The sequence below is a fragment of the Nomascus leucogenys genome, chromosome X, assembly GCF_006542625.1.
Source record: "Nomascus leucogenys isolate Asia chromosome X, Asia_NLE_v1, whole genome shotgun sequence".
NCBI lineage: Eukaryota > Metazoa > Chordata > Mammalia > Primates > Hylobatidae > Nomascus > Nomascus leucogenys.
The window spans coordinates 16,833,673-17,050,673 of record NC_044406.1 but is presented as its reverse complement, the minus strand read 5'-3'; the positions used below and the strand labels follow the sequence as shown (position 1 = coordinate 17,050,673).

Genomic DNA, 217,001 nt, shown 5'->3' with positions numbered 1-217,001 from the left:
TTTTATTTTTAGAAATGCTAGAGTGCGGTCTACACTGGAGATTGTTTAAAAATTGCGGTAAAATACACACAACATTTGCAGATTTTTAAATGATTAAATGAAATGTTACGAACAAAGAAGTAGCATTAAGTGTTGCCAATATTAAGAAAAAAAAATCTGAGCTGATTCGGGTACTCTGTGTGGGAGGAGGTTACTTGGACAAAGCAAAGGTATTTCCAGATAGAGGTGCTGCTATGAATCCATTCTCAGAGCCCAGAAGATTGCACCCCTAAAGTGACCCTTGGAATGGATGCTCACAGAACCCCATCTTTCTGTCCACTTGGGGCTTGGTTGCTAAGGCCCACTGACAAACAGCTTTCAAGGACTGTTGCTTCCCCTGTGGTCCCAAGAGTAGTTCCATGCTGGGTCATTAAGCCCACCCTTACAGGGCCGATATAAATAGGCTACGTGCATCTAAAGGGCTTTGCGGATACCTACTGAGCTCTGTGTAACTGGCATTAAAGATTCAGTGACATTCCTTCGCAATTTCCTGAAACTGCCAAATTGGGGCAGAAGTAATAGCAATGTTTTATAATAGCAATAATGTTATAAGAGCTCATACTTCTTGAGACTCTCAAGTGCTCTGCAGGTTATTATCTCATTAAATCTTCACAACAACACTGAGGTAGGTACAGTGATTACCTCCATTTAAAGATAAGGACACTGAGGCATAGTGAAGTGCCTTGCTTCAAGTCACATGAGATGTAGGAGATGGAGCCAAGACTCCACCCAGGCAAGCGGACTCTATATCCTGGGGATTTATTTATTTTTGAGATGGCGTCTCGCTCTGTCGTCAAGGCGGGAGCGCAGTGGTGCGATCTTGGCTCACTGCAACCTCTGCCTTTTGGGTTCAAGTGATTCTCCTGCCTCAGCCTCCTAAGCAGCTGGGATTACAGGCATGCACCACCACACCCAATTTTTGTATTTTTAGTAGAGATGGGGTTTCACCATGTTGGCCAGGCTGGTCTCGAACACCTGACCTCGTGATCCACCCGCCTTGGCCTCCCAAAGTGCTAGGATTACAGGCGTGAGCCACTGCCCAGCCCTAATTTTTGTATTTTTAGTACAGACGGGGTTTCTCTATATTGGCCAGGCTGGTCTTGAACTCCTGACTTCAGGTGATCTGCCCGTCTCAGCCTCCCACAGTGCTGGGATTACAGGCTTGAGCCGTCACACCTGGCCTGATCCTGGGCTTTTAAGCCGCATCCCCAGAGGACCTCCAGTGACTTGTTTCAATGAAGTGTTCTATTCTCAAATCACATCAATTACCATCTGCTGGGAAAGGGGATGGAAGGTGGCACATAAATTGTTGTGAGCTTTTAGAGAAGAATATGTTATACGTTGTGGAGACTTGTTACCTGCTCTAATTAGTACACTTATTCCATCAGTGTAAATAGCCATTTCCAAGTCTGTTACCCTTTCCTTCTCTTGACTAAGTTGTCTTTATTTCTGCACCTAGAGTGAACTTTAGGCAAAGTTTTTAATATACTGTGTTGGAAAGCGTTTTTGAAAATTTGAACCTTGGAGTTACTTGAATAAACCTGAATTACTAAAGAGAAACAATACTGATTGTTACCACATTACCATACATGGAGGTGCAGTGACTTTTAAGGGTATATGGGCTTTACAATGAACATATTCGGCTTCAAATCCTGGCCCTGCCACTTCCAAACTGGGTGACCTTGGGCAGGTTAATGTCAAGTATGGAAATCTGTTTCCTCATTTACAAAAAGGGGATAATAATAGTACCTGTTTCACTGGGTTGTTGTGAAAATAATAATAATAATAAAGCAAAACACTTGGGCATTGTGCCTGGCCATAGTAAGTGCTATGAACATTAAAAAGTATAAGCGCCAAATACTTTCATTCAGTCTTGGTAAGATTATAGTTGAAAGCACAGGCCACGAGTTTCCATGTCACTTAAGGAGACAGAGTGAAGAAGTGGTTGACACAGGACTTTTAAGAACGGAAAGCACTGACTTTCAGCTCCTACCCTTTGTTTAGACAGAGAAAGAAAACTGGGGAATATTTTTTCTATAAGTTACCACGAAAGCTAAGTTCTTTCCCTCCTGATTGAACATATACTCGGTTGGTGTTACCCTAAATGATGAAACTGAGGGCCTAAAACAGGGGTTAGTAAACTATGGCCTGTTTCTATAAGTAAAGTTTTACGGGACCACAGCCACACTTACTGATTTACATATTATCCATGCAGCTTCTGCAATACAAAGGCAGAGCTGAGTAGTGGTGACAGGGAACTGATGGGCCACAGAACCCCCAATATTTACCATCTGGCCCTTTACAGGAAAAGCTTGCCCACCTCTCCTCTAGAATCAAAAAACCCTTATTAAGCTGTCCATCTTTGCTTTCTCCATAGCACTTAGCACAAGATTGGCCTCTCTTCCCATCCTCCTCAAACATGACTAGCGACGTGCAAAGGTGACAACACTCAAGTATAAAATAAACCAAAGTTTTCAAAATGCCATAAGGGGAAAAAAGCTTTATAAATAGGAAAACAAAGATCAACATCATTAAGTTACAGGATTTGCCTAGTTTTACATTAATTTCTGTCTCTTAAACTGATTACAACCTCAAAGGTCCATCATCCCTCATTGGAATTCGAATGCATTCTTTCTTCCCAAGAAGGAACTAAAATGGAGCTGTTCGCAGTTCAAACACGAAGGACCACAGTGCTCAAGATTGGGACGGCCTGGCAGTCACATCAGTCAGTGCAAAATCTGCATTTTATTAAAGACATTTGGGAAGATCCATTCAAAAATACATTGTGCTCAGTAAAAATTAACCATTTCATGCTGATAATGAAGGTTATCACGGAGTAGATATTTGTGTAATATTTACAGCAACAATAGAAATTTTACATAAGTTTAGAATGGAATTACATGCCAGAAAAAACTTGATAAGATGTACCAACACATGATACAAAGAGTTATAGAAACACTTTACAAATGGTTCATAATTCACTTGTGAGGATTTAAGTATTCAACACTTTAAATTCAGTTTGGATTCAAAAATTAAAAAGATTAACAATCACATCACACCCTTGCCACAGTAAAAAGTATGGAATTACACTTTATATAATGGATTATAAAGTCTGTGCAATTAAGAATTTCCACTGATTCTTCATCTACCACATACTAGATGTCACATCATTCTGGCTTATCCCTATTTTTAAGAATGAACAGAGTCTAAATGTCACCCTGCCCTGTGTCTTCCCAGACACCACCTTCAAGCTTACTAGAGATTGAAGAAGCTCTGAATAGTTAGCTAAGTATATACAGAATAACTACCTGAATTCAAAATGGCACAAAGCAATTCTTGGAGATAGAAATTTGGGGCAATGATTTTGTTTGGTTTAATTGTTTCTGTTAATCAATCCAAGTTTACAGTGAGAATTTACTTCTTTTAATCACCGTATTACCCCTCTAGCCTGACTCGATCGGTGACCAAAGAGTAAACAAGGGGAGGGAAACAGACTGAGGGCCAGAATCGTTGTGTGTCTCTAGAGAAAACAGGTTGTCTGCAAGCTTTGCTTTCCATTTTGGAAAACCTAAGCCATGCTGGAGAACTTACACATTCTCCGGGACGATAAGCATCTTTTTTGTTTTGTTTTTCCGTGAAACTCTACAGAGTTTGAACTGGAGCTTTTGACAATTCTGGCAATAAACACTTTAGTCCCCACAACAGGGACAAAAGTCAAGGCATCTACCTTTTCTATTCCTGGGTTTCTTCTGATAAGACCTGAAGCAGAGCACTAGGACAAGCTTGTCTACCCCTGAAAGAAATCAGATCAGACTTTTGGGAAATTAAAATCCCCAACCAAAGGAAGTCCTGAGGAATTCTTAGCAGTCTGTCAAAACAGGGGGGATGGAGGAACAGATAAGGCCTCTTTCTCCCTGATACTCTGTGTTGGAAGAGTAACGAACAAGGCAACTTCTAATCTGCATACAACATGGAGACCGATTTTCAGATTCCAAAGGAGGATCGAAATAGGAACCAAGGATCAAATGGGGTTTCGAGAGCTTAACCTTGTGGGAAATGAAGGGCTTTAGAAGTGAAACTAGTTTCACTGCCACAATTTTGTTGGCCCTACAAATCCAGCGTGCCAACTATTACAATTTTTTTCTGGCAAAATGAGACAAACTTCCCTTAAATTTGGGAGTAAACAGGTGATGAATGAAAATGCAAGGCGGGTCATGATCATATTTAATAGCCTACAGTAAATACATGGAAAGGTGGGGTCAGTGCCCGGAGAGGAGAAAGGTGGAGCCAGGACCAAGCCTAACGCTGATGAATGAACAAACCACTGTGGGAAATGAAGATTCATGTAGTAACTGGCTCACACGAAAGCCTACCATTTGTATAGTACATTCAATTCACAAAGAAAAAAAAAAAGAATCGAAGGGGGCAGCAGGCCCAGAGTTTCCTAGCCACCCCACTTCTCCCACATCGCGTGTATGCAGATAGATGAGGGACTTCTTTTTCTTGTATGGTTTCTTACTCATCATTTCTGAGACAGAATTTTTCATTAGCTGAACCAGACCTCAAGATATTCTGTATCTCAGCTGGTCAAGAAGCAAAAGGAAGAAATCATAACTGCTTACAAGTTTGGTTTCTGGTTATTTTTGTAAGCCAGGCTTTTAAGTCTCTGAGAGGACCTTCTTGTGAGATTCTGGCCCTGGGAATTAGCGACAGGACACTTACAACCTTTGTACTGTCTTTTCTATGCCCCCTTTCAATAAAAACCAGAATTGTGGTTTTTTAAACCATAAGTAAGTTTTCTCTGCCTACACACTTTCTTAGTGATGAACTGAAGGAGGCAAGGAAATATTTCACTATTTTCTGACTTGGTTCAGTGTACCCTACCACATTCCAAAGTTCACAAAAGTATGAGTCTGTGGATCTTAGAACCCACATAGAGCTCAATATCCCACTATCATGCAGGAGGTAACGAACTTCTAGATAGAAAGCAATGCTCTCCAGGAAACATGTTCTGACCAGCAGAGAACGTGCAGATTTACTGAGTCCCAGCTGAGCTCCAGCACCGAATCACATTGAGCCATTGCCCTTGCTGAAAGAGTTCAGTCGCCACCAGGTCCCAGGTGAACAGAGATAGATCTTTCTACACACTTGAAAAGTAATCCTCTGGCCTTTGAAAAAAAGTTGTACACTATGAGTCATTCTCAATAATACATGGCTAGAAGAAAATAAATGGCTTTTTTCCTTATTTACTCTAAAGACTAGTTTAAGAAGTGAGGATACTATGATCTTAACTAAGAGGGGCTGGAAAGGGAAAATGGGATAGCATTTCCTAGTATAGTCCACTAATTCTCAGATTAGGAACATGCTAAACTGGCTAACTCTACAACCACAACATACTTTATAATACACGGCGTGACTAGAGACTGACAGCATAGCTCTGAGCTTAGAATTAAAGTACAACTGCATAAGGTGAATCTTAAAGCATGTTTTAAAACAGATTTAACCAAAGCATACAGCACAAATACTTCTATAACAGCTACATCACAACCACCAATACGGACTTTTTTGCTTCTAATTGGTCTGCCATATGCTAATATTTGTAAAGAGCTATTAAATGACTTGAATAAAAAACAAAGACATTTTCTTTCGGGAGACACAGCTAAAAGCCACGGATGCCTTTGAGCAGTTGGTAAAAATCACGCCAATCTGCCAGGCTGTTGCTTGCTTCTAAATATAAGCCTCATGGCTCTATGAAAGATTTTCTAAGGATGCTAACCTAGAATTTAAGTTCTCCAACACCTACAAAGTAACTCTGGTCTCCTTCCAAAGTATGCACCTTTTAGCAGGCCCAAGACAATGGAAACGAACAATAGGGTTCCAAGGATTCAGGAATAGTGGTCGAAGACTCTTAAGAGAATGTGATGTTGAAGAATTCACACCTGCAGTACTGTAGCCTGGACAGAACAAGGCCAGAGCCAAGCTCTGCAGACTGGTGGGCTTGGGATGGTGTAGGGCAGGGTTTCTCAACCTCAGCACTAGTAGTGCTTGGGGCTGGACCACTGTTTGTTTGGGGGGGCTGTCCTGTGCATGGCAGGGTGTTCAGTAGCATCCGTGGCCTCTAACCACTTGATGCCAGTAGCATACCATCACCCCCAGCTGTGACAACCAAATGTCCCCAGACATTGCCAAATGTGCCCTTGGGGGCAAATCTGCCCCTAGGTGAGAACCACAGTTGTAGAGTCAGCTCACTTGAGCCCCTCAGCATGAAGCACTACCTTTTGGTCTTGGGCTCTAGAAAGAGGCTAAATTTTAGAGCAAGACCAAATGAGGTTCAGTTAAAGTGTATTTAGAACTTTAGAGAGGAAAAATGAGGACGGCAGAGAAATAAAGGTAGAAAAACAGTGAAGCAGAGTTTCTTTTCCAAAGGAGATCAGTGATACTTTCATAAAAGTAACATAAGCTTTCATTCACCCTTTTTCTTCTTTAGGAAGTTACGGCCGATAATAGGACATGGATGTCATGAATTCCCCTTCCTAAAGAAAAGGCAAATTTGTCTGACTTTAAATCAAGTCCTTTCTACCACGGATGGCAATCTTTGTGATGTCAGTAATTCTTCATCAAGAGGGGAAAACAACAGTTAAAGGCTAAAAGAGGGCCCATTAGGTGTGAGAGAAAACTTTTTCATCCCCCTCCGTGAGCAGGAAGAGAATTGCATGCTAGAAATGCAGATTGTAGTTCACTTACAGCTTATTGGATGAAAAGTCAGAACAGACAAAAGCTGAGAAGAGGATTAAAGAGCTACCTCGAAAACACTGGTTGAAAACATTTGTAGATATCTGTAGGTATTTTCTGGCTCAAATCTGGGAAAGTACAAAAAGTACGTATTGACTCTTCAGCAATTAGGTTTACTTTGCTCTAGGTAGAAGGCAAATATTCTAGCCCTTCTTTGAAGAACCATCATGAATAGAAATGTTCTGCAAACATCTGAGATCCCAGTGTTAGCAAGGATGACAACATGGGAAACCAGCCCCTAGGTGACAACGAGCCTCGAATGCCACAGCATGGCAACGGGACCGTGCAGTTCCTAAGCGCATAGCACAGTGAGAAGTCTTTCCAGAGAAAAAAAGTGTAGTTTCTGGTTTGCAAGGGGGGAATACAAGGTAGAGATCTAGTATGAAAAAGAAGAGTTAAATACACACCCTTTTAGAGTCATTAGTGTCCAGGCGAAACTGCTGATGGTCCACCTCATTTGTATCATCAAGCAGCTGCCTGGGAAAAGCCAGAATTCAGAGCTACCCAAACAGTACTGAACTGGTGAAAGTAAGACAGAAAAAGAACTAAAGAGCATGCAAAACTGTTGGTTTGAGTCAAATTATTTCAATAATAGTACCCAGTCGAGTTTCATTTTAGTGCCTATTACACTTATTAAAATTAAATAAAAAGCACCTTAAAATGACCTATCTATATAATCAATACACATTATAGTATTTATATAAAAATGCAATATGTGCACAATTTAAGCTTCAGGGAAACTAGGACCTTAGTCTTTATAATCTTCATAATCATCAGAGCTATGATTCTCAAAATCTCGGGGGAGGGTTAACAGTAACAGCACATTTCGATTATAGCTGACTTGATGCAGGGGCTGACACTCAGAATTTGAGGACAAGTAATAAATACTGAGAAGTTATCTCTTTGAGGGGTGGGAGGGACCTTTAAAAGTATTATTGCTAAGAGACTACTTCCAAAAATCTACTACTACTGATAGATGACAGTGCTGAGGTGACTTCCCTCAAGGATGACCCAGAGGCATGGGAGGATAACACTTGACGGCCAAAGGGTTTGATGATACTTGGGAGTAACTTGGGAGCTGGAAGAGATCAAATGAGGGGAAGGTAGGTCCTGTTCTGGTGGGGGTTGTGTGTGTAACAGGTGTGCATGAAAATCTTGTCGTAAGTGGACAGCCCCAGGAAGAAAAAAATGGATAGAGTAATTTTTTCTCCATCTGGAATTGCTCCAGGAGCCTTTTAAATATGGTATTGGAGAGAGCAATAGCAAAAAAGGCATTCAGAAATAGAAATGCCACACATATATCTCACACCCCATCAGCCAAGAGTCTCCGGGACAGTGGACAATATTCAGGAGCATAGAGCTGGTTTGCAAGATCTGCAGACAGGTACCTCTTATGATCTCACAAGGAATGTTCACTGGCAAATCTTTGGTCTACGCTCTACACTAATGCTAAGTGGAAGAGCACATTCTCTCTACAAAGACCCACAAGTAATGCCTCAATCTATTCTCCCCTGTGTGCAAGTAACATCCCTGGACACAAACTGGAGCCAAGTGTGTGAGGATGGAAACCAGGCCTGCTGGAATTCTCACTGGCCTATCTGACTTTCTACCCCTGCAGGTTTGGAAAGAGATGCTGCATCTCGTCTGCTACCAAGGATCATGTCTAGAGGCTACTGCTGGGGCCTAAAAGTTGAGCAAGGTTCATACTGTTACAGTCACGTGTAGCCACAATTCAACTCCCTTTATTAGAAGTATAATACTCACTTCATATCACAAATGTATAAAAATATGGCAGATAGTGTCATAACGATACTTTCTTTAAATGAATATATTTATAAAACAGATTTACCATATATATATTTATATATAGAATAAAATACTCCTGATGCAATATATAAATGTTACTGTTTAGTTTTTATAGAAACTACTGTAGCTGTCCCACTGCTTCACAATGTTTCAAACAGCTCAAAATAACTTTACATTATAACATAAAAGATATGATTATAACAGTACAATATTAATTATAAATAAATGTTACAAATCCTATCAAATATGGAAGTTTAGAAAACAATTTAAGACATACAGTTCATCTGCTAACCCTTCAAAGGGATACTCTTGGATTACAATAAACCCCACATTTAATCTAGGCAGAAAAAAATATGTAGTAAGGGCATCGGTCAACACGACTTTCCTATCCCTTGCAGTGCCAGGACACATCCTGGCGTTCCCAAGTTCAACAGAGATTGCACTAAAGCTGGAATGTAAGGGGGAGAAACTGGCAAGAATTTCTTCTTCCTCAGTGGCACACTCTATCTATTCTCACACAAGACCTGTGGGGAGTGGCGATCCCTAAGGAACTCCTGTGGCTCTAAGATCCCTGACTAGCATTTGTGGCCGCGAGGAGCTCGACGGCCCCAACACATGCAATATTGCACACACCTTCATAAAGCTGAAAATATTGGCTCACCACTTGGCCCGGCCCATGCCCCAAGCCCAGCCCACCCTTTCCCACCCCTCCCCACTGGCTTGTCTGTCCACCCCTCCCCCCTACCAGCACAAATTACAAGGCTGTCTCTTTTAAATCATTCAGATTTGGCATTCGTGAGCGATTTGTTCTGTTATAGGGGTGCCCATTTGGCCCACTTTTGGCACCCAGCTGTTCAGAGTAGGAAGGGCCCTCTGTGGCACTCCTGGTCACAGAGGACACATGCCAACCAGGATCCATCTGACCTGGCAGCTGGAGGGCTGGCCTGCCCTTCGGTGCGGGTTCCTGCCGGATGTTGCTGCTCCCGCCAGAGGCCTGGCTCAGAGGGTGAATCCGAATTTCTGAGAAGGAATTTTTGGTTTGTTGAGCTGTTAAGGGCTGGAAGCGGGGATCTGAGGAAGCCGGGTGATTCGAGGCCGAAGAGAGATGTAACAACTTGCGCAGTGATTTCAATGGCTGGCTCTGAAAGAAAGGATGAGAATGCACACGGGATTCAAGTTAGAGCGACCATAAGGCTGGGGAGGGAAGGGGGCTTAGACGTGAGGTGAGTGGGCGTGGCCAGGAAGGGCAAGCATGTGCAAGGAGGAGCCGGTCCAGCCATATCTGTTCTTTGGGCTTTTTTCAAACAAGATTGTATTATTCTTTAATGGAAAAGCCTAGAAATCTAGATAAGACATATAGAGCTGGCATGGCAGCCAATCAAAGGCCCAGGCTCATCTACCTGGTTGCATCCTATCTCTAACCAGGGGATCTCATGCTTCAACCAGCAGGAAGGAGAAAGCAAAAGGTGTATGTTTCTCTGTTTTGAGAAGACTTCCCAAAGACTCCACAAAATGCTTCCACTTATATTTTACCAGCTAGAACTTAGGTACACAGCCATATCTAGCAGCAAGAGAAGCTGAAAATACGGCATGTTTTAGTTAGCAATGTACTCAACTCCAAGTCGTATAGCCTTTTTCGTTCTTATCTCCCCAATTTCCCTCTCTCGATATTGCAAAATTCAAATGTTCCCTTGCTGCACTTTTTTTTGTTTGTTTGTTTGTTTTTGAGAGGGGGAGGGTAACATTTGGGCATTGAAAATGCAAAGCACAAAGAAATATGCAAAACCCCACCAGAACTATCTAAAGAATTAATTCACAGGAGGCCTTCAATTCCTAACATGGGCTTACAGTGGTCCACCCTGCCTGTCTGTCTACGGTGCAGCTGGACATCCCCAGGTGCTGCATCAAGGAGGGAGACTGACTTCAGGGCAGAGGGGAAGAGCCTCAGAGCCGTCTGCTCACTGGACAACTCCTGAGCCTCATGCTCCTGAACGATGAAAGATGGCTCAATCTCCTCTTCCTCGATCTCGGAAGAGACATGGAAAGCACTTGGAAATTCACAGCCAATCACGACTGCTGGACTTGGCCACTTGGGCTACAACCCTAGCCTTGGGGCCCCTCTGGGGCCAATTCTCAGAGTACCTTTGCTATAAATGTCATGGTATCAGGGACATGCATTTAAGGGCTCAGCAAAGTTTGAATAAAATGTTGACAAACTCAAGGAACATTACAAGATTTGAAGGAACTAGGCACTGAAACCCAAGGTAAATGGCTTCAGAATTGACTCAAGTAGATATCGTTTCAGGGGAAAGTATTCTCCGTCATCATTTCGAAGTCTTCCCAAGAAAGTTTTGTGCCCCCTACAGGAGGTAGCATAGCACACTGTACACTCTAAGTGCTCAAAAGTGGCTTTTTAAAAATAATTAAATTGGTATAACACGATGAGACTCCTGGTGATTTTTATAGCCTTGACCACATGTAACTATCAAGCAATTACAATAAGCTGCATTCAGCAAGAGCTATAAAGTTATTTGAAAAGAGCTTCTAGCCTGGGCAACAAGGCGAGACCCCGTCTCTATAAAAAAATTTAAAAACTAGCCATGTATGGTGGTGTGTGTCTGTAGTTCCAGTTACTCTGGAGGCTGAGATGGGAGAATGGCTTGAGCCCAGGAGGTCAAGGCTGCAGTGAACCATAATATTGCCACTGCACTCCAGCCTGAGTGATTAAGACCCTGCCAGAAAGAAAGAGAGAAGAAAGAGAGAGAGAGAGAGAGAAAGAGCTTCTTGGTAAAAGAAATGGTTTCACAAAGAAAGTTCTAAAGCTCTCTATTCTTTTTGTTTTGTTTTGAAATTGGGAATAGAGAAGCAGGCCCTCACTCAGAGGCTTGTCTCTTTAGTTTGCATACATAGCCAATAAACTTGGATATTTGGTTCTCTATGCTTCCACCACCCCCAGCTTATATTATGTTGGAAGCAGAAAATATAAATGGCTGGGGCAAATAGAATGGGAATATGGGGAACTTCCGTCAGCAGTTCTATGCAACAGCTTACAGTTAAAGAGTAAACAGAGGCTGGGCATGGTGGCTCATCCCTGTAATCCCAGCACTTTGGGAGGCAGAGGCAGGTGGATTGCTTGAGCCTAGGAGTTTGAGACCAGCCTGGGCAACATGGCGAAACCCTGTCTCTACCAAAAATTCGAAAAATTAGCCAGGTGTGGTGGTGCACACCTGTAGTCACAGATACTTGGGAGGCTGAGGTGGGAGGATTGCCTGAGCACAGGGAGGTCAAGGATGCAGTGAACCGAGTTTGTACCATTGCACTCCAGCCTGGACAATGGGAGTGAGGCCCTGTCTCAAAAAAAAAAAAAGAAAAAAAAAGTAGTCCATTCTCCCAATCATAGAAATCTGTGACACAAGAAATCACAGACACAAGTAATCCTATAGCCTCAAAAGCTCTGTAGGATTGTCAGAAATTATAGTGCAGAAGAATAAAGGATTCATAAAATACTCAATATCAAAAAACAAATGCTCATTATGGGATACTGAAAAGATACATTACAAAATTTCCAACCAAAATAGTTGTTTAAAGGAGATAAACCTCAGATACCTGAAAAATTTACTGATTCAGTTTCTTATTCCTCCATTATGGAAGATAAATGTGACTATGTAATACAGTCTAATATGCAGTTCCTAATGTAACTGTTTGCCTGTTTCCTGTCAAAAATAGTATGGATTTCAGGAGTTGAAATGTTCTTTCAAGAAAACTTATCATACCTGTCTTTCAATTTGTATGCTATTACTTTTAATGAAACCTTAATCTTCCCACCATCTGTGTTCATCCTGCCTGAAATCTTATGGCATGCCTCATTTTTTACCATGAATTATGGTTCTTTAACACAGCTCAGCTCTTTCCTGGGCTGTATTTGTGGGCTGGGACTACATCTTCAATTGCCTCCAGCTAGGTGAAGGCTAACGGAAGCTTGCATCTTTCCCAGTAGAACATGGGTCACTGAAGCAAGATTCATCCTGGCTCACAAGATACATCTGGCTATAACTGAGGGTCTATTTTGAGGAGGTGCTCAGCCTTACTGTAACATTGAGAAGCTAAGTTTTCTCTACCATGCCCTCCCCGCTCCTCAGGACAGTTACTGGAGAGTTGGAGAGTCTAAGAGTGCTGCAGGATCCACTCACTTGGGTCTGTAGATCTGAGATCTTCTCGGGGCGCCACTCCTTTGGTCTGCTGCTTGGAGTGCTAGTAGAATGAATGGATTTCTGCAACGTAAGAAGATCAGGGCTGTCGGAATTGGGTACCTAGAGCAAAATATGGACAAGCATTCAATAAGCACACTGATAAGCCTAATTAAGATATGCAACCACACCCAAGAGGAGAACCAAACTAAAAAGCAAACCAAACCAAAACTCAAATAACCCAGTAAAAAAAGAACCCCAATCTCTCCCAATGTTCACAATGCAAGTGATGCTAGTTAAATTCTTCTGCCCTCTTAATAATTTTCCCTGCATTAGGAAAAATTGGCAGATGTCATGCAGCTTTGTTAAACCTCAACCCTTAAAGCATTCCCATGCTGTTAGTTTTATTCGCTGTAAGAGAGAGCAGTTAAATTGGGCTGTACCAGGAATTGCTGTCGTATCCTCATTCCATATTGCAGTTAGGTTATGAACCAGTTCAATAAAACAGAAATTTTTTCCTGCTGGGAAAATGATCCAAACACTGTATTTGGTAGTACCAAAGAAGTCTGGTAGGCTTTCAAGGATAGCAAAGTGAGAAAGTATGGTTTGGATCATATTCTCAAACCATTGTCTGATATACCTGGATCTATCATTACGTACTAGAGAAATGCTGGAAATCTGTGCCACAAATTCCAGATGAATGCAATTGCTCTATTCACCAGTTTGGTGAACACAGAAGAGTAATGTCAAATGCCAAGCAAAAGCCCTGGTTTTAAACTGACCAGCAAAAGCTCAAGCCAGACAAGGAAACAAGCTGTTTTTTCAAGGAGCCTGTTAGCTCATTCAATTTGGTCAATTCAACTTGGCTTCAAAAAGACAAATTGCCAATCAAGTGTTAACAAACTCTGTGAGTCAAATGCAAAGACATTTGTTAACTGTAAATGTTAATAGAATTCCTTACATAAAATACAGGCTTTTATAAATGTTATCTGCCCATAACTGGCTAATCAGACAAGACAAACTAGCCTTTCACTAGTTTGTTTGCTTAATAGACTTTGTGCTTCAACTTTCTCAACTGATTCAGAAGAATGGCAATGAATTTATATTCCAGTGAATTTATGGAACTGGCTCACGTACTTAACTAGCATAAAGAGAATATGACCTCATGAAAATAAGACATGCTGTTGTCATCAGTAAAACAAGTTTACTGGAGCAGTTTTCAGGGCTACCATACATAAAAACGGGTACCATGGGTGGAGTGACTACAGGAAGCTTTTTCAAAGAAGAACTATGCTTTAAATGATTCTTTGAATTAAAAAGAGGAAAGAGGGATTTCTTGATGCTTGGATTCTCCCCGTTGGTGGAATCTGTCTGCAATATAAGATACAAATAAACTAATTGCAAAAAAAAAAAAAAAAAAGTGCTCTTATTGAAACTACTAGCCCTTGGAAGCCCTCAAATTGCTAAATATTAACAGTCACTGAAAGAATCTCGGTGCTGTGCATCTATAGAGGTTCTGTGCCAATTCTCACCTGGATGTGAAGATGTCAGTAATGCAAATTCGAGACAAGCACAAACTTCTTCTAAGTATATAATGTGAGATCATGATCAATACCTCTAGTAGGAATGCCGAGAGACCTAGACACACCTACTCACATTAAGCTTACAAAACAAATAATTTTTACTATCAGAAATATGATTATAAAGAACTGTGTTAAAGAGCTACTGATAAACTTCAATCTTCTCCTAATTGCTAGAGAGGACTTCAGCAAGTAAAAAATCTACCATGTAATTTGCCTATTAGGAGAAAAAAAATCCCAACATATTGGAAACCCTCTCGAATTTGGTCAACTTTTAAGCCTGAAAACATCACTAGGAAGAGGTATTGATCACTGTGGTGGGATACTAATGTTGAGTAAGAGGCCTTGTTCTGTACTGCTAGAAATATTTACCCAATGGAAAACATCTAGCACAATTCAGAATACTGGTTTTCAAAGGGAAGAAACAGAAATTTCAATATTTAAATGGAAGCATCATCACAAATTGAGATACTAACTAACTAGGATACAATTACCAAGTTGGCAAAGTCACCATATGCTCTGAGGACTTATGTAACTCTGGATATGTAACCAAAGCCAGATTTCCCAAGGCAGCTTCCAGATTTGCTTGAGTCAAAGCAGGCACCTTTACAATACAGAATCATTTTTTTTGGCACCACTTTTCCCTGTTTAGGATATCTCAATTGTCAGAGAACTAGAATGTCTATGAAGGTATTCAGGTATTTAGGTAATCTTTTAAGGGTATATGTAAAAAGAGATTTGAGTAAAACATCTCATAAATTTTCTTGTTCCAATGACAGGAACCCTGAGGAAGAGTTTAACTTGCATCGCTGAAGAGGCCAGAGGAGAGCTCCTAAAGGCTCTCCACAGAGGCAGGTCCATGGTATAAATTGAGCCTGGACTTGGTATTTAGGAGAACGCAGTTCTGGTTCTCCCAATTGATTATGTGATTTTTGGGCTTTGAAGCAAGCACACAACTTGCTTGGGCTCAGTTCCTATACTAGTGAATAAAAAAATTCAACTAGATTTAGGATCCACCTCAGCTTTAACATGTCATGCATCTCTATGTACACTGGGCATCAGATTTTCATTCTTTTGGAATCTTATGCAAAGGCCACAATGCCTTAAATCTTTTGAAGCTTATTCTATGTAGTTTCTTTTTCCTGAGTTCTAGAAAGTGAAAAACAATTAACTGTTTAAATGCTCATTCAAAGTAGGCAGAGTTAACCCAATGTCAGGCTTAGGACTCTGAGGTTTGGAAGGCTGTACTGAGCGCTCTTTGGAAATCCCAAAGCCCTTAAATTTTATTTTTCATTTAATTAAAAGATGCAGAGGTACAAACAACTTTTGGGTTGGTAAAGCTTAAGGCATTATGGCCTATGCAGAGATATTCTGCAGCTACTTTAATATCAAAAAGGAAACTTATGAAAACCTAATAAAAAGTTGAAGTTGAGAGGATGTTAGAGAATGGTTATTTTCCTTTTTACTCTAATCTATACTACTAAAATATCTACAATTTAACTAAATTCTGAATAATAAAGTCAGTCAACATGTATACTCTACTTGTGCCACAGTGAGCCAGGGACTTTAGGTTTAATATTGCTCTACAGCAAACATCAAAATCTAAATCTATATACAAAAACACCTTCAATTCCTTAATCTTTCCTACTTTCTACCACTTAATCACCCCACAATGCCAGGAGACCTGTGGTTTAGAACAAAAACCACAAAATAAAAATAACAGTGGTCAGGAGGTAGCCAAAGTTTAACGCTCATGATAGAGAAACATGTTCTACAGACAATGATAAAAGTTTTATTAACACTTTAAACATTTTAAGTATTCCTAGGTTAAATCAGGCCTGTTTGTTCACCCAGTCTAAGTAACAAATGTAGTAGTATCTGAGTGGCATTTTGATTTGACACTTTAAAAGTAGGCTTCAGTTAAAAATATGGGCAGTTTTTTTAATAACTACTTCAGAAATATTATGCAGCCATTAGGATTGAAGATAATAAAGTATTTATAGTAACATACATATTCTGTGCATGTAGATATAGATAGATACACTGTTAAAAGCCAGAATACAAAATCGTACCAAATGGACTGCTCTAATTTAAAACTTAAAAAACAAAAACAAAAAACAAAACCCCACCTTGTTTCCACAAACATATGCATAGGCTAAACAGCTAGAGGAAAATATACCAAAATCCTAATACTAGTTGTGGTGGGGTATTAAGATTTAAAATGATCTTTTTCTTTTTCTCAAATTTTCTATAATGAACTCATATTTATTTTATAAGGAAACATATAAATTTAACAAGCAAGCAAGTGAAAGAATGATCTAGAAAGATTATCTGGGAAGGTATGAACATTTCTAGAACATCTGTGGGATAAAAATGCTTACTTCAGGTTATTTATACACATTGCTATGAACATCTACCTAATCTACTTCCCACTGAGTCATAATTCTATAATTTTCATAATAGAAAGGGCCTCAGAAACACTGGGTCTAATCTACTAAACTTATAGATGAAATCAGTGAAATCCATCTGAACAGGCCATTTTGATTATGTCTTTTTCCTCTTCAAATAAATAAGAATAAATTATGTATGAAGTAAAACTAGAACCAAAACCATTCAAAATGGCTAACGAGGCCAGGCACAGTGGCTCAAGCCTAGCACTTTGGGAGTCCTAGCACTTTGCGAGGCCTAAGTGGGCAGATTGCTTGAGCTCATGAGTTCAAGACCAGCCTGGGCAACATGGTGAAACCCTGTCTCTACGAGAAATACAAAAAATTAGCCAGGTGTGATGGCGTGTACCCAGTTATTTGGGAGGCTGAGAAGTGGGAGATCACTTGAGCCCAGGAGGTAGAGGTTGCAGGGAGCTGAGATCACACCACTGCACTCCAGCCTGGGCAACAGAGTGAGACCCTGTCTCTAAAATAAATAAATAAATAAAAACGGCTAACTCTACCTTGTTTAGCCTTGAAGTTGTCATAAAGAAAAGGGGGATGCAGCCTCATCTAGGGGAAGAACTACTCCTGCTGCTGTCCTACAGGCCGGGTTTCCCCAAGGTTCTCATGTCACTAAACCAGCAGGATCCTTGCTTGGGTGGTTCAGCGAAGTGACGTGAACGGTCCCATGGAGCCAGCTCTTTGTTCACGCAAAGGGCTCCCAGGAGATAAGGTGCATTCCAGCCCACAGTGCGATCAAAAGGCAAACATATTTTCCTTCTAATGCAAGCCCTAAAATCCCAGATACGATCTTTGTGACTATACAACTCAGAAACACACCTGTCAACGTAGGAATTCTGTAACCAGCCGGGAGAGAATAAGGAATGATGGTTATTTACAAATTTCAAGATTTAAAAGTAAACCAAAACCCATTTCCTAAGTTTTTGCATATCTTTAAATCCCCAGAGAGAAACAAATTCCGTGTCTTCAAAGTTTTCACATTAATGTAAACCCACATAGTTAAGAAGTATATTGAGAAAGGCTTAAAGTGTTCTCTGTCATCCAAATTAAATTTCTTCTATTCCTGGAGATTCTGTTGAATGTAGAAAAGGCTCTGTTGAGAGGATAGTTGTAAAGAATTTCAGAAAGAGACATAATACGGGGCATAAATGTCAAGTCTCAATAAGAAAACAATCAACTTTGATTGCCAAGTGTAAAGTGTAAAGTATCCATTGAATAATGCAGAAACATGTTATTATATATAGAAACTGGCCATCTACTTACTGTTTGAGATTTCTTCTTTTTCTTTTTCATTGACCTGAAAAATCCTTGCTTCTCTTTTTCCTTGAGTTGCTCTGAATGACTAATATTTTCAGGACTTTTCCTAAATGAGAAGACATTTTTATCATATTGATTTTTCAATCATTTTCTTGCCATTGTGTGACAAATATAATAAGGACTGAAAATGCATGACACTAGGTTCGTATAGCCAGGAAGAATCAAACACTTGGGTAAAGAGCCTCTAAAAAAGCACAGGAGGAACTGAATTTAATCAGCCATGGTTAGTGATTATCCTCTGGCACAGGCTCACTCAAAAGAGCAATTTGAGCATTATATGACCTGTAACTGTTGCTGCAAGACCATCTTCATGCTGTTGAAGACCTTAGAGTTTGAGATTATGAAAAGTACACAGCTTAAAGGATGGCTTTTCTGTAACTCTACAAGGGAAAGAGCAAAACATTTTCAACACCTACCTTCATTTTTCTATTTACCTTTTAAAAACCAGCTCGACAAGTTTATTATTAGTGACTTGTCAAGATACTGAACATAAAGATCAATACGGCTATAAAAACATCTTGAATAAAAGTAAAAATTTGCCAGAAACTGGAAATATCCTACTTATTAAACCTTTTATCTGTTTATTAAAACTAAATAAAAATAGTTAAGAAAAAATGTAGGGACAGGTGCAGTGGCTCACACCTATAATCCTAGCACTTTGGGAGGCTGGGGCAGGATCGCTTGAGGTCAGGAGTTTTAGACCAGTCTGGGCAACACAGCAAGACCTTGTTTCTTTGGAAAAAAAAAAAAAAACTTTCACAGGGGGGAAAAAGCTTCTAACTGAAAATACTGACATTAAGCTTGATACCAATGACACCACCAGGTATTTTGAACTCAGAATGATATATTTATAATTTTGAAAGCCAGAAAACTTCAGACATGATGAAATGGGTAAGTGTTGAAAAGTTAAGAGTCTTTATTTTTATTTATTTATTTTTGAGACAGTGTCTTGCTCTGTTGCCCAGGCTGGAGTGCAGTGGTGTGATTTTGGCTCACTGCAACCTCCACCTACCGGGTTCAAGTGATTCTCCTGCCTCAGCCTCCCAAGTAGCTGGAATTATAGGCATGCACTACCAGGCCTGGCTAATTTTTTTACTTTCAGTAGAGACAGGGTTTTACCATGTTACCCAGGCTGGTCTCGAACTCCTGACCTCAAGTGATCTGCCCACCTCAGCCTCCCAAAGTGCTGGAATTACAGGTGTGAGCCACTGTGGCCGGCCAAAAGAGTCTTTAAATGTAGTGTTGTACTGTTGCGAAAAACATTCTAATCCCAATGACAGACTGGGCCTAGGCCCTGGGAATTTGGTAAAAGTTTCTTGTGACAAGTTCTTTTGCAATTAAGGAGATGAAACCCTCTTGCATGGGGCTTAAAGATAGACTGTCGTAAGCTAAACTCCAAGACACAGCATTCAGTCACTTGCCATTGGTAAGGAACACTGCAGAAGAGTGGGGTTTGCTGGAATCACAAAAGCATGACTCTGGATGGAAAGGAGCCTCAGAGAGCATCTAGTAGAAATGGCAATACTATTTTTAACGTTCTGTAACTTCTAGAGGTTAAAGAATTATATGTTTATGAAATAGCTATGTCCTTCCACAATACTATCTGCAAAAACACAACCTAGAAGCATGACAGAATATTCAGATTAATGGGTAGAAGTTTTTACCAATCAGAATGAAAGTCTAACAAAATACCACAGGTGTGTTGAGGGTAAAAGTGCTTTCTGCCAATCCAGCAAATCTTTAAGGAAGACATATTCATCATGACTGCCATCTCAGAATGTGAATGGGCATTACTGTAAGAATGTTAACGCTGGCATGAGAGGAAATGAAGGCTTCAGACACCAGTCCTAGGAGGAAGTAGGATCTTGCACGGTAAGAGGAGAATCTATCCAGGATGAAACAGTGAATAAGTGAAAGTGAGAAGGGGAGGGTAATAAAAGGAAAGCTCAATGTTTGCAGTTTGCATGTTGCATTGTTGGGTCCCCAGGACACAGGGAAGATGGGCCAAAGACCCTCTGCAGGGGCTCTTCAAGAGGCACTGGATAAACCACAGCCCAGGTGGGGATACAGGAATGATTGGGACATTTTCAAAGATCCAGGCAGAGAAAGATCCCAGAGGCCAAATGAAAAAAAGAAATAAATTACCCTTGAACTGGTGGGTGAAAACTAGGAGTGAAGCGTGTGTTTGCATCACCAAGGACAGAGAGAAGGAAGTCAGAGAGGAAAAACAAAACAAGGGAGAAGCTATGTAGGAACATACATACCCAAAGAATTAACACAGAAAGGGAAGGGAGAAAAGGCTGACAGAGTGACTCAGAGACAGATGGAAAGAGGCTGGCTGGAACAAAGGCACTTGAAAAGCTGTGTTGTATAAAGGAATGGAGAATGAGTTATACATTGACAGCTGGAACTGAGCCATATGGGTAAGCGTGTGGTTGGTCATTTCCCTCATTTGTGCGTTCTGGCCCCTGTGATTCCACCTGGAAGACAGCAGCTTCGTGCTGAGTGGGGTAAAGAGGAGCAGCACAGAAGAAGGGTAAACAGGGGGTTCACATCAATCTCAGAGACAGACGCTTTGAGAAGGACGACTCATCCAGTCACCTGGCACCTTCTCCAGAGCAGCAGTTGGGACCAAAACAGTATGGGAGGAGGGCAATGAGACAAGGGGTAAGCAGGCACACAGGCATGGGACTCTAACGTTATCTAACATGACAGCTATTTCCATAAGGGTCCAAGAGGAGACACAATTCCAAAGACTCACCTAAAGAAAGGAAGGAATTAAAATCCAATGAATCACTCAACCAACATTCAGCAAGTACTTTATATATGTCAGGCCCTGTGTTAGGTGTTGAAGAAACAGAGAAAAATAAAAGGACGAATCTGATCTCACTCAAGCTGCTCACAGACTCTTGTTGGGGGTAGGGGACAGCTTTGACAGCCAGGGAATGGGGCGGGGGGGCATCACGGTCAGGCTTATGGGACTTCAGTATAATCCCTCTGAGAGCAGCATGGAAGGTGAGCTGAAGCGGTGAGGAGCATTACTCTGTGACACTTTCTCTGCCACCCCTCCTCCCCTGGCAATGTGACGAGCATGGTTAGCTAATGTGTGAGAAGAGAGAGTCAGTGAATAATTCTACGGGAGTAACTCTGAAAGCTATGATGACAAGCACTAATGGATACCAATATATTCATAACCTTATGAGAAAAAGAAGGCTGGGATTGCGCAAGTTACAGCAATTCTTCATTTAACTAGTGGGATTTCTTTTTTTTTTTTAAACGGAGTTTTGCTCTTGTTGTCCAGGCTGGAGGCTGGAGTGCAATGGCGTAATGTCGGCTCACCGAACCTCCACCTCCTGGGTTCAAGTGATTCTCCTGCCTCAGCCTCCCGAGTAGCTAGGATTACAGGCATGCGCCACCACGCCTGGCTAATTTTCTATTTTTAGTAGAGATGGGGTTTTTCCATGTTGGTCAAGCTGGTCTTGAACTCCCGACCTCAGGTGATCCGCCCACCTTGGCCTCCCAAAGTGCTGGGATTACAGGAGTGAGCCACCATGCCCACCCAACTAGTGGGATTTCTAAGTAATTTGGTTTACTCTTTAAACATAAATTTTTAACCCAATTGACAGCAGTCTTTCTAAACATATTTATACATTTTGTCTTTCAAAGCAAAGTGAAGCTGCCTGTTTTATAAACACACACTCCATAGAGATCTATGATATGTATGATTTTCCCACCTGCTTCTCTCCATAGCTATTGCTTGGATCCTTTTCCCTCTGCACACTGTAGTATTACCTTGAACTATTTCTTGCCCTGACAACCTCAGTGCCGCCTGCTAGAACTGAGCATAAATGAAGAACATACTCCAAATGAGGGTGGGGGTGTTATCCTATTAGTAAAGATGATTAATCCTACCATATTAACTCTATTTTGCTTGTTCTGAGATATTTTGGCTACCTCCTGATTCTTAAGTGGGTTCTACATAACTGAGATGGCCAGAATAACAGCTCTGGATATCATACTGCAATATCTATTTATTGCTTTAACATATAACATAGTAGCTTGACTTTTCCATTGCAAGAAAGGGGTACACTGTACAAATATTCTCTTCCCGAAGTAAATCTGAAGTACTACTACCAAGGAAAAACAAACTGACCTTAGGTAAGAGATTATTTAGGAATAGCAATTCATGGCCAGGCACAGTGACTCATGCCTGTAATCCCAGGACTTTGGGAGGCTGAGACAGGCAGATCACTTGAGCTCAGGAGTTGTAGTCCAGCCTGGGCAGCATAGTGAGACCCCATGTTTACAAAAGATACAAAAATTAGCCAGGCATGGTGGCATGTACCCACAGTCTGGGCTACTCAGAAGGCTGAGGTAGGAGGATGGCTTGAGCCCAGGAAGCAGAGGTTGCAGTGAGCCAAGATTGCACCACTGCATTACAGCCTGGGCAACAGAGCCAGACCCTGTCTCCACCCCCTCGCAACAAAGAATAGCAATTAACTATATTACCATAACAAGGCTCTTTGATGTTTTTTGTAAGTTACCAAATGTGTATTTCTCTCAAATATGAAGAATCTGATGAACCAATTCGAGAGCTTGTTCAAGAAAAAAAGTCAACATGAGTCAAGTTGAACTAATGACAGACTAAGTGAGATGCAATAAAGGAAGGAAATATGTCATAGCAGCATTATCATGAAGAGTTAACAGAAACAAAAGAATAGAGCCAGTTCATCACTGGCAATTCTGGAACTCTCAAGTCTCATAACAGTGATACTAGAATAAGGATGACCTGATGAAGACTCAACTGAAATTCAACATCCCAATTGAGCCTCTCATTCTTTTTAAAACAACTCTTTTCAGGTTTCTATACATATCCATGCGTAAAACAAGTTCTACTTAAACCGATTATCAAAAGACCGAAACAATACATTACTAACACTGTCTATCCCAAATTTGGATTTAATTTTGATCTGACCTAATTTTCACAGGACTAAGGTAATCTGTAATTGTTACTCTTTTAAATCATCACCACTTCATTATGTAATAACCAAGAGAACCCAATTCCTTCTGTACTTCTGTATTCTCACCATTTAGACAATTTTGTCATGACTTATCAAAGCCACACCAGAAAATGGTCAACACTGGTAACTAAAGAAGTTGTACCTGTGTTCTTACATTAATTCGCAGATCTTTTCTATATACTAGGGAGCTTAAAACAGTCACATGGAGAAAGAACACCAAAGTTTATCATCAAAATGGAGGGGAAACACCTGATGCTGAAGTTAGATGACAATGATAGTAACTGCAGTCACTAACATTAATGAATGCATACGGAGCCAGGCATTATTCTAGGTGCTTCTAATGTATTGCCTCATTTAATTATCACATGAACCCTATGGGGGAGGTGCCATTCTTAGCCCTATTTTACACATGAGGACATGAGGAAACCAAGGGACAAATAGACACAGTCCCCTGATTGATAGACAAGTTGCCATCAACCAAGATATCCTATTTCCAGAGTCTAAACTCTTAGTCACGAATGTTAAGACTGTCATTTTATAAATAGGCAATGGATGTAAATTGTGCTTATACAGCAAAAGTGTATTTATAGCTTTTAAGAAGTCATTTTTTATGTTGTTTTAAGAATAATTAAGTATTTTTCACTATAGGGCACAATAACCCTGAAACCTTGATGTAACTTTGTCAACAGGGTCCAAATTGTGACATCACATGGAGTCAAGAGTACTGACATAAGGCCCTTCTGTTACTTCTGGCAACAAACACCAGAGAGGGACTCTCTGACAGACTGGTCTTATTTCAAATCCAGTGTCTTACAGTGATGTCCCATTTTATGCTCTTGGTAGAGAACCTGGGCAGTCTTTCAGGGTAGTTGAGAAGAAGTCTACATTATTATTTTTCTTAAAGTCCTTACTCCTCAGACAGATTTGCTAATGGATCTTGATAACACTGTAATTCTCTCCCTAAATATTTATTGATATGACACAAAAAAGATAAAAGAATAAGAAAAGTTGCCACATCATTTGTGCTTTTCACTACCATTATGCTTTTATGGTGGCATAACGGACTGTTCCCCTATTTCTTTTTACCCTGAATGACAGACAGGTAGCACAGAGGTAACAACCATGAGCTTTGGAGTTGGAGCTCATTTAAGTTTGAACCCTGGCTCCCTTCTCCATGTTACTGGCTGTCCAGCACCGGGCCAGTTCCTCGACTTTTCCAAGCTTCAGTGTCCCTGCCTCTAGCACGGAAGCATAGTGTGACTGTGAGAACTGACTGAGATGATGCACACCAAATGCTAAGCAAAGTGTACCTGGCTCAATGTCAACAAAAGGAGACCGCAAAAGTCATCACTCATGTCAGAAGAACACAGTGGAAAGCGTATCAGGTATTTAATAATCCAGGAGATTTTTTTTCCCTTACATGATATTTAATATAAATGCCAAACTGGAAAAAAGTTACCAATAATGAAAAATCACATTTTCCTTATTCAATAATTTATCTAGAGAAAAAAAGGCCTAGCAGGAGAAAGAACACTAAAAAGCTCATCCAGAATTTATTTCAACTCTTAAATCTACAATTAAAAAAAGGAAGAGTAAAAACAAACCAAAATGCTCACCATGGATCGAATGCTGGTTGTCTTTTTGAGTGGTTGGTTCCAGAACTGCTCTCTGATGGTAGAGAAGAAACTCTAGTTGACACATTATTTTCATGGAAAGAATTGTCTGGACGTGGAGATGGCACTGAATAAAGAAAAAGTAAGTCACTGATGGACTTTTTTTTTTTTAGACAGGGTCTCACTCTGTCACCCAGGCTGGAGTGCAGTGGTGTGATCTCGGCTCAGTGCAGCCTTGACCTCCCAGGCTCAAGCAATCCTCCTGCCTGAGCCTCCCAAAGTGATGAGATTACAGACATGAACCACCGCAGACGGCTGATGTTCTCTTTTGGTCAAAGCAGTTTTCACATTATCCTACTGCATTTTCTCTAACACAAATAAAACAACAAACAAACATATAAAAATCCTCATCAGCCCTTCACATAACTTTTATGTTTTCTGAGGGTGAAGGCATTCCAGGGAACCTTGTCCCTCCATCCACTGCTTATGACACTAATTTGCAAGGGTTAGTTAACACTAGGTAATGTGTATTGAAAACAGTAAACTGACTTGCCAGCTGATAAAGTGAAGAATATTATAAGGTATTTCCTTTCTCTCTTTTTTTTTTTTTTTTTTTTTAAATAAGAGACTGTTACTCACGCTGGAGTACAGTGAGTTCACGGTTCACTGCAAACTCCACCTCCCAGGCTCAGGTGATTCACCTTAGCCTCCTGGGTAGCTGGGACCACAGGTGCACACCACCACACCTGGCTAATCTTTTGTAGAGACAAGGTTTCACCATGTTGCCCAGGCTGGTCTCGAACTCTTGAGCTCAGGCGATCTGCTCACCTCAGCCTCCCAAAGTGCTGGGATTACAGACGTGAACCACCGCGCCCGGCCAGGATATTTTCAAGTGTGAATCTTGTAGCCTCTATCACCATTCCCTGCCACCGTTTTGGCATTCTTTAAAGTTAAAGCTTTCTTATCACAGACCAACAATGTAAAATCTATTCTTAGTTTGAAATAATTAATATGTGTGCTGAAACAGACAAACTACAGTTTAAGCCTTGACACTTGGGAGGTAGTATCACTCGTTTTTAACCTAAATTACACAGAAATTTAGCTATTTCTATAAAAATATTATTTTTCTCTAAATTCCAAATGAACAGAAAAAGATAAAATGTAATGTACATGAATAAATACTTTTCTGCTTTTGGGGGGATAGTTATTAACTTTTTCTGTCAATTTCTAAGAATGGTTAGGCCGGGCGCGGTGGCTCACGCTTGTAATCCCAGCACTTTGGGAGGCCGAGGCGGGCGGATCACGAGGTCAGGAGATCGAGACCACGGTGAAACCCCGTCTCTATTAAAAAATACAAAAAAAATTAGCCGGGCATGGTGGCGGGCGCCTGTAGTCCCAGCTACTCGGAGAGGCTGAGGCAGGAGAATGGCGTGAACCCGGGAGGCGGAGCTTGCAGTGAGCCGAGATTGCGCCACTGCACTCCAGCCTGGGCGACAGAGCGAGACTCCGTCTCAAAAAAAAAAAAATTCTAAGAATGGTTATAATAAAAATATACTGGAAATTTTACCACAAAAGGAATATACAGACTGTATATACAGATAAATAACACAATTTCACTTGACTCTTGACCAATAGGAATGAAAACAGGAAGCATTCTGGAAACATCTGTTATTTCAATAATACCACCAAATCTTCCTCTAGGACTTAGTAGTATCATTGAAATGACAGATGTCTCCAGATGTTTCATCTAGTTAAATATTTTCCTTCTATATCTGAAATTTTTAAAATTAAAACATTCCACCTGCCAAGCTCTCTCTACTAATGAGGTAGATATATGAAGTATTTCTCTGAATTAACCAATTTATTTTTGTTTGCAATCAAAATAAAACCGTGTTTCCAGAGGTCAAAGACTAACTAATTTAAATCTCCATTAGCATTTTATATTAATGTATGTTCTCCAGACATCTATAGAAATAACACACCTACACTACATTTTGGAGGTAATGCTTTGGTGATAGAAGAAAAGGCTTTTGCACATGTATGCAATAATATTTTAATTAAATTAAATCTTAATTAAAAGCTTAGTCCCATAAAATTCTTTTTTTTTTTTTTTTTTTTTGAGACAGAGTCTTGCTCTATTGCCCAGGCTGGAGTGCAATGGCACAGTTTTGGCTCACTGCAAGCTCTGTCTCCCGGGTTCACGCCATTCTTCTGCCTCAGCCTCCCGAGTAGCTGAGACTACAGGCACCCGCCACCACACCCGGCTATTTTATTTTTTATTTTTTTTAGTAGAGATGAGGTTTTGCCATGTTAGCCAGGATGGTCTCGATCTCCTGACCTTGTGATCCTCCTGCCTCGGCCTCCCAAAGTGCTGGGATTACAGGCGTGAGCCACCACACCTGGCCAGTCCCATAAAATACTAAAGTGTAATCATGGTATCAGAAAAAAATGCATTAAATGGCATATTCAATCAATGCCTTATGCTCTTCCAAAGGTGGGGCTGGAAGGCAAGGAACAGAGTAGCCTAATCATTAAATATACATTTAGTCCTAATAACACTTCTGTGCATTTATTTAGCTGGGGTTCCTAATTAAAATGACTAAGCAGTTCTCCATGCCCCCGCCCCAAATCCTGCCCCTTTCCAACTATCCTCTTAAAACAACAGAAATAGTGGGAAGTCAGGCAACATGGGCATAGGAGGCTTTAGAAAGCTGTGGTGACTCTTGAAGGCTTTACAGGCCTCCTGACCCAAGGCCTTGCTCTTGGCCCTGTGGGCTTGCTGTCCATTTTCTCCACCAGGGTGTTGGAATGCCCAAGGGCTTTACAATCTATTACTGCATAGTTACTAAAAGGGATTGCCTTTGTCATTCAATGTCTCCTAAGTTCGTACAACCCCAAAAGCATCTGTTTTAGTTGTCTGTTAAATAACAAAGTACATTTTAGGCTGTGCAAGTACACTTGAAATTTTTCTTTAATTCAATTGACAAATATTTATGAAACTGTGCGAGGCAGTGTACTAGTCAATGAGAATAAAAAGAAGAGAAGACAAAGAGAACTGAGTGTCTCACAACCTTGTGAGAGAGAACTCAGACAAAGAATCAGTGCAACGTGGTCAGTGTTACATCAGAATTACAGGCAAGGTACGACAGACAGAACAGAGAAGAAAATGTTTCACTCCATCTGGAACAAACTGTGGGAAGATATTATACTGAAGAGGACCTTAAAGAAAGGGACAGAAACAAACTGTTCCAGCAGGATGAAGAGTACATTACAGGCCAGAGGAGGGCACAGCCTGTGCACAGCCTGTGCAGTCCCATAGGCTGGGTACCAGAGAGACCTGGGGGGTCGGGGAGAAAGTGGCTGGAGAGCATGGCAAGGGCCAGACCATGGGAAGTCTGGAATGACATCCTAGAGAATTCAGATTTTGTCCTGATGCCAATGGGAAGCCACCAAAAGACTCTCGACAGGTGAGCGATAGGGGATTAGGAGTAGGGTGGGGTGGGGTGGGCAACGGGATGCCTTGCTCTATTTTTTCCCCCTTGTAGCACTTAGTATCTTTTACTGCTCTATATAATTATTATGTTTAGTGTCCATCTCTCCTCCCGAGGAAGTGAGTTCCGTGATGGTGGAGATCTTTGGCTATCTTGTTCACCAACAAGTTCTAAGCCAGCACAGTGCCAGACACACAGGTAACATCGATAAGTATGTTTATGGCTTGACAGAACAAAATGAGTGGTATGGTCAGAACACAGCTTCAGAAGGATCACTCTAGTCACTATATTGTCAGGTACCTTGGAGATAGGGAGACCAGTTAAGAGGCTACTCAAGGAGGCCAATTCATAAGCCAGGAGGGCCTGACTTAGCAGGAGCAGAGGAAGGGAGAACCGCTGGAAGGTGACAGTGTAGGTGAGAAGGCCGCTGGCCTGAGTCGGTGAAAGCAGTGTGAACATAAAGCAAGAGAGGGAGGAGAGGGGAACCTGTTGAATGCCGGGGGTGGGCTTACCTCTGTAAAAGCTACCAACTCTCCTTGGCACAGGATCATTGTACAGATGTCTATTTTCTTTGGGGGCTGTGCCATCATCAGAGTGTGGGTCATGATACACTCCACCCTAAGGCAGGAAAGAAATTTATAAAGTTAAGCCACACATTGATGACAATATTGCCTATGACTTTTTTCTTGAGACAGGGTCTCACTCTCTTGCCCAGGCTGTAGTGCAGTAGTAGGATCACGGCTTACTGTAGCCTTGACTGCCCCAGTTCAAGCAATCCTCCTGCCTCAGCCTCCCGAGTAGCTGGGAGTACAGGCACACGCTGCTACACCCAGCTAATTTTTTAAACTTTTTGTAGAGATGGGGTCTTGCTACGTTGCCCAGGCTTGTCTTGAACTCCTGGACACAAGCAATCCTCCCACCTCAGCCTCCCAAACTGCTGGGATTACATGTGTGAGCGACCTGGCCCAAATTTAGAACAGTACCTAATCAATCTATAATTGACTTAATGATCTTTCTGAAAGAAAACTCAGAATTAGGCAACAAGGAAAACTACTTACTTTATAAGCCACTTCAACTTATTTGTGGGAGATTGGATATTAATACATTTTAAAAGCTAGGCAGTAATGATGTTGAACAAATAATGTTTACAGGCATATTTTATTGTGACATACCTCAGACTTCTGGCGTGTATGGAAGGAAGAGGTGCCTTCTCTGGACGTCTCTTTGACCGACGATCTTGCCACAGTCATCTCTGGAGGGAGCTGTTCTCCAGGCTAGAAGTAAAATTTAAAAAGATTTATAAGAGCATCCTGTTCCTAGGGATGGAACTCATCATGAACTTTATTTGGTAGAACTAGGACCATAACCAGCTAAAATAAAAAATGTTAGTTGGCCAAGATACAAATAGTCCCATAAAAGTGAATAATCTGATGAATGTAATATAAGTCAAATTTCACACAGATGGAAAGTAAAATTCTCATTAAAGTTAAGGCAAGCAGGGAACAAATTAGTCTGAAAATAGTTCAATTAATTATTAAAAACAAAATTACCCTTCTAATATCTAGACAGTCATGGTTCTGAGCGGCCCTCTGATTAGGAATTCTATTAGTTTATCTGAAATTTCTCTAGCAGATTTTAAGTCTGAGTTCTCCAAAATGAACTGTGCAGTTCCAAAAGTATTTTTCATGCAGGACTTATATGGCAAAGTCAGATGAAAATAAATGATTTTTGAATATATCAAGGAATAGAATAAGTCCTTTTAATAATTTTCGTGTTAAAATCCTCTTAACTACTATAGTTTATGTGCTTAAATTCTTGTCTTAATCTTCTCTAGGATAACAACACTTTTGTTTCATGTATTTTCTGAAGCCAAATCATGATAGTGCTCATCTCCAAAGACATACCACTATCTTTCTCTCTCAAGGAAGTGAGTCACAAGCTAAGAACAGTACTTGATCCACAATGGTGTTCACTGAGGGGAAAAAACATAGGATTTTCCATCATCAGAAAAAAAGATTAAGGAAGAAAATTACCAAGTCATTAGAAGGAGTTTGCTGCATTGTATATCTGTATATTATGCACAGAAAAGGGCATTACCTTAAGCCTATGTGATATATCAAAAATATTTTATTTAAGATTTAAAATATGATTATTTTTCTCCCTCTCATTCTCCAAATGTACTCTGAGGATTCCGGGAAGGAATTCATCCAACATAGCCTTCCTTCTTTCTATTTTATGAAAATGTCTCATTTGACTTTTACCACCTGTACTGTTTACAAAGGCCTCTACAAAAATTATTTTAAGAAAACAAATTATTGACATCTAATATAAACTCAGTAAGAGTCTGTGTGCTTTTGAAGGTGGCCTGATACTTTGCATGGGAGTGATTCCTAGGATTCACTCACAGCTTAAGTTACTTTTCCAGCCTTCTGGTATCTTTGTGCTTTTAAACTTGTACCTTCTTGTAGCTGGGCACTGTACCTCCTGATCTGGCCTTCACCGTCTGTAACAGATCTGTGCTTAGCCCACAGTAACTGTTTAGAATTCGCTTATGACCACCATGTTCACAAAAATTCTTTTCCTGGAATTCTCAGAGAGCATTTACTTTTTCTAAGTTAAAAAGCTATTTGTTTTTCCGATTTCTTCTCCATTTTATACCATGCTGAACGCTAGCACACTTTACCCAATTTTCCCTTCCATCTCTCCTCTACAGGAAGCTGCCAGGAGATCTTTCTAGGCTCTGGATGTTCTTTCTCCCGACAGCATCTCCTCAGGGCTCCTCTGACCATTCCTCTGACTCCAATTACAGCCTCTGCAAATGGGCACCTCTTGCTTTCTCCTTTCACCTGGGTGCCAGACCATCTTTTTAGCCTCTTAGAGCACACTTCTGCTTAGAGGCCAAGGTCACTTCAAATTCAACATGTCCGCAAGACACCAGTGGCAAGCAGCTGGCCTCAGCACCTGGAGCTTGCCTCATAATCCCAGCTCCATCCTGAACTAGTTGGGTAAACTTGGAGCAACTCACCCAACTTCTCTGAGCTTCGACATGCTCATCTGTGAAATGAAGGGATTGAATTAGGTGACTTCAAAACTACTCTCTTTCACACCAAAAAGGAGGTCCTAGAAAAGAAACCATGAAGTCTTCCTTTTTCCTATATTCAACCCTTCAAATCATAAATCCTGTTGTTTCTACTTCTGAGGAGTAGAAGATCCACTCTGTTTCCCACTGGCACTGACTTAATCCCAAACATATTCTCTTCACCTCGTGCTTGAATTATTGCAAAAGCCACTCCAAATTTTGCATTTTTCACTCCAGCAAAGTGGAACAAGTTGCAATGCCCAAAGCACACCATGCTATGTAACATCTGTTACCTTCCTTCTCCTTCCAATGCTCTTTTCTGCCCTCTTTCCTGAGGTCACTGTCACTTTCTTCCTAACCTTCCTGGAAGTCTCTGCTCAGATGTCACCTGTTCTAGGAGCTCCCACAACTCACAACTTGGACTGTCTTGCTCCCCTGGCACAATGGCATGCCTCTAGCACAGTAGCCAGAATGTAACCTCGCAGCAGTGGAACAACCTATCTGTTGACAAGTGTCCCCTGCCAGCACACACACTTAAGACGACAGGGACCCTATTCTTTTCATCTTTCTAGCTAGAGCTTTTCATGTTGCCTAGCTCAGGACATACCTGAACATATCTTCACTCTTCAGCCTATTCAAAGCTTGTCTATATATCCTAGCCCAGAGAAAGACCTTCAGTTGCCCATAAAGCCGTTTCTAACTGCTTCTGCTTACAATGACCTCTCTCTATTCTCAATTCCTATTTATAGCCAGTGCCATATTGACTTAGGTCTTACTTATTTCATTGTTATCATGTATCACTTTATCTTCTCCAAGAGCAGGTAAGTTTCTCAAGTGCAAGAGCTCTCTCAGACTCTTTTGAGTGCCTGGGAACACCCAGCATAGAAACGGTGTTCAATGTCCAAATATCAGCCTCCACAATCACAGAAGCAGCAAGAATAACTAAAATTTGTTAGACACTTACTTTGTGCCAGGCACTGGGCACAGTACGTTATAGATGAAATCATGAGAACATTATTTTTAAAACATGCTCTACTGTAAGAATGCTACTTCTTGTTTTTTTGTTTGTTTGTTTGCTTTTGTTTTTGTTTTTGAGACGGAGTCTCGTTCTGTTGCCCAGGCTGGAGTGCAGTGGTGTGATCTCGGCTCACTGCAACCTCTGCCTCCCAGGTTCAAGTGAAGAAATGCTACTTCTTTTAAGCAGGTTAGGTCAGTTCTAGAATCTGACGATGAATAAGATGGAAGAAGCATTATGCTAAAAATACTGTTTTAAGATTTAAAAACAACCCAAAAGACTGAAAATTAACATTTATCCTGGTATGAAGTTAAATTTATCTATAGTTCTGGACAAATTTAAAACTTTTAAATTCAATTAAAAGGTACTAGCAAAAGCTTTTGATTTAAGCAAATGTGGTTTGGAGAGATCAGAGAAAATACCCATGAATTCACACTGCATTTTAAGAAAAACTAAAACCTAACTGATACAGCTGATGAATTCTGTAATAAATCAAAATAGGATTCTCTCAACAAAATATTCCAGAAAGGAATATTCAGGAAAAAAAAAAAAAGATTACTAAAAACAAAATTTGACTTTTCTTGAGTACTCAACGGTTGATCTAAATAGATTTAAAAAACAAAAAACAAAAAAAAACAGCAATTAGGCCAAGTATTGCTTCCCTAAATGCATCCTATCAAGAAAAGCACGACCTCCTGTAGTAGGGAAAATTGTAGATGGACCCTCATCACATCCCTTGTACCACCTTCCCCTGAAGGGCCACCAGATTCGGTCAAGTGCTCAACTGTACCTGGGGTGACAAGAGTTGCAGGCTGTTGGCTCTAGCTGCCATCCCTTGCCCTATGCTCAAGCTTCCATCCAAGCCCTTGGCTCTCACTTTGTCACGGGTCACATACATAGAATGCCTATGAGGACGCTGCTGGGAAGAAAAGGGGCTGGTGTAGCCCAGTCCGTAAGAAAAAGATTCGTGAGGTGCAGACAGCGAATGGGAATGGCTACTGTCCATGTGCTCAGGCAGCTTCAATTCCTCCATTGTCTTAGAATGTCTGGTTGTGGTTCGACGTGAGTCCAGCGTTCCTTCATTTCGGTTATTTCTCCCAGAAGGGCTGAGCAAAGTTCTTGTGTCACCGTGTCTGGTGGGGGTTGGGCTGGTGGGAGAATTCAAGTCTAAGCAGCTAGATGGGAAGTACCTACTGGTACTCGGCTCCGCAATTTGGGCCCTGGCTTCAGAAAGGTTACTCACAGACTTGGAGTCACTCAGTGCCCCATGGCTTTTGGCCTTGGTCCTGTAGGAGGGACTCCTAGAGGACTGGGGAATGGTGTCAATATAGCTATGCCGACTCTGCTTTTCATTGGGCTGCAGTGTCCCAGCTTTGCTTTGAGAGCTTTCCATGAATGAGTGGCGGTTCTGCTGAGATCTGCTGTTCGACTTGAGGTACTTTGTCCCTGGGCCTTCTGAAGGCTTTGGGTCAATATTAAAATCAAACTCTGTTTTTGACTTGGCTTCTTTTGGGCTAAGAAGGTGTGGTATGTTGTTGTTGGTGAGATCTTTGCTGGTAGACCCAGGCTGGCTGCTTGCTTGGTAGGTTTTGGTGTGCAATGGACTAAGACTAGCTCCAGCAAGGTTTCCATTTAGGAAGCTTTCATTGGCAGGGATACCTTCGTCAGCCCGGGGCAGGCCTACACTCAGGTTCTGGATGTCCTTGCTGTTAGATCTGTGGTGAGACTGCAAAGCAGTACTTTTGCCGGCTTGGTTTCTATGTTAAAAACAAAAGAAGTATATCAGTTTCCCTCAATAGCTGATACACAAAAAGTATTGTTAAAAAGAAAGAATACTTAAAACACATGTGCCTTCGAATAACAAGTAACCTATCAACAGCAGTTAAGTTTCTTAGACCAACTCACTCTGTAACAAAGCACTGGCCTTCATGAAATTATTCTGGCACTGCTAAATGCTCAGCTAACTTGCTGTCAAAAGAGTTTCTAAATGATAATCTGGTAAAACATACTCTCACTATATTGGTACTCATATGAGTGTTTGTGATAGAATGACTGCTAAGAAGAGAGCTGAGCTATAAACTCTTTGTAACTCTTTTGTCTGCTTGAATGTCAGAAGACAACATTTAGACTTAAAGGTTACTATGTTTCTTGAACTTCATTTTTATTTGTAAAACTTGAAGCCTGCCTCAGAGATACATACTCACAGCACATACACACAGACACCAATGTCTCTTATGCCTGCATAATCAAAGAATGAGAATTCTAGCAATGTACTTAATAAAAGAAAATGACCCTCTAAAAAGAAATGTAAACTGTCCAGTGAGGTTTGTTGGAAAACATGATGATCAATGTTTATGTCTTGGAGAAGTGGCAATTACTTGGGGCTCTTCAGATATCTCCTTGTACAGTAAACAGGAATCCTGTACTATACCGGATTACAGAGATCTGAAAGAGTTCATTTCTCTCCAAAAGACACAATTATTCTCTTTTTTATTTAACACTTCATTATCCTAGACCGACTGAGCCCTCCTTTAGGACTTAAAGCTTCATTTCACACTTGGTTTAAAATACGAAATATAAATCCAGAGGAAAATCTTGTCCTCTATTTGAAAGCTGAAACTGACACCACAGCAAGGCCAGTTTGTGCTACTGTAACTATCGAAACGATCTAATTGTAGCTTGGGACAGACTAGAATGTTTAAAAATGAATAATGATTTACACAATTCTGGTTTTACTATGCATTCAAAAAATTTTGCTGCAAATATTGCTATTGCTACAGATGGTTTGATTTGGGAGAGTTTTGTTCTCATGACACACTAATTGGAAATCACTTTTTTTTGTTCATGTAGAATGGTAGTCTGTGAAACTCTGAATTCCTATTTTCCCCATGAGAACCTGCATGCTCAGCCATCAAATAACATAAGGACCCATTTCCTAGTCTACCTTTCAGTCAGTAATCTCTGCCAGAGAGCTACCTGAGAGTGTCAAAAAAGAAAAAAAAAATCTGGTATCGAGCAAGCCTGTGACAGTGTGGGGGGCCTCATCTCTTGAATGTACTCACTAATCTCTTCCAGTTAGGTCATTAGAATTACAGCATTAAATAAAAGGACACCTAAATATAAGCACTAAATGGCAAAGCCCAGACCTAGAAAGGAATTACAAAGAAAAAAATGCTAAGTTTCACTTTCTGTTAAATTATATTAACAGAGTCTATCCCGAGATCAATAAAGTCCCTGTATCCTAAAGGCATCAGGTTTTAAACCATTGAGTTGTTTGCCAACTTATGCCTTGGTAACGGAAATATCTCAGCGACTTTTCAAACCTAAATAGTGATAGACTGTCTCATCCACAAATAGATCTAAGTGTGTTGGTTATTCTCCATTTGCCCAACCTCCAATCCGTCCTCCACCCCCATCAGCCCAGCCCTGGGCCTCAGGAACCCAATGCTGCAGATTGTCACCCACGCTTCCTAGCCAGCTAGCTTCTGGTTGGGCTTAGCAGTGGAAGGCATCACAAGACAAGAGGAGAGAGGGGCTGGGGGATGTCTTCCCTGCAGGCATCTGCACCCTGACTCAGATCATGGCTGTGTCCTTCTAGATGACAGCTTCTACAGGGTGGCTCTTCCTACCCAGGTCCAGCTTTCCCTGGACTCTCAGAACACTATTTCATCCCCATTCCCCTTCAGGCCTAGAAATAGTAATCGCAGACAGATAACATGTACAGATATTGGGAAACGTCCTCAGCTCACAAAGACCATAAAGGGACAGAGAACAGCAAACGCAGCTGCTTGAGCCTTTGGAACTCTTAGAAACACTGTTAGCGACGTTAAGCAGAAACGTACATGTGGATCTTAGGAAGAACACATTCAGAGCAACGTAAGAGACAATTCTAACATGAAAAGAGAGGTTATCCAGTTAAGGTAAAACGTGTCAAAGCTTTAGGTTTTCCGTAAGTGTATAAACTGCCATTCTGAGTGTTTGCGTCTCAGGATTAGTTGGAAACCACTGAGCTTTGCACATAACGCCTACGTAGAAAGGGCATCATCATACTGTCTTTGCATCGGAGCTCTGCCAAAGTCCAACAATAAAAAACAGCTTTGAAAATTCCATAGATCTCTTTGACACACAACTGTAAGGAATCTGTGTTAAACTGCCACCTAGTTAAAAAAAATTTTACATACAAACTCTTCTTAAATGGTTGCAGAATGGATGGGTGGATGGATAACGATTTAAGTTTTAAAAGCAAATGTCGAAGGTGCAAAGCTACATTTTGATGGAGAAGGCTGGTGCAGGACCAGGAGAGTGGCAGTGTGGGGCAGCTGATGCACCATTGCACTGCGTCCATGGTAAGCAGAACCTCAGGAGAGCCTGAGGGAGATAGCCAGGGGCTAAGTAACACAAGAGTCCACTGCCTCTCCTAGAGAGAAAAAATTTAGAAGACAAGGTATGCAACAGCAAGTTTGTGTCTCTGGAGACAAGGTAGGGGAGTTTGTATGTGGCAACCAATGTGATATGGTGCTGTGAGCATCTCTAAAACGGTCCTGAGAAGTCTTAGGGAGCCATCGTTTGTGTTGAGATTCAAGCTAGAATTAATGTCTCTAACAAAAAAAGCTTCCATGGAATAAGTATGGACCATAGACCAGTGTGGAGCAAAAGCCCTCAGATACATGTAAAATGTGGTAAGATCATTCCTAGAAAAAGCATTTAGGACTTTTTCTTTAATATATTCAATACAGTGTCAAGACCTGAAAATGAATTCTTCCAGAGATTTTAAATTTACTTGTAATTTCTATTCTCCTCTATTTCAAAAGGGGACTTGGGAGGACTCCTCAAGGACCCATACAAATTATATCTTCTGTATCTGCTGAAAACATCATTACCAAGCACATCCTCCTTAACAGATCCCTAAAGAGGTTCCCGAGGAGAGCCTCAGGTCCCCACTGGTTAATTCCAAGAACTCTCTCTCTCAAGTGAGTCACTAGAGGACAAATACACAGCCTCTTTTCACAGTATGGGTTACATCACTAATCACTATAGCACAAATCAAAAACTTATTATCAGTCTACTGAACTTTATATCATTGGGATAATTTTTCGGTGTAAACTAAAGGAGCTAAGAGACAAGGTAGAAGGGAGATAAAAGCACCTGAACTGAGAGTGACCCCAAAGAAGACACAGGACTAATTTGCACCTCCTAAATGCAAAGGAGCAACCAAATGATGACTACTATTCCTTGACTTAGTGTCCTAAAAATTTCATGGCAACAAACAAAGAAAGCCAGCTAAGAATGGTCTATAAGATGTGAGGGGAAACAAACTGAAACCAGTCATTTTCAAGAAGAGTAAACAGCCCTAAAACACAATTACACTATCACAGTTAAGCAGAGAAAACATATGATAAATGGTCATCATCAATTTATGGATGCTTTCCCAGACCTAAATAGTACCAGATCTTGAGCTTTCAAAAATCTGATCTATTAAGAACAATTGATTGGCCGGGTGTGGTGGCTCACACCTGTAGTCCCAGCACTTTGGAAGGCTGAGGCAGGCCAATCGCTTGAGCCCAGGAATTCTCTACAAAAGATAAAAAAATTAGCCAGCCATGGTGGCACATGCCTGTTGTCCCAGCTACTCAGGAGGCTAAGGTGGGAGGATCACTTGCCAGGGAGGCAGAGGCTGCAGTGGGCCATGATCGCACCACTGCATTCCAGCCTGAGCAATAGAGCAAGACCCTGTCTCAAAAAAGAACAATGGTTCTATATGGATGGAAAATTTGAGATTGGGGGTGGGAAGAAAATTTATATTTAAAAAACTTCATATTAGGAATTATTGTTTTCAGCCAGATGCTATGGCTCATGCCTGTAACTCCAGCACATGGGGAGACTGAGGCAGGAGGACTGTTTGAGGCCAGGAGTTTGAGACCCTCCTGAGCAACACAGTGAGACCCCATCTCTATAGAAAATTAAAAAAATTAGCCAGGCATGATGGCATGCTCCTATAGTCCCAGCTACTCAGGAGGATGAGGTGGGAGGGTTGCTTGAGCCTGGGAGTTCAAGGCTGCAGTGAGTTATGATCATGCCACTGCTCTCCAGCCTAGGCGACACAGCAAAGGCCCTGGCTCTAAAAAAACTAAAAAATAAAAATAAAGAATCATTGTTTTCTATTTATCTTGTAATGTAGATGAGAGAAACTATTTCCTATCTTCCATAATCCAACGACCCCAGATGACAAGATCAGCCTCTTGGGAGATAAAGGAAAACAGGGAGACCATGACTAGGACACTGTCCTCCTGGACATGCAACCAACAGAACTGAGGAATGTCAGGTCTGAAAGAACCTGATTGTATGGCCCAAATCCTGTGTGTGTGTTTTTCAGGAAACAGGCTTTGAAAAAATTATGCTGAAAAATTATATTTAAAGAGCAACAATTTTAATCACTGACTTTACTATTTCCATATTCTTATTCTTATGAAAAATTAATTTCTCAACTCAGTGATTAAAAGACAAGAGCAATAAAAACACAAGACCTCTCTGTAGAGCCAGACCTACTTGGTCCAGTCACAAAGATTACACTAGGTACATTTCCATCCACCATCTGTGTTTGGCATCCTCTTCTCTCTCCAGGAATCCCCTTGCCTTCACCCATCTTTCTTCCTCCAGGTATCACCGATAGGTCTCATTCACACAGAATATTCTAGCTCTTGAGGCTGTAAACCCCCTTAGTTGCTAACCCAGTGCTACCTTTCCCAGGGAATGCATAGGTTTCCATCATATACTAAAGATAAGAAAGTCTTTAAGACCCACACAACTCCTTAATTGTGGTTCTGAATCATGCAATAAGCATAAGGAAGATATTTTTGAATAAAGAGGGCTTTCCTTCTTTTCTCTAATTGCATCATTTAAGCAGCCACCTCCTCCACCTACTTGTAAGACCAACACTGCATCTGTATTTCCTTAAAAGGGAATATTTACCTATTAGACAATGTGCTGCTTTCCACATGGTAAGGTTTTCTTTTTGCTGACCTTGAAGGAGAACGATCCAGAAGTCTCTGGGTTTGAAATGTAGGGTGATTCAAACACTGTTCTGTCAAGTATCTGTCAGCTGGGTCCAACTTCAGTAAATTCTTAGGAAATAAAATTTAGGATTGTTAAGAACATTACAAAGTCAGATTTAAGTTCTAATAAAAACCTTATTTTTTTCCTTATAAAAGAAATACACAGTCATTGCAGAATATCAAGTAAACACAGTTCAGGAAATTAAAAAAAAAAAGACTATCTAAATCACCTATAATCTCATCATTTTCCTCTTGGTATATATGATCCCAACGCTTTTTTGAATATCCTATATACATATTTTCTTTTACAAAATATACACACAGTTTTGTACCCTGTATTTATCATTAATCAAAATCACTTTTACAATATAATTAAAAAATTTAAAGTATACTTTTAATGAAGTAGATATTCACTTGAAAGAATATACATTCTTAATCTTTCTCTTATCCCCCAGATACCCAGTTCCCTTTTCTGGAGGCAGCCTAGGTTACCAGTTTCTTGGGCATCCTTCCATAGATATTCTCTATACATATCTCTATCTGTTCCTTTTATTTTACCCACATAGTAGTGTACACATAATTGCCTGAATTTAGCTTTCTTCCCACTTGACGTAAGATCTTAAGAAATAATTCGGGGCCGGGTGTGGTGGCTCACGCCTGTAATCCCAGCACTTTGGGAGGCCTAGGCGGGAGGATCATCTGAGGTCAGGAGTTCGAGACCAGCCTGACCAGCATGGTGAAAACCCGTCTCTACTAAAAATACAAAATTAGCCAGGCGTGGTGGCTCATGCCAGTAATCCCAGCTACTCAGGAGGCTGAGGGAGGAGAATCGCCTGAACCTGGGAGGTGGAGGTTGCAGTGAGCCGAGATCGTGCCATTGCACTCCAGTCTGCACAACAAGAGTGAAACTCTGTCTCAAAAAAAAAAAAAAAAAAAAAAAAAAAAAACATTCTGTATCAGCAAAGAGCCCCAATTCTAATTTTTTTGGTTTTAAAGTTTCTTCTTTTACATTTTTTAAAAAGTTTCATAAACTTTTAAGTTCAGTATTTGGAGGGAAAATGTTTTTTAAGACTAAAATAGAGCCAATATAATGACTACAGCTAGTCTTAAGGTTATTAGGGGCTTGAATTAATTCTGGTGACTTGTACCCCCACTAAATTGGCTGACAGGATGAGATGGCCATTTTAGGTACTTACATGTGGACAAAATTAACACAGCAGCTTTAGAGAATGGCAAAGAGAATATTTCTCTTTGAAATATTCAAAGAAGGGATAATTGGTATTTTTCATTTTTCAAATTCATTTTCAAAAAAAGCTAAAAAACAAAAGGAATGATTCTATTTATGTAACATTTGATAATAACAAGGCAATACTAATCTTTGGTGACAGAAGTCAGAACTGGTTTCTGAGGGGAGTGTGGTGGCATAAAGCCTGGAAGGGGGCATAAGAAGGCTTCCAGGGTGTTAGTAATTTTCTCTATCTCCATCTGGGTAGAGTTACACTAATACGTTTACATTATAGAAAGTAACTGACATATAGATATAATTTGCACATCTTCTGAAAGGACATGTCAATAAAAATATTTACTTAAAGAAATCTGATGATAAAGATATTAAATAAATAGGAATTTGAATGTTTAACTTCTAAACTGGCAGAAGCACAGGATGATTCAGGTAATCTTTCTACTTTTATTTGTGCTAGCTTTTAATCAGGTACCACACTGATGCTTGGCAATTATATTTGGTAATGATTTAACAAAAACATTCAATTATTTTTAACTAAAGAAAGACGAAAGGCAGAAAACATGAAATTGTATTTAATTCTATGTTCCTACTTTATTCTATTCACATTTTAGAAGTTACCAAATTATTGAGGTCCGAATCCATGAGGATTGACTGTGTGAAAAAGTGTATTGACAAAACCTACCTGATTTAAGTGATAATTTATGCCTAATTAAACAAAAGGCTTTGAGGGTTCTTTTTTGCCAGCAGCATTTCTCAATCTGCGTTCAGAAGAACACTAGAGCTTTAGAGTTTTATGAAAAACAGTATTCAGTATTTAATTAAATTTGGAAAATATTGGGTAAGACAGAAATGCTTCTTTATTGTGATATTTCTGAAAGCCTTTATAGATTAATGAATATTGTGCATCTCTACAAAAGGTTGTATGGTATGTGGCCTTTCCGAAACGTCACACCCTCCTCCCCCACCTCCACCCCCACACCTCTATGTACAGTATGTTCCCTGGAACACAGATTAACATAGTTTAAAGCACGGCAAAGTTCTGAGAATGCCACTCAGAAATTTCCAACTGTGCTAAGTATGCCTTTTAAAGGCTCTATGCACAGTGTAACCTCTACTGATTTTGACAGTTGACTGACTGGGCATAAAATAAAATTGATCCATTAATAAGTGTTCTTTGAAGGTCTACTATCAAACAACCAACACTTGCTTATGCACTTTTGGCTGCAGTGAAAGCTGGAGAAATATGAAAAACAGTTCCCACTCAAGGAGCCGACTGTCTACTGGAGAAAAAAAAATAAACTTGAATAAAGAAATTTGAGAATGCTTTTAGAGTATAGAGCAGGAAGACTTCTGGACAGGGAGGGTAGCATAAGAAAGAACACTCAGGCCACAGCATTAGCAATGATCCTGATATGTCTAAAGTAGAGCCAGAAAGAGTCTGGGAGAGAAGAGGCCAAGTTAGAAAAAGAGAAAAATTAGATTCACTGATCAAATCTGTGTAGGTGATGGGAGGCTTCAAATACCATGTCAGAAAAAAATCGCTGAATTTCTTCTTTCAACATTGATTTTAAGATTTGTTTTAAAACCTTATGCTTGAACAGCTCTTGCGTGCTAACAGATTTTTATTATTCTGTCCATTTTAAGGATGTCATTTAGGGATCTCATGATTCTGTCTAGATGGACTGTGACAATACCAGATCCCATTGTAATTTTAAATAAGTTACATGCCTTTTAATGTGACATAGTTCCCCATTATTTGCCATTCCACATCTCCTAAAATTTCATTCATAAAAGCAGGCTATGGTCACATGTAGACACAAAAGAATCCACAAACCAAAAGATATTTTATAGAGATAATATCAATTTGCCTTACCTTCATTAGGTCAAGTAGAACACTATTCAAAATTCCAAGGTATCTTCTTTCCAAGGACTGAGGATGGTTAACAGCTGGAAACTGTGAGACACACACAAAGGGAATGTTAACGTTTGGGGAAGGACATGTGTGTGCACGTGCTTGTGAGTGTTGCAGAAGGGAGCAGATAAGGAAAAATGCCAGTCCCAGTAAAATTCATACTTGTATATTACTTTTGTTGTCTATGTATTTTTTTTTTTTTTTTTGAGACGGAGTTTCATGCTGTTGCCTGGGCTGGAATGCAATGGTGCGATCTGGGCTCACTGCAACCTCTGCCTCCTGGGTTCATGTGATTCTCCTGCTTCAGCCTACCGAGTAGCTGGGATTACAGGCACCTGCCACCATGCCCGGCTAATTTTTTGTATTTTTAGTAGAGATGGGGTTTCACTATGTTGGCCAGGCTGGCCTCGAACTGACCTTGTGATCTGCCCACCTCAGCCTCCCAAAGTGCTGGGATTACAGGCGTGAGCCACCACACCCGGCCATCTATGTATTTTTATATGGATTAATACGACTGGGTGTCAAATAATAGGAAAACTCACAGGTGAAAGATGATACTTAAACCTAGGCAGACAATACTAAGGTATGTGAAACAAACTAAAATATAAAAATTTGAACTAATTATGTAGTAAAATAGAATATCATCTGATTATAAACAATTCAGTTCTAATACAGTGTATACATAATTTGTCTGCTTATACACATGATTCTTAATTACTGATAGTAATTGAGGGTCTAGCAGAAAGGATATGATAAGACATCAGATAGAATCCTTATAGCTTTTTAACAACAACATACTATTTACTCTTGAAAACATAGAAGTAAAAATAGAGAGAAAGTAAGTGGCCAGTACCTAAAAGGTCACAGAAGTAGACAGTGAATTCAGACACACATTCTGTCATCGCTTTTAATATGCTCTTATAATGACCTGTTTTCAAATTCTTCCTTTTTTAAAGTTGGAACTGAAGACAAACAGGTTCCTAGATTAACAAATGCATTTTTAAATAAAATGAGGGGAAGGGGTCAAGTTTATTTAGATGTGCTTTTTGTTCTTTCCTCTGCCAACTCACATTCTGCAATATCTAGTGGATGTTAAAGTATTGGGTAATGTGACTGGCAGAGCCCGATGCCATGTACTCCCTTCCAAATGTCAGGGCTAGTCTGCTTCCATACATTATTTCCTCTATACCAACATACAAGCATTTCTAAGTACTGAAATCCCTAAACATGCTAAATAAGTAAATGGGAGGACTAATTATACAGTGAAATTTCAAACAAGATATTTAAGGAGTGATTATGACATCATCTCCACACCATGCTCTGGATAGCAGGAGACAAAAAATACAGGTAAGACCCAAACCCTGCTCTTGAGGAATCTGCTGTCTGGTTGGGAAAGCAATCAATGTTAAACTGTGCAACCCTAAATTCTAATTGAAGCTCAGAGAAAGGAAAGACCAAGATGGTTTATGGCTGTGGAAGAAAGAACCCATAGGTAATATGTGAACTTGGTTTTGAAAAATATGAAAAATGTGAAGACAGAGAAAACTAGGACAGCACCTTCCAGATAGAGGAGTAGAAAGAATAACATGAACTCAATACAGATGCACAGGCAATAACCTAAAACTGATTTCTGAGGGAAGTGATGTTATGCGAGGCATTTTGGATATATTATTCTTATTTTAGAGATGAAGAAGGTGACAATCAGAAAGTTCAAATAACTGGTTCAAGGCAAGTTACATAATTAAACAGCAGTAGAACTAGTATTTGCACCCAGTCTTGTGATCCAAACCCACACTCTTTCTAAACCTAGGTGCCTCTCCTAAGGGAAGTAGAGAGGTTCCCTTTGATGTTACTGGGGCATTAAATATCAGCCCAAAGAGAAAGACACCTACCATGCTGTGATAAAAGACCCTATACCAGTACATGTTAATATTTTGCGAGGTCTATCTTATGCTACCAGACACCCCCTTATTTTTTCTAGGAGTGAAATTTCATTGATAAGAAAATTAATGCTGAAAGTCAAAAGGTATTAGAAATATTACAATAAAAAATGACCAAGCAAACTCCTAATTTCAAAGAATTAATTTACATGCGTTTGAATGAGACCTACCATTCTAATATGAAATAATTCAACAAATAGCCAAAATTCATGCATAGAAGTTTAAAGTATATCTCAATCAGTCTTGTCTCTTTCTGAATCACTTGGCCAATCCAATCCAATCCAATGAGAATGCCTCTTTGCTGAGCACTATGTGTGAGGTTCTGGTCTAGACATTTTACAAATAATATTTCATCTTTACACCAATCCAATCAGGCAGTCTTTTGGTTATCATCATTTTACACGAGAAGAAACAGAGGCACGAGATGGTGAAATAACTTCCTGGCATCATTCAAAATAGTAAATATGGAGCCAGGCCTTGAACCCCAGCAGTCTAACTCCAGAGCCTAGGCCCTATACTATGGGGCATCAATTGTTACTTTAGCCCAATAATGCAAACCACTATAGCAACATCTTGTAGATTTTCCTGTCTCTGCACAACTAAATCCAAATGCACATCACACTGGACTGGTTACTGGTGAGTCCATGGTGCACAGCAGATGCAGTTTACATGTCCCATGTGCTTAGCTATCTGTCATAGACATTTTCAAATAACATCATGAAAGAAAATTTCTTCCTCAAAAGATATTGTCAATCCTCCAAAGAGATTAAACTAATTTAGTTAAAACACCACAAACACTTTCAGACTAAAACGTAAAGTATTAAGGTTTATAAAAGTCAAAGTGTGATGGAGGCAGCAATTTCCCTGAAGGGATGTTTGTAAGCAGCATTATCACGTGCTGTCTAGAATTTTATACACAATACAGTTTAGGGAAGAAGACTATGAACAAACAGGACCACAGACAAATGAGAAAGAGATATCCTTTGTGTGGCCTATCTAATCCAAATGCTCCTCGTTCTTCAATATCCATTTCAAATGTCAAATGCTTCATAAAGCATTCTCTAATGAATCCCCAATGATGATTTCTAATTTTCCAGAATATTTGACACTCTCATGGTCTAAACCATATGGAGATACATTAGAAAACCGTACAATGAGGTAAACAATGCAGTACTTTATTATATACCACGCTTTCTTATAAATTGTATTGTTTTCTAAGTATTTCATGGATGAAAGTCTTAATTCTTCAGCTAGTTTGTAAGTTATTAAGGCCAAGCAGCATGCCAGATCTGTTTAAACGCTCTTCAGAGAATCCAGCATAGAGCCTCATTAACCAGGCCAAGAACAAGTCAGCCAGCAAACCAGGCTTAATGTTCCAGCAGTTAATGTTAAAATCCTGAGGTCAAATATTTATCATTCAACACTATTCAGCCTGGCAGGCACTATCCTAGGTGTGTTGCAAATATAATAGTGAACATAACAGTTCATTTCCTCAGTCCAGTAAGGATACATATTTGCAAACAGCTACTTAAAGGAGAATGCAATGGGTGCTACAAAAGAGGTATGACCAGAGTGTTATAGGGTCACCAGTTTCCCCTTGAATAGTCTAGAAGGTCTTCATGGAGGGAGGACATTTGGCCTGAGTCTAGGGGAGGAAGAAGGAGGAGAAGAAAGAGCGGTGAGTGTTGGGAGCATTATAGAGATGGAAATGCAGACTATAAAAGCAATATGTCAAGGAAATGGTGAGAGGTTCAATGTGGCCAAAGAGCACACACTGGGCCAGCGGGGAGGCAGAAATGAGGCTGGAGAACTAAGAAGGGGTTTTTAAAGCTACCCTAAAGACTTTAAACTTTATCAGTAACCTTGTAGAGGTTTCTAAACAAAAAAGAGAATTGTGTGGTTTGAGAAATGTGAGAAGGCTAAAGTGAAACGAGAAAGATCGGGGGATCTATCTGGGGGTGGTGGTCAAAGGTTAGGTAAAGGCAAAAGGGTAAAAGAAGCATGAGAGATGGAGAGAAAAGAAATACAGTTGAGCTTGAATGCTGATGCCACAGACGGGTTAATCATTTCTCAGATATGTAGTCAGTACTTACTGGATATGGTAGTTTCTGTGTTAAATGCTGGAAACACATCTGTGATGTGATAAAACAGTTGATTTCTGCCCTTGAGAAACTTATATTCTAGTGTGGGAGGACTAGATAGTCAACAATTAACAAGTAAAGAAACAGACAAAATAATTCCATACTGTGGTAAGTTCTATGACAGAAAAAGGATGCTGTGGGAGAGAAAGACTAGGATGGAGGTGAGGATGGTATGTTGGGTGGCCAGAGAAAGGGGCACTCTTTGAGATTGACAGAATGAGAAGGGATCACACGAGGGAAGCACCTTGCCAGGAGAAGCAGCCATGGGTCCCAAGTCGATGAAACTAGAGAAACCCTGGAATGTTTATGGAAGCCAAAGAACAAAAAAGGCAAGTGTGCTGAGAATCTGGAGAATGGAGGGAATGGAGATAGGTACGAGATGAGGTCAGGCAAGGTCTCATAGGCTACGGCAAGGAGTTTAGATTGATTCTCAGTGAAAATGCAATTCATTAATTATGACTAACTTTATTTTTGAGTATAATAGATTTTTCTTTCTTCTAGACTGGGGACAAATCCTATTTATCGTCATATTCCCAACACCTAGTATGACAAATGTTAAAAAATGTTGAGCTAACCTGCTGAACGACATATGCTGTTGGTACCCCAATTAGTGGTCATATCTGGCAAATTTCTGGCTTATCAAAGCAAAAATAAAGGAGAAACGACAAACTTGCCTGAGGTAACTCAGACAGGTCAAAGAGAGACAAAAAGCAGGAGATAAAAGAGATACTGGCATGCCTCTGTCCATTCATTTCACCCACATTCACTGAGCCTAGAAGGATCTGGACGGTTGGGCACTCAGGTTTGAGCAGTGGTGGTCTCTAAAGGGAAATTAACTGGAGGCCAGAAAGTCAAAAGAAAAAAACAAAGTGCTTTGTAAATGGCAAGGTAACATGGTTTGAGAATTATGCATTTCAGAGAAAGGAAGGAAATGGTGGGGAGATTATTTTATAGTTCCCTCAATGATCAGCAATTGCCATGTTGGCCCAAAAAAGTGGCTGAAGATGGATTAAAGACTTAATGTTAGATCTAAAACCATAAAAACCTAGGCAATACCATTCAGGACACAGGCATGGGCAAGGACTTCATGTCTAAAACACCAAAAGCAATGGCAACAAAAGCCAAAATTGACAAATGGGATCTAATTAAACTAAAGAGCTTCTGCACAGCAAAAGAAACTACCATCAGAGTGAACAGGCAACCTACAGAATGGGAGAAAATTTTTACAATCTACCCATCTGACAAAGGGCTAATATCCAGAATCTACAAAGGACTTAAATTTACAAGAAAAAAATCAAACAACCCCATCAAAAAGTGGGCGAAGGATATGAACAGACGCTTCTCAAAAGAAGACATTTATGCAACCAACAGACACATGAAAAAATGCTCATCATCACTGGCCATCAGAGAAATGCAAATCAAAACCACAATGAGATACTATCTCACACCAGTTAGAATGGCCATCATTAAAAAGTCAGGAAACAACAGGTGCTGGAGAGGATGTGGAGAAATAGGAACACTTTTACACTGTTGGTGGGACTGTAAACTAGATCAACCATTGTGTAAGACAGTGTGGTGATTCCTTAAGGATCTAGAGCTAGCAATACCATTTGACCCAGCCATCCCATTACTGGGTATATAAAGGATTATAAATCATGCTGCTATAAAGACACATGCACACATATGTTTATTGCGGCACTATTCACAATAGCAAAGACTTGGAACCAACCCAAATGTCCATCAATGATAGACTGGATTAAGAAAATGTGGCACATATACACCATGGAATACTATGCAGCCATAAAAAAGGATGAGTTCATGTCCTCTGTAGGGACATGGATGAAGCTGGAAACCCTCATTCTCAGCAAACCATCGCAAGGACAGAAAACCAAACACCGCATGTTCTCACTCATAGGTGGGAACTGAACAAATGAGAACACTTGGACACAGGAAGGGGAACATCACACACTGGGGCCTGTTGTGGGGTGGGGGGGGGGGGAAATAGCATTAGGAGATATACCTAATGTAAATGACAAGTTAATGGGTACAGCACACCAACATGGCACATGTATACATATGTAACAAACCTGTATGTTGTGCACATGTACCCTAGAACTTAAATAATAAAAAAAAAAAAACTGGCTGAAAACTTAAAAAGTTGCTTTTGGGGTAGATGGAAGAAGTAGCCTCTAACTCACTGGGCACTCTAATAAGGTGACTCCTCCTCATCTGGGGAAAGTTTATACTTTCTAAGACACTATTTCGCATATTCTCAGAAAAGTTTTGTACAAAGTTGTCAAGTCTAGGAAAGGCTGCCCAAGACAATACACTAGTTGTTGTTGTTGTTTTTTGAGACAGAATCTCACTCTGTCACCCAGGCTGGAGTGCAGTGGCATGATGTCTGCTCACTGGAACCTCTGTCTCTTGGGTTCAAGCAATTCTCCGGCCTCTGCCTCCCGAGTAGCTGGGACTACAGGTGTGAGCCTCCATGCCCGGCTAATTTTTGTATTTTTTGTAGAGATGGGGTTTCACAAAGTTGGCCAGGCTGGTCTCGAACTCCTGGCCTTAAGTGATCCACCCAACTTGGCCTCCCAAAGTGCTGGGATTACAGGAGTGAGCCACCACATACGGCCCCAAGACAATACACTAATATGAAAAGAAGATTTGATGTTTCACCGTCAGTGGACCAGAAACATCTACTAAAACAAGAACCTTCAAATTTGGGGAATCCAAGTTTTCAGGACTCTCCTCAAATCACTACAAATATGTTTGCTCAACATTCATACATTTGGTATATTTGGGGGATGCTTAATATTTTGGATAAAGAAACAGTCTAAGATAACCAAAGTTTAGCGTGTAAAAATGTATACACTAAAAAAGATTTTGAAAAACTGCAACTTAAAAATTAGAAAAAAGATTAGAATTTGAATTCTAACCACTTTTTAAATTCACAAGTACTATTAAAAAATTCGGAAATAAAATACTATAATAGGGATTATAAACACTGTAATGGGAAAGGAAATAGTATTCAAAGGATAGTTTAGCATTCCATTGTGCAATGAACAATGACTCAAATACTGCAGTATTGATTCCATTTTGGGTTTCAGCAAAACCTCTTACCCGGAGCCCATGGAAGCGAGGATTACTGTAGAAAAGCTTCATTTGCTCAGATGGAAGTGGTCCTAGCACCTTCTGAATAGTAAAAAGTTGGTCAATTTCACTTTCTCCAGGAAATAAAGGCTGTCCATCGCTAAGCTCCCCAAGAATACAGCCCACCGACCACATGTCTACGGACTTCCCATAGGGAGCGCTGAAAAATAAAGGAAGAGATTATTCTGGCAACTGAAAAAATATAATGTTTTGATAATTTCCAAATTATTGTGAACAAATTTATAATGTGCAGCACACTTGTATATTTATGAAATTAAAAAGCTCCATGTGATGTTCCCCCTAACATCACACTCCGGGGACTGTTGTGGGGTGGGGGGATGGGGGAGGGACAGCATTAGGAGATATACCTAATGCTAAATGACAAGTTAATGGGTACAGGAAATCAACATGGCACATGGATACATATGTAACAAACCTGCACATTGTGCACATGTACCCTAAAACCTAAATTATAATTTAAAAAAAAAAAAAAAAGTTCCATGTGAAAAGAAGGCTGAAAAGCAAATCATCAGAACACAAGTGAATAAACCTATGCTAATAAAGCCATCAATTTAATAACAATTTAGTTAGTATACACTAATTTGAAATTTATTCACATAGATATAAATATATATCTTAAATGTGAACGGCTTAATAAACCCTAATACAGTATACATATCTGGCAAGTAACACCTCACTAGGGGAATGAAATGCTTCCAAATAATTGTATTTTCTAAGACAAATAATTATGCTTTAGCTCTCTAAATGCCAAAAAGATACATCTTATCCATTTTATGAGTTCAGTCTATTAAAATTTACTATGTACTGACTTATGTGTTTCCTTAACACTGAATATTATTTAACCTTCCATTACTCAGCATCACAGTTTCTGATGACTAAGATTGTGCTAAGATCTACTGTATTATTTATTTGAATATAACATATGTAACCTATGTATATAGAGCTTTATGGCAGCTATTTCCCTTAAAACATTTTCCAGTTTACTTAGGGGTTTATAGCTTCTTTTAGGGTGTGAGTTTACCAGAGGGCTTTAGGAGTGTTGCTGTTATTAACAAATGGAGGTTGCATATGAAAATCTAGGTATCCTCAAAACAGCTTTATATCTAGAGTGCTAACTTTATAGCAAATTAAGAAACCACACACACACGCGTGCACACTCACACACATTTCCAACATAAATAATCCAAGCTTTAAGAAGGGAAAGCCAAAAGAAAATATCTGAAAAAGAATATGTAAAGAAATTTTGGAATGCTAAAATGATATAGTAGTGAAACAAAACTTTTAAATCAAAGGACTGTTAACATTATACAGAACGAATTTCTAGGATAACAAATCATTGCAATAATAAGTCAATATTTCATTTATCTCATTTCCTTCCCATATCAACCTAAGAACCACACAAGGAAACCTCATTTAAATCTTTTTGGTAAGTTTGCTGGGCAGGGCAAGATATTGATCTTTCTTTCGTATCTGTTTGAGAGAGAAAATTTGTTCCATTGTGCTAGATGGAGAAACTTATGGAAAATTTCCACATACTCACTACAAGCTATTTTTCTTGTCATCTGATTTGAATAATTTATGCAGCTGGAATGATTCTGAATGTCAAGGACACAGCCTTGAGAATATATAAAATTTAAATTCTTAATGTATAACCAAATATCTGATTTCAGAAGGATTTTTACAAATACGGCTCTTCAACTAGTACTTGACAATCACTTAATTAGCAATATTCATTTTAGCACTAATTTAGTTACATTGTCCCCATACTTTTAGCAGCTACCACACATCGTAACTCCAGTTTTTCTACAGGTATTATTAAGCAGCAAATACTCTCTGAAGATTCACAATAAGGCTGTCCTCAAAATAAACTTTTGGGGCCATGTTACAACACCATATTATAACAAGCCCTTCTACTACACTTGAGTCCTCAGATAGGGTTCTAAGAATGATCTACTTCATACTCATTTCTCCATTGCTAAAGTGTCCAGTAAATTCAATTCTCCCAAAAGAAAATGGACTATGCATCCCAATGAGTCCAAAAGGTACACGGAAGAAATATAGACAAACACAATCAATCCTAATTCTAAGATTAAAAATTAGCATAAAAACTCTAAACTCTGCCCACACAATGGAAGAGATAATAAAGGGACTAAGCATCTTTGTTTTTCAGGATAAAGCAAGCTTTTGATTAAAAAAAAAATAGTAAAGCTTTCAAAAACTAATGTCAATGATTCTTACAGGCTTTAGGTCAGCAATGAATCAAGAATTACTACTAGACGGTTGGTAGACACTGGAAAATAAGTACTTAAGATCAAAATAAACCCTCAGTGAGTAACTTAAACATGTCATCATCATGCTCTTCAGAAAAAAAATCCAGAAACTTATATTGCTATTATATAAAAAACATTTTTAAAAATTAAATTCCTCATGTCCCCCAGATACACGTACGGCACACTAAAGAAAAGAGACCTACAATTTGCACACTTGTCATCATTATCACTATATCTATTTGTGGAGTATAAATTATCTGTTTTTGGGTGGTCCCAAAGAAGGAAACACAATCTAGGGAAAATAATCCTACAACTAGGGTAGGTAGAGAATTATTAATGAGAACTATAGGCTCCTTCTTAGGCTTTAAAGTTAAAATGTACTAAAAAGAAAAGAACCTTATCAGAAGACCTTTTTCTGGTGTTAACAGATGAATGAAAGAGCACTGAAAGTTAAAGCGTGGCCACAAAGTAGATGAATGTAGAGATGTTACTGAGAAAATCATCAATGCAGTGCTACTTTGAATAGCCATTTATCATCAAACACTGTTTTACACTGATTTACACTGTTCAGAACAAAAATGGCAATTGGTTCATTTTTTTGTTTTTTGGGGTTTTTTTGTGTGTGTGATGGAGTCTTGCTCTGATGTCTTACTCTGTTGGAGTGCAGTGGTGGGATATCAGCTCACTGCGACCTCCGCCTCCTGGACTCAAGTGACTCTCCTGCCTTAGCCTCCCGAGTAGATGGGACTACAGGCAGGTATCACCATGCCTGGCTAATTTTTGTATTTTTTTGTAGAGACGGGGTTTCACCATGTTGCCCAGGCTGGTCTTGAACTCCTGAGCTCAAGCGATCTGCTGGCTTTGGCCTCCCAAAGTGCTGGGATTACAGGCGTGAGCCACTGTGCTCAGTCTGGTTCAATATTTACTCCATGTGCCTGGCAAAGTGGTTGGACCTAAGAGATACTTGATAAGTATTTGATGAATTAATAAATGAACAAATAGATAAGCCAGAATGTCAAACTGTGTGGATATTCACATTCTTAATGTGGAAGTTTATTAGCAAAGTTGGCTACAATTAATTTCTTCCATTTCCATACATACACCATTTTATAATATGGCTCTGCCACTTGCCCCATCAAGAGGTGGAATTTATTTCTCCATACCATGAATCAGGGGTTGGTCATGCAACATGCTTTGGCCAACGAGGCAAAAGTCATACAAAAAAAGGCTTGAAAGCTACTGTTGCTTTGGGGCTTACCCTCTTATAGCACAGAATTCTCCAACTATCACATTTAGAAACTTGGACTAGCTTACTGGAGGATAAGTTTCCAGGGATCAGAGACGGTCTGATCCAGCTGAGACCCCTAAACTAACCAGCTCCCAGATGACCTACCAGCTGACTATAACTTCATGAGTGACTCCAAGAGAGACCAGCAGAAGAACCACCCAGCTGAACTCAAACTGGTGATTCCCCCACACCCAGAATTGTGAGCAAACAAAAAAGTGCTTGTTTCATACCATTAAGTTTTAGGTAGTTTGTTATACTGCAATATGTAACTGACACATTTAATTAACTGAAGTTCTTATTTTCCATAGATGAACTCAAAGCAAATGACAATAGAATCAGCAGATGTGGAAATGTCATTCTATTTTGGGATGGTAACTCACCCAAGTAAGAGTTCTGGGGACCGATACCATCTGGTGGCAACGTACTCTGTGTAATTAGCATTATTGCCTTCTGACAGATTACGAGCAAAACCTGAAAGATAGTAAAGTCCAAAGCTGTAACTTTGAAAAAGAAATAATTCATGTTGGCAAAATATTTCAGCACTAGTAATACTTTAAACAACATCAAAAGAATGTAACGACTGTTCTTGCATGGGCTATTTATTAATAATATCCTTGTTATCTTAAAAAGTTAGTAGAGTGTTCCATGTCAATTGAAAGACATACAATGTATTCACTACAAAACCAGTCTCTTCACTATGCTAAAGAAAACTGTGTTTTCGAAGTCATCCCATGCTTTTATAATTATTCAGAGCATACTTTTAAATCAGCTCTCCCAATAAATGCAAACCTTAGGAAAAAAATGAAATAAAATCTCCATAAAAACTAGAAATAAAAATCAAAGTCAAACTAGCATATTGTAGACGGTCATTAATTTTGCTATCTGGCACTTGCACAGTATTTGCATATGTATTTTTGCTGAGCAATTCTAGCCTTTACATAAACAGTGATGGAAACAAAGCAGGCCAAAATTACTATCATCTCCTAATGACTGAGCATTTTAGGGGTATCTTAGTTACCAATTACAGACTCTACCACTACTTTTACCCTCACCCTTTGAAAAGGTTTTAGGGCTACTGCATAGCCACAAAATAAGGCAGGAGGATAAGTTAATCACCCATCTAACTCACCAAACACAACATAGGTTCACTGTGAATAGTTATAGAGAATCAGAACATTAAAATTAAGAGTAAAAATTAAGGTGTACATCAGTTTTGAGACATGGAAAATAGTGTTTCTTAAAATGAAACGGTAAAAAATAAAAACAATCCTAACATAAAACAAAACCCCTAACTTCAGATAATCAATGTTTCTTCATAAGACACGCTTTGAAGAAATATTTGTATTTTTGAATGGGGTTCTTCAAGTCAGACCAAGGAGTGTGTACTCTGGGAGGGGAAGCAATTAGGAAGTCCTTGCTAGGGATACACAGGACACAGGATACCGCATGTGGTGCTGCCAGGAGGAACTTCCTGACCATTTACAACAGTCTTTTCTCTGAGAAATAATGCCAGACCAGGAGTACTCTTCCTACTATTAACCATTCTATAGGCATTCTTTTATATTTATAACTTGCTTTATATTTTCGGTAACTTAAGTCTCCGTTTTGGGTAGTAATCACAATTACGGACAGGAAATCAGAAACAGATGTTGTTCCTGAAAATCATAATGCTAACAAAATGCTAAAAATGCCACAATTAAAATTTTTCAGATCCAGTATTCAATATTTCCTTTTTCCTAAGCACATTCTTTATAAATTTAGGACATAGACTCTTTTACCATAAAATATGAAGAAAATTAAGTCCTGTAAAACATTTTTTCTCAAACAGGTTAATAATATTCAAAATCTTTGAAAATACTGAGTGACAATAGCTACACATGCTTCCAGCTGCTACACTGGACAAAATGGGTCATTCTACGAAGCAAATTTTGACAATGCCTCTATTTCTTGCTTGTGTAATTCATCTCCTATGCACTAATCTAATCTAATTTTTCCTTATAAGGAGATGGATTCTTAGTTACATGTGGAGGTTTACATTGTATTTGTGATTATATTTAAATATATGAAAAAAGACATTTAAAAAATCAAGTGTTTATTTTTCAGCATACAGGTTAGGCAAAAGTATTATTTTAAAAAGTGACCCATGACCCTAACATACATACAATCTAAAATTTTTTCTGAATTATTTTAATTTAAATGTTTAACAGAGCTTAATACAGAGTTATATCTACATGGGAGACATAGGCAATTTTCTACTAGGAGAGAGTACAACTAAAAAAATTTCCCTATACATTCAATCAAAAGCTGTAATATTATACATTATTAACCCCATTCATTGAACATGTAGAGGGAACAAATTAAAATGTTCTAAAAATGTCTTCTGACTTTATAGATATATAACAATTGCATATACAAAATACTTATGTGTATTTACAGAGGAATATTTTAGTGTTCATGATTAAACCTGGAACAACTATCAACATTAAAAAAAAATTTTGTGAAGTCATTAGATATTGGGCATATGGGTGTATTTGCTTTGAATTAGTTGATTAAACAAAAACCATGATAAAATTTTAAAAATAGACAATACTCTGAAGAGAGCAGTACTCCTCCAGCAATCAATTTTTCAACATGACTCAAAAGAATGTTCCCCTACCAATTTAAGTCAAAACATAACAATTACTTTTAATATTCCTTTAAAAGCTACCTATGTGTTATAATAAATTAATTCTGTAAGTACCAGGACTTAATTTCTTTTTAACTTACCAAAGTCACACAGTTTTAGGACATCATTGTGGCTGATTAAGAGATTTTCTGGTTTTATATCTGGAGTGTCAAGATAAAAAAAAAAATATTAGTAAAAATGTTCTATGTTCTCCTGATTGACACCGTTAGATCACTGTAATAGCATCTAATTAGAAATATCTAGAGTAATTTGAATAGAAAACTGGTAGCAAAAAGAAAAGTAACACATTTTATGCTGGTACATAAAAGTTTCAATGAATTTCTTTTTCAGAAACATGTAGACCACAACTTCAAAAATAATTTTTTCCTCTTTAAATATTAAAAGGATTAGTTGTATCTCTGAAATAATTTTAAGAATAATTAAATATAGGCCAACACACTTCAAAAAACTATTATTACTTCATAAAATACTAGTAATACAAATTTTTGGAGATAGAAATATACAATGTTTACACCCACAAGATACTTTAAAAATACATGAGAATAAGTAGCTAGCATTATATTTACTGGAGAAGAAATACAAGACATGCTTTCTGTTACATTCTTCTACATAATTTCTATATTTACGTCTCTTTAGCTTTTCTGCATGGTTCACAATTATCAATGTCTAATGCTGAAGCCATACTGGATGAGTGCAATTAAGATTTCTAATTTTTTCCATGGATGTTATGAAGATGTGGTGGGAATTAAGTAGAAATTCACAGAAAATGCAGTTGAATTCTCTCCTTGGGAGGCATCTCACAATTGTATTTTTAGAGTAGAATATCCATGATCTATATCATATGGTACAGATGCAAATGGAGAAAGGGCAGAGGTAGTGAAATCTGTAGATTTCAAATCATGGTTTCTACCATTAATTTGCAACCTCTGATTCACTATGCACGTAATCAAATCACAGTATCATGATGGAAATGCACCTAACTCGGCTCCTCATTAATATCCCCAAACTACAGTATAGACTGTTACTAGAATCATTACCCTAGACATTAGATGTCCAGCTGACGTGGAGATCTACCCATGCTACCAACAATCTTGATAAGGTAACTGCTATGAGAGTCAAATGCAAGAGAAATATAAACTGTTTCTAGGAATAACAGACGATGGCATTCTTCATATGACCTTTATTCTCACAAGTGAGAATATTTTTAAAGTGATATCCTTGTGCATTTGCGTATAGGTAAATTAAAATGTAGCATTCTTTTATCTGCTAATCCAAAGACAAAAAGTAGATACTGCAGTTTTTTAAATAAATATTTAGGGTCACTGTTGTATCAATTTGTGTCCCGCTACTGTAAAACTCTCCAATGCAAGAAAGATTATCAGGAGAAGATAATGGGTGTAGAGTCAAAGTTGATGCTGAGCATCAACTTTCTCTTTCATTGCTATAAACCACCCACTTCATGGCAGTAAAGGACAAAACAGTTTATGGGAGTATAATTATGACCTTTATGCAAGGTTGATCATGCCTGCAACTGCAGACAACGGGCACTTTTCACTAAGGGGTAGGGAAAATTAGGAGGTGAAGATACATACTGGAGATTGTTGGTGTAAGAAGGAATGAGACATGAGTGCCAACAGGGGCCAGTGACTTAGGGACCACCTATATAAAGCCTGATTCAGAGTTGTTTCACATTACCTGGTCTACCTGCAGGACCAAGGCTATAGAGATCAACATTTTGCTCTTCTCCTATCCCCAAGTAAGTTTCAAAGTTCACATTTGTTGAGTTCTCTCATATCATTAGGCATTTCTACAGTTGGGAGTGGATCTATAATAGTTATACAAATGTAAAGATCTCACCACAATATCCAAATAAATTTGTAATCCATCCTTTTGGTGATAGAAAAGGAGATTTGGAGAGCAAATATTTCTCATGTCTTGCACTTTCAAAATACATTTAATTTAAATGGCAATGCAAATGCTTATGAAAATATTCTTAAAGACAGTAACGTGAAATACTCTTAACTTTATTTGATGTTTTAATATTTTCCATTTTAAAAATCTCATACTCACCTCGATGGACAATATCATTCTTATGGCACCAGTGAATAGCCTTGATTAGCTGATAGATGTAGCTTTTTACTTTCTCAGGTGGAACTCCATTTGGCATTTCTTCCAGCAATTCGAGCATATTCTAAAAATCAAACAGTCATTATTTCCCAAATTAGGTAGGCCCGTAAATTATGTATTAACAATTTTACAAAGTATCTAGAATAATTCATCCAATACAGAGCATTTTTTTTATTGTTTTGCTTTCTATCTACAACTTTGTCATGCTGAATCAGCATTAAAATTGGGGCTTTCTTTTATGAGGGATTCCATTTTTACTATTCCCTAATGCTACCCCAAATAATAACCCTGTATACTTTTCACTCTCCCTAAAGGTTTTCAGGCATTATTTTAGAATAATTAGAAGAGAAAAGCAATACAAAGTAGAAATATGACACTGTAATGTATAAAGGGGGGAAGAGTCTTTTTTAACACAGTGTGCTGTATCTCTGCAACAGAACCTTGTGATAAAAATCAAGCCTTGAAAATACACCTGGAAGATTCAGGAAATATTCTTAGTAGAAAAAAAAAGATCTCTAAAATTAAAAATGATCAATACATTTAGTACAAAAATTCAAACAGGCCAGAAAATACTATTGAAATAAAGAGTCACAGACCCCATACAATTCAATATTCAAAAACCTTAATTTGGAGTCAGAGACCATTATAACTAAAATTCATGCAAAATTTTTTATTATGTAGAAATTCCACTTAGCCAGTCTCTATTGAATTTCCAGATTAACCATTCTCCTTTCCCACTGTAAAGTACAAGGCCCATGGTACAATCACAGCTTATTGTTTGTAAGCAACCACCCAGGACAGCAGTTCTCAAAGTGTGACATGTGGATCTGTGAGGTCTCAGACCTTGCGGAGGGCCCATGAAGTCAAAACTATATTCATAATAAGATTGTGATGTTTGCCTTTTTCACTGTGTTGGCATTTACACTAATGGTACAAAGCAACAATGGGTAAACTGCTGGCACCTCAGCATGAATCAAGGCATTGGATTCTTTAATCCAATTAAACCTTGCCTTTAAAAAAGAAAACAGACGTTTTAGTTAAGGACATCCTTGATGAAGCAGTACAAAATATTACTTTGACTAAATTTCAATTCTTGAGTACATGTCTTTTTTGGAATCTGCATGATAAAATGGCAGACTACACATAAAGCCCTTCTGCTGCACATGCACCATCTGTCCAATGGTTGTCCTGAGGAAAAGCACTTAGGGGACTGAGATGCAAGCTGAACGAGCTGCTTTTTATGTGGAATGCCATTTTTTACTTGAAAGAATAACTGACATACAAACTTATCTATGTTAACATGCAATACGTTTATTGTTATTTTAAAATGAACTAATATTTTTATATTGCTCGGTCATGACTAATATGAGAAACACTAATAGATAAATTACACATAAATAAAAAGCTCTTAGGGTTCCCAATAATTTTCAGAGTGTGAAGGGGCCATAAGACCAGTTAGAAAATCACTGCTCTAATTTGGCCTCACAGTTTTGTTCCCACCAGTCAAGCTGTATACTTTGATCAAGATCAAATACAACCGATCAAGAATCGGTTGCATTTACTCCCATGCCTATTTATAACAGATGCACTTGTTATTTTAAAATAATTAAATACCATATAAACCAATGAAATAATGTTTTTTTTAAAAAAAAATAGTTGCCGTTTATAAGAAAACAAAGTTGAATACTTTAGAAAGGCTTAACAAATGAAAAGCCACTAAACTTATTGCCATCTAATCAAATGTGAGACAACTACAAAACACTGGCAAGGAATGGGTGCTAGTGGGGATAAGCACGTCCATTGAAGATTCTGCACTGAGATTGCTTTGCAGATGTTTTTGTGCATTTGCTTTACCTTAAAGATGCATAACGAGTATGATGTATGCAAAAAAGACCAATCAGAACTTCAGAACAGCGATAGGCAAAAGGCCTTGACCCTACCTTTATAGCGTGGTAAATGAATACATACAGTATTTATGTTTCCGATTAAAATAAACATTTTAAGTATGTATGCATCATTTTTTGATTCTCCATTTGCATTCTCTTTTTCAACTAACAAATTCATAGATGGTCCCAAATGCGCAGGTGGAATAAGAAGGCTTTGTAATATAGAAAAAAAATTGTATCTCGTTTCATATTCTATCCTAAATTCCTCAGTGGCAGAGACATTGTCCTCCAGCATCCAGTCTTCCCTTACTCCGCAGGAACACAATTTTCAAGTGGAGGCCTAGCTGCCCAGAACGAAGAGTACATTTCTCTTCTGCCTTGCAGCTAACGTGGTCATGCAACTGTGTCCTGGCCAATGGGATATGACAGCTGGAACTCTATCCTGACCTTGAGGACAAGGGTCACACCTCAGTGTGGTGGAGCAGAGCTGCCACACTAGTCCTGTACTGCCCTACCTTTGTATTTATATGTGAGGGCGAAAGGAACTTCTATTTTAAGCCTCTGTAATCCTGGGTCTCTGTTACCAGCCCCTTATCCCTTAGAGAACTTTCTCCTTGCTCTCCTGAGACTCACTGTCAATTATGACGCACTGCCACTAATGTGGCAGGTGTGACAGTCACGTTCTACCTAAGAACCACAGGGTCGGGGGAAGAATCTCAGGCCTGACTGTCAGAAGACTGGAGTTCTAGTAGCAGCTCAGCCATTTACCAGCAGGGAGATCTCAGACACACAAAATTGCCTCTCCCAGTGAGGAAACAGATATACAGAGGTGACTTCTCCATTTGTTATATTAAATTATTATTAATAATGAACAACCACCATGAGTAGAACAGAAATAAAAAGGATAAACTAAAAGAGATGTCAAAATTTTCTTATTTGGTAGTGAAAACTACAAACTGCATGATTATTTATGACAATGAAAAAATAAAAAGCAGCCAGGCATGGTGGCGTGCACCTGTAGTCCTAGCGACTCAGGAGGCTGAGGTGAAAGATTTGCTTGAGCCCAGGAGTTTGAGGCTGCAGTGTGCTATAATCATACCTGTGAATAGCCACTACACTCCAGCCTAGGCAACATAGTGAGACCCCATCTCTAAAAAATTTTTTTAAAATAAAGAGCATCTGGTTTCCCCTGGAATCCTAATATAGCAATCCTTTTTTTTAAATAGAACTTTTTTTTTAAAAAAACAACTTTTAGTTTTATTTTGGTATGGAAGGTATCTTAGAGGAATGTATAAATTGACACAGAAAAAGAAACCTAAAACAGATTCTGGAAAAGGAACATAAAGCAGTGGTTTAAGATTACAAAGAACCTTCTAGTATCGTTCCAGTTTTTCTAGTAAGGAAATTATTACATGTATTTTTTTTTATTTCAAAAAACAATTTGTAAAGGCTGAATGCATTCAAAGCCACATTACTGGTCAGTTACCCTGGCAATACTGCTTTCCATCTGGTTATGACAATGTTGATACTCTTGTCATTTATGGTATAGCAAGCACCTGGGTATAGACCTGCAGCAAACATAAACCTCTCCCACTTCAACCTTCTTTGGACAACAGCATAGGAATTGGCAGGAGCCACCTATTTACTCATCAAGAAAACTTGCTTAAAGTTTTGCCCGGCTCTAGTTTCTTCTACTATTGTTAGTGTTTATCTGTTTAAGTTTTTGACCATAACAACTGCTGTAGGTCAGCTGCTCTCCAAGAAATTTCTCTTTTTCTTTTTCTTTAGGACAGGGTCTCACTATGTTGCTCAGGCTATTCTCAAACTCCTGAGGCTCAAGCGATCTGCCTGCCTCAGCCTCCCAAAGTGCTGGGATTACAGGTGTGAGCCACTGCACCAGGCCCCTCTCAAGAAATTTCTAGGCACACTTTATTGATTACTGTAACATACATTTGCCCTTAGGTCATGTTATTAAAATTGTCTCCAACAAGTTGAACATTTTTTAATACAAGCTAAGGCAAGTTGTAGACAGCTCAAACAATGCATGCTTTTCTTTCTTTTTCCGATGCTTGTAATTACTGACTTACAGTCTTATCTACCACCTCAAGCCTCAACTTAGGCCTCCTGGCACAGCTCCTTCCCTCAAATAAAGCCAAAGCACTGGCAGTTCACAAAAGCTGCTTCCTGGGCCCACTCATTCCCCAGCCTAGGTCTGATTCAGTGTGGTATCTTATACAGCCTCTTCCAGCCTGTACCATCACTGTCAGTTTATCAGTTTCTCCCTCAGTTTAGGCTTAGTTAAGTCTAAAAATTACTTGTTGAACACAGAGTTTAAGACTTCAGAAGCCAAATGAGTACATTGTTTAAACTTATGATTATCTCTATACGGTTTAATTGTACAAAATTCTTAAATATATTTCAGAATTTCTAATGATTATTAACAACACTTTCATTTTTAAAGTCCTCAGATTATGAGTACATTGATAAGCCGTATTAGATAACGGTACTTTCTTAAATAATGTCAGAAACAGCCTTAAATAAAAGAATCGGGCAAATGTGCACACTGGCAATTAATGACTTACTTTTTCAACATACTCAAACACCAAGTACAACTTTCCCCTCCGACGAAATGCTTCCTTCAACTCCACAATGTTTTCCTGCTTGAGAGTCCGAAGCATTTTAAGCTCTCGTAAAGTCGTTTCTTTGACTTCTTCATTTTCTAGAATGTAAACAATGGTGAAGAGAGTAAAATGAAAACTTTCAAGCTACTATTCAAAGAATTCCAAGAACACTGAAAACATCCCAATTTCACCTTCCACTTTGAGTACTTCTGCATAAGAAGTCCAAGAATGGAATATTAAATAACACGTTTTCTTGTTGAAAGGAACAGACACTTCTCAAAAGAAGACATTTATGCAGCCAAAAAACACATGCACAAATGCTCATCATCACTGGCCATCAGAGAAATGCAAATCAAAACCACAGTGAGATACCATCTCAAACCAGTTAGAATGGCCATCATTAAAAAGTCAGGAAACAACAGGTGCTGGAGAGGAGGTGGAGAAATAGGAACACTTTTACACTATTGGTGGGACTGTAAACTAGTTCAACCATTGTGGAAGTCAGTGTGGCGATTCCTCAGGGATCTAGAACTAGAAATACCATTTGACTCAGCCATCCCATTACTGGGTATATACCCAAAGGACTATAAATCATGCTGCTATAAAGACACATGCACACGTATGTTTACTGCGGCACTATTCACAATAGCAAAGACTTGGAACCAACCCAAATGTCCAACAACGATAGACTGGATTAAGCAAATGTGGCACATATACACCATGGAATACTATGCAGCCATAAAAAATGATGAGTTCATGCCCTTTGTAGGGACATGGATGAAACTGGAAAACATCATTCTCAGTAAACTATCACAAGGACAAAAAACCAAACACCGCATGTTCTCACTTATAGGTGGGAATTGAACAATGAGAACTCATGGACACAGGAAGGGGACCATCACACTCCAGGGACTGTTGTGGGGTGGGGGGAGGGGGGAGGGACAGCATTAGGAGATATACCTAATGCTAAATGACGAGTTAATGGGTGCAGCAAACCAACATGGCACATGGATACATATGTAACAAACCTGCACATTGTGCACATGTACCCTAAAACCTAAAGTATAATAAAATAAATTTTAAAAAAAAAGAAATAAACCAGAAGTCAGAGAATAAAGAGTTTGTTAAAAGTAAAAAAAAAAAAGAATAAGAAAATCAAAGAAAGGGTTTACTTGATCAGCACAAACTTGACTTCCTGCTTATATTTTCTTATACTCCTTTTACTATGTGTATGTATAAAAATTTTCTTATACTTCTTTTACTACGTGTATGTATAAAAACACACTTATAGATACAACATATGCATCCATTGTCATTTGAACTATAACTCTATACAAGGAAGGAAAGAGATTAAAAGGGCCATAAGGAATCAAAAGTGTCAGTGTGCAGGGGAATCTCTATGCAGCCAGCATCTGTGGTAGCTGATGTTTTTAAGGATGGCCTGAAACTTTGGCCTAAAAGAGCATTTTATTCCTCAGGCTGCATGAGTCACCTCAGGGAGCAGAGGTCATGCGCCAAGCATCCACAATGCAAGTCACAGCCAAGTTGCAGGGAATTCTGAGAGTGTCTAATCTTCTCTCTGAACAGCAGCTGCTGTAGGTTCCTGCTGTCTTCCCTGTGGCATGTCCATCTGTCCATCCCAGATGGTGTAGCTGTTCTGGGATGGAGAACTTATGCTGAACCAATAGACCCTCTTCCATACCATCAACTTCATTCATGATAATCTCCGCGGTTATGGAGGAAGGACAGAAGTCATATTAACTCTAATGGATTAATTGGCAGGGGAGTGATGAAAATAATATTTCTATTTAAATGAGTTTTTATTATACCTTTAGATTTACCCAGGAAATCCTAACTACCATGTTTTTGCATATATGTACCAGGACACAGGTTCATAATCCCTCATCTGCAAGTCCAAAATCCAAAACACAGTCTAAAAACTGAAAGCTTTTTCTAAGTTTGGGGCAAATTCACTGAGAGGTAACACCTGAACTGACAGGAGACTACTTAAAGTCTTTGTTTATCCAATCTAACATGAACATTCATATGTTGGGCTATAGAAATACTACTTGATTACTGGGTGCTGTGCATTATAACATGCCACACGTCCATTCTAAAATCCAAAAATTATGACGTCTAAAACACATGTAGCCACAAGCTTTTGGGTAAGGGCCAGAATCCTAGCTTGAGAGCTGTGTGACCCTCAGGATCAGACACATCTTTCAGTGTGAGAAGGAAGAAAATGGAGTGTGGAGATAGGGGCACGGAAGCCTAATAGATACACCCTCTAGAAGAAAGGCTCTCTAAGCAAGGCACGCAGGAGGAAAAAGGCTGAATGGATTCCAAAGGGAGAGGGAAGATTCTAAATGCAAAGCCAGGAATGTTTCCTCAGATTATTTTCTATCTCAGCCCCCTTTCCCAACCCCAGCTCAAACTGAGTTTAAAGAAAAGGGAATGACATAAAAGCAAGGGCTTTGTAGCACCCGAATATCCATATCAAACTGGGAGCACAGAGTCAACACTCCCTTGTGAACTGGTTACATAAATGAAGTATTCTACTTTAGCCAGAAAGCTGTTGGAGAACACTGGAACACAGATTAGGACCAAGAGAGATACTGCCTATGAGAAGACAAGAACCAGCAGTAAGAAAGGCCAACTGTGGCATAAGCAGCGAATTACCTGGCTCACACCAAGGCGGTCAACAGCGAACTGGGTACTTACAGGGAAAAGAGCATGACAGTGGATGTCACCTGGCAGTGGGGGAATGTCTGAGATGCAATCGGGGACATCCCAAAGTAGTTAGAGGACTGGGAGGGGACAAAGGTCCAGGTGTTCTGCAAGTTGGGGCTGAGCCAGAGCAGTGGTGTTCTGTGACTGTTAGAATGCTAAGGTAGCTGCAGCTGCTGAAGCACAGGAACACCAGCAGTTTCCTAAAGAAGCAAGATCGAGAACATGCTTCTCTAATATCCCCTCTGAGTTACTCAAGGTTGGGGTAACCAAACTAAAATCCACCTATCTCTAAGAAACAGAATAACACACAGATCTCACATAAGAAACAAATGATCTAACAAGGGACTAATTTAACAAGAGACAAGTCTACTGATTACTCATGACCTGGTCCGTGCCTGCCTTTCCATCCCCATCTCATGTCCCTCTCCCTCACCTCCCATCTTTCAGTTCCCAAAATAGCCCCAAACTTCATTTTCCCACCTTAATGGCCTTCAGACTTGCTCCCTCTGCCTACAATGCTCAGTCTACTACATAGGCTCTTGACAGGGCTTGCTCCTTCAGGTTTTAGTTTAAATGTCACTCCTCCAGAGCCTTTCCCAGACCACGAAAGCAAGTAGGCCCCCATCCCCATTATTCCTTATCACAGTTCTGGACTTTTCTTTCACAGAACTTCTCACCATTTTTCTTGATATATTTGTTTGCTTAGTGGTATACAATCTATGCAGCCATCCCTGCTAAATCAAGAGCTCATGGAGGACAGGACTCAATTCTTCTGTTCAACAATATACACCAGGACTGTACCTGACACAAGGAGAGGTGATCAATACATTCTTTCTACACGAATGCTTCACCTGTGGCCATAAGGAAATCTCTGCTCATACATGCCTAACTCTTCCTCACTTCAGCCACAGCAATGGGAGGGCAAACAATAGGCAGTTTGCCTCTCAGTTTTCTTACAGTACTGTCAATTTCCTCAAGCACCGCTTATCAGGCAGTACGATAAACTGAATTTCTCTTCTCCCTATTCGCCTCTGTCCCTAGGTGTCTTCTAAAGTATGTGATTAGAAACAATGGAGGATACAGAACACTGACAGTGCTCAGGGTTAAGAACGCACACAAGTACATGCACACAAACACCTAAATAGAAATAAAATCATTAAGAGCATCCATAAGCTACGATGCTTGGTGAATTCTTGGTACTGGAAATGCAAATGAAAAAACATCGTACTATTATTTATTACCAACTTGTGGCAGTTTCACTTTGCTAATGAATAAACTCTCTTCAGAATGGCCGCATCAGGATGGTTTAGTAGAAGGAACAGTGGACCAGGACTACGGAGACCTAGATTCTGGACTCAGTCTTTTAATCAACCAACAGTACACCATGCAACTTTAGGCAAGCCACTTAACTTTTCATCAGTAAAAGAAACAAACAAATGCCTCCATCTCCCAAAAATCCTATTGCCTTTTTCAAATATAATAATCTATTATTTCTTTTCATTAAAAATGTATTGATTATGAGCCTAAACCTCATGGAACTTGGCTGCTTTGTTATACATACATTATTCGAATCTGTATTGACTCCACTTAACAATGGTTAGAGAAGATAAATGAATCATCAAAAAGCAGCACACAAAATTATCTAGAATGTAGCGCCCAAACAACCTCATTGGAGCAGCTGTTTTTAGGAAATAAAGGCTTTTCTACTTTATGCCAGTCATAGTATTAAAAGTTGAGGTAAACACTTGAGCACTAAGATTGCAATGAATGGGAACAGGCAGGAAGTGGAGTTAATTCCCTAAATTCAAGCAAAATGGGCACTCTTCATTATTACTGGGTACATCCTATAATTTTGTTTTTCTAAGTACTTTGAAGGTTCCTGGCCTGCCCTGCACTTTATGATGAAAACTGTCAACTAAATTATCAGATGAGGGGAAAAGGAAGGCACATTCCAATTATACAGGCTTCTCTTCTCAGAGGTACACAAAGTAGGAAAGCATTTTGCAAGGCATTACAAAATGCCTTGCAAAAAGCATTCAGTAAGCCATTTTCAAAGGATGGTAGCACAGCCCACTGAAATGAGCACAAAAATCACTGCCATCTAGTTGAAATAATCCCCGTGGATTCTTTGTCCAGGCTAGGATTCTTTATTAAGGCTGGGCTCCAGTTTACAAATGAAGAAATCAAGTCTAGAAAGGATAACTTTCTCAGGGTGCATGAGCTGAGGGTCATATTCTACCTCATAGCCTGAGTAGAACACAGGGACAAAGGTAGCATAGTATACAATACAGTGAGTTTTGGAAAGTGAGTCACAGCACCCAGGTTCAGGTATAACTATGCTACCGTTTAGCTGAACGGCAAGGCGGCATAGTATGGGTGGAAGAAAAACTCAACAAAGATCCTGGGTCAGCATTTTAGTTGCAATTATTCACATACACGCTATGCAACTTTGAGCCTGAGGTCTATCATCTGTATACTGGGGCTGAGTTATACTGGATTATTCAGAAGGACTCTTCCCGAGTCCATACTTCTATGTGATAACTGCTTATGTGCATGCTGACCCACCTTGTCATCAGTTACCACTGAGGGGGTTTAGCTGAATGCAGGATCAACTCTGACAAAGTTATGTGCAGATATATAGAAACCCCACTGAGTGAGGACAAAATGGCAGGGTGGAAAAAGGATGTTAAGTAAAAACAACCCAAAAACTGTCCTACTTCTAAACTTACCAGTAAGGCAAGTTAACACACCTAAAAATCAAGAACGATTTGCTAAAGAGAACAATTCTTAAGAAGAAAGATCACAGGAGCAAAGGAGATTCAAAGATAACTGATGAAAAGAGAAAAATCTAAAGATGAGCAGAAACTCTATTGTAACTCTATTTTTAAAGAACTGTGGGCTTAGAAAGGAAATCCAGGAATAGCTGTAACCTACTTTGTGAAATCACAAACCTGACATTTTTGTATAGCCAAAGAGCCCCCCAACCCAAATGGACCTTTAAACAGATAAACTGATAAAGAAAAATCAACCCATCCTTGATCAAAACCATGAGGGTACCATATTTGAGTCTGGTTGCTCTTATTGAAGAAGGGACATCAATAGACAGACAATGTGGCTGAGGAAGTTTGAATGCTAGTGCTACTGTTACATACACCAAGAAAGATGAGGCCCCTCCAATCTTTAGAGATGAAGAACAGGTAAAAGCACAGTAGAAATTTATTAAATCACAGAAGATGCAAAATGATCACCAAATCCTAGAAGAATCCCTGAAGTCTGAAGGAGGTCCATGTTGAACATGAAAAGGAAGTGTGGTAAAATCATGACTAGCCAGAATGCTCAAGCTCAGTTAATCAAATTCTTTGTTTAATCAAGGGTTGGACTTTTTGTTTCAAGGCCTCTTTCACACAGAAATCAGGCTCTTGAATTTAAGGACTCCAGATTACGAACTCTGGTTTTGTACCACCATATAAGAGACCAGAGTACTCCTGATCCAGAGATCAGTATAGAGCTTTCCAGTGTCTGGGTAAACAGAATAAAATAAATTAGAAGACAGAACAGATGATCAATTAAATGTTTTCTAATGATTAAGAAGAATATGTCCATTCCAAGAAGAAAATAGTTCTCTATAGAAAACATTCAGCGGAATATGAAATGTAAGTAATTTTATTTTATATAAAAGCAGAGACACAACCTAAGTTTCATCTTAAATGTAGACTACTGTATACCTCCCTGGAGTCAGCCTCCTTGCCATGCACAGAGGCCCAGTGGCAAGCAGAGAGGCTCTCCCCTCAGTCCATCACCTTACATTTAAGGAAAGATGGAAAAGTCTAAAGAAGCAAAAAGAAGGTCCAAATGTATGTCAAAAATAAATTCCAGACAATAGGTTTTCCTAAAGTAAAGGCTGGACAGACAGTATTTTGAATTCTTGCTGGTCCAAAGCTATATAATCTAAATCAGCGCTCTTGGGTTATTTAATAAATTGAGGACAGCAGACACTTGTACTTGTGTTGACAATCCAACAGTGATACACTATCATCTGAACATCAAATCTTACTGTAGAAGATGGGAGTCATAGGAAGGGTAGAAGAATTGGACTAAATTTATAATTTATGCATAGTCTGAAAAGTACCTTTTAACTAAATAATCTCTAGTATCTTTATGGTCTATGGTCATTTTTTTCCCTTCTCAGAAAATCCAAATAATGAGCAGAACTATTACAATGAGCAGAACTAATACAATGGAGACTTCTGGTTGGTCAGGTGTTTACTAGATAAAATTTCTCTGCAGGTACTTAATAGCCAAACTTATAATACCATCATTTAGGGTATCTTAAAGAACTCATTATCGCAGACTCCAAATTTATGAAGTGTCAACAAACAGAAGTCATCAAAACAAGACAAAATTAACTAATGAAGTAAGTGCAGACAAAATTTTTCATTACTCATTCTTCCCTTTTAACAGGAGCTATATCCCCAAGTCAGGGTGTCAAAGTCTTTCAGAGAGAATCACAGGCAAAGACACTAATAAATTATCTGATAGAATTGTATCTGCTAACAAACTAGAAAATAAAAACCTCAAAAAGGCAAGGCTTCGTGGTTCATGTCTGTAATCCCAGCATTTTGGGAGGCTGAGGCAGGAGGATCTCTTGATCCCAGGAGTTCGAGACCAGCCTGAGCAACATAGCGAGACCTCACCTCTACAAAAAATGAAAAAATTAGCTGGGAGTGGTGGTGCGCACCTGTAGTCCCAGCTACTTTGGGAGGCTGAGACAGGAAGATTGCTTGAGCCCAGGAGTTCAAGGCTACACTGAGCCATGACCATGCTACTGTACTCTACCCTGGGATACAGAGCAAGACCCTGTCACACACACACACAGCCTGAAAAGGAAGACACATAGACAGGAATAAAAAAAGAAGAAGAGGAGAAAACTGACAAAGCTTTTTGTATATTTCTTAATGACCCTCTTTACTGCAGAAGCTATTCATTGGCCTAGCCTACAATTTTACTGTAAAAACTGTTCCTCCTCCCAAAAAGGTTAACACTTGATTCTTTCTTGAAATAGCATATTAATTACTACTATAACCTAACTTGTGTTAACTATAAACTTATTTTCATAATTTTAGTTTCATTTTACCCACTTAAAGTCCCAAAATAAACTTTTATTTACTATGAAATTTTGATTCCCATTTTAAATAGTGATCTATCACCCTGGGATAATAAAGACTTCTTGAACTAAATAGTAGTCTAACAAAATATAGTTTCACAAACATTTTACATAAATTTGTGAATACATATGAATTTAACAAGAAAGTAGGACATTAGCATAATTTTTTAAAGCTACCAGAAATTAACATATATTCTCACAAAATATTCCGTGATATCAGTGAGAGAATAGATGGTCCCGACTTATAATGGTTTGACTTCGATTTTTTGACTTTACAATGGCATGAAAGCCATATGCGTTCAGGAGAAACCATACTTTGAATACCCATAAAATCATTCTGGTTTTCACTTTCACTACAGTATTCAATAAATTACATGAGATATTCAACACCTTACTATAAAATAGGCTTTGTTATATGATTTTGCCCAACTATAGGCTAACATAAGTGTTCTGAGCACGTTTAAAGGAGGCTAGGCTAAAGCTATGATGTGTGGTAAGTTGGGTGTAGTAAAGGCTTTTTTTGGAGACAGAGTCTCACTCTGTTGCCTAGGCTGGAGTGCAGTGGCATCATCACGGCTCACTGCAGCCTCAACCTTCCGGGCTCAAGCGAGCCTCCTACATCAGCCTACTGAGTAGCTAGGATTACAGGCACGCACCACCATGCCTGGCTAATTTTTTAAAAATTTTTTTGTACAGACAGGGTCTCGTCATGTTGCCCAGGCTGGTCTCAATCTCCTGGCTCAAGCAATCCTCCTGCCTCGGCTTCCCAAAGTGCTGGGATTACAAGTGTGAGCCACCACGCCCAGCCAAAGCATTTTGTACGTACAATTTTTTCCACTTATGATGGGTTACTGGGATGTGGCCTCATCACAAGTCAAGGAGCATCTGCACTGGATTACCTTGAACATGGCTCAGACCAAGTGCAGATCCTATTTCAGTTAACAATATTTTTACAGGATTATTTCATTATCTTCACTAAGACTTTTAAACATTAGATCTAGATAATCACTGCCATAATATCAAACGAATATTTCAAGAATAACTAATAAAGGGGATTAATGAGAGCTACATGACAATGAGGGCAATATTATCACGACACTGTTTTTTATTATAATTGGCTAAAATTTAAGATAATAAACTGATTGAGAATTAAATGGTTTACACAGGGGTTGAATAGACATCCTTACCTGAATGATACTATCTATATACACTTCACACTCCAAAAGAGTTGTTCACCAAACATGTACCCTTTTTTTCCATTAAGTAAGACACTACTCCAGCCAGAGGAAAAGGGTAAAGACAGAAAAAAGAGAGTACTAGTATCTCCCTGGGAGAAATGTAAACAGTAGGTAAGTGGGCCAGACTGGAATGAAAAAGTTTATGAATAATTGGTTATGTCTTTGGGTTCTAGCACAGAAATGTTTTGGAAGTATCCCTCTAGAAGTATGTGTAGGTGGTACGTAGGTGTCATTGACAAGGTGGGGTGGGTGATAAGGCTGCATGCCTCTGAGGGATGGTGAGTGATAACGGTCTGGCAGAGATGAGGGCAGAGCAGATTAATGTTTTGTTGATTCAATAAAATAAGGGCAGATCAAATGTTTTCCATGTCTAGACTATTCATGCACTCCCGATACCACGTCCAGAAACAGTTTCTCTCACCTCAAAATGATCCAAGTTCCATGTCTCCACTCAGGCAATAACTGTTTTCTACTGTGTTTTATTGTTATTTATTTGCAGGTCTTAATTCTCCTAATAGGTCATATGCTTCTTGAAAGTATCCACACCTCAACTCTTACAGCACTTCACTCAGTGCTCAATGAATTTCAACGGATACACTAGATTTCCACTCTAAAGGTATCATTAACACAGGTAAAAATATATAATTGAAGCTAAGAATTGGTATGCACAAGACAGAGATTATAAAGAACATGGTATTTACTTAAAAAGAAAGTAATGGGGCTGGACAAGGTGGCTCATGCCTGTAATCCCAGCACTTTGGGAGGCCAAGGCGGGCGGATCACTTTGAGCTCAGCAGTTTGATACCAGCCTGGGCAACATGGCGAAACCCTGTCTCTACAAATAAAATACCAAAAAATTAACTGGGCATGGTGGCGCACACCTGTAATCCCAGCTACTCAGGAGGCTGTGGCTATAGAATCACTTGAGCCCGGGGAGTGGAGGTTGCAGTGAGCCGAGATTGCGCCACTGCACTCCAGCCTGGGTAACAGTCTGAGACCCTGTCTCAGAAACAAAAAAAGATGGCATACATGGCCTAGATTGTACTTTTTACAAAATTTGATGACAGTTATTATTTTTGGTGGTAACTGATGCTTGCCAATATGCCCTGAAAGATGAATGCACAGCCAGAAGCCTTTACATGCATGCGAAGGTTGTGCTTTGATCTACTGTTGCAATCATTCTTTTTAGGAAATCACCATTTGTCTCTCAGCCACCTGTTGACCCAAAGTCACTGCTCAAAGAGCTCATTTCCAATGGTATCACAGTGGGATGGCCTGGGGCTACTGCTTCCTGCTAGACCACAAATATCCCATTTGAAGCAAGATTTTTTTGTCCCCCCAGAACAAGCAAAAAGTTCTTTTTTACCTTCCCCTTTTTACCTTCCCTTTAAGCCTGCCCATACAATGACTGCTAAAGTTCCCAGCTGATATGCATGTGTTTCATATAACTAGCACATCAGAGATGGATTACATCAAATACTACTGCATCTATCCTAGAGCAAGTCCCTTTTTGTTATTTAATGTTTGCTAAGTCTCTGAGGTGAGGGTGATGAAACTGTTCATAAATATAGAGGCTGGTGTCTTACATCACTTATGGGATGTGTGCTGATGAAGGTAAGCTATGACTGCTATTTCCGCACTTCTGATTAGATAATGAAGATTGATGCTGTGTTGGTACTTCTTACTTCTAGACCATAGTTTTTCAAACAGCAGGCTCTGACTTATTAGTGGTGAAATCAATCTATTTGATGTCACAATAGGCATTTATATGAACAGGAGAGAACAGAAAGTAGAGAGCTTCACATTCATATAATGAAGTTCGTGACATTTTTGCTTCATTTACATATAGTGTTACATATGTGTGCGGACACTGGGTTAGGATATGAAATATATTTCTACTGTGGGTCTCAGTCCAAAAAGTCTGAAACAAATGTTGTCTAGAGCACCTTAAAGGCCATACCTATTTTTGTCATCAGTTTCTCTATTTGGCTATCTTTGGATGGCCAACAGTCTAGATTTTAAAACTAATGAACTACTGAAATGCATTATTTTAAACTTTCTTGCCCAGCATGGGGTAATTTTACAACTCTGTCTGAAATGGCCTGGATGTGATGAAGGCCCCTAAGCATAGTATTTCTTCTTAAAAAGCTTTTATTCTCTCAATGCATTATTCTAAATATAAAATCAATCCCTCAATATATCCTTGTATTTCTAACTCTGACTAGGAGCTGGAGATCACAGTAACCAATACTGAAATCTTTCACATAGTACTTGCTATTTGTGTAGACCCACAGAAGTATTTACTTGAAGCCAGTTTTTTTATTTTAATAATATTTAGAAACAGCATAAACAACATGTCTTCTAACCAGCCTTTGGAGCAAGATTTCCAATGCTGATTGCAACCTTAAAATAAAAAGATGAATTTTCTAATATCGTGAGATTTGAAAAGATTCACATAAAAGGAACTAAATGTTTGAAAGCAAAGCATAAGAAATAAGCTATATTCACTTTCTGAGACTGTGACTTCAAAATATCAGGAATAGACAGTGTCTGATCAGCTAGATCCCACTTCTTCCGCACTCTATGTATAAAAACTTTATACAGAAGGAAAAATACATATATACAGATTATATATATCTATATATATCTACCTTCACTGTCCTTGAATTTCTTGATCGCCACAATTTCATGTGTTTCCTGCAAGGGAAAAGAAGCAGAAGGAAAGTCATTCTCCAGTGTTTTTCCGACTGGGGATTCCAGTTGCCTGGGGGTATATTCTGGGACAGAGTAGCAAGAAGCCAGAGTGTCAAAAATATATCATCTTCCTCTCCCCCGCCACCCCTCATTTCTTGGTTCCAAAATTCTCTTTCGTATCACCCCACAAACATTGTCAAGGAAGGAAAAGGAGAAAGGGAGAGAGAGTGGAGCAAAGAGCAGATATGGTGGCAGAATATGCCTAACTCATAAATCATTAGTGTCAATGTCTTGAGGATACTCAAAAGTGCCAGGATGAGTGGCAGACTGTCATCTGTACTGCCCTCTGAAGTCCAGAGACACATTTTAAATGGCCTTCTAAGACCAAGAAAGGGCCTCTCCAATATACAGTAGTTGCTGGTAGCAGAATGCTAACAAGCATATCTAATTTTCACCAGCTCGTCCCTATTGATGGTCACTGCAAATCCAAAGTGAGATAAACATTCCATCACCAAATACTAATCATCACCTTCGTCCTGCCCTTATCTCTTCTGAACAGAAGAGATGACAGAATTCTGCTTTAAAGAAAATATGAAAATCTTTTTTGCTGTTTTCGGTTGGGAGGAAAGAAAACAAGGGTTGGAAAGGAAATGGAAATGCTAAGAACTACGTACTACTAAACTAAATAATTTTTATCCAATTCTGGTCTATAAAAGAAATAAAAAAGCTTTTGGCAAAATAATTAATATAAATTCTTCAAAGCCAACATGTCATATAAAAGCCTTCTGAATGACTCAGGCCTGTTCTTTTTTACTCTAAGTGGGGACACTTTCAGATCAAATCTTTTAATATTTAACAAAACGTTGTCCCTGCATCAAAACAAAGACTTTAAAATTAAACACAATACTAGGCAAGTGCTATAAATTATGGAGGAAAAAGATACTTCTTTAAAGGTACTGTGTTTTTGTTTTTAATGAAGGAATAGGATTGTAGGGTAGAGACAACTTACTTGTCTGTATAGGGTACAACTTATTTGTACATTAATGGATCTTCTGACTTAAAAGAAACTCCTTCTTCCAGGTATTTTATTATTGGGGAGGAAGAACTGCCAATTTTAAGTAATGCAGGAGATTATCAGCTGGAATATTATCCCATGTAGTACAAAGGTGACTCTTTCGTGTATGCTACTGTCCCATAATACATTGATATCATGTTCTTACCCTGCTCCTTTTCAAATGGCTCTAGCTAGCAATCTACCTACAGCATAACTGAAAGAACAGACCATAACAGGAACCTCCTCTTGCTTTTCTCACAGCACAAAGATGTAGCTTCCAGGAATAGTGAAAAACTGCGCACATCTCAAATGAATATTGTTCCAGGTAGTGTTCCATCTTATATTCTATTCTAACTGAAAGACTCCCACATACATTTCTTTCATTGCATCCTAAGCGTTAAAACTTTGTCTGATTTTATAAAAGATCTTACTCTGTTCAAAACTGTCCACTGATATGACTACAAGTTAAAACTTTGTCTGATTTTATAAAAGATCTTACTCTGTTCAAAACTGTCCACTGATATGACTACAAATTTAAATTTGTAACTGGCACATTTATACCACCTTGAATAAATTCATTAGTTATTTTTCTCTGGCATCTCATAAATACAATTTACTGTATAAAGCAGATGGCTAACAGGGGTCAAATAAAATGTTTATTCTTTTATTTATCCTTTCAAGAATACCATGAAAATCCTCTCTCCTCAAAACTCACTCTCTCCGCCTCCCCCGTAAGGTTTATGTATTTACTTAAAGAATGAAATCGAACAGATGAAGTTTTCTACATTAAACCAATTCAGTGTTTAGTGAAAAACATATGCAATTAAGAGAAGATACTGGAAAGAATTTAACATTTCACATGTATTCAAACTGCTTACAAAAATAATATAAACTCATTACAGAAAATACAAAAAGAAGATAAAGGGTACAAAAAGGATATAGAGAAGACATTTACAAAATTAACCCTTTCTAGTATTTTGGTATATTTTCTTCCAGTAAATTTTTCTCAAATGGTAGTAGTAATATTGGACATCTTTTTGTATGTTGTTTTTATTTCACTTGATATTATGTAAGCAACATTTCAAGCTGTTATTTTTAAAACCACCATTTTTCATGGATGGCTATTTAACAAGTCTATTAATGAACATACTTCACCATCTGCATCTTTATTTCCACAGAGTAAATTCTATAAGTGATATAAATGGTTCAAAGAGTATGAATGTTAAAGGCTCCCAATATATAATGACAAACTGACATCCAAAAAAAGTCATGTCACAGTTCCCTTCAGCAGTGTATGAGAATATTCACTCTACACCCATTGCCAAAGCAAAATAAAATCATTTAAAAAAACCTCGCTGGCATTCAATGAAATTAGAGAAGTTTTCTTCTAATAAGTGAAATTGGGTCTACTAGGGTTAATATTTTCTGGTTGATTCATGGATGAGAACTTGTTGCCAAATTCTGTTACAAATCTTTTCCCCAGGTTGTTGTGATCACTATTGTTGTTGCTGAATATAAATTATTACATAGTCAAGTTTACTTATATAGGCCTTTGTAATTATGTCCACTACTTTTGTGCTCAAAGTCCTTACTTAGCCTGAGCATGGTTATTCATCTGCATTTATGTATCTTGATATTTTAATTATTTCTTTCCTTAAATCTTTATTCACTTGTAATTGATTTTAATATATGACATGGTGAGGGAATCCAGATTTAATATAATTTCTAAACACTAAACCAATTTTCCCAATACCCTTTACTAGAAATTTTTAGTTGTTACATCTTAGCATCCTTACATATAGATACTAGATGTGCTTTCAGAGCTTTCTAGTGGACTCTAGCCTAGTCTAGTATAGGCTACTGATCTGTTCTTATGCCAGAACCAGTTTTTAAAGTATTGTGACCTTAAACTGTTTTAAATTAATCTGAGGTTATTGACACTGATTCTTCTTATACCATTTTGTTAAATATATTTATTTTTGAGAGCAGAGTTTGACTGCTGAATTTAATTTATAATTATAGATACATGAGCTATAATATTTTATTTTTATTTTTTTACATATTCAGTTCCCTTCACTGTTTACCACCAGTCCTTTTCTTGTATGGTTTATACATATTTGAGTGATTGATTTGCATTCATGTTTTGCTGAGCCAGAGTACATCTTTGAAAGGTTTTCTGGCAAAGTGTCCTATTTTTCAAGTCTTTGCATTTTTGAACATCTTCACGTATACATGGCAACTTGATAGGCACAGAATTCTTGGGAAGGCAACCTTTTATTCTTCAGAGCCACTGGAAGCTTAAGTGCACCATAAAGCCCTGGAAAATGCCATTCACATCACAGACACCAGAGTCTGTATGCTTATTAAAGCAACTTAATGCAGGTAGGAATAAAGTGTCTTCTTGTAACAAAATCTATATACTAAGATATTTTTCCAAGAAGAAAATTAAGGGTCTAAAAAGAAGGGCTGCCATTTTCTAACATAAAGAAATTATAATACTATCACATAGGGCATCAAATGGGGAACAATGACCTGACAGTCTCTGGTATTTGTAGTAGAAAAGAAGCATGAGGCCTATTTGGATTTTGTTCCAATATAGATCACTTCTTTTTTTCTGCCTAAATATTGTTAGGACTTTTCCTTTGAGATAAAAATTTTAAATTATTCGGAATATATCTAGAGGAGTGTGTGTGTGTGTGTATGTATTTTTTGAATCAATAATACCTGGAAATCAATGAAATTAGAAAAGTCTTCTTATAGCAACCTTAAATGTTGTTTCTACTCCTATTTTTCTATTATTTTCCACCACAAACCTTACAATTTTTAGGTTGGATCTTTCCTAATTGCTTAGTATGTTTTGTACTAAGTTTTTGTACTTAGTATGCAAAGTTCACAATTGCATCATCAGCACCTAGAATAGCAGGCACATATAGCAGGTGTTCAATAAACATTTAGTAAACGAACATTAATGAGTTCAAAAGTGCTAAACAATTTTGTTTTATCCATTTTAGGCTTCTTTCACTTGTCCTTATCTCAGCCAACTTCTGCATTTTTTGCCTTGTTTTAGCTTATTCACTCTCTGTAGAGGTCATATCTTCCTGGCTTTCTTTTGGGAGACTAAACAGATGTCTTAACTTTATTGGTTTGTTAGAAAAGGTCATTTTCAGAACCATGTGTTGCTTGTAAATCTTCACAGCCATGTTTTCTCTTCCCGTATCTTTTCAGTGTTTTCTCTGCTCCACCCTTTAAAACTCATCCTTATGGCCGGATGCGGTGGCTCATGCCTGTAATCCCAGCACTTTGGAAGGCCGAGGTGGGTGGATCACGAGGTCAGGAGTTCAAGACCAGCCTGGCCAACATGGTGAAACCCCATCTCCACTACAAATACAAAAATCAGCTGGGCATGGTGGCGCATGCCTGTAATCCCAGCTACTTGGGAGGCTGAGGCAGGAGAATCGCTGGAACCCAGGAGGTGAAGGTTGCAGTGAGCCGAGACCGCGCCACTGCACTCCAGCCTGGTGACAGAGCAAGACTCCATCTCCCCAAAAAAAAAAAAAACCTCATCCTTACTAAGATGGAAAGAGATCCACCAGGACTGGCATTTGGCCTCAACTTGAACTTCGAATATGAACTGATGCACCCCAGCCCGATTTTAGAACCTGGCTTGCTAGCACACATCCTTCTCATTGGGGTTGGCTGGTCTGAGGCTAAACTGCCTGGGCAGGGTTCCCTGAATAAGCCAGAAGAGCCCATGCCATTCATTAGCTGTTTACCTTGTGGCATTCTGGAGACCACATTTCCAAGCACAGCCTGTTCCCTTCCCTTTACCTTCACCCACACTTTGCCACGGGGACTCCGAATCCTAGGATGGTACATGCCTTTTCCAAACCTTCTTTGCTTCTTCCCTTACTATATTTAGGACATTTTAGTCTCTGCAAAGATCTGGAAATGCAGATGTTAACGCAGGCTAGCAGGGGAGTGAGAACTCCAGCTCTAGCAGTGTCAGATTATAGTTAACCTCAGTGAGATGGTTGCTTATTTTTCAGTTCCTGTGAGCATGGGTCCAAGGCATTTCCTACTCCCTTTGGATATCTGGCCTGATTTGGGTTCACAAAGTAAGATGAACAGCATGATGTTCAAGACTATGCTTTCAATCCAGTCCTGCTAATAAAATTAATTTTCCCTGGACTTTGCCAGCAATCTTCGATGTTTAGTTTCTTAATCTGCAGAACTTCATGGGTGTTTAACATCTTCATGGGTATTTAATGGAGAGGTAGGAAGTAACACGCCAAGCTTTATTACTTATTCTACCACCACCCTGAGATGCTATATATAATAAAGGTGTAGACAAAGAGAAAAACACACAAAAAATAACTCCGAAAAACTTGTTTTGAATTTAATTTATTCATAAAAGCATACCATTGCCCCCACAACGTCTGCAACAGAATGTCACCAGCTGTAGTTAGCAAGATAGGCATAGTTCACTACTTGTTTCAGTGTCTTTATTTAAAATATGAGGTATTTAAAAGCTGACATCTTAAGCAATAAACTAAGAATGTGATCAAATATATCAGTAATCTATTAATGATAATTCCATGCCTCACCCTTAATTCTACCTTAAAATTGGAATTGTATTATGTACTTTGGAACACAAACAGAAAGACTAGGTAACTTTAGATAAAGGTTCCTGAATTGTACTACTGTCTCCATGAGTAAACAAACTATATCAAGGCATTTCACATTTCCCAGAATAAATTTCCCCAGCTGGAAAAAAAAAATCAGAAAGAGAATAAAAAATAAATGTTATGAGTACTAACAAATACAAATATCTGGAGAGCCTATAGTTCCTTCAATATTCTCAAGATCTCTACCCCATAAAAATCAAGCCTCAATCACTAGAGAATCATACTAGACAGAGAGACTTATAACCATCAACTCACTTGCGTTGCTGACTGTCTAAAGCTTTGGGTCATTGTTTTATTTCCAGTATTAATTGTCCCTTACTTAAGATTCTGGCAAAGCAACTAATTGGTATTAACAGCCATACAATTTACTAAGTTACTTTAAAATGCAGTTATATAACTTAATTGTGCTCTGGAACACTGAATTCTTTAAACCGATCATATACTGTATAAGGGAGTAGCAGGAGTCATTATTTTTCAAATGTTTTGCTAAAATATCCAACAGGTATCATGAAACAGAACAGAGTAAAATACTCTTTTATTCTACTATTCACGGATTAAGCCATTTCAAAAGGTTCTAACAGTTATTCCTCAGTATCTACGAGGATACAGAGGGGGCCACTGGTTCCAGGATCCCCGAGGATACCAAAATCCATGGATGCTCATCCCTGACATAAAATGGCATAGTATTTGCATATAACCTATGCACATTCGCCTATATACTTTAAATTATCTTTTGATTCCTTATACTACCTAGTACAATGTAAATGCCATGCAAATAAATAGTTGTAATACTGTGTTATTTTTTATTTGTATTTTTTATTGTTGTATTTTTTAGTTGTTTTTGTTTTTCTGAATATTTTCGATCCTCAGATGGTTGAATTCATCGATGTGGAACCTGCTGATACGGAGGGCTGTCTATAGTCTACAATTCATTTTCTAATTACTCTCTGAGGAAGTGCTTTCTTGGGAGAAATTCTTTATTTCATCACCCAAATAGCAGGGAATATAACTTGATAACTAAATTATTTTAAATATTTCTGTTCACGTTTTATTTGCAAATATCCTGTCTGCTACCTGAGCATAAGTAAAACCCTACAAACACAGAAACTACTACTTTATCGCTTCTCAGCCTTTTGGCTAAGATCAAGTGAAACTAGTACTTTTTTTTTTTTTTTTTTTTTTGAGACGGAGTCTTGCTCTGTTTCCCAGGCTGGAGTGCAGTGGCGCAGTCTCGGCTCACTTCAACCTCCGCCTCCCGGATTCAAGGGATTCTCCTGCCTCAGTCTTCTGAGTAGTTGGCATTGCAGGCACGCGCCACCACACCCAGCTAATTTCTGTATTTTTAGTAGAGACGGGGTTTCGCCATGTTGGCCAGGCTGCGAAACTACTACTTTATAGACTAGTATGGTCCCTGAAAAAGTAAGCTTCATTTTAAGTTATTATTTTTAAGTACTCTTGCACCAAGCCCCACCCTAAGTGCTTCCCATGGATTATCTCACTTAATTCTCAAATCATCATTATGAGGAGATCTTATGCTCAATTTACAGATGAGGATACTGAGTTTTAATGAAGTTCCATAATTTGTCCCATGATCACACAGCTAAGACGTAGCAGAGCTGAGATTTTAAACCCAGGAAGACTGATTCTGAATGCCATTTCTCAACCATAATCATGCTATGCTGTCTTTGCAAGCCATGTGTATGTAAATTTTGTTGTAGAAAATGATTCCGAAACACACACACACACGCACACATCACTGAGGAGAAATGTTAGCACCAATGAACATTTCGAAATAGTTTTCTAATAATATGTTATAATATTTATACACTTAAAAGTACAGGCAAATATTTCATTACTTCCATCTTTATCTTTTTTACTGTGTAGAAACCTTCTAAAATAACTTAGTCCAAAAGTATTTATTTTTACATTATAAGTAAAACTATAAAATGGGAGGAAATTCAAGCACAGGATACATTCTATTGCAGGTCAGAGCTAATATGCATTTGCCAAGTACTATAGAAATATAAGATACCATCCATGATATTCAGTGATAAAAGCTAGATTTCTCCAGGAAATTCCTTAGAGATCTTGACTTATTTATTATTTGAAAACTACCATAGTTTGTCAATACTAAAAGTTAGATTTACTGCTAAATTTCAGTACTTCAGACCAAATCACACACAAAAAAAATCTATACCAAAGAAAAAGAGCGTTTCAATCAGTCAACTAACAAATGTTTATTGGACCTCTGCTTTATGTAAGGTTTTCTTTTGTATCCTGTGTTTGACATGAGTGAGTAAATGAAGCTGTCTTATATACACAGAAGTTTACAACCTGGTATGTAATAACGCATGACAGTAAGTTAAAAATGCATGACAAAAGCTAAAAAGTATAACAAGTGTTATATGATATGCCACAGAAGTTCAAAAAAGATCATGCAAATATACAGAAAAAATGTATATCCCCTTCAGATTTAACAGTTGACAATATTTTGGCTTATTTGCTGTAGATCTCTTGCCTTTTGAAATGTAAAATGCCGAAAATAAAACTTCATTCATTCCCATTCCCTCTACCCAGAGGTAATTTCTATCCTGAAGTTGATAGTATCATTCCCACATATTTTTACCACTACAAATGAATTTGCCCATAAATTGTATTGTTTTGTGCACTAAAAATCATGTAACTAGCATATGCTATTGCATGTATCTTTTTTCAACCACTTAACAAAAATACAATCTGTATCTGAGATTAAAAACTAAATCTAGTTCAATGGTTCTCCCTTGGGGGGGTGACTGTGCTCCCCCCAAGACATCTGGGGACACTTTTGGTTGTCACATAGGCTGGGGGCACTACTGGGATCGAGTGAGTAGAGACCAAGAGTGCTGCTAAACATCCTACAATGCACGGGACAGTGCCTACAACAGTCCTAGCCCCAAATGTCAAAAGTGCTAAGGGTAAGAAACTCTGCTTGAGTTTATTCATTTTAACCATTTTGTGGTATTTCCCTATAAACATTCCCCCTTAAAAATGTGAGAATGCCATGGCACGTGTATACCTATGTAACAAACCTACACATTCTGCACGTGTACCCCAGAACTTAAAGTATGATAATAAAAAAAAATTGAGAATGATCACTTGTTGAGGAGATCAGGTAAAGCTTTACTGAAAAGATTAATATGCTATGAAAGGAAATTTTAATTGAAAAAGAGAAGATTAAAAGATCCATTCTCCAAAAATCATTAAAATTATCACAACACTAAAATGTCTACACTCATTTTTTATAAAACAATGATTACTTTTATCATAACTTTTGTAATACAGCTCCATTAAGATATTATACCGTGAAATGGCCGGGCGTAGTGGCTCATGCCTGTAATTCCAGCACTTTGGGAGGCCAAAGCGGACAGATCACCTGAGGTCAGGAGTTCGAGACCAGCCTGGCCAACATGGCAAAACCTCATCTCTACTAAAAATACAAAAATTAGCCTGGCGTGGTGGTGAGGGCCTGTAATCCCAGCTACTTGGGAGGCTGAGGCAGAAGAATTACTTGAACCGGGAGGTGGAGGTTGCAGTGAGCTGAGATCATGCCACTGTACTCCAGCCTGGGCGACAGAGTGAGACTCTGTCTCAAAAAAAAAAAAAAAAAAAAAAAAAAGACAGTGAAATATACCAAAAGGTATACTGAAAACATATTTCCTTTTTTTTTTTTTTTAAATTTCAGGAATGTTTTTCACTTGGCCAAAAACAATTTAGTGGAGTCCCACCAAGTCTATACCATTACCTGGCACAATGAGAACACTTAGACACAGGGAGGGGACCATCACACACCGGGGCCTGTCGTGGGGTGGGGGGAGGGGGTTGGGATAGCATTAGGAGATATACCTAATGTAAATGACGAGTTAATGGGTACAGCACACCAACATGGCACATGTATACATATGTAACAAACCTGCATATTGTGCACATGTACCCTAAAACTTAAAGTATAATTTTATATATATTATATTATATAATATATAATATATTATATATTATATATTATATTATATAATATATAATATATTATATATAATATAATATAATATATAATATATATTACTATATATAAATATATATTATATATAAATTATATATAATATATATATTATATATAAATTATATATAATATATATATTATATATATATATAAATACCTGGCAAAACTGCCTATTAAGGTTGACATGATGGAGCTATTATTACAGGAAACATTGATGTAAACTCTCACCTGCTCATAATTAGAATTAAATGGTATGCTAAAAGTACTTTAAGAAAACTCTTATAATTTAGAAAGCATTACAAGAAAAACTGTGTATTTACTTCATGTACCGTCTCTAAAAAGAAGATAGTCTTATGAAAATACTAATACTTCATCAAGAACATGAGACAGCAGGTAGCCAAAAAGAAGACGTGAGAAGTGGGATCTCACAAAGAGACTTTGTATAATGACTGCCTTCCGGGCGGATCACTTGAGGTCAGGAGTTCGAGAACAGCCTGGCCAACACGGTAAAAGTCCATCTCTACTAAAAATACAAAAAAATTAGCCCGGCGTGGTAGCACACACCTGTAGTCCCAGCTACTCGGGAGGCTGAGACGTGAGAATCACTTGAATCCAGGAGGCGGAGGTTGCAGTAAGCCGAGATCACGCCACCACATTCCAGCCACTGGGGCAGACAGAGTTAGATTCTGTCTCCAAAACACACACACACACACACACACACACACACACACACACACACACACACACACACACAAACTGCCTTCAAGCCAAGTCAGTGATAAATTTCCAACACAACAACTCTGTTTTCTCATTATTTCCAATAAGACATAAAATCTCTTCTACCATCTCTGGGCTGGATCTGCCCTCCATGAATCTTTTGTTGAGATGTAAAATGAGAATGTATGAGTGTAAAATATTCAGATAGAATGCCTAACCATTCCCGCATCTTCCCCTACAAAACCTGGGCCTGTCTCCTGTCCCATATATCTCAGTGAACACTAGCCAGAAATTTGGGATCACTATTGCCATCTCCCTTGTCTGCACCACCAAATCCATCCAGTCTTATCACTAAGTGCTGTTGGGTTTTGCCTCCTACATTGTTTTCAAATGGGTTCACTGTCCTGTACCTGAATGCTCCTCCTACCCCTGGTCAAGCCTTTGGCACTTTCACCTTGAGTACTGCCACAGCCCTTCTGATATGTTCATCCCCTCAGCAACCAGGTTCTTCCTTGGGAAAGGAAATCTGATTTCAAGCTCCACCATTCCCCTGAAAATTCTCCCAAACTCCACTAACCTGACAACTCCGTCGCAGCTGCTCCACATGGCAGGCCAGGTAGCTCTTCCACCTCCTCTCCCTAGGTCTCCCTTGTTGCTGAGTCACGTCTCTCCTCGCCACATTCTCTACTGTCTTAGGGTCTATTCCCTTTGTTCTTGCAAGCTTTGCCCTCCCTTGCCCACTCAACCCTCTCTCATCCCCCAGATCCTGGCTCAATCAATCCTCACTTCCTCAGAGGAGCCTTCCCACGGCTCCTTGATGAGATATGAAGGCCCTGTGGTATTCTCTCAGCAAGCACCTCTTCTTTATAACTTGCATTAAAGTTCCACCTTTACAGATTTACATGATCACTTGATCAAGGTCTGACTCTACCACTAGACTGCAAGCTTGTAGTTGAGAAATAAATGCAGGTGGTCCAAAATGTGCTCAGCAAAAAAGGAGAAGAGCTAGTCCAAATATCTTACTGTATTGTGTCGCCAATGTAAAACATATATCCTGCTGGCCTGGCTCATTCTTCTCTTTGGATATCAGTTACTAATTCTACCATAGCCTAACACTTTTTCCTACCATAATTTTAAAAAGAAAAAGACATTCCTTGGTATATAAGGAAAAACCAACCAGCCAAGAACACAGAATGCAAATATATACATTTCGGGGTTTTTTTTCTTTCTTTTTTTTTTTTTTTTTGAGACGGAGTCTCGCTCTGTTGCTCAGGCTGCAGTGCAATGGCACAATCTCGGCTCACTGCAACCTCCACCTCCCAGGTTCAAGCAATTCTCTTGCCTCAGCCTCCTGAGCACTGAGATTACAGGCACACGCCACCATGCCCGGCTAATTTTTGTATTTTTAGTAGAGACGGGGTTTCACCATGTTGGCCAGGCTTGTCTCAAACTCCTGACCTTGTGATCTACCCGCCTCGGCCTCCCAAAGTGCTGGGATTACAGTCGTAAACTGGCCACATTTCGGTTTTTTTAAGGGACGGATTCCCTAGGAGACATATTAGATCTGTTTTTCTATGCTTTAGAAAGTTTCGGAAGGGTGTGGTGGCTCATGCCTCTAATCTCAGCACTTTTGGAGGCCGAGACGGGCAAATCGCTCGAGCCCAGGAGTTCGATACTAGCCTGGGCAACATGGTGAAACCCTGTCTCTACACACACACACACACACACACACACACACACACACACACACACACACACACAAAACAAAAGATTAGCTGGGTGTGGTGGTGTAGACCTATAGTCCCAGCTACCTGGGAGGCTGAGGTAGGAGGATCCTTTGGGCCAGGAAGGTTGAGGCTGCAGTGAGCCCAGACTCTGCAACTGTGCTCCAGCCTGAGCAACAGAGTGAGACACTGTCTCAAATAATAATAATAATAATACTAATAATAATAATAATAATGTCAAGGTATCTAGTAAGGCTATGAGACTTGGGGCCACCTTAGATGGCTGACATTTGAGTGCCACAAATGTGAGAACAAAACCACATTAAAAGCCTTGGACCACTTAATTGATAAATGCAAACAAACCCACATATCCAGAAATCCTTTGTAAGTACTTGTAATATGCTCCATTGTAACTATTATAGTCAGTATCAGCCTGAAGGGACGCTGGCTGATAATGCCAAAGAATGAACTAAGAGGGCTAGTTTACACAGAGCTATACACTAAAAATAGGTACATCTTATTGTATATAAGTGGGTAATTCAAGATTAAACACTTAAAAATAATTTACCTCATAGTTCCAGGACTAATATAAATTTACTACCCTATGTTCATATTATAGATTAGGTAATTAATAAAATGTTCAAAAAGTAAAATATAGTTATCAAAGTGAAAAATGAGACATTCAGAGAACAATTTTCCTTAATCCCTCTGGCAGAAAATACCAACTATTTTCAAAGGAAAAAGGGAACGGTGAACTTTCAAAACAATCTAGCTCCATACTTATAGATCATATAAAATTTGAGATGCATCTCATTTTTATATAAAATCCACATCTTCAAACATTATATGTAGATACCCTCAAACCACCTTGTCTACACCAAATTCACACCAAATTGTCTGCAAATGAATGAGAATTTTGAAGACTACATGGCAGTGATGCCTGTCAGACAGCCTTTCAGTTTATTATTAACCATCACGTCTATACTGCAGTTATTGTGCAATTGTGTTACTATTTCATTTTGTCCGTATTTTATAACAATGAGGAGACGAGAAAATGAAAATTTCACTTCTAGTGGTCAAGTAACTGAGACCAAGATGGCATTAGGCATGCCAACTGCAGGCAATCTAAACCTCAGATAATCATTGGACTTAAAAGCTATGTTCCACTGTGAATGAAGAATACAAAATTTAAATTTAAATGCAGGAAATATATCCTCAAAGACTATCTTGCTGTGGCAGGAACAGTAATTTATAGCACACTAAATTTAACCCGTGCCAAGAAAATGTAGCTTTTAAATTTTCTGTAACTGTTTTAACCTTGCTTTTCAAGCCCCCACACTTGACTTTAACTTGCATTATATGGTAGCGCAGTCCCTTCTGGTTTATAGTCTTGTTCAGGTAAATGCTAAGTTTTTCCATTTTCTCCCTGCTTCTACCAAGATGGCAGCTGTGGGTATGGATGTGGGTGGGGTTACAGAACTTCACTGTAGTAAGGTAGAGGTTCTCAGGTCTCCAAGACAAGGTTCCTTATAGGCGTGGACTCCAGACACTGGCCTGAGGCTGCTGTTGGAGCTCAAGGAGGCTGCAGACTCAGGTATGCTCTCTTGGCCCAGAGCCCAGGGATCTACCCCAGTTGATCTGTCTCTAATCGGTGCGGAAGACACCTAGACTCCTTAATCTCATTTACACCCAAGACCTGGCTCAATCAGTGTCAGCTACAGTGTGGCTGTCAGCTACAGTGTGGGTATCAGCTTGCCCCTCAACACATCTTTCCCACTGACAGGTTCACTGGCTCTCAACCCAGCTACCTGGAGTGTGAAGTAACTTTGGGATTCCTTAGAAGCCACTCACCAGCTAAAGGAGGCCTGGCAGTCCTCTTCACCTAACCACAGCGTGCTACATTTTCTTCTGCTGTGGCTGCTTACATTGTGTTAAAGCAGCCTTGCAAGACAGTTTCTTCCCCAAGTTACAAGAGGGGGATGGGGCATAAGCTTCCTTCACTTTTGGCTTACCCTCAACCTACCCACTCCCTAAACCTTGAATTTCAGTTCCCTAAGGTGATGGGGGCGGGGAATGACAAGAAATATATACCTGAACACCTGCCTGCTCTAACTCTACCTGTTCTTCCCACATTCCTTTGACACCTGAATGGGCTGTCCTTCATTTCTCCTTTAATACTCAAGGAATTTCCCCTACAAAGTGGCATTCATCCTGCTCTCTTTCCTGGGGACATGATAAAAGAAAAGATCAGAAGAGGAAAACCAATTTATTGACCAAAGATACATCATCAGGTATTCCAAAAGTATTATCCCCGCTAAATAAAGATTCAAGAATATTGACAGAATAAAAAACAAAGTTTAAAATTATGGACTGATGATCAGCATAAAAATGCATGGTCCAAATGAAGAGAAAAATCTATTGCTCTGTTGAATGACTGACAGAGCTTGCTAGAGATTCCTTTATCAAGGGAGGGACTGACTGTGCCTTTCTTATGACCAATTGTTTCAGTAAGTTATGTAGAGACCATTGAAGTCAGTATACTTAATTTTTGCAATTATTCATGTATAAACAATGTACAGGTAGTTAACAATAGCATAGCTACTACAGAGCAAGTTGCTCACTGCTTTCTCAGAGCCTGAACAAAAGCCAGACCCATGTGTATATACTCATACCTTCTGCTGACGTTAGAGACAGTAGAGCAAAAATGGTAATAAATTAATGCTCAATAAAAAAATGCTTGATTCTGTTTTGTTTTTATTCATCAACATACTGATGAATGGTGCATGCACGTATATAAAATCTGTAAGTCTTGAATTTTGGCAAATACAATATCCTAATTTTACATTTTCTTATAAAATAAGAAAATGAGAATACTAAAATCGCAAATAAAGCCAATGCACCAAGGTTTAATTTTTCCCAATTCATGAGACATATGGCTGTTTTAGAACAGGCACAAGCTTAACAAAACTCTGAAGTTCAAAGAAAGCAAACAGCAATTTGGTTCTGTATAACATCTTCGGGCTACCTAGGCACAAGGTGCTCAGGTGCGTAATGGCTACGACACTGCTAAGATGTGAAAGACTGTGACATACAGAACAGAAACACAGAAACTCCCTATTCAAGCACTGAGCTGGGTTATCTCTAGAAACCCTGTGACCACACTTTCTGACAGATGTGCTCACAAAGCAGGCAAGGAAGCAGAATAGGACAATTGAAATCTGAAAAAGGTTCCAAGTCACAGCGTTTTGCCATAACCATATCTACAGAGAAAAGTGAAAAATAACATTCAACATAGGTAGTAACAATTTTTATTTTCTTTTCCTAAAATCTGATTTTCAAAGTATCTCGTTAAGCTTGTAATAATTCCTCATATCTTATTATACATTGTGTAGAAAACTAGAAAATGCCAGATTTGCTTTCTCTTAGCACAGAAAGAGAAGGCTGTCAGATATAAACCAGCAGCCCGTGCTATTTTTCAAAGAGCTATGTGTAAAATATAATAAGGTTTCTCTTCAAGTAATCTGATCAATCTTTTATTCTTTAATTCATAGTATCCCCCCCTTTTTTCTCCTTTTTCCTTTTTGCCTTTGTTAAATGCCCAGGCATGCCTCAATACCAAGCGTTATCAATACCAGCTCACATTCCTTCCCTTATTTAAAAAAAAAAAAACTTTCTAGCTCATTACAAACACCCCTTCCCTTTCCTCTTTACTTTCTTTTACGTGCCCACCCTATCTAAAAAACAAAAAATCAAATGTTTAGCCAACCAAATTTAATTTAAATTATACAACGCAACCCCGGCCAACAAAAAAATACAAAAACAAAACTCACGACAAAAATTAAAACTCTCGTGCCCTTTGTTCAAGTATATTCTCATGACAACTGGCCGAAAAGGTACCCCTCTGCGCAAAAATAAAATTGCTTTGCTAAAAATCCTTTTGTTCAAGTGTTCAATTTCCTTAAGATTTTAAGCATTATTCCTAACATATGTCTAGTTTGTCTTACATCCAAGTATCTAGCATTGTATCTTACGAATGTAATTAAAAGTCTGCTCAATTAAATTGTATTATCACACAGGCCTGGAAGAGGAACTGTTTACCACCATCATATTGGCCTGATGACCAATGTATACCACACCTTGAGCACTAAAGCAAAAGGAGGAAGAGACAAAACTCCCAAAAGTTTTGTCTGTTGTCTTGAAACAACAGTGGCATGTAAGTCTCGAGCAATTCAATGTTTCAAGAGAATTAGCCAAAGAACACTGTAAACCTGAATAAAATGTTTGTGTCTGGTTATTTGATGTCAAGAACATCACTGAGGCACTCTAGTTAAAATCCTCTTTAAATAATATTCTCTAAAAGGCCTCAGTAAGATCATCAGTTTTGCATATAACGAAAATTTAAAATATTCACAGCTGTTAATCACAGGAATTCAGGAAAAGAATGCTGCATTACATATTATGCAGCCTGGAGGCTTTCAGGATAACGTTCTAATTCCATGCTTTACCTCCTAATTTGTAAGGAAAAGCTCCCTCGCTCATGTCACACCTAATCATTTGCAGTTAGTTTCTCAACTAAGCCTTCACACACACTTGCTTTTATCTGCTCGCACTCTGCCTCAAGCATTCATTCTTCATTCATTCATTCATTTATTCAACTAACAAACATTTTTCAAGCTCCTACTATGTAACAGGCACTGGGAATACAAACAAGTTACATTCTGGAGGGAAGAGACATATAACAAGGAAACAACAGAACAAGATCATGGTAACAAAACAGACAATTCAATAGAGTACTGGTGCAGTACCTAAGGAGGTGATGTTTTAGCTTTACTGAAATGACAAGAAGCCAGCCCTTCTACTTCTAGTTCACTCCTTTTACACCTTCAAAACCCTCCTTCAGGAAGCACTGCAGGATCCCCCACCTCTTGTTTTGTGTACTCCTCTTTTCGTGATCCCAACTCCCTATTCACACCTCCAGCAAACCACTCACCACAACTGCACTGGAATCTATGCTTTGCCATGCAGCCTCACTTCCCAGCCAGTGATTAAGATCCATGAGGGTAGGTACCTCACTTAACTCTGTGCCCCTGAGACCTAGCAGAAAGGCCCCCACCAAAAGGATGTGATGGATGGGTTAGGCAGTTCAGCTGTTCTAAATACCTCTGATGAAACTTACAGTAACCAATAAGAAATGAGACAAGGGACATGCTGGGCAAAGAAAGAAGATATGTAACTTGTTTGGGTGCGATGGCTCACGCCTGTAATCCAGCACTTTGGGAGGCCGAGGCAGGTGGATCACCTGAGGTCAGGAGTTCGAGACCAGCCTGGCCAACATGGTGAAACCCCATCTCTACTAAAAATACAAAAATTAGCCAGGTGTGGTGGCAGGCGCCTGTAATCCCAGCTACTAGGGAGGCTGAGACAGAAGAATCATTTGAATCCGGGAGGCCGAGATTGCAGTGAGCAGAGATTGCACCATTGCACTCCGGCTTGGGTGACAAGAGAGAAACTCTGTCACATACACACACACACACACACACACACACACACACACAAGAAGTAGAAGATATGTAACTTAAACATGGCAGAAAGTAAAAACAAATATTATCTTGTTAAAAGAAACAACCACCTGAGTTTTCAAACGGATAACCTGTTTTTTTACATTTTCATGCTCTGACAGCCATGAACACCTACCTCCAGGGCAGAGAGTACACCCCAATTTCTGTGCCACCATGATAAGCCTTTCCCTTCTGGAGTGTGGTCACTCTGTAATCACTGACCATGCCCTTCTCACCCTTTATCCCAAACAACCAACAGGACTCACTAGAGTAGGTGTGTTACCAAATGTCTATTTAATGAACTAATCTGAAGTTTTAAAGCTCACTCCTGTGGTTTCTCTTGACCTAGAACTAACAAAGAATCTTATTATATCAACAAAATGTATTCAAATGGCATGGAAGATAAATCAATATGAATTTGAAAAAAAATCTGCCTCAGATAAATCACATAGTGGCTAGTGTTCATGGAAATTTAAGAGCCAATGGTATGAAAACATGCAAATTAATGGAGAAATACATTATTCCTAACAAAACATGGCAGAAAATTTATATTCACATTCTGTGTTTACAAAGAATAGAACAAACTGTAAGATTATAGTACCAAGTACACAGAATATGCATGTAAATGAAACTTAGATTCTACATTTCAAATGAACAAAAAAATTTAAACATTTTCACTGAAAAAGCAAGGTAAAGGGCAGTATGAATCTTTTCTCAACAGAGGAATATGGCTATAGAATAACTGCTTTACAATTATGTCCCTACAGAATTTAAATGTACTGGCATGGATAATATTTACATAATGACTTGTGAGTCACATCCTTCTAGTTATTCTACTACCTGTATTTAAACACAAAGACATGTAAAAACAATAGAAATGATCACAAATGTATAACAAAATATGATATATAATAGATATACACAATCAGAAATAATCTGGTTAAATTTTTTATTGAGCCCTAAGCAACCAAACAAAAAAGCAGAGATTTCCTTTTATTTTTCTTTATTATTATTATTATTATTATTTGAGACAGAGTTGCACTCTATCACCCAGGCGGGAGTGCAGTGGCTCGATCATGGCTCACTGCAGCCTTGACATCCCCAGGCTCAGGTGATCCTCCCACCTCATCCTCTGAGTAGCTGGGACTACAGGCTACTATCTGTGTGCCACCACACAAGGCTAATTTTTATACTGTTTGTAGAGACAGGGTCTCCCTACGTTGACCAGGCTGGTCTCTAACTCATAGGCTCAAGCAATCCTCCCGCCTCGGCCTCCCACAGTGCTGGGATTACAGGTGTGAGCCACTGCACTTGGCCAAAAGCAGAGATTTCTAACAAAATCATTGTTTCCTACTTATAGAAACGAACCAAAAAATCTGATTATACTTCAAACAGTTGTAAATGTAACCTATTACTGGTTATTTTTTATACTCTTGTTGCCAAATCTATGTGGTTTAATAAGAAAGAAAACAAAAACTTTTCTAATTAGAAACATACTTTAGTAACATTTAATTGTGTGACACTTTTTAGAAGTGTCACTTTTTAGAAGCCTAGAACACTTATTTTACATACATCAATCTTAATTTCAAGCAAATAATAGAAAAGCAAAGTAAAACTCAAAGGTTGTCACGTCGCTGAAAGAAGGGTAAGAAGAACTTCAGCTCTGAGCTAGACTGCCTGCATTTGAATCCTGGCTCTACCACCTACTACCTGAGTGGCCTTAGGGAAGTTCCTTAACTTCTCTGTGCCTCAATTTCCTCCGGAGAAAATCGGATATAATAATATAACTTATTCCTGAGGTTGCTATTAGGATTAAATGAGAAGATACAAGTAAAATGCTTAGAACACACATGAGTTAAAAAAACAGTATCACCATTATCACCCACTACCATCAAGGAGAAAGTTCAGAAATGTTCTACTTTTGGGCATTCCCAAATCATCACAACCAAATTTCCAAAGGAACTCAGAGATCATGAGGTTGTATCCCTGAGATCTAGTTTCTCCTGCCCATGGGGAGAACTAACAGTCCTTATTATTATAAAGCCCAGACTCACAAAGGCAGTAGAGCTGAACTTCCCATCCAATAGAGCTAAGGTTCCTCCAGGAGTGGGAGGATCATGGGACCACAGCTTCTGCATGAGGCAGAGAGGGGTGTTCAGGACTTCTGACAGTTGTGGTACTTGCGGAGATTCCACCTGTCTGATCACTAAGCACCATAGCCTGGAGAGTTGGGGCCAGGGAAGCACTACCCACTGGATGGCAGCTCCTGGCAAAGGGTTTAATTGTAACCAGAGTAACAACAAGGCACTAAGCACTAGATCCCTTCCCCATTTGCCTAGTACCTCATAAACCAAAGGAGGCTTACCTCAACCAATGAAAGGGGAGGAAGCTCCCACAATACTACCAGCCAGGTAGTATGAAGCTAGATTCCGTTTTTATTTCTAAAAGAATTGTGAGTGGTTTCCATCTGAGTATAATGGGGCAAATTAAAACTGATTCCAGAGGTCTCTGAACTCTACAAAACTATCAGCTATTTGAAAGTAAGGATCATGTCTCAGTCCCATCTGTAGACCCAAGGGTCAGTCACTGTGCCTGACACATAGTATATTTGAAGAATAAATTATTAAGTTTATTCTTTAAATATTAAAATATGTTACTATTATACAAAACGGTGTTAAAAGATTTTAGAATTTTCATTATATATTAAACACATGCACACACAGACTTCTCATTCTGGTCAAGATGGAGCAGCCCCACTCCTTCCAGGTCCTCTTCCTTAAGACTAAAAATCCTTGACTGTGACACACAAACGTGCATAGGAAGCCAAGATGGAAAGAAGATGGCACACTGCATGGGGACTTTGGCACTTGAGAGGGAAGTTCCTGGGTTTCCTTATTGTCTCCCATATATGCCCATATATGCCCAGTAAGGTGTTTCAAAAGCCTTCAACCTGGAACCACTGATAGACAAATACAAAAAAAAAAAAGCTCCAAGAAAAGCCTGTTCTTTCAGCCAAAAGACCAGGAAAAGAGTAGGCTAACAACTGAAAATCTTTTTGGCAATACCCTCCCTATTCCAGGCAACAGGGAGGGTACTGCCAAAAAGAAAATGGAAAAACTGCAGCAATAGAAAAACTGCAGCACCACCCCACTGAGGTTTCGGCAGGGCTAAGTGGGAAAACACTCTTTTACACATACACATCCCGAGAAAGCAGGCGGCACCGTTACAATTCCCTCCCTGATGAGATCAGTGAGGCTGACCAAGGAGCTAATCTTGCATTGCCCATCAGGCCATAGCACCTCTGACTCCCCGGCCAGGGTAGTGTCTGCAAGATGTAGCTGAGGCAATAAGGCAGGTGCAAATCTGAGATCCGATTTCACTGGGGAGGTATTGGTGGGGCCAAATGATGAGCTGAACATCCACCTCACCCATCTGCAATGAGGCAGTGTGAGTAAAAGTGGAGCTTTTGCAGAGGTGGTATCAATGGGACCAAGAGGGAAATTGAATATACACATTTGCCCTTATCCTATACCTCAACTGGGTGGCTACCTGCTAAAACACACATTAAATAGGATCCAGAGTCTTGCAATATCCAAAATGACCAGGATACAAAAAAAAAAAAAATCATATCAGGAACCATGAAAATCACAACCCGAATGAATGAAAGAAGACAATTAAGAGACATTAACATTGAGATGAAGCAGATGCTGGAATTATCTGACGGAGATTTTAAAGCAACCCTAATAAAAATACTTCAATAAAGAACCCAGAAGAGCCCATGGGCACAGACAAAAAAGAGCCCCAACAAAAGCCTTCTCTTCTCCAGCTAAAGGACCAGGAAAAGAACAGCCTAGCAGGACAAAAGACTTTAGACAATAACTACTCTACTCCAGCCACAAAACAGTGAAAACTGGGGCCCCACCAATGCCAGCAAATGCTGCAAAGAGAACATGTCTAATCCCCTGCCAGGCTGGTGTCAGTGGAGGCCAACGTGGGGAGCAGTAACAAGATACTCCTGGTCCTCCAGCCAGAGTGCTCAGCAAAGGCCTAGGGAGCTGGAATTCCCACCCAACAAAGCAGCAGCAAGGAGCCCCTCTCAGTGGGTGTCAATGGAGGTGGAATTAGAAAACTCAACTTCCATCCCCTTCCTTTCCAGAACGGGTGTCAGAGAAGGTCAAGAAAAACAGGAGATTAAATAAGATCCAGAGTCTAATGACATAACATCCAAAATGTCCAGGTTTCAGTAGAAAATTATTCATCATACTAAAAAGTAGGGAAATCTCAACATGCAAAAAAGACTAACAGGTGCCAACAAAGATTGTAGAGATGTCAGAATCATCACAGAAAAAATTTCCAAGCTGCCATCATACAAATACTTTAGAGTAATTACAAGCATACTTGAACCAAATAAGAAAATATAGGAACTCTCAACAAATTAATTGAAGATACAAAAAAAAAACTTTAGGCCAGGCATGGTGGTTCATACCTGTTATCCCAGCACTTTGGGAAGCCAAGACAGGAGGACTGCTTGAGTCCAGGAGTTGGAGACGAGCCTGGGCAACATGGTGAAACCTGTCTCTACAAAATAAAGAAAAATTAGCTGGGCACGCCTATGGTCCCAACTACTTGGGAGGCTGAGGTGGAGGATCACCTGAGCCTAGGGAGGTGAAGGCTGCAGTGAGCAATGATTGTGCAACTGCACTCCAGCCTGGGTGATAGAGTGACACCCTGTCTCAAAAAAACAAAAACGAACAACAACAAAGAAAAACTTTATGAATTGAAAAATAAAGCAAATAACTGAAATTTAAGACTCAGCGAATGGACTAAACAACAGAATGGAGAAGACAGAGGAAAGAATCTGAACTTAGAGACAGAATAGAAATAATCCAATCTTAACAACAGAAAAGAAATAGATGGGGGAAAAATGAACAAAGACTCAGAGACATGTGGCACTATAACAAAAGACCTAATATTCATGTCACTGGAGGTTCAGAAGGATGGGACAAACAGTAGAGCTGAAAATACATTCAAAGAAATCACAACGGAAAAATTCCAAATTTAGCAAAAGACATGACCAACAGATTCATGGAGCTAAGCAAACTCCAAACAAGATAAACCTAAAGTAATTCCAGCCAAGACACACTACAGTGAAACTTCTGAAAACTAAAAAACAAAAAAACAGCACCTTACCTATAGGAGAAAAACAATTTGAATGACAGTGTATTCTCATCAGTAACCACAGAGGCTAAAAGGAAACAGCACAATTTTCAAGCACTAAATAAAAGAACAGTCAGCTGGGCGTGGTAGCTCACGCCTGTAATCCCAGCACTTTGGAAGGCCGAGGCGGGCAGATCACGAGGTCAAGAGATCGAGACCATCCTGACCAACATGGTGAAATCCCGTCTATACTAAAAATTACAAAAATTAGCTGGGTGTGGTGGTGTGCGCCTGTAGTCCCAGCTACTCGGGAGGCTGAGGCAGGAGAATCGCTTGAACCTGGGAGGCAGAGGTTGCAGTGAGCCAAGATCGTGCCACTGCACTACAGCCTGGAGACAGAGCAAGACTCTGTCACAAAAAAAAAAAAAAAAAAAAAGAGGGGGAGGGGAAGGGGAAGGGGAAGGGGAAGGGGAAAGAAAAGAAAAGAACTGTCAATCAGAAATCCTGTATCAAGCAAAAATACCATTCAGGAATGAAAGAGAAATAAAGACATTCTCAGATGAAGGAAAACAAAGAGAAGTAGCTAGCAAACTTACCCTTAAAGAATGGTTAAAAGTAGTTTTCTAAATAGGAAGTAAAAGATAACCAGCCAGGTGTGGTGGTTCATGCCTGTAATCCCAGCACTTTGGGAGGCCAATGCGGGTGGACTGCTTGAGCCCAGGAGTTGGAGACCAGCCTGGGCAACATGGCAAAACCCTATCTATACCAAAAACACAAAAATTAGTCAGGCATGGTGGTGCACACCTGTGGTCCCAGCTACTCAGGAGGCTGAGGTAGGAGAATTGCTTGAGCCCAGGAGGTCACAAGGCTGCAGGGAGCTGTGATTCCACCACTGGGTGACCCTCCAGCCTGCGTGACAAAATGAGACCCTGTCTCAAACAACAACAACAACAACAAAGAAAGCAAAAGATAACCAAAAAAGCTTGGAATTTAAGAAAAAAATATTAGAACAGGCTACAAAAATAAAAGGTGGGGAATATAAGACTATCCTTTTGCTCATGAGTTTCATAAATCAGATTTGATGGTTGAGACAAAAATTATAAATTATAACATCATCTGATGTGGTGCTCGATGTATATAGAAGAAATACTTAAGACATATATATTATTTAAGTGGGGAGGGCAAAAAGGTCTAAAGGAGAGTAAGATTTCTACACTTCACTTGAGTGGTAAAACACTGATAATAGATTGTGGTAAATACAAATGTATATTTTAATACCTAGATCAATAACTAAGAACACAATACAAACTGATATACTAATAAACTGTATAAATAAGATGGAATCCTAAAACTTCCTGAAGACAAAAAAATAAGAAAATGAAACCAACAGGGTCTCATTGTCATATATAAAATACTATACCCAACAGCAGCAGAATACATGTTTCTTTCAAGAGCCCATAAAATATTCACCAAGACAGAACACATCTTGGGCCACAAAACAAACCTTAACAAATTTTAAAGAACTTAAATCATACAGAGTATTTTCTCTGACCACAATGGAATCTGATTAAATATCAGTAAGAGAAAGACAACAGGAAAATCTCCAAATAGTTAGAAATGAAACCTAACATTTCTAAATAATCCATGGGTCAAAGAAGTAGTCTCAAAGGAAATTCTAATTTCATAGAACTTGATGAAAATGAAAATACAACATATATGAAAATATGTGGGATGCAGCTTAAGCAATATTGAGAGGGAAATTTATAGTATTCAATGTATACATTTTTTAAAAAGAGGGAAGGTTACAAATCAGTAAGATAAATTCTTCCCTCAAGACTAGAAAAAGAAAATAAACCCAAAGCAAGAAGGAAATAATCATGATAAAAGCAGAAATCAATGAAATTGAAAACAGAAAATCAATGAAGCAAAAGGCTGATTCCACAAAAAGAACAATTAATATTGATAAACTTCTAGCAAGACTGATAAAGATAAAAAGAAGACAAAAATCATCAGTATTGAGAACAAAACAAGGAAGATCTCTACAGATCCTGCAGTCATTAAAAAGAAATAAAGGAACACTACAAACTTTACACTTTTACATTTGACAACTTAGAAGAAATGGACCAAGTTCCTTGAAAATCAAACTACCAAAAGTTAACCGAGATGAAATAAACAACTTTAAGAGTCATGTAATTATTAAAGAAATTGAATATGTAATTATCAAGTTTCCAATAAAAGAAATCTGCAAGCTCAAATAGGTTTGCTGGAAAATTCCAACACTTAAGGAAGAATTAACAGCAATCTTATACAGTCTCGTCTAGAAATTAGAAGAGGGACAGAGAATCCAGAATTAGAGGTGCACAAATCTGTCCAACTGATTTTTCACTGCAAAAGGAACTCAATGGAGGGAGAATAGACTTTTCAATGAATGGTGCTGGAGCAACTAGATATCCATAAGGGAGAAGAGAAAAGAACTTTGGTCTTTATCTCACACCTTGTACAAAAATTGACAAAATAGATCATGGACTTAAATGTAAAATGTAAGCTTATAAAACTTTTAGAAATAACCAAAGGAGAAAATCTTCAGGATCTAGGCCCAGGCAGAGTTCTCAGATTTGACACCAAAAGCACAGTCCATAGGAAAAAAAAAATTGATAAATGACCTTAACAAAATTAAAATTTTTGGTCCATGAAAGACGTTGTTAAGAGAATGAAAAAGCAAGCTATAATCTGGGAGAAAATATTTTCAAACATATAGAAAAAAAAGATTTAAATCCAGAATATGTAAAGAACTTAAACTCAACAATAATAAAACAATCCAATTCAAAATTGGAAAAATGGCACGGGTACTTCACTGAAGAAAATACACAAATGCCAAATAAGCACAGGAAAGGTGTTCAACATTTTTAGCCATTAGAGAAATACAAATTTAAACTAGAATGAGATCACCTACACAACTATTAGAATGGCTAACATAAAAATAATAATAGTGATAATACAAAATGCCGGTAAGTATGTGAAGAAACTAGATTCCTCACACATTGCTGATGGGAAGGTAAAACTGTACAGCCACTCTGGAAAAGTATACACCAGTTTCTTACAAAGCATTACATTCACATACCATACAACCCAGCAACTGCACTCTTGAGCACCTAACACAGGGAAATGAAAACTGGAAATGATCTAAAGATCCTTCAAAAGGTAAACAAACTCTGGTACCTCTATACTATAGAATACTAAAAAAGAGCAATAAAAAAGAACAAACTATTAGTTCACACAAAAACTTGGGTGAATCTCAAGGGAGTTGTGCTGAGTGAATAAAGCCAGTCTCAAAGGGTTAAATATTGTATCATTCCACTAAAATAGCATTCTTGAAATGACAAAATTATAGAGATGAAGTACAGATTAGTGGTTGCCAGGGGTTAGAAAGAGGGGAAGGCAAGAGTGTGGCTGTGGCTATAAAAAGGCAGCACAAGGGATCCCTGTGATAAAACCGTTCTGTAGCTTGACTGTGGTGGACATGTGAATCTACACAAGTGATGCAATTACATATAACTAAACATACACACACAGGAGTGCAGATAAAATTGGTGAAATCTGAATAAGGTCAATGGAAATACATCAATGTCCATTTTCTAGTTACAATATTATACTGTAATTATGCAAGATGTTACTAATGGGAAAAACTGGTCAAAGGATATAAGGAATCTATTATTTCTTACAACTACATGTGAACTATAATTATCTCAAGATTAAAAGTTTAAGGGAAAAAAAGCAAGATATATGTGAAAATGAATGTGAAACAGGAAGTGAGGACAGCAGCGTCCAATTTGATTCAAAAGTTTCAGGAGTTTTGTAGTATCCAATAGGCACACACATTTCAGTAGTAAATAACTGTGATTATTCCTCATGCTCATAAAAGGGTTTATGAGAAGGAAATTTAGCCAAGAGACTGAGTTTTCCAAATGAGACTGTTTAAACTGTCACAGCAAGATGCTGGATGGGCAGGTTTAATGTTTAAGTTGTCTGTGTCTTCTCCTTCCCTCCAGTGCCCCGAGGTGGGAAGAAGCTCCTAATGAAAAGTAGAACACTTAAAAGAAAAAAAAAAGCTACATTTTTTGCACATTTGAAAGTAATGGGTATATGTGTGATCCTGCTACATATAATTAAAAATGTTAATACTAAAACTTTCTGTAATGTAGTCACTGCAATTTCATTTCTAAAATTCTGATTCTAGCCTATTTTGCTTAAATGAAGATGTGCCAATGAAGAGTTTAAAAGTCCAGGAAAGATCGGTGCAGCCAGAAGCTCTCAGGAGGGAGACACACAGGTTGCTTTCTTAAAACTTTACTGAGGCCAGGCACGGTGGCTCACGCCTGTAATTCCAGCACTTTGGGAGGCTTAGGCAGGCAGATCACCTGAGGTCAGCAGTTTGAGACCAGCCTGGCCAGCATGGTGAAACCCCATCTCTACTAAAAATACAAAAATTAGCCAGGTGTGGTGGCGCACGTCTATAATCCCAGCCACTCAGGAGGCTGAGGCAGTAGAATCACTTGAACCAGGAGGCAGAAGTTGCAGTAAGCAGAAATCACGCCACTGCACTCCAGCCTGGGCAACAGAGTGAGAATCCGTCTTAAAAAAAAAAAAAAACCTGTATTGAATAAAGAATACTCTCTAGAACTTGCAATATGATGAACTAGGTCTACATTGCATGCAATAAAGCTAAAAATGACAGCAGTTTACTATCAAATATTAAGCAAATTAGCATTTCTCATTGTACAGGAACCCTGGTAGTCTAATGTCTTTGTGTCTGCTAAGTCTCACGACTGAGGTTTTTGAGTACCACCTCCACTGGGGCAAAGGTGCGCTTTCTACTGCGCCTTCCTTCTCTTAAACAATCAAGCAGAATCATAATGCTTCCAAGTATGCATCTTGATCTCTAGGTCATCAGGCTGCTGCTGGCATGACTACTGGCTCTGCAGGATGGCTGCTGGCCTACCATGGCTAGTGCCCAGTAGCTAGGTTTTTGTTTTTGTTTAAGAATTCTGTTTATCAGCAGGGAAATCAAAAGAGTGGGAGTCAGAGGTGGTACTTCCTGCCTGCTCCATTCAATCTTGCTATGCACTGTAACTAGAAGGGTTTTGCTCACTTCCTTGTGCCTACAGCAAGAGGAATTGTTTCTTTTTCCAGGAACTAGCTTGTCCCCAGGAGAGGACATGGTGGAGAGAGGAAGAGTTGATACAGAGCCACTGGAGGGACTCTGTAGGCCAGGTATATCACTCTCCTGATCCTTCACATGATCCTTAAATGCTCTTAAATGAGACATTGAATAACGCAATGATGTTCAAGACAAGACGCACCAAGGATACCACCAGCATGAAGATGATGAAGGTGCTTTTCTCCAGGGGCAAGAGAGTAAGCAGTCCACTTAATGTGGGGAAAGATCTCGTTTGCGAGTGTAAACCACACTTAGGCTGAATCCATAGACAGACCACGGGATCATCAGGAAGGCCACTTCAAACAGAGGCCTGAAGACGACACCGATGGTACACGTTTGCAGCAAGCTCCCTGGGATTTTCACCCTTCCATGTTTCTCAAGGCCACACTTCAACTTCTTTATTTCAATTCCCTGCAAGTGCATCTCCACACTGACATCATCAATTTGGGCAACTTCGAGTTCTCCCAGTTGCCTGTTCAACTTCTCTTCTTTTCACATCATGTAGAACATGTGTGTCAGGTACAAGAGCGGGGGCAGAGACACGGGTATTATCTGCAGAATCCAGAAGCATACATGGGAGATTGGCAAAGACTGGTCATAGGAGACATTTTCACAACCAGGCTGTTGAGTGTTCAATGAAAGGCAAATTGCTCATCATCCCAGGCTGACCCAACTGCAGTACTACTCAGGAGCAGGATTGGGGAAATGAAAAGGACTGAGAGCCACACCTTACCTCCAGCTGGGGACTAAGCTTGAACCTTGTCTAGGAGGTGCCTGAGGCACTCCAGTCACCCACGTTGCCTGTTCGGTGTTAGTTCACTTAAAAAAAGTGAAGTAGGCATGCCAAATGATTGCACTCATTGGGGGACTAAGTAAAATGAAAAAAGTTAAGTTCAAGCAGCCAAAACTGTCTCAAGTTCAAAAGTCTGCTGCTGTTTGGTACCTTCCTCACTCCTTCTCCCTAATAAAAGAAAATTGCTCACAACAGGTAGAAGTTTATGTGAATTCATTTTCATGCAAGGTGAGTAAGTATTTCTAAACAAGGATGTACATATACCTATAATAGGGCAAGTTACATAGATGGAGGAACAAAATAGACTAATCTAAAGGTCTCTTTCAATTCCAGAATAAAGCAATCTCGAAAACAATGATTCAACAACAGAAACTGAATTAACAATTCATACTTACACACTGACTAATTCATCTTGAGAAATTTAGGGCCAAAATCTCCCAAATAGATAATGATATTCATTCAACTACTATTTATTTAGAGCCTCCTTGGTGCCAGGTACTGTGCTAGGCACTGGTTCATTGGTGAGTAAAATGGAATTCCTATATGTGTGGAACTCACAATCAACCGGGGGAAACAATAATTAAAATTGCAGTATTTTATTAAATGTAAGACAATTGTAAGATAAACCATTATTTTACCTACCATTCAGAAAGGAATCAAGAAATCCAGTGCAAGATACATCACAATTTCAGAAATGTGAGGAAAAATATATATCATAGAATCCAGAATAAAGGCTCAGTGAGCAAGTGAATATACAACTTCAAATTTAATTAAGTGCCAAGAAGAAAACAAATAGGAGGCCCCAGCAGAGGACAACACGAAGACACCCAGATCAGACTGGATAGGGTCGGCCAAGCCAAAACAGTGAGAAAATTGCTGCAGATGAAGGAAGCAGCCTGTGCAAAGATTTTTAAGAGTGAAGACCTCACTGTATTCAAGGAACTAAAAGGCAGGCAGTGAGGTTACCAGGTAGTAGGCAAAGGAAGAAACAGCACAGCCTGAGACTGATGCCAGAGCAGGGGCTACCCTCAGGCATCCATTTGGCAGCAGCAGAGAACCAGCGACAGAAAGTGAGATTACACTGTGATGCTGGGGCAAGACTGAGGCCATGGGAGAAATTATTCAAGAGCTCTAGGGGCCAATAGGAGGGTTGGAGGAAACTGGATCAGACTGAGGAACCTACAGAGCAGCACAAGGATGGGTATTCTGTGCTAACAGATGGCCAGTGAGTTTTGGTGGTGACAAAAAGTAAGGGATGTCAAGAATGATGGGGCTGGTCCTGAGAATCTCTGGAGAGAGGAACAGGCAATCAATCCTGGCACTGTGGTACTGAAGCTTTAGCGAATGAAGTGGCATTTTCCAAGGGTAGCTGCCAGCCCAGTTAGCATGAAGTAGTAAGATCAGGACAAAAAATGAGCTGCTGCTCCCTCATTATCTGGGAATTGGAGGTCAAGTCCCTGACAACAGGGGTCCCAACTTAAATATGTATTTACTGAACATAGACCATCTATCTTTAGCTGAATTGTTAGCACATGGAAGCTATTTTGTTAAGACTACATTACCACACATTGTGTTCATTCTTGTGGGTTTCTTCTAGGGTACTGTTATAATACATGAAGATTTCTTAAAAAAACATTTCGGGAGGAGCAACACTGATACCACCCACTAATCTGCTGAGGGTGGTGGAACCTGGCATGGTGCATAACTCATAAGCATGCCACTCCTGAAGACCTGCTAGTCTTCATCCACTTCCACTCTACAGCCCTTATTTCTTTATAATAAAAGTCTCTAAGCGAAAGCATAGTAAAAGGTTTCTGTCTCTAATTCAGAGCATGCTACACAAATAGATCTTATCTTAAAATGGGCCACAGCTAATTGATTATTACATAGCAAAAATTAATTATTTTCAACCAAATCCTTTCAGTACAGCAAATCATTTTAAAACAAATTTTATTTAGTATATTAAAATTACATTTATAGAGAAAAATGAAAAAAACAAACAAAACAAAAAATTACGTTCTATTTAACATTTAAATTCTTTTAAAAATATATTTAATTCTCAAAGACAAATATTCATTTTAATCAAATGAGAAAAGGGGAAAATATTTATTAAACACATTAATCTGCTAACTAATAAGCGATCTTTAAATATACTGCTAATTTGTTTCTTGGTTTAATGGCTGTTTCTCACAGTACATTCAGTGAGAAAAATAAAACTTAAAATGAACCCTAAAAAAGAAGCAAGGTTAACGAAATTTATAATGTCTCAAACGACCGAGGTCAATTACGACTGTTACCCAAGGATAAGAAATGAAGCCTACCAAAATGCAAATTTGTAGCCAGTAATCAAATTATAAGGCTTTAAAGTACACACACACTATTTTCTCGGTTGCTTAAATAACACATTTTAGCCAAATTATCCTCTATCACACAGATTCTCAAACTAATCCTATTAAGCTAAAGTCACCACAATCTATAGTTTATAATTACTACATTCTTCAAGGTTAATTGAAAATAAACCATTGGCAACATAAGAGTTCCACATTTATTCTCATTAGTTTTTCAAATTTAAGCCGTGCTTAGTCTCTAGAGATTTCAAAGTGCCTTAGAAAACTGAGTTCTTCTTCAAAAATAAGTGGGGTGAAATAAGTGAAGAAAATAATCCCTAGAACTACTTGAGCATGGTTTATAGAAGGTTAAAAAAAAATGCTGTAGGTAAGAAAAGGAAATAAAAATGTGTAATAATTCTAGTTTATTTAGGGTAAAGTTAGCCATTTGCAAGAACTACATAAAGTTCTTAAGTTTTCCAAATATTTTGTTCTGAAAAAGTTCTTACTAAGCATATGAAAATACAGAGATTTGAAATTCAAAGGGATGAAAATAACTGGGAATGAGTCATTTCAGCTAAGAAAATGGTTCACAGGAAAGTTAAAAAACCTCTTGCTGAACATTATTTATAAACTGGACAAGATATTTCCAATTTGAAATGTAAACAGGACTTCCAGTTTCAGCATCAACCCATACAGTGCATGGATACCATCACTCCTGTCCTTACATTAAGAAAAAACCCTAACAAATGGAAAATCAGCAACTTTTCTTGGATTTACAGAATTGAGGTCAGAGGGTAAATCGCCTGAAATCTAGAGAAACAGGCAAATACAAAGAATCACATCCAAGATCAGCTTACCTGGAGCAGAAGGCACTGGAATCATACACTAGTAAGAAAACTTAAATGATAATTTTGACAAAGGCTAACTGAGACTAGCTTGTGAATGAGAACTCCTGGGGACTAAATCTTAGGAGGCCCTCTAAGTTCTTGCAGTTTTACCTCCAGGAAATCTCACCAGGTTCTGACTATGAAGAACCGAGAAAAAACTCCTCCCCTTTTGTGTAAAACGCAAGGAAAAGTAATTTGAAATACACTCAGGGGTAAGATCTAACAAAAATCTTCTCTTCTTTTAGGTAGGGAGAGGAAGAAAGTAACCATTTTGAAATAAGGCCAGAATGTTTTTCATAGCAAAGGTCAACACTCCAAGAGAAAATTTACCAGAACCTTGGTGTCCAGGGAAAAAGGAAATCAGCCAAAGACAGTCCCTCTAGCCTTCTTGTTTCATCTAACAGAAGGAAAGGAGGGGAGGGGGTGACTGGAAACACTTCTGAAGGTTGTAGCCAAAGACTCAGGTCTTACAAAAGAATGAGATTATAGAACACTTTCCCTTCGCCATACTCTTCCCATCATGTCAACAGAGCTCCAGTACATTAACAGAGAATTACAACTGAAAGAGCTGCAAGACACAGACTCAATATTTACAAAGTTCTTAGGAGAACCCACAGACAACAGGCTAGGAAAAATAAAATAACAAAGACACTAGAGGAAACTGAAGCCTCTGGCATCTATACCTACATCATTAAACACGACCTAGCTTCTAGACAGATTAACATAAAACCTTACACTAAAGGCCTATTTATTCAGTTCCTATTGCCTAATATATCATATCCAGCTTTAAAAAAAAATTACAAGGCAGGCCAAAAAGCAAGAAAAAGCATAGTCTAAAGAGAGAAAGTAAGCATCAGAACCAGACTCAGATATGGCACAGACTTGGGGATTATCAGATAGGGAATTTAAAATAACTGTGATTAATATGTTAAGGGCTCTAATGGGAAAAGTAGACAGCATGCAAGAACAGATGGGTAATGTAAGCATACATAACTCTAAGGAAGAATTAAAAGAAAATGCTAGAAATCAAAATCACTGTAACAAAAATGAAGAATGCTTTTAATGGACTCGACAGTAAACTGGACACGGCTGAGGAAAAAAATCACTAGGCTGTAAGATATGTCAGTAGAAACTTCCAAAACTAAAATGGAAAGAGGAAAAAAGAAATTTTTTTTCTTTTCTTTTTTTTTTTTTTTTTGAGACGGAGTCTCACTCTGTCGCCAAGGCTGGAGTGCAGTGGTGTGACCTTGGCTCACTGCAACCTCTGTCGCCTCCCAGGTTCAAGCAATTCTTCCTGCCTCAGCCTCCTGAGTAGCTGGGATTACAAGTGTGTGCCACCACGCCCGGCTAATATTTTTTTGTATTTTTAGTAGAGACGGGGTTTCACCACGTTGGCCAGGATGGTCTCGATCTTTTGACCTTGTGATCCGCCCACCTCAGCCTCCCAAAGTGCTGGGATTACAGGCGTGAGCCACCGTGCCCGGCAAAAACAAGAATTTTAAAAAGCAGAACAGAACATCCATGAATTATGGGAAAATTACAAAAGGTATAATACATGTAATTGGAATACGAAGAGAAAAGCGAGACAAGGGAGAAGAAATATTTGAAAGAATAATGGCAAAGAATCTTTCAAAATTAAGGGTGCCAAACTGCATATCCAGGAAACTCAGAGAACACCAAGCAGAATAAATACCAAAAGATCTACACCTAAGTACAGCATATTCAAACTACACAAAACTAAACACAAGGAAAAAATTGTGAAAGAAACCAGAGGAAACAAAACACCTTACCTATAGAGAACAAGGATAAGAATTACATCCGATGTCTTGTCAGAAACCATGCAAGTAAGAAAGTAGAGTGAAATATTTATAAAATGTTGAAAGAAAAAAAAAAAACCTCTACCTCAAAGTTACTCAGTGAAATGATCCTTCAAAACTGAAGGAGAGTTTCTCAGATAAACAAATGCTGAGTTAATTTGTCACCAGTAGACTTGCCCTTTAAAAATGCTTTAAAAAGTTCTTCAGAGAGAAGGCAAATTATATAGATAAGAAACTGGGATCTACAGAAAGAAAAGAGCATTGGAGAAGGAATAAATAAAGTTAAGATAAAATCTATTTTTCCTATTCTTAATTGATAACTGTTCAAAATAATAATAGTAACTATTATTGACTGAATATAGCATATGGATAAGCAATATGAATAATAGTAACGCTATAAGGGACTGGAGGGAGGAGTTCAAAAATTCTAGTAAAAGTTACCTGCACTCCTCAAGAAGCAGTATAGAGTTATCTGAAAGTGTACTTAGATGAGTTGTAAATGTACACTGCAAACTCTAGGGCAATGACAAAAAAAAAAAAGTAAAAACAAGTACAATAGACACTAAAACAGGAGAGAAAATGGAATCCTGTAAAATGGTCAGTTAAAACCAGACGGCAGAAAAAAAGGGGATTAAAAAAAAAAAGTACAACAAATAGAAAATCAGTTATAAACATGGTTCATATTAATAAAACTATATTAATATCATTTTAACTGTGAATGGCCTCAATACACCAGTTAAAAGAAATTATCAGAGTAGATTTAAAAAAACGAATATAAAGAAATGGGCCAGGCGTGGTGGCTCATGCCTGTAATCCCAGCACTTTGGGAGGCTGAGGTGGGAGGATCACTTGAGCCCAGGAGTTTGAGACCAGCCTGGGCAACATGGCAAAACCCTGTCTCTACAAAAAATACAAAAAATTAGCCAGGCATGGCAGCGCACACCTGTAGTCCCAGCTACACAGAAGGCTGAGGTAGAAGGATTGCTTAAGCCTAGGAGGCGGAGGCTGCAGTGAACCATGATTGTGCCACTGCATTCCGGGCTGGGCAACAGAGCAAGACTCTGTACCTAAAAATAATTAATAAATAAATAGAAAGCAAAGCAAGAGACAGAAAGAAAGAGAGAGAGAGGGAGGGAGGGAGGGAAGGAAGGGATAGGATAAAAGTAAAGGGATGGAGAAAGTTATACCACGTTAACACTAATCAAGAGGAAGCTGAAGTAGTTATATAAATTTTAGACAAATCAGATTTCAGAACAAGGAAAATCACTGGGATAAAGAATAGCATTACAAAATGCAAAATTTTCCAAGAAGACGTAACAATCCTTAATATGAATGTACCAAACTAGAGAGCGTCAAAATACATGAGGAAAATACTGATATAACTGCAAATAGAAATAGACAAATCCACTACTATAGTTGGATACTTTAACAGCCCCTTTCAGTAACCAATAGATAAAGCAGGCAAAAAAAAATGAGTATGGATATCTATGAATTGAACAATACCATCAAGCAACTGGATCTACTTGACATTTATATAATACTTTAGTAACAGCAGAATACACATTCTTCTCAAGCTTACATGGAACAATCACCAAGATAGACCACAACTGGGCCATAACATATACCTTAATAAATTTGTAGCTATCATACTAAGTATGCTATCATACCACAACGGAATTAAAATAGAAATCAGTAACAAAAACATAGCTGGAAAATCTCAAAATATTTAGAGAATAAACAAAAAACTACTAAATAACACATGAGTCAAAGAAGTCTGAAGAGAAATTTTAAAATATTTTGGACTAAATAAAAATACAAGTCAAAACTTGTGCAATACTGCGAAAGCAGCACTTAGAAGTTTATAGCATCAAGTGCGTTATTAGAAAACAGACGTAAAATCAATAATCTACGCTTTACCTTGGGAAAGAAAAGAAAGAAGGGCAACTTAAGCCTAAAACACGGAGAAGAAAAAAAATTTTTAATTACAGTGGAAATCAAGGAACTGAAAATAATCAACAGTAAAAACAAAAGCTGCTTCTCTGAAATCAATAAAGCTGATAAACCTCTAGCCAAATTAACCAAGAGAAAAAAAAACACAAATTATTCACATCAGATTTGAATGAAGAGTCATCACTACCAAATCACATGGACATTAAAAGGAAAATAACAGATTATTATAAATAAATCTATGCCTAAAAATTTGACAACTTAGATAAAATGGACCAATTCCTTGAAACATACAAATTACCAAAATTTACACAGATAATAATAATCTGAATAGGCCTGCATATATGAAAATGGATCAATAATTATTAATATTCCAAAAAAGAAAGCTCCGTTCTCACATGGTTTCACTGCTGAATTCTAGCAAACATTTAAGAAATTATACCAATTATCTACAATCTCTTCCAGACAACAGGAGCAGAGGGAATACTTCCTAACTCATTCTATGAGGTCAGTATCATCCTAATACCAAAATAAGCTAAATATATTTTTCAAAAGGCAAACTACATCCCAATACCTCTCATGAATACAGATGCAAAAATCCACAACAAATATTAAGGGAATCAAATCCACCAATATATGAAAACAAGTATACACCAGGTATGAAAGGCTGCTTCAGGGCCGGGCATGGTGGCTCATGCCTGTAATCCCAGCACTTTAGGAGGCTGAGGCAGGAGGATCACCTGAGTTTGGGAGTTCAAGACCAGCCTGACCAACGTGGAGAAACCCCATCTCTACTAAAAATACAAAATTAGCCAGGCATGGTGGCAGGTGCCTGTAATCCCAGCTACTCGGGAGGCTGAGGCAGGAGAATCGCCTGAACCCAGGAGGCGGAGGTTGCAGAGAGCCGAGATCGCGCCATTGCACTCCAGCCTGGGCAACAAGAGTGAAACTCCGTCTCAAAAAAAAAAAAAGAAAGAAAGAAAGAAAGGCTGCTTCAGCATTCCAAAATCAAGCCATGTAATATACCACTACCACCATGCTAAGCAGAAAAATCACATGGTCTTATCAATGGACACAGAAAAGCATTTTTTGAAACTCAATCTCCGTTATTGATTTAAGAAAAAAAAAAAAAAACCTCTCAGCAATCTAGGCATAGGGAGGAACTTCCTCAGTTTGATGAAAAACATCTACAAAAAACCTAACATTATCAGTACTTAACAGTAAGAAACTGCACGCCTTCCCCTTAAGATCAGAAGGATGCCCCACCTCATAAGTCATATTCAACACTGTACTGGATGGAAGTCATAAGAAATACAGTAAGACAAGAAAAGGAAAGAAAAGATATACAAATTGGGAAGAAAGAAATAAAACTGTTTTGTTCACAGATGACATGACTGTCTATGTAGAAAATCCCAAAGAATCTACAAAAACAAAAAAAAGAAAAAGAAAAACCTGGAACTAATAAACAATTACAGCAAGGTCACAGGAGGCAAAGTTAACAGACAGAAGTCAATTACTTTCCTGTATACCAGCGAAGAACAACTAGAATTTGAAATTGAAAACACAATACAATTTATATTAGCACCCCAAAAATAGTGCTAAGGTATAAACCTAACAAAATATTTGCAGGATCTGTATGTGAAAAATTATTCATTGCTGTTGAAAGAAATGAAAGATGATCTAAATAAATGGAGAGAGATTTTGTATTCACAGATTATAAGACTCAATACTGTTGGCCAGGCATGGTGGCTCACGCCTATAATCCCAGTACTTTGGGAGGCCGAGGCGGGTGGATCATCTGAGGTCAGGAGTTTGAGACCAGCCTGACCAACATGGCGAAACCCCGTCTCTACTAAAAATACAAAAATTAGCCAGGCGTGGTGGTGGGAGCCTGCAATCCCAACTACTTGGGAGGCTGAGGCAGGAGAAGCGCTTGAGCCTGGGAGGCGGAGGTTGCAGTGGGCCGAGATCGCACCATTGCACTCCAGCCTGGGCAACAGAGTGAGATTCCATCTCAAAAAAAAAAAAAGGCTCAATATTGTCAAGATGTCAATTCTTCTCAACTTGATCTGCAGATTCAATGCAATCCCAATCCAAATCCCTAGAAGCTATTCTGTGAATACTGACAAACTAAAGTCAAAGGTTGTATTGAAAGGCCCAAAACAGCCAATCCAATACTGAAGAATGACAAAGTGAAAGGACTGATACTACTACCCCCCTTTAAGATAATACAAAACTACAGTAATCAAGACAATATGGTATTGGTGAAAAATAGACACAGACATCAATGGAACAGAATAAAGCACAAAACAGACTCAAGAGCCAGCCTGGTCAACATAGCAAGACCCTGTCCCTACAAAAATTTTAAAAATTAGGCCGGGTGCAGTGGCTCACGCCTGTAGTCCCAGCACTTTGGGAGGCTGAGGTGGGTGGATCACCTGGGGTCAGGAATTCAAGACCAGCATGATCAATATCCTGAAACCCCGTCTCTACTAAAAATATAAAAATTAGCCAGGCGTGGTGGCATGTACCTGTAGTCCTCACAACTCAGGAGGCTGAGACCAGGATGTGGAGGTTGCAGTGAGCCAAGATTGCACCACTGCACTCCAGCCTGGGTGACAAAGCGAGACTCCATCTCAAAAATAATTAATTAATTAACTTAAAAATTAGCCGGGCATGGTGGCATGAGCCTATAGTCCCAACCACTTGGGAGACTGAGATGGGAGGATTACTTGAGCCCAGGAGTTTGAAGCTGTAGTGAGCCATGACTGCATCACTATATTGCAGCCTGGATGACAAAGCCAAGACCCCATCTCTAAAACAAACCAACCAACCAACAAACAAAAAATAGACTCAACACACATACAATCAGTAGATCTTTGACAAAGGAGCACAGGCAATCCAATGGAGAAAGCAATCTTTTCAACAAATGGTGCTAGATGTCCAAATGCAAAAGAAAGGATCTAGACACAGACCTTACAAGTTTCACAAAAACTAACTCAAACTGGATCATACACCTAAATGTAAAATGCAAATGCATAAAACTTCCAGAAGATAACCTAGAAAATCTAGGTGACCTTCAGTTTGGCAATGAGGTTTCAGATGTAACACCAAAAGGACTGTCCATGAAAGACAAAATTGCTAAGTAGGATTTCATTAAAATTGAAAACTTCTGCTCTGGTAAACATACCATTATAAGAATGAAAAGACATGCCACAGACTGGAAGGAAATATGTGCAAAACACGTATCTGGAGAGTGTTAGCACTGAAAATGGCAGAACTGGGAAATCTAGGACTCTGTCCCACCACAAAAACAACTAATGAGCTGGCAAAAAGTATCAGAATCAACTTTTCCACAACTCTGCAAGTATTCAAAGACTCACAACCACCAGAGGAAGGCTTGGTGAAAGAGGTAGCTGCTTTGTGATAACACTGTGCATTTTAAACTGCCCACCTACCTTTACCCACATATCATATCCATGGCAGATGAGAAGACTAGAAATAGAGGACAACTTCCTCAACCTGTTAAAGGACATTTTTAAAACCCACAGCTAACATCACGAATACTCAATGGTAATAGACTAAAACCCCTCCTCTCAAGATCAGGAACAAGACAAAGATGCCCACTTTCACCACTTCTATTCAACACAGCACTGGAAGTTCTAGCCAGAGCAATTTGACAAGAAGAAGAAATAAAAGGTGTCCAAATTGTAAATGGATAAGTAAAACTACCCCTATTCACAGATGGTACCTTATATAGAGAAAATTCTAAAGAATCCACACACAAAAATATTAGAACTAATAAACGAATTCAGCAAAGTTGCATAATACAAGATCAAAACACAAAAACCAGTAGGCCCCAAAATATTAAACATGTAATTACCATATGACCCAACAATGCTACTCCTAGGTATATATTCAAAAGAATTGAAAACAAGGACTCAGATACTTGTATGTGAGTGTTCATAGCAGCATTATTCATAATAACCAAAGGTATAAATAACTCAAGTGCCCACGAAGAAACGAATGGATAAACAAAATGTGGTGTACATTTTCCCCCCACATATCATATCCATGGCAGATGAGAAGACTATAAATAGAGGGCAAGTTCCTCAACCTGATAAAGAACATTTATAAAACCCACAGGTAACAGCATGAATACTCAATGGTAATAGATGATGTCTAATTACATGTATACACCACATTTTGTTCGTTCTATACATATACAATGAACATGATGTTTTCAAGGTTCAACCATATAATATTGTTATATGTTGTTCCAATATTGTTCAGCCATATAAAGGAATGAAGTTCTGATACACTCTACATGAATGAACCTTAAAAACATCATGTTAAGGGAAAGAAATCCGACACAAAAGGACAAATACTGTAATATTCCACTTATATAAAATATCTAGAATAGGCAAAAATCATAGAGACAGAAAGTAGGCTGGAAGTTACAACTACTGGGGATAGGGGAATTAGAGAGTTATTGCTCAACTGGCAGACAGTTCCTGTTTGGGGTAATGAAAAAAAATGTGCAAATACATAGTAGTGATGGTTATGTAACACCATGAATACAATTAATGTCAAACTGTGGCCTTAGAAATAGTTAAAACAGCAAATTTTATATTACATATATTTTACCACAATAAAAAAAAAAAAACGGGCCGGGTATGGTAGCTCACGTCAGTAATCCCAGCCCTTTGGGAGGCCAAGGCAGGCAGATCACTTGACGTCTGGAGTTCAAAACCAGCCTGGCCAACATGGTGAAACTCTGTCTCTACTAAAAATACAAAAATTAGCTGGGTGTGGTGGCGTGCGCCTGTAATCCCAGCTGCATGGGGGACTGAGCCAGGAGAATGGCTTGAACCTGGGAGGCAGAGGTTGCAGTGAGCTGAGATCGCATCACTGCACTACAGCCAGCCTGGGTGACAGAGCCTCTGTCTCAAAAAAAGAAAAACAATTCGGTAATATTTCTATACACTGGCAACAAACAATCCAAAAAAGAAATTAACAGAGCAATTTCATTTAAAATAGCAACGAGGTGCGGTGGCTTACGCTTACAATCCTAGCACTTTGGGAGGCCAAGGTGGGTGGATTACATGAGGCCAAGAGTTCGAGACCAGCCTGGCCAACATGGCAAAACCCTGTCTCTACTAAAAATATAAAAATTAGCTGGGCGTGGTGGTGCACATCTGTAATACCAGCTACTCAGGAGGCTGAGGCATGAGAATTGCTTGAACCCAGGAGGCAGAGGTTGCAGTGAGCCAAGATCACAACACTTCACTCCAGCCTGGGCAACAGACCAAGAGTCTGTCTCAAAAAACAAAACAAAACAAAACAAAACAAAAAAAAACCTCCAGCCTGGGCAACAGAGCTAGACTTTGCCTCAAAAACAAAAAAAGCATCCGAATGAATAAAACATCTAAGAATAAATCTAACCAATGAGGTAAAAGACTAGTACACGGAAAACTACAAAACATTGCTAAAAGAAGTTAAACATGTAAATACATGGAAAGGTCCCATGGATTGGAAGAATTTATAGTTAGGATGACAGTACTACCCAAAGCAATCTACAGAGTCATTGCAATCTCTATCAAAATTCCAACAGCTTTTTTTTCCCAGAAATGAAAAAAAAAATTTTCAAATTCATACAGAATTGCAAGGAGCCCTTGATAGACAAAATAGTATTGAAAAAGAAGAATAAAGTTGGAAGACTCACACTTCCGAATTTCAAAATTTACTACAAATCTATAGTAATCAAACCAGTGAAGTGCTGACATAAAGACAGGCACATAGCCCAGAGGAATAAAAGTGAGAGTCCGCAAACAAACCCACATGTCTATGGCCAACTGATTTTCAACAAGGGTGCTAGCACCAGTAAATGGGGAAAGAATGATCTTTTCAACAAATCCAGGTGCTGGGACAACTGAATATCCACAAGCAAAAGAATGAAGTTAGACCTCTATCTCACAACACATACAAAAACAATACAAACATTATGAGAAATTACTTAATGGGTACAATGTACATTATTTGGGTATGGTTACACAAAAACCTCAGACTTCATCCATTACGCAAATAAACCCATGTAACAAAACTGTACTTGTACCCCTTAAATATATAAAAATTTCATTAAAACAATTTTTAACTGTACAAACAATTCAAAATGGATCAACGACCTAACATAAGAGCTAAAACTATACTACTGTACTATTAAAAAAAAAAAACAGCCATAAATCTTCATGACATTGGATTCGGCAACGGTTTTAAAAATATGAGCAATAAAGGAAAAAATAAACTGGACTTCATCAAAACTAAAAACCTTGTACATCATCTAGCACACTATTAAGAAAGTGAAAAGGCAACCTACAAAATTAGAGAAAATATTGGCAAGCCATATATCTGATAAGGAATCTATATTCAGATTATATGAATAACTCTTACAATTCAACCAAAGAGGCAACCCAATTTTAAAATGCTCAATGGATTGGAATAGACATTTCTCCAAAGAAGATATACAAATGGCCAAAAGCGCATGAAAAGATGCTCAAAATCACTCATCACTGGGGAAATGGAAATTAAAACCACAGTAAGATACCACACTACATCCACTAGGGTGGCTACAATTAAAAAGTAATAATAAGGTGGCCAGGCGTGGTGGCTCACACCTGTAGTCCCAACACTTTGGGAGGCCAAGGTAGGTGGATCACTGGAGGCCAGGAGTTTGAGACCAGCCTGGCCAACATGGCAAAACTCCATCTCTACTAAAAATACAAAAATTAGTCAGGCATGGTGGCTTGCACAACTGTAATCCCAGTTACTCGGGAGGCTGAGGCACAAGAATCACTTGAACCTGGGAGGCGGAGGTTGGAGGGAGCCACTGCACTCCAGCGTGGGCGACAGAGTGAGACTTTGTCTCAATGAGAAGGAGGAGGAGGAGGAAACAAGAGTTGCTGAGGATGTTGAGAAATTAGAACTCTCATACATTGCTGGTGGGAATGTAAAGTAGGGCAGCTGCTGTGGAAAACAGTTTAAGCAATTTTTCAAAAAATTAAACATGGCATTTCCACTCTACTTTGGGGTATATACCCCAGAGAATTGAAAATAGAAATTCAAACAACACTTGTACATGAATGTTCATAGCAATAATATTCACAATAGACAAAAGGTAGAAACAACTCAAATGTCCATCACTGACGAAAAGATAAACAAGATGAGGTATATTCATACAATACGAAACAGTATCATGCAGGCATAAAATGGAATGAAGTACTGTTACTTGCTACAACGTGGATAAACTTTGAAAACATAGGTCAAAGAAGCCAAACACAAACGGTCACATGTTGTATGATTTGTATGATTCCATTTATATGAAATATCCAAAATAGGTAAATACAGAAAGCAGATTGGTGGTTGCCAGGGGCAAGGGAAAATGGGGGGTAAATAGTGAGTACAGGGTTTTCTTTTGAGGTGATGAAAATGTTTTGGAACTTGAAAGAGGTGGTGGTTGCACAACATTATGAATGTACTCAATGTCACATACTTGTATACTTTAAAATGGTTAATTTCATGTTATGTGACTTTTACCTCAATTTTTTTAAGAAAGAGGGGGAGCCTAAAATGTGACTAATTCCTGGCTCAACCATCTACTAACTTGTATGGCTTTCAGGAAATTAACCTATTCGAGCACCAGTTTCCCCCACATAAGAGGAGGATAATTCCTTCTAACTTTTATGGTTAATACGAGGATTGAAAGAGACACGAAAATAAAGCAGCTAGCACAATGCCTGGAAGACAAGAGGCACTTGAAACAAAAGTTAACTGTTTCGTCTTAATTTCTTATTTACGTTCCTTTGAATCTCACATATTTTTCTCCAAAGAATTTTACACTCATAAATCTCTTCACATTTATGAGAATGTCCTTCTCTTGAGCTGAAGAATTTTTTCACAGTCTCAATGAGGACTGTTTTCTTCTTCGTATTCGTCTTTGGGTGGAAAGGGCGCTATGCAGGCCAGTGATGTGACAGAAGGTAAATAGACTGTATGCGTCTCTGTATGCCCAGTACCCAGCAAATTCCACATCTCTGCTGTGACAGTTGACATGTGAAAGAGGTAACCAATACAAAACTTCCTGCCCAGCCATTCAAAGGATTTATTCAAGTCCAGATCAAGGGAAAAGTAATTTTCACTGAAGTCCCCTACCTTATTAACCTTATTCCTCAGGCTCTTAGAGCACCAAGGGCAAAGAGTCAAATAGAAATTAAGACTGTGGTTCACTAAGGCCACTATGCTGTTCCCACAATATTCTCCTAGTTAGGGCTTGCTCAATATCAGAAGTCAGCAAACTCTTTCTATACAAAGCCAGATAATAAATATTTCAGGCTTTGTGGGTCAGTCTCTATCGCAACTACTCAACCATCATTGTATTGCAAAAGCATGCACAAAAAATACTTAAATGACTGTGGCGGCATTCCAACAAAACTTTTATTTATAAAATAGAGCCCACAGGCAGTAGTTTGCCAACTCCAGATCTTTAAAGATAGGAGAAGTTCTCCTGCCCATCCTAATATGGTAGAGTCTTAACAGCAATGACTTGGGCCTCCTGGATTTCAACTGTGCCATTTGGGGAAGGTTCTACAATCCATCATTACTACACCAAGAATTCTGGGCCCTCTGACACAGAGGTAAAACAGAGGTCTTCACTATACCATTCTCATTCAGTCCATTATCAGCTAATAATGTTACTCCTTAATTCTATTCCCAGCTTTATGGTAGCTCTCATGTGGGGTTCTGGGAAATCCTTTTCCCCTCCCGCTTTATTATTGACATGAGTTTTTCCTAAAGCAGGCTTCAATGGAGAATTTATTGGAAAAAAAAAAGGGAAAGGTTTCACACTGTCATGTCAACTACCATCTTATCTCAAATTTACCTCTCCCAAACTGTATGTTAAACTTCCTGACAACAGAAAACATGACTTTAAGGCTGGGGTGATGGCTCATGCCTGTAATCCCAGCACTCTGGGAGGCCAAGGAGGGTGGATCATGAGGTCAAGAGATTGAGATCATCCTGGCCAACATGGTAAAACCCCATCTCTACTAAAAATAAAAAAATTAGCCAGGCATGGTGGCGGGCACCTGTAGTCCCAGCTACTTGGGAGTCTGAGGCAGGAGAATCACTTGAACCTGGGAGGTGGAGGTTGCAGTGAGCTGAGATTGTGCCACTGCACTCCAGCCTGGCGACAGAGCGAGACTCCGTCTCAAAAAAAAAAAAAAAAAAAAAGAAAACATGACTTTATATTTGTTAATTTATCCATGTTAAATTCCTTAAAAGTAAGAATTACATCTTACTGTTTTTTTGCAGTCAGTGCCTAGCTAAGTGCCTGATATTTGATAGGCATTCAGTAGATTTTCCTTAGATGTCTGGTTGAATTTTACTTTATGATGTCATGCCTAGAACACAGTGTTTTAAGTATAGGAAGTAGCTTTAAAAAAAAAAAGTTGATTTTTTAAAAATTAAAATGCTTTAATATATGAAAGACACCTTTAAATTGTAAAATATGAACTACAGCTTCTAATTACACAGTAAATCAGTGTTGGATTACTTTTTATGTAGAAATAGATCACCACGTACTACTCTGTTGTTTTCTGAGATGGAGTCTCGCTCTGTCGCCCAGGCTGGAGTGCACTGGCCCAATCTCCGCTCACTGCAACCTCTGCCTCCCGGGTTCAAGCGATTCTGCCTCAGCCTCCCAAGTAGCTGGGATTACAGGTGTCCGCCACCATGCCCAGCAAATTCTTTTGTATTTTTAGTAGAGATGGGGTTTCACCATGTTGACCAGGCTGGTCTTGAACTCTTGGACCTCAGGTGATCTGCCTGCCTTGGCCTCCCAAAGTGCTGGGATCCATGCACTACTTTGAAGTAGTTTCAACAACTGATAAAGAGCTATGCTTAAATTACTCAAGAGTTTCCACTATATAGGTATTTGTTCATCAGTGCCTATATACTGCAGGCCTGTGGGGGGAAAAATGATTCACACTCATTTTTGTTTCTGAAGTTTCGAAGAAAAGTGGCATTAAGGAGCTAGTATAAATCACTTAAGCACATTTATCAGAGACTAATGAAATTATTCACCTTATAGTGCAAAAGAGATGTTCTCTTCTTTGAACTAATTATATTTTTATGATTACCATAAAAGGACTTTAAAGTTAACTATAAGTATTCAATAAATAAGAATGTTAACTTAAATTAGAGAACTGAAGATGAAAGATGTAGTAGAGAGCTGTTGCAGAGTAGCAGGGACTCAGTCCCTGAAGAGGATGAAAGATAATCTCAAGGATTTGAAAGTGGTAAACTGGAAAAGCATTCCAGCCAATTCATCCTCTAGAAGTGAGCGGGGAAATGATGATTTAGGAACTGAATCACTGTAAAAAGGAGGAATGAGGGAAAGTTTTCAGAGTAGAAAGAGGTAATACTAATTCTAACATGACCATTCCCTTACTCTGTTTACTAAAAAAGTTTTTTAGTACAAACAATAAACTAAATGTAGATTCGGATGATGAAGATAAAGGCAAACAGGAGGCTTGCAAAGGCCCAAAACTCTTCTAGTTCCCTAAAAAAGTCAGGTCAGGCCAGGCGGTCATGCCTGTAATCCCAGCACTTTGGGAGGCCCGGGCGTTGTGGATCACATGAGGTCAGGGGTTCAAGACCAGCCTGACCAACACGGTGAGACCCTGTCTCTACTAAAAATACAAAAAATTAGTCAGTGTGGTGGCGCATGCCTGTAATCCCAGCTACTCGGGAGGCTGAGGCAGGAGATCACTTGAACCCGGGAGGTGGAGGTTGCAGTGAGCCGAGATTGCGCCATTGGACTCCAGCCTGGGTGACAAGAGCAAAACTCTGTCTCAAAACAACAAAAAATCAGATCAGCATGGAAAATGACACACGAGCCATTATTTCTTTAATAGATAAAAAGACAACAGAAGTGGCCAGGTGCAGTGGCTCACGCCTATAATCCCAGCACTTTGGGAGGCCAAGATGGGAGGATTGCTTGAGGCCAAGGAGTTCGAGACCAGCCTGGTCAACATAGCGAGACCCTATCTTATTAGAAAAAAAAAAAAAGACAACAGCAGCATTTGTAGTTTTTCCGGTATCAACAGTCTAGCAAAATCTCAAATACAAAATATTAAAATACAAAGAATTAGAATTTGGGTGAGACTATTTCAGTGTTCCAGACACTGTTCTACAATTAATTGGATCAGCAACAAAACCCAGGACAAGAGCAGAAACCACACACAATGGTTCTCTATGAGTGCCTCTCTAAGAGGAGTCAGATCTTTTTCCTCAAGTATCTTCTTAAAATTGTTTAGCAATTTAAAAAAAAAAAAAAAAGGTAGGCCAGTCGCAATGGCTCACGCCTGTCATCCCAGCACTTTGGGAGGCTGAGGGAGGCAGACCACTTGAGGTCAGGAGTTCAAGACCAGCATGGCCAACAAGGTGAAACCCCATCTCTATTAAAAATACAAAAATTAGCCACGCATGGTGGTGGCTCATGCCTGTAATCCCAGATACTCGGGAGGCTGAGGTATAAGAACGGTTTGAACCCGGGAAGCGGAGGTTGCAGTGAGCAGAGATTGTGCCACTGCACTCCAACCTGGGCAACACAGTGAGAGAGAGAGAGAGAGAGGGAGAGAGAGTGAGAGAGAGAAAGAAGGAAAGAAGGAAGGAAGGAAGGGAGGAGAAGAGAGGAGAAGAGAGGAGAAGAGAAGAGAAGAGAAGAGAAGGCTCCTATCTCACGCTCAAGTTAGCTATTTCTGGAGTCAGATCAAAGCCTAGTTCCACAATTTATCAGCCACATGATTTTGGCCCTATTACATAGACCCTCTGAGACTCAGTTTCCTCATCTGTAAAATGAGGCTAAGAATAGAGTTATCTTGTTGTAGTGATTGAGACATCTAGTAGAGTGTCTAGCATGTGGTAGATGCTCAATAGGTAGTACTTGTTAATATTAGGTTTTATATTCTGCTGCCATTTTTATTCTTTATTAAAGCCAAACTCATTATTTCTCCCCCCAAACTCATATATCTTTTATAAGTTTCCCAGTCAAATAAATAATACCAAAGCTTTTCTAGTTTACCACATTCAAGTCCCTGGGATCATCTTTCATGCCTCCACACGTACCAGGTCCCTGCTACTCCGCAACAGCTCTCTACTGCATCCTTCATTTTCAGTTCTCTAACGTAAGATTATTATTTATTGAACACCTATAGCCTGTAACCCAATGTTGGATGTTCACAGCTTTGTATAACTAGCTATCTCAAAAGCATATGTCACCTACTGCTTCAAAACAAACAAAAACTTCTCATAAGTCAACCACAGTCACAGAAACAAATTATATGAATCACCACTTTCCTGTCCTGGGCTCAATGAGCATCACCGTCCAGCCTCTCCCTATCAAGCTGTACAAGCCCACTTTCCTCAAGTTCTAAATGAATGCCTTTATTTCAACCCCATTCAATTATCCTTGCCTTGTTGTAAGCATGACCTTTTTGGGTTTTTGCTAAGAAGAGCATGCTACAAAACATGCCTATTTCACAGGCACTTTAAAACAGACACACAAGGCTGGGCGCAGTGGCTCACGCCTGTAAATCCCAGCACTTCAGGAGGCCGAGGCAGGCAGATCACTTGAGGTCAGGAGTCCAAGACCAGCCTGGCCAACATAATGAAACCCCGTCTCTACTAAAAATACAAAAATTAGCCGGGCATGTTGGTGTGGCACCTATAGTCCCAGATACTTGGGAGGCTGAGGCACGAGAATCGGTTGAACCCATGAGGTGGAGGCTGCAGTGAGCCGAGATCACACCACTGCATTCCAGCCTGGGTGAGAGTGAGACTTCGTCTCAAAAAAAAAAAAAAAACCCACATACAAATAAAAAGATAATTAACTATGCATAATGTATATCTGTAGGGTAAAGGTCCAAACCAGAATATCTTTTTTTTTTTTTTTTTTTTTTTTGAGATGGAGTTTCACTCTTATCATCCAGGCTGGAGTGCAGTGGTGCAATCTCAGCTCACTGCAACCTCCACTTCCCAGGTTCAGGTTATTTTCCTGCCTCAGCCTCCTGAGTAGCTGGGACTAAAAGCATGCGCCCCTATGCCCGGCTAATTTTTGTATTTTTAGTAGAGACCAGGTTTCACCACATTGGCTAGGCTGGTCTTGAACTCCTGACCTCAGGTGATCTGCCCACCTTGGCCTCCTAAGGTGCTGGGATTACAGGCGTGAGCCACTGTGCCCAGCCTAGAACATCTTTCAAATGTGAGTAGTCATAATGAGTCCTAAAAAGAAGCTTAGTCACTGCTAAGAGTTTTCATATGCATGTCAATGTGTATATATAATAACTTATTATTATATATACAATAAATATATACATCTTAATTTTGTTTAGCTGTCAGAAAAATAGTACAAGCTATATTTTTCCTTTGAAATTGAGCAGCATTAATTTCAGTAAATTAGGAAGTATGATCTTTGGTCTGGATCAGCCCAACATCATATTCTATGCACAAAAGACAAAATACACCTATTTATCAGCATGACCTCTCAATTACTGCAACAGTACACAGATTAAAACAGTGACTTTCTTCTATACTTGTTCAAATATACAACATGCTAAGAATTATTTAATTATATACACACCCACAGTCAACCTTTTCAAAAAGATACCCAATTTATGCATAAACAATCACACAGACCTGACTTATACATTTTTATAAACATTTCACTAAATTTTTAAAGGTATGCAAAACATATTGGCCTGATTACATAAGTATGATCGGGAAGATTACATACATTTTTAATTATAATACGAGTTTCATAATAATCCATTTGTTTGACCCTAAAGCATCAATCTTGCCAGAAGCATCAAATTCTCTATTTTTGGATAATGGGGTATAGATTTGAAGGTCTGATTTTAGCTGAGAAAAGGATATACTATCTATAACAAGCCTAATGACTAAACAGCTGCAGATTCTAAAAAAGAGTTTTATAATACTCTGAGATAGGCACTAATTTATGCTTTAAATTTTCCATCCAGAGATATCTTTTTAGACACATGCAAGGAGAAAGCCATAACACTTAAAGAGCTGGTGTGTGACCTCATGTAGTGAAGGACAGCAAAGACAGAAATGTTTTAGATGTATCTCATTTGCAGCAACTTCACAGGCTTGTTTTTTTTTTTTATCTATTCTTCTATCTCTTCAGACAGATCATAAGCCATATAAAGGCAAGAAAAGTATGGTTTATTTATCCTTGTAATTCAAAGTGCCCTACACACAGTAACTAAAAATCAGAGTTCACATTTAGAGTTGGTTTCCTAAGAGCAGAGATGTCCATTCTCATCCACTTTCACACTGGGCCCATCCTGCTGGCACTAACAGTGTGTGTTTTGAGAACCAGCTATATGAAACAACCATTTTAACAAATGAGTAAATAGAAAGATAAAAACAATATATTTAAATAATAAACTATTTTTATATAAAAGGCAGAGGGAGAGCTTAAAGTTACATGAAAGTATAGAGGAAAAGGTCACAGGTTGAAGTATGACAATGACTAGGAGAAAACATTTGGACTCTGTACATGATGTGTAATATATATCAGATATATGTATATGTATAACACATGTATGCATATGTGTATGTACGCATGTAAGATATGTATATATCTCATAAATCTTTGAGTTTTAAAACCCAAGATTAGAAGTAAAAACTGAAGTTTCCATTTGCAATGTTGCATAAACAGAGCCATTGTATAAAAGGAGGTTTTATGTTCGGGAAAAAGTCAAATTTAACTTGGAAATTAATAAACTACGTCTCGCAAGTAATATCCACCCAGGAATTTTTTTTAAGCTTCAGAAACTTATAACTAAAGGCAAGTCAATAAAAGTATAGCATTTAGCATTTTATTAGGGAGCTTTTCATTTGTTTAATTTCAAACTACAGTAACATTTCTTAAAAAGGTGTTCAAGGTGCTAAATTTATTTTTATTATATTTATTATTTTAAATTCTTAAACATCCTTAATCAAGAACCGATAGTACTCAAACCATTTTTGAAAATTTAATGGCAAAGAGATCTTCAGATAACTATTATTAACATAAAATAGTTCAATCACCCAATTTCAAGAATACAAAAGCCATTGCATGGAAGTAAGAGATCTGTGATCTAAACACAAAAATATATTAAGTGTCACGAAGGCTTAAATCCCAAAGGCAGGTAGTATTTTGTACAATAGGAAAGAAAAAGCAAATATAAGAGTATCATCTTTATTTATTTATGTGTGTGCGTATTTACATACATACACACACATATTATTTTCAATAGATGACAGATTCAAGAGTTTAAATGCTTTGGGTTAAACTGCTAAAATCATCACAGACATAAATTATATCACTCTAAAACATCACGAAAAAACTTAAAACCTTGGTCTTAACAAATTATATGCAAATGAAGCCAAATACTCAGACTAGGTATGCCATAATAGAAAAATATTTAAACTAATGCTTGTTACAGTTTCAACACTTGCCATCTGAAAGTTACTCTCCTAGTAAAACATGTTTACCACTGAACGACAGCTATGGAAACTTCAAATAACTTCTCTGAATAATTTGTGATTACTATCATAGTAAAATAATTTCTAGTAAGGTTCATTTCACAGCTGTTCAAGGGTAATCAACTATAGCCAGTAATCATAATCGACACTATTATCCCAAGTTCTAGCTCATATCCAAATACCTACCTTATTACCCTTCAGAATCTGGATTCAAATGCATCAAGCAATCTAAATCAATGGCTCTACATGAAAAATAATAAAAAAAAAACTTCTCTTTTCTCATAAGTACTTGAACATAAATTAAATCTGTCACTGCCGTGCCTTCTTCTTCCCATCCCACCACCTTTTCTCTTTTCCCATTAGGGAGCTTTTCACTTATACAGTCATGCATCACTTAATGACAAGAATACATTCTGAAAAATATGTCATTAGGTGATTTTTATCACTGTGCAAACATCAAAGAGTATACTTACACAAACCTAGATGGAATAGCCTACTACACATCTAGGCTACATGGTATAGCCTATTGTTTCAAGGCTACAAGCCTGTATAGCATGTTACCTTACTGAGTACCATAGTCAATGATAAGTATTTGTGTATCTGAAAATGTTTTTTATCTAAACAAAAAATACCATATCATAATCTTACGTGACCGCCATCATACATGCTGTCCACTGTTGATCTAAATGTCATTATGAGGTGCATGACATAGGTCAGTTGAAAAAAAAAAATAGCATGTGATTGCTAAGAACTAAGGACTATCCAACCATGATCAAGCTTATCTAAAAGTAGTCACTTTCTGGCAGCATTCACATATTAATTCTACTTCATTAAACAACATCATCATAACCAGAGTTTTAATTACAGGTTGAGCATCCCTAATTCAAAAATCCAAAATGCTCCAAAATCCAAAACTCTGAGTACTGATATGAGGCCACAAGTAGAAAATTCTACATATAAGTATTTAAACTTTGTTTTAGACAAAAATTAAAAATATTGCATAAAATTACCTTCAAGCTATATGTATTAAGTATATATGAAGCATAAATGAATTTCGTGTCTAGCCTTGGGTCCCATCCCCAAGGTATCTCATTACATATATGGAAATATTCCAAAATCCAAAAAAATCCAAAACATTTCTGGTCTCAAGCATTTCAGATAAGGAATGCTCAACCTGTACATGCCCACGTGCACAGACCACTACATTAGTTTCAAAACAGTTAAACATATACAGATATTTCTTTTTAAAAATAATGTACTTGCCTTGTGTCTGCATTTAAGTACAACTCCATAGGCTCCTATAATAAAAAGAAGTAAACAGTCAAGGGCACACATACAAACTACAGGTCTTGAAGAAATCAAAGCTCTGCTATATTAACATTGCTTCTCAGTGTTATAATAATGACTACTAAAGTGACAAGATTCTATAGTGATAATGCAATAATGAGCCACATACAAATGGAACATACTTTATTATACATTTATTATAAATCAAGAGTATAGACAAGTCATTTCTTCCAACAAGTATTTTTAAATGTTTCTTTTTAAAGAAAATTTCATTGGCGATATGTTTAAACGTAGGGTTACACATTTATGAAGACAAGATTTGGTCTCGAGAACTTTGAGAATAAATGAAAATTAACTCAGAAGATTCTATGGAACTTAAAACTTAAGAGCTAGGCCAGGCACAGTGGCTCACGCCTATAATCCCAGCACTTTGGGAGGCCGAGGCTGGCAGATCACCTGAGGTCAGGAGTTCGGGACAAGCCTGGCCAACATGGCGAAAACCCATCTCTACTAAAAATACAAAAATTAGCTGGGTATAGTTGCAGGTGCCTGTAATCCCAGCTACTCAGGAGGCCGAGGCAGGAGAATCGTTTGAACCCAGGAGGCAGAGGTTGCAGTGAGTCTAGATCATGCCACCGCACTCCAGCCTGGGCGACAGAGCAAGACTCTATCTCAAAAACAAACAAACAAACAAACAAAAAACCTTAAGAGCTAATGACATCCCAATAGTAAGCTCAAGCACAGAGCCCACCAAATACATTATCTATTCTAGAAGACATTAAAATCTTCCTCTAGGATACTGAAATGTCCCTTTTTATTTTTTTGTTTTGTTTTGTTTTTTAAGTTTTTTGTAGAGACATGGTCTCACTATGTTGCCCAGGCTGGTCTCAAACTCCTGGCCTCAAGTAATCCTCCCACCTCAGCCTCCCAAAGTGCTGGGATTACAGGCATGCACCACCACACCCAGCTGAATGTCTCTCTTGACTGGCAAGGTAGTCCAGGCCTCAGTATTCCAATTAATAGCTAGTAGGATTTGCTACCTTTTGCCATAAATAAAGACAGTTCATGCACAAAGGCCACAAGCACTCCCACTGTCTTTGGTGTATTTCAACAAGTAACCACCTTTGGGGTTACTTATCCTATTATCTAGGCAATAGACTTCTTCCTTAGAACAGAGTTGACAGCGAAGTACCCAGGAAACTGAGGTTAAAATTATAACGTGAAAAATCTAATTAAGAGAATCAAAATGTAATGAATGATAGCTGAGCTTTGCAGAAACATCAAGAACATTAACATTAGCAGACTGGCAAGCCTGCATTCATCTACGAGAAGGGGGCTTCAGGGATACAAAATTGGGAAATGTGTCTCCAACAGAGTCTATGGGACCTGAACAAGTCTCCCTCACTTTGGTAGGGATGGATAAATCCTATTATCACAGTTAGCACAGAACCAGCCATTATAACCATCTAACTTAACTCCACAATTGCCAGGCAATTGTCCAATTCTCTAACTGCCTATGCCAGTTTTTCTATGGGGTAAAAAATACAGTCTAAACTACAAGAATGTAGAGTTTGCTTGACAGGGTTTTTTTTTTTTTTTTTTGGAGACAGAGTCTCGCTCTCTCACCAGGCTAGAGTGCAGTGGCGCAAGCTCATTCACTGCAACCTCCACCTCCTGGGTTCAAGCTATTCTCCTGCCTCAGCCTCCTGAGTAGCTGGGACTACAGGCGCCCGCCACCACAGCCCACTAATTTTTGTACTTTTAGTAGAGACAGGGTTTCACCATGTTGGCCAAGATGGTCTGGATCTCTTGACCTTGTGATCCGCCACCTCAGCCTCCCAAAGTGCTGGGATTATAGGCATGAGCCACCGTGCCTAGCGACGGATTTTTATATACTTTATATGTATATCCTAGCCAAAAATATATGTGAGGTGCTTTCCAAAGAAAGAAACATACAGCAATGGTGGTTCTGATTACAACTTAAAGTAACATATTCTGATATATATATATTACAGTCTGGTAATTTTGAGCCAATCCCAAAGAAGATGATCACCTGTGGCTATACTGAGAAAAACTAGTTATGATCCAGAAAACCTTAGGCCCAGAATCTGGAACATTCTAACCTTGTTACACCCTATATGCTAGCCTTCTCCAGTCAGCAGCTTTATTGCATTGGTCTCTAATTCTAATACTTTTGAAAAATAAAATAGGCTATTCCAGAACAGATGGTAGGCAAGACACTGAAAATGAATTTTTACATAACATCGATGAAGAAATGGAAGAGGAGTTGACTACTGAAGGAACGAAGACCTATTTGTTTTGTATGGTTTGAATTTCAGACCTTGAAACAAGCATCCAATGATTAAACTCTTTATTTTAATTGTTTCTATGTATTTGAAAGGATTTGCCAACTTAAAAACTTAATAACAGCTTTGCTGTTCACATAGGTGAACTTTTTTAGTCCTTTAGGAATTCAAAGTTTATTTGAAAATTCTGAAATATGAAATTTTTGTAACATATGCTTTAAAGATATAAATGCTAAGAAACCATAATTATAATCACTTATCCTCTGTTAACAGAATCATTTATCAAAATTTCCAAAGTTATCTTTAAGTCTAGAGCAAAAATTACTAAGCAGGAAAAATCAGAAGAAACGATTTTTCTTTAGGAGTCAGTTTATATAAAATGACATCATATTTCATCAAATCAATGGTATATCATTGGTCATGAGCATTATTTTATGTACTATTAGGAAAGGAAGAATGCTGCCAATTAAACTGCGACATGATACTGATTATAAGATACACCCTGATTTCAGAGATAAAATTGTGTGCCTCAGAATTTACAAAACTAGTCTCCCATTTTCAAAGAAACAGAAGTTACTTATTTGTTTATTTACCAGGTATTAAGTAAAATTTCACCAACATGGTGAAACCCAGTCTCTACTGAAAATACAAAAATTAGCTGGGCACAGCGGCTCACGCCTGCAATCTCAGGAGGCTGAGGCAGGAGAATCGCTTGAACCCAGGAGGCAGAGGCTGCAGTGAGCCGAGATCAGGCCACTGCACTCCAGCCTGGGTAACAGTGAGACTCTGTCTTGAATGAATGAATGAATGAATGAATGAAATTTAAGTTATTCAAAATAAGCCTAGCTGATATAAAAATAAAATGTAACCAAGAAAAAAATGCAGACTAAGGAACTCATGATTGCTAAAAAAATGAATGAAGGCAAAGACTGTTGTAACACTGGGGCTCTTTTTAAAAGAAAAGGGAAAAAAATCTTTGATTTATTAAACTTTAAAGGGTTTTAAAATGTTATTAATTTATTGGAGAGTGAGACCCAAATTGTTTAAGAGTAATTTTATTTTTAATATTTTACTCTTAGACACACATGTGAATTGATATAGGTTAAATTAACAGGATCCAATTAGTAACTTTTTGGTGGTAGGAATAACTGTTCATTGCTCAAAACTCAAGGAACGCAAAAATTCCAACTTACCTTCACCTACAACCCCAAGGATCTCAAATTTATTCATCACATTACCAATGTTAGGAATCTTCATGAAGACAAACTCTTCTTTTGATGCAAGCCACAAAACATGGCACCAAAAGAACTTCTCAGAAAGCTGTGCAGTAAGAACCAAAACCGTCTGAAGGAAGAAATTCTCACTGGTTGGTGGGAACTTTCACATATTTGTTCTAATCATGAAGTATTAAATGACTCCCTGAAAAAAAAAAAAAACACAATTAAAAGCTGTAAGTTTTATACTTGCAGTACTCTAGTAACCAATCTTACCTCTTTGTATAGTTATTTTTCAATCCATTTTAATGTTTTATACACTTAAAATGAAGAAACCAACAGTAATAGGAGCGAAGAACCCAAAATGGAATGAATACAAACAAACAAATGAACCTCTCTGTATTTGAAATAATATAACCACACTTTTGGGGACAAGGACAAATGAATAAACCACAGGTAACTTTTAAAAACAGCATTTTCACTATCTACTCTCCTAAAGCTAAAAATAAAAAGAATTATAAACAAATACTATATTCTACTTAGCTACCTGCTTTTATACAGTGACATGAAACTTGTTTGTGTGTGTTCTAAGATTGGGCAAATAGGTAAATATTCTGTGAATATATTGACCTTGGTTTCTTATTCTCATAAAAGGGAGTAACAAATATAAAAAGGGAGAAGGCTTGGAGTTGGAGTTAACAATATAAGCTCAGTTTTTAATATACAGGAGTATAGACAGATATAAAGGTGTTTGTGTGAATGCGCACTCACATACATATATTTCCTAGCTCTGTCTGCTGAGAAGGCCTAGAAGCAATGATACTCCTATAGCTATGAACACAGCTGGTGCTCTAATAAAAGGAACTAGGGTTCCTTGAAGAAATGGCTGATTCCTAGGGTGGGGCAGGAGAAGTACCATAGGAGCCTAGGGCATATTTTTGTGGTGCCAGAAAGTAAGGAAATGCTCAAAGAATGATAGGGGTACCTCAAAAGGATACAGGAGTCAGACTGATGTGACTCCCACTGGCCTAATCGGGAATATTTGAGCAACAAAGTAAATAAGCACGGTAACAGATTATAACCCATATAATTTTTTTAAAAGTCCTTACTGACATAAATAAATAAATGGGGGAGAAGAGAAAGCTCTTTTGCAAAGTATAATTCCAAATAATAAATGTAGTGATAAAATTAGAAAATCGCCATTTGGCAATCACTCTGGTAATAATTATTTCAAGCAAGTATGATCAATATATGCTAAAACTAGTGGTTGAAAATTTGATGGAAAACAGGATATTATCTAATCTCAAAGTATCTCTCCACAAGATACCTATTAATTACAAGAAGAAAAATAGTAATTTTACATTGAAGAATCCTGCCAGACACCACCTTAATTAAATGATCAAGTTAACGTCATCAATGAGGGGACAAACCAACATTATATGCCCCCGATAGGATGCATCACATCACCACTTCTGTGGCATTCCTGCCAGAAATGCAAAACCTGAATCTAACCACAAGAAGCAAGAGACAAGCCCAAGCTGAGGGACATTTTACTAAATAATTGGCCCATATTCTTTTAAAATGTCAAGGTCATGAAAGACAAGAAACAACTGAGCAACAAGAAGCGACTATTCCAAATTAAAGAAGATTAAGAGATATGACAATGAAATACAATGCATGATCCTGGATTACATCCTGGACAAGAAAAAGCTTTTGTTCTTTTTTTTTGCTATGAAGAACAATTGATACAATTCAAATGTTCACAGATTATAGTACTGTTGTCAGTAGTTTTCTAATTTTCATATTAGTACTTCGGTTATATAAAACAATGCTCTCGTTTTTAAGAGACAGCACTAAAGTTTTTAAAGGGGCATCATGTTTACAACTTAAACCATTGAGAAAAATTACATGTGTGTATGGGGGAAGAGAAAAAAAGACAAAGAATTATAAAGCAAATATGATAAAATATTAACACTTGGAAAATCTAGGTCAAGGGTATAGGAAGTAGGAAACTCTTTGCACTATTTTTTCAATTTTTCTCTAAATCTGAAATATTTTCAATAAGCTTTGTTTCAAAAAGCTTATCCCATCTCTAAGAATAACAGTGGTAACAACACAAAATATTGTTTTAAAAGGAAGAAACAAATCAAAACAAGAAGTTCCTTACTGCCTATAAAATCTGAAACTTTTAACAAGAATACCCCATGTGATGTGGATAAGTATTGTCAAGAAGTGCCCTTCCATACACTGATGGTAGAAATGTAAATTGGTGCAAATTTTCTAAAAAGCAATATATACATAATTAGGTGATTTTAAAATGTGCATATCCTGATAAGGGCATCTGACAAAAACCTACAACAAACATCATTCTTAAATGTGAAATAGTAAACACAGTCCCTTTAAAACTTAAGAACATGTGCCAGGCACAGTGGTTCACGCATACAATCCCAGCACTTTAGGAAGCCAAGGCAGAAGGATCGCTTAAGCCCAGGAATTAGAGACCAGCCTGAGCAACACAGGGAGACCCAGTCTCTACAAACAAACAAACAAACAAAAACAAAAAAACCTAGCCTGGTGGGCATGGTTGTGGGAGGCTGAGACGGGAGGATCACTTGAGCTCAGGAGGTCAAAGCTGCAGTGAGCCGTGATTGTGCCATCGGACACTAGCCTGGGCAACAGTGTGAGACCCTGTCTCCAACAAACAAACAAAAACATGACAAGGAGTTCTACTATTAATACTTATTAACATTAGTATTAAGCATCCTAGCCAGGCACAGTGGCTCATGTCCATAATCCTAGCACTTTGGGAGGCTGAGGTGGACGGATCACTCACGCTCAGGAATTCAAGACCAGCCTAGGAAATGTGGTGAAACCCTTTCTCTAGAAAAACTACAAAAATTAGCCGGGTGTGGTGGTGCACGCCTGTAGTCCCAGCTACTCTCAGAGGGTGAGGTGGGAGGATTGCTTGAGCCTAGGAGGGCGAAGCTGCGGTGAGCCGTGATCACACCACTGCACTCCAGCCTGGGCGACACTGCAAGACCCTGTCTCAAAAACAAAAACAAAACAAAAACATCCTTGCAGGTTATAGCTGGCTTAGTAAAATAAGAAACAATAAATGAATAAAATGTATGATTGAAAAGAGGAAACGAAAACAGAATTTGCAGATATTACACCTCATAGAAAATTCAAAAGAATTCATAAATTATTGGAATTATTAGTGTTTCGCAAGGTAGCTGAACATAAGCTTAATACACAAATAGCAGCATTTGTAAAGATCATTTGTAAGAAATAGAAAATGCAATTTTTAAAAATCACATTTATGGGCGGGGCACAATGGCTCATGCCTGTAATCACAGCACTTTGGGAGGCTGAGGCAAGCAGATTGCTTGAGCTCACGAGTTCGAGACCAGACTGGGCAACATGGCAAAATCCAGCCTCAACAAAATATATAAAAATTAGCTGTGTGTGGCAGAGCATGCCTGTAGTCCCAGCTACTCCAGAGGCTGAGATGGGAGAACGGTTTGAGCCTGGGAAGCAGAGGCTGCAGTGAGCCAACATTGTGCCATTGCACTCTAGCCTGGACAACAGAGCCAGACCTTGTCTCAAAGAAAAACAAAAACAAAACACATTTACAATAATTTTTAAAAGCACGTAAGATTTAACAAAAGATATTCAAAACCACTTTTCAAATATATATGTAACTTTACTCAAAGACATTAAAAAGCACCTAAATATTTAAGTTATCCAAATTTTACAGCTAGGAAGATTCAAAACTATAAAGGTATCAATTCTTTCCATATTGATCTATATAGTCAATGCAATTTCAATCACAATCCTAACAGGATTTTCTAAAGAATTAAGACAAGCTGATTTTTAAATATATATGGAAGGGCAGAGTTCCAAGTAGAAGCAACACCCTCCTACTACAAGTATGAGCAGCAAAGAATAAGAAAAAGAAAAGAGTAAGAAAGATAAGAAAAGTTACAAGAGCACTAGGCTTTGAGGGTAGGATCTGGCAGGATGCCCTACTGAATATGTTGAGGATTATAATAGAGTGAGGGAAATTAAGACAGGGTGGTTCTGGCACAGATAAATAACTTAGCCAATAGAACAGATGTGACAGCCCAGAATAGACCACACTTCAGTATCCCTACAGATTCCTACAGACCTTACAGAAGTCAGAGTAACTCTTGAAGATAACTCAGACCATGTCACTTCTCATTCAAAACCCTCTTATGGCCTCCCATATCATTAAGAGTGAAAACCAAGGCCGGGCGCGGTGGCTCAAGCCTGTAATCCTAGCACTTTGGGAGGCCGAGGTGGGCGGATCACGAGGTCAGGAGTTCGAGACCATCCTGGCCAACATAGTGAAACCCTGTCTCTACTAAAAATACAAAAAAATTAGCAGGGCGTGGTGGCAGGTGCCTGTAGTCCCAGCTACTCGGGAGGCTGAGGCAGGAGAATGCCGTGAACCTGGGAGGCAGAGCTTGCAGTGAGCCGAGATGGTGCCACTGCACTCCAGCCTGGGGGACAGAGCCAGACTCCGTCTCAAAAAAAAAAAAAAAAAAAAAAAGAGTGAAAACCAAAATCCACATGAGCCACAGGTCTTGACCTCCCTCCTCTGATATCATCTCCTACTAGTCTCTCCCTTGACTAGCTTCACTCCAGCTACACTGACCTCCTTTCACTATACTTAGTTTAGAAAACTTTAGTTCAGTGGAATCAAAAATTTTTTAAGGATTATTCTGACATTTAGAGAAAAAGATGTCACAATTTGGGATTAAATATTTATTAATTCATTAAGCAAATAATTACTGACTGCCTTCCATGTTTTCAGGATAAGACACACAATACAGTGGTAAACAAGACAGGCAAGGTCCTTACCCTCATGGAACTTTACATTTTGCTGGTGGAGAAAAAATACGAGACTGTTATCTTGTATTTTGTTATGAAAGAGGGAAAAAGAATGATTACTCAGACATGGAGGGCTTCTCTAAAAAGGTAACATTTGAGCTGAGATGGCAATGACAAGGAGCCAGCTATATGAGGATCTATGTCAGTCACATTCCTGGTAAAAGATGCTCAAAGCATTTCTGAAAACGAATCATTCTTTCATTTTCTACGGCTGGTCTGAAAGAACACCCAGGAAATATTTAAATATTCTACTCTCTGCCAATAATGGTATGGTTCATTTCAAAGGAAACTTGAGATAAAAATCATTCTCACTAAGAAGACCCAAAAAGTTCTGTATATAAGTATTTGTAAAGAACATTTGTGGCCAGGCATGGTGGCTCACGCCTGTAATCCCAGCACTTTGGGAGGCCAAGGCAGGTAGATGACCTGAGGTCAGGAGTTCGAGACCAGCATGACCAATATGATGAAACCTGATCTCTACTAAAAATACAAAAATTAGCTGGGTATGGTGGTGTGCGCCTGTAGTGCCAGCTACTCGGGAGGCTGAGACAGGAGAATTGCTTGAACCCAGGAGGCGGAGGTTGCAGTAAGCCGAGATCTTACCATTGCACTCCAGCCTGGGCGACAGAGCAAGACTGTCTCAAAAAAATAAAAATTAAAAATTAAAAAAAAAAAAGAACATTTGGTCTCACTATTCTTTGTGGCAGTCAAAACTGAGTAATAAAAACTGGGAATCAGGCCAGGCGCGGTGGCTCATGCCTGTAATCCCAGCACTTTGGGAGGCTGAGGCAGGTGAATAACCTGAGGTCAGGAGTTCGAGACCAGCCTGGCCAACATGGTAAAACCCTGTCTCTACTAAAAATACAAAAATTAGCCAGGTGCGGTGGCAGGCACCTGTAATCCCAGCTACTCGGGAGACTGAGACAGGAAAATCACTTGAACCTGGGAGGCGGAAGTTGCAGTGAGCTGAGATATTGCCATTGTACTCAAGCCTGGATGACAAGAGTGAAAACTCTGTCTCAAAAAAAAAAAAAATTGAGAATCAGAACGTGAGTGGGGCCGGGTACAGTGGCTCACGCCTGTAATCCTAGCACTTTGGGAGGCTGAAGCAGGCAGACTGCTTGAAGTCAGGAGTTGGAGACCAACTTGGCCAACATGGTGAAACCCCATCTCTAGAAAAAATATCAAAAAATTAGCCGGGTATGGTGGTGGGTGCCTGTAGTCCCAGCTACACAGGAGGCTAAGGCACGAGAATTTTTTGAGCTTGGGAGGTGATGGTTGCAGTGAGCCAAGATCACGTCACTGCACTCCAGCCTGGGCAACAGAAGGAGACTCGGTCTCAAAACAAAAATAAAAAATAATGATGTGAGTGGATACATATCTTGGATGTCAAGAATGGTCTTTTAAATACCAGTATTCATACTGAAGAAAAAAATTATGCCACATTGGATTTAGCTGCAATTTTATATGAATATAACTGATTAATCTTTTTTTTTTTTAAGGCATAAAAACTAAAAACACTTTAGTTCTGGTGATGGCAAACTACATATCTTGGATGAAATGTCCCTTTACAGACAAATACAAATGCTAGAGGGAATACTTTTCAGAAACATCTTAAAGCTCCAAACACTTAACAAGATTGTGAAGAATTACCTGGCTAAAATCAAAGCAAAAGAATAGAATCCAGAGAGATAATCCAAACCATCCAAAATGATTTTAGCTTTTCTGGTATTTGAAGATCCAGAAAATGAGAGAAAAACAGGCTTGCTCTTGAAATCGTTAGAGATCAAGGAACACAAAAGTCAAAGTCAAGGGTGTCTCAAAATGAGAAAGTTTGTTAGCAATAATTTATTGTATATTTCAAAATAACTAAAAGAGTGGAATTGGGAGGTTCCTAACACAAAGAAATGATAAATGCTTGAAATGATGGATACCCCAATTACCCTGATCATTACATATTGTATGCTTGTATCAAAATATAACATGTATCCCATAAACATATACAACTATTAAGTATCCATAATCATTAAAAATAAAATTTTTATAAATAAGGAGAAAGTTTGATAAATCACCACTCACTTGAAGCCAAAACCCCAGGATATACTCCCAGGATAAGAAAAAATAGAAATAAATCAGCCCTTGGACAAACTTGAACTGTAGGTTTATGTCATCTGGGTGATCTAGATAAAATCTTTAAATGTACTTTGGATTAAGGTGGTTCCACATTCAGATTGTTAGAGCCACCAGTTGTCTGGGTGAAACAAAGAAAAAAAGCAACGCTCTGAGGGAAGATGGCATCAACCAGGCCTCACAATACTGCTACAGATAATTTCTTATTTACAATGTGCAGTACATAATCAAAGATAGCCAAATACGAAAGGTAAGATACCACGAACGAGAACCAATAGAAACCACTGAAAAAGAAAATGATCCCAAAAGACTTTGGGTCAGGGATAGCCTATAAATGATCAGCAATAGCCTACAAAACAGCAAAGACTGAACATTGTGACAGAACTGAAAGGTCCAAAAGGTGAAAGATCAAACTATAAAAATAAATTAGAATGCTAGATACAGAGCATAACAAAAAAAGAGAACTAAATGAAAGAGAAAAATATTAGGATATAGAAGACATTGAACATGTTTTTAAAATTTGACCAAATGAACACATAAACTATAGCAAAGAACTGCAAAATATCTTTTTTTCCTCTCCAAGCACGCATATTAACATTTACAAAAACTGATCATATGCTAGGCTATAAAGCAATTCAAAATAAATTACAAGGGCCGGGCACAGTGGCTCGGGCCTGTAATCCCAGTATTTTGGGAGGCTGAGGCAGGCAGATTACTTGAGGCCAGGAGTTCAAGACTAGCCTGGTTAACATGGTGAAACCCCGTCTCTACTAAAAATACAAAACTTAGCCAGGTGTGATGACCACGTGCCTGTAGTCCCAGCTACTCAGGAGCCTGAGGCATGAGAATCACTTGATCCCGGTAGAGAGAGGATGCAGTGAGCCAAATGGCGCCACTGCACTCCAGCCTGAGCAACAGAGCAAAACTCCATCTCAAAAATAAATAGATAAATAAAATAAATTACAAGGACTGAAGTAAAAGGATGGTCTCTTTCCACAACTAAAGTTGATCAATCACAAAAGAAGTAGTTAGAAAATAATTCTGTTTGGAAATAAATACATTCCCAAAATAATCCGTACGTCAATCAAGGAAGAAACCATAATACACTTAACAATAATAAAAATACAAATCTATGGAAAGAAAACAATGCTTAAGGAGGAAATTGAGAATGTTATATGCATATATCAGAAAATACTAAAAACTGGAAACATATGAACCAAGCATCAAACTCCAGAGGCTAAACAAAAGAAACACAAAATGAGCCCAATGAAAATGTAAAGAAAGAAATGGGTAAGAGTAAAAATTCATGAAACAGAAAACACAAGTAATAAAAAGATCAGGCTGGGAACCTACAGAACTGTGAGCTAATAATATATGGTGTCTTAACGTGGCTAAGCATGTGGTAAGCTGTTATGTAACAGAAAACTGATACAACAGCATTGTTTCTTTTATATACAGTTTAAAAACAGGCAAAGCTGAACTATAAACTATATTATGTATATGTAAGTGGTAACTGTATAAAAAAGTGATCAAGGAAGTGTTTATTGTAAAAAATTAGGATATTAATTACCTCTAAGGAGGGACTGAGATTGAGAAAAGACATATAGCAGCCCGGCACTTTGGAAGGCTGAGGCGGAAGGATCACTTGAGCCCAGGAGTTTGAGACCAGCCTGGGCAACATAATGAGACCTTGTCTCTACAAAAACTTTTCTTTTTTTTTTTTTTTTTTTTTTTTTTTTAATTAGCTGGGCATGGTGGCGAACACCTCTAGTCCCAGCTACTTGGGAGGCTGAAGTGGGAGGATTCCTTGAGCCTAGGTGATCACAGCTGCGGTGAGCCGTGATTGTGCACTGTGCACTATGCACTGCCTGGGTGACAGAGAAAGAAAGGAAGGAAGAAAGGGAAAGGGAAAGGCTGGACAACACAACACAACACAACACAACACAACACAACACAACACAGGAGGGCTTCCTGGGGCACTATTTCTATGTCGAGTGATGGTTAAATAGACATTCACTTATAATTGTTCATTAGAGTATATACTTATGTTTAATGTATTTCTATGTTGTTATATTCTATTATAAAACAAGCTTTTAAGACCTCAGAATATTTCTGATAATGATTTCATGTATAAATAGTTCGTCATTTATATGGTATTAAAAAATAATTTTTATCAAAGACAAAGCATTGCAGTATCACATTAAACAAGAAAGTTTAACTGTTCTCTCTCTCGGAAGTTCACGACACTACATAATGCACTATGTTTAGTGCTGGGTATCACAACAACAAAACCAAAAATTGCCAATAACTGATAACCTGGATAGTGACCACTCGCCTAAAACCATGCCAGATGAGGAACTGGTAAGGAAACCAGGTGAGTTTGGCCTCAGTGAGAGATGACTGACATCCAAATGTCTGAAGACTTTGGAAAAAATGGAATAGAGCCAGTGATTTATTCCAGGGGGCAGAACTAAGATCAGTGGTAGAAGCAAAAAGGAGACAAATTTCAGCTCAGTAGTGATTGGACACATGTTAACCAAAAATAAAATCCTAAATTAGCCGAGGGTGGTGGCGTGTGTCTGCAATCCCAGCTACTCGGGAGGCTGAGGCAGGAGAATTGCTTGAACCCAGGAGGCAGAGGTTACAGTAAGCCGAGATCGTGCCACTGCACTCCAGGCTGGGAAACAGAGCAAGACTCCATCTCAAAAACAAACAAAAAAAATCCTAAACCCCTCAACTGACTGAACGAACTCCTTCTTGGCCAAGGGCACCCCAGAGAAACCTGAAAAACTGAATTCCCAGCCAGGGAGAGAGGTCAGACATAACTCGTTATACTCCCTCTTTTTGGATGGCGATCATAAGACTGGCAAACCAGACTCTGTGGCAATAAGATACCAAATTATAAACAACACCTAAGGTCAGGCAAAGCAGGGGTTAAGTCATGCCCTACAAACCATAAAGCCTCATCAGAGACGATTAACCTAGTATAAAGTATAATGTGGCTTACTTTCCAATCTGACTGTGTTATCGCATCACATGACAAATAGCAGACCCTGAAGGCAATCAAAATATTTTACCCCAAAATATATTTCTTTGACATATTTTAAAATAACTGTCACAGAGCCAACAGAATCTCCATTAGTGCAGCCAGGCCTTCCCTTTCTGGGTCTTTCCCCCAACCTAGGAGAGATTAACTGAGAGCCTGACACCTTTAAGGTCTGAAAAGAGACATTTACCATCTATTCTCCCTGAAAGCTGCTACCTATGAGGCTTTATCTACATAACAAGAACCTTGGCCTCCACAATCCCCTAACTCTAGCATTTCTTTCTACTGACTTCAAGTCTTTAGAAAAAGCTTAACTCTTTCAACCAACTGTCAATCAGAAAATCCTTTAATCCATCTATGATCCCCCACTACCTTGGCTGAACCAATGTACATCATCCTCCAAGTACTGACTGATAATTTTACCTACAATTCTTCTCTCCCTAAAACATATAAAAGCAGACTGCAACCTGATCGCCTAGGACATATTTTGTCAGGGCTCTTGAGACTGTTCCCCAGACCATGGTCACTCACGTTAGCTCAGAATAAACCCCTTTAAAACATTTTACAGAGTTTGGTTTTAACATTAACAAAATGATCAATCATCAATGGTTATTCATTCATTCTCATTTTTGTCATACTTGTCAGATGCCTACAATGGAACAGCCACTATTGTAGATACTTCAGGATATAGTGGTGAACAACATGGACCGTGCTCCTGCTCTCATGGAGCTAAAGGAGACAGACAATAAACATGATAATTTCAGACAGTGACAAGTATTATAAGGAAATAAAACAGAGTCTTATGATATAGTTATGGCAGTTGGGAAGGGGAGAGGTCCTTTAGGTAGGAGATCTGGAGAAGGCTTCTCTGAGAAGGCAGTATTTCAGAGAAATCTTTCCCATGTAAAAATTCCAAGCCACCAGGGCTATGAGAAGAGTGTTCAAGGCAGTACAAAGAGTTTTAGAGAGTTTGATAAGTTCAAGGAACAGAGAAGGCCGGTATATCTGAAGCAGAACAGACAAGGAGGAACCTCGCAAGAGGCAGGAAGGGGCCTCTGTAAACAGTTTGTCCCTGGTAGAAAGGAATCCTGTACTAAACTAGATGCCCTCTAAGGTACCTACTAACATGAAGATTCTAACTCCCTCAGAAATTGTTTGAGTTTTTGATTACCAGCCACTAACTGTGTAAACAAATAACCAAATGCATTTTAGGGTGGATTTGACTCACACTGAGAAAATACATGTAAAATTAAGCAATGTTTCTGTATTAGCAAACAAGCAGGTACCTAAAGAACTGACAGAAATGTAGGCTTATAATTTATTTCATAGATTATTAGTATTGAATTTAAGAGCTGCCTGGGCCTTGAATGTTTTCTTTGTTGCTGAAATTATAATCTTCATCTCAACGGGTCTTTTCTTCTTCCCAAAGAGAGTACAAAATCAGTTGAATCATGAGTTTTGTTTTTGTTCCCGACATTGTTTTTACACATCCAAATGAGAGAACCATTTTGTCACTGAAAATTGCATAGGAATACATTTGGTACATGACTAAACTTCTGTTATAATAAGAGAGCTCAAATGGTTTGAAAGCATCTTAAAACTCAAGATCCACATACAGAAGAAAACCATTTCTATGGAAGGCACGGCCTTGTGAAAAACACCCTAATTAATTACCCTCTTGTAAAGACTTCTCCATGCCGAATACAAGCAAGGAGAGATGAAGCACTCCTACTTAGTTTTCTTTCTGGGTGGGACCATCTGACCCATAATTAATAGGATCTTCATTTTGCTTTATTCTCCCAATAGTGGAAAGTAATTTGATTTATCAATCCATCCTTTATAATTCAGTCCCCCCTTATTAAATCAAACATATTTGATTATCATGAGTTATACACAATTCACCAGCATAAAAATTTCAAACTACCAAATATGTTATGTGCCTCCCTACCCTTGACCTTCAGAATCCTTCCACAAGGTAGGAAATCCAGTATCAACCCAATGTATCTTCTACCAGCTACTTGATACTTCTCCCAGCACTGCCAATCCTACTAAACTCCCAGCCCTTCCTAATATGAGGGTCTTTGGATTCAGATTGACAAACAGAGCTAAGGCTGAGCTCGGTGGCTAACGCCTGTAATCCCAGCACTATGGGAGGCCAAGGCGGGTGGATCACCTGAGGTCAGGCATTAGAGACCAGCCTGGCCAACATGGCAAAAACCCCATCTCTACTTAAAAAAAAAAGAAATACAAAAAATTAACGGGCCATGGTGGCACATGCCTGTAATCCCAGCTACTTGGAAGGCTGAGGCAGGAGAATCACTTGAACCCAGAAGGCGGAGGTTGCAGTGAGCTGAGATCTTGCCATTGCACTCCAGCCTGGGCGACGGAGCAAGACTTTGTCTCAAAAAAAAAAAAAAAAGAAAAAGAAAAACAGAGCTAAAATGGGATCAAAGCCAGGGGCGTTGGCTCACGCCTGTAATCCCACCACTTTGGGACGCTGAGGCAGGCCGATCGCTTGACTCCAGGAGTTCGAGACCAGCCTGGGCAACATGGCAAAACTCTGTGTCTACAAAAAAATTAACCAAGCATGGTGGTGCATGCCTGAGTCCCAGCTACTCTCAGCTACTCAGGAAGGCTGAGGTGGGAGAATCATTTGAACACAGGAAGTCGAAGCTGCAGAGAGCCATGATCACGTCACTGCACTCTAGCCTGGGCGATAAGCAAGACCCTGCCTCAATAAAATAGGATCAGAGAAACTCAGAGTTCATACTAAAACTGTACTATTTCAGATACCCTATTGGTTAAAAGGGTTTTGAAGACATCTTCGTGAAAATATAAAGATCAATTTTAACATGGTTTCTCTGGGGTAATATTTTCTGAACTACAAATTCTAAGTAACTGAATTTAAAATAAACTGACAGAAGTTGGGGACCACCTAGATTTTGCTGGATTGATGTGGGTCAGAAAATGTGGTCTGAGTTATTGTCCTCAACTCCAAGAAAAATAACCTTCACATGAAAAAGGAACGGAAGGAACTGAAGTCCAAGACTTGAAGAACACCTACAGGCTTTAAATGAATTCAAGACCATTGACCTGGATAAATTTCATGTTTGAAATGCTTTAAGACGTTCAAAATGAAATTGCTGAAATTTAGTAGTCTTGGGAAAATCACAGGGAAAAGAAGAGGAGAACAAAGATTGGCCAAGAGCAAATGTCCCATTTTCCAGAAAGGGCAAAACAGTACATTCTGTAAACTCTACACCTAAGAATTTATAATTAAGCAATCATTCAATGTTTTGAGAGCTAACCATGTACCGGGTACTATGATAGATTCTGGGACATAACAGTAAAGAAAACAGACGAGATCCCTATCTCACAGAGCTTAATCAAAGACTCACACAGTAAGTATAAAACAGTAAATATTAGTGCTATGAAAGAGATATAAGGTGCTGGAAGGGCTTATGGCAGGGGTTTCCCACCTATTAGGAAGAGTTGTTGGCTCTCTTAGAGAAAGCAATTAGTGAGCTGAGGCCTGTAGAATAATTCAACATAAACTCATGGAAGAAGGGGGATGCTCCAGGAGAAAATAATTTATGCTTAAGCCCCACGTCAGGAGAGAACAGGGTGACACAAGAGACCCAAAGGTGAGCTGGGGAGGGGTGGGGGTCAATAACACAGTAGAAGGTGAGGCTGGAGAAACAGCAGGTTGGGCTATTTCAAGAAGCATAATCTTTACCATGGGACATAAGGATTTATGGGAGGGTTCTGAACAAGAATAGGAGGGGTGGGTTCAGGGAGTGGTATGACAATCTGATTATTTGCAGTTTGAAAAGATCACATAAGCTACAGAGTACAGAATGGCTCAGTACCTGTAACGGGAGACGTCAGTTTTGGGGTAGAACAGCTAGGAACCCACGGCGGCCACCCAGGTGAAAGATAAAGGGAGGATGGACTAAACTGGTGGATATTAAGAGAAATGAATAGATTTGGGACATGTTGGAGAGGAAGTCAATACCATTGAGGATGGATTAGAAACAGGGAGGGAGGGAAAGAGGAGGCAAAGATAACTTCTTGGTTTTGGGCTTGGGCTATGTATGAGGAGAGAGACATGAGAGGTGCTGTTTCTTCACTGAGGAAGACTAGAAGAGAAGGAGGTTAAGGGAAGGATAGAAATCCAAGGTTCCATTTTGGTCAAGTTAAGGTTGAGTTTAGACATCCATAAAAATGGAAAAGGTGCAAACTATAGGAAAAATAGAAATGAAAACCTGAGGAAAAGAATCTGCAACTTATATCGCAAAGTTAATCTCAATACACAGAAGGCTCCTCCTGCTCATTAAGAGGGGCGGAAACCCAATTTTTAAAATGGGCAAAGTGATATGAACAAATAGTTCAGAAAAAAGAAACATATATGGCTCTTAAACATAAACAAGTTACTCAAATTTACATACAAATTGAAGATTAAAACCACACTGAGATACAATTTTTTACATTAGCAAAAACCAAAAATAACATAACATGTTGATGAGAGCATGAGAGAATTAAGCTTGCTTATACACTGCTGGTGGGAATATATATCAAATTGGAGACCAATTTGATAAAATCCTTCAAAACTAAAAACATATTCTAATGACACAGCAATTACATTTCCAGAATTTATCCCCAGAAACACATACACACACACCACATAGTGTATACATACATTATTCACTGCAACATTGTTTGCAAAAACAAGAATGGAAACAGTCTAAATACACATCAACAAGGGCCTACTTAAATGAATTACAGTACACCCATTCAAATATTTTAAGCTAGAGACAGAAGTGAAATATGTATGTACAGTACTCTAATCAGCATTTCATAAATTTTAGCTATGTCGTCATTAATTTATCATCCAACAAATTAAAATTATGCTTAAAACTATTTTAATTAGATATCACGTATCTTTTTTGTATACTGTGGTTCAATATAAGATTATATTGAAAAAAAGGAGTTACTGTTTTTAAAAGCTTGAAAATCCACTAATTAAAAAGTATAAAAGTACATGGCAGAGGTTATTGATCCTGAAGACATCAGGAGATTTCAAACACTGTCAATGACATGGAAAATTCACAAAGGGAGCTTCCAGGCTAAACTTTGTTAATATTTTGAAAAACAGACCCTCTTATCAATTCTCCAGACTCCTGGTCCTTGTGGCTATAAACTGCAAACTACATGAGAGATTTTCTGAAACCTAGGTTTCTTTCACCAAGCCAAACTATCAGATTTATCGTTGATCTTGACAACTTTTGTTTCCTCATTTAAAAAATAAGGCTCCTCAGTTGGATGATCTCCAAGTTCCTTTTTAGCTTTCAAGTCCCACAATTTAATTCTAAACACTAGGACACTTTCAAATTGAAAATGCGCACAAAAATCCTCAAAAAATAAATGTCAATTCCTAAGGCATCAATATAAAATATATAAAGCCTACCCTGTTTCTTCATTACGGTTCCAAATCATTTACCAAGGTAAGTTTCCAGAGCAATTGAGTAAATTCATTCTAAACAAAGGAAGGCACGGAGTGATTATCTTTCAGCATATTTCAGAGAAACGGGAAAAACAAAGTAAGTGGAATACCACTGGCCAAACAGCTGGTGATGAAGCTATTCCTGTGAGGGTCACTTATGTCAAAGGGAAAAAACAAATAGTAATAATGACTAGACAGCAGCAACTTTGCGAGGCATGGACAGGAAGTCTGGGATGTTTTCCAAATGTATTGGGAGGAAGTTATTTTTATTTACAGAGATATTTGTGTCCTATTTAAAATATAGAAGAAACTGAAGAAAAATCAAGTGAAAATCTTGCACTTCCTCAGTTGTTTGTGCTGCTAACTTCAGAAGCATATGTAAAATTACTTTGGCCATACAAACAACAGTCAAAAATACAAGCAATTTCATCAAGACCATTAATTGATAAAAGCATTCAATTAAATTCCAAAGAGATCTGAGAAGCTGACTAATAAGTAATAACAATTTAAAAAAGAAAAGATAGATTCTTTCCCTCAAAGAGGACACAATTTTTTTAAGAAGATATGGTTAAGAGCACTTTGGAGTTATAGCTTTCCCGCATACTTTAATGATGAGCTGAGCAGTCTCTTGAAGCTTTGGTACGTTTCCATTTGTAAGCTGGAGATTCATGTGCCTACCTGAGGGCTTTTTCCCCCGCCGGACAGCAAATGCGTGGTGTCCTTTCTAACACCAATTCTGATTCTCTGACACCAACTGAGTATCCTTCAATTCAATCCACAGGTTTAAGGACTCAGTCTCACAAAACTGCCCTCACTTCGGATTCCTGTCACAAGTCCCAGGTACCCAGGATACTCACACTTCGGTCCAACTTGGCTACAAATTTGGGGGTTCCCACAACTCACTCTCAAGTTTGATAATTTGCTAGCATGACTCACAGAACTCAAGGAAATGCATTACTTACATTTACTACCAGTTTCTTATAAAGGATACAACTCAGGAACAGCCAAATGGAAGAGATGCACAGGGCAAGGTATGAGGGGTTGGGGAGCCAGCACAGGCCTTCCGTGCCTTCTCAGAGCACACCAGCCTCCCAGCACCTCGATGATTTTGACAAAGAGTCAAACTCTAAAATATTTTAAGAGATTTATTCTGAGCCAAATATGAAGACCATGAACTGTGACACAGCCCCAGGAGAGGCTGAGAATATATATGTGCCCAAGGTGGTCAGGCTACAGCTTGGTTTTAATTACTATTATTTTGAGGGAGAGTTGGGGGTAGAGAAGAGGTCTCACCATGTTGCCCAGCTGGTCTCCAATTCCTGGACTCCAGTGATCCTCCTGCCTCAGCCTCCCAAAGTGCTGGGATTGCAGGTATAAGGCCACCACGCCCGGCCCCCTACAGCTTAGTTTTGTACATTTCAGGGAGACATAAGACCTCAATCAATACATGTAAGATGTACATTGGTTTGCTCCAGAAAGGTAGAATAACTCAAAGGTGGGGAGGGGGATGCTTCCAGGTCATAAGTGGATTCAAAGATTTCCTGATTGGCAATTGGTTGAGTTTATCTAAAGACCTGGAATCAAAAGAATCTCCCTTCTATGATTTGGGTTAAGGATAAGGAGTTGTGGAAACCAAAGTTCTTATTATGCAGAGGCTTTCTATGGAATAGATTGTAAATGTTTCTTATCAGACTTAAGAAGGCAGTCTGTGCAGTGGCTCCTGCCTGTAATCCCAGCACTTTGGGAGGCTGAGGCTGGCGGATCACTTGAGGTCAGGCGTTCAAGACCAGCATGGCCAACATGGAGAAACCCTGTCTCTACTAAAAATACAAAAACTTGCTGGGCGTGGTGGCGCATGCCTGTAATCCCAGCTACTCGGGAGGCTGAGGCAGGAGAATCCCCTGTCCCCACCCCAGGTCTTTAAAAAATACCATGAAACTTGCTTGAACCTGGGAGGCGGAGGTTGCAGTGAGCCAAGATCATGCCACTGCATTCCAGCCTGGGTGACAGAGCAGAGACTTTGATTCAAAAAAAAAAAAAACAAAAAACAAAAAACAAAAAAAAACAGACTTAAAAAGGTGCCAGACACTATTCTCTCCTGGACCAGGAAAAAGACCTGGAAAGGGAAGGGGATTATCTATAGAACGTAGATTTTTTTTCCCCCCAGGAGAGACAGCTTTGCCAGGGCCATTTCAAAATAGAGAAATATATTTCAGGGTAAAATACTTCTATTTCTTTCAGGGCCTGCAATCATGTTGGTATCTTACTGCTACAAAGTGTGATACACTTTATGTATCATGTTGGTATCTTACTGCTACAGAGAGTCCGTTTTAACGTTAATGCTGGTTAGCCATGCCTGAATTCCAAAGGGACAAAGGTATAATGAGGCACGTCTTTCCTATCATGGCCTGAACTGGCATTTAGGTTAGAGTGCCCTTGGCTGAGAGGAGGGTTTCATTCAGTTGGCTGGGCGGCTTAGAATTTTGTTTTGCTTTACAGTGTGTTCACCAACCCACAAGGCTCCAGGGCACCATCATTTAGGAAGGTTTCATTATGTAGGCATGACTGATTAAAGCACTAGCCATTGGTGATTGCGCTCATTCTCCTTCCCTTTTCCCCTCCCAGAAAGTCTGGGGGTGAAGCTGAAAGTCCTAAACCTCTAATAGTGCCTTCTTCTTTCTGGTTGACCAGCCCCCATCAGAAGCTATCTAGGAGGTTCCGCCAGGAGTCATCCAATTAGCATACAAAAGACACTCTTATCATAGTCATCTTCATAGTACAACAATTGTAACATTTATTTTGAACTACATAAAATCCCTTTAAGATACCCCCAATATATGGCAAAATGACAAAAATTTTGAATCTCCAGATTTAATAAATTCAGTTGAAAATCCTGAACTCTTAGCTTGCCATTATGAGTTGGCAACATCTACATTGCTCTTGATGGTCTGCCTAATCATCAGAACAGGGCCTCCCTTCAAATGCATTATTAAATATCAAAGTTTTGCTGCAATTCATCTCAACATTTTAGGTTTCATCATTTCACTGTCAAGTACCTTCAAGAGGTACTTTTCCTTGTTTTCTCTGGCCAGAATCCCCATTTCCTCTACTGTTCCATAATAGAATTAAGTAGTATTTGAATTTCAAAAGGTCAATTAGCAGAAAAATACCACTTAGCTACATCATGTTAATATCAAAACAAAAGCTCAAACAAATAATTTTTTCACATTAGTCTAGCTAGGAAGTGATTTTTTTTTTCTTCCCCGAGACGGAGTCTCACTCTGTCGCCCAGGCTGGAGTGCAGTAGGGGGATCTAGGCTCACTGCAACCTCCGCCTCCCGGGTTCAAGAGATTCTCCTGCCTCAGCCTCCCAAGCAGCTGGGATTACAGGCACACGCCATCAAGCCCAGCTAATTTTTGTATTTTTAGTAGAGACAGGGTTTCACCATGTTGGCCAGGCTGGTCTTGAACTCCTGACCTCAAGTGATCCTCCCGCCTCAGCCTCCCAAAGTGCTGGAATTACAGGCATGAGCCACCGTGCCAGGTGTGATATGAAACTTAGTGCCTAAAAAAACAGCTCACAGCCAGGCACAGTGGCTCATGCCTCTAAACCCAGCACTTTGGGAGGCCAAGGCAGGAGGACTGTTTAAGGCCTGGAGTTCAAGACAAGCCTGGGCAACACAGCGAGGCTTTGTCTCTACAAAAAATTTCAAAAATTAGCCGTGTGTGCTGGTCCATACCTGTAGTCTCAGCTACTTGGGAGGCTGACACAGAAGGATAGCTTGACCTTAGGAGTTCAAGCCTGCAGTAAGCTATGATCGCTACTGCACTCCGGTGACAGAGGAAGATCCTGTCTAAACAAAACAAAACAGCTCACTCCAATTTCAGATCGTTCTAATTATTGAAAAATTCCTACTCACCAGAAATCTGCAAAGCCACTTCTACTTCTCTAAGCCTTAAGTTTATTCAATGGCAAAGTGAAGAAATCCTCAAATCTCAGTAATCATTTAAAGCACTGAGAGCCTAAGATCTACCCTACTCAAGTTCAACAAACATTTATTAAGCATCTATTATGGTATGCTTGCTGTTCATATATGCAATATTTAGCCTAACCACAATTCTTATCTACAGTCAATTCCACCTCTTAAAGCAGGGAAGAAACAAGAAAATTCACTGGTCTTTCTTCTTTTCTTATGCACCAAGATATTCAGAGATTTTTTTTTTTTTTTTTTAGGAATGAGGAGAAAGATGTAGCTAAGTGGAATATGGAGAAGGAGAAGGAGAAGGAGAGAATAAGGTAGTGAATAAGGAGACAATATCTTCGACCACAAGGTAATTCACAATTTACTCATTAAATAAAATACTCATCAAGCACTTATTTGGAAGCTGCATTAAAGATAAATCTGAATGAACAATTTCCTCAAAAGAGTTTCAACAAGGTGCCTTGATTGAAGGGAACCAATCATGTCATAAATTTGCTACTTTTTATGCGAGTCACAATACATGATAATCATAGTACATATTCAATCCTTTAAAACAGATAACAAAAGGAAACTTCAGTACTTTAATAATGCCATCTACAATACCAGAGAATATAAAGGACTTTACCTAAAATGAAAAGATTTAATTGCCCAGTTTCATAACCAAGTTAAGGCTATATGCCATTGTGCTTGGCCGCTTTTTAAGCAAAATATCTGAGATTTTCTTTCATGAGAAAGCAAAAAATAGACAATTAAATGTTGGTAAAAGTTTGGTTTCTTTTCCTGTGGCAGCAGCCCGGCTGAGAGGAGCGTGGCTCTCTCCTCTCTCCGCCATGGCGTGTGCTCGCCCACTGATATCGGTGTACTCCCGAAAAGGGGGAGTCATCTGGCAAAAATGTCACATTGCCTGCTGTATTCAAGGTTCCTATTCGACCAGATATTGTGAACTTTGTTCACACCAACTTGCGCAAAAACAACAGACAGCCCTACGCTGTCAGTGAATTAGCAGGTCATCAGACCAGTGCTGAGTCTTGGGGTACCGGCAGAGCTGCGGCTCGAATTCCCAGAGTTCGAGGTGGTGGGACTCACCGCTCTGGCCAGGGTGCTTTTGGAAACATGTGTCGTGGAGGCCAAATGTTTGCACCAACCAAAATCTGGCACCGTTGGCATCGTAGAGTGAACACAACCCAAAAACGATATGCCGTCTGTTCTGCCCTGGCTGCCTCAGCCCTACCAGCACTGGTCATGTCTAAAGGTCATCGTATTGAGGACGTTCCTGAACTTCCTTTGGTAGTCAAAGATAAAGTTGAAGGCTACAAGAAGACCAAGGAAGCTGTTTTGCTCCTTAAGAAACTTCAAGCCTGGAATGATATCAAAAAGGTCTATGCCTCTCAGCGAATGAGCGCTGGCAAAGGCAAAATGAGAAACCGAGGCCGTATCCAGCGCAGGGGCCTGTGCATCATCTATAATGAGGATAATGGTATCATCAAGGCCTTCAGAAACATCCCTGGAATTACTCTGCTTAATGTAAGCAAGCTGAACATTTTGAAGCTTGCTCCTGGTGGGCATGTGGGACGTTTCTGCATTTGGACTGAAAGTGCTTTCCGGAAGTTAGATGAATTGTATGGCACTTGGCGTAAAGCTGCTTCCCTCAAGAGTAACTACAATCTTCCCATGCACAAGATGATTAATACAGATCTTAGCAGAATCTTGAAAAGCCCAGAGATCCAAACAGCCCTTTGAGCACCACGCAAGAAGATTCATCACAGAGTCCTAAAGAAGAACCCACTGAAAAACTTGAGAATCATGTTGAAGCTAAACCCATATGCAAAGACCATGCGCCGGAACACCATTCTTCGCCAGGCCAGGAATCAAAAGCTCCGGGTGGATAAGGCAGCTGCTGCAGCAGCAGCACTAGAAGCCAAATCAGATGAGAAGGCAGCGGTTGCAGGCAAGAAGCCTGTGGTAGGTAAGAAAGGAAAGAAGGCTGCTGTTGGTGTGAAGAAGCCTCTGGTGGGAAAAAAGGCAGCAGCTACCAAGAAACCAGCCCCTGAAAAGAAGCCTGCAGAAAAGAAACCTACTACAGAGGAAAAGAAGCCTGCTGCATAAACTCTTAAATTTGATTATTCCATAAAGGTCAAATCATTTTGGACAGCTTCTTTTGAATAAAGACCTGATTATAAGGCAGTGAGAAACAAAAAAAAAAAAAAAAAAGTTTGGTTCAGGCATTTTAAATGCAAATATTATAAGTCACATAACAGGTTGTAAGTTCAAGCTACTACTGCTGAATCACATATAACAAAGTCTTCCCTGCTTTCCAATGTAAAGAGATACTAGAAAAGCAGAAAAAAAAGATTAACTTTGACTGGGAAAATCAGAGAAACCTTCATTGAAGAGATGATATCTGAATTAATACTTGAGACAAGAACAGAAGTTTAGCTTATAGACAAAATGGGTAAAGGTATTCTATGAAAAGTTTGTGCAAAAATGTAGGCCAAAAAAATGAGTGTTTGGAGAATGCAAGTAATGCAGCATATCTGAAATCCAGGGCAAAAGTCCAGGAATAACACAAAAAAAGGCATGGACAAAATCATAAAAGGGCTTCTATACCATGCTAAGAAGTCTAGGTTCTGCTTCAGGCTGGTGGTTTTCAAACTTTGCCCTATATGGCTCAAGGGGCTTTTTGAGAAAGGTAGAAGCAAAAGCAGAGTTCCTACATTCCTATCCTGCTTCAATCAGACAACAGTGTTACGCTCTTTTTTTAAAAAGAATCTATTTTAAACATTATATTTGCCTTAGTTAAAGAAAGAACAGCAGGCCCAAATGGAGTCACTCAGGCTAAGGTTCCAAGTTACCAAACCAAAACCTAACTTGTTTACTTGTAAAATCTGACCCCCTAAGAAATCAGGAGAAAGATGATAGCTAAATTCCCTTAAGCCAAGATTCCCTATAAGGAAAGTAACCTTGAAATGACCAATCCACTATTTGATCCTTGGTCCTGCTTTCCTCCACTTTTTTGTGCACACAAAACGTACCCACTCAGTCTAGGTCATTAGGCCTCTTTCTATTCTGTAGACTGGATGCTACCTGGTCCATGAATCGTTAATGAAAGCCAATCAGATCTCTGAGACTCAATTTGTTGAAATTTTGTTGACACCCTATATTTGAAGAAGGGGTCTAACTGCCTTACAAGAAGTTTGAAGGCTACTGCCATAGACAACAAGAAATCAAGAGAAGGTTTAAGTTGAGTATTTTGCCAGTGTTATACTTCAGAAAAATCACCATGGAGGCAGGAAGAGAGTTAGGGCAGACATTAGTCAGAAAGCTACTGATTTACAGAGGTCAGGCACAAAATGATGAAATTTAAACTAAAGCAGCAACAGTGGGAACAGAGGAAGGCAGATAAAGTTGAGTATTTCAGAGATGTAATCAAAAGACACAGTGACAATTTAAAAACAGTTGATGAATGAGAAATGGAAAAGTCTATGAGGTCTTAGTTGTTATTTATTATGGGCAACATGGCGAGACCCTGGCTCTACTAAAAATTACAAAGTCAACCGGGCATGGTGGTATGTCCCTGTGGTCCCAGCTACTCAGGAGGCTGAGGTGGAAGGATTGCTCGAGCCTGAAAGGCAGAGGCTGCTGTGAGCAGAGATCCTGCCACCGCATTCTAGCCGGGGTGACAGAGGAAGACCCTGACTCAAAATAATAATTCCCTATAGATTTAGCATCTAGTGATGATTTTTGAGATCCTGTGTCAAAAACAAACAAACAAAAAGATACACAGAAAGAAATGAGCTTGGGATAAACCATTCTAACAATTCATAAATAATTAAGAATTGATTATGCAGCCAGGAGTGGTGGTGGCTCATGCCTGTAATCCCAGCACCTTGGGAGACCAAGACAGGTGGATCACTTGAGGTCAGGAATTCGAGACCAGCCTGGCCAATATGGTGAAACCTCATCTCTACTAAAAATACAAAAATTAGCTGGGCATGGTGGTACACGCCTGTAATCCCAGCTACTCAGGAGGCTGAGGCAGGAGAATCGCTTGAACCCAGGAGACAGAGGTTGCAGTGAGCTGAGATCGCGCCACCACTGCACTTCAGCCTGGGTGACAGAGCGAGGCTGTCCCAAAAAAAAAAAAAAAAAAAAACCAGAATTGATTATGCATATTTATAACAGTATCTAACAGAGAATGAATTTGTAAACAATATTGCATCCTACTTTATAGTTCCACAATACCAATTAGTTAGTTACTTGTCATTTCATGCAAACGACATGTAAAGCGCATTGAAATACAAACCACCATCTTGCTGTTCAGGGAATCCAGAATCTGATAGAGAGAATAAACCCTACACATTCATTACAGCAAAGAGGAAACAGATCTCATCTCCAGGTCTCCTAATCAGCTGAGGAGGAGCTATGCTCTGGGCTTGACCAAAGGATTCTTCTCCATTCACAATAGAGTAAGTGGGAAAATCAGATAGCCTCCTGGTGACTAAGGAGCCTACTTCTCAATGTGGTGTCATCATTTTCCTTGAAGTAACTCCTAGTTTATATAATCATAGACACAGGATTCAATATAGAAACCCACAGGCATTTCAAATTTAAATACTGCTTGTTATCTGCTATTTTCAATTGTTCAGGCTAACATAAAATTTTTTTTTAACTTTTTAGTTTCTAGATTTTGATATGTCCTCCTTAGAAGATGAAAACTTATTTCAACAATCCAAGACCAATTAAGATGATGAGGCCGGGCAAGGTGGCTCACACCTGTAATCTCAACACTTTGGGAGGCCAAGGCGGGTGGATCACAAAGTCAGGAGTTCAAGACCAGCCTGGCCAACATGGTGAAACCCCATGTCTACTAAAATCGCAAAAAAATTAGCCAGGTGTGGTGGTGGGTGCCTGTAATCCCAGCTACTTGGGAGGCTGAGGCAGAGAATTGCTTGAACCCCAGAGGCAGAGGTTGCAGTGAGCCAAAATCGTGCCACTGCACTCCAGCCTGGGCGACAGAGCGAGACTCCACCTCAAAAAAAAAAAAAAAGATGATGAACAAGCAGTCCATGCACTGCTTTTGCCACAAACCCTTCCTCTACCTGGACCCTTCTTTCTAGTCTTTTGAGAATACTGACACATCTGGGTGTCATCCCTCACTAATTATGTGACCATTAGCAAGTTATGTAGCCCCTTCAAGCCTATTTTCTCATTCATTAGGAGGAACTGATACTACCTACTTATAGGCTAATGAAGAGGATTCAAGATTATATAAAGCCTCTGATGCATAGAAGCCACATAATAGAGAACATTATTACTAGTTAAAAGATAACACTAATGAAACACAATAGATGATGTAATAAGAAGGCTAATAACTCTAGAAAGAGGGATTTATTATATCATCTCAAAGAGCCTGCATTTAAATGGATTCCCCAAATGAGACCAGTAATTTATGTCAATGCCCAAAAAAATAGATTCATGAAATGTCATTAACATTTTTAAAGCAATATTTTTATTAAGGAAAATAAAACATTTTAAAGCAAACAATTTTAGTCTTGCCAGTTCTGATGACAATTATATTACCTGCAAAGTACTGTTATTTTATCAAGTTGAACAGTATCACTGAAAATTTTTCTACTCGGCCTCAACAATTTAGAACTATGCTAAATCTAGAACAACTTCTGAAGTTGCATTGCACTATCATCATTATTGATCATTTATAGTTATGTAAGTAAAGATACCTCTCATTAACTGTATGAAATAGAACATCTTCTGTTGTGCCAAGAAAAAAAAAAACAAGAATTGACAAATTGAAGAACATCTAGATGCAGAATTGCTAAGGTATTTGTTTGAAGGAAATAAAAGCATTTGAGTGGGAGGAAAAGCAAATGTGCTTCAATTACCTTTAGCCCTAAGAAGTTTCATGAAAGACATCACAGAAACAATACACACACAAAAGGGATGGTTATAGGACTATAAATGCAAGTAGTCTGCCAGGGCTATGAAAAATAAAATGAAGCTTCATTCTCAAAAGATAAAATACAAAGAGAAGAGGTGAGTTAGAGTCTAAATTCTAAAGAACTGCTGTTATAAATTAGTATCAAAGATGACAGAAAACAAGATGGGGCAATGAAGATTACTACTTAGAATATGTGAAATATATTTACCTAATGCTGTTTCCATAAGTAATACTTTATTCCAACAAAATTAAACCAAAGCAAAGCACTTCCAGAATGGCAGTGTGAGGTGGTTCATGTGGACCCTGGACCCTCTCCTCAGCAAAACAGCCTTAACTGGTACAAAGGATACAAAAAAAGAAGGAAAGAGAAGAAACTATTTACAGTCTGCAGAAATTGCCCTAAGGACATGGGGCAAACGCAGAAATATTTAGTCAAGAAAATCTACTGAATCTTGGTAAAAAGACCAAGTCGGAAAAATTTGAACCAGGACTCACTTCCTTACATGCCCATTCCCTCTCCCTCATCCCCAGCTCTATGTCCAATGAGTGTAGCCAAGATGAAAGTTTCTCCCCAGGAGCAGTAGGTTACCAGAATTTCACATCCCCTGCCACCCCTCACAGCCTCTGTTTCATGTTGCAGGAACTATTCTGGTCAAGCAGAGCTACCTCCACCTAGCCTCATTTATAGGGCAGCAGCTCTTCCCCAGGCAACGAAGGCTGAGAATACTGAAAATGGAACCAAATGGAAATTCTGGTATAGGAAAGTAAATAACCAAAATGAAAGATTCATTAGCACCCACCTAGCACCTAGATCCTGCTTTCTAATACCATTCTGTGATAAAATAAACCAGAAGTCAGGCACAGTGACTCATGTCTGTAATCCTAGCACTTTGGGAGACAGGCTGGGCAGATCACTTGAGCCCAAGAGTTGGAGACCAGCCTGGCCAACATGGTGAAACCCCTTCTCTACAAAAAAAAAAAAAAAAATACAAAAATTAGCCAGGTGTGGTGGCCCGCACCTGTAGTCCCAGTTTCTCTGGAGGCTGAGGTGGGAGGATCACCTGAGCCTCGGAGGTCAAGGCTGCGGTGAGCCGCGATCGTGCAACTGCACTCCAGCCTGGGTGAGAGTGAAGCCCTGTCTCAAAAAAAAAAAAAAAAAAGAAAGAGATAAAGAAAGAAACCAGGACTCTTTGGTGAAATGGCTGAAACTGGGACTGGGGCATAAAAATGTAAAAGATGAGCCTGGAGCATATTCTAGTGCCAGAAAATAAAGAAGTGGGTTTACAAAAAGAGAGAGAGAAAAGGAGGAGGAGGAGAAAGAGAGAAAGAAAAAAGAAGGCCGGGCGCAGTGGCTCGTGCCTGTCATCCCAACACTTTGGGAGGCCGAGGCGGGTGGATCACCTGAGGTCAGCAGCCTGGCCAACATGGAGAAACCCCGTCTACTAAAAGTACAAAAAATTAGCCGGGCGTGGTGGTGCACACCTGTAATCCAAGCTACTCAGGAGGCTGAGACAGGAGAATCACTTGAACCCGGGAGGCAGAGGTTGCAGTGAGTGGAGATCACGCCACTGCACTCCAGCCTGGGGGATAGAGCGAGACTTCCTCTCCAAAAAAAAAAAAAAAAGGAGGAAGAAAGAAGAGGAAGGAAAAAGAAGAGGAAGAGGAAGAAGAAGAAAGAAGAAAGGAAGAAGGAAGAAGAAAAAAGTAGAAGTGTGCTATGTCAAACCACACTAGTTAACTGAAGGGGCCCCCAATAGCCAAAGCAGGGACAATTTGAGCAACAAAATAAAGTAGTACTACATTTGGATTATTAACCAAAGTATTAAAAAGAAATCCATGAGTCCATAATGATTTTTTAAATAAGTAAATGAGAGAGTCAGAGTTGACAAATCCCCTGTGCAGACGAATTCTAAATAATTTATGTAAATACCCCATCTTCAATAAGGTGGAACATAACTCCATACTCCTTAAATGTGGGCTGCACATAGTAACTTTCTTCCAAAGAGGACATTATGGAAGGGGAGAAAAAGAGTAGTTTTCAATGCAGAAACCTGACAAACAACGCCTCAGCCAGGTGATCAAGGTTAATTAACATCAATAGTGATAAGCATGTTGATAGTATGTCCCTTTGATACGATGTGATGAAAATGACACTTTACTTACGTGGTCTTCCTCCCAAAAACCTGCAACACCAGTCTAATCACAAGAAAAACATCAGACAAATCCCAACTGAGGGATACTCCACAAAACACCTAAGCAGTATTACTCAAAACTGTTCATCAAAAACACAGAAAGTCTGAGAATCTGTAACAGCCAAGAGGAGTCTAAGAAGATATGACAACTAAATGTAATATGATATCCTACATGAGATCCTGGAGCAGAAAAAAAAAAGACATTAGATAAAAACTGAGGAAATTTGAATAAAGTATGAACTTTGAATATCAGTAATCAATAATCACTAACAATATGGTTTATTAATTAGAATGAATGTATCATGCCAATATAAGATGCTAATAATAGGGAAAACTACATGTGGGGTACATGGAAATGCTCCACTATCTTTGCAATGTTTCTGTAAACCAAAACCTATTCTAAATTATGAAGCTTATTTTCAAAAACTCACTAGAGGAGGTGAATAGATTTCAGCTGGCAGAAGAATCAGTGAACTTGAAGACTGATTGATAGAGATTATGCAATCTGAAGAACACAGAAAAAATGAAAAATGAACAGAACCTCAGAGAAACATGGGATACCATTAAACATATCTATCTATCTCATCATCCCCTTTTGGTTGTTCCTCTAGAGAGCCTGGACTAATACACAACAACATACATGTAATGGGAATACCAGAGGAGAAGAAAGAGAACAGAAAAAAATACTTAAGAAATAGTGGCTAGCCAGGCACAGTGGCTCACGTCTGTAATCCCAGCACTTTGGCAGGCCAAGGCGGGCGGACCACAAGGTCAGGAGATCAAGACCATCCTGGCTAACATAGCGAAACCCTGTCTCTACTAAAAATACAAAAAATTAGCCAGGCATGGTGGCGGGTGCCTGTAGTTCCAGCCACTAGGGAGGCTGAGGCAGGAGAATGGCGTGAAGCTGGGAGGCGGAGCTTGCAGTGAGCGGAGATCGCGCCACTGCTCTCCAGCGTGGGCGAGAGTGCGAGACTCCGTCTCAAAAAAAAAAAAGAAAAAAGAAAAAAAGAAATAGTGGCTGAGAACTTCTCAAATGTGATGAAAAACATTTAACTACATATCCAGGCAACTCAACAAACTCCAAATACAATAAACACAAAGAGATCCACACCCAGAAACATCTTAGTCAAAATGCTGAAAGGCATAGAAAATCTTGAAAGCAGCAAGAGAGGCCAGGCATGGTGTCTCATGCTTATAATCCTAACACTTTGGGAGGCCAAGATAGGAGGATCACTTCAGGCCAGGAGTTCAAGACCAGCCTGGTCAACACAGCAAGACCCCATCTCTATATCAAAAAATGTATTTAAGGCCAGGTGTAGTGGCTCATGCCTGTAATATCAGCACTTTAGGAGGCCAAGGCAGGCAGATGACTTGAGGTCAGGAGTTCAAGACCAGCCTGGCCAACATAGTAAAACCCCGTCTCTACTAAAAATACAAAAATTAACGGGGCATGGTGGTGCACACCTGTAGTCCCAGCTACTCTACTCAGGAGGCTGAGGCAGGAGAATCACTTGAACCCAAGAGGGAGAGGTTGCAGTGAGCCGAGATCACACCACTGCACTCCAGCCTGGGCAACAGAGCAAGACTCCACCTCAAAAACAACAACAACAACAAAATATATATTTAAGAAAAAAAAAAAAGCAACAAGAGAAAAACAACTTATCACATACGAGGAATTCTCAATAAAATTAAGATTGACTTCTGATTAGAAACAATGGAGACTGGCCAGGCACAGTGGCTCACACCCGTACTCCCAACACTTTGGGAGGCCGAGGTGGGCAGATCACTTGAGGTCAAGAGTTTCAGACCAGCCTAGCCAACATGGTGAAACCCCATCTCTACTAAAAATACAAAAATTAGCCAGGTGTGGTGGTGCACGCCTGTTATCCCAGCTACTTGGGAGGCTGAGGCAGGAAAATCACTTAAACCCGGGAGGGAGGCAGAGGCTGCAGTGAGCTGACATAGCACCACTGCACTCCAACCTGGGCAACAAAGTGAGTGAGACTCCATCTCAAAAAAAAAAAAAAAAAAAAGAAAAGAAAAGAAACAAACAATGGAGACTGGAAGGCAGTAAGATGACACATTCAAAGCGATGAAAGAAAAGGGGGAAAAAAAAAAACTTGTCAACCAAGAATTTCATATCCAACAAAACTACGTTTCAAAAATGATGGCAAAATAAAGACATTCCCAGATAAATAAAAACTTGAAAGAATTCATTGCTAGAAGATTCAACTTACAAAAAATAGTAAAGGAAGTTTTACATACTGAAAACAAGTGACACTAGACAGTAACATGACTCCACACGAATTTCTGTTAAAGGGCCACTAAAGCACAAAGGAGGTGGGTGGGAACAAAGCTATACTGGAGTAAGGAAATGATACCAGATGGTAACTCAAATTTCTTCAGAAATTAAGGAAACCAGAAATGGTAAATAAGAAAGTTAATATAACAAACTACAAATATATACTTCCTCTCCTTTATTCTCCCAGCTTCTTTAAAATATGAAATTATATAAAGTTATCATTTTAACAACATATCTCAGGTTTTAAAATAAATAAGACATGTATAATAACATCACAAAAAGGAAGAGAGAATAGAGCTACATGGAAGGAACGATTTCTATATCTTACTGGAGTTAAGTTAACATACATCTGAAGTAGATTCTGATAAGCATGTATATGGTAAGTCCTAGGGCAACACTAAGAAAATAACTCCAAAACAACTAAAAAAAATCATTAAAGAAATTAAAATGTTACACTTGAAATTTTTCCCTTAATACAAAATAAAACAGTAAAGGAGAAACAGAAAAACAAAACAAAAAAAATGAAAAATACAGTAAAGAAACAGCAAAATAATAGATGTAAATCCAAACATATCAATAACTTTATTAAATGTGAAAGGATTAAACAATCCAATCAAAATGCAAAGACTGTCAGACTGGATTTTAAAAAGATTCAGCCAGGAGCAGTGGCTCACGTCTGTAATCCCAGCATTTTGGGAGGCCAAGGTGGACAGATCACTTGAAGTCAGGAGTTCAAGACCAGGTTGGCCAACATGGCAAAACACCATCTCTACTAAAAATACAAAAATTAGCCAGGCGTGGTGGCACGTGCCTGCAGTCTCAGCTACTCGGGAGGCTGACACAGGAGAATCTCTTGAACCTGGCTCATGACATTGTGCTCCAGCCTGGGTGACAGAGCGAGACTCTGACTCAAAAAATAATAATAAAAATTAAAAATAAAAAACAACATTCAGGGCCAGGTGCAGTGGCTCACGCCTGTAATCCCAGCATTTTGGGAGACCAGGGTGGGCGGATCATGAGGTCAAGAGATCGAAACCATCCTGGCCAACATGGTGAAACCCCATCTCTACTAAAAATACAAAAATTAGCTGGGCATGGTGGCACATGCCTGTAGTCCCAGCTACTCAGGAGGCTGAGGCAGCAGGAGAATCGCTTGAACTCGGCAGGCGGAGGTTGCAGTGAGCTGAGATTGTGCCACTGCACTCCAGCATGGCGACAGAGCGAGACTCCGTCTCAAAAAAAAAAAGATTCAACTATATGCTGTCTTTGGGAGGCATATTTTACTTTCAGAGATATAAATAAGTTGAAATTGAAAGGATAAAGATATACATGCATAAGAGAGTTGGGATGGCTATATTAAAATCAAACAAACTAGATGTTAAGACTTTTAAAAGTATAGGGTAAAAAACTAAAAAAAATCTGAATGTGGACTTTATTAATAATCACTATCAACCAATAATCAGTAATTGGTAATCAAAAATCAATTACTAAAGATAAAGAGGGATGCTGGGTATGGTGGCTCACACCTGTAATCCCAGCACTTTGGGAGGCCAAGGCAGGTGAATCACTTGAGCCCAGGAGGTCGAGACCAGCCTGAGAAACATGGTGAAAACCTGTCTCTATCAAAAATACAAAAAAGTAGCCGGGCATAGTGCTGCATGCCTATGATCTTAGCTACTTGGGAGGCTGAGGCAGGAGGACTGCCTGAGCCCAGGAGAAGAAGGTTGCAGTGAGATGAGATCACACCACTGCACTCCAGGCCTGGGCAACACAGTGAGACCCCCCCATCTCAAAAATTAAAAAAAGATAAAGAAGGACATTAAGAGTCAATCCATCAGGAAGGGATAAAAATTACAAACATATGCACCTAATGAGAGAGCTCACAAAGTACATGAAAGTTGAACCAAAGAAATGAGAAAATTTGGATGAGCACAGTAAGAAATACATAAGGAATGAACTACAGAGAAAATACTCAAGAAACCTATCCTCTGTTCAGATATGAATGCTTAACCCTGATTTCAAGGTCTGATCAATATAAATTTTCTGATCTTGAGTTATACAAGTTACTAAGAAATAGGAATAGTAATGTTACTTGTTTTGGAAATACATCGTAAGAGCAAAATCTAAAATTTGTTATATGAGTAAATATAACTCTATACAATGTATTTTTAAAATTCAGATACTAGAAAAGAGCAATAACCACAAACATTAAAGTAGTTATTTTCATCATCTTTTCCAAGTAAAGCAGTAGATTGAGTTTGGAACACTGAAGTACCACCACCAGTCCTCAGTGTATTAATACTAAGTATTAGAAGGCTAAAATAAATTATAAATGATGGATATAATATTTGACAGGAAAAAGAGCAGAGATGATAATTTTCCAATTAGCATTTTCTTAAAATGTTCTTATAAAATTACAAAGTTCAGGCCAGGTACAGTGGCTCATGCCTGTAATCCCAGCACTTTGGGAAGCAGAGGCAGGAGGACGGCTTGAACCCAGGAGTTTGAGGCCAGCCTGGACCACACAGGGAGACCCTGAGTCTACAAAACAATTTTTATAAATTAGCCAAGCATGGTGGGCACGCCTGTGGTCCCAGCTACTCAGGAAGCTGAGGTGGGAGGATAGCTTGTGCCCAAAAGGTCAAGGATGCAGTGAGCCATGATTGTGCCACTGCACTCCAGCCTGGGCAACTGAGCAAGACACTGTCTCAAAAAAACAAAGAAGAAAAAAAGAAAAGAAAAGAAATAAAAATTACAAAGTTTAAGCCAGGTGTGGTGGCTCACACCTATAATCCCAGCACTTTGGGAGGCCAAGGTGGGCGGATCACATGAGGTCAAGAGTTTGAGGCCAGCCTGGCCAACATGGTGAAACCCCGTCTGTACTAAAAATACAAAAATTAGCCAGGTATGGTGGTGCGTGCCTGTAATCCTAGCTACTCAGGAGGCTGAGGCAGGAGAGAATTGCTTGAACCCAGGAGGCGGAGGTGGCAGTGAGCTGAGATCGCCACTGCACTCCAGCCTGGGCAACAGAGTGAGCCTGTCTCAAAAAATAAAAAATAAAAAAAAAAATAATTACAAAGTTTAAAATAAATAAAAATTCAAAGAATACAAAATGAGAAAATGTGTTCCTATATTTAAGGTAATACTATTTAACTTCTTTTAAAAAGTTTGAACAACAGATTCTCCAGATTCTCCAAATTTCATTCACTACCTTATATTCATTCAAACACTAACTTTGGACTAAACAATACCAAATCTCTGAATTACTTGCCTGCCTAAACTGCTTTTCCACTACTAAAAGTTAAGGTCCCTAGGAACAGGGATTCCATTTTCACAATTCTGTACAGCAAAACACGCTTATGCTTTTATCTTCCTCTGCTACTTTGAACAAGTCACTTCAACAATTTAATCTGCTGTAAAAGGGCATTGTTATACTGATTGCTACAAGGTGTGTTTGATTGTTGTTTGTTATAAACTGTGTTTACTTTGGTCCTCAGGCATTAGAAATTATTGAAGGTTTTAAGGAGAACAGTCATACCACAAGTCTGATAAACTTCTATATCAGAAAGGATTGTTGAGGATGAGGGAAAATGGTTCAGAGGAGGTAGAAACTTGGGGACTTATAAAACTTGGGGACTTATAAAACTTGGGGACTTATGTACCTTAATAAAGGTAGAGGCAACAGAGATGAAAATAGGATGGTTTTCGGGGAAATAATCAACACATACCATAACCTTACAATTTTTGTTACCATACTATACCATGAATAATCTCCTCATGGTCTTGTAAAAATTAAGAAAGTCTAGATGAATGCTATCAAGGTAACAAAAACGAACACTTTAATTTGCAAAAATTTTATTTCATTAGACCAAAGTTCCCAGGGCCAGGCACGGTGGCTCACGCCTGTCATCCTAGCACTTTGGGACGGTGTGGGTGGATCAACTGTGGCCAGGAGTTAGAGATCAGCCTGGCCAACATAGTGAAACCCCGTCTCTACTAAAAATACAAAAATTAGCCGGGCATGGTGGCACGTGCCTGTAATCCCAGCTACTCAGGAGGCTGAGGCAGGAGAATCACTTGAACCCAGGAGGCAGAGGTTGCAGTGAGCTGCAATCACACCACTGCACTCCAGCCTGGGTGACAAGAGCGAAACTCCGTCTCAAAAAAAAAAAAAAAAAAAAAAAACCGAAGTTCCCCTGATGACCTACTCTTCATATACCATCCCCTCTCCCCACCCCCAGGTCTTTAAAAAATGCCACAAGAATTGCTTGAACCCAGGAGGCATAGGTTGCAGTGAGCCGAAATCGCGCCACTGCACTCTAGCCTGCGTGATGGAGCAAGACTGAGTCTCCAAAAAAAAAAAAAGAGAGAGAGAAGTTCATTTTTCTCTCTCATGTAAAAGTCCAGGTAAGTGGTTCCAGCACTGTCCATATCACAGTCTGAGATATCTAACTCAACTCTCACCAATTTCCCCATACCTCAGCCACAGAGAAGGGGGAAAAGTGGAGGACAGGGAGGGCAAAACTCCACTCCTTTTAGGGCAAAACACCCAAGATGTACCCAACATCTTCATTCATATCCTACTGGACAAGATTTAATCCTCTACCACACCTGGCTTTAAAAGAGACTGGAAACCGTAGTGTTTACCTGGGTGACAAGCACCTACTGGAAAAAGAAATTACTGTACTATTCTAAAAGTGAACAGATAGTAGAAGCCAACAGAATATATTAAATATTCTATGACTACATCTAAGAGGTTCATGTAACTCTCCAGGATACTACAGTTATTATCAGTGAATGCTCTTAAAAGAAATTAGAAGAGGGCCGGGCACAGTGGCTCACGCCTGTAATTCTAGCACTTTGGAAGGCCGAGGTGGATGGATCACTTGAAGTCAGGAGCTCGAAACCAGCCTGTCCAACATTGTGAAACCCCCTCTCTCTCTACTAAAAATACAAAAATTAGCCAGGCGTGGTGGCATGTGCCTGTAGTCAGCTACTCAGGAGGCTGAGGCAGGAAAATGGCTTGCATCCAGGAGACCGAGGCTGCAGTGAGCCGAGATCACGCCACTGCACTCCAGCCTGGGTGACAGAGCGAGATCCTGTCTCAAAAAAAAAAAAAAAAAAAAAAAAAAAAATTAGAAAAGATTCTCCAGCCCTAGAGAGGAAAAATTAAATGGGAAAGAGGCAAATGAACCCCCCATTATGGATTGCAGGAAGGAAATAAATGAATACTATTTTCAGCACTTTCTGTATCTTATCATGCCCTAAACTCCCCTACCCCATCAGATCATCCATATTAAAAAAAAAAAAAAAAATCAGAAACTATCAAGCATGTATGTTATACTTGCACTGCAGAAGACAGAAGGTATAGACCCAGAACACAAACGATGTGTCGCAGAGTCAGAGAACAGCAAACCACTTAATTTTGCTGGCTGAATATATCAACCTAACTAACAAGATTTTGAAGCTCTGTATTTCAAAGAGCCTACAAGTACACAAATTTAGATCTCCTGAAAAAGGTCATCTCCTTTTATTCATTATTGCTAGAGTGGAATATTATCGTTTCAGAAGGACAGCACAATGTCTTATGGCATGCTTGGGTATTTTTTTTTTTTTTTTTTTTTTTGAGACGGAGTCTTGCTCTGTCGCCCAGGCTGGAGTGCAGTGGCACGATCTCGGCTCACTGCAAGCTCCACCTCCCGGGTTCACGCCATTCTCCTGCCTCAGCCTCCCAAGTAGCTGGGACTACAGGCACCCACCACCACGCCTGGCTAATTTTTTGTATTTTTAGTAGAGACGGGGTTTCACCGTGGTCTCGATCTCCTGACCTCGTGATCCGCCCGCCTCGGCCTCCCAAAGTGCTAGGATTACAAGCGTGAGCCACCGCGCCCGGCCTGCTTGGGTATTTTTAACCTAAATCCACCAAAGACTATGTAAAGTTACTCCTACTTAAAGTTTGTACTTGTTTTCCTCTCCAAAACTGAAATGATATTATCTGGCCTGGAATTCATTTACTGGGATTGTAAAACTTTAACAACAATGAGAAAAGTCAGAAAATAAGATACAGATGCACTGTATGGTAAAATACACTAGGGAAAGGCCATGGTGTTAATAAGTAAAAGAACAAAAGCTATCCAAAGTACAGCATTTTAAATTCCTCAGTAAATACCATCAGGAAATGAAAATCTTGAGGCTCAAAGTATTTTAACATTGCTATCATCTACTGATGAGATGAGGCCAAAAGAAACACTCAATGGGTTCAAAAATATAGTTAGAATGAATAATTGATAGCACAACAGGGTGACTATGGTCAACAATAATTTATTATACATTTTAAAATAACTAGGCAGCAGCTAGGCACAGTGCCTCATGCCTGTAATCCCAAAGGTCAGGAGATCGAGACCAGCCTGGCCAACATGGTAAGACTCCTGTCTCTACTAAAAATGCAAAAATTAGCAAGGCGTGGTGGAGCCCGCCTGTAATCCCAGCTACTTGGGAGGCTGAGCCTGGAGGATTGCTTCAACCCGGGAGGAGCTGGTTGCAGTGAGCTGAGGTCATGCCACTGCACTCCAGCCTGGGTGACAGAGTGAGACTCCGTCTCAAACAATAAAAAATAAAATAAAATAAATAAATTGAAACAAAATAAGATAAAAATAAAATAACCAGGCTGGGCACAGTGGCTCACACCTGTAATCCCAGCCAAGGTAGGGGATTGCTTGGGAGGCCAAGGTAGGGGATTGCTTGAGCTGAGGACTTAAGGGACTAGCCTGGACGACATAAGGAGACCTCTCTCTACAAAAATTACAAACATTAGCTGCGTGTGGCAATGCAAGCCTGTAGTCTCAGCTACTCGGGAGGCTGAAGTTGAGCCCTGGAGGTCAAGGCTGCAGTGAGCTGTGATTGCACCACTGCACTCCCGTCTGGGCAACAGAACAAGACCCTGTCTCAAAAAAATTAATAAAATTAAATTAAAATTAAAAATAACTAAAAGAGTATAACCGGATTGTTTGCAACACAAAGAAAGGATAAATGCTTGGGGTAATAAATACTCCATTTACCCTGATGTGATTATTATGCATTGTATACCTGTATCAAAAGATCTATATGCCTACTATGTACCCACAAAAAATAAAAATAAAAAATAAAAATTTTTAACCGCACATAAAAAAAAAGACTTGAGATGCTCAAAATGGGAAGTTCAATGTAATGGATCAATCTCTTGTGAACTTGATCAAGCCAGGAACTGTGTTTCCCAGAATTCCCTTTCCTGCACAGTACACCAAGTTCAAGATGGCCAAATTCTTACAAGGTCTTCATGAAGGTCACACAGGGTGATGACAAATGCAGAGGTGTGTGGCAGTTTCCAGCTTGTCCCTGCTCTCCTCTTGTCCCCTCTGTGTCCAGCTCTTCTTCTGATCTGACCAACAGTAGAGCAGGACCCAACAACAAATGCTTGGCTGTGGACCCACAGAGGCAGTAGCTACACGGAGGTAACAGCCTTCCACAGAACTCTCCAGAAGAAAGCCTTTCTGCATGCCTACTTTGGTGACTGTACACATTTGGTTCTTAAAATTTTCCCAGTAAGCTCTCATTTATCAACCTGTACCAGTACCTCAGGAGCATCTATTAGTGATTTTTTCAGGTCTTTCCTTTTTCAGATAGATATTCCCATCCCCAGAACCTCTTATAATTGTGTACAGTCTGATTACCATATAAGTTCCTTACCCATAATACTCACAGTGGTTCTATTTCTCTGACCAAATTCTCAGTAATGTACTCAAAATTCAGCAATTAATTTGTAATCCAGCAGTACTGACAGAATGGGTTTAATTATTATGATTAAACCCATTCTGAAAGCTATTTTCCTGTTACTATTAAGCTAAAATGTTCCTAAGATAATGAGGTTCACCTCATCCATTTACTTCTTTTTTTTTTTTTTTTTTTTTGAGACAGAGTCTCACTCAGCCGCCCAGGCTGGAGTGCAGCTGTGCGATCTCAGCTCACTGCAACCACCATCTCCTGGGCTCAAGCGCTTCTCCCGTCTCAGCCTCCCGAGTAGCTGGGATTACAGGCACCCGCCATCATGCCCGGCTAATTTTTGTATTTTAGTAGAGACAGGATTTCACCATGTTGGCCAGGCTGGTCTTTTAACTCCTGACCTCAGGTAATCCGCCTGCGTCGGCCTCCCAAAGTGCTGGGATTACAAGCGTGAGCCACTGCACCCAGCCCATTTACTTCTATATGTAAGAAATGTTCTCTGCTTTCTGTCAGGTGATTCTTTAAAAAGTCTGCTTCATTACTTTTGTCTTTAATCATTTCTCTACATGTGGCACATAAAAAATGCATATTAAATAATACAACTTACAGTATTTATTCTAAGTGTTGTTTTAATCAATTTGTCATTTGGGGATTTGCTAAGAGAAAAGACAAATGGACTAAAAATTGGTAATTTTAAAGAAGTCTTCTCTGAAATGAGCCCGTGAATTCTAACTAGAAAATTATAAAAACACAAAACATATGAAGTAGTCATTAGAAATATCTTTTCCCCCAAAAGGAATGAATATATACTAAGCATTCAAATCCTGAACTAGACACTGGTAGGTCTGATTCAATGAATTTTTTTTTTTTTTTTTTTTTTTGAGACAGAGTTTTGCTCTCACTGCCCAGGCTGGAGTGCAATGGCGCGATCTCGGCTCACTGCAACCTCCGCCTCCTGGGTTCAAGCGATTCTCCTGCCTCAGCCTCCCGAGTAGCTGGAATTACAGGCATGCACCACCATGCCCGGCTAATTTTGCATTTTTAGTAGAGATGGGGTTTCTCCATGTTGGTCAGGCTGGTCTTGAACTCCCGAACTCAGGTGATCCGCCCGCCTCGGCCTCCCAAAGTGCTGGGATTACGGGCATGAGCCACCGCACCCAGCCTTTTTTTTGAGACAGTCTCGCTCTGTCGCCCAGGCTGGAGTGCAGTGGCACCATCTCAGCTCACTGCAACCTCCGCCTCCCAGGTTCAAGCAATTCTCCTGCCTCAGCCTGGCAAGTAGCTGGGACTACAGGTGTGTGCCACCACGCCTGGCTAATTTTTGTATTTTTAGTGGACACGGGGTTTCACCATGTTGGCCAGGCTGGTCTGTAACTCCTGACCTCCAATGATCTGCCCACCTCAGCCTCCCAAAGTGCTGTGATTATAGGCGTGCGCCACCACGCCCAGCCCTATTCAATGATTTTTTGTGACCTTTTCTAAAGATTCTTCAGTTTCTTTTTGACCTTAACAACCGTAAAAGTCTAATATACATTTTCATACAGCTTTTATAAATTACCAACTATTTCTTTCATGATTGTGACATTAGGTATTCTATAGTTAGCCTGCTATATTCAAGGGCATAAAAACAACTCAAAAGTGAAAAGACAGAAATTATCTGCCATGAGTAAGAACCATACTTCAATACGAGATTTGAGTACTAATCTCCAAAGCACTATGTAAGACTAAGAAAATTGATTATATCTGAAAACCCAACTCTAGAAGTAGCTAGTAGTACTGGGAGTGAGGGAAGATTAGGAGATATTCATGCTAATAAAAGAACTCTTGTTTTACAAAATAATTCACTTTATAATTTATTTTAAAAGAACATTAGTAAGGTGTGTTTAAAATTACTGTATCTAGAAAAACTCTGGGAACAAATCATTTTACAAGATGGTGTTATTCTATAAAAACAAGTACAAATGCAAAAGCCAGTGCTTACGCTTACTAAAGGCCCACCGCTGGATCCCTACCCACAAAATGGTATAGAACTCATATTTTCAGTGGGAAGGATTTCTTCAGCTCCAACTCAAGAAAGAAACATACAACTAATGATTCACTAAACCACCACTGAGAAAAGAAAGAAATAGCACGTTATGTGGCTTCTTATATAATGCTTGAGTTTACTATAGAGTTTATATTTAATTTACACTTACTATGAAGAAAAATTGTACTTACAGTATCAGCACATTCTGAAAAGAATCCAGAACACTGAATCAATTCCTTTAAGGTCACAAATTTTAACTTAAATCAGTCTCAGATCCCATTCATTTGCTGATTATAATTATAGCTATAGCTATTTTTTTCAAATTGGAAAACTACATACTGAATTGAAATATAATCATACTCCAAAATTAGAATAAGATTTTTCTCTAAACTTGATATTAAAAATTTTTTAATCTACAGGAATAATAAAATTATTTAACCAGCTAGACTGGTTGAAGATACTAAAATTATTTTTTTAATCTGAGCACATTTCAATCATCATTTAACAATAGTTTCTAAAGTTTTCTAAAGTCTTCATAACAATTCACATATACAACTGACATTAATCAAACACCTATCACATGTAAACTGCAGTGAAAGACAAAAAAAGGTGGGGGATAATTCTCCTTCCACAACACTAATTACAATTACAGCTTTTGCTTGCCCACTCCCTTAATTCCCAAAATAGGCAACAGAGCCCTTGCTCATTATAACTGTCTCTTGCTGGTCCTTCATGGAGATGAACCTGCAACGGTGGGCTGTTTTAAGTTGCAATCCCTTTACTGAGGCTGCTTAGCATTTGTTGACCTCCTTGACTACAGCAGCTTACAGACTCCTCAAGTTCACAAGGAGCATGCATGAAAATGCTACAGGACAACCTATGACAATACTCTGATCCCTCAGCTGCAACTCATCAAATTACTAATGTTGTCCTGAACCCCTATTAACTTCAGTAGGGACAGCAACATCTTTGAGAAGCCAAAGAAGAGACCCAGAGCTAGTGAAAAAGATGTAGGGTTTTTGAGGGAACTTACATACAGGGCCATCCAGTCCAGTGGCAGCAGGCTAGAAAGAAGAACTGATCCCACTTGTAAAAAAGCATGCAGTTTATGTACCATTTTGACTTAGCACCCTCCCCCATCAACCTCCACCTGGCAACCTTCATTTAACCCAAAACAGAGATCCTCAATCTTCCTGCAAAGCCCAGGATCCACAGGACTGGCCTGGGGGCTCAGATGTTCCTTATAGATAAGGAATGAATCTGCTGGTTGGCACTGCCGGATTCCTTAGTTCGGAACGCTATGAACACAAGTTGTTCTTAGACCTCAGGGTCATTCTCGGGGTATGCTTAAGTAAGTTACTGCTGTCAGGTACATCTGCTATACAGGTTCATATTCAGAGTATGCCTCTGTTATTACTGTCAGATGTGTCTGGCATACAACTAGTCAATTTGGTATTTTCCTCTGGAAAACATTACCTGACACTTGCCCACAATGACACTCATATGCCACTTCTCTCCCCACGAAGTTTCCAGAGTTCTTCCTGCAGTGCATCTCTATTGGCACCACAGAGCATTACCCAAGCAAGCCAATGCCCTCTGCAAATGTGGAGAGCTCCCTGGGGTACTTCCAGTAGGAGGCTCATAAGAACAAGGACTAGGAAATGAGCCAGGCATGGTGGCTGACACCTGTAATCCCAGCACTTTGGGAGGCCAAGGTGGGAGGACTGCTTGAGCCCAGGAGCTTAAGACCAGCCTGGGCAACATGGCGAAACCCTGTCTCTACAAAAAAATACAAAAAATTATCTGGGCATGGTGGCAGATACCTGTATTCTCAGCTACTTGGGAGGCTGAGGCAGGACGATCCCCTGAGCCCAGGAGCTCAAGGCTGAGGTTGCAATGAGCAACCACACTCCAATCTGGATGACAAAGCAAGACCCTGTCTCAAAAAAAGGAAAAGAAAAATGAGCACATCAGACACCTTATGGCTTCAACAGTGACTTCACTACTTGGAAGAATTTTTTAAACTACTGATAAGCTTTCATATTTTAAGTCCTTGAGATACACATTAAAAGCTGTCTCAAAAAAAATTAAATTTTAAAGATTTCATAAGATTTGCTTATAAATCCATTAGGAACACTAATAACATTGTCTCAAAAGATACTATTAGCTTTCACTGGGATTGAGGCACCTTTGAGATTTGGGTTTAAATTCAAAGATAATTCAGAAATGAGAATGGGGTGTAGTTTTTATTTTTCATCTAGGAAGACTTTCTGCTTCCAGTAACAATGATTATATATAATTCAGACAAATCTCTTCACTGAGAACAGGTAGAAATCTAGACAAAAATGAGTGCTAGGAATGACCAAAAAACCTATCATTTTCCACAGATTGTACACATAGAAAATCCAAAACAATCTACAAATAAGCTAGCAGAAAAAATTAGCTTGTCAAAGCTGAGGGATACAAAAGTTAATATTCAAAAGCCAACAGTATTTCTATACACCAGCAATAAAGCTAGGAAATGAATTTTTAATACCATTCCTAAAACCATCAAAAATTATCAAATTCCTAGAAATAAAAAGTGGAAAACCTTCTACGTAGAAAGCTATTAAACAAACAAAAAATACTTTTACAAATTAAAGGGACCTAATAAAGTGAAGGGATATCCCATGTTCTTGAAATTTAACACTGTAAAGATGTCAATTCTGTCCAAATTGATCTAGAGACCCAATACGATCCCAATCAATCCTAACAAATTTTTAATAGAAATTTACAGGCTGATTTTATTTATTTATCTATTTATTTATTTATTTATTTATCTGAGACAGAGTCTCACTCTGTCGCCCAGGCTGGAGTGCAGTGGCACAATCTCGGCTGACTGCAACCTCCCCTTCCCGGATTCAAGGGAGTCTCCTGCCTCAGCCTCCCGAGTAGCTGGGATTACAGACACCCACCACCACATCCAGCTAATTTTTTTGTATTTTTAGTAGAGACGGGGTTTCACCATGTTAGCCAGGCTGGTCTCGAACTCCTGACCTCAAGTGATCCACCCACCTCGGCCTCCCAAAAGTGCTGGGATTACAGGCATAAGCCACCACGTCCGGCAGAAGATTTAAAAATATATACATAAATACAAATAGCCAAGGCAAACAAGACGTCCTTGAAGAAGTATAACATAAAGACTTTCTCTCTGGATCAGGACATATTATAAAGCTCAGTCACTAGACAAACAGATGAAAAGAATGAACAGAAGGCCCAGAAATAGATCATACAGGGATGCTTGCTGTACAAGACAGTTGGCACTGCAAATCAGATCTTTTCAAATGACACTGTCATTTGGCTATTTATAAGGGAAAACAAAATTCAACTTAACCTCCAACTCACACCATACATAAATATTAATTTCAGGTGGATTACAGACCTAAATATAAAAGTCAAAACAATAATGCTCCTTAAATATAATATAGAAGAATATCTCTTTGTGGATACAGCAAGCACCTATCATAAAGGAAAAGACAGATAAACTGGACTATATTAAGAACTTCTGTTTGTCAAAAAGAAAGTTAACAGTTAAGCCACAAAGCAGATATTATACATACATGTACACACACTGACATTTTTTAAATGGCCAACACATGATAACAAAAAGCAGACCAACTCTTAGTCAATAATTTTACTGATTTTAAATTCCCTAAAGAAAATGCACTTTGTTATCGCCTGAACCTGGGGTAGACCTCACCTATCACCCCCAGCCTTAGGTACACTACTGACTTTCGGGGTTTTGCAATGTTTATGTCATCACCTAGGTCAAGTTACATAAGGTTTGGCTTTGTGATAATTCACTGAATATCTCCTATACCTTATGAAGTGTTTGCCATGCTTCACTGTGGCATAGTTTAAAAAGCCAATGAGTATGTACGCCTCTTGATTTAAAAAAGTGGTAAAATTAAAAAAAAAGAGAAAGAAGCTGAATATCCTTAATATGTTAGCATCTTACAAATCAGTATAATATAAACACCCAAAGAGAAAACAGACAAAGAGATATTAACAGTCCTTTCACAAAAGAAATGCAATTATCTAATAAAAGCTGTTTGTTCATGGCCAGGCATGGTGGTTCGCATCTGTAATCCTGGTACTTTAGAAAGCTGAGGTGGGAGGATCACTTGACCTCAGGAGTTACAGACCATCCTGGGCAACTTAGTGAGACCTCATCTCTATTTTAAATAAAAAGAAGAAAAAGAAAAAGGCTGTTCCATCGCAATAGTAATCAATTAAATAAAAAAACAAAAATGAGTAATCAGTTTTAACCTATCAGATTGGTAATAAGTAAAGTAACTGGAAAATATCTAGTGCTCTCTCATAGGTATAGGAAAATGTGAACTCACATTCAAATCAGGTAGAAAGAAATATAAAGGTTTCTGCCCATAATTTCTAAAAACCAAAACAAAAAACAAAAACACACCATACTAAAGAAGATGATATATTCTGTCATACATGTCACAAAACTAAGAAATGGGCAAACTATTCCACATCTTTGCTTGTGGCTCATAAAATTCACTAGGAGCTAGCTGCCTATTTTAAAGGAGAACTTTGGAACTTGGTATTGACCTATGTAATGAGACTATCTTATGCCCAATATTAATTAGTTCTTGTAAGACACCGGAATAAACTTGCTATTCTAATAAAAGCCACAAATGTTTCATCTTTTTTCTTCTTAGTTGCAGTTCTTCCCCCCAGACTAACAGCACACCAGGCATCTTAAACTGTTTTGCCCCAGATTTCCTCTGTAACAACTAATGTGGACAGGATGTTTTTATGACCATGGATAATGAAATTGCAATCTTTACCAATTAGCTGCTTGTATAAACACTCTGTTTCCCAAATATAAAATCCACCAATTTCCAAATGCACACTGATCATTCATGTGTGGAACACTAACGTGTTCAAATTCAATTTGTCTGAGAAAATTTGTTACAGAATTGTATAATTCCATGCATACAAAACTGAGTTTAAAGAAACAAATGTATACTCAAAATATTTAAAGAGAATAATGCTTTGCTAATCTCTGTAAAGTGGGATTTGAGGCGATTCTGCATTCTTCTTCACTGTCCCCTCAAGTACCTGAATTTCTTACACTAAGCTTGTACATTCAGGGGAAGAAGCTATTATTTGTAGAAAACATCCTCTTCCCCCTTGTCCCGTTTTCCTGCACCATGTGGCCTTTGCATCTTCTGCCTGCACTGCTTCTAAAGGCACCACCATCCTCTCAACACCCAGGTTCAGAACCATAGCTGCTTCTGAGGCTATGGCCTCTTTCCTGACACTTGACCAGCCAGCTGTCAAGGCTCACTCATCCCAGCTGTGTTGCTCCTTTCAGTTTCCAAGGCTGCTACTCTCAGCTTCCGGTATCTTTTTTTTTTTTCACTTATTTTTTATATTTTATTTTTGAGACAGAGTCTTGCTCCGTCACCCAGGCTGGAGTGCAGTGGCGCAATCTTGGCCCACTGCAACCTCCGCCTCCTGGGTTCAAGCAATTCTCTTGCCTCAGCCTCGTGAGTAGCTGGGATTAGAGGCGCATGCCACCATGCCCGGCTAATTTTTGTATTTTTAGCAGAGACGGGGTTTCACCATGTTGGCCAGGCTGGTCATGAACTCCTGACCTCAAGTGATCCACCCAGCTAGGCCTCCCAAAATGCTGGGATTATAGGCGTGAGCCACCACGCCCGGCCTCCAGTATCTTTTAGTTTTAATTCATCTTACAAAAAAAGTTTGTTGGCTCACTCTTCCTAAAGTAAACTCTAAGGATGTCCTTTCCTTCACTCTAACGGTTCCCCAGCCCCATATACTCACACCCTAGTACTCAATCAAGGTCTCTGCAGTAAGGCCCCTGCCTTCTTGTTCTCATCACTTCCTTTCTCAAACCTTACTTCAACTATTCTCTGACCAATTAAGTATAGGCCAATGGTTTTCAAACTTTAACACATCACAATCACCTAGAGAACTAGTTAAAACCCAGGTTTCTGGGATTTCTGAGTTTCTGAATCAGTAGGTCTGGAGTGGAGCCCAAGAGTTTGCATTTCTAACAAGTTTCCAGATGATGCTGATGCTGCTGGTCTGGGGACCACACTCTGAGAACCACTTGGTATAGACTATATGTTCCTGCTACATGATTCCATCAAGCAATTCCCTTCACCTGGCATATATTGCAGCTGCGACTGTAATCCTTTCAAGATGGACCTCTTAGACCACAACCCTTCTATGAAGCTTTACAGCAGGGGTGTCGAATCTTTTGGCTTCCCTGGGCCACATTGGAAGAATTGTCTTGGGCCACACAGGAAATACACTAACACTAACGATAACCAATAAGCTAAAAACGAAAAAATCGCAAAAAAAAAATCTCATGTCTTAAGAAAGTTTACGAATTTGTGCTGGGCCACATTCAAAGCCATCCTGGGCCGCATGCAGCCCACAGACTGCGCGTTGGATAAGCTTACTTTGCAAGGATATCTTCCCCTCTCTGCAACCCAAATAAAATGTGGTATGCTGTGATATGGAAGCCCGGCAGCACTTTATTTCCAATTCTAGTGACAATTATAGTTGGTCTTGTATCATGGTATGTGCCTCCTATCCCCATCAGACAAGGTCAAGAGGTTAGGAGATTCATTCTTATTGATCTTTGGACATGGAGATGCCTAGTACAGAACCTTGCAAATATCAAGAACTCAGTTTGAAACTTGCTGACTTATGCTGAACTAGGCTGAACTAAAATTTCAAAAGGGCATTGTCCTTTATTCTGTTGTACACTGCAAGCCCTCAAATAGTAGCTAGTAATATCACTGACAGGCAAAGTACACTCGTTCCCATAACAGTAAGCAACAGGAAGCAGTACTCAACACAATCCATTTACAAAGGCATGAACAAGTTCTTCAAAGACCGTGTGTCTTGAAAGTAAATCAAGATTGACAATAGAGGGAGAGATAAGATGCTTAGTTTTTACATTCTTTTAAGGTCTTTTGAATGATATGGTAGGTCTATACTATTTTCAGATTTATCTGCAAGTGACCCCAAAGGTCTGTGATGTTTGGTAATTAATGACTTAACTCACACAGGCTTGGGGGAAACACTCGGACAGTAAAAATGCCTAATGACAAACTTTAATCTTTTGTCCTTTCAAAAAGAAAGCAACATAAACTGCTACAACTATTTTAGGAAACTGGCCATGCTGTGGCCCAGCAACTTCTTCCTTCCTAGGTATATACCCAAGAGAAAGGAAAGCAACTGCCCACCAAAAGACCGGTACAAAAACATTCATAGTTTTATTTGAATTAGCCAAAAAACAGGAATCTAACTAGATACTCATTAACAAGAAAGTGGATAAATTGTGTTTTACCATGCAATAAAATGGAAACAAGAAAAAGATTCAGGAAACTTTTGCTCCAATCATTGTAAACCACACTCACCAAATGAGAAAGAAACCGCAGGGAACGAATGGTTCACCAAAATATTTCCATCGTGCCCAACCCTATCTTCCCTGAAAAATTATATGTAGTACTGTGAATATCAAATTTGGGAACTTGGAAAATTTCACTGTGATGCCTCCTGCCGACCCACAGCATTCTGACATGATGGGCCTCCTTGAATCCCACTTAATAAGGGATAAAAACCTAGATAAGCCAGGAATGGTGGCTCACACCTATACTTCCAGCACTTTGGAAGGCCAAGGTGGGAGGATCATTTGAGCCCAGGAGTTCAAGACTAGCTTGGGCAACATGGCAAAACCCCACTTCTACAAAAAATACAAAATTAGCTGGGGGTGGTGGCATGCACCTGTGTGGTCCCAGCTACTCTGGCGGCTGAGGTGGGAGGATCACCTGAGCCTGGATAGATAGAGGCTGCAGTGAGCCGAGACTGCACCACTGCACCCCAGCCTGGGCAAGAGAGTGAGACCCTGTCTCCAAAAAATAAACAAATAATAAACAAATAAAAAGAAACTTGATATGGTTTGGATCTGTGTCCCCACCCAAATCTCAGGTTCAATTGTAATCCTCAATGTTGGAGGTGGGGCCTGGTGGGAGATGATTAGATAATGGGTGTGGTTTCTAATAGTTTAACACCATCCACCTGGGTACTGTTCTCGTGATACTGAGTTCTCAAAAGACCTGGTTGTTTAAAAGTGTGTAGTACGGTCCCCCCTACGGCACCCCCCTTCCTCCTGCCATGTAAGACTTGCCAGCTTCCCCTTTGCTTTCTGCCATGATTGAAAGCTTCCTGAGGCCGAGTGCGGTGGCTCATGCCTGTCTCAACATTTTGGGAGGCTGAGGCGGGCGGATCACGAGGTCAAGAGATTGAGACCATCCTGGCCAACATGGTGAAGCCCCATCTCTACTAAAAATACAAAAATTACTCCGTCTCTACTAAAAATACAAAATTAGCCGGGCATGGTGGCACACCTGTAATCCCAGCTACTCGGGAGGCTGGGGCAGGAGAATCGCTTGAACCCAGGAGGCAGAGGTTGCAGTGAGCCGAGGTCACACCATTGCACTCCAGCCTGGGCAACAAGAGCAAAACTCAGTCTCAAAAAAAAAAAAAAAATTAGCTGGGTGTGGTGGCACACACCTGTAGTCCCAGCTACTCAGGAGGCTAAGGTAGGAGAATCACTTGAACCTGGGAGGCAGAGGTTGCAGTGAGCTGAGATCCCGCCACTGCACTCCAGCCTGGTGACAGAGTGAGACTCCATCTCAAAAAAAAAAAAAAAAAAAAGAAAGAAAGCTTCCTGAGGGCTCCCCAGAAGCAGTCATGCCTCCTGTACAGCCTGCAGAACCATCCATGAACATATTAAACCTCTTTTCTTTATAAATTACCCAGTCTCAGGTATTTCTTTTTCGTTTGTTTTTTGAGGCAGTCTCGTTCTGTCACCCAGGCCAGAGTGCAGTGGCGTGATCTTGGCTCACTGCAACCTCCACCCCCCAGGTTCAAGCAATTCTCCTGCCTCAGCCTCCCGAGTAGCTGGGATTACAGTCACCCACCACCATGCCTGGCTAATTTTTTTTGTGTATTTTTAGTAGAGACAGGGTTTTGCCATGTTTTAGCCAGGCTGGTCTCGAACTCCTGACTTCAGGTGGTCCACCTGCCTCAGCCTCCCAAAGTGCTGGGATTACAGGTGTGAGCCACGGTGCCCGGCCCCAGGTTATTTCTTTATAGCAGCACAACAACAAAACTAATACAAACCTAGATAAAAGTTCTTAAATTTTCAATGTGATAAAATTTGTTCTAAAAACCCTCTTCAAAAAAGGACACCAGGATACACGTTGAATAAAGCCAGCTAAGCTATTTCCTGTTATGCAAATGTACAGCCTTTCCCCCTTTTATCTAAACTATTTAATGCTCCAGTTGTTTTTTATTTCTGGGTACCTACCACTTACTGTCCCAGGCCCTGGTAAAACTGAAGACAGAAGGAAAAGACAGAAAAGTTCCCTGACCTCCTTGAAGGAAGGAAATACAGGTAATAATAATGCCAGGAAGTAAACTAACCAAAGCTTTTCCAACCCTCCAGGTACAACTGTGGAACCACACTCTAGACCAGTGCTACCTAACGGAACATTCTGCAATGATGGGAATGTTCTATATCTGCACTGTCTAATACAGTAGCCACTAGTCAAATGTGGCTGTTGGGTATCTTTGGTGGCCAGTGCAACTGAGGAACTGAACCTTTCTCTTTTTTTTTTTTTTTTGAGACAGGGTCTCGCTCTGTTGCCTAGGCTGGAATGTAGCGGTGCAATAATGCACAGCTCAATGCAGCCTCAATGTCCCATTCCCAAATGATCCTCAGCCCCAGCTCCACCATAACTCCCGCAGTAGCTGGAACTACAGGCATGTGCTACCACACCCGGCTGATTTTGGGGTGGGGGGGGATTTTTTGTAGAGACAGAGTTTCACCATGTTGCCCAAGCTGGTCTCAAACTCCTGGGTTCAAGTGAATCTTTTAGTTTTAATTAAAATTTAATAAATTTAATGTCTAATTAACATATTTACATAGCCACATGTAGCTAGAAGCTACATTTGACAGCACAATCCTACACATATGTCCATCATAATATTTACCATTAATATATACTATAGTTCAACTATAGTATACAGTATAGTAATTAGAAATTATACTATAGTTACAACTACTAACTGTAAGCAGCATCAATTTAACAGCTCTTGAAGGAGGAATAAAAAACATTAAGCAGGCTGGGCGCGGTGGCTCACGCCTATAATCCCAGCACTTTGGGAGGCTGAGGCAGGTGGATCACCTGAGGTCAGGAGTTTGAGACCAGCCTGGCCAACATGGTGAAACCCTGTCTCTACTAAAAATACAAAAATATTAGCCAGGCATTGTGGCAGGCGCCTGTAATCCCAGCTACTCGGGAGGCTGAGGCAGGAGAACCGCTTGAACCCGGGAGGCGGAGGCTCCAGTGAGTCGAGATCGTGCCATTGCACTCCAGCCTGGGCAACAAGAGCGAAACTCCATCTCAAAAAAAAAAAAAAAAAAAAAAAAGCCGGACACGGTGGCTCACGTCTGCAATCCCAGCACTTCGGGAGGCCCAGGCAGGCCAATCACGAGGTCAGGAGTTCGAGACCAGCCCGACCAACATGGTGAAACCCCATCTCCATTAAAAATATAAAAATTAGCTGGGCATGGTAGCATGCACCAGTAATCCCAGCTAGTCAGGAGGCTGAGGCAGGAGAATTGCTTGAACCCAGGAGGCAGAGGTTGCAGTGAGCCGAGATCGCACCACTGCACTCCAGCCTGGGCGACAGAGCGAGACTCAGTCTCAAACAAAACAAAACAAAACAAAACAAAACAAAACATTAAACATACCACGGTTTAGATGCATCTGGATTTCAGAGATGCTAAAAGAAAATGGGAAGAAAAGTGTACCTTAGAACAGAGGAAATCCAGTAGCCATGTTTTCCCCTTGAAGATGAGCAGCCTGTGGAAAATGATATAATACATCTATGCCTACAACAGAGCTCCGCACAGAGAAAGTGTTCAATAAACATTTGCTCAACAAAGTACCAAAATAATCCCTGACTAGGATTCTAAGAACAAGGAATTGGATCTGTTATATTTGTATTCCTAGCACCTACACAGTGCTTAGAACAATATGCACTAAATATTTATCTTTTAATTGGCATGCAATGATGACAGTGGAAAAAATGGTGGGGCTACAAATAACATTTCAAAGACAGAAGCAGAACTCACTGACCAGAATGGGGAATTGAAAGAACTCTAGTACTATGCACAGAAAAAGTTAAGTCTAGAAGAGGAGCTGAGTTTGAGGAAAGAAGCTAAATGTAAGAGAATAGTATGTGGTGCCTACTACTTAGAAAACTATATACTAGATACTTTAAGAACTATAAAGGTGCAACTTGGCCTCAAGAAGTTAAGGTCCAGCAGAGGATGGAGCCTGTATGTAACTATAGTGCAAAGAAACGATAAATGCTCTAAGAAGGATACTGATGAAGTGTTGTGGCTACGTAGAAGATAGAAAAGCCTATTTCCAGGAGCACAGGGTTAGGGTTAAAACAATAAAGCATTACACCGAGGGCAAGAAAGAAGAGGAAAACGGCCAAAGGCAATAGATTGTTAAAGAAAATAAAGATTATTGCAGAGGAAGAAGGCTAGAAATGGAAGTAGGAAGACTAGGAGTATTTGACAGAAGAGAAGGGAAAAGAATTTGAAGGAGATCCAGACTATACAATGCCATAAAGCAGTAAAATATCTGCCAAAAAATCCTAATTATTGTTACCATTCTAAGTCCAGTTCAGGTCCTATCTACTCTCAAATCCTCTCAAATTCCTTCAGGCTTGAATTAATCTCTCCTCCTCATATATTCCCACTGTACCAACAATATACATGTCTACAGACAAGAACTATGTATTATTAAGCTCAGAACTCTGTAGACACAGCACAGCATCTTTGACATATGGAATATAATATACTCAACTGAGAACAATTATCCTAAAATATTCTCTGGACTGAGTTTATAAATAATGACAGCTTATTTTTCAGTAGCACATCAATGAAAACTACACCACATCAAGATTGGGTTGTGATGGAAGGTGGGGTTGTGATGGGCTGGTGCGGTGGCTCACGCCTGTAATCCCAGCTCTTTGGGAGGCCAAGGTGGGTGGACCATCTGAAGTCAGGAGTTCGACCAGCCTGGCTAACATGGTGAAACCCCGTCTCTACTAAAAATACAAAAATTAGCTGGGCGTGGTGGTGGGCACCTGTAATCCCAGCTACTCAGGAGGCTGTGGTAGGACAATCACTTGGACCTGAGAGGCAGCGACTGCAGTGAGCACCACCACACTCCAGCCTGGGCGACAACAGCGAAACTCCGTCTCAAAAAAAAAAAAAAAGAAAGAAAAAGATTGGGTTGTCATATCTACTTAAGTGGCCAGAACTTCTCTTTCATTCAGTTTGTTGGGTATCAACTGTGGATCAGATGTTGTATACAAAAGTTTTTCAGAGGAAGACCTCATAGTAAAGGTGAAGGGGTTAATTAACTCCAGATGAGAAGTGCTAAAATAAAGGTAGTCATGTGCTCCATAATGATGTTTCAGGCAATGACATTTTACAGAAACAGGCTTTACAGAAATCTTAGACAGGAAAAGGCTTTACAGAAATCTTAAACAGTGATTTTCTCCAAGCATTCCGAATAACAGTTATCTTCTGTTACATGATAATTGTTACGATTATCTTCTGTTACATAAAAAAGCATGTTATTCATGGGAAATGGAATTTTTAAAAAGTATAAAATGCATTACAAAAGCGGGTTTGCACTGTGCACTCAAGTACCATACTGGCCTCCAGCAGGCCTCTTAACAGTCCTCAACCTAACAGTTAGCAAACTCCTCATCAAACTCCTCATTACCTCTGTAAAACAGAGATCTGGCTGTTGCCATCAGTACAAATGTTTTTGGCTAATGGTTAACTATCTAGTTCAACTTCATACTTCTGCTCCCTTACATTGAGCTGGATGCTTTGCGTCCAAAAGCCAGTTGCATTTCTTACCCAAAACTGTCAATTCCTCTGGTAACAATCACTACATGTTTTTCATTTAAATAGTGTGCAAACCAATTACAAGAAAGTGCCATTTCTGTAAAAATTACATTGGATGCTTTGGTAAGATTCAACAAAGGTGATGAGTCACTTAAAAAATGTGCCTGTCAAATCGGATGTGGGTTAGATTATGTTAAAAGACAGGAGACAACTATAAAAATCTATTATTCTGCACTAGTTTCATAGGTTATCTAAATTATTGCTCCACTTTCAAGTCATCAAAACTGAACCTACTGCACACATAGGATGGATTATACAAGATGACACTGAACTTCAGTCAGCTGAGAAAGGTCCTAGACATACGTCAAAATAGTGGCAATGAGCTAGGCATGGTGGCTCATGCCTGTAATCCCAGCACTTTGGGAGGCTGAGGCAGAGGTTGCAGTGGCCCAAGATCGTGCCACTGCCCTCCAGCCTGGGTGACAGAGTGAGACATGGTCTCAAAAAAAAAAAAAAAAAAAAAAAAACTTGAGGACTATTATAAATAGTGATGCAATGATATTATATCATTTCCATGCAATGACATTATATCATTTTCAAATGATACAATGAGGCGGGTGGATCATTTGAGGTCAGGAGTAGAAGACCAGCCTGGCCAAAATGGTGAAACCTCATCTCTACTAAAAATGTAAAAATTAGCTGGCATGGTAATGTGCGCCTGTAATCCCAGCTACTCGGGAGGCTGAGGCAGGAGAATCGTTTGAACCTGGGAGGCAGAGGTTGCGGTGAGCCAAGATCACGCCACTGCGCTCCAGCCTGGGAGACAGAGCAAGACTCTGCCTCAAACAAACAAATACTGGTAATCAAAAGTATGCTTTAGGCTGGGCACGGTGGCTCACACCTGTAATCCCAGCACTTTGGGAGGCCGAGGTGGGCAGATCATGAGGTCAGGAGTTTGAAACCAGCCTGGCCAACGCAGTGAAACCGTGTCTCTACTAAAGATACAAAAATTAGCCAGGCATGGTGGCAGGCACCTGTAATCCCAGCTACTCGGGAGGTTGACACACAAGAATCCCTTAAATCTGGGAAGCGGAGGTTGCAGTGAGCCGAGATCACACCACTGCACTCCAGCCTGGGCGACAGAGTGAGACTACATCTCAAAAAAAAGGAAATAAGAAAGAAAAGTATGCTTTATGGTAAAATAGTTACATGCACATTCGTATTCGATTGCTTAGAGCTTTACCAATTTTTAAAATTAATTTTCCAAGTATGGACTCCAAACCATCAAATAAGGGGAGCTCCTACAAGAACACCCTGCTAACACTATTCCTTCAAGTCTCTACATAAAGGCTACCTCCTGATAACAGCCTCAAGGATACTAACCACCTCTTTGAAATACCTTCAACTAGTGCTAGACTGCTATTGGTTTTAACCTCAAAACACTTTAAAAAGCCAAATGCATTAAAAATAACGAAAATTAATTACTTTCCTCTCTCAATCTTGATGCTCAATAAGTAAAACAAAACGAGCTCAATAAATCACTGCAGAGTTAGATCTTACAAAGACAACATGCCTATGAAAACATAGGTTTTTCAAAAGAATCTGTGAAAATCCAAGGCTAAGCAATTTAAGGAGAGAATTTATACCTTAAGGGAGGAGAAATAAGTAGGAAGTAAGTCAAAGTATGTGAAACAAATTTAAAAAGAAAGGAAATATATATGGACCAATTTTAACAAAAATTCAGTTACCCCAGACAAGTGCTAGACTGGTTCTAAAAAGGAAAATGTTAAAACTCAATTTTAACATTAATGATACATCCACTAATCTTACCCACTGCTACATTTTATTATATATAAAGAAAACATTCAGGAAACCAGGAAGTACACATCATGGTATTTTCTTTAAAGTACCTTACAATCCAGTTGTGAACACTGGAATTAATACGTGAAAACTTTATGTCCAGAGATTAGGACAATAGGTGTTCAATAAATGTTTGCTGGTCTCATTAAGAGATAAACATCTTAAGATCCTACATTATTAACTTATCAAGACAACAGCCAAGATGTGACAATTCAGACTCATGATGACCAAATGAACTGTACAAATCAAAATAGCTATAAATGTCCAAAGGAAACAGTACCCATTTCAGACTGAAGAGGTTATGTTTTATACAGGAGATAGTATATGAACTACATCTGAAAACATTAGTGGGGTTACAGTAAAGTTGTGTGACCAAAAAGAAGAGGGCACTCAAATGTGGTTAAAAACACTTGAGGCCCAGTGGCCCACACCTGTAATCTGAGCACTTTGGGAGGCTGAAGCGGGTGGATCACGAGGTCAGGAGTTCGAGACCAGCCTGGCCAACATGGTAAAACCCCATCTTTACCAAAAAATACAAAAATTAGTCGGGCGTCGTGGTGCACGCCTGTAATCCCAGCTACTAGGGAGGCTGAGGCACGAGAATCACTTGAACCCAGGAGGTGGAGGTTGCAGTGAGCCAAGATCGTGCCACTGCCCTCCAGCCTGGGTGACAGAGTGAGACAGTCTCAAAAAAAAAAAAAAAAAAAAAGACACTTGAGGACTATTATAAATAGTGATGCAATGATACTATATCATTTCCATGCAATGACATTAAATCATTTTCAAAGTGCTTTCATGTTTATCATTTTACTGACTGGACATCACAACCACCCAGTGAATTCACAAACCAGACAACCATACACTTGAGTAGAAACACAGAAAAAGAATATCTAAGCCTGGGCAACATGGCAAAACCCCATCTCCACTAAAAATACAAAAATTAGCCGGGCATGGTGGCGTGTGCCTGTAAGCCCAGCTACTTGGGAGGCTGAGGTAGGAGAATCGCTTGAATGTGGGAGCCAGAGGTTGCAGTGAGCCGAGATTGCACCACTGCACTCCAGCCTGGGTGACACAGCGAGGCTCTGTCTCAAAAAAAAAAAAAAAAACTAAAACTAAACTAAATGCTGTATTCCATGTGGAGAGTGAAAGAGATGTGTTAATACTACTTACTACCTGAAATAAGCTCATGGATGTCCTACTTCAAATCCTATACAGGGGTCTTACCATTTTTACTAAAAGACCATATTTCACTATCTGAGACAACCAACTACAGACAGCTAAATACAGAGTAAACTCTGAGACAGTAATCACTTATTCTATTAAAGTTTGTATATTATGAAATTCATCTACCTAAAGTTTTCCCCTTGAGTCTGAGCCTAATTATAATTGATTTTCCCTACTCTACTAGAGATTAGAATGAAAAATCTATTAACACAATCATCCTTAGAGTGCAACAAATTGAGCCATTTACCCTAGCCCCAAACTTGGGAAGCCCTTTGCAGTTGTTATAGAAACCAGAAAAGTAGTCTTGCAAAGAATCAGCACAAGGGCAAAAAGTTAAATCAGTATCAGCACATATACCTTCCCTTAATGCCTTTTTATCATGTATAAAACAGTGTGGGTTATCTCTCTTCCGACTTCCAATGTCCTCCCTATCAACCATTAAATGCTAATGCTTATTTTTGCCAGATAAAACATAAAAGGGGGCCGGGCATGGTGGCTCATGCCTGTAATCCCAGCACTGTGGGAGGCCAAGGCAGGTGGATCGTTTTGAGATCAGGAGTTTGAGACCAGCGTGGGCAACATGGCAAAACCCCATCTCTACAAAAAATTACAAAAATTAGCAGGATATGGTGGCGCACACCTGTAGTCCCAGCTACTCATGAGGCTGAGGCTGGAGAATTGCTTGAACCAGGGAGGCAAGGCTGCAGGGAGTCAAGATCATGCCACTGCACTCTAGCCTGGGTAACAGAGTGAGACCCTGTCTCAAAAAAATTAATCAATTAAATTAACATAGAAGGGGTTGAATAAAACCATAAGAAGTAGAGATAATGGCTGGGCGCCGTGGCTCACGCCTATAAACCCAGCACTTTGGAAGGCCAGGCGGGTGGATCACCTGAGGTCGGGAGTTCAAGACCAGCCTGACAAACATGGAGAAACCCTGCCTCTACTAAAAATACAAAAATTAGCTGTGTGTGGTGGCGGGCGCCTGTAATCCCAGCTACTTGGGAGGCTGAGGCAGGAGAATCGTTTGAACCCGGGAGACGGAGGTTGCAGTGAGCCGAGATCATGCCATTGCACTCCAGCCTAGGCAACAAGAGCAAAACTCTGGCTCAAAAATAAAAAAGAAAAAGAAGAAGTAGAGGTAAGATTTAGGTATGGGCTTAATATACAACTTATAAAAGAACATTCATTCATTCAACAAGTATTTACTCTATACCTACCAAAGTTGGAAACAATAATGGTTAGCATTCTTCTACATCCCAATATACCCTATTTTTACTACTGCCACCCTTCGGGGCCCCTATCTATAAAATGGAACTAATAACTACTCTCACAGAGGTGTCATGAATTAAATGTGGCAACCAAACTTTAAAGTGTTCTGTGCTCAAATAAAGTAACAGTTAAAAGACTGAAAGGTTTTCACAACAGCATGTTTAAAAAAAAAAAAGGCCGGGCACAGTGGCTCACGCCTGTAATCCCAGCACTTTGGGAGGCCGAGGCAGGCGGATCACCTGAGGTCAGGAGTTTGAGACCAGCCTGGCCAACATGGTGAAACGCCATCTCTACTAAAAATACAAGAAAACACCGGGCATGGTGGCAGGTACCTGTAATTGCAGCTACTTGGGAGGCTGAAGCAGGAGAACTGCTTGAACCCAGGAGGCGGAGGTTGCAGTGAGCCAAGACTGCGCCATTGCACTCCAACCTGGGCAACAAGAGCAAAACTCTGTCTCAAAAAAAAAAAAGCCTCAAAATGTAACTATATATATAGTATGCTAATATTTATCACTGGACAGGAAGCAGCCTAAAACATCTCTGTATCCCTCAAGGTATTTGGTATACTGCCCTTCATCGAACAAGGGTTCAGTAAAAACAAATTTTTGTCTAAGGTATGGAGTACTGTAGTCATTTTAATAATCTGGCAAAGAAGAATGAATAACAGGAACTAGTATTTACTGCTGCCTGTTGTGTACCAAGTACTGTGTTGGGCACCTCACCTATGTTATTTAATTTTCACAGCCACCACATGAGGTATGTATTAACCAAAAAACCAGCAGTAGATTTTCATTTTCCAAGAATCAGAACATAATAAATCTAGACTAAAAACTGAGCAACATATCTTACATTTGGCAGCATCTGCTTATTTCATGTCAAAAGAATTAAGGGGGCCGGGCACAGTGGCTCATGCCTGTAATCCCAGCACTTTGGGAGGCCATGGCAGGCGGATCATGAGGTCAAGAGATCAAGACCATCCTGGCCAACATGGTGAAACCCCGACTCTACTAAAAATACAAAAATTAACTGAGCGTGGTGGCGTGCGCCTGTAGTCCCAGCTACTCGGGAGGCCGAGGCAGGGGATCGCTTGAACATGGGAGGCGGAGGTTGCAGTGAGCCAAGATTGTGCCACTGCACTCCAGCCTGGAGACAGAGCGAGCCTCCATCTCAAAAAAAAAAAAAAAAAAAGAATTAAGGGAATCCTACAAAACGGTATTAAGGGGGAAAAACTTTTATTAACACGAAAAGAAAATGCAGGAAAAATATAAATGGGCAACAAATGAATCTTATAAATGTTCAATCTTACTAGTAATTTTTAAAATCCAACAAAAAAACAATAAGGAGAAACCATGAGGCCAGAATGGCCAACAGAAAAATTAAGACTTTTCCTTCAGGAGAATCAGCAGTATTTCCTCTACATCCTTCACAAGGACAGCACATTCCCATGTGAATCATCTACCATCACCACCCAGTGATTCTGGGGGGAGGGGGATGGTGGGGGGGAAGGGCAGGATATAAGGCCAGTATCTTAATAAAATGATCAAAGGTATACACAATGATTCACTTTAAAAGACATTCTCAGCCATGATGTCTACAATAGAGGAAAGGGGGAAACCCACGAGGACAGGGCACTGAAGCTCTACTTTAAAATGGCTGACCAAACACACATTTACCATTCCTCCGACACCAAAACTCAGTGAAATAAGCAAAAGAAATAAAAAATTAATCCAGAGCAGCCCTGGGAATCTAGGAGATGCTCTCAGCACATACATCAGTGAGGAATTCCAAGGAGCACTGAAGCAAGTTAAAATAGATGGCAAAACCCAAAGAAAACAGGCTTTCAGGCCGGGCGCAGTGGCTCACGCCTGTAATTGCGGCACTTTGGGAGGCCAAGGCGGGTGGGTCATGAGGTCAGGAGTTCAAGACCAGCTTGGCCAAGATGGTGAAATCCTGTCTCTACTAAAAATACAAAAAAATTAGCCAGGCATGGTGGCGGGCACCTGTAATCCCAGCTACTCGGGAGGCTGAGGCAGAGAATTGCTTGAACCCAGGAGGAAGAGGTTGCAGTGAGCTGAGATCGTGCCACTGCACTCCAGCCTGGGCAACAGAGTGAGACTTCATCTCAAAAATAAATAAAGAAATTTAAAAAAATAAAGAAAAAGGCTCTCCCTCAAAAGATACATTTTTCCAGAAGAACCCCTGAAAGGTAATAAAATAGAGGAAGTAGGGACTGAGGAAAGAAATAACTGAAGAGCTGTGAAACACCCTTGCCAATGTCCCCTCCCTACCTTCTTTCAACAAGACTAATGCAGCATTTACCAAGCCCTGGCTCTCTGAAATAATTCAGACATCTTTACTCCTCATAATGTTGAGGCCACAGAAGTGGGGCAAGGTGCCAATTAACTGTAGCTTCCATGAGGAATGGGGAATCTCACCACTGAGAAGGCAAGCAACCCACATATTCAATAGAAAAATACTGCATTCCAGGCAAAAGACATAAAGACATCAAGTTTGAAACAAAATTGTATAGGAACCTATATGTGCTGGAGCATAGCGTATGAGGCAGGAGAGAGATGATGTAAGGTTGGAGAGGTGGGTGGGCAGAGACTATATCAGGGAGAGCCTGCTGGGCAAAATAAGGGAATTCAGTCTACTTTCTCTTTCTGTTACCAAGACAGCACCAGTGCAGACTTTCAAGTAGGTGATATGACCTAAATCATATTTTATATCACACTGGCAACTGCAGATAATATATGAACTGGACAAGACCCCACTATCTGTCTTGGGAGCCCAGGTGGATCTCAGAAAACTAAGTTTGAGGAAAAGATGTACTTCACATTGGACGTGCTGAGTGTGAGGTACCTATAGAATATTCAGGTGTAGATTTCCAGCAGATTACAACAGACACTAAAGCCTGGAGGGGAAAAGTCATGGAAGAATTTAAGCCAGGTATGGTGGCTGATGCCTGTAATCCCAGTACTTTGGGAGGTCAAGGCAGTTGGATCGTTTAAACCCAGGAGTTCTGAGACCAGCCTGGGCAACACAGAGAAACCCCATTTCTACAGGGTGAGGATACAGTGAGCTGTGATCATCCCATTGCACTCCAGCCACGGCAACAGAGTGAGACCTTGTCTCAAAAAGAAAAAAAAAAAGAATTTAGAAATTTAGAAAAACATCTGTATATAAGTGCAACTGAAATCCTTGGGGTAACTGAGGTATTTCATGGAGACAATGACCTATGATAATTCTTGGCTAAGAAGTCAAAATCAAGTAACAGCAGTGTGTAAGGAGTAAGTAGATCATCAAGAAGCCCACACAGGAGGGAGAGAAAGAAATACAAGAGAAGGACATGGAGAACAAGGATGACAATGGAATACATTGGTTCAAGGGGATAGTGATTAACAGTGTCAGGTGCAACAAAAATGTCAAGTAAAATTAGGACTAAATGAATCCACTAGATGCAGCACACAAGAGGTCATAGACATTCTCAGCAAAAACAGTTTAAGCAGCGGTGGGGGTGGGAAGCCAGAAAGCAACAGCTAAAATCTGAAGAGTGAATGAGAGACTACGTGTAAATCGCTCTTTCGGAAGTTTCAATGAGAAGGGGAGAAGTTAGGTAGCTAGGAGAGGATTGGACATGTGGTTCAGGGAAGGTTTCCTAGGATGAGAATCTTAGGCATAAGATAATGGGCAGAGAAAAACGAAGGAGTCAAAAGTGAGACCCTGAGGATGCAGCAATATTACTCAACCTGGGCACTACTGACATTGTGGACCAGGTAATCCTTTGTCATGGGGCTGTCCTGTGCATTGTAGGATATCTATATGCCTCTACCCGTTAGATGCTAGCAGCACATGCATCACCGCCACCCCCTAACTGTGACAACCAAAAATGTCTGCAGACACTGCCAAATGTCTCCTGGAGGCAAAATCTTTACCCCTCCTCCCCAAGTGGACAGCCACTGGGAACAGAATGGGGAGAATGAAGGGGAATAACTGATGAGAAAAGACTGCCAAAGCAGCAGCAGTGAAGCCTAAGGCCCCTGGCAAAGGACTGCCTCAAACAGCAGAAGCATCTCATCCTCTGAGACAGGAGGAGAGGGCAACTCTGGAGAAGGAGGGATAACAAACTGGTAGAAGTTGAAGAAAATCAACCAGACGGCTCAAAGTTCTCAGTGAAGTGGAGGCAAGGTCATGTGCTGAGTATGAGTGGTGTCCTTGAGTGAAAAAATAAAAAAAAAAGCTACAAACACCAGCCCAGGGCTGTGCAGAGAAAGTGACCCAAACAGGCTGGATGCGTTGGCTCATGCCTGTAATCCCAGCACTTTGAGAGGCTGAGGAGGGCGGATACTTTGAGAGGCTGAGGAGGGCGGATCCTTTGAGGTCAAGAGTCCGAGACCAGCCTGACCAACATGGTGAAACCCTGTCTCTATTAAAAATACAAAAATTAGCAGGGCGTGGTGGCATGCGCCTGTAATCCCAGCTACTCAGGAGGCTGAGGCAGGAGATAATCACTTGAACCCGGGAACCGGAGGATGCAGTGAGCTAAGATCGTGCCATTGCACTCCAGCCTAGGCAACACAGCAAGGCTCCGTCTCAAAAAAAAAAAAAAAAAAAAAAAAAGTGACCCAAACAGAAGGGAAAACCCCAAGTCTGTTCTACACAAATATGGAGTCAAAATTTACACTACTTTCCAGGTGCTGGAGACCCATCTGAGAATAGACTAAAACCTCTCTAGACGCAGTGAACCCAAAGGGTCCCATCAGAGACAAATGCAAAACCAGACCAAAAGAGCATCCCACAACCCGGGCATAGGCAAACAATTCTCAAATTGTCAAATATTGCACACCACACGGAGAAACAGCAAAAATCTTGGAGGGAAGAAGGGAAGCCAAATGGGAGATTTCATTCCTCAAAAATTACAGCTAAGAAAATAATCCAGGCCAGGTGCAGTGGCTCACGCCTGTAATCCCAGCACTTTGGGAGGCCAAGGTGGGCGGATCAGGAGGTCAGGAGATCAAGACCATCCTGGCTAACACAGTGAAACCCCGTCTCTACTAAAAATACAAAAAATTAGCCAGGCGAGGTGGCGGGCGCCTGTAGTCCCAGCTACTCGGGAGGCTGAGGCAGGAGAATGGCGTGAACCCCGGGGGGCGGAGCCTGCAGTGAGCCGAGATCGTGCCACTGCACTCCAGCCTGGGCGACAGCGAGACTGTCTCAAAAAAAAAGAAAATAATCCAAAGAGGACTTAAACATAACTATATTTTTAAATGTCCAAAGAAAATGCCCTTATGAAAATTTAAAAGCAGATTTGAAAGAAAATTTAAATACAGGTTTGAAAGAAAATGTAACAGAAATTCTTAAATTTGAAAATATATTCAAGGTGGGGCACAGTGGCTCATGCCTGTACATCCCAGTACTTTGGGGGACTGAGGTGGGAGGATCACTTGAGACCAAGAGTTCGACACCAACCTGGGCAACACAGCAAGATCCCATCTTTTTTTTTTTTTTTTTTTTTGAGACGGAGTTCACTCTTGTTGCCCAGGCTGGAGTGCAATGGCACGATCTCGGCTCACCGCAACCTCCGCCTCCCAGGTTCAAGCGCTTCTCCTGCCTCAGCCTCCCGAGTAGCTGGGATTACAGGCATGCACCACCATGCCCGGCTAATTTTGTATTTTTAGTAGAGACAGGGTTTCTCCATATTGGTCAGGCTGGTCTCGAACTCCCGACCTCAGGTGATCCGCCCGCCTCGGCCTCCCAAAGTGCTGGGATTACAGGCGTGAGCCACCGTGCCCGGCAAGATCCCATCTTTAAAACATGTATATATATGTTTGTACACACATATATATTTGTATTTGTATAAACATCAATATTTATATATTTGACTATTTATATACAGCCAAATGTTTTTAGTGAAACCCTCAATAAGTTAACAAATTAACTGCACAGCTAAAGAGGAAATTAGTGAATCGTATGATAGTTGTCAAGAAATTAGCCAGAAGAGATAGAAATGTAAATTAAAGAAAACTTAAACAACATGAAGGATGTGATGAAAAATCCCAAAACATATCTAAATAATGGTTCCATAAATGGAAAATGGAGACGAAACTATTTTAAAAGATAATGGCTAAGATTTTCTCCCACAGCTGAAGACATCAGGGGTCCTCAGACTAATGGAATACATCAAATAAAAGCAGGATACATAAAACAAACCCACACCTAGAGATACCGCAAAAAAAAAAAAAAAAAACCCTGAAGATCAAAAAAACAAGGAAATAAACAGCAACTCAAAAGTACTGTAAATAAAAAATAAATAAACAAGGAAAAGATCTTAAAAGTAGCTCAAGAGGAGAAAGAATTACCTACCTACAACGAAATTACAACTAAACTGACTGCTGACTTCTCATTAGCAAACAAAACTAGGCCAGGTGCAGTGGTTCACACCTGTAATCCCAGATCTTTGGGAGGCTGAGGAGGATCACTTGAAGCCAGGAGTTCCAGACCAGCCTAGACCCATCTCCACCAAAAAATTAAAAATTAATGGGAGCTAAATGATAAGAACTTATGAACACAAGGAAACAACAGACATTGGGGTCTACCTGAGGGTGGAGGATGGGAGGAGGGAGAGGAGCAGAAAAAACTGACTATTGGGTACTGGGCTTAATACCTGGGTGATGAAATAATCTGTACAACAAACCCATATGACATGTGTTTACCTATGTAACAAACCTTCAGGTGTGCCCCAAAACCTAAAATAAAAGTTAAAATTTAAAAATCTGTCAAAACACAAGAGAATAACATTAACTATCCCCCTCTACTTGAGGGAAAGGGTAAGAGGAAGGAGATGAGCAGAAAAGATAACTACTAGATACTGGGCTTATTACCTGGATGATGAAATAATATGTACAACAAACCCCTGTGACATGTGTTTACCTATGTCACAAAACTTCACATGTAGCCCCAAACTTAAAAGTTAAAAAAAATTCACAAATTTGTCAAAACACAAGAGAATAACATCAAAGTACTCGGGGAAAGTAATTAACCCAAAATTCTGGACCCAGCTCAACAATCATTCAAGAGAAAAAGTACACTTTCACAAACACCAAAACCAAATTTACTATTAAGGGGCCCTTACTGAAATAATTAAGAACATTTTTTAATAAAGAAGGAAGAAACTGAAGAAATAGAGTGAAGAAAGAATGGTAAGCAAAGAAACCTGAAAAACACATGAGTAAATATTCACTATTTTTATTGGTGTAAGGTGGCTTAAATAAGGCAAACTAGCACATAAATAACATTAACATGGAAGAGGGGCTGACAGTTAAGGAGTAATTCATTCCAAACTCTTGGTCTTATTAGCTAGGTGTGGTGGCACATGCCTGTAATCCCAGCTACTTGGGAGGCTGAGGCAGGAGAATCGCTTGAACCCGGGAGGCAGGGGTTGCAGTGAGCCAAGATAGTGCCATTGTGCTACAGCCTGGGCAACAGGAGCAAAACTCCGTCTAAAAAAAACCAAAAAACAAAAAAAAATATGATATGGCCAGGTGCAGTGGCTCACACCTACAATCCTACCACTTTGGGAGGCCAAGGCAAGAGGAGCCTGAAGATATGACTGAATTGCTGTGATCTCATGATAAAACAAGAATGGACAAAGGAGTTGCTGCTTATGGAAGAACAAAGGAACTGTTTTTCTGAGATGAAATCTACTGATAAAGATGCCTTAAACATTTTTGAAATGACTATTTCAAAAATAGACTATCTATAAACTTAGTTGATAAAGCAGCAGCAGGCTTGGAGAAGTAGCTCTAATGTGGGTAAAACGCTATCAAACAGCATCGTATGCTACAGAGAAACCTACAATGAAAGGAGCAGTCAACAGATATGGCAAACTTCATTGCTGTCCTATTTTAAGGAACTGCCACAGATCCCCCAACCTTCAGCAACCACCATCCTGATCAGTCAGTCACCATCAGTACTAAGGCAAAACCCACCACCAGCAAAAAGGTTATGGGTCACTGAAGGGTCAAATGATTGCTAGCATTTTTTGGCAATAAATTATTTTTAATTAAAGCATGTGCTTTTTTTTTTTAGACATAATGTTATTGCACACTTAATAGACTATAGTGTAAACAAAGCTTTTTTTTTTTTTTTTTTTTTTTTTCGGAGACCGAGTCTCACTCTGTCGCCCAGACTGGAGTGCAGTGGTGCAATCCCAGCTCACTGCAACCTCCACCTCCTGGCTTCAAGTGATTCTCCTGCTTCAGCCTCCCGAGTAGCTGGGATTACAGGTGCGAGCCACCACACCCAGCTAATTTTGTATATTTAGTAGAGACGGGGTTTCACCATGTTAGCCAGGCTGATCTCGAACTCCTGACCTCTGGTGATCTGCCCACCTTGGCCTCCCAAAGTGCTGGGATATAGCGTGAGCCACCATGCCCAGCCAACAAAGCTTTTATATGCACTCAGTAACCACAAAATTTGTGTGACTTGCTTTATGGCAATATTTGCTTTATTGTGGTGGTCTAAAACCAAAACTATCTCCAAAGTATGCCTGTATTGTACAATGTAGATAAACATACATACACACACACACACACACACACACACACACACACACACACACCTATTATGGAATAGAACTCAGCATTTCAATGAATTCACGCAATAAATCATGAAAAAAAACTCAGAGATGTCACTCTGGTAGTTGTCATCTTTGGCTCCCCTTCATCTGCCATACTGTAAATGTTGGTAGAAAAGATTCTGGAGCCCCACAGAGAGCTATTAGCACCTACTCATTTACCAGTGTGGATCCAATTATAACAATTACATATCTTGCACAGGTAACTAGACACAGGACAGGCATGTCTATAGGGTGAGCAGAGAGGAGGGTCCACTAGATAGGCACCTGATATACCACTGCACAAGGAAGAAGATACAGACATGAGGAAATGGTGGGGGGCAGGGGGGCAAAAAGGGGCACCTTTGATAAGGGAAGTGTTTATTGAGCACTTCCTATATGCAAGGCAATGTGCCACATACTAAGGGTACAACAGTCAACACTCCATGCCTCCACAGAGCTTACAGTGGAAAAGATCCTGGGATGTAGCTAAGGTACAAGCATCAAAGCAAAGCATGTAATACATAAATAAACATTACTTCTTGCAATTCTCCCAGCTTTATATGCCCATCCTTAGATCCTTGTCTTTTTTTTTTTTTTTTTTTTTTTTTTTGGAGATGGAGGTTCGCTCTGTCCTTCAGGCTGGAGTGCAGTGATGCAATCTTGGCTCACTGCAACCTCCACCTCCTGGGTTCAAGAGATTCTCCTGCCTCAGCCTCCTGAGTAGCTGGGATTACAGGCACGCACCACCACGCACGGCTAATTTTTGTATTTTTAGTAGAGACGGGGGTTTCACCATGTTGGCCAGGCTCGTCTTGAACTCCTGACCTCGTGATCCACCTGCCTCGGCCTCCCAAAGTGCTGGAATTACAGGCATGAGCCACCTCGGCCAGCCAGATCCTTGTCTTTTAATGCACCCTCTGCCTGTAAGCCCTTTACCTGCACCTGACATTCTGGACTTCCTTTAAGACTCTTCACAAGCACTCAAGAGTCATTTCCTTTCGCAGTCCCCTTAAGTGCCTGTTAAGTGTACCTCTTCAGGCCAGGCATGGTGGCTCACGCCTGCAATCCCAGCACTTTGGGAGGCCAAGGCAGGCAGATCATGAGGTCAGGAGTTTGAGACCAGCCTGGCCAATATGGTGAAACCCCGTCTTTACTAAAAATACAAAAATTAGCCGGGCATGGGGGCACATGCCTGTAATCTCAGCTACTCGGGACGCTAAGGCAGGAGAATCACTTGAACTTGGGAGGCGGAGGTTGCAGTGAGCCGAGATTGCACCATTGCACTCCAGCATGGGTGAGAGAGCAAGACTCTGTCTCAAGGCCGGGCGCGGTGGCTCACGCTTGTAATCCCAGCACTTTGGGAGGCCGAGGCGGGCGGATCACGAGGTCAGGAGATCGAGACCACGGTGAAACCCCGTCTCTACTAAAAATACAAAAAATTAGCCGGGCGTGGTGGCGGGCGCCTGTAGTCCCAGCTACTCGGAGAGGCTGAGGCAGGAGAATGGCGTGAACCCGGGAGGCGGAGCTTGCAGTGAGCCGAGATCGCGCCACTGCACTCCAGCCTGGGTGACAGAGCAAGACTCCATCTCAAAAAAAAAAAAGACTCTGTCTCAAAAAAAAAAAAAAAAGAAAAGAATGAAAGAAAATAACTCATGGCAAAAGCGAACTCAATTCAAGGCTGAATCAATATGTAGATTTCAAAGGAAATATTTGAAGGAGGTGATGCTGCAGTTATTCTTTGCATATGTGGAGAGGAGCAGTGGGCAATAGCATTGTTTACAGGCATAAACTAACAACTTTACACCAAGAAAGACTTGAATGAATGCTCACAGAATCACCAAGGCAATCACAAACTTAGTATGGCAAAGATTTCCTAAAAAGAATTCAGCATGTAGGGGCATTTATTGTCGGAGAAAGATATAATCTTTTTTTATATCCTGATTATATAATCAGGATATAAAAAATAACACCTTTATAGCACTTATATATACATAAGCCCACCTGAACATAAAATGTTTAACAGAGACCAATTTAAAGGTGTAAAAGGTAAGGCCACAGAATGTGAACCAGATTTGAAAATGGTGCTCTTGATGAAGAGTAGTGCTCCTATACAATAGTAACAAAATTTTCTAAAAACATTCTGGGTGCTCACATGTGATTTCATAAAACATGAAATAGCATAAATGCTGAGAAATATTAAACTAGATCTAAGACACTGTATTTGGAAGAACAAAAGAATAAAGCAAATTTAATGAAACATTTCATTAAAACATTAAATACTTTGAGCAGATTAAAGGTGTCTGGAGGGAAAAAAACAGCAAAGAATTTTAAGTTTAAATATGGAAGAGAGCTAAAGCTGTTAGAAAAAATATTCTAATTCAGTTATAAATAGAAATGACATTCCTATATAAGGTTAACAGAACAGTGAGGGATAAAAGAAAACGTACCTTTAGAAAATTAAAGGGAATTTCTACAAAAACAATGAAAGGAGTACCGCAGACGACAATCAATCAAGAAAGGAGTTACAAAAATTTTAATGAAACAAGGGAAGAATATTTTACCTTGCAGAGATTATGACCTTTCTGGTAAATTAGCAAGGTTCCATTGAACTAAAATTCTTGGGTTTTGTAGCATTTCATTTCATGTCACACCCCTGGTTAAAATCTTCAACCGTTTCCCAGGAGACTTAGGGCAAGTTCAAAAACCCAGCAAAATGGCCTACTAAGCCTTTTCAAGACCTGGCCCCTGTTGCCAACTTCTGCTTCAATGCCTGTTTCTCTATTTTCTGGTCGTTTTAGATTTCTTTCAGGTTTTTTTTTTTTTTTTTTTTGTCAAGAGTCTCGCTGTCACCCAGGCTGGAGTGCAGTGGCATAATCACGGCTCACTACAGCCTCCAGCTCCTGGGCTCAAGCAACCCTCCCAGCTTACTCTCTGGGAGTAGCTGGGACTACAGGCACATACCACCACACTTGGCTAATTTTGCGTTTTTGTAGAAATGGGGTTTTGCCATGTTGGCCAGGCTGGTCTCGAACTCCTGGGCTCAAGTGATCTGCCTGCCTCAGCCTCCCAAAGTGCTGGGACTACAGGCGTGAGCCACCACGCCCGGCCCTCTTTCAGTTCTTTAAAAGGTTCTGTTGTGCAAAAACCCCAGCTCTCTCACCTTGCCTCATCACATTTGCACCTTCTGTCTGGAAAACTTATTTCCCCAACTAGACCAGGTCCTTCTCATTCTTCGGGTCTCACTTAAATGTTACTTCCTCAGAGCGACCTTCCCACCTCTTCCCCCAAGGACAGACTCTCCAACCCTACTCTGTTACATACAGTTGACCCTTGAACAACACAGGTTTGAACTGCATGGATCCACTTATACCCAGATTTTTTTTCAATATAAATTACACTGAGTGTGCCTGCCTCTCCTGCCTCCCCTTCCACCTTCTCCACCTCTTCCGCCTCTGCCCCTGCTGAGACAGCAAGACAACCCCTCCTCTTCCTCCTCAGCCTACTCAATGTGAAGACGATGAGCACATTTATAATGATCCACTTCCTCTTAATGAATAGTAAGTATCTTTTCTCTTCCTATGATTTTAGTAACATTTTCTTCTCTGGCTTACTTTACTGTAGGAATATACTACATAATACATATAACATACAAAACAATGTGTTAATTGACTATTTATATTACCAGTAAGGCTTCCAGTCAACAGTAGGCCATTTTAGTAGTTAAGATTTTGGGGGGTCAAAAATTATACTTGGATTTTTGACTGCATAAAGGTCAGCACCCCAACCCCTACGTTGTTCAAGGGTCAAGTACACTCCCATAGTGTTCTGTAGTTCTCCTCTGCCTCCATCTCAAGACTAAATTCTTTGGATGGGCTTGGTGGCTCACACCTGTAATCCTGGCACTTTGGGAGGCCAAGGTGGGTGGATCCCTTGAGGTCAGGAGTTCGAAATCAGCCTGGCCAACATAGTGAAACCCCGTCTCTACTGAAAATACAAAAATTAGCCAGGTGCAGAGGCACGCACCTGTAGTCCCAGCTACTTGGGAGGCTGAAGCACAAAAATCGCTTGAACCCGGGAGGTGGAGGTGGCAGTGAACCAAGATCACACCACTGCACTCCAGCCTGGGCGACAGAGTGAGATTCTGTCTCAAAAATTAATTAATTCTTTGAGGGAAGGGCCTACTTACATTTTATCACTCCATGCAGTCTCCAGCAAAGTCTGGCACACAGTACATACTCATTAAGTAATATTTGTTAAATGAATGAAGGACAGATCCTCAGGATGTAGGACAGATTATTTGAGAAATATATAATTGATAAAGTATAAAATAATTATTTGCACAAAATTAGCTTTTGTCTACCCCAACTATTTTCAGTAAGTACAATTAAAATCAAACTGTTTCTTTTCATTTGCATTGCTAAACTTGAATTTAGTGGTCATATCAGGAATAATGATTACTAGCAATTAAAGTTAATATATCCCATAAGCGGCTGACAAACCTTGGTGGCGTGTGTGTCTGAGGGTGTGGATAAATTCTAGGATATGTCACATCTGACCCAGCCTCTGATAATCTGTGAAGGATTCTACTCATCAGGAAATTAGTTTCTAAAATCAGCAATGTCAGGGTAATCAGGTAAATCCGGGTCAGTAAGTTGTTCTTCAACTATTACTTACCACCTTTTTTTAATCTGTCATATCTTCCTCATGAGACTGTATATGCTTACTTTAATTATCAAAATACAACCTCATACTTCCAAGAACCTAATCTTTAAACATAATACAAAATCTTTTTTTTTTTTTTTTTTTGAGATAGAGTCTCACTCTGTGGCCCAGGCTGGAGTATAGTGGTGTGACCTTGGCTCACTGCAACCCCTGCCTCCCAGGTTCATGGGACTCTCCCGACTCAGCCTCCTGAGTAGCTGGGATTACAGGTGCGTGCCACCACGCCCAGCTAATTTTTGTATTTTTTGTAGAGACAGGGTTTCACCTTGTTGTCCAGGCTGGTCTGGAACTCCTGACCTCAAGGGATCCGCCCACCTCGGCCTCCCAAAGTGCTGGGATTACAGGCATGAGCCACCGTGCCTGACCCATAATACAAAATCTAAAACTGATATCTAAAATTGCAACTTACCTAAAATAACGTAAGGTAATCTTTTTAAACAATATATATTATTTATATATGTCTTGTTAATTTCCAGAAACCAAAGTGTTCTTACTATCAAAATCAAGTTACACTAGCACTTCATGTTACCTATGCCTATTTCGAACCAGTTATGATTGAACTGACAGTAAACTATTAATATCAGACCAGTGCCGTGTGTCTAACCTGTTTGCCATTAAAAATCCAGACACAACCAACCACACAAGGAGTTACTGATTTACCTGCCTGGTACATATAAGGATCACTTTCCATAGAGAAATGTTCACCTAAAAGCAAAGAAAATTAGATACATTTTCCAAAACACTTTACTTCTAACCAAACCATTACATTCCTCTCCTATATGTACCCAAAAAAATAACATCCCTACGCAGTGTCCACCTACACAAGCAATACACTGAGCAAAGGGGGAAACCTGCACAAGTGGGGATCAGCCTGTGCTGATGAGACTTCCCGTTCCCCCAAGCTGGCCTTACTCCCCAGCCCACCCTAGAAGGTAACTAAGAAGAAAATGATGCAGGCAGGAAAAGGCAGTTACAGTACCTTGCATGTTAAGCTGTTAGCAAATCCCATCACAATCCAGTCTGAAGTAGACAAGGTGTCTAAATATCTCAATTTGATGAAGCCTGCTCTATGACATGCGCATTAGGCATGGATCTGTCAAGGGAGATTAGAGGTCCAAACAACAAAATGCACAATGTCATTAGCTTAAAATCAAGAAAACCAATTGTTTCCCTCTGCTCTTACATTTGAAAGTAACTTTTTCTTGCACAATAATTACATTACTTTTACCTTCATTTATTTTCCCTGCATTCCCAACATATCACCAAGAATGTTGTATTTTATTTGCTCGTTTAAAAAAGATCAAATGAAAATAAAATTTAAGCCACAAACACAAGGTAATTTATATCATTTGCAGTTATGATCCTTTAAATTCTGCTACGTTATGCTTAGGCAAGAACTTTTGAAAATACAAAAAGCATTATGAAATGATACTGTGTGTGAAATTTTTTTTTTTTTTTTTTAATTTAAACGGAGTCTCGCTCTTTTTGCCCAGGCTGGAGTGCAATTAGCGCAATCTCAGCTCACCACAACCTCCACCTCCCGGGTTCAAGCAATTCTCCTGCCTCAGGCTCCCAAGTAGCTGGGATTACAGACATGCGCCACCACACCTGGCTAATTTTATATTTTTAGTAGAGATGGTTTCTCCATGTTGGTCAGGCTGGTCTCGAACTCCTGACCTCAGGTGATCCACCTGCCTCGGCCTCCCAAAGTGCTAGGGATTACAGGCGTGAGCCACCATGCCTGGCCGAGAAGTGTATTTTTTTTTCTTTTCTTTTTTGAGACACGGTTTCACTCCTGTTACCCAGGCTGGAGTGCAGTGATACAATCTTGGCTCACTGCAACCTCTGCCTCCCAGGCTCAAGCCATCCTCCCACCTCAGCCTCCCAGGAGGTTGGGCCTACAGGTGCACACCACTGCACTCAGCTGATTTTTGTATTTTTTGTAGAGACGGGGTTTCACCATGTTGGCCAGGCTGGTCTCAAACTCCTGACCTCAAATGATCCACCCGCCTCGGCCTCCCAAAGTGCTGGGATTACAGGCATGAGCCACCCACGCCTGGCCTCCAGAAGATATTTTTTAAGGACATCTTTTAGGCCAGGCACAGTGGTTTATGCCTGTAATCCCAGCACTTTGGGAGGTCAAAGTAGGGGAATGGCTTGAGCCCAGGAGTTCAAGACCAGCCTGAGCAAAACTGTGAGAACCCATCTCTACAAAATACAAAAGAAATTAGCCAGGCATGGCAGCCTGCACCTGTAGTCCCAGCTACTCAGGAGGCTGAGGTGAGAGAATCACTTGAGCCTGGGGAGGTGGAGACTGCAGTGAGCCGTGATCACACCACTACACTCTAGCCTGAGTGAAAGAGTTGAGATCCTGTCTCAAAAAAAAAAAAAAAAAAAAAAAAAAAAGACATCTTTTAAGATCTACATGATTTCATTTGTCAACGCCTGATGACAAAAAGATCTAGGTTGGCCAGGCACAGTAGCTTACACCTGTAATCCTAGCACTTTCGGAGGCTGAAGCAGGCAGATCGCTTGAGCCCAGGAGATCGACACCAGCCTAGCCAACATGGTGAAATCCTGTCTCTACTAAAAATACAAAAATTAGCCAGGCGGGCCAGGCATGATGGCTCATGCCTATAATCCTAGCACTTTGGGAGGCCGAGGCAGGAAGATCACCTGATGTTAGGGGTTCAAGACCAGCCTGGCCAACATGGTGAAACCCTGTCTCTATTAAAAACACAAAAATTAGCCAGGCATGGTGGACATGCCTGCAATCCCAGCTACTCAGGAGGCTGAGGCAGGAGAATCGCTTGAACCCAGGAGGCAGAGGTTGCAGTGAGCCGAGATCATACCACTGCACTCCAGCCTGGGTGACAGAGCAAGCCTGTCTCAAAAAAAAAAAAAAAAAAGGAAAGAAAGAAATTAGCCAGGCGCAGTGGCGTGTGCCTGTAGTTCCAGCTACTCAAGAGGCTGAGGTGGGAGGATCGCTCGAGCCCAGGAGGTGGAAGTTGCAGTGAGGTGAGATCACACCACTGCACTCCAGCCTGGGCAACAGAGTCAGACCCTGTCTCAAAAAAAAGAAGAGAGGTCTAGGTGAAGCAAGTAAATAGGGTTAAAAAAATCTCATTGACAGGAGAGAATTTTGGGGGGTGATGGAAATGTTCTAAAACTGGATTGTAATGATAGTTACACCAACTCCATAAATTCACTTAAAAATAATTGAATCATACACTAAAAAGGTGACTTTTATGGTATGTAAAGTACACCTCCATTACGTTATAAAGAAATCAACAAAATTTGTAATCCCAGCACTTTGGGAGGCCGAGGTGGGCGGATCACGAGGTCAGGAGATCGAGACCATCCTGGCTAACACAGTGAAACCCGTCTCTACTAAATATACAAAAAAAAAAATTAGCCGGGCGTGGTGGTGGGCGCCTGTAGTCCCAGCTATTCAGGAGGCTGAGGCAGGAGAATGGCGTGAACCCGGGAGGCAGAGCTTGCAGTGAGCCGAGACCGCGCCACTGCACTCCAGCCTGAGCAACAGAGTGAGATTCCGTCTCAAAAAAAAAAAAAAAAAAAGAAAGAAATCAACAAAATTAACACACAGGTCCCATCTGTGTAGAAATATGGTCCTGCTTTGGCCAAGATATTTCTGGCCCTGAGGCCCTACAGTATTCATCAGCACTTTCTAACTTTAATAAGTAACAAAAGTGATTTTAATCAATTACAGAAAAAGATGTTAAGTCTTCTTTTTTCCTAACATGGACTTCTAAGTGTTCTTTTAGGGCACATAACTGTTTAGTTCTCTTAATGATGGGTCTTGTTTAAAAAAAAAAATCACGGCCAGGTGTGGTGGCTCATGCCTGTAGTCCCAACACTTTGGGAGGTCGAGGCAGGAGGATCACCTGAGGTCAGGAGATCGAGACCACTTGGCCAACGTGGTGAAACCCCATCTCTACTAAAAATGCAAAAAATTTAGCCAGGCGTGGTGGCAGGTGCCTGTAATTCCAGCTACTCAGGAAGCTAAGGCAAGAGAATCACTTGAACCCGGGAGGCGGAGGTTGCGGCGAGCCGAGATCCCATCACTGCACTCCAGCCTGGGCGACGGAGAAGGGGACTCATCTCAAAAAAAAAAAGAAAAAAAAATTAAAAATTTAAAGAAAATTTGTTTTAATCACAAGAAGCTTTAAATAGCAGAAAGTTCTACTTTCACGTAGAAAAATTTTCAGAGTCCAACCTCTGTATTAGCAAACAATGGGTGGGCGCAGTGGCTCATGCCTGTAATCCTAGCACTTTGGGAGGCTGAAATGGGTGGACTATCTGAGCTCAGGAGTTCGAGACCAGCCTGGGCAACACAGTGAAACCCCGTCTCTACTAAAATACAAAAAAATTAGCTGGCATGGCGGCATGCACCTGTAATCCCAGCTACTTGGGAGGCTGAGACAGGAGAATCATTTGAACCCAGGAGACGGAGGTTGCAGTGAGCCGAGATCACGCCATTGCACTCCAGCCTAGGCAACAGAGCGAGACTCCATCTCAAAAATAACACACGCACACACAAAATAATAATATATCTCTATAGACTTTACCTCCAGATTTTATTTCACTGGTCATAATTACACAAGAGGTGCCCATCTGCAAATTATAATGGCTGCCATTTTACTTCAAGGGTATATCTAAGCCACAAAATTGAATTCAAGGAGTATCTTCGTAGCCTTTATTAGTGTAGCAAATTTAATCAAAGTCCATCAAAAGTTATAATGCAATATCCAGAAACATGAAATACCAAGTAGCTAATTAGAAACAACTACCTCATTTTTGGCATGATTATGTACAGCCTTCATTTATGAAGAAACAGAACCTCTGTTAGAAAAGTCTGACCCTCTGGTTAGAAAAGTCTGCACTTCCAGTTGTCCTATCCAGCAGTCCTGATGGATTTGAGTTCAGTCCCCCATGTGACTAAAGGTCCAGCAGCCTTGCCAATGTAGCCCATGAACTCCAAGAAGCATATGTATACCTTCAGTACCACCCCAGGCATGATATACAGTAGGAACTCAAAATACCCTTGGGGTGGGCCTGGCAGTGGCTCATGCCTGTAGTCCAAGCACTTTGGGAGGCCAAAGCGGGAGGATCTCTTGACACCAGGAGTTCAAGACCAGCCTGAGCAACATCATGAGACCCCCCACCTCTATTAAAAATAAAGAAAAATTGGCCTGGTATGGGAGCACGTGCCTGTAGTCTCCAGCTACTAGGGAGGCTGAGGTGGGAGGATCGATTGAGTCTGCCAGGTTAAGGGTGCAGCAAGCTGTGATCACATCACTGCACTTCAGCCTGGGCAACAGAGTGAGACCCTGTGTCAAAAATAAATATGCTTGGGAAATCAGTTTCCTAAAGAGAAGCAGAAAGCATGGTTTTAAAGAGCACAGCTTCAAGTCAGACCAGTTTGGATAGCAATTTTGCTGCTTCTGATGACTAGCTGGGTAATCTGAGCAAAGTACTTTATTTCTCTGAGCCCATTTGACATGTATACAGGAGGTAAGAAGACCTGCTTCATAGAGCTGTTGTGAGAACACACATGTATTCATGCAAATAAATTATTTGCCACAGTGTCTGGCATTCAGTAAGGCTCAAGAGATGGAGTATTATAATTATTACAGAGAAGACTGCCCAAAAGAGAGACCACACCCAAAACTTGACCCTGATTAGGATTATCTCAAACACCAATGTTTCTAAGAGCTTAATTCAAAGTATTGACAATCAATTTCAAATACCTGAATGGGCTAGTTCCTTTTAACCTAATAAATTTCTATTAATTCCCAAATCTGAAATATTTAAATGTTATCAGTTGAGTTATCACCCAAGCTCGTATCTCAGTGTGAAGAAATGTACAAACTTGAATGAGAAATGAGGCCAGATTTTTGATTAATTCAGTCATCCATGCACTGCTCTACACACATAAAAAAAATTCTAAAAACGATCAAAACCTAAAATCTGAACACTAAAATTGTACGTCACCAACAAAAGGTTTCTAACGTCGAGCTTGAGATTGAAAGTAAATTAGAAAAACCTCCAAACAGAAAGTTTAAATGTAGTCTTTTAATTGCATTATCGTCCTAAGTTGAAATGTAGTCCAACTGATGCCATGATCAGATGATAAAGAATCTGTGAGATTGTTATCTCCTCCTTTATCAAGAAATTTGATGTTGCCAAATTATTTGATGTTGCAAAAAAAAAAACTTTAAAATCTAAAATTACCCAATTCTGAGTAAATAGCTTTTTCTACTTAGAAAGCAACTTAATACTTCAAATTGTGCTATTCTTGTACCAAAGTTAAGGGTTATCTAAAAGATTTCCCTCATGTTTTAGATCTATGCATGTGCAATAATTTATTCCTAAATGCCTCATATTATTTGACACCAATTTATTACATGAAAAAGTCATATCCCCACAGTAACTACCAAAAATCAGGTGCTGTGTTAGCATACCTTCTAATATCTAGAGGAAATAAAGATCACCACCAGTTATCAAAACGGAAGGGGAGAGAATGTGAATTTTAACAGACATGTTGAAGAAAACCTATTTTCCTTGCTCTCTTTACAAATTTCTTACAGCCAATTTCTCAGATAAAGCTAAATTTTCTTTTACAAAGTAAATTGAAATGAAAATCATAATGAAAGGTTAACTTTCTGCAAGAGAAGCCACTGTCATTTCCAACAATGCAGCTATTGTTAAGAGTCTCTCACAGATTCCTGGACACAGTGGTGAAACAAGGCTAGGGGTGATACTTAAAGGAATTTCTCCACCTCTGTCTTTCAGTTTGTAATGTAACAATACTGTACCTTCAAAGTAGAAACACCATGTAAAATCTGGTTCCCATTAACTGAAACTGCCTTAACCCCAAGCAGCATATTTGCAACCGAATACAACTGATTCGCAATCAGTCAACCTTCTATTACCCATCTATGCGAGACGGCCCTGCAATTTCTTTCAATGGGAGCCTTTCCTTTTAAAACCCCAGGGGACACAATAGATGCCACACTCTGATTTAAATAATTCCAAGAAAATTACAGTATAAACAAAGGCAGACTTAGGGAACCTGCATAAGTAAAAATCAAAAACCTGAGAAAAAGGGGTAAAAAAATACCAATCACAAACCCCTAAATCATGAATAAATTTTAAGACTGAGCCAGGAAAAAAGGAATACTCTCTGGACAAAGAATTCTGTTTCGAATTTTTTAAAAAATATATCAGATTTTGATTTTAAAAAATTTAGGCTTAGGAAATATGCTAAACAACAAAACTGGAATACTCAACTGTTTGATATATATACATCTAGCAAATTAATCGCTGCATTGACTATGTTAAAAAGGCAAGACAATTCAAAAAGATTTGATACCCTCTCCAATTGAGGAACCCCCAACTACTCTAAAATGGCAGATTATTTAACACTCTTGGAATGGTTAACTTTATTTAGTATGCCTCTTTTGGAGTTCTATTATTTAATACAGCCAAACGGAATTTTTCCCTAATTAGGTTTCCTTGTACTTGTGAAATGCTCAGCATACAGTGCTGGCAGCATCAGCTCTACAGCTTCTCTCTTCTGGCTCCTTCCCCCCTCACCCACCCTCACCCCCCACCCCCGCCCCGAAAAAAAGATTTCCTTCCCAAATGTTCTCTTCTCTGCATTTGTCAACAGAAACACCTACTGGTGGTGTCAAACTGCTAAGACTGCTGCAGGCTTCCTTATTCCTGGTTTCAGTGTCAACGCCAAAAATTCTCAATCCTAAAATAGTACTTTTAACAAAAAGAAATTGAAAGTCTTGCTAGGTACTCAACCTATCATATTCTCGAAAAGCAGCACACCTTTTTAAAAAATCTATTATTAATGGACCCTAATTGGATTGTTAATCATAAGATCATACTATCCCCTTCAACACTAAGATACAGGAACAAGTAAATATAGCCTCTTTACATTTTGTGAATAAAACATTTTAAAACACTTGAAGGAAATAAAAACAAATTTACATCTAAGTGTCACTCACGTGTAATTCCGAATAGCCTCGGTGAATATGTCTTTTTTGTAACCCTACAGCAAGAAACAAGCTGGAAATGTTCCAGCAGATGTTACCTAAAACGATAATCCTGTTCTATACACATCTCTGTCTCCTGTTTCAGACAAACGCTCTCAGACAAATTAATTTGTGTAATCTTTTACATTAACTATATAACCATTACGTTCAAACCTAATTCAGATGCACAGAAAGAAATCATTCGGTGTCAACAATACTTTCTAAAATCAGCTTAAATTCCAGCCAATTAAAATAGATTGTGCTAACAGAATACTGATCTGCAACTACTTAAATATCACAGCACCCGTCTAATCTCACTGTAGAGATACTAAGGTCAGGCTTTTCTTATTCAGGCATCTGTTCTTTAACACTCAAGTGAAGCGAAAAACAAAACGCTCAAGGAAGATCTGCCTTTACACTGAAATATGCTCAGGTTATTTTTTTCCCCAACGTGGGCACAAAACGTGTCAATGCAAGGAGGACCTGTTCGTTCTGGGAGACGGTTCCAAATCCCAGAATCCGATTTCTATGAGGGTCCAGAGGGTATGAAGGTCTGAGAAGGGGCCATTCTTCTTCCCCGCACTATGCCAGTCGTGAACTTCACAGCATCGCCTGAAACTTGTTCGGGGGAGGTTGCGGAGCCGCGGGGCCGGCGGCGGGTCGCTAGCCCACCCTCGCGGGCAGCCAAGGTCAGAAGGGCTAGGGCCGCGACTGACGACCCCTGGCGAGTCTCGGACTCCCTCCGAACTCGGGCAGGGGGCTCGAGCGCGCAGGCCCCTCCTCGGCGCCGGCGGGAAGGGGCTTACCTCGCCGCAAGCCCCGGGGAGCTCGTGCCGCGGGAGCGGCGGGGCGGGGACGCCGCAGACCCGCCGCTGAGGGGAGCCCCGCGGGGCGGGCTCGACCCACCGCCCCTCTTTCACACCCTTTCGCCTCCCCACACCCCAAAAGACAGCCCCAGCCCCTCGGGGGAAGCCCTTCCAGAGGCGCAGGGGAGCGCTGAGGAGGGGCTACTCCGGGCTGGGACGTCCTCACCGCGTCGCCCCGTTCCGGGGGGACCGGCGCCGCCGCCCCTTCCCTCGTCCGCCCGGGGGGACCGGGTGGGTCCCCACTCTCAGGAGAAGCTGGGTGGACGCGGGGCCGATGTAAGGGTAAGAAGGCTTGGCGGGCGGGTGGCGGCGCGGCTACTCACCCCGCCGAGTCCCCCACTTCTAGCAGGGGACCCCACAGCTCCTGAAGACGCCGTCGCCGCTTTACCTTCCCCAGCGGCAGAAACAACTAATCGAAACCTCCGGCCCCGCCCTCTAGCAGAAGCGAACGCGCAGCCTATTTTGCTAACTGCCCCGCCCCAACCGGCCCGTTCGGACCAATGGGAAAGCGCCTCACATTTTGCCCGATCCCGCCTTTACCCCGCCCCGTTCTGGTAGGAGCCAATGAGGAGGAAGCGCTTGTCCTGGGGTACGGGCTCGCGCCGCTCGTGCTCGAGTCTCCGAAGCCGAAGAACGCTGGTTCCTTATACAAGCTCGCCTGCGCGCTCTCGCGCGCGCCGCGACTCTTGGCACGCCAGGTTTGGTTGCCCCGCCAAGCCCTAGCAACCTGGGCTGGAGAGGCTGAGAGGGGCGGGGCCCAAGCCTGGAGCCGACGCCGGGGGGAGAGCGGGGAAGCAGGGAGAGGGTCGACGGTGGTGGGGTGGGGAGATCGTGACTGAGAAAGGGGTGGCTGCGGGGGTAGGGGGTGGCGAGGAGGCCCCGGAATCCGCCTGTCACTGCGGAAAAAAGAGGGAATCCTGCCTGCAGCGCAGCTATCCTGCCCTCCCTCCGGAGGGACCCGTGCCGGGGGCTGGGGTGGGGGAAGTCGGGGAAGAGGGGGGAGAACACACTCGGGGCGGGAGCTGAGAAATACAGGATGGAGGATGGTTTATCTCTGTTGTTGGTAAAAATGATATCGAAGTCCATTGCTGCTGCTGCCCAACTGTTGCCGCTGCGTGTGCACACACACACGCACATATGCACACCCACAACACACACTCACACGTACACTCATCCAGCAGCTTGCGGTCCCTTGGGTGAGTTAGGCGCAAAGACCTAGCAGCTTGAGGATTCCTTACACAGCAGCTGGGCGCGTGCAAAGAGCTGTTGCAGCAGTAGCAGCAGCAGCAGCAGCAACGACCCACACCTCCGCTTCGGTCCGATGCTCTGCCACGCAAGATCCCCCAGCTGGCTTGAAAGCAATGAAGTCATCGCCCAACCAGTAGAAATGTAAAGATCTTAATACCCACCATGGATCGGGTTTTCAAGGAGGATGAAGAGGTGATGAAATTGAAGGAGATAACATTTCCAATGCTACTTTTAGAAAATAGAGAAAAATAATTTTTTAAAAAAGACGTTGGGGACAAATCTATGGAAAGCTGCATAATAATTTTCACTTTAACAAGCAAAGGAGAAAAATAGGGTCTCTTCTGGTTAGGAAAAGCACGAAAAATAGGCAGTGTATGAGGTCATAGCAGCCACCAAATTAGAAAGATGCAGTAGATATTTTGGATAAAATCCATTTAATCTATTCCTGTAGTGAATCTGGTAACAATATGTAGCAGCATGCTCAGTTTGGCCACTTGATACCAAGCCAATAGGATTTTCTTTTTCATAACGGTGAATATTTGATGAGGAAATGAAAGTGGAAGCATATTAGAAAATTTTACAGGTAGGAGCAATGAGTTAGCAATGAGGGAAAATGGAGTCAGAGGCAACAACAGAGGGCTTCACAGAGTCTCCTGCCTCCTCCAGATGCAAAGTAACAGTGCTGTGACCTCCAGCTTCACCCGCGTGGATCCAGAACTCCTGGGGCAATCACTCCATTTTCATCCCTGTATATCAGAGCCTTTGTACTAGGAATTTCAGCAGCATTACCTTTGACTCAAATGAATAATTTTTTTAAATTTTCTTTAGACCTGGTGAACTGGAAGTAACAAATTAATTATCCGTACAGATTCAGAAGATGGAGAAAAACCAATAACTGAACATCTGTTAATATAGGTCCAATTTAGTATTAAGTAGTAATATTAGATGCCTTATAATGTGCCATCCCGTATATACAAATACGACCTTCTGCTTAGGGACATTTGCTTTGATCTGGTTTTGAGTAGTGGTAAAGGATTTCTTGCAGTCACATGCAGTTTAGTTAATTCCTCTTTTGGTCAAACACTAACCTTTCTAGAAAGTTAGAAAAAGTTTAAAAAGTACCATGCCCTGGGAGCGGTGACTCACGCCTGTAATCCCAGCACTTTGGGAGGCCGAGGCGGGTGGATCACCTGAGGTCAGAAGTTCGAGACCAGCCTGGCCAGCATGGTGAAACCCCATCTCTACTAAAAATACAAAAAAATTAGCCGGGAGTGGTGGCGTGCACCTATAGTCCCACCCACTCGGGAGGCTGAGGCAGGAGAATAGTTTGAACCCGGGAGGTCAAGGTTGCAGTGAACTGAGATGGTACCACTGCAGTCCAGCCTGGGCTAGAGTAAGACTCTGTCTCCAAAAAAAAAAAAGTACCGTGCTGCCGTTTAACTGAGCTCTTATGTAGGAAGAACACTAATACTAGCCAGTGAATGGATACCTGCTATGTGCCAAGAACTTCACGTAGATTTAGGGTTGCCAGATAAAATACAAGATGCCCCGTTAAATTTGAATTTCAGATAAACAACGAATAATTTTTAGTATAAATGTGTATTTTTATCCTGGATATATGTGGAACAAGGCTAGAAAACTAAATAAGGTTCTAACCATTGCCAAAAAAATTACGAAATGCCCTTCTAGGTCTAGACCTTGTAATGCAATCAGGATCTGGGAGAAAAGCTTAAGAACCAAATTAATGTATAAATTTGTAGTGTTTGTAGAAAAAGGTGAGCATACTTAGACTAAAACATTATTTGCTGTTTATCTCAAATTCAATTTTAACCAAGCATCTTTGATTTTTATTTGCTAAATCTGACACATTATCTCTAATCCTCTCAATTCTCTGCGAAATTCTCACCATTTTCCAGATGAAGAAACAGCTTCAGAACTTCCCCAGCATCGATTTGCCTTTTTGCCCTTCTAATAGAACCCCAACCCTGTTCAGGCATCCACCCCCTCCACACTACCCAGAGTCTCAGTCAATCAATGTGTGGCCTAATTACACTGAACGAAAGAACTTAACATCTGATGGTTTGAAAGAGGTTTTCCCTGTCTACCCTGCTGGATGAACAAGGAAGCAAGTACCCTTGTTGCCACTGACAGTCATTTCGTGACTAAGAGGAAAACCAGCCTTAGGTCAAAGCCTACACACTAAATAAGGCAGAATCGAAAAATAGAAAAAAAAAAAATTTAACTGGGTTCTTGATGATGTCACTGAGTTGTTTAATTAAACAAATTCTGCCCTTTCCTTGCATTTCAGACAGTTTGAGTCAGACTTTCTATTAGATGCCACAGACGCATCCCACTACAGATGTCAGAACCCATGAGTGCTACTCATTATGGGTCTCAATAATCAATAAACAAATGGTAATCAAGATGTAAGACATTTTTGGCCGAGCACGGTGGCTCACGCCTGTAATCCCAGCATTTTGGGAGGCCAAGGCAGGCGGATCATCTGACGTCAGGAGTTTGAGACCAGCCTGACCAATATGATGAAACCCTGTCTCTACTAAAAATACAAAAATTAGCCGGGCATGGTGGCATGTGCCTGTAATCCCAGCTACTTGGGAGGCAGAGACAGGAGAATCGCTTGAACCCGGGAGGCGGAGGTTGCAGTGAGCCGAGATTTCACCATTGCACTCCAGCCTGGGCAACAAGAACGAAACTCCGTCTCAAAAAAAAAAAAAAAAAAGTAAGACATTTTTATCCTTGATATATGTGGGACAAGTCTAGAAGACTAAACAAGCATTCTATTCATTGTCAAAAAAACATTTATGAAGTATCCATCTGGGCCTAGACCTCATAATGCAATCAGGATCTGGTAGAAAAGCTTAAGAATCCAATCAACACATAATTTTTTTTTTTTTTGAGACAGGGTCTTGCTCTGTCACCCAGGCTGGAGCGCAGTGGCATGATCTTGGCTTACTACAACCTCTGCCTCCTGGGTTCAAGTGATTCTTTTGCCTCAGCCTCCCTAGTAGCTGGGACTACAGGCGCACGCCACCATGCTCTGCTAATTTCTGTATTTTTAATAGAGATGGGGTTTCACCATGTTGGCCAGGCTGGTTTCGAACTCAAGTGATCCTCCTGCCTCAGCCTCCCAAAGTGCTGGGATTACAGGCGTGAGCCGTGGTGCCTGGCTTAGCGCATAAATTTATAGTGTTTGCAGGAAGAGGTGAGCATTAGTTATTCCTTGGCACTGCTCAGAGCTTAAATCAAACCGTCAGATCTCACATGTTTTCATTTAAAGTTTATACCATTAGGAAATTTTCATTTTGGAAATTTGAATCCAATTCCTCATTTGAAACAAAGCCTCTATCTTTGTCCTCCAGGCACTGAGTTTAACCAGGAGCGGTGTGGAAAGAACAGAAATGTCAGCCTTAATACTTTAACCAATTTTCTTCTGTAGCTTGAGCAAACCTTAAATTGCAATCATGTCTTTTAAGACTCGGGCATCAGATGGCCTGGGCTCAAATGCTAGCTCTAGTTATGTCCTTGGGCAAATTGCTCAACTTCTCTATGCCTCAGTTTCCTCCTCTGTAAAAATGGAGATGAAGCCGGGCGCGATGACTCATGCCTGTCATCCCAGCACTTTGAGAGGCCAAGGTGGGTGGATCACTTGAGGTCTGGAGTTCGAGACCAGCCTGGCCAACACAGCGAAACCCCATCTCTACTAAAAATACAAAAATTAGCTGGGCGTGGTGGTGAGTGTCTGTAATCCCAACTACTTGGGAGGCTAAGGCAGGAGAATTGCTTGAACTCGGGAGGCAGAGATTGCAGGGATCCTGAGATTGTACCACTGCACTCCAGCCTGGGCAAAAGAGTGAGACTGAGTCTCAAAAAAAAATTGGAGATGATGAAGATGATAATAGCGCTTACTTCATAGGTTTAGGTGAGTTACTATTTGTGAAATACTTAGAAGAGTATCTTGGCCGGGCGCGGTGGCTCACGCTTGTAATCCCAGCACTTTGGGAGGCCGAGGCGGGCGGATCACGAGGTCAGGAGATCGAGACCACGGTGAAACCCCGTCTCTACTAAAAATACAAAAAAAATTAGCCGGGCATGGTGGCGGGCGCCTGTAGTCCCAGCTACTCGGGGGGGCTGAGGCAGGAGAATGGCGTGAACCCGGGAGGCGGAGCTTGCAGTGAGCTGAGATTGTGCCACTGCACTCCAGCCTGGGCGACACAGCGAGACTCCGTCTCAAAAAAAAAAAAAAAAGAAGAGTATCTGACCCATAGTAAGGACTTTATAAAGATTAGCTGTTACTGAGCAGGCTCAATTCCATGGGGTATAAATGAAGTGGTTTATTTTTCCCCAATCACTACTTTGAAACATGTTTTTATGGTAAATTTACCTTTCATGTCCCTTCATATCTTGGATACTTTTTTTGACATTTAGGTGTTTTCTGCTATTAAAAATCAACCGTTTAAAACTGTAATCTTGTGTTTGATTTAAATCCCTTTCCCCACTTCCCACCATCATCACCTGTCAGGGTTGTGGCTCATGGCACCTAAAGCGACCAAAGTGACCAACAAAGTGACCAGGGGATGTGATGGGCCCTACTCCACTTCCTTGGAAGATGTGGTCAGTTCTCTCACCAAGCCTAACTTCTCTGACCATAGGGAGGCAGAGGGGAGAGGGAACCATCAGCTCTTGGCTTAACAACTCATGAAAGCCCCTTTGAACATGGGCTACACTTAATAACTCACTTCTAACAAAATATGGCAAAAGTACTGATCACTGATGGTCATGACCTGAGACTAGGTCATAGAAGGTGTTGCAGCTTCCTCCTTGCTCTCTCTCTTGAATCACTCACTAAGGCGGAAGCAAGCTACATGTCATGAGGACACTTTCAAGAGGCCTTGGCCAGGCAAAGTGGCTCATGCCTGTAATTCCAGCACTTTAGGAGGCCAAGGCAGGAGGATAACTTTAGGTCAGGAGTTTGAGACCAGCCTGGCCAACATGGTGAAACCCCTTCTCTACTAAAAATACAAAAAAAAATTAGTTGGGCATGCTGGCGGGCACCTGTAATCCCAGCTACTGGGGAGGCTGAGGCAGGAGAATCGCTTGAACCCAGGAGGCAGAGGCTGCAGTGAGCTGAGATTGCACCACTACACTCCAGCCTGGGCAACAGAGTGAGACTCCATCTCAGAAAAAAATAAAAATAAAATACAAAAATACAAAAAAAAAAAAAAAATAGCCAGACATGCTGGCACTTGCCTATAATCCCAGCTACTTGGAAGGCTGAAGCAGAAGGATTGCTTGAGCCCAGAAGTTCGGGGCTGCAGTGAGCCATGACATGACAGCACAACTGCACCCCAG

General features: G+C 39.8%; 1 protein-coding gene and 2 pseudogenes across 4 annotated transcripts; 2 read left to right on the top strand and 1 right to left on the bottom strand.

Moving 5' to 3' along the window:
- Window positions 1-2,524: 2,524 nt before the first annotated feature.
- CDKL5 (cyclin dependent kinase like 5) lies at window positions 2,525-210,819 on the bottom strand. Of its 3 annotated transcripts, none has more exons than XM_030807633.1 (19): window positions 210,707-210,819; window positions 130,869-131,094; window positions 127,346-127,380; window positions 74,511-74,556; window positions 62,689-62,825; window positions 58,164-58,284; window positions 56,174-56,233; window positions 53,788-53,878; window positions 49,799-49,988; window positions 42,559-42,639; window positions 39,360-39,511; window positions 33,181-34,147; window positions 29,469-29,570; window positions 28,809-28,914; window positions 24,809-24,932; window positions 18,118-18,217; window positions 14,073-14,195; window positions 12,828-12,947; window positions 2,525-9,778 (listed from the first exon to the last, which is right to left on the bottom strand). In XM_030807633.1, exons 2-19 carry the CDS (start codon window positions 130,930-130,932, stop codon window positions 9,392-9,394), a joined length of 3,006 nt encoding a protein of 1,001 aa, XP_030663493.1. In that variant the 5' UTR covers window positions 130,933-131,094; window positions 210,707-210,819; the 3' UTR covers window positions 2,525-9,391. The 3 variants fall into 3 exon arrangements, with proteins under 3 accessions (XP_030663493.1, XP_030663494.1, XP_003261162.1); XM_030807634.1 differs by having other exon boundaries at window positions 39,411-39,511; XM_003261114.2 differs by lacking the exon at window positions 14,073-14,195.
- LOC115833500 lies at window positions 81,410-81,537 on the top strand (annotated as a pseudogene).
- LOC100584237 lies at window positions 151,260-152,735 on the top strand (annotated as a pseudogene). Its single transcript, XR_001114349.2, has one exon. The product of XR_001114349.2 is annotated as a 60S ribosomal protein L4 pseudogene (transcript).
- Window positions 210,820-217,001: the final 6,182 nt, after the last annotated feature.

What these genes read in the sequence shown, in the direction of transcription:
- CDKL5 (XM_030807633.1), bottom strand. Translation starts at nt 130,932, where the DNA reads ATGAAGATTCCTAACATTGGTAATGTGATGAATAAATTTGAGATCCTT. An exon ending in GAAATTCAAGGACAGTGAAG is followed by an intron (nt 62,826 to 74,510) that starts GTAGATATATAT and finishes TTTACATTCTAG; the next exon opens with AAAATGAAGAAGTCAAAGAA. An exon ending in TGTTTGAGTATGTTGAAAAA is followed by an intron (nt 58,285 to 62,688) that starts GTAAGTCATTAA and finishes TTTGATTTTTAG; the next exon opens with AATATGCTCGAATTGCTGGA.